We start from the raw sequence: 243,793 nt of genomic DNA, 5'->3' as shown, positions 1-243,793 counted from the left end.
ATATGATTGCAAATATTTATTTTAGCTTATTTTTGTTGATTAGCTTTTTTTTTTTTTTAAGATTTTCTTTATGTATTTGAGAGAGAGAGAGAGAGAGAGAGCATGAGAGGGGAGAAGGTCAGAGGGAGAAGCAGACTCCCCATGGAACTGGGAACCTGGCATGGGACTCAATCCGGGGACTCAAGGATCATGACCTGGGCCTAAGGCAGTGGCTTAACCAACTGAGCCACCCAGGCATGCACCTTTTCTTACTTTCTCTCTCTCTCTCTTTTCTTTCATTGAGCACATAATCTGTGATCTAATTGGCAAAAGGAAATTCAGGAAGATACACAGAGCTGATGTATGGAATGCTCTGGAATGACCCCTCTGTGATCCTGGCCTCTCATTGGACCAGAGGTGACCTCTGAGTGTGGAATTTGAGAGGATTCAAGAGTGTAATACTCCCCTACCTTTTGTTGGTCACACACACACACACCTCCCCACACCCTGTAGAAGTATGTGTGTGTGTGTGTGTGTGTGTGTGTGTGGGATGGGAGTAATCCCTGCTGGGTTGATTTCGAAAATGCAATCCCTCAGTTTTCTTTCTGGTCTTCGAGGTGGGAGGCCTCACAGATGGTCTCCTCGCTCACTCACCCTGCTCCCCAGGACAGTCACATCCTGGGCTGTGAGTAGTGGCTGGAGGTTGGGAGCTGGACCCTTGATCCAGTTGGATGAACCGGGAACGTACCTGAAACCTCAGCCCTGTCCAGCAGGAAGCACAGCACCCGACACATCACAGAAGCTGAACAAAATGTTGGGAGAAGGAAATGTCATGATCTGCATGCTCAGTTTAAACTAGTGACAGATTCAGTTTCCCTGGCCATCAAAGAAACGTCAACTAAATAGTATGATGCCATTGACCTCACTTTAGCCAAACCCTCAGTGGGCATGAGATAGTTCCATAACTTGGTTCTGAGGTGGAAGCCACCTTCTTTGGTTCCAATCGCCAAAACCTATGGCTAGGTTAGCCATTAGAGCCTCCTCTGAGGTTGTTGGAGAAAACTGGACCCCTTGGGGTCACAGATAACCTGGGGCCCCATGAGTTACACGGGACCCCCACCTCCGGTCTACCTCCTGTGAGGGTTGGGGGAGGCTCCGCTTGGCAATTACGCTTCACCGACACTCCGCGCTGTGGGTCGAGCGGGCAGGAAGGCTTCAGGAGCTCCTGGGGTGAATTTCTGCTTTGCCACTTGCCCCGTGTGACCTTGAACGAGCTAATGAAGTTTTCCACGCCTCAGCGCCCGGGTTGGTAGAGTGGCGAACACAGTCCGCACCGCGTAGCCGTGTCTGGCAAACTCCCGGAGTGGAGCCTACTGGTGGGTGTAGGTGATGTTAAATCGGGGGGGGGGGGGTGTCCCTGGGAGACCACCCTAGAGGCTGTGGCTTCCTCAGGGACCTTCTCCGCCGGGGATAACTCCAAACACATCCCGAGAAGCAGAATTTGGGCAGCCAAGATCTGGAGTCCAGGCTGGGGCGGCGGGGGGCGGCGCGTGGAGGCTTAGGAGAAACCCCCAGCCCTTAGCCCGGACCAGATTCGGGAACTGGGCTGGGCCGGGCTGGTCAGCCTCCGCGCCTTTCACCCCGCGGGCCCCGCCTTCGGTCCCGCCTTCTCCTAACCCGCGCCCCCATTGGTGGCGGCCGGCGGCGCGGCCGCTGTTATTTTTCGAATATATAAGGAGGTGGAGGTGGCAGCTGCTGCTTAGAGGCTTCCCGGACAGGCGGCCGGTCCCGGCGTCCCTCCACCCCGCCCCACCCTCCCCGCTTCCCTCTCCTCCCTCGCTCCGACCCCGTGGCTCTTCCTCCCTCCCTCCCCCACCCCGGGCCCGCTCCCCACCTCGCTCCGGCCAGCTGTGCGATGGAGCTGCCCCAACCGGAGCCCGCGCCGGACCCCGCTCTCAGTCCGGCGGGAGTGCGGGGTGGTACCGAGCGTCCCAGCCACCTCCTGGGCCTCCAGCTGGGAGCTCATGGCCTCGTGGGGTCCCCGGAGCGCGCGGCTGCTTCCTCGCCGGTCACCAGCCTGACCCAGACCATGCACAACCTCGCCGGGCTCGGCAGGTAGGACGCCCGCGCACTGCGATGCTGGGTGTGGGGTGTTGGTCCCGGGCCTCCCGTGGAACCCGGCGTGGGAGGCAAATCTGGGAAGCGGAGTGGGGAGGTGTCCTGGGTAGTGCTTACTTCAGGGACCCGGGACTACGGCGTGAGGCCAGGTCTGTGCTGCACACACTCTCGAGGTGACTTGCTGTTGGCAACACAAGACACTGGAGTTGGGACCACCGGTCCCATTCCCCCCCACTCCCCCACCCCTGCCTCCCGCGTGCCTCCACCACGCTGGCTCCCTACTGTCTGCCCTTATCACCACTATTTTGCCCCAGGCAGGGGATCCTGAGCCTGGAGTGGGAACTTGAGGGTGGCAGAGAAGGCTGATTCCCTTCTGTCCTTGCTCCTGCTCCCTCCACCCCCAGTTCTTTCCTGAGGTTAAGGGGTTAAACACTGGTCCTGCTTCCTGAGCAACCTGCAGTGTCCAGGCTGGGTTGCCCTCAGCAGCAATGGAGACCTAAGTCTTGCCCTGGCTCCAAAAAGGCTTGTGGATGGATAGGGGCCTGAGGAGTCCCCAGGAAGGCCCTCCAGGGCTACTCTGCTGCCCTGCCATCCCCAGAATGGCCCTCAACCCACCTCCTTGCTCTTGCCCTGGGCTCACCTCCCCCTGAACCCAGGAGGACCTTTCTTAATCAACAAAGAAAAGCTACTTAGTGCCTCTGCATGCAGAAAACCTGAGAAGAGGGCAGGCCCTCAGAGCCCTCCCTGGGGCAGGGGTGAGCCCTTCAGAGGTGGGTGGCTGGTGGGAACATGGATGGGCCAGCTAGCCCTTGAGCCCCACATTGACGTTTCTCCTTCCCTGGGACCCTGTTGCCTTCCCAGTGAGACTCCAAAGCATCAGGCAGGCAGCCTGCTCTCATGCCTGTCCCTGTCCCGGCGCCGGGCATCTGAATCCTCCCTGTCCTCCCAGTCCTCTGAATCTTCTGATGCAGGTGAGGCTCAGGGGTACCATGGGGCTTGCAGTGGGGGGGAGGGGTGCTGAGTCTCTCCACTTCACTGCTGATCAGACTAACATCTTCCCCACAACCTGGTGGGCCCAGGAGCCTGCACCTGCCCACCTCTGGTGGGGCTCCCCACATCCAGCCCAGACTGGCTGAGCGGGTGGTAGGGTGGGGCCCTCTTGGGGAGATGAGATCTTACCTATTTAAAACCAGGCGCCAAAGTCCCTGAACCACAGCCCCAGCTGGGAGGCATTAGGGTTGAATGTTGGTCATTTTAGAATGTTCACTTGCCTTCAGCGGTAACCTTTTCTTTTAAAAGTTACTATCTCTCTAGAACAAATTAAACCAGCTTAAGAAAAATGCTTAGCAAAGTTTTGGCTTAAAGCCTGTACAGCTGAGGGGCACCTGGGTGGCGCAGTGGGTAAAACACCTGCCTTTGGCTCAGGTCATGGTCCCAGGATCCTGGGATCAAACCCCACATCAGGCTCCCTGTTCAGCAGGGAATCTGCTTCTCTCTCTCTCAAATAAATAAATTAAATATTAAAAAATATAAAACGTATACAAGGGAGTTTCTGTAGTAAGGAGGGAGTAGAGCCCTGCCCAATTTGGGGGGCAGTGTATTAGCCCATGGTGTTCATGGGCAGGGTTTTGTTTCATTTTTTTAATGTATCAAGATCTAAACTAGAAACAGGTTTTTCCTCTCTCTGAACAGAACTGGGACATGGTGGGGGAATGTGTGCAGAGGATGTCACTACTTTCAAACCAAGGTGCTCTGTCCCTCCAGGTCTGTGTATGGATTCTCCCAGCCCCATGGACCCCAAGATGGCAGAGCGGACGTGAGTAAAGGGATCCCCACTACCAAGGAGTTGGCGCCTACCTTTGAGAATCCTAGTTTCAGCATACACCCACCAGGGAAAGTCTGGGAGAGTGGCCAGACCCCTTCAATCCACATGTGGGGGTGACCTTTTGATCTCCCAAGTCCTGAGATTCTGCTTCCTGTCTCAGAGCAGTGTCTGCTCCCACAGGAGCAGCTGAGTGTGGGCTCAGAGCCAGGTGGTGGAGATAGAGGCTTATGGGAGCACTGGATACTTCAGCCAGCCCCTGGCCTGTGGGAATACAGGTCTGGTGTATGTCCCTTTTTTCTTTTGCTTATACACATCATTTTTTTTTTTTTCTATGAAACATCACAATTTTAAAATATGGTCTAATGAATTCAAAACCTTTAATTCACTGTAGGCCAAACAGAAACAGTTGTGACAGGTTGATTCAGCCCTTGGCCATCCTATCAGCAACCTCTGGCTTCAGGGACACTTTCCTGCCAACCCCTGGACCAGGCCCTTTATGAGAGAGAGAGTGGTGAGGGAGTTGTACTCAGGATAGGTCCTTCCTCCTGGGTTGTGGGGCATGAGTAGTATCTTCTAGAGCACAGCTGTCCCTATCCAGCTGTTAGAGCCCCGGCAGGGAGAGCAGCTGCCAGGCATTAGTGGGGACAGCTGGGCATCCCCAGACTGGGCAGAGGGACTATGGCTTTGGGGTTAGGGCAGTGGCTTTCTTTCCTCCCACTGCCTTTGATCGAACTGGGCTGGGCTACAAGATTTGTTCACAAACAGGAAACAGGGAGAGAACTGGGTGGGGGTGGGGGGACTGCAGGTTGACAAGCCAGAACTGTCCCTGCTTACTCCTGCAGCGCAGGCACAGATGGGAAACCAAGCCAATAAAATTCATTATTTCTAATGCCAGGTTATCTGGGTACAACCCCGCCCCAGCCCTGGGAGTCATGCCCCTAACACTAGCCCTCAGTGGCCCTCCCCCCCGCCAACCTTTCCACCTGCTTTGACGGTTACAGTTTCTCAGAAAGAAGCGTGTGTGTGTGTGTGTGTGCGTGCGCGCGCCTCAGCTCACATAGACACACAAAAGCCCCGCATGGCAGGTGGTCTCTGGTAACATAGCTAGGGGGTGGGGCCTATCTATAGAAGCTTGTGCCCCAGCCTCAAAAGGAACATCTGTTGGAATTCTTTGCTGGCTGGCCTCTTCTAAGGCGGGAGAAGGGGGTGGGATGGAGGCTTGGTCCTAGAAAATTCCATAGGAGGGAGGAGAGGATATGACCCTGAACATTTGTCACTAGGGGGTCTGGCATAGCACACTGTGGCTGATCCGGGAGCACACTAAACCAGGCCCCTCTCCCTGGGGGAGCTGGGACAGCCCCCACACAAGGGAAGGGAAGCTCAGTCTTGCTGGCATCCAGGCCCTGGAGATACCCACATTGTCAGCCACAGTCTGTCATCATGGGACGGATGGATGACTTTCCTGGCGGCCATATGGCCCCACTGAGGTGATTTGCATACAGGTGGAAGGCCTGTGGGCAAGCTGGCAAGACCGTTGCCTTGGTAGCGCCTCAGCCACCCTGTGACCTCCCCCAGCTGTCTCTGTTGCTCCATTCTCTGGGCCCTCTTCCATTCAGGGCAGGCTTCAAAATCTCAGGCTGCTTCTCCTCTCCCCCCTCCCCAATACCTGGACCCCTGAGAGTCCCCATTCTTCCCTCTCCTTTCTACTGACCTGAGCCCTGGCCCCAGGCCTTGTGGATGGAAAGAGGGGGCTGATGCTGGGGCTGGGCTTTGGGCTGTAGGGGGAGGTGGGCTGCATGGGACTTTTCTCTCTTCTAGGTTTGAGCAGGCCATCCAGGCAGCAAGCCGGGTCATCCGAAAGTAAGTGTCCCAGACTTCCTCAAGCAGGCTCTGGAGGTCCACTACCCCAGGCTCTCCCCATGCCCTCCACTGGATGGAGTAGGCATGGGAAAGGTGCTCTCCCATTGCCTTCCCCAGGGATGTGCAGGGATCTGTGCCAGAGGGCCATCCTGCATGCTCTCCTGCACGGCCCCCTACTCTCCAGCCCTGACGTCTCCCTGTTTCTTCCTGCAGCGAGCAGTTTGCCATTCGACGTTTCCAGTCCCTGCCGGTGAGTACCCTCTGAGGTCTGACACTGGAGGCTCAGGCCCTGGCCAGGCTGGAGGAGGGGCAGGAGGGATCTGGGGTCACCTCCCAGAGGGCAGACTTGAAACCGTCTGGTGTCCCTGGTCTGGCTGTGGGAGATGGGGTTTTGGAGGTGGGGGAGTCGGAGGAGGGACAGGAGAAGGTAGGGTCAGGGCTGGTGCCAGAGGAATAGAGCCTTCAGTCCTTCCTGCCCTACCTGGCTCTCTAGGTGAGGCTTCTGGGCCACAGCCCTGTGCTGCGGAACATCACCAACTCCCAAGCACCTGGCCGCTGCAGGAAGAGTGAGGCGTGTGGCCGAGCTGCCCGAAGCTCTGAGGAGGACAAAGAGAATGTATGCTTCCAGAAGGCTGGAGTGGGAGAACGTCAGGGGAATAAGGAAGAAGGTGTGCTAGGATGGTTCTCTGGCGTTCGATGACACTCTTCCATGTTGCCCACAGGATGGATTTGTCTTCAAGATGCCATGGGAACCCCCACATCCCAGCCATGCCCATGCTTTGGCAGAGTGGGCCGACCGCAGGGAAGCCTTTGCCCAGAGACCAAACTCAGCCCCTGACCTGATGGTACACTGGGAGAAAGGAACCCTGCAGGGTGGGCTTTTATGCAGTGTGGGCACCCCTGGAGGCAGCCTGGGTGGGGAGGAGGAGGGGGACCCTGAACCCAGCGGCAGTGGGAACCTTTTCTGTGCCTCAGGTCCCACCCCTGAGCAGTCTGTGGCTGTTTCCCCCCAACACAGTGTCTCACCCCCGAGCAGAAGATGGAAGTAGAGGAGCTGAGTCCCCCTGCCCCAGGCCGATTCTCCCTGACTGCCACCGAGGGGGCCTCCGAGGAAGATGATGGATTTGTGGACCTCCTGGAGAGCGACTTAAAGGTAACCAGCCTTGCCTCACCAGGCACTTGTCCTCCCTTGTCCCGGGATCTCCCAAAAGAGGAGATCTCCCGCCAGGAGAACATGACTTCATTCTGATGTCAGAAGAGGAATGCAAGCTGATGGAGTCATGGTGCAGCCTCTGGCCTAGCAGACTCTGGCCTACCAGAGACTGGCAGGTGGCTGAAGCTGCAGGGAGGGAGGGTGCTGCAGGACAGAGGCAAGGCCGGCCCTCCCTCATGGTCACATTTCTCAGCAAGTGGGGCCCTGCAGTTTCCTGGTTCTGGGGTATTGCCCCATGTGGCTATGCTGGAGGACCTGGGGCCTAAGGGGTTGGCCTTTGCCCGTGGGTGTGACCATCCTCTTGCTGATTTGGCCTCAGGATGACAAGACAGTACCCCCAGGCATGGAGAGCCTCATTAGCGCCCCACTGGTCAAGACCTCAGAAAAGGAGGAGGAGCAGGTGGGTCTCTGAGGGGCTGCCCCAGAACTGGGAGGGCTGGTAGGGGGGAGGGGGAGGTACTCTGACCCCCGAACTGCCACCCCTGCCAGGACCTCATCATGTACAGCAAATGCCAGCGGCTCTTCCGCTCTCCATCCATGCCCTGCAGCGTGATCCGACCCATCCTCAAGAGGTTGGAGCGGCCCCACGACAGGGACCTGCCCACACAGAACAAGCGCAGGAGGAGCGTGACCCCTCCAGAGGAGCAGCAGGAGGCCGAGGAACCTGTGGGTGCCCTCCTGGGGAGGGGCTGGGCAGCTACTGTCCACCCCGCTAGCACACCTGGGCGGGGTTTGTGGCAGTGGGCAAGGTGCAGGGAGAGAGGTGGCAGCCACACAGGGATGCTGAGGAGCAGCCTGGCCCCTGACCCTGGTCACCATCTAACCCGCAGAAAGCCCGTGTCCTCCGCTCCAAGTCCTTGTGTCACGATGAGATTGAGACTATCCTGGACAGTGACCACCGGGAACTGATTGGGGATTACTCCAAGGTATGAGCAATGGGGACCCTCGGGAGGCTCGATCCCTAACTGTGTGGCCCCCTGAGCTCAGAAGCTGCTTTGGTACCTCCTCCCTCCATCCACCCCTGGTTTTGTCCAGCACAGCTTCTTCTATATTCTCACCTAGACTCCTCTCTCTGGCTGTCCTTGGTCTCCTGACTCTACTCCAGATCTGTCTGTGGTGTCCATTGTGTTTCAACCTTGGAAAACATTTCCAAACTAATATCCAGCTTGGAGCCTCCTCGGGCCTCATGCTGGGGCCTTGACAGAGTGTGAAGCAGGAGGTGGGGAGTTCATCTCTTCTGTTCCCTTCTGCATTTCCCCTTGGAAGGGATTGTTCCCTGGATGTCAGGCCCAAGAGGCGTCTCTTGGTTGCTATGGGAACCAGAGCTGAATTTGAAGGTCAAAGCAGGTGTGGCTTTCTGAGCTTGGGAAAGAAACTATCCTTTCTAGGCTTCTAGTCTTGCCAATTTCATCTTTTCTTCTTCTTCTGCTCCTTCTTCTTCCTCCTCCTCCTCTTCTTCTTCTCTCTTTCTCTCTCTCTCTCTCTCTCTCCTCCCCCTCTGCCTCTCTCAATCTCTCTCCCCTTCTCTTCAGGCTTTCCTTCTGCAGACTGTGGATGGAAAGCACCAAGATCTCAAGTACATCTCACCAGAAACGGTACGTGGGGGAAAGCCATTCTCCAGGCACATTTGGGATGGCCATTTGCCTGTTAACTTTCCTTGGGGATGGGCTGTAAGGCCAGACCGGTGGTAGGGTTGGGGTCAGCCCCCATCTGCCAGCCTGACCTGCTGGGACCCACCTCTGTGGCCCACAGATGGCAGCCTTGCTGGTGGGCAAGTTCAGCAACATCGTGGAGAGGTTTGTGATTGTGGACTGCAGGTACCCCTACGAGTACGAAGGCGGGCACATCAAGGTGAGGCGGGCTGATGGGGACAGGCCCTGAAAGTTGGGGATGGCCAAGGGTGGATGTGCCACCCAGCCCCAGGGCTGTGGCCTGACCTCCAGCTCCTCTGGCAGACTGCCGTGAACCTGCCCCTGGAACGGGATGCTGAGACCTTCCTGCTGCAGAGCCCCATCACACCCTGTAATCTGGACAAGAGGATCATCCTCATTTTCCACTGTGAATTCTCATCTGAGCGCGGTCCCCGCATGTGAGTCTGCTAGCTAGTGTTTGCTCCTGACCTTCCTGCTCAGGCTTTGGGGTGCTGGAACCATTTGCTGCCCAAGAGGCCTGAGCCCAGCCCCAGCCCCCACCTAGATCTGGGCCTCTAGTCCCCTGGCACCCCAGAGCAGACGTTCACCCTCCCTTCCTGTGCATGGCACCCTCTCCCTACCTCCTCCCCATCCTTCCCATCAGGCCTATGTCCACCCTCCATCCATTGTCACCACCCCTCCCCTCTCAAGATTTGCTTCCAAGTCTCCAGCAGTGTCCGTAATATCCAAGGGCCCTGTCCCTCAGCTATGCAGAGCCTTCCAGGGTTTGACTGATCTTTCTGCTCCCCGACTCTCGTGCTCACCAAGTCTCATGTGGACCTCCTGAAAAGATCTCTCTAATTCTGTCCACTTCTCTCTGTTATGCTTCCCCTTCTCTGTCCAGGTCCGTTATCTCTAACAAAGATTATAAACTGCCTTCTAGAAACAACTCCCTTGATTTACCTCCTTCCTTCCATCTCTCCAACCTCCTCTGGTTCCCGTAGCCAGACAATTTAAAAGCATTCTTATGGCTGACATTCCTGCACTCAAGCCTTCTGTGGCTCCCCGAGGCCCACAAAAGACTGGGTGCAAAGAACAGGTCTCCTGAGGTATATCCTGCCCTACCACCCAGCTCTGACCCGCACGCCCCTGCTGGTCGCAGGTGCCGTTTCATCAGAGAGCGCGACAGAGCTGCCAACGACTACCCCAGCCTCTACTATCCTGAGATGTATATCCTCAAGGGCGGCTATAAGGAGTTCTTCCCCCAACACCCGGTACCATGGGGCGGGGCGCGGCTGAAGCCTTCCTGGGAGGGCTGGACTGCAGGGAAGGGCTCGGTCAGCCTGTGGCCCAAGGAGAAGGGAGGTTTCCTCTAAAAGTTCCCCATCCCCCCATATTGACGGACCCTCCCATCCTGCCCTAGACCTTCTGTGAGCCCCAGGACTACCGGCCCATGAACCACGAAGCCTTCAGGGAAGAGCTGAAGACTTTCCGCCTCAAGACCCGAAGCTGGGCTGGGGAGCGGAGCCGGCGGGAGCTCTGCAGCCGCCTGCAGGATCAGTGAAGGGCTGGTGCCAGTCCTGCCTGCCTCCTTTGCCTTGCTGCCTGGGTGCCAGCCTCCCAGGGGCCTGTGGGGCTAAGGGTCTGCTCGAGGCCCCAACTGCCCTCCAGGGGAAAGACAGTGAGGGTGTCCTGTCCATCTGCACCCAGCCCCAATCCTCATGTCTTGCTGCAATCATATTCCACATCCTCACGCCGCCTCTACCCCAGCCCAGCCCCAGGAAGATCCCAGCCTGTTGACTTGGTGAAACTGGATTAAGTCCAGCTCAAAGGAAGTATTTTGTGTCCCGCAGGAACATTTTTGCTTTTTCTCCTTCCTTGTTTGAGTTAACCCTTTGTCTTTTTGTGTCCAGAAAAGCCGCCCTCTTTCCCAGGGGCTCTGTTTGTATGTGTCTAGGAGAAAGCAACACCTTGGCCCCACCCCACCCCACCCCCCCACCCCCGCCCCCGATGGGCCAAAGCAGAACCCCTCCCTGCCCCGGGGCGCTGGCACTCCTGGATGTGTCTGTCTTGATCCCTTTCTCTTCCTCTTTCCCATCCTTTCACGTGAACACCTCTAGCACAAACAGAAGCTCTTACTCTTTCCTGTTTCAGTGTTACCTGCGTGCTTGTCTCCTTCTTGGTGCCCATCTCAGGAGATGCATGGGCTGAGATCCTGGCTCCTCTCTCCACTTGGGGTTAGAGACTCCAACCATTAATTAGCCACTCGGCCCTGGTTTCTGATGCCTCAGAAAGGGATGATCTCCTTGGGGGGCCGTTGGGCAAGGGCTAAGGTCTGCAGCTCAGCCCCCACTGCTGTGAACCCCGGGGTCCGATTGGTCAGAACTTGCTGCTCTCTTGTTGTGCGTGGACAGATGGATGAATGGATGGATGGCAGATGGATGGAGAGCCACAGATGCCCAATGTCCAGCACACACAAATGGCTGAGTGGAAGCATTTCAGTGAGCGTGACCGCCTACGGCAAGAACGGATGTGTGTCAGTCTGTGTGGACAAAATCTTTACATGTTAAGCTTTGGAGTTACTCAAGACAAAATGTTGTGGAAGCGGCAAAGCCAAGGACAGAGCCACGTCTGGATTCTGAATCTCAGGACGTGTGGAGGGCTGTGTTTGAAGAAGGCCCTGTTGACTCATCTGTCCGGGCCTTGGGTCAATAAAGCACTGAGCAAGCGGAGTAACCTGCCTCGTGTCCTGTGGGCCTCTGACAAGACCATGGCGCACCCTGAGGGCAGGATAGAGTGAGGGCAGGTCAGCAGATAGGGCTCCAATTCCCATACCTTGCTCTTCACACTTCCTCCCTTTGCAGCTGTTGCATCGTCAGGAATTTTCTTCCCCCATCTTTTATTCACCCTTCGAGACTCCATTTCAAAGGTCGCCTCCTCCCAGAAGCCTTCCTTCCTGCCCCATCAGAGAAATGACTTTCTTCTCTGTACACCCAGCACCCAGCAGAGGTTCTACCAACTGGGAGATGCCAAGTTCAAGATCAAGAGAGTGGAAAAGGGCCAGTCTGGGAGAACCAGTCCCAGGTCCAAACCTGGGATCTCGGGAAATTCCCTCAGAATACCCCTGCAGGCGACCTCTTCCCCTAGATGTGAGTCTGTGATTGTAGGACCTCCTTTGAACAAGTAAGGTAATGGCCTGATACAGAGTACATACAACATGTCAGGCACCATTACCACTTTGTCGAAGTTCATCTACCTTCTGAACTAGGTGGTGCCAATGATTGTTGGCTTCATTTTGCAGATGGGAAAATGGAGGCGATTTCCTACCAGAGCAACAAGAGACTCTAGATTCCTAGGCTGAGTCTAAATGATGCTTGCCCTGTCTCCAGCTTTTCTCCCAAGATTCTTATGCCCAAAGGTTGGGGCTTACCCCCCAACACTCCTCCCACAAGGGCACAATGGCTGGGGAGGGGGTGTTGGGGTGTGGCTTTGATGGTCTGGGGATACTGGGCCTTTGCTTAGGAAGAGAGGGGCTTTGAGAGCTCCAGAAGCCCTCTCCATTGAGCAGGCAGCTGATACCAAGGATAACATTTATTTGGGTGAGGGGACTTGCCCCAGAAAAGGAAAAGTAGCTGTGTAGACCCCCAAGGAACAGTGAGAAACAGGGAGGGAGAGAGCTCTGGGCACTGTTCCACTGAGATCTGCCAGCTCCACTCTGCTTAGGTGGTCTCGAGAAGCTCCATTCCATCCTTCCTGATTATACAAAGGAGGAAGGCTGCTGGATGCCCAGAGAGGGCATACGCTTGCCCCCAAGTCACACAGCAGATACAAGCAGAGCAGGCATTTCAGCTGCCTAGGATTCTTCCACTCTTCACCTCCTGCCACCGTCCCAGCCAAGGGGGTGGGGTCAGGCTGCCTGACTTCTGCCCTGGGTGTCAAATTTCCACTCCGTGGGTTAGGAGCAGGCCACGTGGGGAGGAGGGAGCAATGGGTGCTGAGAGTTTAACAAGGCCCAGGCTGTGTGCCAGGTGCTGACATCTGAGGCTACATCTGTCCCACTATCCGAAGCACAGCTGTGGTCACAAGACCTTTAGACTGTTCTAGACACTTGCATATTGTTTCTTAAGCTTACAAGGTTGGTATATAGCTCATTTTGCAGAAGAGGAGGAAGAGGCAGGGAGAGGGCCTTGGTTAACCAGGAAACAAAACTTTCCCCAGAGAAGGTCCTGGTGCTGGCCTATACCCCGTGGGGAGTAGGCTTGAGCCTGGGGAAGGGGGTTCCAGAGGTTTGCCCCTCCAGCTCAGGCCAGGACCCCATCTACCTGGGAAGTTCAGGGGATGGGGTAGAGATGTTCCAGTTCCTCCTCTCCCCCCAGCCAGAGAAGCTGTAACTTTCTTCCTGGGTGCTCATAAAGGGGAGCAGATCTGGCAAGGAAGCTGTTTAAAAACCTGGGCTGCTGGCCAGTTTTAAAGGTTGTTTTGCTTGGGCCAGGGCGGGGCAGAAATTCCAGCCCCAGAGCAGCCGTGTGCAGCTTGCTTCTGTGAGTAAAGGGCTTTGTGGGGCCAGGCACAGGCAGGGAGCTGGCCAAGTCAGTGGGCACTGGTGGGGTCTGGGCATCATCTGAATTGCTCACTAGATCCCTTGTAATAACAATTTTAAAAAATTTTCCATTATTTTATTCTTTTTTAAAGATTGTATTTATCTGTCAGAGAGCACACATGCGCACACGCACAAGCAGGACGGGGGAGACAGGCAGAGGGAGAAGCAGACTCCCCTCTGAGCAGGGGATCCTGATGCAGGACTCAATCCCAGGACCCTGGGATTGTGACCTGAGCACCAAAGGCAGAAGCTTAACTGACTGAGCCACCCAGGCATCCCTTATGTCTGGCTTCCTCCAGCATGATTTTGAGATTCATTTATGTTTCCTTTTGCGGTGGGTGGTCTGTCCCTGTTCCTTGCTGTATAGTATTCCACCATATGGGTCTCCTCCTAAATTGAACTATTCATCCTACATTTTTTTCTTCCAGTTTTCACTTAAAAAAAAATTAAGATATCATTTACATGCAGCCCAATTCACCCATTTGAGTGTACAGTTCCGTTCTGTGAGTTCTGATAAATGCATGCCGTTGTGTACCCAGCACCACAGTCAGGATATAGAACACTTCCATTCTCCCCTTGATAGGTTATTCGGCATGATATAATCCCGAATGGATTGGAACTGGAGTGGAACTTCTGGGTTGCAGTGTATTCCTTCAGCATTAGCACTTTCCACGTGGTTGCTATACCGTTCTTCCCACCAGCAGAATCTGAGAGTTCTGTTGCTCCATTTGCTCAGCAAAATAGGTCAATTTCAATGTCTCTCTCTTAGCCGGAAAATCTGATTGTTGTATATAGCAAAGACTTCTCTGCAGTGCTGAACCCACCCACGCTGGTGTGATAGTGGCAAGGGCTCAAGCATTTTAAACCCAGCTTCTTTTCTAACTCTCCTATATGGGAATATTAGTCTTTAGTTTTTCTGCAGGTCAGATTCTTTGAAAAGTGACTCCTTGGAGTTAATTGGCTGTATGTCATTGGCTTGAGTCCATCCACAGCCTTCTAGAAAACTTGGGATTTCTAAAAAGTCCTCAACCTTGGAACTGAGCACAAAGGCACCCACTTTCCAGAGGCAAGAAAACCGTAGGTGCAGAAAGGAGGAATGTTTAGACAGGAGGTCCCGGCCTTGAGGAATCTGGAAACAATCAGGAGAGGGAAGTTGAGTAATGATGGAGAAGTTGCTGGTCTATGGCCAGGAAAGTCATGCCTTGAGAGAATGCCGCAGGATGTGGACTTGTTCACAGCCGATTGTTCAAAGAAGACAGTTGGTTATGGGACAGAAGGTAAGAAGCATTCCCACCCAACCCACACAGGAATTTGTGGGGTGCCAGGGGGTATGAGGCAAGGGCTGAGTCTGCCCCACCTTGCCCGCACCAGCAGACGCCCCTGGGAGGGAGTGGTTGCACCCGCCAGCAGCAGCCAGGCTGAGTCAGCGGCCAGGCCCCGGGCAGCGGGAGGGGAGGGAGCCTCACGTGGCTGGGCTTGAGCTGCCTCGTGGGGCCTTCTGGCTGTCAGCCCTTCAGGAAGCGTGGCTGTTTGAAAGGACGAATCACACATGGCCTCATCCTCTTGGAGCCCAGCCAAGATGGCTTCCATGGGGCCCAGGGCTCCCTGAGGGTGAGATGGAGCTCCCAGGTTTGGGTTGTACAAGGTAAGCAGGGCTGGGGTTGAGGAGGCTTATGGCCTTCTGGAGCTGGGAGCAGGGGCTGAGCCAGCCCCTAGGGGGACTATGAGGTGACAGAGGAGAAGGGGACACACCAGGGGAAGGAAGGGGGCAGGCTGAAATCTCTTGACATGCACACTTCCCTTAGCACATGTGTTCACTTCAGGAAAGTTACTTGATCTCCCATGTCTTAACTTCCACATCTAAAAAATGGGAATTGTAAAGACCCTCCTTCAAATGGTTTTGGATTGGATCAATAGAGTTAGTATATGTAAAGCACTCAGAACAGAGTCTTGTCTACAGCAAATGCCCTACAAGAGTCTGCTAGGGCTGTTATGATTTAGGGCCAGTGTGAAGATTACAAGATTACAAGATCAGACAGGTAAAAAGGAGGAGCCTGAAGACAATTAAAAGAGAGGGGTCTAGGCTGAGAGTTTCTTTCCATTCTGCACATGGGCAAAAGCAGTCAGGTTGGTGATGGGTTGCAGAAAAGCCTAGCTGTTGTGTGTAGGCTGGTAACCTACTGCACCAGTCCAGGTAGCAGTTAAGAAGCTGTGGAAGGGGATGTGGTGGAGAGAGAGGAGGAAGCCATCTGTGTGTCCAGTGGGAGGCCGCCTGCCCAGGGCAATGCCATCTCTGAGGTGATCTAGGGAGGAGCAGGGGGATGAAGGGACAAGGCTTGCCTGACTTTCGTCCCCTTGGTTCTAGGGCAACCTTATCAATTTAATCTCAGCCTGCCTGGATTCTCGAAAAGGCAGATTCCTTCTTCTTAGTTTGCTACTCTACTCTTCAAGAAACAGCTAGACTTCTTAATCAGGGAGTCGTTAAAAAAATCCACTGCCTGGGGCTGGCAGATTCCACCCAACTGCCCTCCCCACATCCAGAAGTAGGTGGCTGCTCCGCTAGTCTAGCCTGAGGACTCAAGATCATCGGTAAGGGTTTCCAGCTGTCAAAAACCAATGGGGCTGTCTCTAAGGAGTGAGCTCCCCATCCCTGGAGGTGTGTAAGTAAGACCAGGGAGTTGGTCCTGATGTCTAGGAGCAGCAGCAGAACTTCCCAAGCCAGCCTGCTCACCAGTGTTTCACGACAATGCTGTGGTTTGGGTAGGTGGGGAATGGAAACTGCTTTGCAAATTGAATCAGTTTAAGTCATTGTGCAGACATCGCAGTGGTGGGCACCAAGGGGTACTGGAAAAGGGGCACTGAGGGGTAGGCCTCGCCCTGACGTGGGGCAGACAGTAGTGGAGGGTAGGAGTCTGGGGAAGGGGCCAATGCAAAAGGCTGTAGGCATACCAGCCCCCTCACCCCAATTCAGAGGTCCACGGAGAATAGCAGGGCTGGGGAGAGGGGTGATGGGCAACTCTGCCCACAGCCAGAGGGAGGGGAGGGAAAAGATAGGAAGTGTGGTCTCCAGCCACTTCTAGACAGGTGGGCCAGGTCTTAAATCCAGCAACCTGCTTCCTTGAAGGTCCTCTAATTTTTTTGTAGTGCTTTGTCTAATTTTACTTTTCTTCCTTCTCTACCCAGTTTCTGTCTCTACCTCTCTCTCTCTTTCTCTGCCCATATCCCACAAGCCCATATCTGTACTTACTATGCCTGGCCCAGCCATGATCTGTAGGGTAACCACTATGAAGACCTCACACACACGAACATGCGACACATGCTACCTCCATCCCACTCAGGCTGTTCCATTTGGTCTTCAAGGCAGGTCTTACAACTCCAAGAAGCACTAGAAAGTTCAGCCCGTCCATCTCTCTGCTTCTGACTCTCATCAGACCAGAAGGTCCTACTTGCTTTCCAGTGATGACCCACACCTCTCTGATACCTCTTCCAATCCTGCCTCTGTATTAACAGTTGTCAACATTTATAGATTTACTGAGTGCCTACCTTAGGCCAGGCAACACCCTGACCTCTTCACATGCTGCCTCACTTAGGAATGAATTAGACTGTAAATAACATCAACCCCACACAGCTGTTTAGCAAAATCAACGTGTGTGCTCTTCCCTCAGCAGGAAGGCCCTGCAGCATCTTGGGGAACTCAGGCTCCTTCCTGCCTCGCTGTCCTCAGCTTCCAGGGTTTTGACCCAGAAGGCACAGGTTGGCTGAAGGCTGCAAAAAGTTGGCAATGGCACCTGACTCCTCTTTCCTCCTTATCAGGACACCACCCCCATCTGGGTCTTTCACAGCCCTCCACCGTAGTGGCTCAGGCAGCTTCTCACTGCTGTCTCCTTCACATACTTCACACAAGGCCAGCCAGCCCCTTGGTGGCCTGGGACTTGGAGTGGATTCACTGCCCAGAGTGGATAGAGGCTAGAATACTGTGTTCCAGATGCTAGGTGGCCCCAAGCAACCAGAGCCCTCTGCCAGCTTTCTGCTGTAATCAGCTAGCAGACATGGGTTCTGGCTAAGGGTGATAGGGTCCGGGAGCCAGGAACTGAGCCACCATGACCCCCAGCCTTGTGACTGGGTCCCCACATCATCTCTGGGTCTACCCGTCCATCTACAATTTATGGCTTGTACCTGTGGTCAAAATGCCCACACATCCTGGGCACTTCCTCTAGCTTTCCTTACTTTCCCCCACCCACGTTCTATGGCCAGAGGGGCCAGGAATACATCCCCTGCCCTTGGAGGGTCCTGACTCCAGGGTCCCTGCCTGGGCTGCCCTGCCTTTCATTTCTTCAGTCACCAAGGAGTGTGCATGGCCCTGGGGAGAATGGGTGAGTACCTTAGCCCGGGTATGCCCCCTGGGAGACGTCACCATCACAGACAGACCCTCAACAATGGGTGCAAAGGGGCAACTGAATGCTAATGGACAGTCCAGGCAAGGCGGTTGCCCCTCTTTTGGTCTGAGCACATCTGGAAGGGCAAAAGAAGGGGAAGAAAGGGCATTCCAGGCTGAGGGAACAGCCGGTGTGGAGGCTCTGAGGCATGGACCACGGGGTCTTGAGCCCTTCACATGGCCATAGTAGCTAAAAGAGTGTGTAGGTGCGTGACCCAGGCTAGGCAGTGAGGCTCAGGACAGACCTAGCAGGGCCCCAAACACCTCTGGGTAGGGCTTTTATCCCACCGTTTGTCCCTAGAGGCTGGTGGCTGACAGTGCCCCTTTCAGTGTGAAGTAAGTCTCCTTACTTTGATGACCTCCTTCAAAGATGGGTCACCCTGTTAGTGGTGGGAATATGAAGATAAACTGGTAAGCCTACTAAACCCTACGGGGGCTTCTTCACTGGGGCCCAATGAAGTGATTCACACCGCTGGTGACAGGGTGGCAGGGTGGGGACAAATTTAAATCGTTCTATTCCAAAACGAACTCTGGTCTTAACCCGCTGCGGAAATCCACAAGCCCAAACCCTCCCCCACCGACAGCGTAAACATGCATCTTTCTCCTAAAGTCACAATTTCCACGAATAAAGCCTAGGAATCTGCGTTTTAACGGGCACCCCAGTGACTCCCACGCATACTGGCCAGTACGAGAACCGGCCCCGCACCTTTATTTAGGCCCCACGAGCCTCACAAGGCTGGCAGGGACCGCAGAGGACCGACCCGCGCCAGCCCGCGACGATGTAGCCACCGGGCCTTTTCCGGAAGGTTCACGCTCCGGGACGCTGCGCCCCCTCGCGGAGGCCTGGGGCTCGGCTACTCCAGGCCTCGCAGCGCGACTCCACCAATACCCGGTCTGGAGATAACCCGTGAGGGTCCCGCTGGGAGTTCGAAGCAAGGGGTCTTTGGTCCGAGGGCGAAAGCCGTGGGGGAGCGTCCAGGTGTCAGAACACCACCCCTGCCCATTCCCGGAACAGTACACCTGACGTGGGGACCCCACCTGACTTGGGGCTCGCCCCGCCCCCCTCCCGCGCGCGTCAGCTCGTGTGCGCGCCCGCGACCGGTGTACGCAGGCGCTCAGGGGCCGCGCAGCCGCCATTGCTCTCCTGCTGCGGAGTGGAGCGGCCTCTGAGTAGAAGTCCGCGGGCAAGGAAGGAAGGGTGAGTATGAGGCCCGGAGGACAGCGGCTCCAAGGCTGAAGGGGCAGCACACTCGGTTGGGGTGCTCCTCTTAGGGCTGTTTGACAGGAGCAAGGAACTACAACTCCCGAAATGCACTGCGCCGCAGGCTTGCGCGAGACAGTGACGTGAGGGTTTGGTCGCTACCATTTCGCTGTGACTTGGAGGGACACGGTGGCGAAGACTGATGACGTGCTCTTCATGAGGCTGGGGTGGGGGTCACCGGAGGTACTCGCGGGTCAGCGGGCTGCAGTTTTCAAAGTGCCCTAAATTAGAGATCAAGATACCAGCTTCCTGTGTGCCGGCTGCCTTCCCAACCTCGGGCTGGCCTCTGAGTCAGCCAGACGCTGCTATTATTAGTAGTGCCATTATTTAGTCGACTTTATTTTTAAGTACTCCGAAACTTGTAGAAGACTTCAGGAGTTTTCTTACAAAGACTACCGTACACCTTTTGACAATAAAGTTGGCTGCCGCTACGGTGCCGTTTAACCTCTGTATTTAGTGGTACTTCAGTGTGTATTTTCTAAAAACGAGCACATTCTCCTACATCCAGAATCAGGTAACACTGATCAAGACTATTACTTAAGCTGTTTCCAGTTGTCCTAATAATGCTGTATGTTGAAACGACCCTTTTGGCTGGGGACCACACGGCCGTGGTGTGTCCAGCTGCCCTGTCTCCTTAGTTTCCTCTGGAGCAGCTCCCCAGCGTCCCTTGACTCTCATGACTTTGACACTTTTGAAGATTCCTGGCCATTTATTTTGTAGAGCCCGGTTTGGGGTTGTCTGAGATTTCTTCACCAGTTGACTCTTTGGTGGACAGAAGTGCTGCTGACCAGACGCCATTATTCAGAGGTAGGGAGTGCCTCTTGGTTGGCGGAGGAGGACCCATGACCAGTCACAGCAGCCTCCACACATGCTCCGAGACCCGTTTTGTGGTTGCCTGCGCTGCTGGGCTTTCACACTCACCAAGGTCTCTGGCTTCCCTGTAGTGTCCACCCTGGAGCCATGGTCCATGCTTTCCTCATCCACACCTTGCGGGCTCCACAGGCCCAGGACACGGGCCTTTGCCGAGTGCTCTACTCCTGCGTCTTTGGTGCTGAGAACTCACCGGATGACCCACGACCACGTGGTGCTGAGAGGGACAGGCTCCTCCGAAAGGAGCAGATTTTGGCTGTGGCCAGGTAATGCAGGCCTTCATTGAATACATGCCTGATTGTGATAGGTTTTCTGGGAGGGTACAGAGAATCAGACTAAGAAGCAGAAAGTTTGAGTACTGTTTCCAAAAGTCACCCATGGTTGTTCACAAGTATTTTATGAAAAGGAGTTAAAGAAATAATAATGCTATCATCATCATCATTACCATTATAGCTCGCCTTAATTGAGCTTGTACGTATGTGCTAAGTGTTCTGAGCATTTCATGTATATGAACTCATTAATTCTTGTAACAGTCCACTGAGATAGATATGGTTATTATCCCCACCTCTCAGGAGGCACAGGAACTTAGCCAGCCCAAGGTTATGCAGCTAGAACATGGCAGGCAGACTTTGGAACAGATTAAACATGCTTTGCAGTGCAGGACTTTTCAGAACGATTAGTGTATGTGTAGGTTTTATGAATCCCTAAGGAGGAGAGAGAATGTGGTACATAGGAATTCTTATCCCAGAGCCTCTTGAAAGCCTGGGATCCACTGAGCACATTTAGGAAACTGTTCCAGATGTGGTGGTTTTCCTTGGCCTTTCCCATCCCAGACCAAGATGGAGCCAGCAAGTGCCAGAATCCTTTGCCTTTCTGCATTCTGTGGTGGGTGGGTGGGGTGTGTGGGGAGGTTAACATTCTGGGGCAGCTCTTTGCTAGCCTTTGCTATCCCTTTTTTTCTCTGGGCTTCCACCCCCGCCTCCCGTGGCACAGAAAACCAAAGGCCTTTAAAACCAGCTTGTGCACAGCCCAAATGCAGAAGGTGATTCAGAAGGGATCAGAGTGTGATTTCTAAAGCCTAAATGTTCAAGTGAGAGGTCTTTCTTTTTTGTTTGGAGAGGGTTGCAGGGTAGGACAGGGGTAGAGAGATTGGACGGTGCAGTTGAACATGACTTCAACTTCTCATGGCTTGCTTTTTTTTAAAAGATTTTATTTATTTATTTGAGAAAGAGAACAAGCAGGAGAAGCTGCAAGCATAGGGAGAGGGAGAAACAGGCGCCCTACTGAGCAAGGAGTCTGATGTAGGACTCAATCCCAGGACCCAGGGATCATGACCTGAGCCAAAGGCAGATGCTTAACCAACTGAGCCATCCAGGCAACCCAAGTCTTGCATTTCTTTATGTTAAGGAGCCCTCTGTGAAGCTGGTGGGGGCAGGGTCTTTTTCCCCTGGTGCCCTTTCCTGGCCCAAGGGGCTGTGTTCAAAACCTGCCTTCTCTTGAACACATGGAATGAAATGGTTCAGGGCCTGGAGGCAGGAGCCTGGATTCCTGTCATGGCTCATGCTTCCTGCTCTGTGGCTCTGTGGTCTTCAGCAGGTCATTTAGTCTCTCTGGGGCTCAGTTTCTAAATCTGAGATACGGAGTTAATAGCAGTTCTCAGTTCTCAGGGTGGTGATAAGGATGACAGAAGTCAGTGACCCACCCACTCTCCGCAGGCAGGTGGACTCCATGTGCCGGCTGCAGCAGCAGGCATCTGGCCGGACCCCCATGGACCTGCAGCCTCAGTCATCAGATGAGCCAGTGCCCCTGCATGAGGCCCCCCTTGGGGCCTTCCGCCTGGCAGCAGGGGACCCTTTTCAGGAGCCTCGGACAGTGGTATGGCTGGGTGTGCTCTCATTAGGATTTGCCCTGGTGCTGGATGCCCACGAGAACCTGCTGCTGGCTGAGGGCACACTCCGGCTGCTGGCACGCCTCCTCCTCGACCACCTCCGGCTGCTGACCCCCAGCACCAACCTCCTGCTTCGGGCTGATCGCATCGAGGGCATCCTCGCCCGCTTCCTGCCCCATGGTCAACTGCTCTTTCTCAACGACCAGTTTGTCCAGGGTCTGGAGAAGGAATTCAGTGCTGCGTGGCCCCGCTGATCCCTCACTGGGATGGGACTGCCCGAGAGGGCAAGGAGGGAGGACAGGGATGGGTGGATACACAGCCAGGTGAAGCTTGGCATTGGCCTCCTTCACAGCCTGCCCCCAGCTCTGGCGTGGTACCACACACAGGATAAGTGGACAGCACACACTGTCCATAACAGTGGACAGAAGAGGGGGCTGGCCAAAGGACGGTGGGGAGGAATCCCAGAACATCCTGTGCCTGGCGTTGCCATGTAACTTATTCATACTGCTGCAGTGGGCCAGCCCTACCTGTCCTTGACCCCAGTTTCTCCCATCTCTGGCAGCCAGCCCCCCAAACAGTCCACCAGTTGCTAGTGTTAGAGCATAAAGAACAGAACTCAGTCCACTTTCTCATTCTAAACCCACAGTCAGTCATTGCAACCCAAAGGGAATCTGAGACTCCCAGGGTCGGGGAGCTGGCTGCTGCCTTTGCACCCACTTAGGCAACATTATCAGTAAGGATTTTGGGGGCACCTGGGTGGCTCAGTCATTAAGCGTCTGCCTTCAGCCCAGGTCATGATCCTGGGGTAGAGCCCCACATCCCGTTTCCTGCTCAGCAGGAAGCCTGCTCTCCCTCTCCCACTACCCCTGCTTGTGTTCCCTCTCTTGCTGTCACGCTCTGTCAAATTAATAAAATCTTTTTTAAAAAAATAAGGATTTTGTCAGTGAGCACTTGTTTGGTGTCCAGTCCCACCATAGTTCCCAAATGTGTCATTCACTTAGCAGGGGGATTCTGTAGCTCATTTTGTGCCCAGCCCTTGCCCACCAGGCAACCTTGAGATAATCATAGGTTTCCTTGTCTGTAGAGAGAGAAGGTACCATCAGGTGGGTGCAAGAGGTCTAGCCAGGATGAAGTTGTCTTTCTCATTTTGAGTTAAAAGCACTGTGTGATTTCATGCTCCCATTTCTGTAAATTTGGCTAATGCATGTTTGCTATGATGAGTACTTGCTTTCTTGTATGGCCCTGAGCTGGGTATCTGAGCCTTTGTGGTCAGAGAGGACCCCAAGAAGCATCTTGGAAGGTTTCTACCTCTTGTGACCCCACATCACCCCTGTCTCCTTATGTGCCTCCTTTGGATGGTAGCACTTGTTTTCTCACCAAAATGTGGTGGGTTAGTGTGGATCTCTGAGAAGCAGAGCCTGAGATAAGGATTAAGTACAAGTAGTTTATGTGGGAGGTGATCCCAGGAAGGACTGGAAGGGGAGGCAGCCCATACAAGTACATTATCAAGGGTGGGTAGGGCGCTTGTGCCTCTGGAGACCTGTAACACAATAGTCACTTCTGAATGACCTCACAGGAGGGGTGGGGGGCTGTGAATGTGTCTGCAATTCCTTTCAGTCAGTGGTTGTGAGTTGGTCCTAGGGCAAATTCCCTGGCTCTTTCTGTCCCCAGAAAAGGGCAGTGTGGAGCTGGGCCTGGCTGCACAATGGTCAGGCCCAAAGGGATGTGCGTGGGGCACCAAACACGTATTAAGAGTCTTTACTCAGGGGCGCCTGAGTGGCTCAGTGGTTTAAAGCCTCTGCCTTCAGCTCAAGTCATGATCCCATGGTCCTGGGCCCGAGCCCCACATGGGGCTCTCTGCTCAACAGGGAGTCTGCTTCCCCTTCTCTCTCTCTCTGCCTGCCTCTCTGCCTACTTGTGATCTCTGTCAAACAAATAAATAAAAAATCTTTAAAAAAAAAAAAAAAGAGTCTTTAATCAGCAGCTCCTAGTGGTGGTTTAAAATGATTCTGTGGGAAAGACCCCTGTTCACATCTGTTTTCATGATCTGAATGTTACCTGTGAGGTGTGACTTTCTTGCACAGGAGAAATGAGCCTCCTAGGTGGTCAGGGTTCAGGTTTTGGCCCCATCATGCTTGCCAAGTATCCGTTGCCCTTTGGCACCCAGGAAGGACCCACCCACATCTACTCTGAGGCAGCACTTATGATCGGGGTTTTGCTTTTCTGAGTCTGCCGCCAATGCCACCAGCCGTGCCATGTTTTCCACCATCACCATTGAGACCTTCTACATCATAGGGTGTCACAAATCACCCTCTGACTTTGAAGACTTAGAGAGACCTTACTCTGTGTGTGGCAAGTCATGCCTCTGGAAATGTCCCTCAGATCCCTAGTGAGACACCCCTGATCCATACAGTCCTCTCTCTAAGGCTGCCCCTTCCTTCACTCAGGTTAGTGCTCCTGGTGGAGTGCTCATGTTCTCACAAGAATAGGCCCTTCTGGGTTATGTGGGTGGTTAAGTGGGTTAAGTGGGTTAAGCCTCTGCTTCAGCTCAGGTCATGATTTTAGGGTCCTGGGATAGAGCCCTGCATCGGGCTCTCTGCTCAGCAGGGAGCCTGCTTCCCCCCACCCCTGCCTACTTGTGATCTCTCTCTGTGTCAAATAAATTAAAAAAAAAAAAAAAAAAAAAAGAACAGTCCCCTCTGGCTTTGTTTGAAGAACCCAAGCTTGACTGCTCTGAAACCTTTCTGCCTGTTTTTCTAACCAGGCTTGAGGAAGAGGGTGAGACCCTGCTCCCCTGGAAGCTGTGGGAAATTAGGGTTACGTGGGGCTGGAAGCTTTGGTTCCTGTCAGGTGTAGAAAAATGGGTGTGCAGAGAATGGCAGAGACTGAGTCCCTGCCCTGGGACCGCTGAGCTCCTGGTTTCTGTTCCAGATGCCCGGTTAGTACATGGGTTCCCTTAACCTTGTGAGCTCACCCTTTGCCATTTCCATATATTCACACTTTTGCCCCAGCAGCTCTGAGCCAGGTTTCTGCCACAACTTCTTAGGCTTACATCAGGTTTATCAAACCTGCCTAGGTGCTCTTAGGGTGTGAGGTGCCCCCAAGAGTCGAGGAGACAGTGGGCCACAGACGCCTGCAAAGCGGCATGGATTAAGCATCACTAAATTGATCCAAAGTGCTTTAAACATCCAAAGGATTTTCTCTTATGTTATCTCCTAGGTGTTTTATCATTTTTTTTGTTTTACATTTAGACAAAATGGTCTACAATCCATCTGAGTTAATTTTTGTGAGAAGTATAAGATCTGTGTCTGCACTGATTTTTTTTTTTTTTTTTTGCATGTGACGTCCAGTTATTCCGGCATCATTTGTTGAAAAGACTATGTATTTGCTCCACTGGATTGCTTTTGCTGCTTTGTCAAAGACCAGTTGACAGTATTTATGGGGCTTTATTTCTGGGCTCTCTCTTCGGTTCCATTGATCTATTTCTCTGTTCTTTCGCTTGTAACACACTGTCTTGATTACTGTAGCTTTAAGTAGTAGTCTTTTTTTTAAGATTTTGTTTATTTATTTGACAGACAGAGATCACAAAATAGGCAGAGAGGCAGGCAGAGAGAGAGAGGAGGAAGCAGGCTCCCTGCTGAGTAGAAAGTCTGATGTGGGGCTCCATCTCAGGATCCCGGGATCATGACATGAGCCAAAGGCAGAGGCTTTAACCCACTGAGCCACCCAGGCACCCCTGTAGTAGTCAGTCTTAACGGCAGGTAGTGTCAGTTCTCTAACTTTGTTCTTCTTCTTCAGTAATGAATTGGCCACCCTGGGTCTTTTGCCTCTACATATAAACTTCGGAATCCACTTGTCAGATCCACAAAATAACTTGTTGGGAATTTGACTGGGATCACATTAAATCTGTAGATCAAATGGATCAAGTTGGGAAGAACTGGCATTTTGACACTATTGGGGCTTCTGATCCGTGAATAGGGAATAATACCCTCCACTTATGCTGTTCTCCTTTGCCTTCTTCCATCAGAGTTTTGTGGTTTTCCTCATAGCGATCTTGCACCTATTTTGTTAAGTTTATACCCAAGTTTCATTTGGGGGTTGTTAATGATACCTACATAAACAGCAATATTTTTTTCATTTCAGTTCCATTTGTTCATTGTTGGTAAAGAGGAAAGTGAGCGACCTTTGAGTATTAATCCTATATCCTGCAACCTTGCTGTGGGCATTTATTCATTCCAACAGTTTTTTTTTCTTCTTCTGAATCCTTCATATTTTCCACATGGCCAGTCGTGTCATCTACGAACAGATATTATCATAAATGGCTGTTGGCTATCTTTTTTCCTCCCTAATCCTTTAAAAAGTTGTTATTGGGGGCACCTGGGTGTATTAGTTGGTTTTATTTTTCCTTCCCGGTGTAGATAGATTTATTTCCTTTTCTTGTCTTACCGAGTAAGTAACACTTCCAGTGCAGTGTTGAAAAGGAGTGGTGAGATGGGACGTCCTTTTCTTGTTCCTGATCTTAATGGGGAAGCTTCTAGTTTCTTGCCGTGGACTGTGATGTTGACTGCAGATTTTTGTAGATATTCTGTATTACGTTGAGGAAATTCCCCTTTATTCCTAACTTGCTGGGAGCTTTTATCATAAATGGCTGTTGGATTTTGTCAAATGCCTTTTCTGCATCTATTTTATGATCATATTATTTTTCTTCTTTAGTCTGTTGATGTGATGGATTACATTAAGTATCTTTCAGATGTTGAACCAGCCTTGCACACCTGGGATAATGCCACTTGGTCAGTCATGGCATGTAATTCCTTTCATACATTGTTGGATTCTATTTGCTAATATTTTGTTAAGGACTTTTATATCTATGCTCATGAGCAATATTGGTCTGTAATTTTCTTTTCCTATAATATCGTCTGGTTTCGGTATTGGGATAATGCTCTCCTCTAGAATGGGTTAGGAAGTAGTCCCTCTGCTTCTATCTTATGGAAGAGGTTTTAGAGAATTGGTATATTTTCTTTCTTAAAGGTTTGGTAGAATTACCATTGAATTCATCTGGGCCAGCCTTGATTTTTTTAAATATTTATTTTATTTTATTTTAAAGATCTTATTTCTTTAATTGAAAGAGAGAGAGAATATAAGCAGTGGGGAGGGAGGAGGAGAAGCAGACTCCCCTGATGAGCAGGGAGCCCGACTCAGATCTCCATCCCAGGACCCCAAGATCATGACCTGAGCTGAAGGCAGATGCTTAACCAACTGAGCAACCCAGGAGTCCCCTGAATTATATCTTTAATAGCTATTATATTTCATTGTTTTTGTTCCTCCAGGGATTCCAATTGAGTGCTAGTTGGCTCTTCTTTGCCTGTTATCCATGGCTATCTTTTTTCCTCCCTAATCCTTTAAAAAGTTGTTATTGGGGGCACTTGGGTGTATTAGTTGATTAAGCATCCAACTCTTTTTTTTTTTTTAAGATTTTATTTATTTATTTGACAGAGATCACAAGTAGACAGAGAGGCAGGCCGAGAGAGAGGAAGGGAAGCAGATTCCCTGCTGAGCAGAGAGCTGGATGTGGGGCTCAATCCCAGGACGCTGGGACCGTAACGTGAGCCAAAGGCAGAGGCTTTAAGCTGCTGAGCCACCCAGGCACAGTTGGATTCAACTCTTGATCTCAGCTCAGGTCTTGATCTCAGGACTGTGAGTTCAAGCCCTGCCTTGGGTTTTAGGCTGGGCCTGGAGCTTACTTAAAAAAAATTAAGAAGAAATTGTTGAAGTATAATTGAGATACAATGTTAAATTAATTTCAGGTGTATGGTAGAGTGTTTCAGCCATTCTGTACATTATGCATTGCTCCCCACAAGTGTAATCACCATCTGTCACAGTATATGTTGTTAACAATGTTATTGACTGTACTCCCCATGCTGTACTATTCATCTTCGTTGACTTAGATGTATTTTATAACTGGAAGTGCCTCTTAATTCCCTATATCTATTTCATCAATCCCTCCACCTTTTACTCCTTTTAACATGGCAGATCCCAGAAAGCATCAGAAAAGAAAAATAACTTCCTTTTTTTAAAGACTTTTGCATCTTTTTAAATTTTTTATTTATTCTTTTTTTAAGATTTTATTTATTTATTTGACAGCCAGAGATCACAAGTAGGCAGAGAGGCAGGCAGAGAGAGAGGGGGAAGCAGGCTTCCTGGTGAGCAGAGAGCCCGATGCTCGATCCCAGGACCCTGAGATCACAGCCTGAGCCGAAAGCAGAGGCTTTAACCCACTGAGCCACCCAGGCGCCCCTACTTATTATTTTTTAAAGATTATTTATTTATTTATTTATTAGAGAGAGAGAGAAAGAGACAGCGAGAGAGGGAACAGTGGGGGGAGGGAGCAGCAGGTGGGGGGAAATACAGGGGGAGCAGCGGAGGGAGAAGCAGGCTTCCAGCTGAGCCACCCAGGTGCCCCACGAAAAATGACTTCCTGAAGATGGATATCTTACTTTCCATGAGGTTGGAAGTGCAGACAGAGCCCCAGCAGGACCCACTTCAGCTTGGCAGACCATGAAGTTCATGAAGCCCACCTGTGTGACTCAGACTGCTACCTTCTGGATGGTTCCGGGTCTTCCACCCCGAGGCGTTGGTGCATCCCTAAGTGTTGCAATGGCAGTTGCGTGAGCTGTCATTCCACCTGCAGCGGGACGCTCAGCACTGTCCCCGCACATCATTTATGTATCTGAGTCTTCTCTGGTTCTTTGGTGGTGTCCACTCACTTGGGTCTCAAAACATGCAGCTCCTCTCTTTTCTCTGTGGTGCTGTGTCCTCCCAGACTCAGAATACACGTTCTTTCCCCTGATGCCACCTCGAATCAGGCATTTGGGTATAGCAAACTTTTACTAAAGTTTAGGGAGATAGAGGAGAGTTATCTTAAAGAACAAAGAGCATGGGGCCCCTGGGTTAAGCCTCTGCCTTCAGCTCAGGTCATGATCTCAGGCTCCTGCTGCATCGGGCTCTCTTCTCAGCCGGGAGTCAGCTTCCCTCCTCTCTGTCTGCCTGCCTCTCTGCCTATTTGTGCTCTCTCTCTCTCTATCAAATAAATAAGTAAATAAACTCTTAAAAAATAAACAAAAAAGAACAAAGATCAAAAAACTTAAGATTGATTGTTAGACATTCCTGTTCTCTGAATCTCTAGACCATTCCCTCTGAAGGGTCTTCTTACTCCTAGCTCCTCTTGGAGCCTCAGCGTCCCATCAACTTTCAGGCTGTTCCCTTCTTTTTTTTTTTTTTTTATTAACAATTGTTTCTCTTCTTTTTATTGTAAAATATATATAACTTAAGATTGACAGGGGCGCCTGGGTGGCTCAGTGGGTTAAGCCGCTGCCTTCGGCTCAGGTCATGATCTCAGGGTCCTGGGATCAAGCCCCACATCGGGCTCTCTGCTCAGCAGGGAGCCTGCTTCCTCCTCTCTCTCTGCCTGCCTCTCTGCCTACTTGTGATCTCTGTCTGTCAAATAAATAAATAAAATCTTAAAAAAAAAAAAAAGATTGACAATTTTAACCATTTTTAAGCATACAATTTAGTGGCATTACATGTGGTCACAGCGTTGTATGTTTCCAGCATGTTTTCATCATGGGAAGCAGAAACTGTGCGTCCATTTAGTACCTCCCCGTGTTGCTTCTGTGCTGTGCTCAGCAGTCTTGTTTCATTTGTGTTCATTCCCCCTGTCCCATTCATGCTGAGCAGCGTAGGGCCTCATCCCCTACCCAGCTTGGCTCCAGCCCTGCCTGCTGGTGACCTACCTGTGCCCACCTGAAAAAGAAAAAGAAAAAGACTGTTCTGAGTCTCCATCGGCAGCAACTGAAAGCACATTTTCAGTTCTGCTTTGAATTCACAAACTCTTACAGGACATGATTGAATTCTCAAGCAAGAATCCCTTCCCCACTAATGTTTGTAGGCTGAAGGGGACCGTAGAAAGATCTGTCCTTCCAGACATGAATTATATATACCCCTTAAGAAGCAGATATAGCTATTTTTTTTAAAGATTTTATCCATTCATTTGACAGACAGAGACCACAAATAGGCAGAGACAGGCAGAGAGAGAGGAGGAAGCAGGCTCCCCACTGAGCAGAGAGCCTGATGCGGGGCTCGATCCCAGGATTCCGGGCCCATGACCTGAACAGAGGCTTTAACCCACTGAGCCACCCAGGTGCCCTGCTATTCTAACTTTTAAAAATCCGTTTTCTCCACCCTGCCATTACATATGTTTATTTGTGTGCTATTTGGTTTAATGCTTCCTTTTCCCATCAGGCTGTGACCTCCAGGAGGGTTCACATTGTGTCTCTTGTTTTCTAAAATTAAATATAGCACATGGCACATAGCAGGCACCCAAAATATATGAAACAAATGAATGGATGAATGCATGAATGAGTCGGTGGTTTATAGGAGACCGTTGGGGCCAGGGACTCTGCAACATCATCATGTAAAAACTTCTTTCTCCTGGGAAGCAGATAGAAATAACACACTGCCTCTGTTATCTCTCAAGGATGGGACGCCCAGGACCACATGTCCCTTTCCCAGATGATAAGCTGTTTGTTAGAGCAAAGGAAACAGTGGTGTAGCATTTGCAAGTTTCCTGCTACAGCCTCCCTGTTTCAGAACTTAGGCTGGCTTGCTTTCTACACTGCTGTTAAAGGGAAGGAATGATTTTTCCCTTCAGTGTTCTGAAAGAGGTTAGCATTATGATTGGGTGTTAGCATAGGCCTATGATTTCTGCCCTGGGTAAAGGTGAGTCAAAGAGTGGTAGAACTCCTCCGCTCCCTGAAATAATCGCCTGGTTTATGAAGTCTATCAGTGGGCTGAGTCATACCTATGTCCACCCCAATTATGCAGGCCATGGCAGCTTGAGGGCCCAGAAATTTTTGGCCCAGCAAGGACTCTGCCTTCAGTTGGGCATTGCTTGGGGTGCTTACTTGATCAAAAGTAAAAGGACATTGAAGCCCTTTGACAGTTGTTTGTTTCAATGAGATATTTAAGTAGCATTATGCATAAATGATAATCTGAGGCATCTCTTCGTTATATGAAAATATCCATCATTTCTTGGGGCGCCTGAGTGGCCCAGTGGGTTAAGGCCTCTGCCTTCAGCTTGGGTCATGATCCCAGAGTCCTGGAATCGAGCCCCGCATCAGGCTCTCTGCTCAGTGGGGAGCCTGCTTCCTCCTCTCTCTGTCTCTGCCTGCCTCTCTGCCTGCTTGTGATCTCTCTCTCTCTCTGTGTCAAATAGATTTTAAAAAAATCTTAAAAAAAAATATCCATCATTTCTTTTAGTGATCAAGTCTCAGATTCTGCTAATACCATTGCCACTTGTGGCCAACATTTAAAAGGGAAAACAAATTACAAAAGGCAATTTTGGAATTGGTGGATGATGGATATGTTCATTATCTTGATTGTGATGATAGTTTGGCAAGTATACATATATGTCAAATCTCATCAAATTGTATACTTTAAATATGTGTAGCAGTCAGGAGATAGAGAATCTCACCAACAGAGCCCTGGGTGCTCATGGAGAGAGAGGAAATGTTGTTTAAAAGCTCAATGACTATTTCAGTATAACTGGAATTTTGGGGTAATCCTATGTATTTTTAAATGCCTTTAAAAATACTACTCTGGCCTCCAGACTTGACCAGACAATCCAAGGAGTCATTGGCCTGAACCAGGTTAAGCATCCATGCCCTAAAGAAACAGAATAGCCCCATCCATGAGAGCCTTGTGTTCTGGCCTACAGAGGCTCTGGTACAGGTCAGTCCCCATCTGCCTGCCCCAGAAAGAAGCCAACCAGTGGATGTGCACAGAACTTCCCCAGTGCTTTTTATTGCCTCGTTCTTTTTTTAAGGTCTTTATTTATTTATTTGACAGAGACACAATGAGAGAGGGAACACAAGCAGGGGGAGCAGGAGAGGGAGAAGGGAGCCTGATGCGGGGCTCGATGCGGGGCTCGATGCGGGGCTCAATCCCAGGACCCTGGGACCATGACCTGAGCTGATGTCTAACGACTGAGCCACCCAGGCACCCCTATTTCCTCATTCTTTTTTTAAAAATTTTATTTATTTGATAGAGAGACATAGCAAGAGAGGGAACACAAGCAGGGGAAGTGGGAGAGGGAGAAGCAGGCTCCCCGCTGAGCAGGCAGCCCAATGTGGGGCTCCATCCCAGGACCCTGGGATCTTGACCTGAGCCGAAGGCAGATGCCCAACGACTGAGCCACCCAGGTGCCCCCTATTGCCTCATTCTTAATGCAAAAAAATGTTCACCAGACGTTAGGGGAAAGACTGCCAATGCAAAAAATAAACTAAGAAAACAGCAAAAAAAAAAAAATGGCTTTAGAAGAAAACCATGCAGTTGGAACAGTAGGAAAAAAAATTTTTTTAAGCTCTCTCCCTACTATTCTTAGTAATTAGATTCAGGAAGATCTAACATCCCTGAGGTTTGCCTTATGGAACAACAGAGAATAAGAATGATTTCTCAGAAAGTGAAGGTATTGCTTACATTAAACATTAATTTGAAGATCTGGAAAATGAAGGAACCCAGGAAACAGGACAAAATAAAGGAACAGAAAAGGTAAGATATAGGGAATCTTGTTGCTTGTTGAAAAGAAAGAGAGTACTTGGGATGTGCTGGCTGGTTCCAGGAGTGGGGGGTATGGTGGGTGCTGGGGACTAGATTGCCATGACTTCTCATTCCACCCTTTATTCACACCCTTGCACTGTGGCTTTACGTCACCTTCTGGAAGAGGTGGAAATCTATTTCCACTGCCCTTGAATCTGGGCCAGCCTTAGTGACTAGCTTTGGCCAGCAGAATGTGGCAGAAGTGATGTGCTATATTGGAGCCAAGGCCTGAAGAGCATTTTGAGCTCCCTCTTGGAAAGCTGCCCAGCCATCATGAAAACAAGCCTAGGTTAGCCTGCTGGAGAGTGAGAGACCACATGAGACAGAGGTGATCCATCCCAGCTGAGCCCATCATCGGCCAGTCAGTTCCCAATAGATTTGGTAACTGGCATCAGTGAGCCCAACTAAGTTGAGAACTGGCTAGCTGAGCTCAGTACCAAATCACCAACCTGCAGAATTGTGAGCTAAATAAATGGTTGCTATTTTAGTCAGTTACATTTTGGGATAGCTTTTTTACTCAGCAAAAGCCAACTGAAAAGGCCAGGCTCCCTCCCTACCTCTTTATAGGGTGCTTTCCTATATGCTGCAGAGGCTGGAAAGTGGAAAAATATACTTATCAGACTCCTTTGCAGCTAGGAATTAAGAATATACAATGAGGGGTACCTGGGTGGCTCTATCGGTTGGACTCAAGTCATGATCCCACGGGTCATGGGAACAAGTGCCTGTTGGACTCTGTGCTCAGTGGGGAATCTGCTTGGGATTCTCCCTCCTTTGCCCCTCCTCTTCCTCAAATAAAGCTCTCTCTCAAATAAATAAATCATTAAATATATATACAAATATGTAAATGTACATAAAACTATAAATACATATTCAAAATGAGGTCTGACAGGGGCACCTGGGTGGCTCAGTCATTAAGCTTCTGCCTTTGGCTCAGGTCATGATCCCCAGGTCCTGGGATTGAGCCCCGCATCGGGTTCCCTGCTTGGCTGGAAGCCTCCTTCTCCCTCTCCCACACCCCCTGCTCTTGTGTTTCCCCTCTTGCTGTTTCTGTCAAATAAATAAAATCTTTAAAAAAAAAAAATGTGGTCTGACAATTAGATGCCCCACCAGAGATTTGGGGGATGGAGCCATCTTCCTTCTACCATCTCTGTTGACGGCAAGGGCACAAATATGTGAGGATCTAGAGAAATCTCAGCAGCCAGACTTGGCATTCCTACCTTGACTGGATGTTGAGACAGAGCCCTGTGGAGCTGGGGGTGGTAGCAGCAGCCTTCTCACTTCTGACTGTGGTTATGGGGGTGTGCTCTTGAGCTCAGTTACTACCTTGGTGGCCTCCTGCTGCCTGCAGCATTCCCCCAACCCCAGCCCAATTTGGAAACGAACTAATTTTCTATATTAAATTCCTTCCTCTGGGGAAAAAAAAAAAAAAAAAAGAAACTGACCATGTTAAGTGTTGGCGAAGTAGAGGACTGAATTGAATCGCCTGAAACTATCAGTACACTGCCGGTGTAAGTGTAAAATTCCTCTTTAGGGAATAGCTTAGAAGGTTTTTGTTTTTTTTTATCTTTTTAAGTAGGCTGCATGCCCAGTGTGGCGCTTGAACTCATGACCTTGAGATTAAGAGTCACATGCTCTTCCAACTAAACTAGCCAGGTACCCCTGGAAGTTTCTATTAAAGCTAAACATAACTTGTTGTCCAGCAATTTTTAAATGAGGGCTTAGCTCCACAAAAAGATTTATACGTGCATGCCCATAGCAGCCTTATTGCTAGTAGCCCAAACCCAGAGAAGCTCAAGTATTCCATAGATGATAGAATTAATAGGGGCGCCTGGATGGTTCAGATGTTTAAGCGTCTGTCTTTGGCTCAGGTCATGATCTCAGGGTCTGAGATGGAGCCCTGCATCGGGCTCCCTGCTTCCCCCTCTCTCTCTGCCTGCCTCTGCCTACTTGTGATCTCTCTCTCTTTGTCAAATAAATAAAATCTTTAAAAAAAAGGAAAATAGAATTAATAAATAAATAGAATTAATAAATAAAATAAATTAATAAATAAATTGTGTGATAGAATACTACCCAGCAAAGGAAGAGCGAATTCCTGATAGATGCAACAACATAGACGAATGTCAAAAACATGTTGAGTAGGGGCACCTGGCTGGCTCAGTCAGTGGGGAATGCAACCCTGAGTTCGAGTATCCTGTTAGGAGTAGACATTACTTAAAAAAAATGCTGGGTGAAAGATGCCAGACACCAAAGAACATGTATTATTTGATTTTATTTATATTAAATTCAAGAACAGGCAAAAACTAAACTATGGTGTTGGAATCAGAATAATGAATTGGGGTTGAGATTGATAAAGGGGTACAAGGGAACTTTCTGAGAGGCAGAAAGAGTCTTGATTTTGATCCAGGTGCTGGCTGCACAGGTGTTTACTTCCGTGAAAATCAAGTGGCACACTTAAGATTGATACATTTCACAGAATTATGCTTCAAGAAACAATGCCCTTTTGTGCACAAAAGAACCACAGTGTTTTCTGTTTTCTGCACCGGTTCCAGATCCTAGGGGAGGGGCCTTAGGACGAGAGAGAGAGCAAGAGGGGCTGAAAGCAAGGAAGGCTGCAGTAGGAAGCTGGGGCCATGGAGGAATGTGATCAGGGGAAGGTGGCTGTCCTGGGGGATGTCTGTGAACTCTGGTAGCTTGCAAGCCATATCCTGCCCACACACGCATTTGCTTGTTTTCCCACAAATTTTAGGTAAATGTCTGTTGCCAAGCAACTTACGTCAGTGGTTTTCGGGAAGAAAGTACAGGAGAGCAGTGCCTGAGTGGCAGGTGACCAGCAAACAATGTCCTGAGGCTGATGAAGAGGCCAAGTAGACTGGCCACTGGGACTGAGCCCCAGAAGAGCCATCTGCAGCAGGGACTGACCCACAAGCTGACAAGCCCTCTTCTCCTGAGACCACTGAAAGGTAAGGTGAGCTTATACCAGACCCTGTTATGTCCAGAGAGTCTAAGGGTGACTCCTGGAAGCCAGAGGACTCAGAGGCCCTGTATTGCAGGAAAGCATATCCTAGGTGAAAAGCCACTGGCGTGGGGCATCTGGGTGGCTCAGTCACTTAAGCATTGGACTCTTGATTTCTGCTCTGGTGGTGATCTCAGGGTCATGGGGTCCAGCCCCCTGTGCGCTCTGTGCTCAGTGGAGAGTCTACTTCGGATTCTTCTCCTCCTCTGCTCTTCCCTCCCCACCACCCCCCAGCCTCTCATCTCTCTCTCTCTCTGATAAATAAGTTAATCTTTATAAAAGAAAGAAAGAAAGAAAGAAAGAAAGAAAGAAAGAAAGAAAGAAAGAAAGAAAGAAAGAAAGAAAGAAAGAAAAGACAATACTGGAATATCACTGGCAGTTTCTCCTGAGTGGAAGCCTTAGGAGTGCAGATTTCCATTTTCTTCATCAAGCATTTCTAGTTTTCCCCATAGGAACTATATAAGCATAAAATTTTTCCCCAGCTTTACTGAAAATATATCAATTTTTTTGAAATGAAGTTGGCAGTGTGAAAGATAAAATAGTTTAAATAATAACAGTTTAAAAACTTATCTGAAACAAGGTTGTAAAGACGGGTTTATATTTTGTTTTTCAGTCTTAGCTCCCTGAAGGGCCTCAGACATGAGAACATTTCCCTTTTTGGGGCTGTCTGTCACTATTCTTTGGGCCTGACTCTGCTCTCCGGGGGGAAACGTGAGCTGGTGGCTGCTGAGTCAACACATCTGAGCCACGGCTCTTCTAGTAGCACCCGCTTGGGGACTTGGGCCACCTGCTTGGTTATGCTTGGTTATTATGGAGGGGGATTCCACAGGTCCTCACTGGAGGGGGTGGGGTGGGTGAAACAAGTGATGGGGATTGGGAAGAGCAGTTGTCATGATTGAGCCCTGGGTGGCATATGGAAGTGCTGAGTCACTATATTGTACACCCGAAAGTAATATTACACTGTATGTTAACTAACTGGAATTTAAATAAAAACCTCAAAAGCCCCCAAAATGCAATCTACTCATGAAATAGGGTGGAACGCAGTCCACTGTAAAAGGTACAATAATATAAATAGCAAGATAGGGATGGCTTTACATTTTATTTTACTTAAAAATTTTTCATTTTGAAATAATTTCAGACTTACAAAACAGTTGCAAAAATAATAAAATGTTTACATCTTACATAACCACAGCACAATGATAAACATCAGAAAATTAGCACAGATGGAGTATTATTAACTAATCCAAAGTCTTACTAAGTGTTCCACATTTGTCCCACCAATGTCCTTTTTTCTCTTTCAGGGTCCAATTCAGGATCTCCCACTGCTTTTGGTTGTTCTATCTCTTTATTCTTGTTTAATCAGGAACAGTTCCTCAGTCTTTCCTTGACATTGTTGGAGAGTTATTCTGTAGGTCAGTGCTGTCCGGTATACCTTTTTTTAAAAACTCTCTGGTAGAATGTTCTGCAATGACAGAAACACACAATATCTTTGCTGTGTACTGTGGCAGCCATTAGCCATATAACAATAGCATTTAGAATGTGGCTCATGGGGCTGAGTAACTGAGTTTTACATCAATACCTTAATTTGTGGGAAATGGCTATGGTGCAAAGTGGCTACTGTATGGAACGTGACACTTCTTGAATGGCCCACATTTGGGTTTTTTGACATTTCCCCATGATTGTTTTCAGATTATGAGTTTTGGCAAGAATAGCATAGATGAGATGATATACCCTCCTTAGGATCCCAGGCAAAGGTGGCAGGAGACCATGTAGGCCAGGATTTTCATTGTGGTAACATACACATAACATAAAATTGACCATTCTAACCATTGTGGGGTGTGTAGTTCCCTGGCATTAAGAACATTCATTGTTGTGCAGCCTTTACCACCTTCCATTGCCAGAACTTTCTTATCTTTCCCAACTGAACCTCTCTACCCATTTCCTCAAAAATTTAAAAATAGAATTATCAAAAGATCTGGCAAGTCTCCTTCTGGAGGCATACCCACAGAAACGAAAGCGGGGACTTCAACAGATATTTGTACCTCCACGTTCACAGCAGCATTATTCACAACTGGCCAAAGGTAGAAGCAGTGGACAAATGGACAAAATGTGGTCTCTCCATAAAATGGAATCTTATTCAGCCTTCAAAAGGAAGGAAATTCTAACACATACTATAACAGGGATGCACTTTGAAGACACTATGCTACATGAAATAAGCCAGTAACGAAATGACAAATATTGTATCATTCCATTTACATAAGCTCTCTAGAACAGTCAAACTCCTAGAGACATAAAGTAGCATAGGAGCTTCTAGGAGCCGGGGAGCAATGGAGAGGGGAGACTTAGTGTTTAATGGGTAGAGAGGTTCAGTTGGAGAAGATGAAAAATTCTGGAAATGGAATTTTTGTGATGTGATGGCTGCACAGCAGTGTGAATATTGCCAGAGAACTGTACACTTACCAGTGGTTAGAATATGTTAAATTTTATGTTCTGTATATGTTACACCACAATAAACAGCCATCCTGTCCCATAGCAGCTGTGCCATTTCACATTCGTACCAGTAATGTACAAGGGTTCCAGTTTCTCCATATCCTTGCCAACACTTGTTATTTTCTTGTTTGTTGGTTTTATAGTAGCCATTCTAAAGGTTTGTATCTGCTATAGACCAAATGTTTATGTCCCCCTCCCATTTATATTTTAAAATCCATTCCCCAATGTGATGGTATTTGGAGGTGGTATCTTCGGGAGGTGATTTGGGTCACAAGTGTGGAGCACTTATGGATCACACTTGATCTTAGCCAAAAGGCCGAGAAGCGATGAGCACTTATGGATCAAATTAGTGCTCTTTTATTTTTTTATTTTTAAAAGATTTTATTTATTTATTTATTTGACAGACAGAGATCACAAGTAGGCAGAGATGCAGGCAGAGAGCGCGGGGGATGCAGGCTCCTTGCTGAGCAGAGAGCTGGATGCAGGGCTCGATCCCAGAACCCTGGGATCATGACCTGAGGGGAAGGCAGAGGCTTTAACCCACTGAGCCACCCAAGTGCTCCAAATTAGTGCTCTTTTAAAGAGACCCAGAGGGGCACCTGGGTGGCTCAGTGGGTTAAAGCCTCTGCTTTTGGCTCAGGTCATGATCCCAGGGTCCTGGGATCGAGCCCCACATTGGGCTCTCTGCTCAGCAGGGAGCCTGCTTCTTCCTCTCTCTCTGTCTGCCTCTCTGCCTACTTGTGATCTCTGTCTGTCAAATAAATAAATAAATCTTTAAAAAAAAAATAAAGAGACCCAGAGATCTCCCTTGCTTACATGATGGAAGCATCACGTAAGGACAGCAAGAAGACTATGTTTCTGAAGTAGCAAGTGAGTGTCTATGAGACACCAAATCTACTGGCACCTTGATCTTGGACTTCCCAGCCTCCAGAATTAGAAATAAGTGTTTGTTGTCTGGGCCTCCCAGACAGCAGCCCAAATGGGCTAAGATAGTATCTCATTGTGTTTTTGAGAAAGGTGTGTTTTTTTGTTTGTTTGTTTGTTTTTTTCCTAATATAAAGGTAGAGACAGGGGTGAAAACTGCATTTGGAAGCCAGTCGTCACACTCCCATATTCTTTTTTTTTTTAATTATTTTTTTTTATTTGACACAGGGAGAGAGAGATCACAAGTAGGCAGAGAGGCAGACAGAGAGAGGGGGGAAGTAGTCTCCCCGCTGAGCAGAGAGCCCGATGCAGGGCTCGATCTCAGGATCCTGACATCACGACCCGAGCCAAAGGCAGAGGCTTTAACTCACTGAGCCACCCAGGTGCCCCTCCCGTGTTCTTCCTGCAAGAATTAGATATGAGGTCATGGATTGGAGTAGGTAGCAGGCAAGATGAATTCTCGAACCAATTGACATTCACCCTGTCTTGGCTAAATAAGACATACTGGCTTTATTACAGTTAGTTGAGTTCAGGTGTGATAATAACATTTTGTAAATGCTGAATGTTGTGAAATATCCACAGGGTTACTAATAAATAAAATCTCATCTAAAAAGTGTTCAGGCATTTTCCTGTGACTTAGTTTGGGAGCACTGACTTTTAAGATAGGTGTGTACTCAGGCATTTGTATGTGATCTCTGCCAAAGCACCTCCCACTTCCCTACCCTCCCCACCCCTCCCCCAGCCCCAGAGGAGAGAGAGAACCTCAAGCCAGCTCCCCACTGAGTGTGGAGCCAGGGGTAGGACTTGATCTTCCTACCTGGGATCATGACCTGAGTCAAAGGCAGACACTTAACTGACTGAACCACTCAGGTGCCCAGTCTTTCACTTTTAAGTTGCAGTATAAAGTATAACAATCTTGACTGTAGAGCTGATGCATTTTTACATATGTACAAGCCCATATATCCACCACTCACATCAAGATATAGAATATTTCTGGGACACCAGGGTGGCTGGGTGGTTCAGTCGGCTAATCGCCTGCCTTCAGCTCAGGTCATGATCCCAGGGTTCTAGGATCAAGCCCCACGTCAGGCTCCCTGCTCAGCAAGAAGTCTGCTTCTCCCCCTGTCCCTCCCCCTGGTCATGCACATGCTCTCTCTCTCAAATAAATGAAAAAAAAATCTTTAAAACAATGACAGAGAACATTTCTATTCCCTGCAAAATTTCCCTTGTACCCACCCAGAAGTAACCAGTGAATAATTTCTATTTATGTAGATGAGTTTTGCCCATTTTCGAACCTTGCCTTAGCTCGCCACTGAAGGAACAAACAGGATGTATTTTTTGTGCTTTACTTGGTTAACTGTGGTTCCCATTTATCCTGGTGACAGTCATCCATGTTATGTGTAGTGATCGATTGTCTTTTTCACTGCTGTATACTATTCCATAATGTGAGCGCACCACTGTTGGTCTCTTCATTCTCCTGCTGAGGGAAACTTTGGGTTGTTTCCAGAGTTTGGCTATTGCGAACAAAGCCACTATGAACACTAGGTATCCTGTACATTTTTAGTTGGACACACAGCTAAGAGAGTGGTGGCTAGGTGATAGACTTGGCATGTTTAAGTTTAGTAAGAACTGCCATTTTCTGAATCTTTTAATATCTCTTAAAACCGGGAAAAATAAACCTCAACCTGGTTATTGTGAGAGTATTTAGTGGATTCTAGGGTATAAGACTTTAAGCCTGTACCTGGAACACAGTGGTGGCTTAGTAATTGCTGGCTTCTGCCCCAAGCAGAGGAAGGGCCAGGCAGTTGGCACTGTGGGGAAGTACCTGCCTCAGACCCTTGCGCAGAGAAGCTTCCCACGCAGCACTAAAGACCCACACCCAGCAGGCGGGGCAAGTCAATCGCGGCGCCCCTGCCCAGCTCTTACCTACCCAGCTTCCTCCCACCGCGATCCTGCTTCCCCAGGAGTCGCCCTGTGAACTTCGCGTATCACCCTGTATTTATTGAGCACTAACTACGTGCCAGGTCCTAGGTGCCCAGGTACAAATGACATAAAGACCCTCCCCCTTCAAATTACTTGGCGGGAGGAGTGATTGCTTAGCGTAGGGAGCACGGTGACCCAGCCGACCACTGACTCCGAGGTCGGCCGTCCACTTGGATTCTGGATTTCCCCTGGACGTTGCTCGAGACAAACAAGGAAAGAAAATAATCTGATCCTCTACGCCCCAGCAGGGACCTAGGTCGGTCCGGGAGCGCGGTCTGGCGTGTCCAGGTCCCGGAGCCAAGGCCAAGCGCCCCCCGCCCACTGCCCTCTGGCTCTGGTGGGCCGAGAAGCCCCGCCCCCGCCGTCTGGCCAATGGCCGCGCGGTCCCGCCCCTCCCTGCCGCGCCCCTTCCCTGCTAGGGAGGGTTCCGGAGTGTCCGCGGAGGTCGGCGGGTCGCGGAGTCGTGGCTACCCGAGGTAAGTTAGCCTTCCTGGCCCCTCTGTCCCGTCGGCTCAGGGCTCGCGGATCCCGTTCGGGGAGGTGGCCAGCGGCGTCAAGAGCCGAGTGGGACTCGGAGTCCGCCCGGGCGCTCGGGGGTCAGGGACGCCACTGGGTGCGTGGGGCTGGGGAAGAGCCCACGAGCAGTTCGCCGCAGCGAGGACTCCACGAGCCTCAGCCAGCCCCGGGGGTGGCGCGGGGCGTCTGCCCGGACTGGAGGGGAAGTTGGGCGGGAAGAAGGCAGGCGCCGGTTGCGGAGCTCCTGCAGCCTCCACGCAGGCCGAGGGTGACTCCGGGGCGAGGCCTGGCCCGGGCGCGCCAACCTCCCGGAGCCGGGGCCGCGCCTACAAGTCTGGGGCCGCCGTCCTCCCCGGAGCCATGACAGTTCTCGGGGGTGACAGCTGCTCAGAACAGCCTCCCTCCCTCAGCGAGCCTGGTCCCGGTCCCATCCAGCAATCAGAGCCCAGTCGGTGAGGCCTCGCCCCTCTCGGCCGGTTGTTATTTCTTTCCTGGACGCTCTCAGAGCCTCCGGGGCGTTCAGGGAGACAGCTCTCCTCGCAGCGTCGGTCTGCCCTTCTCTGAGACCGGAAGGAGATGCTGGGAAAACAAAAACAAAAACAAAAACAAAAAAATCGACGTTCTCGTGCGCATGCTGTGGAGTCGCAAAAACTTTTGGAAGTACAGTCAACAGCCTGAGAACCGTGACTGCTATAGAGGGAATGCACTCGGGCTTGTCTGAACGATTTACAGTTCTTTAAAGAGAAGGGACTAAATGTTTCAGCCTCAGGGGCACACCCTCCCACAACTCCCCTCACACAAGCCGTGCCCTCGGTCCCTCTGCGGCTGTGAGTCTCACTTGCTGCAGCAGGGCCTATATTCTGCAAGGTGTTATGGTGAGCTGCAAAGAGGCAGCAGGTCCTGGGTTCAAATCCTGACAGGGCCACTGGTCTGCTTGTGCAACCTGGCATCATTTCTCCTCTCCTAAATGAAAGAAACTTAGGATGGGCCCGCCTATAGTGGAACGGTGAATAAATGTGAACAAATATGGGCTTCCTTTCTTTTTGGTTGGAGCACGTTATACTTCATACTCCCCACCCCACCCCCTTTTTAAAAGGTTTTATTTATTTGTCAGAGGGAGAGAGCAGGGGGAGCGGCAGGCAGAGGGAGAACTGGCCAAGCAAGGAGCCTGATTCCAGACTCGATCCCAGGACCCTGGGATCATGACCTGAGTTGAAGGGAGATGCTTCACCAACTGAGCCACCCAGGAGTCCCCATACTTCCCAAACTCTTATGCCTAAGGGCTGAGGCTCAGATGCAGAAGAATGTATTACTTGACTCTCTCCTGGTACCTCTCTGGATGCCATGGAAGAGAAGGAGAAAGGATCATTTGGCCACCTTAGAGTTGTTCTTTGCTCACCTCCTGAAGGCTCAGAGGAGCCCCCCCCCCCAAATCGCCTTGATCCTCTTGACCTCTGTCATTAACACATTAACCAGCAGGAATGTCGCCCCTGGTGGCTAACAAAGCAAGGCATGTAACATGAGGCTATGAGGCCTAGAGTCTGCCCATGCCAGGCACCTATGTGTTTGCTCCAGCCTGACCCTCTGTCTTCTGACCCCTTCCTTCCTACAAAACCTACTTGGACATGTTCCAGCATCTTAAGCTTCACTTGTTCAAAATGGAGCTTTGGAGACCTCTCTGTACCACAGCTTCTCCACCAGATTCCCTAGCCTGCCTGAATGGCACCCTCCATCCACCAACACCTGAGCATCCTTGATTCTTCTCTCTTCCTCACTTCCCACATCCGCAGCACACCAGGAACCCAAGCACCTCTCACCACCTCCCAGGGCAGCATTCTCGCCATCCCCATCCTGTGGCCCCTTCCTTTAGCCTCCTGATTTATCTCCCTGCTTCCATCCTGGTCCCTCCACAGTCCAGGTTTTCACAACTACCAGGGAGGTCTTTAACAAAAGTTAAGTCCTCTCCCTTCCCTGCTCAGAACCCCCTGATGGCCTCCCATCTCACTCCAAACCCCCCCCCCCAAAGTAACCCCCAAAGTCCTTTCCTGCAACACCCCACATGAACCACCTCTCCTAACCTCCTTGATCTTGATCTCTGCCCCTCCCCCTAGCTTTCTAAACCTGGACCTCTCAGACCCGTTTTCTGTTCTTCAAACATGCCAAGCTCATTTACGCCTTAGGACTTCTAATTTGCTGTGCCGCCCTCCAACCCCCACCCCCAGAGCTGATCTTGTTACAGCCCAGAAGGCCTCAGCTCAAATGTCAGGGATTCAGAAAGACTTCCCTGACCACCTCCATCCATGCAACATACCTTTCTCCAGGGGTTCTGTCTCATTACCCTGCTTTATTTTCCATGATTAATGTCTGGAATTCTTATTTATGTATATGTTTACTCATTTGTTATCTGTCCCACCCCAATAGAATATAAATTGGATGATGGCAGAGATCTTGTCCCTTTTATTCCCTGCAGCTCTCCCTGAGGGGGGAGGCAGGTAAGAAACTCACAGACAACCCCATCTATAATTGCAAATTGTGGTAAGTGCTACCTAAGCAACTAGTAGCAATTGCTAGTAATTGAGGCACTTCTAAATGTGAACCTTATGTGGTTGAACTATTGTGTTGTCAAAACAAGCTCTCTAAGCCATTTTAGGGGTGAAGAGAAACCTGCAAAGGACTGGTAATTTGCCCCAGATCACACAGTGAGTGGAACCAGCCTCCTACCCTAAGAACATGTATGCAACAAGCCTTAATGGTGGGCTTGCAGTCATGTTCTAGAAAGAACCTGATCCTGGAGGCTGAAGACTTCTGTTTTTTGCTCTTCCACTAACTAGCAAGCCCCTTAATTTCTTGGTACTTTGTTTTCTTCACATTTAAAGTAGGATGATCTTATTATTTTGGGATTTTCTTTTTTTTTTTTTTCCTGGTACACACCAGGGAAGCAGCACTTCTTGGTGGAGCCCACTTGCTGTCAGCAGCTAGGGGCACAAACAGACCTTGGAACAATGGCAGGGAGCCAGAGCCCTCCCCAACACTGACCAGCCTGCAGGGAAGAAATGGGGCCTAGAGCTGGATCTGATTTCTTTTGGTCATCAATTCATTTTTAAAAAATATATTTTTTTAAAGATTTTATTTATTTATCAGAGAGAGAGAGGGGGAGAGAGCAAGCACAGGCAGACAGAATGGCAGGCAGAGGCAGAGAGAGAAGCAGGCTCCCTGCCGAGCAAGGAGCCCGATGTGGGACTCGATCCCAGGACGCTGGAATCATGACCTGAGCCGAAGGCAGCTGCTTAACCAACTGAGCCACCCAGGCGTCCCTAAAAAATATTTTATTTATTTATTTATTTGACAGAGATCACAAGTAGGCAGAGAGGCAGGCAGAGGTGGTGGGGGGAGGCAGGCTCCCCGCTGAGCAGAGAGCTGGATGCAGGGCTTGATCCCAGGACCCTGGGACCATGACCTGAGCTGAAAGCAGAGGCTTTGACCCACTGAGCCACCCAGGCGCCCCGGTCATCAATTCGTTTTTAAGCAAATTTCTTGAGGGCGTCTGGGACTCAGGCAGTCATAAAATTAGACGATTAAAGAAAGAAGCAAGCACTCCAGAGAATTGAGAAAGAAAGGAATCATTGCCTTTTGTCCCACCCCATTCCCAACTCTGTTACCATACGTGGTGTGCTTTCTTTTCCAGCCTTTTTACCCCCCCCCCGCCCCCATCTGTCCTTTTATGGGCCAGAACCCGCCATCACTTCAGAACCTAGACAGCGATGACGTTTGCGGAGGAAAAGACTTACGAGTATATCCGCTACCATTACAGCAGTTTTGTCGACCGCATTCATGTTCTGGAGATACTGCCTTACCTGTCCTGCCTCACCACAAGTGACCAGGTGAGCTGGGGGCATGGGATTATGACTGACTCGGTGCAGGGGCATGGGGCTCGGAGCTTTCCGCCAAAGCCAGGGCCAACTCCTTCCTTTTCCATCTGCATCCTGCTTCTTGACCTTGACGCTTCTCTAACTTGCAGAATGAAGTGTGGTTCAGGCTGGCCTTTTCCCACGTAGCTGAGCTCCCTCTTGCGTCCATACGGTGTAGTGCTAAAAAAAAAGTAGGGTGCTGGCTGCCTAAGATGTCTGGGCTTCGGTCCCCTCACGTGCTCCCCTTGAGACTTTCCTTGACGTCGTCTCTTGTCATTGTTCCTGCTCCGTGTTTACTCCATTCACCTTATCACGGGACCCTGTCCTGACAGGGAGCCCAGGGCTCAGTTTTGACAGCTCGCGGGAGCTAGGCTGCCCTAGCCTCTCAGAACTGGCTGTAGCCCCAAGTGAAGTAGGGCTGGCCGCCTCCCAGTTCTAGCTGCTCCCAGTGGCTCCGGCTCTCTGCTGCCACCACGCGGCTGTGCTGATGGTGGTGCGGGCCTGTGGCTGTTGGGATTCGGGCCCCCTCCCTTGAATTAGGGGGCATAGGGGGTGCCTCCTGACTAGTTCTGCAGGATATGTTTCCTATGGGTCTTCGTTTCTGCTCTCTGTTTGCCCGTCTGCATGTGGGAATTCAGTGCCCATAAAACCTCCTCTGCCCTGAGACTCCTTATCAGAGTCTCCCAGCATCCCAGCCTCCTGATTCTTAGCATTGGCTTCCTCTCTCTGTCCCTTTACCTCCTTTTCGTCTTCTGTTTCCTCTGTACCTTTCCTCTGCTGTTAATCCAAACCCTTTCTTTTTGCCTTCGGGGCTACCTGAGCAAACCCCAGGCTTTGGTGAAGGACTAACTAGGATCTGTCCGTAGGATCTTTGTTACCTTATTTCTGCTAAGCTTGTTTCCTCACCAGTAGAGTCGGGACAGTAGCTCTCAGCATCCTGAGCACAGGGCCTGGCACACAGTAAGAGCCTGTTTCCTGGTAACTGCCTTTAAACTTGGGCCCAAACACTGGCCTTGTCCTGGGCTCTGACCGAGTTTCAGATGGCTGCCTTGCTCTTGGGGCTACTTGGAGCCTCTCTCTGCAACTGTCCCCTCCTGAGTGGGGAAGGGGCCAGGGCCCCCTGGCTTGAGCAGGGAAGCTGGCTGTGTCTTCCAGGACCGACTGCGGGCCTCTTGCCAGCTCTCTGGGAACCAGGGCACCCTCTGGGAGCTCTTCAACAGCCTTCGGCGGCGGATCGGCTGGGTGGAGTCCCTCATCAGTGCACTAAGGGCCTGTGAGCTGGTGGATCTTGCTGACGAAGTGGCTCGCATCTACCACAGCAACCTGCCCGGTGAGCTTCCTGCTGTGGCCCTCCTTGTGGAGCCCCTGTTAGTTCCCTTGGCCTCCATTCAGCCTCTCCCCTCCCCTCTGTACTCCTGCCTCCCTCTGTCACTTTCCCTCCCATGACTCTTACGCGTTAGACAAACCTGGGTGTAGATCACAGCTTAGCTTCTTGTTAGCCATGTCCCTTCGGCCAAGTCCCTTAATTTCTCTAAACCTCAGTCTTCCCCTCTGTAAAATGGGACTCACGGCCAGACATCTACATTGTAGGACTGTGGTTGGTACCACGAGATGATGGATGTGGGACTGGACACCTCCCATGTGCTCACCAGATGGGACTTCCTCTAATTTTTGTGGCTGTGACATTTGCTTCCCTCCTCTTTCTCACTTCCTCTTGTCTCTCGTTCAGCTGACGGCCTTCTCTCCCCTCTACTCTACTCTTCCCTTCCCCCGTCACTGTCTCCTCTTTCTTCCTCATGGTTTCCTTCCTTCCTTTCCCTCATCTCTTCCTCTCCCCCTTGCTTCCCCTGGAGTCTTCTCAGTCCTCCACCCCAGCCGCAGAGTTACCCTTCCGGGCCAAGTGGCCAGAGGGGTCTGGTGAGGTCAGGTCGGAGGGGTCATAACAGGAAGAAAATTCAAGCCAGCCCTATTTATGTTTTAGACTAGAGACAACTCCTGAGACCCTGACCAGATTTACAGCCTTAGAAGAGCCTCCTGTTTGCTTTTCTTTTTTTTCTTTCCCTCCCTCCCTCTCTCTCCCTTCCATCCTTCTTTCTGAGGGGCCAGTTAAGGGGGACAACCACCAACAAAGAGGAGGAGAAAGCCACTGGGTTCCAGAATGACAGGGGAGAGAGAAGTGGTGACCGCTGACCCAGTCTGGGTTGTGGGAGGCTTGTGGAGTGCCCCCCATGGCCCCCCCAACCTCTCCCACCCTACTCCTTCTACCTCTCCTGTTTTTTGTCCTCCCTACCTTCCTCTCTCCCTCCCGCTACTGCCTCCCACTCAATGAGTCTTGTCTCTTCTAAGTACACCCTACATCAGGACAGCTTTGGGAGTTGGAGGTGGCGGCTGATAGTCATTGACCTGGGGGTCCAGGAGCATGCAGGCCTTTTCTGTCATTGGGAGCATCCATGATTCCCCCGTGACATCACTCTGTCTTTGCCTCCAGGGGTCCGGAACCGGCCTCCAGCCCCAGTGGAGCCACAGTTAGTTCCTGCTGAGGTTCCACGGTCCTCTAAACCTGCTGTGGCCCCCAGGGCCCCCCACAACGGCTACAGAGAAGAGGAGCCAAGTTTCCCCTTGCCAGTCCAGGACACCCAGCCAGCAGAGTCCCCGGAAGAGGTGTGTCCTCACAGTCTACTTTGGGCCTCCTGCTTTTGTGTTCCTATCTTTCCAGCTTCTAGAAGCTCTCTTCTCTCCCAACCACAAACCATGTCTAATCTCTGCTCGGAACCTCAGGGCTCCCTCGGTGGAGGTAGGCTCCAAACCAGCTTTCAGACTGCTAAGCTGGGCTTCACCCTGTGGTAGTGCTCAATCCTCTTACCAGCCAGCGGTGAAGCCACAGTTTTGTGGTCTTTGCAGTGGTTTGTGTGACGAGGTGAGCTATATCGAGGGACCAGGGAATGAACAGTGGAGGGGTACTGGGGAAGCAGGAGGTAATGGGGTGGTTGGAGTACTTATTGCCAGTAAAGCTGATTCAGAGCAGAAATGGCTGATTCTGTTGGGATGTCCAGGAGATGTCAGACCATGAACTTGAAGTCCAAGAAAGGGGTATGTGCAATAGTATCAGAGAGGGGAACCTTTTACAGGGCAAGGCAGATGAATAGAGACTCCCCATGGGACAGTGTGTGTTTTTGGTGAGGTAGGTTCCTGTAGACAGGGTCTGGCAATGACCAAAGCCTGGGCTAGGGGCTTCCTCAGTTTCTGTACTCCGTGCTATGGGCTGAGACCTGTAGGAGATGCCTACTCCTGGGAAAAGCAATTGCCTCATTTATATTTTCCCTCTTGCAGAGTTCAAAGAAAGTCCCACCGATGCCCCATTCTGGGGATGTCCTGAGGAGGCCCGCTGGCCCCCTGGAAACCTCCTCTGACATGGCGGCCTTCAACCCTCTGACCTTCAGTGGACATCAAGAGCAGGACACAGAACTAGGCGGTGCCCACACACCAGGTATGTGTGGAATCTGGAGTTCTGGGGCCTCTCCAACCTCCCAGTGAGGGTGAAGACTTAGAGTTGCCCCCCTTGGACAGGAGGCAAGGGGGGGAATAAAGGGAGTTTACCTTAGGGAGCAACTCAGTTCCTTAGAGGGCATATCCATATTTTCTGTGTAGCAAACTGTTCCAACATTTAGTAGCTTAAAATATAACGATTTAGCTCATGATTCTGTGGGTGAGCAATTTGGGCTGGTTCAGGGTAGTTCTTCAGGTCTCAGCTGAATTCCCTCTTGTATACACGTTGATGCCCAAACACACGTACGCTCTGCTGGGGCACCTTGGTTCTCTTCAGCTAGTCCTCGTCCTTCACCAGACAAGTCTGTTTCATGGCAGCTGAGCAGAATTCTGAGAGAGCAGGCTCCTGGGCAAAGACTCACCCTGGCAGTTTCATCCTGCCTCATTCTGTGAGCCAAAGCAGGTCATGGAGGCCAGCGCAGAGTCAAGGAGTCAGGAAATAGACTCCATCCCTGGATGAGAGGACTGACAGTCATATTGCAGAGGGTGTGGGTACAGGTAAGGGAAGAGGATTAGGGCTATTTTGGGACTCTACCAAGAGGACTGACTCTGCAGGGGTTCTCCAGGACCTGGAGGACATTGCAGAAGGCCTGGGCCACCTACTGGCAGGGGAGCCCGTGGGCACTGCCCTACCCCAAATGGGGATCTAGCTCCCAGGGAATCACTAAAACTTCTCAGTCCCCAGAGAAAGTAAGATTTTCATCAGGTAAGGGCCTGGACCCCCAAACCAGATCTCAGCGCTCCCTCTTGGGAATATAGAAGACGTCCACTCTGACCTCCCAGGCTGGCATTTCTCTAGATCATTATTTCCCAAACTGCATTCCATGGAACATTATGGCCTGCCCCGCGTTTGGTGCCCCTGGGACAGCCACAAGGCACATGAACAGTTAGAGGCTCAGAGAAGCCACTTTAGTGGCCTACACTCCTGCCACCCTAGAATTCTTCCCCCAGCACCTGTTTATACTTTGCAATGTCAGCTTGCCATAAAACACCTTTCAGGAAACGCTGATGTGGACCAGAGAGGCAAAGGGCACTTAGTTTTCAGTACCTGCACGGATACAGGTCCCACAAGATTCTCTTGTGTGTTAGATTGGAGAGGGTCAGGTGGTACATCAGAATGACTCCTGGCCTTTGTCAGCTGTAGGGCCTGGCATGTGTGTTCTCAGAGTTCCACAGGGAAAGCCTTTGTGGACTGTCACCACCTGCTTCCTCCTGCTTGTCCCAGTTTAAGCCCTCGTGTCAGGGGTGGCTTGGTCCCTGCACCCTTTGCCCCGGAGTCCATAGGTCTCCTGGGAGATTTGCGCACACTGGGGGCTCACTGGGCCTCTGGTGCCCTGTGACTGCTGGGAGCTCTTCTGCCTGGTCCAGAATTGCTCCTATGGGCGGGGAGAGGAAGGTGGCAGAGGGAGGAGCATCCAGAATTTCCCCCAAGAGAAGGAGCAGACACAGGAGGAAAGGAGGGTGTCCCAGGCAGGAGAAGAAAGAGCAGAGGATAATGAGTGATCTTTAAGCTCCTAGATGCTTTTAGGGAGAGGGACCATTTCACTCTTAGAAGACTCGGCTTTAGGTCAAGGACTAAGGATATATAGGACCAAGGACCCGGGCCTGGGCACAGTGACCAAAGGGACTGTGGAGATTCCCTGGGTAAGAAGTTGGGGGGCTTGGAGGCAGTAGGGACTTGAGCTAGGGCACAGTGGCTCTTCAGCCTTCTGATCCCAGGGTGTCTGTGATTTTAGAGTAACGGTCCTGTGATTTGTGTCTCCCCTTTTATTTTGCCCCCTGCAGGCACGGCCTCCAGCCTCCCCTCATCCCGTGGGCCTGTGTCTCCATCTGTCTCCTTCCAGCCCCTGAGCCGTTCCACCCACAGGGCGAGCCGTTTGCCTGCACCCTCCGCGTCAGCGCCATCTGCTGGCACCTCCTCCTCGTCCATGGGCTTGGGCTGTGCGGGGGGCGCTGGTGACCACCGTGAGGCCGGCGTCTGCTCCACGGGGCCTGGGGTGTCCACAAGCTCACTGACCACCAGCATTGCGTCCTCCAGGGTTCCTGCCAGCTCAGCACTTGACAGAGCAGTGCCTTCCAAGTTGCCTGCCAGCTCAAAACCCTCAGGGGCAGTAGCCACTAATGTGCTCACCAGTCTGCCACCGTCCAAACTACCCATCAACTCAGTGCGTGCTGGGACAGCAGCACCCAGAGTGCCTACAGGCTTGGTGCCCGAGCCCAGGATGTCCACAAGCATGGTGCCCAGCAAGGTGCCCGCCAGCACTGTGCCCACCATCAGGAGCCACACACCCTCAGGGGTGAGTCTTTGCGCTGTCCAGCAGTGATCCAGGCTTTTCCCTCTAGCCCTGTCCTCGGATGCTTTCCAGTCCCCAGTCCGTCTCTAGCCTGGGATATCCCAGTGCTGCTCCTCGAGGTTGTAGGGCTAGCTGAGATCTAGCATCTTCCAGACCCCACATACACCCTTTAGAGTAATAATAATCCTTCAAGCCCCTGAGTGCAGATGCCTTGGGACAGTTGGGCATGATGGCCATCCCCCTGATCATGTGCATTAGCCCATTTAGAGCTTGCAGCTACCCATGGAGCTCAGTAGTGTGTGTTGCAGACTGAACAATGAGGGGCAGCACGGGGCGGCCTGCCTGCCTCAGTGCCCTGCTCCTTACCACTGGAATATCCAGTCTGCCCCACCACGAGCCAGTCCTTACTGACTGCAGTCTCAGATGGGACTAACATGCTGGAGGTAGCCACACTGATGCAGCAGTGCCCCTCCCCCGCCCCCCTGCTTCATGGCTGGGGCAAGCCCTTGCAGCCCTGTAGCTGCTGTCTGCCTGGAGCAACCAAGTCCAGGGGACCCTTTAGGCCCATGGCAGGGCTCTGATGCTGTGGCTGCTCCATGGCCCTCCACCCAGGCAGAACATCAGAGTGGGATGGGGCCATAGCGACCAAGGGCTCCAGGAGGGTGGGGGTGAACTTACAGGCAGGCCAGTGAGTAGCAAGAGGGGTACATTGGAGGAAGTCACCACTGGTACCCCAGCCAGCAGAGCCTTGGTCCCTGAATCCCCCACTGGCCTCCCGTACCATCAGTGGGTTGAGTCTCCAAGAGGGGGCGGCTTCCTTTCTGGACTTTGGGCTGGGAATTGGAGGGTTGGAATGCTAGTTCATGGCCTGGCTAGAAATGGGGTCATGCAACTTGGCTGTCTCCCTGCCATCCCCAGTCCCTTTCAGCCGCTCCTTTCTTTCCCAGGAGACTGCAGGAGCTCCAGGGCCCACCATCTCCACCAGAGACAGCTTGCCCGAACCAAACCCCAGCTCTTCTGGCTGGGAGTCCGAGTTGGAGCTGAGCAAGCCAGGCTGTCTGGCCTCCCGGGTAGACAGTGAGCCATTCTCGGGCTGCTCTGCGGACCTGGCCCTCAGCTACAGCAAGTCGTTGGACGCGGGGCCTGACAATGCCCCAGAGGAGAACGAGTACCAGTCGGTAGATTCCATTAGGATCCAAGTGACCCAGGACCCCAGCGTTGACCTGCTGGAGGGTAATCCTGGGCCGCGTGCCACCCCGGAGCCCCTGGAGGAGGAGGATTACATCCAGGTCAGCACCTGGGCTCCGTGGCTCAGGGCAGCTGCTACTGGGGTGTTCCTGGCCTTGTTCCTGACAGTGGTCTACAGGCGGCGCCTGCTCCAGTGAAGCCTCTGGGTCCTCTGTGCTGGGAATCTGCTCCCTTTCCCAGAGGACATCCAGCCCAAGCACGGACTGTGCTGTCTTCCTGCCTTGTCCCTTTTGTGGGGCTGGTGGAGCCTGGGTCAGAGGGGAGCCAGGGGGCCTCAGGCCACATTTCTGTCCCAGCTCATGCCCTCTCCATGTGCTACAGACCTTGCCTACCCTGCAATCTGGATTATCACCTTTATTCTCTGGAGGAGGTGAGGTATGCCCATCCAGGCTGTATACCCATTTGTCTGAGTCCACAGATCAAGAAGTACCACTGGTTGGCAATGCCCCCCATCCTGCCCTTGTGCTGGGTGGCTAGCAGATGTGCAGCGGCAGTGGTGGGGCAGGGCGGACCTCCACAGGACCTTGCTCCAGACCCCAAAAGCCCAGCCATTGCTCTAGGAGCATCAGGGTGGTCCATCTCCAGGGACATGGCTGCTTGTGGTCCCTCAAGAGGTGGAGGAGGTCCAGACATTCTCCTGGACCTTGGGGAATGTAAGCTGCTGGGCTAAGGACTGCCTCTGAAGCCTTTCTCCAGCCTCCTCACCCCCATCTTCCTTTCCTTCCCTTCTGGTCTCTATGCTCTTTAGCTGGGAGGAGGGCGTATTTGGGGAGGAGAGGCCTGCCAGGCAGAGCTCAGACCAAGGTTTGGATTTCAGCTCCACCCCTTCCTGGGCTGTGTGGCCTTGGCAGATGGTCAGACTTCTCTGGTCTTGCTTCTGCACATGGGCAGTGAGTATCATGGCGCATCTCCACTGGGTTCTTCTGAGATTGAAGCACACAAGTGTTTGTCAAGTGCCTGACCCAGAGTCGGTGAACACCGACAACTCCCCCTACCTCTCCCCTGTGCCGCCTGGTAGATACGAGGGTAGCAGAGGCAGAGTGCCCAGTGAGTCAGGGTGCTGCTCTGTAGTGTAGGGTGGGCCTGTACCCCACTCTTAACTTTCACTCACTCTGTGCTCTGTCCCTCTGCGCTCTTGATTAACCTCTCTGTGCCTCTGTTTCCTCAGCTGTAAAATGGGGATGAAATACTAAAACTTCTATGTGTAAGAAAATAGATCTTCCAGTGTGGTGAGGATTAAATGATTTTATCTACACCAATCTTAGAATGGTTCCTGGCATTTATTAAGGGTTGGGTACATGCTATTATAAACATGGAGGGGCTGGAGCGCTTGGCTACAAGCTTACAAGGCAGATGCAGATCCTACAGCCTCCCCTCCCAGCCTCCGTTGTCCTGTGCACTGAGTCACTGGCGGGTGGGAAAGGAGGCACACCCACTGGGGCAGCTGTGCAGGGTGAGGGTTGGGGTGCCTCTCCGGCAGCCAGATGGATTGGCGAATATCTTCATGGGTGTTTTTTTCCAGGCAGCCATCTCTGGAACCCCAGGAGCCACTTCCATTCCTGTGCTCTGCAAGAGACAAAGGCTAGCTCCTGGGGAGGTACCCCCAAACTGTCAGCTGGTAGGTTCTCGACCCTGCTTTGGCTGCTACAGCCTTGCTTTGTAGGTGGCTTCAGTGACCTCTACCTTGAGTGACCTGTCCCTTTCCCTCTAAACTTTTCCTTAAAATTTTATTTATTTATTTGACAGAGAGAAACGGTGAGAGAGGGAACACAAGAAGCAGGGGGAGTGGGAGAGGGGGAAGGGCCCAATCCCAGGACCCTGGGATCATGACCTGGGCTGAAGGCAGACACTTACCGACCCAGGTGTCCCTAAACATCTTTTCAACCCTCACTCTGAACCCAACAGCCTGCACCCTGAAACTAGGAGAGGTCCCTACCCAAGCTGTCTGGACCACTCCTTGTCACCCTTGCTCTTAGCCAGCCCTCTGTGCTCTCCCTTCCTCTCAGATACCCGGGTCAGTAAACAGTTCATACACCAGTATAGTTTTAATGTGTGACTTTCCCAGGGTAGCTTTGGAAAAGATTATCTCAAGAAAGCAATGTATAGTCCCAAAGGATACTACTTTGCTGGTGGAATTTCAAACAGTGACCAGCCATGTGGGAGACACCTTTCGGTAAGGTACGTAGGAATCATTCAGGGACCTACGAGGCACTTTTCACCTGATGCTGCCCAGGAGCCCTAATCTGGCCTGAAACAGCAGGCCTGTTTGGGCTCTTGTCAACCAAAGGCCTCTAAAATGCCAACTTCAAGCAGGGTTGGGAATTGGCCAGAGTAATGAGGCCTGTGGCCGGGAGATGTCTTGGGATAGTTGATACAATGTTTCCGATTTCAGAAATCCTGGGTTTGGAGTATGGCTTTCAGCCGCAGGAGGGGGTGCATAGGAGGGTGATACAGATAGGTTACCCCCATCACCATGACCTGGACCATATGGAGGCCGGAACCCCAGGAAGGGAGAGAGGACGTCTGCCCCCAGTGTGAGGCCCAGCCACCTATCCTTGGAGGCTTGGGAGAACACACTTCACCTCAGGGAAAAGGCTGGGGTGGGGCCAGAGGCCCAGCGCCGTCCCAAGTCCCAGTGGGTTAGGGCGGACTCAGTCAGAGTACCCTCTTCACCTTCTCTCTCCCGCTGAAACATTTTCCTCAAAACCCAAGAGCCACCACAGCTTTTCTCCCCGTGAGAAACATGGACCTTGTTTGATGACCTACCAAAGCCAGACCAGTGCTGTGCCCTCACCCTATTTTCCTTGCTGGATACACTCAGATTTCATCTGATTTAGGGGGAATTTCTGGTAAGAGATCAAGAAGATGGCCCTTAGCCTCCTGGGCTTTGGGTTATTCACAGATTCTTTCAAGAAACATTGTTTATTATGAAAAACTTTCACATACAAAATAGAACATAAGAAAATGTATATCAGAAATAAATGTCAGAGAAAATAGAATGAGAACACGCCCCCCACCCCCAGCCCATGCCCATCATCCAGCTTCAACAATTATGGACTGATAGCCAGTCTTGTTCATTCCTGCCTGATTTCCCCATTTTATGTACTGGTTCCTTTTATTACTCAGAGACTGAGGAGTGCAGAAAACCAAGGGGCGAGGCACACTTGGCTGGGAGAATATATATATATATTTAATTTACCATCATACGCCATTTATTCCTTCCTTGTTTAAGAACAGGCAAAACTGGGGCAACTGGGTGGCTCAGTGGGTTAAGCCTCTGCTTTTGGCTCGGGTCATGGTCTCAGGGTCCTGGGATCAAGCCCCGGGTCGGGCTCTCTGTTCAGCGGGGAGCCTGCTGCCCCCTCTCTCTGCCTGCCTCTCTGCCTACTTGTGATCTCTGTCTGTCAAATAAATTAAAAAAATCTTAAAAAAAAAAAAAACAAGCAAAACTATGCTGTCAAATGAAGAAGGAGTGGAGCTATCAGCTGGGAGAATTTTTGATAAAGGCCTTCTGTTTCCTGCCGAGGCAGCATTAGGCATTCCCTTCTTAGTTGCTTGGTCTCTGTGGGGGAAATCCCATGTGAAGCAGTTCAAAGAGTGAGCAGCATTGGGTTCCCATCTTAGTGAGAGGAGACCAAAGGGGCTGCCTCCATGGACAAGGTCCTTGGAGGGGTCCTTGGAGGGGTCTGGCTACGCTCCTGTCCCAGAGAGGCGACATCTGGGTATGTCCAGTGGCAGCTTGCCATTGCATCGGGGGCCTCTGCCAGGCTCTGATAGAACCCTTCCAGGAGGCAGAAATGACCTGTCTGGGCTAGATTCAAATTTCACAGTATGTCTCTTGCTCTTTAGGAGTCTCCTAGGAATGGAGTCATTCAGGCCTTGAGGTCACTTGCTCTCTGTAAATTGGCCTCACCTTCCCCCAGGGAAAGTAGTGTTTGGCATTCCTGATCTAATCTGTGCTAGAAGTGACTAGTCTTCATGGATGAGAATCCCATGTTTCCCCTCTGCTCACCTTTCTGTTTTCTTCCCTGTAGCCTAGGGCCATGAGGCTTACACTTGGTATCGGGCACAGTCCCCCAGCATTCCGCACTCCCGCAGTAGCTGGTGACAATGATAGTAATACCCAGGGCTGCTGCTTTCCCCATACCTTGCTGTGTGCCAGGCACTGGACTAAGCATTTTACACAGATCAACTTGCTCAGTCCTCAGCCCTAGGCAAGGGGCACCATTCTGACCCAATGTATATAGCTAGTCTGCAACACTGGGAGGGAGCAAGGACCAGAGGAGAACGTGCAAGGGAATGCTGTGACCCCAAACCCCAGACCTAGAAGTTTCCTACTCTTGCTCATGACCCATAGCTGTTTGCATGTCTGGAGCTGGGGACTCCATTTAAAACAAGATCTCACACCATCACGTTCCTGCCTGGTGTGCCAAGATCTGCCCCGTGTTGCGATAGTGTAATAATGTGCAATATTATAACTAATGGTCTGAAGGATGTTGTAACAATAGGACTGTCATCACTGTGTGTGCATGATTGGTGCCCAGGCTTAATGGCCTGAGGCTCTGAGAGGCAAGGCAGGGGCACAGGCTACAAGGCCCGGCCTCCAGAGGCCAGTTTGGTGTAGCAAACATCTATCTATCTATCTATCTATCTATCTATCTATCTATCTATCTATTTTATTTATTTATTTGACAGAGATCACAAGTAGGCAGAGAGGCAGGCAGAGAAAGACAGGCAGGCTGAGAGAGACGGGGAGGCAGGCTTCCCACTGAGCAGAGAGCCCCATGCGGGGCTCCATCCCAGAACCCTGGGATCATGACCTGAGCCGAAGGCAGAGGCTTTAACCCACTGAACCACCCAGGCAGCCCGCAAACATTACTTATTAAAGGATTCTCCGTGAGGCACCTGGCTGGCTCAGTCAGTGGAGTGTGCAACTCTTGATCTTGGGGTTGTGGATTTGAGCCCCATGTCAGGTGTAGAGATTACTTAAAAATTAAAAACATTAAGGATTCTCCAGTGCTGGATCTAAGGCCTAAAAGGAGTAAGACCCCTGCTTACCCTCCAGTGATTGAGAATGGCTCGCAAAGTGAGTTGCAATTAGGCTTTCATATCATACTTTCATGTCCTTATACAATGATTTGCACCTACTGTGCACAGAGTATTGGGAAAGGCATCAGAGACAGAATGAGAAAGCAAAGACCTCACTCTGTGGGCCCTCTTCCACTACCCATTGTTTCCAATACAATAGTGAGTTGTCTAAAGGAGTGCTCCTGAAGCAAGCTGGTGGTAGGGAGGAGGCACAAGTGTTGTTTCCATCAGTTATGTACTACTAATAATTACTGTAACCAAATCCAGGGAAACAGTAATACTTAGAGCCTATAGGGAATCAGAGGAATGCGAAGTGTAAATTTACAAAGACACCCAAGCAGAAAGGCTACAATCAAAGGGTCTGGCAAGATCACATGTCACTGAAAACAGAGCAGTTGAAACTTTCAGATGCTGGGTGGGGGAATAGAAGTTGATAAAACGTTTGCAACCTGGCAGTAGCCTACTGAAATTGACCATGGATGTAGCAATTCCATGCCTGGGTATGAACAGCACAGCAAGGAGAGCTTCTGTATACCAAGGGATGTGTGCAAGAATGTTCCTTCCTTCCTTCCTTCCTTCCTTCCTTCCTTCCTTCCTTCCTTCCTTCCTTCCTTCCTTCGTTTCTCTTTCCCTTTCTTCCTTTCCTCCTCCTCCTCCTCCTCTTCTTCTTCTTCCTCCTCCTCCTCCTCCTCTTGTTCTTCCTCCTCCTCTTGTTCTTCCTCCTCCTCCTCTTCTTCTTCTTTGTCTTCCTCTTCTTCTTTTTCTTTTTCTTCTTCTTCTTCTTCTTAGTACAAGAATGTTTCTAACTGTGATGTTTATAATAGCCCCAAACTAGAATCAGCCCAAAGGGCTCTCCAGGCTAGAATGGATATAGGAGCTGTGGTAACATCACAAAATAGAATACTGGGATATAGCAATGAGTACGAATGAAGACCTTGCTCTACACAATATGGGTAGATCTCACAGACCTGGTGTTGAGCAAGAGAAGTCAGTACACACACAAGAAGTCCTCACTGTGGGATTCTATTCCCATAAAACGTACAGAAATAAGCAAAAATGATCCATGGCATTGACGGTCAGGCTGGTTACCTTTGGGAGGGATAGAGGCAGGAAGGGACATTCTGGACGGTGGCTCTACTTCCTGATTTGGAGGAGATAGAGTATGATGTTCTGTGTCCAGACTCCTGCTGCAGATACAGAAGTACACCAAGATCACCTAAATGAGAACAAACAGAGGCTCTTCCTTCAGAGCTTGCAGAAGAGTCAGCTACTATCATCACTTGGATTTGGCAGGAAGGGACTCAAAGGCAGGGAGGGGAAAGTGTCACAGTGGGAAAGAAAGGGAAGCTCCAGGTATGTTATGATTGGAGATGGTTTACCTGGGAGGGACGCTGGAGGCTGGCTAGCTAGAGGGGGCACCTCTGTGGTTGGTTGGGGAATTTGGTTTCTCTGGTTGGTCCTGAGTTGGTAGAGATAAGGTATGGTGGGGACTGGGAAGAAGTTGCCAGACACTGAGTCCTAGTTGTACTGGGCCCACCGCTGCAGTTCTGGGGTGTATTAGCATGTGCACATGTGCATACACACAGTGATGATAGTCCTATTCTTAAAACACCCCTGAGACCACTAGTTATAATATTCGGCATTATTACAGTATCGCAACATGGGGCAGATCTTGGCACACCGGGAGGAACGTGTTGGTGTGAAGTCTCATTTTAAATGGGGTTAAATTGTGGTTTGGCTTTCCAGGCTGGTTACTGCAGAGATTTGGGGTCAGAGTTCTAGTGTCATACCTGGTCTGGCCCATGTCCGTTTTTATATTCAGTCTCTCAGGGGGAAAAGTATGGGCACTGAGGGGAGCCTCCCCTGCTGGAATGGGAGGTGGGTTGTCACATACATATTTCCTCCAGCCCCCTCTCCCTCCCCATGGCCTGGGGGCCTGCCTGTGAGGGTGAGACCCCCTGCTCCAAGTCTTTGCTGAGCTATCACACCCACCAAGTGTCTTTTTCCTTTAGGCCTGGCGTAAAGCCCAGCTGCGATTGGAAGGCTTCTTTGGTCAGACCTCTCTCATTTATTAGGCTTTCTAAGTTCCCATGGCTTGCCTCAAACCCTGCAGGGTAAATTCTCATCGCCTTGCCTGTATTTTAAAAGCCTATACTGAGTATCTTTTCTTCTACATATTCAATACTGTTTCCATAAAAAAACAACAAAAACAGCATCCAAAGTACCCGCCCCCACCAAATACAACTTTTTATTTGAAGTAACACATACATACTGGAAAGCGTACTGAGAAAGGAATTAAGGAATCTGTGGCAAGAAGGGTGGAGGCGGGCAGAGAGAGCAGGGGGTGGGGGGAAGGTGAAGAAGGGGAGGAAGCCCTGGGTTCTAATTCTGGGTCCACAGCCAACTCATGGCATCCCTATCCTCCTGGACCCACAAACAGTGGGTGATGTCAAATCCTTGCTCCTCAAATCCTTCTTCTCCAAGGCTCAGTCCCATCAGCCCTTGAGTGTCCTTGGCTCGGTTGGCTGCATAGACTTCCTTCCCCTCCTGTTTTCTCTCCCCCCGTCCCCAGGTGCTGTTCCACACCATCTGAATCACTGATTTCCTAGCAATCAGACTCTCTCTTCTATTTAATCAATTCACTTGTATTTAACATCAGAAGAAAGCAAAAATCCTTTCATTATCGCATGCAGCTGGAAATCGGCTTCTTGCAGGAGGCCTGTCCAAAGGAATGGGGAAAAAGAGAAACTGGTAATTGTTGAAAGAATGACTTCTTTGCCTACTCGCTGTCACGACATCCTTAGAATTGTGGGTCCACACTACTCATGTGTAGTCGTGCTACTATTATTACTTCTAGAACTTACAATCCTTGGACATTTCCTTCATTCAGCTTGCTGTTATGAAGGTCTACGATGACCAGATGTCAGCTTGTAGTGAGGCTACTGCAGTACAGAGCTTTCAATCCGGGTGGCTCGATCAGGACCTTCCCCCTTTTCCCCACTGCCTTCACTGTCAGGAGTTTTCTGTTCTCAGGGTGTGGGGCGGCCTGCTACCTTCTGGACTTGGCTCAGTAGACTCCTTCCCACCCAGTCCAGCAGCAGCCAATCTCCCCCTTTGAATATTCACCTTCTTTATAATCTAGTCTCTTTGTTTATTTATTTATTTATTTTGAAAGATTTTATTTATTTATTTGACAGAGAGAGATCACAAGTAGGCAGAGAGGCAGGCAGAGAGAGAGAGAGGAGGAAGCAGGCTCCTCACTGAGCAGAGAGCCTGATGCGGGACTCGATCCCAGGACCCTGAGATCATCATGACCTGAGCCGAAGGCAGAGGCTTAATTAACCCACTGAGCCACCCAGGCGCCCCAGTCTCTTTATTTATTTTTTATTTAAAAGTTTTTTTGTTTGTTTAAGTAATCTCTGTACCTCACATGGGGCCCAAACTCATGAGACTGGGATGAAGAGTTGCACGCTTTTCCGACTGAGCCAGGCACAGGTGCCCTTAATCTAGTCTCTTTAAAATTTAAAAAAATATATATTTATTTGACAGAGAGATAGCAAGAGAGAGAAAGAGAGCAAGCGCACAAGCAGAGGGAGCTGCAGGCAGAGGGAAAGGGAGAAGCAGGCCCCCCGCTAAGCAAGGAGCCCGATGCAGGGCTCCATCCCAGGATGCTGGGATCATGACCCGACCTGAAGGCAGATGTCCAACCGACTGAGCCACCCAGGTGTCCCCAAAACATCTTTTAATTACACAGGGAATACATGAAAATGTGCTTACTACAAAAAATCAAAACCCCAAACCAAGCAGTTTTTAGGATGGAGATTCTCAAACTTCAGTGTAGATACCACTCCCTTGGGGATCTTGTGAAAGGCCGCTGCTGGCACATGCAGTCACTACGTTTCTGAAGAGACTTTTTTCCTTCCAAGATTTTAGTTAAATTCAAGTTAGTTAACATACAGTGTAGTATTCGTTTCAGGAGTAGAATTTAATGATTCTATATTACCCAGTGCTCGACACAACAAGTGTGCTCCTTGATTCCCATCACCCAGTCACCCTATCCCTGGACCTACCTAACCTCCAGCCACCCTGTTTGTTTTCTATAGTTAAGAGTCTCTAGGGCGCCTGGTGGCTCAGTGGGTTAAAGCCTCTGCCTTCAGCTCAGGTCATGATCCCAGGGCCCTGGGATGGAGCCCCGCATCTGGCTCTCTGCTCAGCAGGGAGCCTGCTTCCTCCTCTCTCTGCTTGCCTCTCTGTTGACTTGTGCTCTCTGTCTGTCAAATAAATTAAAAAAAAAAAAAAGTCTCTTATGGTCTGTCTCCCTCTCTGTTTTTATCTTATTTTGTTTTTCCTTCCCTTCCCCTGTGTTCACGTGGTTTGTTTCTTAAACTCCACATAGGAGTGAAATCATACGGTATTTTTCTTTCTCTGGCTTAGTTTGCTTAGCATAATACCATCCATGTTGTTGCAAATGGCAAGATTTCATTCTTTTTGATGGGTGAGTAATATTCTATCACTTCTTTATCCATTCATCAGGCAATGGACATTGGAGCTCTTTCCATAATTTGGCTATTGTTGATAGTGCTGCCATAAACACTGGCCGGTGTGTGCCCCTTTGAAACTGTGTTTTTGTATCCTTTGGATAAATACCTAGTAGTGCAATTGCTGGGTTGTAAGGCAGTTCTATTTTTAAAATATATTTTATTTATGGGGCGCCTGGGTGGCTTAGTTGCTAAGCATCTGCCTTTGGCTCAGGTTAGGATCCCAGAGTCCTGGGATCAAGCCCCATGTTGGGCTCCCTGCTCCTCGGACAGCCTGCTTCTTCCTCTCCCACTCCCCCTGCTTATGTTCCTTCTCTTGCTGTCTGTCAAATAAATAAAATCTTTAAAATATATGTATGTGTGTGTATATGTGTATATATATATACATACACACACATATGTATACATATATAATTTATATATAAAATATATAATTTATGCATATATATATAATTTATTTATTCAGAGCACCAGTGAAGTGGAAAGGGGGAGAAGGAGAGGGAGAATCTCCAGCTGACTCTGAGCTGAAGGTGAAGCCTGACATGGGGCTTGATCTTATGACGCTGAGATCATGACCTGAGCTGAAATCAAGAGTTGGATGCTTAACTGACTGAGCCACCTAGATGCTCCTGTAGTTTTAATAATTTGAAAATTACTTTTATTTTTATTTTATTAAAAGATTTTATTTATTTATTTGACAGACAGAGATCACAAGTAGGCAGAGAGGCAGGCAGAGAGAGAGGAAGGGAAGCAGGCTTCCTGCCTAGCAGAGAGCTCGATTCAGGCCTCCATCCCAGGACCCTGGGATCATGACCTGAGCTGAAGGCAGAGGCTTTAACCCACTGAGCCACCCAGCCACCCCGAAAATTGCTTTCCATACTAGAATGCAAATGCCCTGAGGTGTTTAACATTTTGAGGAACCTCCTTACTGTTCTCCAGAGTGGTTGCACAGTTTGCATTCCCACCAAGAGTATAAGAGTGTTCTCCTTTCTCAGCATCCTTGCCAACATCTGTTGTTTCCTGAGTCATTGACTTTAGCTATTCTAATAGGTGTGAAGTGGTATCTCACTGTGGTTTTGATTTGTATTTCTCTGATGCCAAGTGATGTGAAGCATCATTCATGTGTTTGTTGGCCATTTGTATGTCTTCTTTGGGTAAGTGTTCATGTCTCCTGCCCATTTCTTAACTGGATTATTTATTTTTGGGGTGTTGAGTTTGATAAGTTTTTTTTTTATAGATTTTGGATACTAGCCCTTTCTCCAATATGTCATTTGCAAATATATTCTCCCATTTTGTAGGTTACCTTTTAGTTTTGTTGATTGTTTCCTCAGCTATGCAGAAGCTTTTTATCTTGGTGAAGTCCCAACAGTTCATTTTTCCTTTTGTTTCCCTTGCCTCCAGAGATGTGCCTATTAAGAAGTGCTATGGCTGAGGTCAAAGGGGTTGCTGCCTGTTTTCTTCTCTAGAATTTTGGTGGTTTCTTGTCTCACATTCTGGTCTTTCATCTAAGGAGACTTTTTTGAGTTAAAAACAAAGAACAGTAGTTGAAAATGTCCTTCACTCTCCTGTAAGTTTGAGAGACATCATTCTTTGCCTTTGCCTATGTACTGTGCCATTTGATAATCCTAAATTAATCCCATCTGTGGCTTGGGAGTGAGGACTCTCTGTTTATAGCAGTGGGGTGCAGGGTCTCCTAGCCTCTAGACTCTTCTATAGCTCCTCATAGTACCCCACAAAGTATTGTTACTAGGTCTTTGTTGAATTGAATTTAGTTCATACAGCGATCCAAATGATTTGGTCCTTGTTTCAGTTGATTGAGGACCCTCGACTTCTGAGTTTTTCTCCACCATGTGCAGGATGACCCACCCAAATCACTGATGAAATGGAGAACAGGGCAAATCCAGAGCCAGAGCCCCACACAGTGCCACTGAAGACCATTGGCCAACCAGCCTCATCAGTTGACCTCACCATTACTCAATCAGTATTCTACGCTCCCTATCGTCATCTACTAGTTAAGAGTATATATAACACCGGGCACCTGAGTGGCTCAGTTGCTTGAGCATCCAACTCTTGATTTCAGCTCAGGTCGTGATCTCAGGGCTGTGAGATCAAGCTCCAAGTCAGGCTCTCTGCTTGTCCCTCCCCTTCTGCTCTTCCCCCCATGCTCTCTTTCTCTCTCTCCAAGATAAAGAAATAAATTCTTTTAATAAAAGAGTACATATAACAATTCTAGTGGAGGTGTATCTGCTAATGAATGCTGCAAAAGAGAAAACAGGCCAATACTTAATAGCGTAAAACAACACATTTAGTATCTCATGGTTTCTGTGGGTTAGGATTTCAGGTGCAGGCTCACTGGGTCCTTTGGCTCAGGGTCTCTAATGTGTTGGCTGGGGCTGCAGCCATCTCAGGGCTCAACCTGGAGAGGAGGATTCACCTCCAAACTACTCTTTTTTTTTTTTTTTTTTTTTAGATTTTATTTATTTATTTGACAGAGGGAGAGATCACAAGTAGGCAGAGATGCAGGCAGAGAGAGAGAGAGAAGCAGGCTCCCCGCTGAGCAGAGAGCCCGATGCAGGGCTCGATCCCAGGACCCTGAGACCATGACCTGAGCCAAAGGCAGAGGCCCAACCCATTGAGCCACACAGGCGCCCCTCCAAACTACTCTTGTGGTTGTTTCAGGGTACAGTTCCTTCAGTTCCTTTCTGAATTGTTGCTCTGAGAGCTTCACTTCCTGTTGGCTGTTGGCTGTTGGCCAGAGGCCGCCTGCCCTCCATTCCTTGCTGCATGAGCTTCTCCGTAAAGCAGCTCCCAACATAATATCTTGCTTCATTAGAACAAGCAGGAGAAAAGAGCTAGAGAGAGAGCACAACAGAAGTCATAGTCTTTCTTAAATTAACCTTAGAAGTGATATCTCATCACTTTTGTAAATTGCACTCACAGGGCAATTTACCAGGACATGGGGACCATTGGGAGTACCACTGTAGAAGTTTTCTGCTATAGAAAGGGAAGTTGACTCAGACCTGCAACAGGACATATATATGAATTCTTTGACCCAGCAATCCCATTTCTAGTAATCTAAGCCCAAAATACACTGGCGAAAATAAACAAAGATATATGTACAAGGCTAATCATTATGGCACACTTTGTAAGTAGCAAAAGACTCAAGGGACACCAGGGTGGCTCAGTTGGTTAAGCATCTGCCTTTGATTCAGGTCATGATCTCAGGGTCATAAGATCGAGCCCCGCATCGGGGCTCCCTGCTCATCAGGGAGCCTGCTTTTCCCTCTCCCCGCTGCCCCTGCTTATGTTCTCCCTCCCTGTCTCTCTCTCTCTAATAAATAAATAAAATCTTTTAAAAGAAGGAAGAGATGGAAAATGTATAATCTTTTATTTAAGAAAAAAAGCTTTTAGTTAAGAGTTGAGTCTTGGTATCCCATGTGACTCTACTGGGAGAGGACTTTAGAAACCTGGGCCTGGTTTCATCTGGACTTTGCCTCACATAGCTTTCCCTTTGCAGATATTGGTTTGCATCCTTTCCCTGTAACAAATCTTAGCCACGAGTACTACTAAAACCAAAAGAATTTGGACTGGAACCTCTTGTCTGTTTTCATGAAAGGGTAAACCAGAGCCTGATCGCAAAAATGGTCACCTATAAAGAAAGGGCAGGAACAGAAAGGAGGGTTCAAGGACAGAAGCTAGACTTTTCTGGATGTACCTTCTTTTGTAGATTTGACTTTGGAACCATGTTACTGTTTTACATAATTATATAACAAAGTTAAATTTAAGATTTTTTTATTTTGGGGAGGCTGGCTGGCTCAGTTGGAAGAGCATGTGACTCTTGGTCTTGGGGTTGTGAGTTTGAGCCCCATGATGGATGGAAAGATTACTTAAATAAAACTTAAAAAAGAAAAAGATGTTTTGTAGCCCTAAAAAATGGGGCAAAAAGAACTCAATTGTGTATTGAATTGATGCCTGAATCACACAGAGAGGAATTATTTCAACTTTAAAGCACAACAGTTTGATTTTTCATCTGTAGTGCAATATATCCTTAAGACAAAAAAAACTGCAAGGAAATGTTAAACAGTTTTTAGTAACCATCTTGTTGGTGATAATATTGGTATTTTTATTCTGAAACTATTATCTCTAATGATAAAGCAAATAAGTAGTGAATGTTGTTAAGAACATATATATATTTTTCTCTTTATAAAAGTAGGTTTTCTATCTATATGCTAAAATGGCCTAGAAATTGAACAACCCAGTAGCAATGTGCACTCCTGGTGTCCAAATTGTGACCTCTAAACATCATTTCCTACTGATAGGAACAATTACTCCTTGGAGAAATGTCTGATTCAAGATCTGGCAGGAGATTTCTAGAGTTGAGGCTGGAACCTCTCATCATATCAGAGAACAAGAAAGCTGTGTAAGACTATCAGAGTCACCTTTAAATGATTATGGAGTCAATCTGAAGGGCTTCCATTGACCAAATGTGGCGCCAATTTGAACATCAAAAAGAAGAGTGATTCCAATGGATTGAAATTCACCAAATATGTTTTAAAATGCATGAGTTCATAATAACACTAAAAAGAAAGTCATTCATTTATTTTTATTTTTTTATTTTTTAAAGATTTTATTTATTTGACAGAGAGCGATCACAAGTAGGCAGAGAGGCAGGCAGAGAGAGAGGAGGAAGCAGGCTCCCTGCCAAGCAGAGAGCCGGATGTGAGGCTTGATCCCAAGACTTCTGGGATCATGACCTGAGCAGAAGGCAGAGGCTTAACCCACTGAGCTACCCAGGCGCCCCAAGAAAGTCATTCAATATCTGGTTATCTGATGACAAGAAAGTCATCAGATAACCATTATCTGGTTATCTGGTGACAAGAAAGTCATGTATTCTTAGTCACCTCAAGAAGACACTAGAGGGGCGCCTGGGTGGCTCAGTGGGTTAAGCCGCTGCCTTTGGCTCAGGTCATGATCTCGGGGTCCTGGGATTGAGTCCCACATCGGGCTCTCTGCTCAGCAGGGAGCCTGCTTCCTCCTCTCTCTCTCTCTCTGCCTGCCTCTCTGCCTACTTGTGATCTCTCTCTGTCAAATAAATAAATAAATAAAATCTTTAAAAAAAAAAAAAGAAAAAAATGGGGTTCCTGGCTGGCTCAGTAGAGCATGCAACTCTTGATCTTCCTTTTTTAAAAAGACTCATTTATTTATTTGAGAGAGAGAGCAGGAGCAGAGGGAAAGGGAGAGAGAGAATCTCAAGCAGGCTCCAGACCTAACTGGAGACTGACTCGGAGTTTTGATCTTACTATCCCGAGATCATAATCTGAGCCAAAAACCAAAAACTGGGTGCTCAACTGACTGAATCACCCAGGCACCCCATGCTACTCTTGATCTTGAGGTTGTGGTTTCGAGCCCCACATTGGGTATAGAGATTACTTAGAGGTAAAAAAAAAAAAAAAAAAAAAGAATCAGGGGCACCTGGATGGCACAGTTGGTTGAAAGTCTGACTCAGTTTCAGCTTGGTCATGGTCTCGGGGTCATGGGATTGAGTCCTGAACTGGGCTCTATACTCAGTGCGGAGTCTGCTTGGGACTCTCTCTGCCTCTTCCTCTGCGCCCCTTCCCCCATATGCAGGCTCTCTCTCTCAAGTGAATAAATAAATCTTTAAAAGAAATCAGTCTTGCCTTTTCTATAGAAGTTATACTTCAGGATACCAAAGAGCTGATGGATAAAGGTTCTTTATAAAAGAATTCCAATTAATTAAGTGCAGAAGAGATAAAAGAATTAGACTATCACAATTTTGCACCCCCTAATAAAATAATGGCTATATCACCATTAGGCAATGTCACCAAAAGTTGCTGAATCCAGTAGGTAAAAAGCTGATGGAGAACTTTATAATGGATGGACCAATCTGATGTTACCTGAACCAAATGACCAATCTTAACATCTCAAAAAGAGGTAATAATGCAAGTATGTAGTGAATGTTATGAACTAGGATTTTCCTGTTCTGATGAGACAAATAAGAAATAAATAGCACCACCAATGATGAATTGTTTTAAATAAAGCAAACCTGAATCTAATCAAGACTTTAAATTATGGGGTGCCTGGGTGGCTTAGTGGGTTGGGCCTCTGCCTTCAGCTGGGGTCATGGTCTTGGGGTCCTAGGATCGAGCCCTGCATCAGTCTTTCTGCTCCGCGGGGCGCCTTCTTCCTCCTCTCTCTCTCTGCCTGCCTCTCGGCCTACTTGTGATTGCTCTCTGTCAAATAAATAAATAAAACATTAGAAAAAAACCACAAAAGACTTTAAATTACAAGGATGCAGTCATCAAAATCAGAAATGTGGAAATTCTTCGGGGCAAACAATCTGGTTTCTTCAATAAATAAATTGCAAGGAAAATAAATGGAGGGAAACAGGTTAAAAAAGATTTAAGAGACAAAGCAATGAAAAGCATTATGTTGACTTTGGAAAATGAATTTGACACAATTATAAAAGATTGACAATCAGGGAAAGTTAAATAATGTGGGGTTCATGATACTTGAAGGTTTTTTTTTTTTTTTAAGATTTTATTTATTTTTTTGAGAGAGAGGGAGCATGGGGAGAGGGGAGCAGAGGAAAAGGGAGAGAGAGAATCTTAAGCATCCTATCTTAAGAATCTAAGATTAAGCATGGGGCCCAAACTCATGACCCTAAGAACAAGACCTGAGCTGAGATCAAGAGTCAGACACTTAACCGGCTGAGCCACCCCACCAGAAATGATTCTAGATGTTCTACATATATTATTTAACTTTTCCCCAAGGCCCATTACATTTATCTTTCCATTAACATTGACAATATATATTTATTTTTTCAGTTAAAATACCTTGGGAAGCAGTCTATAATATCTAAAAGTATTACAAATTCCTTTTGATGGCTGCATAGTGTTCCATTGTGGCCCAGTCATTTTTTATTCAACTGAGGTTTAGCTAGGTTAAGCAGCTTGCTGAAAATCACTCAGCTGGCGCTGGTAGGATTAGGACTAAGGTCTGGCTGACTCCAAAGCATGTATTCTAATTTAGTGTTTCCCAGACTTTAATACATATATGAATCCCCTGAGGCTTTTGCTGAAATTGCAGATAAGGTGGGTCTGGGGTGAGTCCTGAGATCCTTACAAACTACTCATCATGCAAAAGCAAGGGAAGCCTAGAAAACTTGGTCTGAGCATGGACTGCACACTGGGATCACCTGGGAAGCATTAAAAACTTAGTAAAAATATATATTGGTGTTCTCTTTCAGTGAATTAGGCCAGAGACAGGGATTATTTAAGGAAAGGACAATAAATTCTGCAATAGTCTCCATCTTCCAAAATAAGGTAGACAGTTTTCTCTTGTGCATTTGTCTCTTCAGCTGCCTGAAACATGAGGATCCTTGAGAAATGGGCTTGCCCTTATGGTAGGAAAGTTATTGTTCAAAATATTGGATCATGGGAGAAGATGGGCTTGGTTTCCATCATTACTGTTTTAAGACTCTGGTTGCAAGTAAGAGAAAACAATATAAGCTAAATTAAGAAAAAAAAGGGGTGACGGAGTCATAAGAAATATTTAAAAACATTTTAATGTTACAGGAAGGGACCCAAAGACAGGAAAGTAATCAGCCCAGGAAAGGATGGAAGTTGGCAAGACTGGGAGAACTGGCAAAGCACTCTTGTTTTTCTGGTTTGCTCTGTGCATCTGTTCATTCTTGGGTCTCTCTGCAAATCAGCTTTCTCTGTTCCTTTGCGTGCATGGAGGACGTGAAATCACACTTTGAGAACTGAGTCCCTGTTCCAAGGTGTTGGGTTATGGATGCAAACATGGCTATTGGAGCCTAATCTACAGGTAGGTAGGGGGATTTCTGGGTGAAGAGGGAATGGTTGTGAGGTGGCAGGTATGAAACATTGTCTACTGCAAAGATGTTAGGATTTTAAAGAATCCTGAAGTTGTTATTGCCACTGTAATGATTTATTAACACATTGTGTGTGTGTGTGTGTGTGTGTGTGTGTATCTGTGTATTACACTGTGAAAGGCGCTGTGGGGGATATGAAGGTGCAAGCTTTTATTCTAATAGCTCTCAAAGTCTAGTTGGAGATTATAAAACATGTATATCAAGAATGTTAACACAAGGAAGTATGTGATACATGTCATTAAGAGTGACGTATTTTATTTTATTTTATATTTAAAGATTTTATTTATTTATTTTACAGAGAGAGATCACAAGTAGGCAGAGAGGCAGGCAGAGAGAGAGAGAGGAGGAAGCAGGCTCCCTGCTGAGCAGAGAGCCCGATGCGGGACTCGATCCCAGGACCCTGAGATCATGACCTGAGCCGAAGGCAGCGGCCTAACCCACTGAGCCACCCAGGCGCCCCAAGAGTGACGTATTTTAAAAGATTAGAAGGTTCATAGCTAAGTGTGGTAATCTGTGAGGACTTTAAGGAGGAGGTATCTTTTGGGATAAACTATGGAAATTGGGTTGAATTTTGATTAAGCAGAAATGGGGTGGGAGGAATTTCATATAGAGCTGAAGGATGAAGTTTACAGCTGGGTAAGAGTCAAGTCTGTCTGGAGAGCTGGGAGATTCCTTTTGCTAGAACATACTACGCAAGTGTATGGGAAGTAATGACGAAAAGTGGAAAGATGCTAAATGTGGGACTCCTTGTATATTAAGTGTTTTTTAAAATTTTATTTATTTGACAGAGAGAGATCACAAGTAGGCAGAGAGGGAAGGCAGAGAGAGAGGGGTGGGGAAGCAGGCTCCCCGCTGAGCAGAGAGCCCGATGTGGGCTCTCCCAGAACCCTGGGATCAAGACCTGAGAACCCTGGGATCAAGACCTGAGCCGAAGGCAGAGGCTTTAACCCCCTGAGCCACCCAGTCACCCCTATAGTAAGTGTTTTGAATTTAGTTCTGTAGGTGAAACCTTTTTCTTTTTTCTTTCTTTCTTTTCTTTCTTTCTTTCTAGTGACCTGAGATCAACTCCTGACTGAGATCAAGAGTCAGAAGCTAAACCTAACTAGCCACCCAGGTGCCCTTCATCAAGACCTTTTAGAGGGGAGATTATACCAGCACCTGGGAGCATGGGCCTGGAAAGTAAACCAGAAGCAGAACAAGTATTTAGGAGGCAACCAAAATAAAGTGCTCCCACAGGGCTCTTTTTGTCTAATTTGATAGCTACTAGACACTTGTGGCTATTGATAATTTTTTAAAAGTTTATTTATTTATTTTAATAATCTCTATACCTAATTTGAAGCTCAAACTCAAAACCCAGAGAGCAAGAGTTTCGGGCTTTTCAGACTGCGCCAGCCAGGCACCCCACTGATCACTTCTAATGTGACTAGTGCCGTATGCTGAAATAATAATGTTTTGGAAATATTGGGTTAAATATGCTAACAAAATAATTTCACCCATTTCTTTTTACTTTTAAAGATGTGGCTACTAGAAAATTTAAATTACCCATGTGATTTGTATGTATTTCTGGTGAATAGTGCTGGACTCAAGAAAAGGGCACATGAGAGTGAAGAATCATGTTGCCCAGAGGAACAGAAATGGCAGTGCCATTAAGAGAACTGAGGAAAGGGAAGCTGTTGAAGAGGAAAGAGGACAAACTTGTTTTCAGAAAGCAGATGCTTTTACAAAGGTAAGTTTCCCCTTATCTGCAAGGGATATGTTCCAAGATCCCCAGTAGGTGCCTGCAACCACAGAGTACCAAACCTTATATATACCTGTTTTTCCTGTTAAAACACAACTGTGATAAAATTTAATTTATAATTTAGGCACAGTAAGAGATTAACTACAGTAATCACAAGAAGGAACAAGTATAATAGTCTATTGTAATAAGAGTTTTATCAATGTTATCTCTTATTGGACTGTATCCATCCTTCTTCTTGTAATGATATGAGACAATAAAATACCAATGTGATGAGACGAAGTGAGGGCAACGATGTAGGTGTTGTTATGTAGCCACTGGCTACTGGTGACCTTCTGACAGTATTTCAGAAGAAGGATCATCTACTTCAAGACTGGCTGACCACAGGTAAATGAAGCCTGGGAAAGCGAAGCTTCAGATGGCGGGGGGTGGGAGAGAAGGAGGTCTACTGCAGGTTTATTTGGGGATGAAGATAATCTTAGCCATCAAGCTGGATCACCTGGGTAGCTCAGTTGGTTAAGCGGTCGACATTTGATTTAGGCTCAGATCATGATCTCAGGGTCATGAGATGGAGTCCTGTGTAGGGCTCTGTGCTGGGCATAGAACCTGTTTAAGATTCTCCTTCCCTCTTCCTCTCCCCCTTTCAAAAATAAATAAATAGGCCATTAAGCTTTCAAAATGGAAAGAACTAGATCTTCATTGCTTTTACTATAACAGAGATGTGAGTGATTTTTATATCCAGAGATGAATTTCCCAAAGTGTGTCCAAGGAAGAGATTCTGTGAAAAAAGGATTCCATGGACAATTACATTTGGAAAATACATAGCTGAGTCTCCTCTTGGAGATATGCACATGCATATATAATGTCTAGGGACTTAGTAACTTCCTGTCTATTCTATCCTATCTTGTCCTTTGAAAGAGATAATAGGCAAGGTTCCCCCCAAGTCTCCACACCATTATATTCTGGAAAAAAAGACCATGTACTTGAAAGGGGACTGATTCCATGGTTTTCATTTCCCTGGCACCAATACAGTGAAAGGAGAAAGAAGTTGGTCTATAAAAGTCTGTGGCTTGACACTCTTGTGATACTTTCAATTTTTTATTCCCCAGTGATGCTCTATTTTAGCTGCAAGAAAACTCAATAGAAACTCAGGGAGGGTGTTTCCCCGGGCTGTTAGATAGTAGTAAGAGACGAGGAAGTGAATCTTCTATCATCTGGGGGCCAGAGGGCAGACTGTGGGCCCTAACGTGGCCTCCAATGACTCTCTCCTTCCTGGTATTCACATTCTTGGGTAATATCAACCCAGTCTGAATTAGTCTCATCTGTGTAATAATAGGATATTGGATACTGCAATAGGATATTGCAGCCATGATGGGTGTAGGACTTTCCAGGCTCGATCTTAAAGGATATTGTAATTTCTGCATGTTTTCCCTCGAATCACTAGCTTCGGGAGAAGCCAGCTGTCATGTTGGGAGGACACTCAAGCAACCCTATGAAGAGGCCCACCCATGTTGTGGGAGCTGAGGTTTCCTGCCAAAAGCTAGTACCAGCTTGCCAGTCATGTGAATAAGCCATCTTGGAAGTGGATCCTTCAGACCATATGCCCTCAAATGACTGCAACTTTATGAAAGAGCCAGAACCATCCAGCTAAATCACGCCCAAATTCTTGACCCACAGACACTGAGATAATAAATATTTATTACTCAGCCACTAAGTTTTGGGGTTATTTCTGACCTAGCAAAAGGCAACTAATATGGTAGATGTCTATTCTGTGTGATGTTTTGTCACGGAAATGGCTCTAGATTTGCAAATTATTACTTTAGAATTTGGTTAGTTCCTATAAAACATTATGCTTACCATGACCTCTGGTGTATATACCAGAACATAGCCACCTCCAGCCCTGAGGTGTGTATTCCAGAAAACTTGTCTTCTCTGGTGTGTATACCAGAAAACTGGTTTCTCCCCAGGGTAAATTATTGAGAGAAGTGATTAAAAAAAAATTGATACTCTCCCTTTAAACTCTTATAATACCCAGAGAGAAAGAAAATCTCTTAATCGCTCCTTTTATTTGACGTTTTGGAAAAAAAGAAAAAACCTTGATCCACGAAAAATCTTCAATTTCTTTTCTTTTCCTTAAAATACATGTTTTATTTAAGTAAAACACACATACAGAAAAGTGCACGAAACACGTGAACATCTTAAAGACACATTGCAAAGTGAACACACCCATGTAGCCACCACCCAGACCAGAGAAACTGAACACTCCCTGTCCTACAGACATCTATCTGTTGCCCTGTCATCATGACTCTCTTCCCCTTCCCCCCACAAAACCCCATCATCCTGATTTCTAATCATTTATTAATATTGAACTTCATATAAATCATACAGTATGTATTCTTTCATGTCTGTTTTATTTTGCTCAGTGTATTTGTATTTTTCATTTAGGATTATAAACATCTTGCCTAATTGCCATTCATCCGTTATTTTTATAAACTTTAGAGATAGCCACAAACTGTAAGTTCATACTACAGAGTGAGGACACATATATTTATTTAGATATAAATATCTAAATATAGATATATAAATATTTATATATTTATTTAGAGGACAAAAACCCTTCTAAGAATTTATTGGAATTTTACTGAATCTGTACCTTGTGGTTACTGTAAGGCAGAGAGTAGCTGAACTTCTCAGGAATCCAGGCTCTGTCATTTTTTAAGCTGTGTGTCTCCAGTTAAGTTGCCTCATCATCCCAGTGTCGCTTAGAGGATTAAATGACATGTAAAGGCACTCTCTACACTGTAAAAAACAAACAAACAAAAAACAAACTACACAGGTATTTCAGGTGTTGTTTTGCTACTGGGGTTTATCTTGGGAGTCTTGGATGATGATGATGATGATTTCTGATTCTTCAGGATGACCTATCAGAACTCACAGCCTAGGATGAACGCTCCCTCGGGTCAAGGAGGACCACATTGGTGAGGGGTAGAAAGAAAGATGGGCCACACTGGGTGCTGAGATTTAGTATATGTGCTGCCGAAGCGAGCACTGGGTGCTGAGATTTAGAAGACTAGCTACAGGTGTTCTTGGTTCTTGTAGGATTCATCTGGGGTGGCTTCTTGCAGGAGTTGCAATTTCCAGAGTTTGGATATAGGATTTCCAGAGTTATTCCTGCAGTGAGGGGAAGCTAGTTTGGAATAAGCGGTTAATTTTCTTCAACGAGCAAAAAAGCTCATCTTTCTTTTCAGCCGGCTACTAGCAGTCATTACGGGAAAGGTGAAGAAAATGAGGGCTATCACCCAAGGGACATTACAGTGTCCTGAGGGAGGCACTTAACCAATAAGTGGCAAGCAAGAAAAACACAGTCTCGCTAAACTTGATGGAGTGAGGGAGTACCCTGAGGATACAGAACAAGGCAGCATCATCTCAGGCTGGGGTAACCTTGGGAGAAGGGTTGGTTGGTAGGGCCTTTGGTTGCAGTAAGTGGTATCTCAGGCTGGAGGTGACTATGTTCCCGCCTCCACCCCCGAAAAGGGAAGAGGATGATTAACGCGCGCGCACGCGCACGCACACACCCCTACCAGGCTTCAAAGCAGCCACCAAATCCTTCTATGTCCCTCCAGTGCGCGGCACAGAAAAGAAGTCCAGACTGTCCTTCAAAACGCCAACCCTACTCCCCGGCTCCCACACCCCCTCCTTCAGCACAGGCGGGTGGCGAAGGGTTTATAACCCACCTCTTTCTCCAGTTGCCATGGAGACCAGCCCCAGTCCTTTCATTCCTTCTGGTACCGGGAACATTTCTCCAACGCAGACAGAATGGAGGGGGCTTCGCCCAAACACGCCCGTGGCTGTGCTGGGAGAGAGAGTGGTGGTAAAAAACATAGCGCGGAGGAGCTGGCGGCCTCGAGGGCAGCGGCGGAACCAGGCCGAGGGACAAAGGCTAAGGTCAGCCGCGGTCCAAGTCCTTCTCTTTGCCAAAGTCTGGCGGCCAGACGCTGGGGGGCCCACTGTTGGGCTGGAGGAGGGTGCGGGCCGGGAGAGACCGGACGCAGCAGCGGGGCGGGACGCTGGGGCTGGGGAACGGACCCGTCCACCTGTGCGGGCGGGTGCGCTGGACCCTCCACCCACACGTCCATTGGGCGGTGCCGCCATCACTCTCGCCTCAGCAACACCGCCTTCCCCGCGGCCCAGCCCGGGTCCCCTCCCCCGCCACTCTCCGCCCCGCCCCGCCCCGTCCTGGGAGCCTTTCATTGGGCGGAGGCACTGTCGATCCTCCTTGAGTGAGGGAGACGATTGGACGCGAGGCCTTCGGGACGCCTCCAGCCTATTTGGATTGGTTTGCTGCGCGCTGGCGCAACGGAAGAGGCGGCCGGCGGAGGGTGCGCTTCTGCTTGGGTTGGACTGCCGCGGAGGAGGCGACCAGGGACCCGGCGCTGGGGGGCTGGCTCGGGCGGCAGCGGTGGCTGCTGCGGATGGGAGCGGGCGGGCTCGGCGTGCCCATGGAACGCCACGGCAGAGCGGCCGACACCTCCGCCTCTTCGGCAGGGGAGCCGGCGCCCGAAGGGCCTGATGGGCGGCGGCGGGAGCTGCTGCGGCGCCGGGCAAGCAGCGCCTCGGAGCCCCCAGTCGGGGCCTCGGCTTCGGCGGAGGGCGTCAGACGAAGCCGGCCCGGCTCCTACAGCGGCGCCCCCTCGGTCTCCCGCCAGCGCGTCGAAAGCCTTAGGAAGAAGCGGCAGCGTAAGTGCCGGGCGGGTCGTCCTCGCGGCTCGCCCTGCCCCCTTCCGGCCCGGCCGCCGTTTTTCCCGCGCGCTCGCGCGGGGACAGTGCCCTCGCACGGTGGTCCCAGGTTGGTGCATGGGCTGGCAGCCGACTGGAGGCCTCGGGTCCAAGCTCTGACGATCGGGGTTCGGCCCCCGCCCAACCCTCTCGCGCAGTGGACCGCGCTTCCCGGTTGGGGGATTGGAGGGTCTTTACCCAGGACCCTTTCTCCCTTATTTTAGCTCCTTGGGTATTTCTTTGCCCGCAAGTCACGTGATTTTATCTTCAAGAAGGCTTCTTTTGACTCTCTTCCACCGCCGCCCCTCCCCCTAAATCCTCTGAATCGCCAGTGTCTGCCTGTCCTGGGTTTCCAGAGAGCTGTCCAAGACGTCAGATCTCTTTAATCTGAAGATTTCGGGCTTCCTGGGAAATGGTTAACGGGCCCTTGAGTTGCTGCAGGCCTAAAATTGGATTCCGTGCTCCGTGCACTTAAGCTTTGGCTGCTTTTCTTCCCGTGAGAATTCGGGTCATCTCTCACCCAGATATCTCTTCTGTTTTCTTTGCATCTGTTTGCTGATACGATTCAGGACTAGCATTCTGGGCATGAAGGCTTTTTCTTTTGAGGGAATCTCGCCTTGGCAGTTGCATATGCTTTTTCCGGGGAATCGGTTTCTCCATTTTATTATCAGGCTGCTTTTTCTGCGTGATAACCTAGTACAGATCCCCCCTCCCCCTCTTTTTTTTTTTTTTTTTTTAAGATTTTATTTATTTATTTTACAGAGAGAGAGATCACAAGTAGGCAGAGAGGCAGGCAGAGAGAGAAGGGGAAGCAGGCTCCCTGCTGAGCAGAGAGTCCGATGCGGGACTTGATCCCAAGACCCTGAGATCATGACCTGAGCTGAAGGCAGCGGCTTAACCCACTGAGCCACCCAGGCGCCCCCTCTCTTTTTTTTTTTTTTTAACAGGTCTTCAGTTCAGGTCCTCTGGCAGCCATTGCTACTGTTGAAAGTATCCACTGTCTTAATACTCTGATAAGAGCTTTATCATATAGTAACACTTTACATGTGGTTAGATTCCCCGCCCCGCGCTAAATTTTCTCTTTCAGTCGGCTTGTTTTAAGATTATTTATTTATTTATTTGAAGAGGGGGCACAAGTAGGCAGAGTGGCAGGCAGAGGAAGAGGGAGAAGCAGGCTCCCCACTGAGCGGGGAGTCTGATGCGGGACTTGATCCCAGGACTCCTGGGATCATGAGCCGAAGGCAGTCACTTAACCAACTGAGCCACCCAGGCGCCCCAGTCAGCTTTGTAAATGCATATTATGAGAGTGAGGGAAAGTGGCAGGGTGAGTTTGAGGTCTTTACTGGATGCCTTAGTCCACCTGGTTTGCTTTACCTTTATCTTCTGTGATTTGGATGATTAAATATTAAATGTAGCCCTCTTTTGCTGTGAAAAGTTTGGGAGTCTCAGTTATTTTGTCGTTTTCTATCTTCTTGAAAGAAATTTGAAAACAGCTTAACTGCTCTCAACCTATACCATTTCTAGAGCCAGTTACTTGGTTTGTATCTTATTTGAGAAGCATCTGATTTTTAAGCATTGCACAATGTTAGGTCCTTACTGGTTTCCTACTACATCGTTACAGATGGATGTAAATTCCAGGGATTCAGCAAATAAGAATTCCAGCCATGGAGCCAACCGTTTTTAGACCATTGGCCATAAGGATCTAAATAATAAGTATTGTATTTTGGGTGTTTGCAAGGGTCAGGCACTCTTAAAATTTTTAGGCATTCTTCCGAAAGCTTTAATAACTTCTTAGTACTCCTAACTGAGGTAGGTGGTAGTATTCCATTTTACAGATGAGAAAACTGGGGCACATTAGCCTTGTGTAAAATGGCTTGTGAGTGGTGGAATATAAGTGTAGATTGAGGAAGTCCAGCTTCATACATCCTCTTAACCAACTATGCTTTATTGAATTGTTTATTTTCAGTTAGCTGTTTTCTTCATTGTTGCATTATATCCATCTTTTGTGTTCGAGGCTTACTTGAGGTGAATATTTCTAGGTCCTGTGGACGTACTTCCAAATATTGAGTATAGAAATGACCTTGGGAGTTCAATGCAGATTCCTGGGGTCCATCTCTATTTGTTTGAATCAGAATCTGGAGAGGGTTCTAAGAAGTTGCATTTTAAAACTCATATCATTTAGGTACAGGTGTCTAAGAGACAGCTCTGGAAAACTCTGGTTTAAACTGTCTTGGGTGTTAGGGGTGGCATGTAAGGTGGTTTTGAGATGTCTTTTAAGGAACTAAGACCATTATTCGTGTTGTAGGGCTTACTTTTTTATTTTTATGTTTGGTGCTTGTCATGGTCTGCTTTACTGCTTTCTCTGATAAATCTTGAAAAGCCATCTCAGGTAGTGAGAACTGCCAAAGAAATAAACAAGGTATTGTTCTTTCTTCCATTTATTTTTTCTTTTATTATCCAGTGGTGCTCCAGGTTCAATGGAGAGAGAGCCTGTTGATTGCTGAACCCTTCAAGAATGGCTTTAACTTTGAGAGAATTCAGTGAAGACTAAATCTCTGTATTTATCTTTGGGGAAGTTGGCTATAGGTTAGTGCCACCTTTCTTTTACGGTTAGCCCGCCTCCTTCTGATGTCCTTATACTACTTGACTAAAGGAGACTAGTCATCATTTGAAACAAGGAGGAGCTGCTCAGTTTATTTTAGGAATTCTTGTGGTCCTGATTATAATCTTGTTCTGCTACACATGTTTCCTAGAGCAGTGTGATTCTCAAACCTGTTCTCATCCCAGACTTACATAGACATTAGGGATAAGGCTAGGCATGTCTGTGTTTAAGAAGTTCTTCAGGGACGCCTGGGTGGCTCAGTTGGTTAAGCAGCTGCCTTCGGCTCAGGTCATGATCCCAGTGTCCTGGGATCGAGTCCCACATCGGGCTCCTTGCTCCACGGGGAGTCTGCTTCTCCCTCTGACTCTGCCTTCCACTCTGTCTGCCTGTGCTCGCTCTCACTCTCCCTCTGAAAAATAAATAAATAAAATCTTTAAAAAAAAAAAAAAGAAGTTCTTCAGAAGTTTTATTATTATTTTTTTATTATTATTTTTTAAAGATTTTATTTATTTATTTGATAGACAGAGATCACAAGTAGGCAGAGAGGCAGGCAGAGAGAGAGAGAGAGGAGGAAGCAGGCTCCCTGCTGAGCAGAGAGTCCGATGTGGGCCTGGATCCCAGGACCCTGGGATCATGTCCTGAGCCGAAGGCAGAGGCTTAACCTACTGAGCCACCCAGGCGCCCTCTTCAGAAGTTTTAGATTAGATGGTGTATGTCTCATAGGACTAAGAAATACCAAGTAAAGATTGATCTAAAATGATGGAAATAAAGATGCTAATGATGGTTATGTACTGCTTACTTGTGTTAGGCCTTGTGCCAGATATTTTATAAACATAACATTTAAGTCTCCCAAACTATCCTGTGTAGTAGGTTTTTTTTTTAATCCTTAGTTTCCAGATGAGGAAGCAATGTCAGTGAAATTTGTCCTTTGTCCAAGGGTGAATAGTGAGTTAATAACAGAGCTGTCTTTTTTTTTTTTAAGACTATTTATTTATTTGACAGAGAGATCACAAGTAGGCAGAGAGGCAGACAGAGAAAGAGGGGGAAGTAGGCTTCTCGCTGAGCAGAGAGCCCAATGCAGGGCTCGATCCCAGGAACGTGAGACCATGACCTGATCCGAAGGCAGAGGCTTAACCCACTGAGCCACCCAGGTACCCCAACAGAGCTGTCTTTTGATTCTAGATGTCTGACTTTAGACCTAATGTTCTTGACTTTCCCCATTTTTGAGTGAGGGAAGTTATGTGCAGTGTAACCTAGAGCAGTGGTTCTCACATGGAATCACTCAGAAGCTTAAAAAAAACAAACCCCTTCAGGTCTGCAAACGGGTCTAAGAAATGCTTATGTTTAATTTTAAAAATTTCATTAAGGCTCGGTTAAATTCAGCAAAATGTCCAATTTGACAAATGTATACAGGCATGTAACAAGAGAACATGCATTTCAATCAAGAGTCCCGGATGTACAGCAGATGTGTAGGAGGTGTGGGAGGTTGGGATGACAGTATCCCATGGGTGGGGAGACAAGCTGGATCTTTGAATGTGACTCTCAAGCATGGTGTAGTATGCCAGTGAAGTCTTGGGACATGCTGCTTCTGGATTCATACCATTCATGGAGTATCTATCCTTAACCACCATTGATCTGAAAAATAAAGCTTTTGTTTATAGTTTGACAATACTAGCCTGGCAAGTGGATTGCTTTTCCTCGGCTTTTTGGGAGCATCGGCTATTGGCAGGATGGAATTGGTGCTGGGGCCCTGGGAGATTGTCCCTTATTCAGTGTTTCATCTTTGGGGAGTTAGGGAAGGCTGCATGTTAGGAGCTCAGGAAAAAAGATTTCTATTTTCTTGTAGCCTACTTTTGAGAGAATGGGAGAGGATGCTTTTTAACCTCTTTATCAACTTTAAATCTAAATGAAATCAAAGTAAGCCCTTCATTTTGGATGTATAACATGTGCAGCATTAAGCAGGACCTAAAAATAGTCCAATTATGTAGCTGTGTAAAATGGTACAGTATGTTTTTTTAGGGGCTATATGTGTGAATCATGCATTTAGGTAATATGATTGTTCATTGTTGGCATCCCCACCCTCTTTTTATCTAGGGGTACCCTAGGTAAGAAGTGATGTATGCTTTAAAATATTTTTTTGCTTAAACACATATTAAAAGGAGAGAGAATGAATACAATAGATTTGTAGGCTGTTAGAGAGGGCCTTATTAGGCAGAAAAGAATAGTTATTTGAATGGTCATTTAAAAGACCAGTGATGTTTTTTTGGGCTTACATTTATAACCTAGGGAGCATTTTTCAGGTTCATGTTGTTGAGGTATCTTTAACTTCAGGCACCGTTCTTTCTCAGTTTATTGTGTTGTTCCTCACTTTATGTCAGCAAGACTGACTAGCTTGTGAAAACCCCTTTTCTAAATAATGTCTTAAAGTTTGCTTTCTGAAAGTGGGAGCCATCTTTAGTTTTTAGTAGTTTGCTAGGTTTCATGTGTTTATATTTCCTGAACATAGAGATTATTCTTGAGTCTGCTGGTTTGAAAATCTGTAATATTTTTTAAGAATTAGGGAAGGTGGCCTAATTTAACTTAGTCTCCAAGTTAAAACTATTTTAAATAAGAATAATTATTATTGGGGCACCTGGGTGGCTCAGTGGGTTAAGCTGCTGCCTTTGGCTCAGGTCATGATCCCAGGGTCCTGGGATCGAGACCCACATCGGGCTCTCTGCTCAGCAGGGAGCCTGCTTCTTCCTCTCTCTTTCAGCCTGCCTCTCTGCCTACTTGTGATCTCTGTCTGTCAAATAAATAAATAAAATCTTAAAAAAAAAAGAATAATTATTATTAAAGTATGTCTTTTAAGGTGAGGCCAAGGATTGCTACCTAGACCAGCCTAGAGGTTTGGGTTTGCAATTCTTAACTAGATGTGGTCTGGTAAAGATGTCATTCATAATGGTGGAAATTGAGCACACTTCTATAAACCGTTTATTTCCTATTGGAAAGCATTTCAGTTGTTGAAACTCATTATGACACAGACATGGTGCTGCAGATGGTTTTACATAAACAACCTGGAGGGAGCGCTTAAATTCTTTCTGGAAGCTTGTCCTAAGGCAAGTGTGAATTGTCTAGACTGAGTACCTTGAGGCCTTTAATATCAAGAAATAGGCTAAGGGTTGCAAACCCACTAAAATATCTGTGAAAATTAATGGAATGACTCATGAATTAGAAGTGATAAATAGGTGTTCTGTTGGTGAGATACAAAGACTGATGGTATAGCAAAAGTTCATTTTTCCGTGACTTTTCCCAGCAGAAGCACAGTGTTCTGAACAAGGATTGGAAAGCTTATTCCAGTTTTCATTTTATTAGGGCATCTGGGGCAGTCTTGCAGTCAGTGATAGGAATCTAAACCCCTTTGGACAGGGTGAATTCTGTGGCCCGACACAGTTCTCTCAGCCATTATCTTTTTTTTTTAGTATATGTGCTGCCGAAGCGAGCACTCTCAGCCATTATCAAAGAGCATGTGTCTAATGAACCTCCCATGCTTCTCAGTGTTTCTGTGTTCTTGGATATGTAAATGGTTCAATGAGTACACAGAAAAATCCTGAAGCCATTAGAGGTTATAATAAACATATGAACTGAGCTTTGCTTAAGATTCCTTATTTTTCTTTATATATTGTTGATCTTCCTGATTTTTTTTTTTTTTTAATTCATGTGAGACAGCTTGAGCAGGGGAGAGAGGGAGAGGGAGAAGCAGACTCCCTGCTGAGCAGGGAGCCCTGATGCAGGGCTGGATCCCAGGACCTGGAGATCATGAGTAGAGCCGAAGGCAGGCGTCCAACCATGTGAGCCACCTAGGTGCCTCCTTCCTGATTATTTAAAATATTATTTTTATTAAACTGCTTTTTAACTTTATTTTCATGTTAACTCAAGAATATGTGTTCTTTGCTCTTAGGTTTGTATAGATACTTGTGGAAAGAGGCTTGTTGAAGGTTTTAGGAAGTCTGGATTTGAGTCCCACCTCTGCCTTTTCTTGACTGGACCTTGGGCCCTTTTGCACTTCTGTTTTCTTCTTGTTGTTTTGGTTTTTTGAGGGGGTGGGTGAGGAGGGGCAGAGGGAGAGAGAGAATCTTTTTTCTTTTTTTTAAGATTTTATTTATTTGACAGAGAGAGAGCTCACAAGTATGCAGAGAGGCAGGTGGAGGTGGGGGAAGAGGTGGGGGAAGCAAGCCCCCCGCTGAGCAGAGAGGCCGATGCGGGACTCAATCCCGGGACCCCGAGACCATGACCTGAGCGGAAGGTAGCGGCTTAACCCACTGAGCCACCCAGGCACCCTAAGAGAGAGAATCTTAAGCAGGTTCCACACCCTGTGCAGAGCTGGACATGGGACTCACTCCCAGCACCCCAAAATCATGGCCTGAACCAAATCAAGAGTTGGTCACCTAACTGATTGAGCCACCCAGGCACCCCTACACTTCTCTTTATCTGTGAAGTGGGATGATTATAGTATTTGCCTTATATGGTTGTTGCAAGCATTAAATAAGCTTATACAGTCAAGTCCTTGGCTGTTAACAATTGATCATTTAAAATATAATAGCCATATATTAATGCTTTGGTTTTTTAATCTAAGGAAATGGGAGTAAAGCTTAATTTAAGGGCTAATCTTCCATAGGTCTTAGATGTCCACACCTTCGGATTCCAATATTGTTGATGTGATACGTTTGTTGATGGCGTGCTGTGTCTCTGCTAAGTGCGATGGTGGTGGTGATGGTTAAAGGAATGGTGCTGCAGATAGGAAAACAGGAATCAAATCTCCTCGCTTCCATCATATCCAGTGCTGTTGTGTGCTTGGGCGAAGAAACTTTTCCTCTAGATGCCAGGGACAGACTTTGCATGACTTGTGCCAGGTTGGTTTAGGCCTGTCACTGGCAGTGGAATTTTTGGAGGTGTAAAAAAAGTTCAGGACTATCCCTGGGACTGAGGTGGAATGGCTGCTGGGGAGTCAACTACAGTGTTCTCTTTAGAACTGCACTGACATGGTTAGATTAACTTGGGGAGAATTGACATTTTAGTAATACTCAATATTTTCTTCTGGAACAGAATAATCCTCTTTCACTGCTATGATTTTCAGTATACTATTTTAATAGTGATAGTACATATTTAGTATTATGATTTATTTCTAAATATTATATGTGACATTTTCCATGTCATTTTCTTGTTGGGTTTTTCTTACATAGGAACAGCTATTGGTATTTATGTTTTTTTAATCCATGTACTTAAAATTTTTTTATTCTTTTATTTTAATTGAGTCTTTTAATTTTTATTTCTTTGGAATATATTGAGGTAATTTCTAATGTGAAAACCATCTTTTGCGTTACTGAGAAGAATCTTTGTTGACCATTGTGTATTACTCTTAGTGCATAAGTGGATTCTGTTTAATAATTTAATGCATTTTATTGTGAGATACTTCTTTCTATTTTTGAAATGAGGTTAGAATAACTTGGGAATCTTTTTAGATTTTTTTCTGTACTCTAGAAGCTCTTAGAGGTTTGGCTGGAAACTATTAGGGACTCATACTTTCTTGCTCTTGTTTGGGTGGTAGATCTTTGATACCCTTTTAAAATTTTCCAGTACTTTTGATTTGTGATTTTGATCTTATTTTGAGCCACTTTTTGTATTCCATTTTTATTGCTAATTTTCTGTTTAGTGTACTTTTTAAAACATTTTTTTATTTGAGAGAGAGGGAAAACACAAAAGGGGGGAAGGGGCAGGGAGAGAGGGAGCTGAGCAGGGAGCCTGATGTGAGGCTTGGTCCCAGACCCTGAGATCATGACCTGAACTGAAGGCAGACGCTTAACCAACTGATTCACTCAGGTGCCCCTGTTTAGTGTACATTTCAAACATTAAAATTGTATATTGTCCATTTGTACAAAATAGTATGCTTACACAGTCTCTGGTTATATACTTAAAGATTTGAGAGAAAGTAGGCTGGAGTGAGTGCTATGAGTGGGGAACTTGACGGGGGCAGAGACAGAGGGAGAGGAGGAGAGACAGGGAGAGAAGTGGACTCACCACTGTGTGCAGAGCCCAACAGGGGGCTCAGTTTCATGACCCTGAAATCATGACCTGAGCTGAAATCAAGAGTTGGTCTCTTAACTCTGAGCCACCCAGGTACCCCATGACTATATACTTTTTCCTTTACCTTTCTCCTTCCTTCCTTCCTTCCTAGGAAAAGTTGCATCTAGATATACCTAACAGAAATTTGTTTGTTTTAATGACTTTTCCAAAGCTTGATTTTCATTCATCAGCTCTCCTGTGGCTTTGCTCTTGATGATGTTTTTCTCATTTCATTTACATCTTGCTTTCATTTTTAATAATGTCCTTCTGCTTTGGGTGCTTGGTTGGTGTAGTCGGTTGAGTGCCCGACTCTTGGTTTCAGCTTGTATCCTGATCTCAGGGTCATGAGATTGAGCCCTGTGTTGGGCTCTGTGTTCAGCATGGAGTCTGCTTGAGAGTCTCTCTCCCTCTCCCTTTTCCCACTCATGCGTGAACTTGTTCTCTTTCACTGTCCTAAATAAGTGAATAAATCTTTAAAAAAAATAATTCCCTTCTGCTTATTTTGGGTCTGTTTTATTCTTTATCTAACATTTCATTGTATGTGACATTGGCTTTTATTCAGGTTTCTTCTTTTTTTAATCCATTTGATAAACATTTAAACCTAGAAATTTCCCTTTGGATGCCACCTTGGGTATATCCTATTGATTTTGATACATACTGTTCTTATTGTCATTTGTTTAAAAGTTTGTTTTGATTTCCTCTTTAATTTCAGAGTTAAAAGAAGTTAAAAGAATTTCAGAGTTAAAAGAAATCTCTCCCAGGCGGAGAGATTTAATTTTATGTTTGTCGGATTAATTTATAATGTTGAAGTATTGTGGAAAGCAAATGTTCTTTGGAATTTGAGGTCCTTTAAGTTTGTGCCTTTAGTTTTTTGTATGGTTTATGGGTGTTTGAAAAGAAAATATATATATTTTTTGATACAGAGTTATTTATGTTTCATAGATCCACCTTATTAGTTTGATAGTCAGATCCTCTATACCTTTATTTTGTGTGTGTGTGTGTGTACAAATTTCTGTGTCATTCTCAAGTTATAGTGTAGATTTATCAATTTCTTCTTGTTAGTGTTTTTGATGCATTTGTTAGGGCCCTGTCAATTCTGCTTCTTTTATGTACATGATATAATTTCATTTTGTTCTCTTTTAATGCTTTTTGTTTGCTTGATTTCTTTTTAGTGTGCATGTATTATATTTACTTTCTGTTAACATTTGCTTAATACAGCAGAGTAGCATTGTTCAGGCATCATTTTGGTTATCCACATTGAAGTATATAAATGTTAGAAGTCAGTTTAATAAATGGTGCCAGTGATTCTACCCAACAAATTGGTCAGTGAATATATAATTTCAAGTGAGTATAGGATGGGAGTGGTGAATCCTGTTTCCTTGGTAGATTGCTGTTTGGAGGGGCACATCTCATGTGAGCGTTAAATGCAGTGCTGGTCTTGAAACATAAGGTTTGACTTGAACTATACCATGGTTCCTAAATGTAATTCACCTGGTATATCAGTCTCCAGTGAGGTGCTTAATATTTTGATATGAACACTTTTGTTTTTAAAAGTTTTTATTTATCTATTTGACAGAGGGAGAGAGCGCGAGAGAGCAAACACAAGCGAGGGAGTGGGAGAGGGAGAAGCAGGCTTCCCACAAAGCAGGAAGCCTGAGGTGTGGCTTGATTCCAGGATATCAGGATCTGAGCTGAAGGCACATGCCTAACGACTGAGCCAGCCAGGTACCCTGATATGAGCACTTTTGATTGAATGCTCTTTTTCATCTTAAAGCACAATGGACTCTGTTGTGGGTGTTTTGCCATTTATTTACCTTCAGTCTACTTGTCATCTTTTTTTTTTTTAAACTTTAATAGAAATTTGATTAGTTTTTTTTTTTTTACCATAATTACAAACTATGCCTGATGTCTTTTAGAGTTTAAATGAGAGAATATTTCTAATACATGAGTCCCATTTGGTTAATAAATAGTATAAAATATTAACAAATTAAAAAAATTGTATTATTTTTGTAAATTAACATATAATGTATTATTTGTTTCAGGGTTACACGTCTGTGATTCATCAGTCTTACATAATTCACAGCACTCACCATAGCACATACCCTCCCCAGTTCCATAACCCAGCCACCCCAGCCCTCCCACACCACCAGCAACCCTCAGTTTGTTTCCTGAAATTAAGGGTCTCTTAGGTTTGTCTCCCTCCTCATCCCATCTTTTGTCATTTTATCCCTCCCTACCTGCCATGACCCTCCGGCCCTGCCTCTCAAGTTCCTCATATCAGAGAGATCGTATGATTATTGGCTTTCTTTTAGTGACTTATTTTGCTTAGCATATTACCCTCTAGTTCCATCCATGTTGCAAATGGCAAGATTTTTTTTTTTTAATGGCTGCATAGTATTCTAGTGTGTGTGTGTGTGTGTGTGTATAAAACATCTTTATCCATTCATCTGCTCATGGACATATAGGTTCTTTTTATAATTTGGCTATTGTATTGGTTTTTTCTATAGTTTGGCTATTGTGGAGATTGGTGCTATAAACATTTGGGTCCACATGCCCCTTTGGATCACTATGTTTGTATCTTTAGGGTAAATACCCAGTAGTATGATTGCTGGGTTGTAGGGTAGCTCTATTTTGAACTTCTGGAGGAAGCTCCGTACTGTTTTTCAGAGTGGCTACGCCAGCTTGCATTACCATCAACAGTGTAGGAGGGTTTGCCTTTCTCTGCATCCTCACCAACATCTGTCATTTCCTGCCTTGTTGATATCAGCCATTCAGACTGGTGTGAGGTTGTACCTCACTGTGGATTTGATTTGTATTTCTCTGATGGTGAGTGATGTTGAGCACTTTTTCATGTGTTTGTTGGCCATCTGGATATCTTCTTTGCAGAAATGTCTGTTCATGGCTTCTGCCCATTTCTTGATTGGATTATTTGTTCTTTGGGTGTTGAGTTTGATAAGTTCTTTATAGATTTTGGATACTAACCCTTCATCTGATATGTCATTTGCAGTTATTTTTTCCTATTATGTCAGTTGTCTTTTGGTTTTGTTGACTGTTTCTTTTGCTGGGCAAAAGCTTTTGATCTTGATGAAGTTCATTGATGAATAGTTCATTTTTGCCCTTGCTTCCCTTGCCTTTGGCGATGTTTCTAGGAAGAAGTTGCTGCAGCTGAGGTCGAGGAGGTCGCTGCCTGTGTTCTTCTCAAGGATTTTGATGGATTCTTGTTTCACACTGAGGTTGTTCATCCATTTGGAGTCCATTTTTGTGTGTGGTGTAAGGAAATGGTCCAGTTTCATTCTTCTGCATGTGGCTGTCCAATTTTCCCAACATCATTTGTTGAAGAGACTTTTTTCCCTTGGGCATTCTTTCCTGCTTATTTGAAGATTAGTTGACCGTAGAGTTGAGGGTCCATATTTGGGCTCTCTGTTCTGTTCCATTGATCTATGTGTCTGTTTTTGTGCTAGTACCATACTGTCTTGATGATGACAGCATTGTAATAGAGCTTGAAGTCTGAAATTGTGATGCCACCAACTTTGGCTTTCTTTTTTTTTCCTCTGGCTTTTCGAGGTCTTTTCTGGTTTCATATAATTTTTAGGATTATTTGTTCCATTTCTTTTATTTTGATAGGGATTGCATTAAATGTGTAGATTTATAAAGGTAGCATAGACATTTTCATAGTATTTTTTTTTTTTTTACAAGATTTTATTTATTTGACACAGAGAGAGATCACAAGTAGGCAGAGAGGCAAGCGGTGGGGGAAGCAGGCTCCCTGCTGAACAGAGAGCTCGATGTAGAGATCGATCCCAGGACCCTGAGACTATGACCTGACCTGAAGTCAGAGGCTTAACCCACTGAGCCACCCGGGAGCCCCACATTTTCATAATATTTGTTCTTCCAATCCATGAGCATGGAATGTTTTCCCATTTCTTTGTGTCTTCCCCAGTTTCTTTCATGAGTGCTTTATAGTGCTTTGTCTGTTTGGGTTAGGTTTATTCCTAGGTATTCCTAGGTTTTGGGTGCATTTGTAAATGGGATCAACTCCTTAATTTCTCTTTCTTCTGTCTTGCTGTTGGTGTATAGAAATGCAACTAATTTCTGTACATTGATTTTATATCCAGACACTTTACTGAATTCCTGTATGAGGTCTAGCAGTTTTGGAATGGAATCTTTTTGGGTTTTCCACATAAAGTACCGTATCATCTTTGGAGTGAGAGTTTGACTTATTCTGTGCTGATTCAGATGCCTTTTATTTCTTTTTGTTGTCTTAATGCTGAGGCTAGTACTGTGTTGAATAGTAGTGGTGATAGTGGACAGCCCTCCCATGTTGCTGACCTTAGGGGAAAGCGCTCAGTCTTCCCCATTGAGAATGCTATTCGCTGTGGGTTTTTCATAGATGGCTTTGATGATATTGAGGTATGGACCCTGTATCCCTACACTGTGAAGAGTTTTGGTTAAGAAAGGAAGCTGTACTTTGTCAAATGCTTTTTCAGCATCTATTGAGAGTATCATTTGGTTCTTGTTCTTTCTTTTATTAATGTATTGTATCACATTGATTGATCTGTGGATGTTGAACCAGCCTTGCAGCCCACTTGGTCGTAGTGAATAACCCTTTTAATGTACTGTTGGATCCTACTGACTAGTATTTTGGTGAGAATTTCTGCATCCATGGTCATCAAGGATATTGGTCTGTAATTCTCCTTTTTGACAAGGGTCTTTGTCTGGTTGTGGTATCAAGGTAATGCTGGCCTCATGAAAGGAGTTTGGAAGTTTTCCTTCCACTTCTACTTTTTGGAATAGTTTCAGGAGAATAGGTATTAATTCTTCCTTAAATGTTTGGTAGAATTTCCCTGGGAAACCATCTGGCCCTGGGCTCTTGTTTATTGGGAGATTTTTGATGACTACTTCAATCTCCTTACTGGTTATGGGTCAGTTGAGGTTTTCTGTTTCTTTCTGGTTCATTATGGTAGTTTATATGTCTCCAGGAATGCATCTATTTCTTCCAGATTGTCAAATTTGCTGGCGTATAGTTGCTCATAATATGTTCTTATAATTGTTCTTTGTATTTCTTTGGTGTTGGTTGTGATTTCTCCTCTTTCATTCATGATTTTATTAATTTGGGTCTTTTTTCTTTTTTATAAGTCTGGCCAGGTGAGTTTTACTAGTTCTTTCAAAAACCAGCTCCTATTTTCATTGATTTGTTCTGCTGTTCTTTGGTTTCTATTTCATTGATTTCTACTCTGGTCTCTATTTAGTATTTCTCTTCTGTTGGGTTTAGGCTTTCTTTGCTATTCTTTCTCCAGCTCCTTTAGGTGTAGGAGTAGGTTGTGTACTTGAGACCTTTCTTGTTTTTTGAGAAAGGCTTGTATTGCTGTATACCTTCCTCTCAGGACCACCTTTACTGTATCCCAAAGATTTTTTCATTCTTTAGTAGGATGCTCTTTAGCCTCCATGTATTTGAGTTCTTTCCAACTTTCCTCTTGTGGCTCAGTTCTAGTTTCAAAGCATTGTGGTCTGAAAATATGCAGGGAATGATCCCAGTCTTTTGGTACTGATTGAAACCTGATTTGAGACCCTGGGTGTGATCTGTTCTGGAGAATGTTTCATGTGCACTAGAGAAGAATGTATATTCTGTTGCTTTAGGATGGAGTGTTCTAAATATATCTGTTATGTCCATCTAGTCCAGTGTGTCATTTAAAGCCTTTATTTCCTTGTTGATCTTTTGCTTAGATGATCTGTGCATTTCAGTGAGGGGGTTGTTAAAGTCCCCTACTGTAACTGTATTATTTTTGATGTGTTTATTTGATTTTGTTACTAATTGGTTTATATAATTGACTGCTCCCATGATAGGGGCATAGATATTTAAAATTGCTAGATCTTCTTGTTGGACAGACCCTCTGAGTATGATATAGTGTCCTTCTTTATCTCTTATTATAGTCTTTGGCTTAAAATCTAATTTATCTGATAGAAGGATTGCTACCCAAGCTTTCTTTTCTTTTCTTTCTTTTTTTAAAAAATTTTATTTATTCGACAGAGACACAACGAGAGAGGGAACACAAGCAGAGGGGGTAAGAGAGGGAGAAGCAGGCTTCCCGCCAAGCAGGGAGCTCGATGCAGGATCGGATCCCAGGAGTCTGGGATCATGGCCTGAGCCAAACTTTCTTTTGATGTCCATTAGCATGGTAAATTGTTTTCCACCCCCTCACTTTAAATCTGGAGGTGTCTTTGGGTGTAAAATGAATTTATTGCAGACATCATATTGATGGGTCTGTTTTTTTATTCATTCTGATAACCTGTGTCTATTGATTGGGATATTTAGCCCATTTACATTCAGTGTAACTATTGAAAGATATGAATTTAGTGCCATTGTATTGATTATTACTGTATATTGTCTCTGTTCCTTTCTGGTCTGTTACTTTTAGACACTGTCTTTGTTTAGAGGACCCTTTTCAAAATTTCCTGTTGACTGGTTTGGTGTTTGCAAATTCTCTTAGTTTTTGTTTGTTCTGGAAGCTTTTTATCTCTCCTATTTTCAGTGACAGCCTAGCTGGATATGTATTCTTGGCTGCATATTTTTCTTGCTTAGTGCTCTGAATATATCATGCCAGCCCTTTCTGGCCCGAGAGGTCTCTGTGGATAGGTCTGCTGCCAATCTAATATTTCTGCCATTGTATTTTACAAACCTCTTGTCCCAAGCTGCTTTTAGGATTTTCTCTTTGTCACTGAGACTTGTAAGTTCTACTATTAGATGATGGGGTGTGCACCTATTTTTATTAATTTTGAGGGGGGATTCCCTACACCTCCTGGATTTTGATGCTTGTTCCTTCACCAAATTAGGGAAATTCTCTGCTGTAATTTGCTCCAATATAAAGTGTATACTTTGGTGTTTATATCTATATCTATATCTATATATCTATCTATGCAAATTACAGCAGAGAATTTTCCTAATTCTCTTCTTCTGGGATCCCAACTTATATTGTCTTGTCTTTTTTTTTTTTTTTTAATATTTTATTTATTTATTTGACAGATAGAGATTATAAGTAGGCAGAGAGGCAGGCAGAGAGAGAGGAGGAAGCAGGCTTCCCCGCTGAGCAGAGAGCCCGATGTGGGGCTCGATCCCAGGACCCTGGGATCATGACCTGAGCCGAAGGCAGCGGCTTAACCCACTGAGCCACCCAGGCGCCCCTATTGTCTTGTCTTATGGTATCATTTATCTCTCAAATTCTCCCCTCGTGGTCCAGTAGTTGTTTGTCTTTCTTTTTCTCAACTTCTTTATTTTACATCATTTGGTCTTCTATATCACTGATTCTCTCTTCTGCCTCATTTATCCTAGCAGTAAGAACCTCCATTTTTGATTGCACCTCCTTCATAGCTTTTTTGATTTCAACTTTTTTGGATTTTATTTCTTTTATTTCTCCAGAAAGAGGTTCTATGGTATCTTCCATGCTTTTTTTGAACCCAGATAACACCTTGAGAATCGTCATTCTGAACTGTAGTTCTAACATATTACCGATGTCATATTGATTAGGTCCCTAGACATCGGTACTCTCTCTTCTTCTTTTTTTGTGGTGAATTTTTCTGCCTTTTCATTTTATCCAGAGAAGAATAGATGCATGAGAGAACAAAATACTAAAAGGGTAGCAATGACCCCTGAAAGATATTCACTAGCCAAATCAGAAGAGACCTGAAACTGGGGGGAGAAGAAAGGAGGAAAAAAGGGGGGAAAAATACACACACACACACACACACACACACACACACACACGACTGATGAATAGAACAGAGCCACACACTTGATTTGGGGTGTATTTTGGTCTGTTAGAAGAAACTACCTCCCAAAATTTTAAACAAAGAAAAATATATACATGTATATATACATATATATATGTATGTATGTATATGTATACACACACACACGAAAAAGGGTAAACATGATGGGATGGAATATGACTGTAAAGATGAAAATTTTTTCTATACACACACATATATATGTATACACACACACACGAAAAAGGGTAAACATGATGGGATGGAATATGATTGTAAAGATGAAAATTTTTTAAAAATTCTAAAAAAGAAATTGATAAGAAGTTGGTTGAAAAAGGAAGGCAAAAAAAGGGAAAAGTATGTGATCAGGTTGGAGACTACAACAAAGCCATGTGCTAGATTTAGGGTATGTTTTGATCTATTAGAAGAATCTGCATCCCAAAATTTTAAAGAAAAAACCTGTATGTATACAAAAAATAAGGTTGAATACAATGAAGGGATAGAATATGACTATAAAAATGAAAATGAAAATAGATTTTTAAAAATATTTATTTATTCATTTATTTGTAATTAATTTATTTGACAGACAAAGGTCACAAGTAGGCGGGGGGGGGGGGAGCAGGCCTCCCGCCAAGCAGAGAGCCCAATTTGGGGCTTGATCCCAGGACCCTGGGATCATGACCCGAGCAAAGGCAGATGCTCACTGAGCATCTTTAACTCACTGAGCCACCGAAGTGCCCCTGAAAAAAGATTTTTTAAAAAAGATTTTATTTATTTGACAGAGACAGCAAGAGAGGGAACACAAGTTAGAGGGAGTGGGAGAGGGAGAAGCAGGCTCCCCACTAAGCATGGAGCCTGATGTGGGGCTAAATCCCAGGACCCTGGGATCATGACCTGAGCTGGAGGCAAATGCTTAATGACTAAGCCACCCAGGTGCCCCTGAAAAAAGATTTTTAAGAAGGTACCAATGAGATAAAATAGTTTAAAAAGAAAGGAAAATTTTAAAAAGTAGAATAAGAAAAAAGTAAAGTTTATAAAATTTAACTTTGAAGGACTAAAGAATCATGGGGAAAAAGTCATGAATCCTGTGTGTTGCTTTCCCCTAGCTCTGGAGTTCTGCAGTTCTCATTGATAAATGAACTTGGTCTTCGCTGGATGTCATTGCTAATCTTCTGGGGGAGGGGGTCTGTTGCACTGATTCTGAGATGTCTTTGCCTGAGGTGGAATTGCACCGCCCCTGCCAGGGGCCGGACTAAGCAATCTGCTCCGGTTCACTCTCTGGAGCTTTTGTTCCCTAAATGCTTTCCGTAGAGCTCTGGAGGCCGGGAATGAAGATGGCTGCCTCCCAATCTCCCACCAGGAGGAGCCAAGAGCTCAGGGCCCCACTCCTCAGTGTGCCCTCAGAGAAAAGTGGTCAGTCCCTCCCATCTCTCTGGTCTCTGGTTGCACTCCGAGCTCACCCAGCCTGTGACCAAGCATCTCTGTCTCTGGTGCACAGCCCCGTTTGGAGTCTCCAAACCCAGCATATTCCTGCACTGCGCTCCCGCGCCGCTCCTCCCGGAGGAGGAAGGAGGGAGTCTCTCTGGATCTGCCACCTGTGGGGTCCCTGCTCGAAGAGCAGTGGCCCAACTGTTCCTTGGATCATGGTTTAAGGTAACTTGGAGCTGAGAGCCCCCCTCCTTGGCTCCAGCTCTGTAGTCGGCTTCCCGGCTCCAATACCTAGGAGCTCTACCACACTCAGGCACCCCGGGTCTTTCTGTGACCCCACGGATCCTGAGACCACAGTTTCCTGTGAGGGCTTCACCCCCTGCTTAGCTTCTGGAGTGATGTCCCTCAGTGGAGCAGACTTCTAAAAGTTCCGATTTTGTTCTCTGCTGTTCTGCTGCTTGCTGGGAGCCGGCCCGTCTCCCCCATGTCTGTGTTCCTGAATGTCTCCTCAGATTCACTTCTGCACTGGTTCTGCCTTCCAAAAGTGGTCACTTTTCTGTTCATAGATTTGCTGCTCTTCTCTTCGATCTTCTGCTGAGTTTGTAGGTATTCAGAATGGTTTCTTAACTATCCAGCTGAACTCATGGGACCTGATGATAGGTCTCCTACTCCTCTGCCAACTTGCTCCTCCCCCCAGTCTACTTGTTATCTTAAGTATATCTTTTTATATAAGCATATAATCACATTTCCTCTTTAGTCTACAAGGAAAATTTGACTGATTTGTGATTACTGATACTTTTATGTTAATTTTTTTAAAGATTTTATTTATTTATTTGAGAGAGAAAAAGAGCATGGGGGTACAGCAGAGGGAGAAGGAGACTCCCTGCTGAGCTGGGATCCTGATGCTGAGCTGGGAGCTGGAGGTGGGGCTTGATCCCAGGGCCCACAGATCATGACATGAGCTGAAGGCAGACACTTAACTGACTGAGCCAGTTGGGCACCCCCATTCCTATTTTTTTATTTTGTGCTTGCCATATTTTTTCTTTGTTTTTGAAATGATTTTTTTCCATAGTTTGAAGGTTATATGTTCGTTGTGTTTTTTTTTTTGTTGTGTTTTGTTTTTGTTTTTCCTTCTGGAGTTAGTTGTAAATTTTGATGGGTTTAAACCATCACTTCATTCTTCTTATTTAGAATTAATCAGGACATGTATGGTCTCTCCCGCATCAAGACAGAACTGCAGTTTGCTTCACTTCCCTTTCCATTCTCTTCCCTCTTCAACTTCCTGTGTTGAAATCATGTATTTTAACTCCAGATTGCTGATTTTTTTAAAGTCAGATGTATTGCTGCTTCCTTTGCTTATCATTTCTTAAAGCTCATACCTTCTTGGATGCTTTTTAAATTATATTGGAATGCATTTACTAATTATTTCAGAGAAGGTTTTTAAGTAGTAAACATTGAGTTCTTTCATGTGTGAACATTTGTTTTCATTCTTTCTTGAAAGCTGATTTGGCTGGATATGTTTCAAAATCATTTTCCTTATGACTTTGAAGCCAGTGATTCCATTGTCTTTTAGCATCTATGTTGCTGATGAAAAATTTAATTCCACATTTATGTGATTTATGTATCTTTGTAGGAATTCAGTTTTTTCCCTTTGGAAATTTTTTAAAATTAATATATGATGTATTATTTGCCCCAGGTGCACAGGTCTGTGAATCATCAGGCTTACACAATTCACAGCACTCACCATAACTTCCCCAATGTCCGTAACCCAGCCACCCTAACCCCCCTCACCCCCCAAGCAACCCTCAGTTTGTTTTGCAAGATTAAGAGTCTTTTATGGCTTGTCTCCCTCCTGATCCCATCTTGTTTCATTTTTTCCTTCCCAACTCTCCAAATCCCCCACTTTGCCTCTCAACTTCCTCATATTGGAGATCGTATGGAAATTTGTTTTTTAGTGTTCAGTTAGCCAGCATATATATAGTCCATCATTAGTTTTTGATGATAGTGTTCAGCGATTCATTAGTTGTATATAACATCCAGTGCCCATCACCACACATGCCCTCCTTAATACCCATCACTGGTTACCCTCCCCCACCCTCCCCCCACTTTCTGTAACCCTCAGTTTGGTTCAAGCATCCAGAGTCTCTCATGGTTTGTCTCCCTCTCTGATTTCATCCCATTCAGTTTTCCCTCCCTTACCCTGTGGTCTTCTTGTGCTATTCCTTGTGTTTCACATATGGGTAAAACCATCTGATAATTGTCTTTCTCTGCTTGACTTATTTCACTTAGCCTAATCCCTTCCAGTTCCAACCATGTCGATGCAGTCTTTAGAAGTTTTTAGATTTCTTGACATTTACTTAAAAAAAATGTTTTTTTAAAAGGATTTATTGAATTTTTTTTGAGAGAGCAAGAGAATAAGCTGGGGAGGGGTGGAGGGAGAGGGACAGGTAGACTCCCTGTTGAGTGGGGACCCCGACATGGGGCTTAATTCCGGATACCCGAGATCATGATCTGAGCTGAAGGCAACCATTTAGCCAACTCTGCCACCCAGGCGCCTTGGATTTCTTGAAATTTCAATAGCATATGTCCAAGCCTGTCCTTCCTCCAGTACTTGGTTCCACTTAACACTTAGTGAACCTGATGATTTATGTCTTTCCTCCCCTTCCTCCTCCAGGAAATTTCTGGGACTCAGAGAAGGTAAATATTGGACTTCCTAGTTCTATATATATATTTACCTTTCTTTCATACTTGACAGGCATTTTGAGAGAATTTCTTACTTTTCTTTTCCATTGTTTTTTTCTGTGCCCATTTTGCTGTTAAATATATTGGTTGAGCTTTATTTTGGAAATAGATTCGTTCCTTTTTTTGTTCTATAAAACTCTTTGTTGAGGTGTAATCTACACACAAGCAACTATACCCATTTAAAGTGTACACTTCCGGGACGCCTGGGTGGCTCAGTTGGTTAAGCAGCTGTCTCCGGCTCAGGTCATGATCCCGGCGTCCTGGGATCGAGTCCCACATCGGACTCCTTGCTTAGCAGGGAGCCTGCTTCTCCCTCTGCCTCTGCCAGCCATTCTGTCTGCCTGTGCTTGTGCTCCCCCCCCAATAAATAAATAAAATCTTAAAAAAAAAAAAAAAAGTGTACACTTCCATGCATTTTGACAGATACATACACCCATGAAGCTTTCTCCTCATCTCCAGCAATCAAGATTTGGGTTACTACAGAAAGTTTCCTCCTTCCCCTGTATAGTTCTTCCTTCCCCTCCTCTCCCAGCCTACAATATATATACTTTCTATCAGATGCAGAGATGATTGCTTTGCATCTCTCAGGGTTTCATAGAAATGGAATCATATAGTATGTAGCCTGTTGTATGAGGCTTTTACTCGGCCTGTTTTTGAGATTCATCTTTTTTGGATTTAGAAGCTTCACACCCTCCCCCCCCAACCCCAGCGACTAGGAAATTAACATTGATACAGTTCACAGACTTAGATTTCACCAGTTTTACATAAACTCTTTTGCATATGCATATTTAGTTCTGTATAATTCTGTCACATATACATTCTTGCAGTCAAAACCACAGGTGGCAAATCATTTCTTAATTTCTGATTTTTCCTTGTGGTAGCTTATTCATTTTTCTTTCTTTTTCTTTTTCTTTTTTTTTTTTTTTTTTAAAGATCTTATTTATTTATTTGCCAGAAAGAGAGATAGTGAGCTCAGGCAGGCCAAGTGGCAGCAGAGGCAGAGGGAAAAGCAGGCTCCCTGCCGAGCAAGGAGCCCAATATAGGACTCGATCCCAGGACACTGGGATCACCACCCGCGCTGAAGGCAGCTGTGCAACTGACTGAGCCACCCAGGTGTCCCGCTTATTCATTTTTCATGGATGAGATCTCATTTTACCTCTGAGGATATTTATGATTATTTTTAAGTCTCTTGTTTGTTCCTACAACTCTTTCCTCAGATGTTTCTCATTTTTGTGGTGTAGATTTCCCTTTTGGTGATTCTAATTTGTAAAATGGGCATCTCTGTTTTGAGGATTGTTGTTCTGTCAGTGGATGTAGTGTCTCTTTGCCAGACTCTCAGGATGGACTGTAGGGATATGTGGCCAGGTGTGGGAGCTCCTCATTTCTTTTGAGTGATAGTGGCTACTTGGGTGCCATCCTGAGTCTTTGGGTTAAATGCCTGTGTTTAGTGAAGACTTTGCCTCTGGTGGGGGCGGCCAGGGAGGGTGGAGGTGAGGAAATGGTTAGTCTGTCCAGTTGCACCAGATGACCCCACCAGATCACCCTTGATCCCCAGAGCCTGCTCCTGTTTCCCCAGGCAGCTAGCCCTCTGTACAGCTTATGGAGCACCCCCGTGCTCCCCCAGTGTTCATAGCTACTCCCAGTTTTTACAGCATTCTTGTTTTGAGGGTTCTGAACAGTTACTGTCTCTGTCAACCTGGTTCTGTTGATAGTATCATTTTTTGTTTCCCAGAACTATTTTGGAAAATCATATATGCGTATACCTCTATCTTTAGTAATTTCTATGATCTAAGCTGGGAGGGCAAGGCATGCATGTCTGTGCAGTCCATCTTCATCTGATCTCCCAAAGCCATTTTTTGGGAAGGATTTGTGTGGGAACAGATATAACTCTGAAATGCCTATTCCATTAAAGTCCTTTGAAGCCTTTTATTTTGGGGTGCCTTGGTGGCTCAGTCATTAAGCGTCTGCCTTCTGCTCAGGTCACGATCCCGGGATCCTGGAATTGAGCCCTGGATTGGGCTCCCTGCTCAGTGGGAAGTCTGCTTCTCTCTCTTCCACTCCCCTTGCTTATGTTCCCTCTCTCCCTGCCTCTCTTTCTGCCAAATAAATAAATAAAATCTTAAAAAAAATTAAACCTTTTATTTTTACATCAGGTTTTGAGGGACAAATTGACCACTGAAGGTTACATGTTACATGGGTTGGGAATTTCCTCCACCCCTAGTTTGCATAGTAAACTGGAGCTCTGAAAAAAGTTTCAGCATTTTTCCTTCTTTTTAAAAAAAATATTTAATTAATTAATTTCTTAATTTATGTATTTATCTTTAAAGATTTTATTTATTTGGGGGGCGCCTGGGTGTCTCAGTTGGTTAAACGGCTGCCTTCGAATCAAATCATGATCCCAGGGTCCTGAGATCGAACCCCATGTTGGGCTCCCTGCTCGGTGGAGAGTCTGGTTCTCCCTCTTCTTCTGTCTGCAGCTCTGCCTACTTGTGCTCTCTTTCTGTCAAATAGATAAGTAAAATCTTAAAGCAAAGATTTTATTTACTGGAGAGAGCAGGAGAGAGCGCATGCTCGGAGGGGAAGGGCGGAGGAAGTGGGAGAAGCAGATTCCCTGCTGACAGGGATCCATTCCAGGAATCTGGGCTCAGGAACTGAGCTGAAAGCAGACACTTAACTGTGTGAGCCCCCAGGCATCCCTCAGCGTTTCATTTCCTTTGTTTCTTTTTCTTTTTCTTTTTTTTTTTTTTAAAAGGTTTTATTTATTTGACAGAGAGAGCGCGGGCGCAGAGGGAGAGAGAGAAAAGTAGGCTACCCGTTGAGCAGAGAGCCCGATGCGGGACTTGATCCCAGGACTCTGAGATGACCTGAGCCAAAGGCAGATGCTTAACCAACTGAGCCACCCAGGCACCCCTCAGCATTTTTTTATTTAAGCAAAGGGGAAGGATATAGATTTTCATTCTCAATCTTTTTTCTTTTTCTACCCCCCCGCCCCCCCGAGTTGAGGGTCATGGGTAGTCACTTTGATGTTTTTTAATATTTCAAAGTGTAGTTTGGGCTTCCTCTATAAGAGGGTTGGGTTGGGTTGGACCACTGTTCTGATTTTTTATTCTTTCTTTAAGATTTCCAAATCAGATTCCTACCCCCCCCCAACCCCTTTTTGTATTTATAGTCCTTGGAAACCTCAAGGTATGAATAAGTTGCTAATCTAGTACATATATGTTTAGTTTTCAAGAAAAAATTTGTTCTGACTTTTTTTTTTCCTTCTCCCTTTAGTTTTTCCATGGTTTGGCTTGGATATTGGTGGAACCTTGGTCAAGCTGGTTTATTTTGAACCCAAAGACATCACTGCTGAAGAAGAAGAGGAAGAGGTGGAAAGTCTTAAAAGCATTCGGAAGTACCTGACCTCCAACGTGGCATATGGGTCCACAGGTATTCGGGACGTGCACCTGGAGCTGAAGGACCTGACTCTGTGTGGACGCAAGGGCAATCTGCACTTCATACGCTTTCCCACTCACGACATGCCTGCTTTCATTCAGATGGGCAGAGATAAAAACTTCTCGAGTCTCCACACTGTCTTTTGTGCCACTGGAGGTGGAGCATACAAATTTGAGAAGGATTTTCTCACAGTATGTATTTTTTTTGGCTTATATACAATTTATGGTAATCTGATTTTTTAAAAAAAGACTTATTTAGCTGAGAGAGAGAGAGCAAATGGGTGTGTGAGTGTGTGCAGAGGAGGGGCAGAGGGAGAGGGAGAGAGAATCTTTAGGCAGACTCCCTGCTGAGCACAAAGCCTGACATAGGGCTGGATCCCACGACCCATGACCCATGACCCATGAGATCATGACCCAATCAGGAACCAAGAGTCGGGCGCTCAACCAGCTGAGCCACCCAGGTGCGCTGGTAATCTGATTGTTAAAAGTAATACCAATAGCAAGTGGTGGAATCATTTCTGATAGAACTTGAATTTTCTTGAGTTCGATTAAGATTAGATAGATGTAAATGAGTGGTAGTCAGGAGTTAGCTGTCTAGAGATTGTTGTAGCGTTTACATTTTGCCCAGTTCAGATAAGTTGATAGATAAGGATCAACCACCTAAAGCATGGCATTTTGTTGTTCTTGTAGTGTTGCAGAAATAGCAAAGCTGTGATAAGCAGACTGAAGAACTACCTCTGAGGAACATGTTAAATTAAATCTTGAGCAGTGAGGAGCGTCTGGCTGGCTCAGTTGGAATAACATGCACCTCTTGAACTTGGGGTTATGAGTTTGAGCCCCATGTTGGATGTAGAGATTACTGTTAAAAAAAAAAAAAACCTCGGGGCGCTTGGGTGGCTCAGTGGGTTAAAGCCTCTGCCTTTGGCTCAGGTCATGATCCCAGGATCCTGGGATCGAGCCCTGCATTGGGCTCTCTGCTCAGCGGAGCCTGCTTCTTCCTCTCTCTCTGCCTACTTGTGATCTCTCTCTGTGTCAAATAAATAAATAAAAAATTAAAAAAACAAACCAAAAAAACCCCTCTTGAACAATGAGATTGAAAAATAATTTTGGGGAGGGCGCCTGGGTGGCTCAGTGGGTTAAGCCGCTGCCTTCGGCTCAGGTCATGATCTCAGGGTCCTGGGATCGAGTCCCGCATCGGGCTCTCTGCTCAGCAGGGAGCCTGCTTCCCTCTCTCTCTCTCTGCCTGCCTCTCCATCTACTTGTGATTTCTCTCTGTCAAATAAATAAATAAAATCTTTGAAAAAAAAAAAGGGAAAAAAAATAATAATTTTGGGGAAAAAAATAATAATTTTGGGGAGCTTGGCTGGCTCAGTAGAACATGTGACTCTTGGTTTCAGAGTTGTGAATTCAAGCCCCATGTTGGGCATGGAGCTTACTTTAAAAACAATAAACTAGGGTACCTGGGTGGCTCAGTTGGCTAAGCTTCTGCTTTTGGCTGAGGTCATGATCCTGGGGTTTTGGGAGCGAGCCCTGGGAGTTGGCCTCCCTGCTCAGCAGGGTCTGCTTCTCCTTCTCTCTACCCCCTGCTCGTGTTCTTTCTCTCGCTGTCTCTCTCAAATAAAAATACATAAGTTAATAAATCTTTTAAAAAAATAATAAATTAAGAAAAATAATTTTTAAAAATGTTGTTTCATTTCTTCAAATGTCGTTTCAAGTGTTGTCTCCCGTCTCATCTACCACATAATTTCTCCTGTCCGCTCAGTTGTTTCCTGGCAGGCTTACTATTTATAAACAACAAGAACTCTGGTCCCAAGCAGCGGTCTCAGGGGTAGTTGGAAATGGTTAGCAGTGGAGCCTCCTCTCCCCAAATGCCTTCTGATGCGTATTGTGCTGTGCTCTTGTTGCAGGAGTCTGAATCATGTGTGACACTGCGGGAGCGCCAGTGGGTACCTGCTTTTGTTTCTTTTTAGTGAACACTGCAAAGTCTTGGGGCTGGGTCCTTTGAGGTGGATGTGGGGGTGGGTTAGGAGGGAGAGAGGACAAGTGAGTTGGCCGAGACCTGGACCTTCCGGGTGCAGTATAGATTGAAAATATCTTCAGTGACCATGTTTTTAATGCCACTAATGAGAATGTTATTTTAGAGAACTGCTTTTTCCTTTGTCATTCTACCTCTTTTTTCTACACGTGTCATTGTTTGGTTTGTGATCTTATTCTCTTTTGTTGTCTTCTGTCTCCTGACTTTAATCATAATATAGAATTGGCATGATTTTTTTTTTTTTAACAAGTTTCTATATTCTTTGCTTGAATTTCTTTTGGTTGTTGGTTTTCAGTGGTTTGTCTTCCACCCGTGAGTAAAGGGGAAGTGTAGCTGGAGGAGAGACGGTCCCCTCCTTTGCGGAAGCTTCATAGTGGACTCTGGATCATTGATAGGTAACGGAGAAAATCTTTTTCTGGGACCCTGTAGAGATGCCCTTTGGAATATATTTGAAAATCATTCAGGTTGCTACCAGAGGTACAACATTGTGTGGTAATTTAAGGGGAGGGTGCAGAGTGGATTTTGGACCTCAGGAATTGGTTCTTAGGCTGTTGGGGTTTCTCATCTCTGCACCAGTGCTGTCCTTGAAAACTAGGAAAATGGAATGGCCGCCAAATGCTGTTTGTTATGCATTAGGGGTGACTAGTATTTAATAAGCCACAGTGAAATATTTTTTAAAATACTGAGTTTACCGTGGTGCCTTTTAAATTTTTTTCTTTTTTTTTTTTTTTAAGATTTTTACAAGCAGGGGGAGAGGGAGAAGCAGGCTTCCTGCTGAGCAGGGAACCTGATGAGGGGCTCAGTTCCAGAATCTCAGGACCTGAGCCAAAGGCAGATGCTTAATAACAGAGCCACCCAGGCGCCCCTACCCTGTTGCCATTTTAATGCAAATTTTTTTTAAAAGTGCAGATTTCAGGGGCACATACTGGGTTTGCTTGTTGGTGCAGTGCCCACATTCTGTATCCCTGGCATTAGTGAGGTTAGCTGTGCATTGAGTCCTTTTTCATTTAGAGGTGGAGATTTGCTAGGAGCTAGCAGGACACTGCAGGGTGACAGGAGTTAGAGGAAGGAGGAGGAAGAAATTCTAGGACGAAAAAGACCAGCTGATTGGGCCAGTGGAAAGTGATGAAAGTGATGGAAAGTTCAAAGTGGAAATGCTGGCACTTGAGATCACGTGTCAGGAAATCGGTTTTGAATTCATGACAGCCAGGGAGGGCACAAGCAGGTCTACAGTAGGGACGGTGATGCATCCTCCAGGAGCTTGCGTCTGGTCTGAGGAGGAATTGCAGATCCTGCTTAGGGATGGTTTTCAGTGGTTTACCCGGGTCACGGGTACCAGATAGGTGTTTTAATTAAAGATTAATATGAAGGTACCTATTAACTTCCCTCTCTGTGGCGGATCTGAATAAGTCGAGGGTAAATGTAATCAAGTGAGAGTAGAATAAAGGGGGAGAACTTGGGGGCTAGACCTAGTTCTAAGTAGAAATCAGTGCTTTCAGCAAGTGGAGGCCATTTTCCCTTTGCGCATATACGGAGTCTCCGTGCCTATAAACGTTCCTAAACGTTCACATGGGTTAGTAGTCCAGGGAGTGAAGTGGGGTTTCTGCCATCTTTCCAGAGTTACCGCTGTCAGAAGTTGATGTATCTTCTTAATTATCTGGGCATGACTATGTATGACACATACGTGTGCATATAAACTTGGTGTTAGTAACAGGCAGATAGGGTCTTTATGAAATGTTACTCCAGTTGCTTTTTTGACTGACAACATACCCTGGAGTTCTTCCCACTTCAGTTCTTAATTGACTAAAGATCCCCTTCACTCTCCATTGCTGTACAGTGCTCCCTAATATGAATAACAATCAGTCATTTATTTAAATGGAATGAAGTTGATAACACTGTTGTAAATTTTGATACTGTTAAAATTTTCCCATCTTCCAGGGGTTGTAATCGGTTTAGGTAGTGAAAAATCTCACCTTCTACTTCAACATTTTTCTGCCTCTGGCGTCAGTTTATTAATAATAAAGTGTGGCCTGCTTTGGTATTGCTCCAGTCTTGAAGATGGTCTTTCAGAAGAGAGACATGAGAGTCCTTGTGTCTCCTGCCATGTGTCACCAGGTGTTTGAGTCACTTGAATTTCTTGGAGTCAGCTTTCTGCTTGGGCTGTGATCTGACCTGTGCTCCTGACTCCTGGTCCCTGTGCTTGGGTCTCAGCATAAGTCTCCACCAAGAAGGCTGTTTGTAGAGGGTGTGGGAGTGGGTCTGTCTTGTTGGGTCTGTCCCGGTGTGTGCTGTCCCCAGGTCTGTTCTGTGAATTATGCATAAATAATCCACATCTGTGAGCACTTCTGTGCTTTGTGTAATGGAGAGGGGTGCCTTATTAAGTGGAGTTGTACTTGCTTGTCTGAATACATTTTTATTTCATTACAGATAGGTGACCTTCAGCTTTGCAAACTTGATGAACTAGATTGCTTAGTAAAAGGAATTTTATACATTGACTCAGTTGGATTCAATGGACGGTCACAGTGCTATTACTTTGAAAACCCCGCCGATGCTGAAAAATGTCAGAAGTTACCATTTGATTTGAAAAATCCATACCCTCTGCTTCTGGTGAACATTGGCTCTGGGGTTAGCATTTTAGCAGTATATTCCAAAGATAATTACAAGCGGGTCACGGGTACCAGGTAGGTCTTTTATATAAAGGTTATTGTTTTTGATATCGTAATGGGTTAAAAGTGAGTTTTCAGGTATTGTGTATAAGTATACTTTTAAGGATCTGTTTAAATTATGTGGAAAACATTTTTTTTCCTGGGATTAGGCCAACAGATAGTTTTTCTATGAAAATTCTGGTATCGTGACCTACTTTTCTTTAATCTGTACTGCTCAGGATTTCATTATCAGAGTTCTGTAAAATATCTTATTGTCAGACTCATTGAGCCCATAGTCCTTGCCCTCAGCTAGTGTATGGTGTGCGTATACCATAAGTTACCAAAGCTGAGCATCTGTAAGGAGAAGGCAAGGCAAGATCCCAGCTTTGAAACCAGCCTAGATTTTTTTTTTTTTTTAAGATTTTAATTATTTACTTGAGGGAGGAAGAACAAGTGATGGGGAGAGCCTGAGGGAGAGAGAGAAGCAGAGTGTCAGCTGAGCAGGGAGCCCAGTGTGGGGCTCAGTCTCAGGACCCAGAGGTCATGACCTGAGCTGAAGGCAGATGCTTCACCCACTGAGCCCCCCAGGCTCTCCTGGCCTCGATTTTATACATACAGGCGTATGTGTGCACACTTACCCAGCCACGGGATGGTCTGAGATCTAGAAAGGTGAGGTACTGACGGGGGGAGAGGGCAGGCTGAACAGGGAGGAGAGGTGGCAGGCAGGAATGAGTATGTTGGTGGTTTAAGGATTAGGGATGACTTGAAGTAGAACAAGGAGCTGGGGATTGGGATAGACAGTTTAACAGGTGTGAATTTTAAAAAGTAATTTTGGGGGAGAAACACATTAATGGGAGAGTTCTTTTCCGGGTGAGGGTGCTGATAAGCCACGGCGACTCGGGGTTTAGAGAGACAAAGGAAGGCCGCGTGGCCCAGGTGTGGCGGGCGGATCTGCCCACAGACTCCTCACACAGCAGATGCTAGGACTGCACTGGGGACAGGGCTGGGCCAGGAGCCCTGTGTTTGCCATTTCGCTTGTTGGCGCACGTGAATATGTGTCATGGTATATATCAGGCACCTTGTTTTCTGTCTTCCCACAGACTTGCCTGCCAGAGGCATCAGCGTGACTGGGTTGGCACAAGAGTGGGTTGATGTATGAATGTGGTTTTGGGTTCATAAATATTACCTTCTTGTTCTTATTTTTAAAATGTTGTAATACTGTGTTGTTTGTTTTTAATCAGTCTTGGAGGAGGAACTTTTTTTGGTCTCTGCTGTCTTCTTACTGGCTGTACCACTTTTGAAGAAGCTCTTGAAATGGCATCTCGTGGAGATAGCACCAAAGTGGATAAACTAGTTCGAGACATTTATGGAGGGGACTATGAGAGGTTTGGACTGCCGGGCTGGGCTGTGGCATCAAGGTAAGGGTGTGTGTGTGTTCTAAGAAAGACAGGAATAAGATAATATTGGGTGTGTCTTTTTCCTTTTAAACAGCTTTTATTGAGCTATAATGTATATACTATAAAGCCACCTGTTTAAAGTATAAAATGTAGTGGTTTTCAGTATGTTTACTAAACTGTGGAGTCATTACCATAATCTACTTTCAGTCCATTTTCACTATCCCAGAAAGAAACCTTCTGTCCATTAGCTGTCACTTCTCATTTCCCCACCTCAGTCCTTGGTAAATGCTAATATACTTTCTATTTATAGATTTGCCTATTCTGGACACTTCATATAAATGGTGTCCTGGAATATGAGATTTTGGTGATTGCCTTCCTTCCACTTAGCATGTTTTCAAGGTTCAGCTATGTGGTCGCATGAAACAGTACTTTGAATCTCCAGGTGAATTTTAGAATCACCTTGTCAGTGGTTGCAAAAAAAGGCAGGTGGGATTTCGATAGGGATTGTGTTGAATTTGTAGCTCACTTTGGGGAATATTGGTATCTTAACATTATCAAGTCTTCTAAGATGTAATGTTCTTCCATTTATTTAGAGTTTTGTTTTTCTTTTACCGATGTTTTGTGGTAGTGGTTTTCAGTATAGAGTGTTATACTTTCTTTTGTTAAATATATTTCCAAGTATTTTAATCTCTTTGATGCTATTATAAAGGGAATTGTTTTTGTTTTTTTTTTTTTTTTAGTTTTGAGATTTTACTCATTTGAGAAAGAGCACGCATAGGGTCGGGGCAGAGGAAGAGGGAGAAAGCAGACACTCTGCGGAGCAGGGAGCCTGCTGTCGGGCTGATAACAGGACCCTGGATCGGGACCTGAGCCATCCCTGAGCCGAAGGCAGACTGAGCCATCCAGGCACCCCAGGAATTGTTTTTTAAATTTCATTTCCATATTGTTTAGATAAAGAGTTGTTTTCTGTGTATTGGGACAGGTGATCTCTTAAAAAAAGATTTTATTTATTTATTTACTTAACAGAGAGATCACAAGTAGGCAGAGAGGGAGGGGGGAAGCATGCTCCCTGCTGAGCAGAGAGCCCGATGCAGGGTTCGATCTCAGGATCCTAGAATCCTGACCTGAGCCAAAGGCAGAGGCTTAACCCACTGAGCCGTCCATGTGCCCCTCAGGACACATGATTTTTAGTCATAGAGAAAGGATCACACATAGACATGCTTGCAGCGTAATTTCGGGGACTTTGTAAATGCTGTTGATGTCACATTCTGAGTTTGCGGCATTTGCTCATTGTTAGTCACTTCCGTTTTTGATCGGGTTTGTTTTCTGCTAGCCGTTATTAATGTAGCAGTTCTGCTGCTTAGGTACTTTGAAGTACTTCATGTTCTAGGGGAATCTGAAACGCTTAAGGAGTTTACTCTGGGACTCCACTGTCTGTGCTTTTGCTTTGCTCTGACGAAGCCGTTTCCCAGACAGAATGTGACCATTCAGCTGAGTGGAATGGCTGTGCTGTTGGGAATGGATTGCTAGTAGAGGTGTCTTTCTGGAACTGTCCCTGGCTGCAGAAGGAGCCACCGGTGGCTTACGGTGGATCTGAGGAGATCGTAACTGGACGTGCGAAGACCTATCATCAAAGCTCGGTTTTAGCAGAAGCTGCAGGGAGAGGCATTTTCTTATTCGGAATGCTTGAGAGCTGTCTTCTGAGTTGTGTTTCTCTTTGAACAGATGCTCTGTTATTTCGTAATAGAAAATTTGAAGATTAAAACAATGTAGCTTCTTAAAGTCACATTTATCTTAAATGTTATTCTAAGTTCTGTTGGGCCAGTTGCCTTTGGTTCAGCTGCTGGGTGTTCTTCTCCCCCTTCACAGCTTTGGAAACATGATGAGCAAGGAGAAGCGAGAGGCAGTCAGTAAAGAGGACCTCGCCAGAGCGACGTTGATCACCATCACCAACAACATTGGCTCAATAGCAAGAATGTGTGCCCTTAATGAAGTAAGGGGACGTGGATTTCTTTAGGTGCTCTGAGCAAAATACGGAACGTGCTAAGGGGCCTCAGCTGTGTACAATGTCTGTCTTGTCCAGATGGTGCCTCAGTGTAGTCGTACGGGGTGGAGTTGTTTATTGGGGAAGTTAAAGCTCTTCACATGTAGACTCCTCTTCACTGATGGGTTTTTTACTCAGTGAAGATGAGTATTGGCACTGTCGAGAAGTAAAAGTTTATCTTTTGGGGAGAGGGTAGGAAGGCAGGCAGGACTCCGGTAATGGGGACTGTGGGTGGTGGTGATGGATTGCCAGCCGGCTGGAGGTCCTGTGCTCCCTGTGGAGCCCTGCGGTCCCCGGGAAGGCCTCTGGAGGAAGCTGCTGGAGCCAGAGAAGATGGGGTGGCCCCGGAGTGCCCGCCCTCCCTGCCGCCCCCGCCGAGCTGTCTTTGTGCTTTCAGCTTCTTTACAGTGCTGCCTTGTAGCATTCAGGTCAAGCAGCATTGTACAGGGCTATGAAAGAACTGAGAACGGCCTTCCCTGGGGGGCCCAGAGGGCGCAGCTCTACCGCGTGTCCCCACTTACACAGTTTGGTTTACAGTTAGTCTGTGAAAGAGATGATGGAGGCATGTGGCTTAAAAAGGAGACTTTGAAAGGTACAAAAAGACTGTCTCATTTTTAATTAAAAAGATACTGTATCAGCATCAAGTAATTAAAAACATTCTTCGTTTGAATATGTTAAAGTTACTGTTTCCTTTATTGCATGTTCCTTTTCCTGTACTTAGGTGTTTTAAGATCTGTTGGTGTGGGTGTACATACCATGTTACATTTTTTACTTAAGTACTCATAATTTCCCCGCTGTGTATTTGATTTGGTTTTGCATCATCAATCATGTGGAGCTGGGCATCTGGTTGCTTGCCCTGTTGGCTCCACAGGAATGCATTTTTAAGTGCGAAGCTTTTCACTGGTTGCATTTTATTCTGATCAGGGCCTTACTCTGGAGTGAGGTTTCTCTAAAGATATGACCCTGCTCAGGAGTTTTGGTAGATCTTGCCAGGGTGCTTTTCACAAAGGCTTATGAATTCAGGTGTCTTTAGCACTGAATGAGTGCGTCAATGCTACCCTAACTAGGCTGATGGTTGGGAGTGGGATTTCAGTTCTGCTAACTTTTAATGGGTTTAAAATGCTCCTTTCTTCGACTACTGGTGGGGTTGAATTTTTTCCCATTATATTTCTTGTATAATTTGCTTATTTGTGTCACTTTCCTTCTTTGGGGTCTTAATTTTTTTTACTTTTCTGTTTAAAACTTTAATAGCAGTTATTGTCTGTCATATTTAATACAAATGGTTTTTCAAATTTGTTTTCTCTTGTGACATTTTCTGGCATGGTTTGAAGCAGGTCGGTCCAGAGTTTGGCTGGGTTCAAATTTAAGTAGCCTTGGACCAACTGGATTAAATGTAAATACTTTTTTATTTTTTGCTCAGCAGTCAAGTTGCTGCTAAAAACCATGTACATGGTGCTCTGTTTGGGGTAGCTTTTACGAGAGAACAGAAGTTAAGATGAAAACTAATTGCCTTTTTTTGATGTGCTCAGAACATTAACCAGGTGGTATTTGTTGGAAATTTCTTGAGAATTAATACGATCGCCATGCGACTTTTGGCATATGCTTTGGATTATTGGTCCAAGGGGCAGTTGAAAGCACTTTTTTCGGAACACGAGGTAAGCCGACTTCTTTCTTGCGATAATGTTACAGACATAAAGGCATGCAATCCCTACCGCATTGGAACGAAGTAAACGTTGAAATGGACTTCAGTTATTTTTTTGTGAAAGTATGATACAGGGTTTAACTTTGTAATATTCAAGAGCTGTTTCTTACCTGATTTACTGCAAGGGAAGTTTTTGGTTAATTGTGAGCTTCAGCAACTTTTAAGAAATCTTGAACACCTCTATTTTTGAGGTTCTGTTCTTTTCTGAACCATCCTTTATATTTCTCCCATTACACTTATTTTGTAAATGTACTTACTCTGGGTTCTGCTTTTTTCATTTTGATGTCCGTTTTTATGTATTGATACAGTTCATGTGCCACTTATTTAAGATGTATGTTCTAAAAACAAACGAAAGTCTATTCCAAGATTAGAACCACACCGTTATGGAACTTAACACCGACACAAGCTAGAAATGACAAAATGGAAGAGAATCCTTGAATTGCTCCACCTGATATCCTCTATGGGAAAGTGCCTTACTATTTTTCCAGCTTGGGGAAAACAGAACCGTAGCTGTGGAGGGGACCTCTCTTCTGTCCCCTTGGTTGTGGGGTAGTTGAACAGTTTCCAGTGTTGTTGGATTTTAAAGTGTTATCAGGAACATTTTTCAGAATTGTTAGTGCCTGTTTAACAGTATTTACAGGAATTGACAGAGTAAGATTTGAACTGCTACAGAGGTGGCTTTTTTCCTTAAATTTGCTTTTTTTTCCTTTTGAAGTGGCTTAAGTTCATAGTTAAAATTCCAAGTGTACAAGTTCCCCTTTTCAGAAAGTTTAGTCATCAAATATTTTAACTTTATTAAAAAGTTTTTTACTGAATAAATCTGATGTGTAAGACCGTGTACTTCTTTTTTTTTTTTTTAAAGATTTTATTTATTTATTTGACAGAGAGAAATCACAAGTAGATGGAGAGGCAGGCAGAGAGAGAGAGAGAGAGAGAGGGAAGCAGGCTCCCAGCTGAGCAGAGAGCCCGATGCGGGACTCGATCCCAGGACCCTGAGATCATGACCCGAGCCAAAGGCAGCGGCTTAACCTACTGAGCCACCCAGGTGCCCCAAGACCGTGTACTTCTGAGGCAGCAGCATGTTCCTCTGATAGGGCTGTGCTCAGCAGGCACCACCGGTCCCACAGCCCAGGGTGAGCCGAGCGCCTTACTCCCCAGCGTGGGAGCTGGGCTGGGCTTGCCGTCTCTCCAGTGTCTATGCTGCTCATTTTAATTTGTACCCTGAATGCTTTTTTTACTTTTGATGTTATTAATAAATTGGTACCAAATTATTATTTTTTTATTGAAGAGACTTTTCTGCTAGATTTTTTTTTTTAAGATTTTATTTATTTATTTGACAGAGAGCAAGAGAGCACAGCAGGCAGAGCAGCAGAGGAAGAGGGACAAGCATCCTCCCCACTGAGCAGGGAGTCTAATGCGGGACTTGATCCCAGGACCCTGGGATCATGATCTGAGCTGAAGGCAGTTGCTTTAACCAACTGAGCCACCCAGGCACCCCTATCATTAAGTTTTTTTGTTTTTTTAAAGATTTTATTTATTTATCTGACAGAGGTCACAAGTAGGCAGAGAGGCAGGCAGAGAGAGAGGGAGAAGCAGGCTCCCCACTGAGCAGAGAGCCCTATGTGGGGCTTGATCCCAGGACCCCGAGAACATGACCCGAACCAAAGGCAGAGGCTTAACCCACTGAGCCACCCAGGTGCCCCTCATTACGTTTTTTATACCTTTTATATGTATCTTCCTTTTTGTGATCTTTGACCTGTTTCATTTCGCTTTATGTTAGAATAAAAAGAAACCCTCTTTCTTGTCAACATCGTAGTATAATTTTCCTCCTGCTCCATTTCACCCTCTTGAAAACCTTTGCCCAAGTGGAACGTGGGGATTCTTAGGTTAGTCTTCACCCCAGGACAGCTAGGCTTAAAGCACTTCTGTGTAGGGTCTTGGTTGGACGTCTTGCCGTGTCCTTCCCACGGCGCCTGGGCCTCTGCCTCGAGCACCCACTGCTGTGCCCCTGGAACCTGGCTGCCCACGGCTGCTCACGGCTTGAAATCTTCTCCCGTCCTCACTCCGCAGTCAAACTCCTGTGAAAGCTGTGTGTGGCTCCGGTCAGCCTCTCTGTCCGCCATATGTCCCATTCTCATTACAGTGTCTGGTAGCTCGTGTCAGCGGATGCCTTCTACTTGGTGGGAGGTTCTGGGTCTTCAGGGGAGCTCATTCCAATGGTTCACTTCGTCTCCTCTTTTGCTGTTCCGAATGCCACGGAGAGCAAAGTGTACCGCCAGGTCTCACAGGGAGCGCCCAGGGGTCCGTCCTCTGGCAGTGGTGGGGTCCCTCAGTGACCCCTCCTCCTCTGCAGCGGGGCGGCCCCCGCCGATACTGGCGACCTCGCAGCGTACACATCGTGCGGCTGCCTGTGCTCAAGGCTAGGAAACAGTGAGAGGAGAGGCTGCAGCTCCTCTCGAGTGAGGCGACTTCTCTTGGAATAGTTTTCCCTGGGAACCACACTGGACTTTTGTGACTTATGATAGAGACTCTTAGCACATTCTTTTTAGTCCAGGGGTGGGTCTTTCAGGATCTTCTCACTGTCCTTTTTTGGTCATTTCTCTCTGAAAGTGCTTGACTGGTTATCCTTTGGCGACCTTGATGGACTCTAGACCGCTGGAGGACTGCCCTCTGCTGATCGCTGCTGGCGTGCTCTTTCTTCCCGAGTGGGTTTTGTCTCATTTTCTGTTACATTCAATCCTTTATTCTTTTCTTTCTGTTTTTGGGCTTTAATGTCTTGGTTCTTGGTTGTATTTGACTTTGACTACTTCTGGAGGTGGTCTGGCATTGTCCTTCCGCTGCTGCTTGTCTTTCCCATGCCTCTGCCCTCCCTGTGGGCTCTTCTGTTCTCCAGACGGCGCTTTTCCATCTGCGCCCCTCTCTCCACGTGGCAGTAGCGCACTCTTGTCTATTCCTCTGCCCACTGTCTTGTTCAGGATCCAGACATCCAGTTGCTTCCTGGGTGTGGCTGCTTGGCTGCCGGGGGCACGTCAGCCTCAGCTTTGCACAGGCCACATGGAAGCCCTTTGTTGCTTGCCACCTCTCTTGCTCCTGTGTCCCTGTTCTCAGGAGTGCTATCACCAGATGCAAGCAAGGATTCCCAAGGGAAAGACCTGCTGCCCTCATCCCCTTCTTCAGGCAGGTCTTGAATCCATCCCACACTTTTCTCATTCTCCCTTCTATCCCCAGCCCAGTTAGGCCCTCACCCTCTGTGACCACCCCCACCCAGCCCTTCCTGCTCCACTGCACTTCGTGTCCCATCTTCCCTTCATTCCTTAGTTGTTTGGAGAGGCTCTGGGCCTCTGCTGCTTCTCCCATCCTTCTGCAGGAGGCAGCCCCGCTATGGGCTCTTACAGAGGGCCCTGGGCAGCCATGGGCCCCAAGCTCCTGCTGCCTTCACCTCCCATAGTGACCTGTGGGGCGGTCTTGGACATCCAACCCTCCTCCCCAGCCTGGGATCTCTTCAGAGCTTCTCTGCACCCAGGCTGGCCTTGGGCTCAGCAAAATGGGTGCTCAAGGAATGGGTGTCAGGAATAAAGGGCACTGTTGGCTTTAATACTAGTGATCATGTTTATGGTGATTTAAATAAGTTTGAGGAAAATTGCTCTCATTTTTGGTGTACTTTTTTTTTTTTTTTTCAGGGTTATTTTGGAGCCGTTGGAGCACTTCTTGAGCTGTTGAAGATCCCCTGATCATTACCTGGGGAGGGGTTCCTGGAACATTCCACAATGGGATCTGTGAACTTTTGTTTTTTAAGAGACTTACTCAATTTTATGATTGTGTACTACCCGAATCAAAGCAAGAAAGGACAAATGTATTTTTCTAAGTCATCAAGATAAATCCTTAAAAATCCAGTCTAAACTAGTAACCAGTAAGGAAAGATAAATACATAAAAATGTGGACCATGTCCATGGCAGTGAGGGTCTGCTGTGTTGAAGTTGCTCTTCAGTATAGCTTTGTTACACCTGCCATGTATTTTTGAAATTCAGTGTCACTGGAGCCACTTCAGGGGAGAGCTGTTCGGTGTTCAGCTGTGATTTTGTGTCTTGTTGCACTTTCTAGATGTAAGGCAGGCACTGTATGTTGTAATCTAATCACAGTGTTGTCAGTATGGCCTCGGAGATCATCATCTGTGCATTAACTCTGGTGTGCATCTAGCTTTTTGTGTGAACATAATTTCAACATGTTTTATTTCAAGGATCTGCAAATTTGATTGGGCAGAGTAATTCTGTATTTGTAACTCTGGCTGGCAATTAAGCAATTTCTGGAAGGGCAGTTAAGGTTACTCTACACTGCAAATCCTGGGAAGGTCTGTTTGGAAAGATGGGGCTTAGTCTACCCTGGGCAGAATTTCCTGGGGGGCAGGGGTGGGTGGGAGATAATTTTGTTTGAAGCGAGTTAAGCTAGTAGGAAAAACACCACCACCCGGAAGACTAAAAACCAGACAAAGTGGGCCTCTCGAATTGACATCTTTTCAGGGAATCGGGAGAATCTGGTGGTTTCGGACTGTAGAAAGTGAGGAATTGAAGTCCATTGATTAGCTCATAGGAAGCAGGGTGTGGTACTTCCGCCTTCCTCTCCCCCTCGGGGTCTTTACCTGCCAGAAATTGCCAGGCAGGCTGGCTGGTGGGACTGTATGAGGGCTGCACGTTCAGGCTTAAAAGGTAGCGTGATTAGAGTGAGGTTTTAAGATGGAGTCTTGGTAGATTGACTTAAGAACGTTTTCTTTCTGCTGTGCAGAATCATTTAAAAAATGCTTCCCTTTGGAGATGGAGTAACATTTTATTCTGTGTATTTTTGTGCCTGCTTCATCGCTGTTGATAGCAATGAAGAGTCTGTGTAAATCAGCTTTCGAACCAGAAGGAAACCCCAGGGCTCTGCAGCCTTCCTGGCACCTGGGCAGGAGGCACCTGGAGGGAAGGGTCCATGGGTTGCCAAGGGAGGGCTGGATCCCTTGGCACCTCTCATGTTGGCCGCATGAGGGCAGCAGAGGCACGTGCCTGCCAAGGGCAGCTGCCTGCGGAGCCCAGCGGCCATTTCCCAGGGGACGCCCCTTCATGCAGTTGGGCACCTGTGGGTTGTAAGTGCTGCCAGCCTGGTGGGCTGGAGGGATGCTCGTGACCCTTGGGTGGCAATCATCTTCTCCGCTTTTGCTGCCCCTCATGTGGGGGCCTCAGCCCAGGCCACCTCTAATCTTCCTTAGGCCTAAGACACGGGCTTGATGACCCCACATTCCCCACGGCCTCCAGAGACAGTGTCATTACCCGTTTGCTGATACACAGTCATGCTTCTGGAGCCCCATGTGCCCCAGGCCCTCTTCATTTGCTTCCCTCCAGAGATGGTAGTGGAGGGAAGGAGGGAGCCTGCTTCCCACAGAGACTCTGGCCCCTGTGCTGGGGGTGCCCTGCTTTCCCCCTACGTGTACTGTGCTCACGAGGCTGTGACCAGTGCTTTACGTGGCTGGCCTCTTCGCAGCCTTTGTGAACCCTGCAGCTGAGCAGGAACAAACCTGCCTGAGGTCCCAGGCTCGAGCTGGCAGAGCCTCCTCTTCTGCGGAGTGCTGACCTTGTGCTTCCGTGGACCCGCACTTCCCTGCTCTTGAGAAGCTGTCTCCGTGACTTCCCTGTGCTTTGTGCTCAGCCCACGCTGTCACTAGCTGGGAGGGTGCCAGATCCGTCACCAGTGAGTGGTTTCTAAGTCTGATGGACGTTTCAGGTCCACATCTTCAGTTCTAACACAGCAGGCCCCTCTGGCTTTTCCTTCGGCCTCCCAGGCCACGGCTGCCTGTGTCAGCTGCTGCTCCTTATAGGCCACAGGTGCAGGTCCGGACCTCCCTCAGCAGTCCGCAGCCATGGACGCTGATCTCTAAGGTGGCGGCCCCTCCTAGCCCTTGCCTCTGACCTGTAGCCCCAAGGCAGTGACCGCCTTCCCCTCTCACCACTGGGTGTTCCTAAGGCCATTGCTGTACATTCTCTTCCCTGAGCCTGATCCCAGTTTACTGCCACTTCACTACCTCTGGCTTGCGAGATTAACGTAAATCAGCTCCCATCTCCAGGTACCACTGCATTCTGTCAGCAGTGTCCCTCCCAGTCTGCCCATCATGAGGTAGCCTGAGGGTCCCCACACCCCCTGCAACTAGAGACCGTGTGGGGGGGCACAGGCAGGGGTTGCCTAAACCAAGATTGGAGGTGAAGGCTCACAGGGCTGAGTGCTGGGATGCGGTGACTGGCAAGGGGGGAGGGAGTCTCTGTGAGGGTACCCAGGCTTCTTGGGGAGGCTTGGTTTTGGACTGTGATTTTGATACCAAAAAGGCAGCTGGATATTTTAATTGGAGATTTCAGACCTGAGAATGATATGTATCTAGGTGGGAATTTAGTGACTATGAAGGTAGAATGAGAATAGCAATTACAAGATGGGCAGAGAAGGAAAAGGCTGCGAAGAAAGTGGTTCAGTAAGGCGGTGGTGGGGCCGGCTGCCCAGGCCGCTGGGGAAGAGGAGCTCTCTAGGCACCTGTATTCAGGGGAGGTTTAAGAAGTGGTCCAGATTTGTGGCAAGCTCATGGATGGCCTTTTTCCCCAAGCTGTGGGGCCAAAGCTGACCTTCAGGGGTCCTAGTAGGGGCGGTGAGGAGAAATGGCAGTTGCCACAGGGTGACTTTGGACCAGGAGAGGTTTTTTTCTTCTAACAGAATAGTTGGTATTTCCAAGCCTGTGATGTAGCTAGAGAGGTGGGTGTGGGCTAGTTCCACCACCTCAACCCCCCTGAGTACTGTTATCTGCATTGGTGAGACCACTGGTATGTCCAGCCGCATCTGCAGTACCAAGGCCAGGGAGGCAGGTGGGGCCCTGGCCTCTTTCTCCCTCACTGTGACCTGGTGCTCCAGTCTTTACCCTTGACCCTAACCCCTGGCCCTGTACCCAGGAGGTATGGGGTGCAGGCTGAAAGCTCGCCTTGATCACAGTCCATGTTGCTGGTGACCAGCTCTTTTTGACCAGAGCCACTGACCTTGACTTTCCAACTCCTGCTACACGGGCTGAAGTGGGGTATAGGTGACCTCAGGTCCCTCTGAGTTACAGGGTACAAATGCAACACAAAGTATTTTCAAAACACGTTTTTTATTTACATTTGTTTTAAGTCAATTACATGCAAGTTTTGTTTTTAAAACAGGAGTAATTAGCCAAAAATGCATTAAAATTTTAAAATAGCACTTAAATATACAAAAATATAGCTTACAAAAAACTGCGAATGTTTAAAAATATTCTGCTGCAGAATTCTTAGTGTACAAATACGTCTATGAAACCTGAGAATCAGCATTTCATAAACTTTTTTTTTTTTTTTTTTTTTTTTTTGAGGGAGTTATACAAGATCTAGTGAATAAAATCCAGTGGGCTAAAGAAACTACAGGACCTAAACTATTCCCTTTGTGGCAATGGCATCAAGAAATGCAGAGACAACAGTATCAGGAGCACTCTCGGAAGACCAGGCCCTCGCCAGGAGGGACTTCTCTAATCCTGGCCCCACCTGCTCTCTCTAGCAGGGCCTGTGAGGGAAGGGGCATATGGAAGGATAGTGTGCACCTGGCCCTAGACTTAGGACCACCAGGCTGGTACTGGCACAGGGAGCAGAGAGGAGCTTCCTCAAACTACAGACAGGTTCCTTGGCTGGTGGGGACCACATTCGAGGTTCATGTCCCTGAAGCAGTGTGGGTGTTCTCCCTGACCCCAGAGCCACAGGAGTGAGCTCTGGGTTGGTAAGCCAAGGGTGCGATGCTTGGTCTAAAAAGTGGAATGAAACTCTTTGCATCTTACAACAAGTTGGGCTCTGAAGGTGAACAAACTGAATAAGCCCCGTTTTTCTCCTGCTATTCTCAAATGGAAGCACATTCCATGGCACGTGGGATCTTTTGTTCATCTTATCTATGAAAGAACCATTTCCGGTTTTCAGCTGCAGATTTTACCAGAACTTAGACATTGCGAATTGAGACATGTTCATCTCTTTTACTTAAAATTCATAATAGCTTGTGCGGAAGACATTCTAGCCAGGACGAGATACTCACTAACAGGTGGCATTTCACATACAGTTCCTTTCAAGTTTCAGTTAGGGGCCCAAGTTGCACTTTTAATCCAAGGGAAGGCAGGATGCCAGGGAGGTTGGTGAGGACCAAAAGGCAGGAGTCCATGTCCCTCCCTGCAGAGCTGCCTGGAAGCAGCAGCTCTATCTTCTACAGGGGCAAAGATGGACTTAAGACACTTTTTTTTCTTTAAAGGAAAAGATGACTGATGGAGTAATTTCTATTGTTGAATGGAGAAAATTCTGTGGGAAGCATTTTCTTTTTAATGTGTGTATAAAGGTTGGGGTGGGAAAGGGAGCAGAGCACATGACCTTCAATATGGACCCTGAATGGTGTGTATCTATGGTTAATTTGGAGGAGACTGCCCACCTACCTGCTTAGCAGCATCTGAGACCTCCCACCCACCCACCCAAAAAAAGGAAGGCTGCCGGAGGCTTTAGTTGCTGCTGCTTCTCACATCCCCTGCCTCAAAAACACAGGAGCTCATCTAAGAAATCATGGCTGTTGTAGCCGGATATCACCCCATCAGATAGGGTTTGGTGGGGGTGGGGACAGCTTGTCCAGGCCCTGCAAAGACTGCTGGACCAGGACCAGAGATCTGCACTGCTGCTGTCAGCAAGAGAGTGGAACCTGCTTTTGAGTGTCCCATCACAGACCAGGAAGACAGTCTAGAAACTGGTTGTGCTCATGTACTATCTGAGCATGTTTGGTAAGGGCCATGGAGGGATTGCTGTTTCTGCTTTGTATGGAAAACAAGAATTCCAGTATGCTGCAATCAATAAAAAATGCCTTATTCAAAAAGGAATGTGATTGCGAAGACATCCCCCAATTATGGGCTCACCTTTTACAGATACTCTGCCTTCTGGGTGGCTCTTCCCCCATGAATAGGAATGCTCCTTGGATATACTTGTCTGGTATCACATAAGTTAGAAAAAAAAAAAAAAAGAAAAATTATATATACACACACAAGCACTCGTGTATACATACACGTGTGTATTTACCTGTATATGCATAAATCGTCACTTGAAGGATCTACATGGAACAAACTAAAAGGGGGAGTTCAAGGGGTGTTAAAGTTGGGCTTGTCAGGTCAGGGATGCAAGGAAGACTTTATGATTTGTGAACTATGTGAAGGGATTACCTACTCAAAAACTTAAGGAATAGCACTTAGGGAGCACTATGGGCAAAGTTACATGGAGGTGACTAGGGAAGATCTGTCCCTCAGGAGGCTCCTGCTGAGGTTTTATTGCTACCTGAACTACAGAAGAGCCTTGCGTGGCATGCATTATGATGTCCCCTACTCAGAAGCTTCCACAACCCCAGCCCAACTTCCCACCAGGCTTTGGACGTGGCTGGTCCACACAAGAACCAGCAAAGACATTACTACAATTCTTAGGTGATGAATAAGGAAACCAGCTTTGAGAGGCTAACTTGCATAAAGACGCTTGGCTGGTGAATGGCCAGGGAGGATTTCAAGTCACTGCGCACTTTTTCTGTCCAGAGCTCTAGGGATGCCTCCCTGTGTTCATTTTGTAATTCTCAGCCTTTCAGAAAATTACTATAGTTGTTCAGAATAGCTTAGCAGAGTAGGAGCAGGCCATGGAGGTGACAGGCTTTGAAGTGGGTCTGTGGAAAAGGGCAAATCATTCCCCTGATGGGCCCAAGAGACTTGGCATTGGAGGAAAGGTTCTTCATTTGTCAAGACATGTCAAGAACTAGCTATCTGGCAATGATGGGATGTTCCCTGTACTCCTCACCCCAAACTTCCCATGGGCTGTCTACTCCCATCTGGCCATTTCTGTCTTGTCCTGTTCCCTGCCTGGGTGGGTGCAGACTACAAGTACCTTACCTGCTAGGGACAGGCCCAACCAAACACACTGTGGCAAATAAAAGCGGCTGAGGACAGTATCTTAACACCTACTCATTCAGGAATCAAGTCAGGCTGGTTTTGTTCCGTTTCTAAAGCCAGCTAAATTCAACTATACCCCTAGCAATAAGTAGAGAATGATGCAGTCACCCATGGAGTTCAGTTAGGGCTGAGTTACGTTCTTTAAACCCACAACATACAAGTAACATCCGATCTTGGAGCTGCTTAAGACTCATTAAGAGAAAGTAAAAAAACTACCATGTCACCAGCCAGTGGCCCAAGAGCAGACAGACCAAAGGCCCCATGTGTCTAGAGATTAACAAAAGGCCACCATCAACTCACCAACAAGACAGATGTGGCAAGGCTGGCCTCTAAGGTATAAGCTTGTGCCAAGAATATTAGGGGATCCTTAACTTGTTAGTGTCCAAATGGACATTACCACAGAAGGCTGTATTTTAATCAGAATTAAAGATAGATGTAAAAGTGAAGTGCTGGCCACTGGCAGTTACAGCAGTGCAGCAGAGAGTCCTGGAGGACCCAGATGGGAGCAAGTGCATTCAGGTTGTGTTGCTAACAGTTGCAGGAACTACTGTGTGTGGCGCTGGCCATATGCTGCAGGGAGACGAAGAAGCCAAGAAAGGAGATGACCACGAGCAGCGCGCCACGTCCAGCCCCACCCTGGGGGAAGAGCTGCATTTACAAAGCGCTCCGCATTCATGGGTGTTGAGGTCACGCGGGTGGTACCTCATGGGGGTTTGTGCCCAGCGGAGAGTGCACAGTGTTCCTGAACTTTCCTCCACCGGCCGGAACTCCGCACCATGTCAACTTGCGTTTCCTGTGGTAACAGGAAATGAACTCATCTACTTCCCTACACATATAGGGGCTTTGGGGCGGTCTCCTTACACTGAAGAAAAAGGCTCCAACTGATGGGTTATAATCATGGTGAAGCTGTGAGCGGAGATCATTTGCAGTTTAGAACACAAGAATTCCTCCTTTGAGGAGAAAAATTCTTTCCTGTTCTAACCCCATTAATGACAAGGTGAGATTCATCCCAAGGCCATTCCATGGGAAATGGTGGGTGTTGGCCACTAATGAGGCTAGTCCAGAAGCAGGCTTATTTCTGAAATGGTCACTGGAAACCTTGCACTGTAAACTGGGTGCTTTGCAGCATGCAGCTCCATTATGCTATGGAAACAACGCAGAAGCGATGGAAGTAGGAACACATGAAAAGTTCTTTTCAAGGACGCCCAACAGGCTAAGGCTTTCATATAAAAAGATCCCACACTTCCTTGCTCCGTTTAACCAGCAGCCAGTTGGCGTGCCATGAATAGGTCACACGGAGCAAAGAGCCAATTCTGACCAACTGGATTTGTAATTTTCCAAGCTGGATTCTGCCCAGAACTTTCCTAGGCTAGTGGGAATTTTCCTCCTCCTCTGGCCCCAGCCACCTGAGCCAAGGACAGGTTCCCTCTTCCATTCTAAGACCGCAGAGAAAAAATCCCTAGAGACCTTTTTTCCAGAAAAAAATCCATAGAGACCTGCCACGAATAGAGTAGCAAAGCTTCCTCCATCCACTCTCTATACTATGCAGACCACATTTCCAATGAGAAACTGTCCTCCTCACACCTGTGGGATGGAGCAAAGCTGTTGACAAGGAGTCTACCCCATGACAGAAGGACGTAGAAAGAAGAAAAGAACTTTCTATCTGACCCAAAGCCATTTCAGATAGCTGATTTGTACAGTATTCATAAATCTGAACAGATGGGGAATCATTTCTAGAAAAGTTGGACAGAAAGGGCTAAAGAGCAGCATGCATTTCTCTCCTGTAAAGACACTTTCAGTTACTTATCGCAAGTCTGAATAGTGAGGCACACACCAGCAGGGGAACAGTGTCCCGTAGGCGCTTCCTGACACTATTTACAATTTCAAGTGGATCCCCAGCTTCGGAATTACATAAGGATCTTATTTGGGATGCTTCAAATTGTTAAAACACCAATGACCGGCATTTTCTCAAGTAGAAACGGTATCTAGAAAGAAGAGAACAGAGGGAAGGAGAGGGGAGAGGCAAGGGGGTCAGCATCCTCATCACAGCAGGGCTGGGACAACCGGCCATTCTCAGGAGGGAGCTCCCCTTAGGAGCCGTCTGAGGGGCTCACAGCAGCTCTTTACCAAGGCAGTGGGCTGAGACTAGCAGCTGTGCTGGAGCCACACTGTGCCTGTGGTGGTGTGGGCAGCACCCTGAGGCCCTCTGGGTCACACAGGGATGGCATTGGCTTAGAGGTCCACACCCAGCTGGGGCTCCTGATGGGCACCTTGGCCAGGCCTCACTGGAGAGTCGGGGAAATAAGAGGAAATGGCTTCTGACCAGGCCTTTTCAAGCGCATCTAATGTTTCCAGATGGTTTGATAAGCAAGTGTCGTGAACTTGAGGGAGAAGGGGGTGGTGAGGAGCACTGCTGCTCTGTGATAACCAAAGCCCTTGGGTTCCAAGATGACCTTATCAAAGGAACATAATGTGAAAAGCCTTGTTGGCACTGCCTCACCAATCACTGGCAACCAGTCGTGCTTCAGCTGAGGTAACCGCTGGTTTTACTTGGCTCAGGGGCTGCTGGGAGGGTCTGCTGCTGCAAAGGCATGCACGGTCTGCATAGCTCATCTGTCCACAGGGTAGGGGGCGGGGGTGGCTTTAAAGACCTGCCCTCAGTTCCCTTCTCTAACAGTTCTGTTTATCTTCCCTTCTGCTTGATAAAGATTCACCTTGACATGGAGATAAGTATCTGGGAGACAGAGTAATGGCGTCAGCAAGAGACCCTCATGACATTTCTTGAAAATAACTGGAGGGCTCATCCTTCATCCACTCCTCTTCTCTTGGCATGGGGTAGTGTCAGCGTGCTTTGGTTGTCACAAGACCCAGAAGTCTGGGTTTCCAGCTTAGCTGGCCCGAGTTCTTCACGAGGCAAAGGAAGTGGTAGCTGGTGCCCCAGGTAGAGCAGCCAACACAGAGACCACCTGTGTTCCTCCTGGCTCCACATGGACGTTGGATCCCGCAGCAGTTTGATCCTTGGGGGAGCTATACAATGTTCTCTGCCCCGGGCAGGGGCCCCTGTGGGGGTCCACGGTCCTGCTTACTGTGCAGCTGGGCCAGCTGCAGAACTGGCATATTGCACAGTGGACACACCTTCCGAACCTCCAGCCACTTAATAAGGCACCTGCAAGGTGAGACAACACAGGAGGGTGAGGTCAGTCCCATGCTTGTGGTGCCTCCTGCCCACCTCCATCATGGGTTGAACACCTCTGTCCCTTATAGCCAGGGGTCGGTGTGAACACTCGGGTCCCAAATAGGTCCACCAGCAGGCACACCAGAGCCTCTAGTTTTCCAAAAGGTGATACTAAGAAACCACAGCATGCTATATTCTCAAATTATCCCGACTTGTTAATGAAGTACACTGAAGATGGTGGTAGGAAGTAGGAGAAATAAAAGTTTTTAATAGAAATAACAAAATTGTCAGAGAAGGGGGAATATTAATGTCTTCATGGGAGATGGCCTCCTCTACCATTTACATTCATACTTTATTATTTTTATTTAAAATAACCATGGTTTTGATTAAAGTAAGTTTTTAAGACTAGAAGTTCTCTTGGAAAGTTCCAGTTAAGTAGCTGCTTATAGCCCTGGTTCTAAGGAGGTGGCTTATCTGGCTCTCTGCTTAAAGTCCTGCCTGGTAGTCATGTTCCATCACCATAATCTCTCCTAATGTCACGTGTACACACACACACACACACACTCACTCTGTTGGGTACATTCTGCTTTCTGCATTGCAGACCAGTCATAAAGCTGTCAAGCTTGTCTGGCACTGTCCCAAGCCCACAACTTGCTCAATACACCTCAAACACAGGTCTCTTTAAGTAATTCTACACCAATACTCACTTTCTGTGGAAGGCATGCTTACATGGACAAATGCCCAACTCATCTCGAGGCTTGAAGTCTTCTAGACACACTGCACAGAGCTGAAAGACAAATTCACAGGTGAGGCAACATGTCTGCTAAGTACACTCGCAGCCCCGAAGTAAAGTACAGACCCCTGGGGCCAGCCATTTGAAGGGGCTTACAAGGTCCCATGACTCCTTAAGTGAAATAAACAGGCTGGAATGCGCCAGGTCTTCTGAAGAAGAGTCTTCTGCTTTTCCTGTCACCTGTCTTCAAGATAGAGGGCAGACAGGAAGACACAGCAAAGGCAGCTTCCTTTACTTCAGTGCACTGGCAGAGTCTCACTTAGGTTTATTCTTAGTAGACAGACTGAATATAATACCATTTTCCTGTGGTGGATGAGGGGCTGACTCCCAGGGAATGCCTGCTCAGCAGCACAGCCCCTAAGGGGGACGGCTCATGCCCTGGGGGGTCTCCTTTTGTTTTTCATAATGTAGAAATTACAAACCATGGCACAGCCTGCGATAACATGCTTTTTATAGTTCCTGGGGCCCTTCACTTTGGCACAGTTCTATCAGTGTCTTATAGAGAGTTATTCAAGAGTCACTAAAGTTAAACTTATGAAAATATACAGATGGAGCTGTAGAGAGGATCATCCTCTGACAGGTGGCCAGGCTCTACTGCATGGAAAAAGACCACCTCCTTCACAGCCAGATGCTGGGTTCTAACCACTACTACTTGGGCACATTCTAGCACCCAGGGACATCAAGTATCATTGTATATACCCACTTTACAGATGAGAAAACAGGCTCAGAGTAACCACCTTGTTGAGTAACGATGCCTGGCTGGGGATCCAGGTCCACTGCACAGATGTCTTGCTGTACTACTTGTCTCCTGCCCAAAGGTTGAACTCCTTCCTGCTTCCTTCCCTGTCCACCTCCAGGGATCCCGGTTCAACCACCACTATTTCTTGTCCATCCCATCGACATGACCCCCTGTTGCCTGTATCTTCATTCACCTGTAATATGTAACCCAGTCTTCTTAAGTTATGTGGCAGGACACATGGCTCTTCGTGCCCTGTGGTCAGTGCTCTTAATGTTGGTTTCCAACACCCTTCTTTGGGGGAGCTCTCGGGGGGCGGGGTTGTGTACACAGCAGATAGGATCTTCACAAGAGGAGGAGGAAAATGAATAACTGTCTTAGGTTCAGCATTACTGTGAAGATAGCATGGGAGAAGCCAGGACAGTTAGCCTTGGCTCAAACACCCACTAGATGTGGGACCTCAGCCATCATGATGCCTCTCAAGCTCTGTTTCTTCATCTGTAAACTGGGGACACTACTTGCCCCACTGTCATCAGTTCAGACAATGGGCAGGGCTGAGGAGGAAGTAAGGCAGGCAGTCTATCAATACTAGTGGTTTTTATTTACATTTAAATTTCATTTACATTTTATTTTCATTTAAATTTCATGACGGGTGCACTTCTGGAGGAAGGCTGAGAATAAGCTATGAGGAAAAGTGAGAAACTAGCACTTCCAGCCCTTGGGGCCATCTTTTTGGGCTTTAGCTTCCCATCTGTAAAGGGGGATGATGTTCCCACCTCACAGACTATATGAACAGGCCCTTCTGACTTTAAACACAAAGCTTCCCTCCCAGCACAGGAGGTAAAGAGGGTTAGGACTACTGGCTCTGCTTCTGGAGATTCAATGCTGATCCTAACAAAGGGCAAGAAGTTGGTAAGCCACTCATTTTAATTTGCTTATTTTTCTAGGATCCAAGATTAGATTTGTAGCATTTTCAAAACAGAGTTATGACTAATGATTATAATGTGCTATTATATTTTTAAACAAATTCTGAAACCATAGTCACCCAGAAAAAAATAAAGATAAATTCTGACGTGTTAAGTGCCATAGGTGACTAGAAGCCAAGGGTAGTCACAAAGAGAAAAGCCTCAGATCTGACTTCTCAAAAGTTCCATGAAGTGCCAAACTAATTTTATAACTTTACAGATCATATTTTGCAAATCAGCTTTACTTCCCAGTATTTCAACAAGATTGCTTCTCCAGTGTAACTTCCCAAACCTTTTTAAAAATGGAGATGTAATTCACATTAATATTCACCACTTTAAAGTATACAATTCAACAGTTTTTAATATATTCACAGAATTGTGCAACCATCATCACTACCCAATTCCAGGACATTTCATTCCCTGCCCCCAAAGCACACACCCATAAGCAGTCGCTCCCTTATTCCCCCTTCTTCCCAGTCCCTGGCAACCACTAATCAGCTTTCTGTCTGGATGGATTGGTCTATTCTGGTCATTTCCAGAATGAAATGGAATCATGAAATGGTATCTTACAATATGTGGTATTTTTTGTCTGCCTTCTTTTACTTAGCACAATGCCTTCAAAGTTCATCCACGTTTATTCATTTTTATGGCTAAATAGTATTATGGATATACCATATTTGTTTACCCATTCATATGTTGACAGCAGCTTGGATTATTTCTACCTTTTGGTTATTGAGAATAATGTTGCTCTGAACAAATAACTGAAGGACGCCTCGGTGGCCAGGTCTGTCAAGTGTTTGCCTTTAGCTCAGATCATGATCCCAGCGCCCTGGGATGGAGTCTCACATTGGGCTCCCTCCTATGGGGAGTCTGTTTCTCCCTCTGCCTGCTGCTCCTTCTGCTTGTGCTTGCGGACACACACACACTCTCTCTGACAAAAAAATAAATTTTTAAAAAAGGGGGTGCCTGGGTGGCTCAGTGGGTTAAACCTCTGCCTTCAGCTCAGGTCATGATCTCAGAGTCCTGGGATCGAGCCCCGCACTGCGCTCTCTGCTCAATGGGGAGCCTGCTTCCCGCTCTCTATCTGCCCGCCTTTCTGCCTACTTGTGATCTCTCTCTCTCTCTCTCTTAAATAAATAAATAAAAATCTCTTAAAAACAAAATCTTAAAAAAACCCCACAACAACAACAAACCAGACAAGTAATTGAGTTTTTAAAATTTTTTATTTTTAAAGATTTTATTTATTTATTTTTTTGTCAGAGAGAGAGAGAGAGAACACAAGTAGGCAGAGTGGCAGGCAGAGGCAGAGAGAGAAGCAGGCTCCCTGCAAATCGAGGAGCCTGATGTAGGACTGGATCCCAGGACCTTGGGATCATGACCTAAACTGAAGGCAGCTGCTTAACCAACTGGGCCACCCAGGTGTTCCGTAATTGTCTTTTCAATTCTCTGGGTATTTATCTAGGAGTAATTGTTATGGTAACTCTAACTTTTTTTTTTTTTAAAGATTTTATTTATTTGAGAGAGAGGGATAGCAAAAGAGCATGAACAGGGTAGAGAGGGAGAAGCAGGCTCCCTACTCAACAGGGAGCCTGACATGGGGCTCAATCCCAGGACCCTGGGATCACTACCAAAGCTGAAGGCAGTTGCTTAACCAACTGAACCACCCAGGCGTCCCTGTATTTAACTTTCTGAGAAATTACTAAACTGTTTTCCAGAGTGGCTACATAATTTCATATTCCCACCAGCTGTGTATGAAGGGTCCAATTTCTCCTTATCATCAGGTTATTATTATTGTCTTTTTGATTATAGCTATCCTAGGTGGTATGAAGTGGTATCTCACTGTGGTTTTGATGTGCATTTTTTGACTAATGATTTTGTGCTTATTGGTCTGTTACATATCTTCTTTGGAGAAATGTCTTTGCCCCATTTTTTTTAGTAGCGTTATTTTTCTTTTTATTATTAACATGTACAATTTATTTACAAATTTTCTAGATAAAAATCTCTTATCAGATAGCCAACTGATTTTGACAAAGAAGCAAAAACATTTCAATGACAGGACAACTTTTTCAACAAATGGTACTGGAGTAATTGGACATGCATAGGCATCAAAAGCATTATATCAGGGCGCCTGGGTGGCTCAGTGGTTAAGCCGCTGCCTTCGGCTCAGGTCATGATCTCAGGGTCCTGGGATCGAGTCCCGCATCGGGCTCTCTGCTCAGCAGGGAGCCTGCTTCCCTCTCTCTCTCTCTCTGCCTGCCTCTCTGTCTACTGTGATCTCTCTCTGTCAAATAAATAAATAAAATCTTAAAAAAAAAAAAAAAGCATTATATCATCCCTAAAGCATAAACAACCAAAGGAAAAAAAATCAATAAACTGGACTTCATCAAACTAAAAAGATTCTGTTCTGCAGAAGACTTGCTAGGATGAAAGGACTGATATAAAATATTTACAGTTTTTTTTTTTATTTTGTAGGCTTTTTATTATTGAGTTATAACAGCTTTTTATATATTGTGGATACTAGACTCTTAACAGATATAAGATCTGCAAATCTTTTCTCCCTGTGGGTTGTCTTTTTACTTTCTTGATAATGTTATTTGAAGTACGAGGGTTTTTAAATTTTGATGAAGTTCAATTTATGTTTTTTTTTCCCCCTTTGGTTGCTTGTGCTTTAGGTGTCATATTTAAGAAACTATTTGGGTTATTGAACCCAAAGTCACAAAATGTGATTCTATGCTTATTTCTAAGAGTTTTATAATTTCAGTTGTTACATTTAGGTCTTTGGTCCCTTTTTTAGATAATTTTTGTATATGGTGTGAAGCAGGTTTCCAACTTCATTCTTTTGCATATAATTTGGTCATCTAGTTATCACAGCACTATTTATTGAATCAACTATTCTTTTCCTATTGGATTGCCTTGGCACACTTATTGAAAATCAATTGACAGGGGCACCTGGGTGGTTCAGTGGGTTAAAGCCCCTGCCTTCAGCTCAGGTCATGATCCCAGGGTCCTGGGATCGAGCCCGGAATTGGGCTCTCTGCTCAGCAGGCAGTCTGCTTCTCCCCACCCCCCTGCCTCCTTGTGATCTCTGTTAAAAAAAAAAAAAAAAAAATCAATTGACCATAAATGTGTAAGTTTGTTTTTGAACTCTCAATTCTGTTCTGTTGATCTGCATGTTTTTCCAACTGCTAGTATCACACTGTCTTAAATATTGAAGCTTTAAGTTCCAAAATTGGGAGGTGTGAATCCTCCAACTCTGTTCTTTTTCAAGATTGTTTTTTGGATATTCTAGGTTCCTTGCATTTCCACATGAATTTTCAAGTCTGCTTGTCAATTTCTTCCCGCCCCCCAAAAAAGACAGCTATGATTTTGATAGGGATAGTGTTGATTCTGTAAATATTATGGGGAATATTGCCATCCTATCAATAGTAGGTCTTCAAAACCATGAACACAGTAGGTCTTTCCACTTACATAGATTTTCCTTAATATCCTTCAAGGATTTTTTTTTTTTTTTGAGGATTTCATTTATTTATTTGTCAGAGAGAGAGATAGAGCATGCACACACGTGCGCAAGCAGGAGGAGCAGCGGGCAGAGGGAGAAGCAGGCTTCCTGCTGTCTAAGAAGCCTGATGTGGGACTCTGTCCCAGGACTCTGAGATCATGACCCAAGCCGAAGGCAGACATTTAGCTGACTGAGCCACCCAGGCGTCCCAGATATCCTTCAAGGATATTTTGTAGTTTTTAGTGTAGAAGTCTGAGCTTCTTTATTAAATTTATTCCCAGTTACTTTAATCTTTTTGATGCTGTTATAAATGGAATAGTTTTCTTAATTTCACTTTTGAATTATTCATTGCCAATGCATAGAAATACAGCTGGTTTTTGTATATTGATCTTGTATCCTGGACATCTGTTGAACTCATTTATTAGCACTCATGATTTTTGGTGGATTCTTTAGAATTTTCAGTTTTTATAAATCCATGTCATCTGCAAATACAGTTTTACTTCTTCCTTTCTAATCTGGATACCTTTTATTACTTTTTCTTGCCTAACTGCTCTGGCTAGACCCTGCAGTACAATATTGAATAAAAGTGGTAAGAGCAGGCATCCTTGTCTTATTCTGACCTTAGGGGAAAAGCGGTCAGCCTTTCACCATTAGGATGTTAGCTCTGTGTTTTTCATAGATGTCCTTTATCAAGTTGAGGAAGTTCCCTTCTATTCCTAGTTTGTTGAGTGTTTTTATCATGAAAGAATGTTAAATTTTATCAAATGCTTTTTCTGCATCTATTGAAGTGATCATGTGGGGTTTTCCCTCCCTTTATCTGTTCATATTGACTGATTTTCCTTTGTCGAACCAACCTTGTATTCCTGGGATAAATTCCACTTGGTTACAATGCATAATCCTTTTTATATGCTGGTAGATTTGGTTTGCTAGTATTTTGTTGAGGATTTTTTCACCTCATATACATATGGGATATTGGTTTGGAGTTCTTTTTTTTTGTGATGCCTTCGTCTGGTCTTGACATTAGGACCTGACAGAATGAGAGAGGAAAGGTTCCTTATCACTTTTCATTTTCTGAAGTCAAAGAATGCATCCTATGATAATCTCAGCCCTGCCAGAAGCTGGGGAATAGAGAGTCATGTGGGGAAGACAATGTCACACCCAAAAAATTATACAGCTCAGGTGATTCAGCCAAAATGGTTTTCTTTTAAATATATTCTATGGTGGGCACTCATTATCATTATACATTCCTTGAATGGTTATGAGGATATCACATCTTCTGCAAAGGTAGCATTTCTAGTTCAGAAGTATCATTTAAAGTTGGAATCTTTGAAAGCTATAAAAGAACCTAAAGATGGTTGTGCTATTCAGGAAAGATCCAACTTTCCTGTTCCAAACTGAAATATAGTAGGCAGTCCCTTCCATGGCCCTCATTTGTTCACGTCCTTGGTCCATTACTATACATGCCTCATTGACTTATGACCTTCTCTCCCATAGGATCACTGTTCCTTGGTCAAACTGGTGGACTATATTCTACCCACTCAATCTTTAGGGTCCTGTATCCTGTCAGTTCCTTAGACATGCTTTCAACTTTTGTAGGTTTTTTTTTCTGTTTTTACAATCCAAACAAACTTGGGACAAACCTCAATTGGGCTCCAAAGATTTGTATACTAATTTAAAAGCAAAGTTTGTACACTAATTTAAAAGTGATTTATAAGAAGACTTATCAGTAGTTTCAATCTCCTCTTACATAACAAAAGGATGTGACAAAATCTGCACTGCCAGAGCCACTTCCTCACTGGAGCAGAGGGAAGGGGATGAACCCATGGGGAGGGAGGAGAAGAAGGAAAAGATGTTCTTTCTATAGGGGGCAACTCCAATCGGTCCAACCTTTTTGTAGTCTCTTCTTGTGGAAAGCAGGGCAGAGCAGAGCCACAGCATGTCTGTTATACCACTCTTCACCCACTCCCTACCTGACTTGGGAAAACTGACCTAAAGATAGCTCTTCCTAGTCCTTGTGCAGCTAGGATCCCAGCTGCTGCTGAAATGCAGAGGGGAACAGGGTCTCCTACCCTTCTGTAGATACAGGAAATATGTGATGGAACAGGGGATGGACTAATTCAAATCCGGAAGCTACATGGATGGCTCTACCACTGTACTGTGGATGTGAACTCAGGGTTCTACAAGGCTATGTGTATTCTGGTTCATACGGCCACAACAGGTGGAGGAGGCCGCCTCTGATTTGGTGGCAGGACAGAAAAAGTACAATGCAGAAACAAAATCTGGATGATGGCTGAAAATTTACCAACCTTGGTGAAAGACAAACCTACACATTTATGAAAGCTGACTAAACCCCAAACAGGATAAATCCAAAGAAATCCATGCTCACATATATCATAATTAATTGCTGAAAACTAGACAAAGAAAAAAATCTTGAAAGCAGCTGGAGAAAAAGGACATATTACTGATAGAGGATTAAGGATTTGAATAACTATGAATTTCTCACTGGAAATCATGAAGGCCAGAAGGAAGCGGCACATTTTAAAAGTGCTGAAAGATGGTGCCTGGCTGGCTCAGTTAAGCGCCTGCCTATGGCTCAGCTCATGATCCTGGGGTCCTGGGATCAAGCCCTGCACTGCACTCCCTGATCAGTGGGGAGTCTGCTTCCCCCTCTCTCTCCACTCCCTGCTTGTGCTGTCTTGTTCTCCAATGAGTAAATAAAATCTTAAAAAAAAAAAAAAAGTGCTGAAAGAAAATACGTGTCAACCCAGAGTTCTATACCAAATAAAAATATCCTTTAGGAATGAAGGTGAAATACAGACATTCTCAGATGAAGGCCAACTAGTAGAATTCACAGCCAGCAGATCTGCTCTAAAAGAAATGCTAAAGGAAGATCATCAGATAGAAGGAAAATGGAATTAAGAAGGAAACTGGAATATTAGGAATGAAGAACAACAGAAATAATAAATATTTATCACTATTCTTCCTCTCCTGAATTCTTTAAAATACATTTGACAGTTTTAAGTAAAAAAATACAACACTGTCTGATGGGATTTTCAATGCATATAGATGTAATATGATAGCTATTGCATAAAGGGAAAAAGATAAAGGGATCTATATGATGGAAGGTTTCTACATTCCAACTGAAGTGCTAAAACGTTGATTCTAATTATTTATTTTATACTCCACTAAAATATTAAGTCAAAATCATAATAGATACTAAAAATGGATTACTACGGGTGTCTGGGTCACTCAGTTGGTTAAGCAATTGCCTTTGGCTCAGGTCGTGGTTCTGTGGTCCTGGGACTGAGCCCTGCATTGGGCTTCCTACTTGGTGAGGAGACTGCTTCTCTCTCTCCCTTTGCCCCTACCCCTGCTCATGCTCTCTCTTGTGCTCTCTTGAATGAATAAATGAAAAAAATGTTTAAAAAAAGAAAAGTGAATTACTAAAATGGACTGCTAAAAATGTTCAATACCCCTAAGAAGGCAGGAATAAGGAAAAGGAATGACAGAGAGAAAAGCAGAAGACAAAGAATACAATATTAGACCTAATTCTAAACATCAATAATTGCCTCTCATGTAAATGGTCTAAACATACCAATTAAAACAAAGATTGGCAGAGTGGGTTAAAGAAAAAAAAAGAAAAAAAGACCATAACCCAAACTTATGCTATCTATAAGAAAACTCACTTCAAATATAATTATATAGGTAGACTGAAAATAAAAAGATGGAAAAAGACATGCTATGCAAACAATCAAAAGAAAGCTAGAGGTGCTACATATTTTTTTTAAAAAAAGGAGTTAATTCTTTTTATTTATTTGAGAGAGAGAGAGAGAAAGAGCGAGCTCGTGAGCACAAATGGGGGAGAGGATCTTCAAGCAGACTCCCCACTGAGTGCGGAGCCTGATGCAGGGCTTGATCTCACCACCCATAAGATCATGACCTGAGCTAAAACTAAGAGTTGGATACTTAACTGACTGAGCTGCCCAGACACCCCAGCTAGAGGTGCTAAATTAATACTAGGCATAGATTTCAAAGCAAAGAAAACTACCAGAGATGAAGAGGGTATTATAATTTCAATATAAGTATCAATTCACCAAGAAGACACAATCCTAAAAATCCTAAATGTGTATTCGGCTAACAACAGAGCCTTATATAAATAAATAAATAGGTAGAAAGACATAATATGTTTATAGATTAGAAGACTCATGGTAAAGATGCCAATTTTCCCCCAGTTTATAGACTTAATACAGTACTAATCAAAAATCCCAGCAGGATTTCTTCTTTTTTGTAGATAAAGACTAGCTGATGCCTCAATTTATGTGGAAGAGTGAGGAATTAGACTAGCAAAACAGTTTTGGAAAAGAATAAAGTTGGAGGATCATACTGCCTGATTTTAAGATTTATCAAGCTATAGTAAAGGTACATTAAAACTGTGGTGTTGGAGAAGGGATGAGTGTATAAATCAAAGGAACAGAATGGAGAATCCAGAAATAGTCACAAAATATGACCATTTGATTTTTGACAAAGGAAATTTAATGGAGAAAGCTACCACTCACCAAACTAGAGCTGGGGACACTGTGGTGAACAAATCAAAGACGAAGTGCAAACAGGGGCAGATCATAAACTAATGCCAAGCCTCTCATCAGGCTTCTCTTGAAGAACCCCAGATCTAGCAACAACTAGCCTTTATTTCCACATGGCAACAATCAGCTAGAGCTGAGTGCTGGCAACTCCTTTAACAGGACTTACATGTCCCAGTGTGTCACATCACCCTTCTGTTTTTGATACCAAGACTTTATTAGATGCCATATATTAACCCACTTGCATGACAGTTTGTGTATATCTGTGTCTCTATGAAAAGATGGAGAAATAAACAAAAATAGGAAAGACTATGGGTACTGAGAGGACATTTTCTTCACAGAAGGACAATATATTCTCGTGTTTTGATTATGTACATGTATCTCCTTAGCTTCAGTTAGTGTAAGTGTTGTTTGACTCCTATACTGGTAGGAAAAATTAAGCAAAAATGATATAGTCATAGCTATAGAGCCAACTGTCTAAGAAGCTGGGGTGGTGGTGGTACCTGGGCATCCCAGTCTACAAGGTCCCAGGAAGTCTCCCTTAGGGGAGCAAAAGCCAAGGAGAAGCTGTCTGTGCTACACCAGTACCTCCAAGAACTTCTCAGCATATATTCCAGATAACACACAGCACCTACTGCATACTTCAGTGTGACTTTCTCATTTATAGTCCCCTCTAGCAGACTGTTAACTGCTTAAGAGCAGAAATTAGTATTTTATGTTTATTTGCATTTCTCTAGTTTAGTACAGCATTGACATGTTTTATGTATCCAGTAACTCTAAAATTATTATTATTTCAGAGAGGGAGAGAAGAGGGAGAGAGAGAATCCCAAAGATGCTCCACACCCAATGCAGAGCCTGACTTGGGGCTCGATTGCACAACCCTAATACCATGCATGACCTGAGCCAAAACTAAGAGCTGGACACCTAACCAACTGAGCCACCCAGGTGCCCCAACTCTAAAATTATTTAAAAAGTAACATATTAACCTATTTTCCTTCCTTAAGAACTATTACATATAAAACTAACATCTTTTTTGACCAACTTCCCCTAATCTTTTTTCTCTTCTCTTCCTCCGTGTAACTATGTGTCATCCTCAAATCCAATAAAACACCTTGTAGTATGCATATATATCCATGAACAATATGGTATTTAGTTCAGTTTATATGTCAAATAAACATTTATATCACTTTGTGACTTGCTTTGTTTTGGATCCCACTAGAGATCTGTCCCAGTTGACACATTTACGGGTAGAGTTCAGTCCTTAATTTTGCCTCCTTTATAGTACCCTAATTGTACTCTAACAGGTTTCCTTTCTTCCCTCCCTCTCTTTTGGATAATCTTCCAGTATATCATGTTTTACTTACTTACTCACCACTGACGGACATTTAGCTTGTCTTTGATATTTCACTATTGTAATTATTCACTAGTAACAGTATCCATATTGAAATTCCACATGCTAACACAGGACCAACTCTTACCACTGTATAATTAGGATACAGGAATGCACACATACACAACACAAAAGTCTGACAAAATAGTTTCATCACCAAGAAATGTAACTCGAAAGGACCAAATGAATTGCAAAAAATGCCTGATTGCTTCTAGAAACAAGCTGTAGAGCAAGGTTAGGTTATCCTAGCTACCAGTTTCAACACACAGCACCCTCTGCATACTTCTCCCTAAATAATGGGGAGAAGGGATGAGTAGCTGGTCAGTCTTGGAGAAACTGGAATGGGTGGGTGCAAATGGGATACTAATTCCAATGCATAGTGATGCGATGCAATGTCCTCATTCAAGATAAAGACTCATTCTAATCTAGTGGGTCACACCAATGAGGAAGATTTCTGCTCCTGAGGAACCTGGTTGTTTAATACTGGTAAAATGTGTCAGAATATAACCTTTACATTTATGGTCCTCAAAGAGACCTCAAATAGAAAAGAGATCATCTTCTATTCATGTTAATTCTGGAAAATTTAAAAATCAAACAGTAAAAATAAATAAATAATTAAATAAACAAATTAATTAATTAAAAAATCAAACAGTAATTGATGCTTTGGGTTTAATCCAAGGTTTGGTCTAAAATGCTGTAATACAGCAACTCTTTGAAAAAAAAATATGCAAAAAGAGCAAAGGAGCAGAAGACATTTGCAAAGTGTTTGACAATAATATAAATCATTCTTTTTTTTTTTTTCCAGAGATCTTATTTACTTATTTGATAAAGGGAGAGAGCGCACAAGAAGGGGGAGTAGTAGGCAGAGGGAGAGGGAGAAGCAGGCTTGATCTCAGGACCCTGAGATCATGACCTGAGCCAAAGGCAGACACTTAACTGACTGAGCCACCCAGGCACCCCTAAATCATTATTTTATTATTATTCAAATAATTTTCAAATCAACTCTCTTTGAAGAAACTAGTAATGAAGTTGTCCTACAATTAGATTACATAAGACAGATATAATGCTCAGCTTTCCAAGTCCTTGTTTTACAAACCAATTCAAAAACTTGGAAAGGGGCGCCTGGGTGGCTCAGTGGGTTAAGCCGCTGCCTTCGGCTCAGGTCATGATCTCAGGGTCCTGGGATCGAGTCCCGCATCGGGCTCTGTGCTCAGCAGGGAGCCTGCTTCCTCCTCTCTCTCTCTCTGTCTGCCTCTATGACTACTTGTGATCTCTCTCTGTCAAATAAATAAATAAAATCTTTGAAAGAAAAAACAAAAAACAAAAAACAAAAACTTGGAAAGGAAGGAAGAGAAAAGGGCCCTAAAATTAAAAATTCTGAAATACTGTAGTCAGAGATGACCTAAGGAGTAAAATGAAAAAGAATTATTATAGGCGATGTGCCTGAAGGTTTACAGCAGGATACACACACACTTTTGTATTCACATTACAAAGCGTGGTAGCATAATGAACACCTGGGAACCAACCATGCAGCTACATCACTAGATAATCCCAAGGAATCATATCTCCCCTTACATTCTTCTCTATTGTATCCTCTTGCCTCACCTCCCCAAACTCCCACCCCCATGAAGTAATCACTGCCTCTTTTGTGCTGTTTATTTGAAGGGATTACTAGGAACATTTTCAAGAATGAAATTAGTGCAAATTCATCTTGAGTAGAAAAACTAATTTATACCTACCTCCTCATATCAGGGATAGCACAGAGCATTCCTACTACTATGAAATCTTATGACACCACCATCTCTATTAAAAATCTTCTCACAATTAATTAATCTTCTCTCTTAAAGTCATCTCATAATTGATTTTTATGTGACCTCACCCTCAAATATTCTATTAAGCAGATCAAGATAAGCTTAACTTTTGTTAACTTCTGAAAATAAAGATGGTTAAGCATACCACAGCATATTATTTCTATTAGATAACAGCTTGAGAAAAGATTAAAATACTTATAGGCAACTTACCTCATGTAAATTCAGTTCTTTTACTTTCTCTTTTAATATAACCTGTAAGATAAGAAAATATGTTATGCCCATTTAAATCTATAATTTAAAAAATTTCTCATTTTACTCAAACATATTTTTCTTTTGTATATGTAGCTCATTTCTCCTTCTGTACAATATTGGCGAAAACCTCTTTTACTGAGACAGAACATTTTAGCCATAATTTTTTTAGCAAAAAAAAATTTTTTTAACAGAATTCTTAGGTGGTTTATCTATTATAATCAAAACGTTACAGTGAACCCTCATGTTAATACAAGGCTGCTGTAGGAAGCCTGTTGACAGTTGTCAGTGACTTCATGTGGTGGTGGTAGAGTGACAGTATCAAACAGGCCATTTGCTTTCCTCAAACAGGTGCTAGAACCACCATCACTCCAGCCTGCTCCCAGAAGAAAAAGATGACTTTCTAAGCAGAGGCAGGAAACAAATTCTGATACATCCCTGTCTTAGTCCATTCAGGCTGTTAGCAAAATTTTTAACTTGAGCAGCAATGCAATGTTCTCCTGAAAAGCAATTTTAAAACCCCGAGTATAGATTAAATTTCAGGAAAAGACATAAATACATGCTCATCTGGACCAAGTGCTAACTTAGGAGGAAAATAAATGGAGTTGACTCTCGTGATTCACTAAAACACAGTATTAACTGATGGAACTGATTATTATTTTATAAAAGATTAAAAAATCCAATCAAGCTTAATTTCCAAGTTTTGCTTACTTTTATACATCATTATCCTCAGAAAATTTTAGCTCGGCCCAAAGTCATGTAAATGAACTTAAAATTCACCCAGGTGCTATCCCTAACCTGATTTTATGGTGACTGGATAACAGTTTTAAAAAAATGACAAGTGGCAAGAGGGCAGTAGATCACTATTTAAAAAGAAAGTTTCCAGGGGTTCCTGACTGGTTGTTGGTAGAGCATGTGACTCTTGATCTTGGGGTTGTGAATTCAAGCCCCACATTGGGTGTAGTGACTTCTAAAAAAAATAATATCCTTAAAAAATAAAAAAATAAAATAGAAAATTTTGGAGAATAAACAGATTATTAGGATTATATGCTATCTTAAAGTGAAAAAATAGGCAAGTGAAATTTGGGGGAAAATCTCCCAGTTTTGAGTATCTTACATTCTTGAACCAAAAATCGTTTTCAGGGAAAATCACATTTTCAGAAATCACAACCTAAAGCTACCATCAGCTATGTGGGGATATACTAAATTTCTAATTCAGTATATTTTAGAGACCACTTTACTGTCTCTCCTGTTACTCTATTAATTCTATCAGTCAATTTTACTTGTTAAATGACCATTAAGGCCAATTTTACTTTCTAATTAGCTTACATACAAATATCCTATAGGTTGTCAAATTTATGATAATACTGAAAAAATTTTATAATAATATTGAGACAAAAGGATTCATTAATTTAGAAAAGTAGAACATTCAACTCTGAATCTCACATGAGACCTATGCAGAGGAGCACTGGGTTACCTATGAACATCAGTGTGGACATTCTAGGGAACTCGACAAGGAGCTCATATTTTCTAGAGTCATAAACAAAAGATGGACAAAGAGATACATAATCCTAAAATGGTGACATGGTCCTGCAGCATCAGTGTTAGCAAGGTTAAAGGCCCAAGCAAACTAAAGCTTACCCTACCACTCCACAAAAACAAACAAAAAACAAAACAAAACAAAAGTATCCTAAAACCAGAAAGCAAAAAAAACTAAGGACAATAAAAATAATTTCACACTTTGGACCAAAACAAAATTAAGGAGCACTTAGGCCTACTGTTTGGTGTCAATGGTAGAATATTAATAGATGACACATAGAAGAAAAAACAAATTTTACTTGGCCATCAAGAAAAGCTAAGTTTATTCCCTCAAAGAACAAATCAATAAAGGAATGAAAGTACAAAGGGTAGGGATTAACAGCAGTGACCCAAGTATTTAGACTTCTGGTTGTGTGACATGAGAAGGAGGAGATGAGATCACTATAATGCAACTGTTCACCTCTGAGGAACGGATACGTCTGCTAATGGAAGAGGTAAAAAATTCATTTAATGGAATCTCTTAACTCCACTAGATTAACAGTGACTTCAAGGATTATAAACCACAGCATTTCCCTTTAGCAGTGTTGGCTAAAGTTCCCGTTATATTATTGTATTATCTGAACTTCAAATAATCTGAAAGAAATTACTTAAAGTGAAGTTGATCTATTTTTGTACTGCAGTCTGGAAGTGAAATGCTAAAATGAACAAAAGTAAATCCAGTCCCAGCTAAACTAGGAGTGGAAACTGAAATTCTTATTTTTTGGTACCAAAAAAAAAAAAAAAAAAAAAAAATCAAGGCCAATCTGAAGTAAATTTCTTACCTGTTTGTAGGCATAAAATTCTTTGTGTGCTTGATGTCTTAGCCTAAAAGACAGAAATGAGCAATGCGATGGTAAGGTTTTTAATAGAACAATTTGATAAAGATCTTAAACAGATTTTTGATATTAATTCAAATAATTTATGGTTTAAAATCCCAAATCTTTGTCCTGAAAAACACGCAAATGTCATATCTGTTACCATGTTATGAGAAAGTAGCCAAAGAACCATAAAATGTTGTTATCCAAATGTTAAATTCAAGTGAAATCTCATTAAAACACATCTTAGCACAATATACACTTTAATGAAGAAGGCTCAATTTTACTTATATTGGATAACAGTCCACTTGTTCTAATAATATTTATTGTATCACTTCTTCTTTGCCGATTTGGATGCCTTTAATTTCTTTTTGTTGTCTGATTGCTAAGGCTGGGACTTCTAGTACTATGTTGAATAGCAGTGGTGATAATGGACATCCCTGCCATGTTCCTGACTTTAGTGGAAAAGCTCTGTTTTTCTCCATTAAGAATATTCGCGGTGGGTATTTCATAGATGACTTTGATGATATTGAGATATGTACCCTCTATCCCTACACTGAGAAGAGTTTTGATCAGGAATGGATGCTGTACTTTGTCAAATGCTTTTTCAGCATCTATTGAGAGTATCATATGGTTCTTATTCTTTCTTTTATTACTGTTTTGTGTCACATTGATTGATTTGTGAATGTTGAACCAACCTTGCAGCCCTGGAATTAATACCACTTGGTCGTAGTGAATAATACTTTTAATGTACTGTTGGATCCTATTAGCTAGTATTTTGGTGAGAATTTTTGCATCTGTGTTCAAACAAGGATATTAGTCTGTAATTCTATTTTTTTGATGGGATATTTGTCTGGTTTTGGGATCAAGGTAATGCTGGCTTCATAAAATGAGTTTGGAAGTTTTCCTTCCATTTCTGTTTTTGGGAACAGTTTCAGGAGAACAGGAATTAATTCTTCTTTAAATGTTTAATAGAATTCCCCTGGGAAGCCGTCTGGCCCTGGGCTCTTGTTTGTTTGGAGATTTTTGATGACTGCTTCAATTTCCTTACTGGTTATAGGTCTGTTCAGGTTTTCTATTTTTTCCTGGTTCAGTTGTGGTAGTTTATATGTCTCTAGGAATGCATCAATTTCTTCCAGATTGTCAAATTTGCTGGTGTACAGTTGCTCATAATATGTTCTTATAATTGTATTTCTTTGGTGTTGGTTGTGATCTCTCCTCTTTCATTCATGGGTCCTTTCTCTTTTCTTTTTGGTAAGTCTGGCCAGGGGTTTATCAATCTCGTTAATTCTTTCAAAGAACCAGCTCCTAGTTTTGTTGATTTGTTCTATTGGCTTTTTGGTTTCTATTTCATTGATTTCTGCTCTAATCTTTATGATTTCTCTTCTCCTGCTGGGTTTAGGCTTTCTTCGTTGTTCTTTCTCCAGCTCCTTTAGGTGTGAGGTTAGGTTGTATACTTGAGACCTTTCTTGTTTCTTGGGAAAGGCTTGTATCTCAGGGCTGCCTTTGCTGTGTCCCACAGATTTTGAACCATTGTGTTTTCATTATCATTTGCTTCCATTATTTTTTTCAATTCTTCTTTAATTTCCTGGTTGACCCATTCATTCTTTAGAAGGATGTTCTTTAGTCTCCATGCATTTGGGTTCTTTCCAAATTTCCTCTTGTGATTGAGTTCTAGCTTCAGAGCATTGTGGTCTGAAAATATGCAGGGAATGACCCAATCTTTTGATACTGGTTGAGACCTGATTTATGACCCAGGATCTATTCTGGAGAATGTTCCATGTGGACTAGAGAAGAATGTGTATTCTGTTGCTTTGGGATGGGATGTTCTAATTATATCTGTGATGTCCATTTGGTCCAGTGTGTAATGTAAGGCCTTTATTTTCTTGTTGATCTTTTGCTTGGATGATCTGTCCATTTCAGTGAGGGGAGTGTTAAAGCCCGCTACTATTATTGTATTATTGTCGATGTGTTTCTTTGATTTTGTTATTAATTGGTTTATATAGTTGGATGCTCCCACTTTAGGGGCATAGATACTTAAAATTGTTAGATCTTCTTGTTGGAAAGACCCTTTGAGTATGATATAGTGTCCTTCCTCATCTCTTATTATAGTCTTTGGCTTAAAATCTAATTGATCTGATATAAGGATTGCCACCCCAGCTTTCTTTTGATGTCCGTTAGCATGATAAATTGTTTTCCATCCCCTCATGTTAAATCTGGAGGTCTAGACCTCTTTGGGTCTAAAATGAGTTTCCTGTAGACAGCATATTGACGGTTTTTTTTTTTTTTAAATCCATTCTGATACCCAGTGACTTTTGATTGGGGCATTTAGCCCATTTACATTCAGGGTAACTATTGAGAGATATGAATTTAGTGCCATTGTATTGCCTGTAAGGTGACTATTACTGTATATTGTCTCTGTTGCTTTCTGGTCTACTACTTTTAGGCTCTCTCTTTGCTTAGAGGAACCCTTTCAATATTTCCTGTAGAGCTGGTTTGGTGTTTACAAATTCTTTTAGTTTTTGTTTGTCCTAGAAGCTTTTTACCTGTCCTTCTATTTTCAATGGTAGCCTAGCTGGATATAGTATTCTTGGCTGCATGTTTTTCCTCATTTAGTGCTCTGAATATATCATGCTAGTTCTTTCTGGCATGTCAGGTCTCTGTGGATAAGTCTGCTGCCAATCTAATATTTTTAGCATTGTATATTACAGACTTCTTGTCCTGAGCTGCTTTCAGCATTTTCTCTTTGTCACTAAGACTTATAAATTTTACTATTAGATGACGGGGTGTGGACCTATTCTTACTGATTTTGAGGGGGGTTTTCTGTGCCTCCTGGATTTTGATGCTTGTTCCCTTTGCCATATTAGGGAAATTCTCTACAATAATTCTTTCTAATAGACCTTCTGCTCCCCTCTTTCTTCTTCTGGAATCCCAATTATTCTAATGTTGTTTCGTCTTATGGTATCACTTATCTCTCGAATTCTCCCCTCGTGGTCCAGTAGTTATTTGTCTCTCTTTTGCTCAGCTTCTTATTCTCTGTCATTTGGTCTTCTACATCACTAATTCTCTCTTCTGCCTCATTTATCCTAGCAGTAAGAGCCTCCATTTTTTATTGTACCTCATTAACAGATTTTTCTTATTTCAACTTGGTTAGATTTTAGTTCTTTTATTTCTCCAGACAGCATTTCTCTAATCTCTTCCATGCCTTTTTCGAGCCCAGCTAGCACCTTGAGAATAGTCATTCTGAATTCTAGATCTGACATATTACCAAAGTCCATTTTGATTAGGTCCCTAGCCTTCAGTATTGCCTCTTGTTCTTTTTTTTTGTGGTGAGTTTTTCCCGCTTTGTCATTTTATCCAGATAAAAATATATGAAGGAGAGAATAAAATACTAAAAGGGTGGCAAAGACCCCAGAAAAATGTGCTTTAATCAAATCAGAAGAGTCCCCAAATAATGGGGGGAAGAAAGGGGGCAAAAAGAAGTTCAGAAAAAAAATGTTAAAAAAATCTATAAAAAAGAAAATATATATTTAGACTGGTGAATAGAACAGAGTCACCCACTTAATTTTGGGAATATTTTGGTCTCCTAGAAGAAACTACATCCCAAAATTTTAAGAATGAAAAACATATATATATATATACACACACACACACACACACATATATGTATATATGTGTGTATATTATATATATATATATATAATATACACACACATACATACACAACATAAGGGTAAACATGATGAAGGGATGAAATATGACTATAAAGATGAAAAATAAAAAAAAACTTTTTTCTAAAAAAGGAGTTGGTAAGTTGGTTAGGAGAATAAAGAAAAAGAAAGTGGAGAGAATTTGCTCAGGCTGGAGACTAAACAAAGCCCTGTGCTAGATTTAGGGTATATTTTGATCTATTAGGAGAAGCTGTATATCAAACTTTTTTAGAAGAAAAAACCCTATGTGTATACAAAAAATAAAGTTAGATACAATGAAGGATAAAATATGACAATAATAATGAAGGTTCAAAAAGATTTTTTTTTTTTTAATGAAAGGTATCATTAAGATAAACTAATTAAAAAACATTAAGAGAGGGGTGCCTGGGTGGCTCAGTTGTCGGGTGTCTGCCTTCAGCTCGGGACATGGTCCCAGGGTTCTGGGATTGAGCCCTGCATTGGGCTCCCTGCTCAGCAGGAGGCCTGCTTCTCCCTCTCCCACTCCCCCCTGCTTGTAGTTCCTCTCTCACTGTCTCTTTCTCTCTCTGTGTCAAATAAATAAATAAAATCTTAAAAAAAATTAAGAGAGGAAAGAGCAAAAGTTAAAAAAATTTTAGCATAAGAAAAAAAAATAAAAAAAAACTTAATTAACTTTGCAAGACTAAAGAATCATGGGGAAAAAGCAATGAATTCCATGCTTTGCTTTCTCCTCCTCTGGAATTCCACTGTTCTCCTTAGTAAGCGAACTTGGTCTTGGCTGGATTTCTTGCTGATCTTCTGGGGGAGAGTCTTGTTGTAGTAATTCTCAAGTGTTTTTGCCCGAGGCAGAATTGCACAGCCCTTACCAGGGCCCGGGCTAAGTAATCCGCTTGGGTTCACTTTCAGGAGCTTGTTTTCCCTGAACGCCTTCCATAGAGTTCTAGAGGTCAGGAATAAAATGGTAGTTTCCTAATCTCAGGCTCGGAGGAGCTGAGAGCTAGGGGCCCCACTCCTCAGTGTGCCCTTGGAGAAAAGTGATCACGCCCGTCTCCCTGGCCTCTGGCTGTGCTCCGATCTCACCCAGCCTGTGACCAAGTGTCTCTGTCTTTGGCACACAGCCCTGCCTGGAGTCTCCAAACCCAGCAGATCCCTGCACTCCTCCAGGGGGTCTCCCTGGATCTTATGGGGTGCCTGCTCAAAGAGCAGTGGCCTAACTGTGCCACGGATCACAGCTTAAGGTAACCCCTAGTTGAGAGCTCACTCCTCAACTCCGTCTCTGTAGCTGGCTTCCCAGCTCTAATACTTGTGAACTCTGTGACACTCAGACACCCCCAATCCTTCTGTGACCCCGCGGGACCTGAGACCATGCTGTCCCCACGTGGGCTTCACCCTGGCTTAGCCTCTGGAGCAATGTCCCTCAGTAGAGCAGACTTTTAAAAGTTCTGATTTTGTGCTCCGTTGCTCCGCCACTTGCTGGGAGCCTGCCCCTCCCCCTGCAGTCTATCTTCCCATTGCTTTGGAGTCACTTCTCCGCAGGTCCTACCTTTCAGAAAGTGGGTGATTTTCTGTTTTCTAGAATTGCTGCTCTTCTCTTCGATCTCCTGTTGGATTTGTATGTGTTCGGAATGGTTTGATAAACTATCTAGTTGATCTCCTGCTACCTGATGTCATCTCAGCCTGCTACTCCTCTGCTATCTTGACTCCTCCCCATCCCAATCCCATCTTGTTTCATTTTTTCCTTCCCTATCCCCCAAAGTTCCCACATTGCCTCTCAAATTCCTCATATCAGGGAGATCATATGATAATTGTCTTTCTCTGACTGACTTATTTCGCTCAGCATAATAGTTCCATCCATGTTGTTGCAAATGGCAAGATTTCATTTCTTTTGATGGCTGCATAGTATTCCATTGTATAGATATACCACATCTTCTTTATCCATTCATCTGTTGATGGACATCTAGGTTCTTTCCATAGTTTGGCTGTTGTGGACATTGCTGCGATAAACATTCGGGTGCACGTGCCCCTTTGGAGCACTACATTTGTATCTTTATGGTAAATACCCAGTAGTGCAATTGCTGGGTCATAGGGTAGTTCTATTTTCAACTTTCTGAGGAACCTCCAAGCTGTTTTCCAGAGTGGCTGCACCAGCTTGCATTCCCCACCACTGCTGATGAATACTGAGGTTACTTCCAGTTTGGGGCTATTGTAAATAAAGCTACTACATAAATTCTACATCTCTTAGTGGACATATAGACTCAATTCTGTTAAGTATACACTGAGGAGTAGATCTGCTAGTCAAAATGCTTGTACCAATTGCTATTCCTAGATATAATGCACTAGAGCGCTTGCTCTTTCACATCTTTGCCACTACTTAGTAGGATCAGTTAAAAAAATTTTAGCCAATCTGGTAGGTATTCAGTGGTATCTCATTTCAGCTTTAATTTGCATTTCCCAATTGATGTTCAGAACCTTTTATAAAAAGCTTATTGTTAAGCTTATTGGATAACTTCCTTTATAAAATGCCTGTTTGAGTCTTTAAAAAACGAGCTACCTTTTCCTTATTGATTTGTAGGAGTTATTTATATATTTCAGATGCAAGTCCTCTTTTGGTCTACGTACTGCAATTATCTCCTACTCTATGGCCTGTGTTTTCATTCTTTTGATGGTATCTTTCGATGAACAGAAGGTTTTAATTTAAGTCCAAGTATAAACTCGTCCCAATAATGTCAGTCCTTTTTGCATCCAGATAAAGAATCCTTGCCTACCCCCAGATCAGGAAGATATTCTCTTGTGTGTATGTGCAAACAATTTGTTATTTTACCTGTCACATTTAGGTATCCATCCAAAATTACTTATGATCCATCTGAAATTAGTCTTTATATATGATGTGATGTAGGGGTCAAGATTCTTTTTATCCACATGCAGATTTTCAGTTGATTCATTTGATTCATTCATATACATATTTTTAAAAGATTTTATTTATTTATTTGACAGAGAGAGATCACAAGTAGGCAGAGAGGCAGGCAGAGAGAAAGGGAAGCAGGCTCCTTGCTGAGCAGAGAGCCTGATGCGGGACTCGATCCCAGGACCCTGAGATCATGACCTGAGCCGAAGGCAGCGGCTTAACCCACTGAGTCACCCAGGCACCCGATTCATTCATATATTGATTCATTTATTTATTATATGTGGGGTTATTATTTAAAAGACCCTATTTTTCCTACTGCATAGCAGTGGCATATCTGTCGTAAGTCAGATCCAGTATGTAGGTCTGTTTCTAGAGTTCTATCTATTCCATTAGTCTGTTTGCCTATTCCTGCATACTGGGTTGAAAGTGTCAAAAATTCATGTCTGCTAGAACCTCAGAACACAATTCTATTTGCAAATAGAGTCTCTGTCGATTATTTAGTTAAAATGAGGCCACATTAAATCCAATATGACTGGTGTAGAAGAAGAGGAGAGGACATACAGAGACACAGGTAAGAAGGCCAGGTAAAGAGAGAAACAGACTGAAATCAGGCAGGTACAAGCCAAAGAACATCAGAGATTTCTGGTAACTACCAGAAACTAGGTAAGAGGCCAGGAAGGATTCTCCCCTAGAGCCTTCAGAGGGAGCATGGACCTGATGACATCTTGATTTCAAACTTCTAACCTCCAGAACTGTGAGACTAGAGTTCTGTTATTTTTAAGCCACTTGGGTTTGTGGTACATTGTTATAGCAGTCCTGGGAAATGATGCACCTAGTGTCATTACATTAGTTTTTGTTTTGTTTTGTTTTTGAAGATTTTATTTGTCAGAGGGAGCGAGCACAGGAGGGGGAGTGGCAGGCAGAGAGGGAGAAGCAGACTCCTCGCTGAGAAAGAAGCTGGACGTGTGACTCAATCCCAGGACTCTGGGATCACCACATGAGCCAAAGGCAGACATGTTGTCACTGAGCCACCCAGGTATCCCCACATTAGCTTTTTTTGTTCCTTTTAGCTTCTATTCTGAAATAATTTCGGACTTATAGAAAAGCTTCAAAAAATAGAGTTCACATAGACTTTCCTCCCAGATTTTCCAATGTTCACAACTTACACAATCATTGTACAATAATCAAAACTAGGAAATTAACACTGATATTACTATTATTTTATTACTATTATATTATTTATTACTTATTTATTATTACTATAATATTATCATAAAATTAAACCGTTTCAATTTCAAACTTTTTTTAAAAAAGATTTTATTTATTTATTTGACAGACGGAGATCACAAGTAGGCAGAGAAGCAGGCAGAGAGAGAGAGAGGAGGAAGCAGGCTCACTGCTGAGCAGAGAGCCCGATGTGGGGCTAGATCCCAGGACCCTGGGATCATGACCTGAGCCGAAGGCAGAGGCTTTAACCCACTGAGCCACCCAGGCGCCCCGTTTTTCAAACTTTTTTTTTCATTAACCTCCTTTTCCTGTTCTTTTATCCAATCTAAGATCCTACCTTGCATCTATTTAGGTCTCCTTAGTCTCCTCCAATCCCTGAAAATTCTTTAGTTTTCCCTTGACTTGCAAGCTTTTGACACATTAGCCATGATCATTTAGTTATGGCAGTGTCTACTGGGTCTCTCCACTGTAAAAGTTACTATTTCCCTTGGGGAACCTGGGTGGCTCAGTGGGTTAAGCCTCTGCTTTTGGCTCAGGTCATGATCTCAGGGTCCTAGGATCAAGCCCCACATCCAGGCTCTCTGCTCAGCAGGGAGACTGCTTCCTGCCACTCCCCCCCAACCCCGCCCCGGCCCCCGCCCCCGCTGCCACTTCTCTGCCTACTTGTGATCTCTGTCAAATAAATAAATAAAATCTTAAAAAGAAAAAAGTTACTATTTCCCTCTTTGTGACTGATCAATCAATATCTTGCAGGAGAGATGTTGAAACTATGCAAATACCCTATTTTTTCCCCTCAAACTTTTGCCCACTGATTTTAGCACCCATCTTGCAACAGTTACTGTAGTGGCTGCATGGTGATAGTTTTATAGTTTTCTAATTCCTAGTATATTAACTGGAATTCTTCTGTATGGAAGAGATGTCCCATCTTCCTTATTTATTTATATCTGTAGTAACTTGTGGATATTTGTTTTAGTCTATGGGTTATAATTCAGTAAGATCATTATTTATTTTGTTGCTCAAACTGATTTGGGTTTGGCCTTTAGGAGCTCCACCAGGCTGACTCGTGTCCTTTCAGCTTGCCCTTACCCTTTTCCATGCATGTCCTTGCTTACTTGTACGAAAAGGTGTTCCAAACTCATCTTGTATTTCCCATGCCCCAGTTGTAGAAGTGGTTAACACTTCTTCGAAAGAGTCTTGGTTCCTTTTATTGAAGAATAGTATTTAGAAACCAAATTCTGAGTGCTAGATGAATAGCACTTTGTTTTAAATACTGGGGCTTTGAAACAAGTTTCGAGTCTGATAGTGTTAAGTCCTCAAGCTCTGCTTTTGACTACTGTCTTGGCTATTCTTGATCCTCTGCACTTCCATATAAATTTTATGAGGTAGTCAGTTTCCCAAAAAATCTGCTGGGATTTTAACTGAGGTTGTACATAGAATTTATAGATCAACTGTGGGAATAACTGACATCTTGCAAGTCTAAGTTTCCTAACTATGAACACAATATATTCCTCTGTTTGTTACATCTTCTTTCTTTTTACACGTTTCTAGGTAGGGCACTTGTAATTTTCTATATTTTTGATTATAACATTCTAGTACTTGTGAAGTGGATCTCATAGTGGTTTTAATTTTCACTTCCTTTATGATCAATGATCATAAAGGTGAGATCCAGATGTTCTATTTGAACATCTTTTCATGTATTTCTTGGCCATTCATATATCCTTTTTGGGAAAATGGCTATTTATTTAAGTCTTTTGTCTATTTTAAAATTCAGTTGTCTTTTAGAAATTTTAAAAAATATACTCTGGTTATTAAATCCTTATCAGATATATGAATTGGAGGGATGCCTGGGTGGCTTAGTTGGTTAAGTGTCTGCCTTCAGCTCAAGTCATGATCCTGGGGTCCTGCATCAGGATCCCTGCTCAGTGGGATGCCTGCTTCTCCCTTTCCTGCTCTCCCTGTTTGTGATCTCTGTCAAATAAATAAATAAAATCTTAAAAAAATGATATATGAACGGGAAATATTTCTCTTCCATTCTGTAGATTATCTTTTTACCTTTTTTTTTTTTTTAAAAATAAAAGATTTATTTATTAGAGAGAGAGAGAGAATATATGCAAGTGAGGGCAAAGGGAGAAGAGAATCTCCAGCAGACTCCATGCACAGAGTCTGAAATGGGGCTCAATCTCATGACCCCGAGATCATGACCTGAGCTGAAATTAAGTCAGACGCTTAACTGACTGAACCACACAGGCTCCTCCTTTATTTTTACTTTCTTGATAATGTTCTCTGATGCACAAATGTTTTTAATATTTGTGAGTCTTATCTATTCTTTCTTTTGTTGCTTGTGCTTTTGATGTCAAATCTAAGAAATCATTTCCTTTTCAACACTGTTTTGGCTATTCAGGGCCCCCTGCATTTCCAGATCAGCTGAGGGTCAGTTTTTCCATATAAAAGGCTACTGGAATTTTGTTAGGGAGTGCAATGAATGTGTAGGTTGCTTTGAGAAGTACTGCCAACTTAATAATATTAAGTCTTCTAATCCATAAACATACAGAATGCCTTTCCATTTATTTAAGTCTTCTTTAATTTCTTTCAGCAGTTTCTGTAGTTTTCAATGTACAAGTCTTCTACCTCCTTGGTTAATTTTATTCCTAGGAAGTTTATTCTTTTGGATGCTATTGTAAATGGATTGTTTATTTTCTTTTCAGATCATTCCTTGCTGATGTATAGAAACACAACCAATTTTTGTGTATTGATTTTGTACCCTGAAACTTTGCTTAATATGTTAGGTCTTGAGTTGTGTGTGTGTGTGTGTGTGTGTGTGTGTATTCTGTGGGATTGCCAATACTATACAGAATCATGTCATCTGCAATAAGATAGTTTTGCTTCTTTCCAATTGGATGCCTTCTATTTCCCTTTCTTGCTTAACTACTCTGGCCAGAACTGCTAATATAATGCTAAACAGCCTTGGTGAAAACAGGTACCTTTGTTTTGTTCCTGATTTTAGGGGGAAAGCTTTCAGTTTTTCACCACTGCGTGTGATGTTAATTGTGGGTTTTCTTAAATGCCATTTCTTGTGTCAGTTTTGATGCACTACATTTTTTTCTAGGAAAATATCCAATTCAACTAAAATTTCAAATTTATTGGCATAAAGTTGTTCATAATATACATTTTGATCTTATAATATTTGTAGGATTTATAGTACTGTCCTCTTTTTCAATTTTTTAAAAAAGATTTTATTTTTAAGTAATCTCTACACTCAATAAGGGGACTGAACTAAGTACTCTGAGATCCAGAGTCACACGCTCTACTGACTGAGCTAGCCAGGGGCCCCACATTTCTGATATTAGTAATTTATGTTTTTTCTCCTCTTTTTCCTGATCAATTCTTTCTGGAGATTCATTAATTTTGTTAATCTTTCCAAAGAATCAGCTTTTGGCTTCAGTGATTTTATTATACATTTGTTTTCTATTTCATTGATTTCGGTGCCTGGGTTTTTAATTTTCTTCTTCTACTTTCTTTTGGATTTAATTGGCTTTTTTTTTTTTTTAGGCTCTATTAAAGGAAAACATATAACTGGTTTTCGGCCTGTCTGTAAAATATATTTTTAAAACTATAAATTTCTCTTTCTTAGGTCTAATTTATTACTCACATAGTTCAAATCATCTATATCCTTACTGCTTCTTTTTGTCTGCTTGTTTTACAAGAAAAGTGTTCAGTACATTTTCATGTAAAGAATAAAATGAATTCCATTAGAGTTCATTAAAATGAGGCTAGATCTGCATATTTGTTTGACTCTTTTAGTTGGATCTACATATTTTTCCAAAGCATCATTATATCCAACCACAGCATAAACCAATTTGTGCTCACCTTTTTCTTTAATCCATGCTTCATAATTCATCGCTTCTAGGAACTCCTCCTTAAATTAACTTCACCTTTCTGATCATTCCTTTACTCTAAGTTCCATTAATTACCTAATATTTTACATTAAACTGTTTTATTTTCCATTTGCTACACATTTAACAGTTACCTTTTTGCTATTCCTTCCAGGAAACATACTAGTAATATAGATTGTGACTTACTTGGTGAAGAGAGGTGAGAATGGGGAATAATACTTTTATTTCCTTTTTCTTATATAGTTTGTTATCCACTATTTAAAAGAAAAGCAAAATAGGTACTGTCTTCATTAAAAAATTCCAGGTTCAAATGCAAATCTGTCTTTTAAGAGTGATTATGAAATTCTAAAATTGTTATTTTGAAATGAAGCCTAATAAACACAACTGATTATTGTTTAAGGTTAAGAGCACATGTTCTGGGGTCAGATACAAATGGGTTTGAGTCTCAGCTCTAACCAATTTTTATCTGTGTGACTGTAAGATAATTATTTAACTTCTGTAAAATAAAGATAATAAAATTACCTAGTTCAACTGCAGTGCACAGCACAGGGGCTGAAAGACAGTAAGTGCTGAATAAATACTGATTCCTAAAGAAGTATCTAAGAGGGTGTGATTAACAATGCTGAATAGTAGGGCACCTGGGTGATTCAGTTGGTTAAGCAACTGCCTTTGGCCCAAGTCATGATCCTGGAGTCCCAGGATAGAGCCCCGTATCAGGCTCCCAGCTCTACCGGGAGTCTGCTTCTCCCTCTGACCTTTTCCTCTTTCATGCTCTCTCTCACTGTTTCTCTCTCAAATAAATCAATAAAATCTTAAAAAAAAAAAAAAAGGCTGCATAGTGCTGGAGAAAATTATAAAACTGTATAGCTGATGGCCACAATAAATCTGTGGTCTCCATTCTCAGTTTAGACTCTCCACTTGTTTTCTAATTCTACCTATTCATTCTCAGTATGCTAAGCTTCCATACAGTGGTAATACAAATTCTTGCCACTCTCTTCAAGCTTTATCCTACCATTCCCTTCCACATCATTTTCAACTACTTTAAAGTGAAAGAAAGAGATTATCAGATATGAAAGCTCTCTGGTTTCACATACTTACAAGTCCCGGACTAAACATGGCTTGACTTTGTGCTTTTCAACTTTAAGATGGTGCTAAAGTCCTACAAGAGAGTATCTTGTATCTTGTAAAGTCCTACAAGAGAGTATCAGACAGCATATTGCTAGCCTGGAAAAAGATCAAAATCCAAAGTAAGGTTTGGATTTTGATCTTTTTCCAGGCTAGCAATATGCTGTCTGATACTCTTTTGTGATGCTGGGCAATGGTAGTAGCTGCAGCTCCCAAGTCAGCCACACAATCATGAGGGTAAACAAGCTGTACACTTACAACGATTCTGTACCAATACAACCCTTTCAGTTTTTCCCTTTCAGTACAGTAGTCAATAAATTACACTAGATATTCAATACTTTGTTATAAAATAGGCTTTGTGTTAGATGATTTTGCCTAACTGTAATCTAACCTAAGTGTTTTGAGCCCATAAAGGTAGGCTAGGCTAAGCTATGATGTGCAGCAGGTTAGGTGTATTAAATGCATTTCTGACTTAAGATATTCTCAATTTACCATGGGTTTGTTGAGACAAAATCCCATTACAAGTTGAGGAAGCTCTATACATGTGTATCATTTTCCACAGTTACTTTCATCTCTGTCTTAAGAAGGATCTCCTGCTTAGAACAAATGCCACTTGAACTTTTATGTGAGTCTCTTCTTACCTCCATGGTTCCTTCTTTCTTAAAAATCCTCCACATCTAGCTCATTCTCCTTAATATTATATTATATATATATATTTACAAATATGCTCAAATCTCTTAAACAAACACCAAAATAGTCCCTTGATTCTACAGCAAACCACACCCCTCCCCCATCCCACCCCAACCTAATGTTTTCTCAGCCAAGATTCTTCAGAGAGGAGGTCATATTTCTTGTATCCATTTTCACCTGCTGGTTAGGCTTTGCCCAATTACAGCTCACCTTTCATCACCCCTGTATCCACGCTACTAAAACTTTCCTAACTAAAATTATAGATGCAAACCTAATTATCAAATGTAATGAGAACGTTTCAGTTCTTCTTTTACTGGACATCCACGAAAGCAGCTGACACAACTGACTCAATCCATGGAAACCCTACTTATGGGGTACTGGTCTCATGAGTTTCTGCCTATCTTCTGCTATCCCCTCCAAGTGTCTTCTATGGGCTCCTCTTAAATATCAAAATTTTCCTAGGATTTGGTCCTGTACCTATTTTATTTCACTATACACATTCTCTCTAGGGGACACTCCTGGCCTTAGCCTCTACCTATTATTACATGACCTCCTATTTTAAGACCAGACCTATATATATAAGCTTTAGACCTATATATCCAATTGTGTACTAAACAGTTTGACTATTACACTGGAAACACAGTCCTCCCATGTCTAAAACGGAATCTATTATACTTCCACCCCAAACTTGCCTATCCATTTTCTGTCTTTAGACTGCTATCTACCTGGCTGCCAACCAGAAGTCCAGGAAAAATTCTGAGCTGCCCATCATTAATGTCTGGTCACCAAATTCTGTTCATTTTCTCCTGACAAATATTACTTACAACCATCCATAACAACCTCTCTGGCTCTACTATCATTATCATTGCTAGCAAGGTAAGATGTCCTCTTTTTGTGTTCCAGTAGTGATCTATTCATTATCTTGGCTCAATACCTTATAATTTCTATTAGATAACTCACAATCTCCCCTGTAATTTCAGTTTTTGACTTTATCAAAATTATATATGCCCAAGTTTCAAAGTCATATATAGTTCTACAAGGTTAGTAATAAAAAAAATCAGCCCTCTGCCCTCTCCCTTTTAGCTTACTATTTTGATGTTTCTTTCCATGTCTTTAAATACCTTCCTTATGTTGCTGCTTCTTGATTTTTTACTTTTATGCATATCTAATGACTTCCTACTAGGGGCACCATTCTTTCATTTACCCAACAAACATTTATTAAATGCCAGTATTTTGCCAGGCACTGCTATGAGTGTTTGGGATACAGTAAGCAAAACAAATATCTATCTGGGCAGAGATAAATAACAGAGTATTATATTATAACAGAATATTATATTATTCATTATAAAGCAGTATCATTGCTAGCAAAGTAAGATGTCCTCTTTTTGCGTTCCAGTAGTGATCTATTCCTAACGCTATCATGGGCAGAATATTCTATACTACAGTACTGTATAAGACTGTGATTGTACTCTTATGTTCCTCCTAAGGTTCTGATGAGTCTGGTGTGACTAGAGGGATCTCTCTGCGTGAGAACAGAAGAGCCTCCTGGAAAGGTTTTAGAGACCTTAAGTTATGTTCAAAAATGGGCTTGGATCATTTTAAAAGAGCCGAATCCATGAATTTCCAGATTAACTGCAAGACTTGTTAAATCCAAATTTAACATACGAAAGGTTAAAAGTAACAAACTGGGATCATCAGGAAAAGGTCCTTAGATCATGATTTAATTTCCAAAATGGTACCACTGACTTGGAAATGAAATTTAGAAATGTTTAAACTTGACTGGCTTCTTTGATTAGACAAGGTAATTTTATTTTAGTGTCGCAGATCCCCACTTGCTTTGTTAGCTGAGTAATAAGCATACAGAAAGGATAAAAAGAAGTGTAATAATAATGTAAAAACAACGCTATCATTTTTTCCCTTTCTCTTTACCTATTTGCCTGGTTATTAGAAGGAATACAATGAGGTATGGGGCGCCTGGGTGGCTCATTGGATTAAAGCCTCTGCCTTTGGCTCAGGTCATGATCTCAGGGTCCCGGGATTGAGCCCCGCATCCGGCTCTCTGCTCAGCGGGGCGCCTTCTTTCCACTTCCTCTCTGCCTGCCTCTCTGCCTACTTGTGATCTCTGTCTGTCAAATAAATAAAATCTTAAAAAAAAAAAAAAAAGGAATACAATGAGGTAAAATGGTGTTTCACGACTGATTTCTCAAAAGATTTACACAGAATTACAATTGGTATATTAGTGTTTTTCTTAAAACAGGAAGGTTAAAGGCTTAATTAATTCTTTGACATAGTAATAAAAATTATACTATGAGCTTGTTTACAATACTTTAGAATATTTTATATATATAAAACCCCTTCTTTAATAAGCCTTTAAAGATATTTTGTTATGTTTTATTATTTTTATCTTCTTTTAAAATATAATTTGGTTTCAAATATTAAGTTAACAAATTTCTTAGTTAAAAACCACTATCTGTAGGGGAATTACCAAAAAATTTAGTAGGTCTGAGAAAAGGAACAACAACAAAAAATCAGCAGTCTTCTGCCATCTTCCCCAGAGATAATTATTTTAAAGTTACAAAGACCTATTTTTGCTATGGGTAATTCCTTAATTAAAAAAAATAAGCTGAATATTTATATAAAATTTATCAAACTATTATTATTTTTAAAGATTTTATTTATTTGAGAGAGAGCGAGAGAGTGTACATGAGAGCATATGAATGGGATGAGGGGCAGAGGGAGAAGCAGACTCCCGATGAGCAGGGAGCCTGATGTGGGACTTGATCCCACTACCCTGGGATCATGACCTGAGTGGAAGGCAGATGCCTAAGGGACTGAGCCACTCAGGGGCCCCTATCAAACTATTATTAAAGAAATGTTAGAAAGAAGGCATTTATGGAAATAGATTTTTTAAAAACTCTTTTCCTAATGCTATAATTACATGAGCTAAAGTGTTCATTACTCTGATAAAGACCTAAAAATCATAACTAACCAGCATATCTATGAGATAAGAGGTGACTATATTTTGTGAGAGCTTCAAAAAAGATTCACTTTTTATGAAGAATATAAATTCACTTGTCAGAATACTGGAAACACACACTAAAAGTGTTTGAATTTTACCATCAGTGAGTGACCACTGGTGGAAACAATTAATTATTGCTGAAAGATATCTGTTGATGGTATTTACCTTGACCATAATCACATATTATGCAAATACTAAAAATTGTTAGAAGTATAGTTGTTTAGTAAAACCCAGTTTTTCTACTCTTTCTTATAACACTCTTTGAACAATATAGTTTACGAATTTTTGTAGTCTGAGTTTTGGCTTTGAAAATTAGATCCTATCTAAAAACTTATAAGAAGAAGATACTTCATTAAATAATTATAAGTAAGTGAACTGTGAATCTTTACTGGCCAAATCCATTACTCCTTTTCAAGTGAGGTGTCACTTATCTATATATGTGCTGTAGAGCTTGTGGAGTATTTAGTGGCTTTTTTTTTAAAGTTTTTATTTATTTGTGAGAAAGAGGGAGAGGCATGAGCAGTAGGGGGAGGGGCAGGAGAGGGAGAGGTAGACTCCCTGCTGAGCAGGGAGCCCAACGCAGGACCCATGGGATCCCAGGACCCTGGGATCATGACCCAAATCAAAGGCAGACCCAACCAACTGAGACACCCAGGTGCCCTGAATATTTAGTGTTTTATGTAGATAATCAATCACCTGAACACCTGACCAAAGGAGCTTGAAATCTTAAGAGATCATAAGAACCTGTTTAAAGGCTCAGATCTTGTCTTGGACAATGTTTTCTGATCCCTAATAACTTTAGCTGACAATGATGTAATACCCTTCTTGAAAAAATATCCTGAAATCTGTGAATGTAGATTAAATCTTGGGAACAGAAAATGACTAAGTGTACCTAGACCAGGTACTAATACGTTAGAAAAATAAATGACAATTTTCTTCTCTAGAATAAAACATTTCATCAGCAGGAAGGATTGAAGACTTTATAAAGGTGTTTACTGATAAGTAACTAACATGCAGAAGGTTAAAATATTAAGCAACCTTAATTTTAGAAACTTTGCTAATTATTGGGGTGCTTGGCTGGCTCAGTTAGAGGAGTGTGCAGCTCTTGATCTTGGGTTTGTGAGTTTGAGCCCCACACTGGGTGTAGAGATTGCTTAAATAAGCAAACTTAAAAAAAAAAGGAAGAAAATTTGCTCATTATCACACTTACATAATTTTTTAACATAAGGGCAAAGAACTGATTTACAATTGATTGTTTAACATAGTCTGAAGTAACAAAGAATGAAAATTGATTACCTAATCAAGTAGCAACAGAAGAGTAAACTGAGGATGAAGACAAATATAGCAGTGCCAAAAACCACAATATATATGTTGAGAGGCAGATTCTGGAATCCAATATTAGGCATCCTGAAGTTGTAATGTGGGAAATCCGAGCTCATGGATGAACTGTAGGGGTAGAAAAGAATGGAAAAAAATTAGGGTATAAGACTAAGAATCAAGATAGCATTATCTTTGTATGTATACAAGGCAATGATATTAAGACTTGACACCATCTGAAACAAATATGATAGTTAATATTCTTGCCATTCATCTAATTTTCATGCCAAAAATATTTTCTGAGTACTTATTATGTACCTGGCACTATTCTATAAGCTTGAGATCCTACCTAAAAAACTTTTACAGGTTATATTCATTCATTAAAAGGTATTTTCGGGAAATTGGAAGGGGAGGTGAACCATGAGAGACTATGGACTCTGAAAAACAATCTGAGGATTTTGAAGGGGTGGGGGGTGGGAGTTTGGGGTACTAGGTGGTGGGTATTATAAAGGGCACGAATTGCATGGAGCACTGGGTGGGGTGAAAAATAATGAATACTGTTATGCTGAAAATAAAAAATAAATTTAAAAAAAAAAAAAAAAAAAAAAGGTATTTTCACTGGGACACCTGAGTGGTTCAGTCCGTTAAGTGTTTGCCTTTGGCTCTGGTCATGGGATTGAGTCTGGCACTGCTGAGCAAGGAGCCTGCTTCTACCTCTGCCTGCCACTCCCCCTTCTTGTGCTCTCTGACAAATAAATAAACAACTTCTCAAAAAAAAAAAAAAAAAGTATTTTGCTGAAGTAATGCCAGGAATTAATAAACATATGAACAAGTTCAAGTTCAAACTGCTCAGGCTCTCAGCTCAGCTGGAAGTCTGCTTCTCCATCTTACTCTTCCTCTGTGCTCTCTCTCAAATAAATAAATAAAATCTTAAAAAAAAATAGCAGCATTAATAATAGTAAAATATTGGAAATAACAAATCTCATAATGAGGCAGTGATTAAATATGTTTAATCATGTTACAGTATTATGAGGTCATGAAAATCTGTTTTAGTAAATTTTAATGTCAAGGGCAATATAAAGATATATGGGAGAGGAGCCCAGGTGGCTCAATGGGTTAAATGCCTGGCTTTTGATTGTGGCTCAGGTTGTAATACCAGTGTCATGGGATTGAGCCCTGTATTGGGCTCTACGGGGGCGGGGGGATGATGAGGGGGGAATCTGCTGGAGATTCTCTCCCCCACCCCGCCCTGCTCACATATGCACTCTCTCCCAAATAAATCTTAAAAAAAAAAAAAAAAGATTTATTTATTAATTTGTCAGAGAGAGAGAGAGAGAGAACAAGCAGGGGGAAGCAGGCTCCCTGCTGAGCAAGGAGCCTGATGTGGGACTTGATCCCAGGGTCCTGGGATCATGACCTGAGCTAAACGCAGATGCTTAACCAACTGAGCCACCCAGGTATCCCTAAATAAACACATATTTTTCTTTTAAGATTTTATTTATTTATTTATTTATTTGACAGACAGATCACAAGTAGGCAGAGAGGCAGGGAAGCAGGCTCCCTGCTGAGCAGAGAGCCCAACTCAGGACTCGATCCCAGGACCCTGGGATCATGACCTGAGCTAAAGGCAGAGGCTTTAACCCACTGAGCCAACAGGTGCCCCAAATAAACACAGCTTGAAAAAAAAATACATGGGAAAAATTTAAGCAGGTTATAGATTATATATAAAATATCCCAATTCACCTCTGCCTTCGGCTCAGGTCATGATCTCAGGGTCCTAGGATCGAGCCCCACATCCGTGGTCTCTGCCGCAAGGAGCCTGCTTCCCCACCCTCTCTCTGCCTGCCTCTCTGCCTACTTGTAATCTGTCAAATAAATAAATAAAATAAACAAAACAAAACAAAAATCCCAATTTTGGAAAAGGTTGAAAGAAATGTGTACATACTGGTGTATATGTGTGTATAGCAGAAAAAAGCCTGAGAGCCAACATGTCAACATGTTAACAGTGGCTTATGGTTTACTAGTCATTTTGATTTTCTTCTTTTTTTAACTTCCTTTATTAGGTTAGGCCCTGTTCTAAGCATTTTACTGGCTTTATTTTATCTTCACATAATACCTCTATAGATATATACCTACAGATAGGTAGTATCTCCCATTTTATAGATAAGGACACCAAAGCTTAGAGAGTTTTGATCACATAGTCATGAGTGACCAAGTATGTATGGCAGCCAAGCCTTCTCCAACTCCAAAGCCAGTGAACCCATAGCCTATATGCTCTATGGTCTTTCTCTTGTATTGATTTTATAATCAGAAAACAGCAAATATTGTCCACACATTTAAAAAGGGGCTATTTCTGTCAATTTGGTAATACTTAATGGATCACCACACAGTTCAAATTCCATGAGTGGAGGCTGACCTCTCCATTGGATGATGAGTTTTAGTGATAAAGTGGCTCATCACACCTTTTCACTAGAACTTTTCTCCTCATTGTGATTCATTACAAAAGAAAGAGCAACTGCCAGGCCTGATTATCAAGATTACGTACTGATAACTGAATTATAACAGTGACTACTGCCAAAATCGAAACAAAACAAAGATCTACCAAACACTGCTATCTTTTATATAATGTAAATTTAAAAAGTGTTTACAGATTTTTTATGTCTTTTTTGGTTCCTAGAAGAATATACTTATAGATACTACTGAGATACTAACTGGCTATATGCGATATCTAATGAGTTATTACTTTAAAAAAATTTATTTTGAGAGAGTGCATATGCACACAGGCGTGGGGAGGGGCAGAAGGAGAGGGAGCAGACTCCCCACTGAGCATGGAGCTCAAGGCAAGGCTTGGTCCCATGACCCTGAGACCATGACCTGAGCTGAAGTCAAGAGTCGGCACTCAACCCACTAAGCCACCCAGGTGCCCCACAACTTATTACTTTTATTTATTACTTACTAATTTCCAGCTTCTAATAACTTATACCAGGAAGTCAACAGCTGCAAAGGACAACTTCATCCCAAGGAAACTCTTCTCTGAGAACGTCCATGCAAAAATAATGGGTAATATTTAATTTTGAACTTTTAGCAATTTTTTGCAAGTTGCTTTTTTACTCAGATACATAATTTTCCTTTTCCTACACTCAGATCATCTTGGAAGGGAAGGAAAGAGTTAAGGAGTATTTTATTGAATATATCTAGCACATAAATTAGAGTGTTGTAAGAAAATTATAGCTGCACTAAACTTAACTCTTAATTTCCACATCATTGAGAGGCCTCACTTGATGACCCTTGTTATAGTCAAGACTTGGATGGCAGTCCTTCAGTCCCTTAGAAATATCCCTCACCAGACAAACAAGGCTTGGTAAAAGAACTCTCATCTTAGGAAACAAGAGATTAAACACCCATGCTGGAAGGTTTAATAGAGAGGAAACAGGGAAACAGAAAGTGTGTATTGTAGAAAAAGGAACAGGTTTGCAGTCAGCAACTCTGGATGTTGTTCCCAGGATATTACTAACTAGATATCAGTATTAGGTCCATCTATATCTTCATTTTCTCATCTTTCAAGTGGAAAAATGCCTATTCTATCAACTTCAAGGGATTCCTGGAAGGATAAAATAAGACCACAGATACTGAAGTATCTGAAAGAGTTAGTACAAAATACTAAGGTTTTAGTGCATTTGTGTGTGTGAGAGCACATTTTGGCAGGGATAACAAGGAGGGGTGACTTTAAGTAAAAGAACATAAGGGGCACGTGGGTGCTCAGTGGGTTAAGCCTCTGCCTTTGGCTCAGATCATGATCTCAGGGTCCTGGGATCGAGCCTCGCATCGGGCTCTCTGCTCAGTGGGGAGCCTGCCTCCCCCTCTCTCTCCCTGCCTCTCTGCCTACTTGTGATCTCTGTCAAATAAATAAATAAAATCTTAAAAATCTCTGGGAAGGATTTCACCAAACCAAGAGCTCCTTTCTCAGGGAGCTCCTCTGCACATGCTGCCAAGCTTTGTGTCAAGTGGCCTGCCGGCCTGGTCCCCAGAGGCAGGAACTGGAAACTTACTCTGGCTAAAGGCAGCCATCAATATAGGCCAGCAGGGAGTGTGTCAATGGTGTGAGAATGTTGCTCTGCAGGAGTCCTTGCACTGGGTGGCATCACCAACAAACCTGAGGAATTCTGAACAGGTACATAGACATGTAGAGTATGAAAGGTAGCACTGTCATTAGAAGAGGGAACAGATGTCTATCTCAGTGTTCCTGAGACCTGGCTGCTGAGATTTGTCTAAGTTTTCCATTCTTAGCAGCGCCTTACAACCTATTACCAGAGGGGTGGGGTTGGTAGAGGATAGCTGATGCAGAATACATTTTAGGAATTTTCTCCCATTCTTTTGATAATTTAATTGCTTAGCTACAATTGAAATTTTGGCCCAATAGTCTAAATAGATGGTGTCTTGTTTCAAGATGTTAATCCTAGTCTAGTGACACTTCAGTTTTATAGTATTTTCATCATAATATCTTTTCAGCATGAGCGTTAATCTTTTACAATAAGGTCATTTTTTAAAAAAGAGAAACACATCTGAGTCTGGGTGACTCAGTTGGTGAAGCAGCGGACTCTTGATTTTGGCTCAGGTCATGATCTTAGGGTTGGGGAGATCAAGTCCCATATAAGGCTCTGCAAGCAGCAGGGAGTCTGCTTAAGATTCTCTCCCTCTCCCCCTGCCCCTCTGCCTCACCTGTGTGCTCTCTAAAATAAATGAATAAATCTTTAAAAAAAATCCACTATTATCATCCTAGTAATAAGCATACTTTGTTAGGTATTACAAATGTAAAAATTATTTAGGAGCTGCTCCTTGTGGGAGTGACGAGAAGAAACAGAACTGCTGGATCTTGGCATTTCTGATTTCATTTGCATAAAAGCCTTTCCCTCCTTATGAAATTCATTGCTCCTGATATCTCTAGTCTCAGTCTCAATTTCAAATCATCTAATCAGGTTATTTAAAAAGAGAAAAGAGGGGCACCTGGGTGGCTCATTTGGTTAAGCATTGGCCTCTGGCTCAGGTCATGACCCCAGGGTCCTGGGATTGAACCCTGCATTGGGTTTCCTTTTCAGCAGGGAGCCTGCTTCTCCCTGTCCTGCTCCCCCTACCAGTGCATGTACTCCCTCTCTGTCGAACAAATAAAATCTTTTTTAAAAAATTCAAAATTAAAAAAGAAAAGAAGGGGTGCCTGGGTGGCTCTGTGCTTAAGCCTCTGCCTTCGGCTCAGGTCATGATCCCAGGGTCCTGGGATCGAGCCCCACATCCCACTCTTTGCTCAGCAGGGAGCCTGCTTCCTCCTCCCTCTCTCTCTCTGCCTAACTCTCTGCCTACTTGTGATCTTGGTCTGTCAAATAAATAAAAAAATTAAAAAAAGAAAAGAAAGAGGCGGGAAGATCTGAGTATTTTATACGCAGTGGGATTTCTCACCAATATACAAAAGGGACAGAGTACAAGATTTGGCTGCATAGATGACCTGAACTTAACACAATGCACCACACAGCCAGGTTATAACAACAGTGTTTCTTCAAGTGTGTTTGGTAGCCACATTCTTCCCAGGCCAGTTCCTGTTCCCTAGATAATACCACATCACCTTCCCAGAAGTTAGTATTCTATTTTTGCTTTAAAAATGCTCAGAAAAAATGGGATGGTGGTTCCTCATGAAGTTAAAAATAGAGCTACCCTATGACCCAGCAATTGTACTACTAAGTATTTACCTCAAAGATTCTGAAGGAGCACCAGTACCCCAATGTTCATAGCAGAAATGTCCACAATAGCCAAACTGTGGAAAGAGCTGAGATGTCCATCAGCAGATGAATGGATAAAGAAGATATGGTGTATACATATATACAATGGAATATAACTCAGCCATCAGAAAGGATGAATACTTACCATCTACATCAATGTGGATAGAACTGGAGGGTATTTTGCTGAGCAAAGTAAGCCAATCAGAGAAAGACAACTATCATATGGTTTCACTCATGTGTTACATGAGAGACACCACAGAGGATCATAGGGGAAGGGAGGGAAACTGAATGGGAAGTTTCAGAGAGGGAAAAGAACCACAAGACACTCTTAACTATAGGAAACAAACTAGGGTTATTGGAGGGGAGGTAGGTAGGGGGATGGGGTTATTGGGTTATTGGCATTAAGGAGGGCATGTGCTGTGATGAGCATTGGGTATTATATGCAACTGATGAATTACTGAACACTACATATGAAACTAATGATGTACTATATGTAGGCTAATTGAATTTAAATTTTAAAAAATGCTCAGAAAAAGAGACACCAATAATTTGACTGCTGTATTTTACAATTTATGGTTCACAAACCATTAAAAAAACCTCCACAAACTTTTTTGTCTTATAGCACAGAAGTCCAAGAAAAACTTAAAAATTATTTTAGACTTTTAAAATCTTTTTTTTAATGAGACATAATTCACTTTAAAAAATGCACCCATATTGTGTGTACAGGTCAAAGAGTTTGGACAAATGAATATACCCATGTTACCACAACCCTAATCAAGACACAGAACATTTCCATTTACCCAGAAAGTTCCCTTGTACTCTTGTGCAGTTAACCACCACTCCCAACTACCGATCTGATTGCTATCATTACAGATTAATTTTCCTTATTCTAGAATTTCATAGTTAAATGGAATCACACAGTATGTACTCCTTTATATTCAGCTTCTAGTCACTCAGTAGGTCCTTGAAAGACTCTTTTTTTTTAAAAAAAAGATTTATTTTGGAGAGAATGAGCACAAGTTGGAGAAGGGGAAAAGGAAGTGAGAGAAGCTTGAACAGACTCCATGTCGAGCGTGGAGCCTGACATGGGGCCTAACCTCACAACCCTGGGATCACGACTTGAGCTGAAACCAAGAGTCAGATGCTCAACAGACTGAGCTACCCAAGTGCCCCTGAAAGACTAGTAACAAACAGTTACAAAAAATACTTCACATTATATTCCTAGTTTGCTCTACTTATATTATCTACAATTATAGTCTCTTTTTAAAAAAATTTTTTAAAGATTTTATTTATTTATTTGACAGACAGAGATCACAGGTAGGCAGAGAGAGAGAGGAAGGGAAGCAGGCATCCCGCTGAGCAGAGAGCCTAATGCAGGTCTCGATCCCAGGACCCCGGGATCATGACCCTAGGCGAAGGCAGAGGCTTTAATCAACTGAGCCACCCAGGCGCCCCATACAATTATAGTGTCTTAAAGCTGAACTTTGTCTTTGAATATATCAATTTTATGATTAACTCCTTGATATTTCTTTCTATACAGAACTCCTGGTTATCCCTTTAAGTTGTAATTGATTTCATGGAAGAAATTTTTATCACATCCTTTATACAGGTGTTCCTTTCCATTTTTTAAGTCTTCAGTGGAGCACATTCCTTCCACCTATTATTTTTTAAGTCTTCAGCAGAAGAAACATAAAATGTGATCCATTTATCATGTTTTGTCCTAATCAAATTCTATGAGAAAATAAGAACTCTGAGGTGCTCAGGAATGAAACAGTGAAGCCCCTTTTATGGTGAGGCATCTGCTGATACGGGAAAGTCTCCAGGGGCTAGGAGAAAAGAAGTCCTACTCAGAATCCAGCCCAGGTGGACTCCTTCTTTAAGCCAGGAGGGAATACAAAGGAAGTGGACATGAGTAGAATTCTTTATTTCACCGCTGTTGTTCTTTGATTATTTTCACCTTTTATTTCCATAGAACCATTAAAAAAAAACCACCTTTGCATCTATAGACCTATACATCTGTTGGTGGGAAAGAGTACGACTAATGAACACATAACATGATCAACACCTGGGACTGCTTAAACAGAATTTTTTTTTCATTTATTTTGCTGTTTTATTTCATTCCCTATTTAAAAAGTATATTTTCTTCTCAAATACATTCTGAGAATTCTCATCAACTCATTCTCTGTTTTTGTATCTTTGGAATTTTTGATCTTTTGAGTATAATTTCCTCTTTATTTGAACTTTATGCTTTACTTTGTTAATGCTTGGTACAGTTTCTCTGGAGTACTCTTTGGATCTCTAAATTCATGACTTCTGTTCTTGATACATTACCTTTGTGATGCTGCTTGCATATGTTTCCAGCCAGTATACTACCATTTCCTTTTTCATTGTAATCCTCTATTATCTTTTAAATTGATCTATTTACTCCAGGATGGAGAAGCCCACATAGCAAGCAAGAGGCCTGACCAGGCAAGCTTCATCTCCTTCCCCAGTTAGTAGCATTTACTAGTAGAGGTTGTTGGTCACATTATGTCAAACACACCAAAGGGAGGTGTTAAGGTGATGGAGTTACAATAGGGTGACCATGAGCTTGCCTGGTCACTCAAACATAGGTGGATCAAAATCAAATCATTTTGAACAACTAGGAAATCAATCTGAGGATTAAGAAAACAATCTGCACAATTGGAGAGAGAGAGTATGGCAGATGTGAGATTCAGAGCTGTGAACTGGGGGACTGAAAAGCTGCAGTGCCATGAAATGGAGGGAGTCCTTTTTGCAGAGAAAAGTCAGGGAAAAAGAGAGAGCAGGAAAGAGAGAAACGCATAGGGTTCGTACAATACACTGTGATGAGGGGATCCCTTGGGTCATACTGGGAGAGATTACTCCCCTTCTTCGAGTACATTTGGAAGAGGGTATTTGCCTCTCCAAGGACAAAAGGACTGCTGGGACCCACTGAGTGACTGTTCAACAGCATAAAACAGGCGGAGGCAGAGGGCAGACAACCTGCTTGCAGTTTTTCCTCTGTGTGTCACAACAGACTCCAGCCACCAAGTGCAGCCTTGCGAGTGCTTTTCTGGGACACAACAGTGCCTGGTACACAGCAAAGCCCTCCTGGGGGGGGGGGTAGATGGAATCCATGCTTTGCTGGGCCCTTTAAGATTTGGAGGTTTTCTTTTTTCTTCTTTCGTTCTTCCTTCCTTTCTTTTCTTTCCTTCCCTCCTTTCCTTTCCTTCTTTTCCTTCCTTCCTCCTCCTTCCCTTTCTTGTCTTTTCTTCTTCCTCCTCTTCCTCTTTTTCATCTTCCTCTTCTTCTTTTTAATGTAGCCTGCAGCCCAAGGTGGGGCTTGAACTCATGACCCCGAAATCAAGATCTGAACCAAGATTAAGAGTCAGACACTTAAATGACTGAGCCACCCAGGTGCTCCAGATTTGGAGTTTTGAATCCCAGACACTGGCCAGAGATAAAACAGAACTGTGGTGCTGGGTAGGCCGGTGGCCAGATACAAAGAGGAAGGGCAGGGATCTGACAAAAGCCTGGGACACAGGAGAGGAGACTGTTTGCTTTTCTGTGAGGGCCTCCTGAATAGTGGGGAGTGGGAATTCCCCTTCACTCTCTGGGAGGAGAGGGAAGGGGTGATGATGTCATCTTCCACCACTCCCCACAGCCCAGCACAGTTAGACTTTAGAGAGAAACAGAGCCTCCAGTGGAGGCTGGAGTTGCTTACAGCAAACTCTGCTCCCTACAGCCCACAGGGGCATCTTTATAAGGACGGGTCTGATTGTGAGCCAGCACAGAGGACCTCTCCCTCAGAAACAACACACGCCCCTTGCATGTAGCAGTTCTACCCATCATAGAGTGCTCAAAAGCATCAGCCTCAGTTCTGGTGGAAATAGAACCAAGCCTTTTAAATTTTTTAAAATATTTTTACTTTGGGTTCCCCCCCACCCCTTCTTTTTCTTTGGCATCAGTCTTATAGGGTTTTTGTTCATTTGTTGGATTATTTCCTTTTTTTGGATCAGGCTTTTTTTTTTTTTTCTTCTTCTTCTTTTCTTTTTTCCTTCTTTATTATTCTTTGGAATCAAGCTTATACTTTATTGTTTGTTTGCTGTTTTGCTCCTTTTCCTATGCTTGGATTAGGGCTTTTTTCCTTTTTCAGGCTTATATTAATAAACAAATCAAAGTACATCTAGTTAAAGGTCCAAATACACCTACCCCACCACCCTGCCCCCAGCAAGCAAGGAGACTGCTGAAATAAAAGACCTAAAAAGTATTCAGGGCAAAATGAAAAATGCTATAACTGAGATGCAAAACCGACTGAATGTAATCACAACAAGGATGAAAGAAGGAGAGGACTGAATAGGTGATATAGAAGATAAAATTATATAGAAAATAACGAAGCTGAAAAGAGAAAAAGAAAATTATGAGATCACAAATGTAGACTCTGTGAACTCAGCAATTCTGCAAAGCATAATAATACCTGTATTACAGGAGTCCCAAAAAAGAGAGCAGGAAAGGGGGCAGGTTTATTTGAACAAATATTAGCTGAGAACCTCCCTAATCTAGGGAAGGACACAGGCATTCAAGTCCAAGAGGCACAGAGAACTCTTGAAATCAACAAAAACAGGTCAACTCCAAGACATATCATAGTGAAACTTGCAAAATACAAAGTTAAAGAGAATTCTGATAGCAGCTAGAGACAAATATCCTTAACCTACAAGGGTAGACACATAAGGTTGGCAGCAGACATGTCCACAGAAACTTGACAGGACAGAAAGGGGTGACATGATATATTCAATGTGCTAAATGCTAAATGGGAAAAATATGCAGTCAAGAATACTTTATTTGGCAAGGCTGTCATTCAGAATAGGAGGAGAGATAAAGAGTTTCCAGGACAAGCAAAAACTAAAGGAGTTTGTCACCACTAAACCAGTCCTGCAAGAAGTATTAATGGGGAAATCTTTGGGGGAAAAAAGACCAAAAGCAACAAAGACTACAAAGGAACAGAGAACATCACCAGAAACACCAACTTTACAGGTAACACTATGGCCCTAAAATCTTATCTTTCAATTATCGCTCTGCATGTAAATGGAGTCAGTGCTCCAGTCAAAAGACACAGTGTAACAGAATGGAAAAGAACACAAGACCCATCAATATGCTGCTCACAAGGGACTCATTTTAGACCCAAAGACATCTGCACATTGGAAGTGAGGGGGTGGAGAACCATCTATCATGCTAATGAATGACAAAAGAAAGCCAGAATACCATACTTATATATCAGGCAAACTAGACTGTAAAACAGTAACTATAACAAAAAATGAAGAAGGGTACTATAATCAAGGGGTCTATCCAACAAGAAAATCTAACAATTATATATATTTAGCTGCTCCCATATTGGGGGCATAAATATTTATATCAATTAAAAACAAACATAAACTCATTGATAATAATACAGTAATAGTAGGGGTCTTTTAACATTCCACTTACAGCAATGGACAGATCATCTAAGCAGAAAATCACTAAGAAATAATGGCTTTGAATGACACACTAGATCAGATAGATTTAACAGATATATTCAGAACATTTCATCCTAAAGCAGCAGAATGCACAGTCTCTTTGAGTGAACATGGAACATTCTCCAGAACAGATCACATACTGGGTCATAAATCAGCCTGCAACAAGAACAGAAAGATTGAGAATATACCAAGCATATTTTCAGACCACAACACTAATGAAACTTGAAGTCATCCACAAGAAAAAATTTAGAAAGACCATAAACACAAAGAGGTTAAAGAACATCCTACTAAAGAATGAATGGGTTAACCAGGAATTAAAGAAAAAATAAAAAAATAAATGGAAGCAAATGAAAATGAAGACACGACAGTTCAAGATCTTTGGGATGCAGAAGAGGCAATTATAAGAGTAAAAGATACCAATACAGGCCTTCATCATGAAGCAAGAAAATTCTCAAATACACAACGTAACCTTACATGGACTGGAGCTAGGTAAGGAACAGCAAATAAAGCCTACAGCCAGCAGAAGAAGGGAAATAATAGAGATTAGAGCAGAAATAAACAACATAGGAACAAACAAACAAAAAAAGCCAGTAGAACAGATCAGTGATACTAGGAGCTGGCTCTCTGAAAGAATTAATAAAACTGATAACCCCCCAGCCAGACTTACAGAAAAAAAAAGGTCCCAAGTAAATAAAATCATGAATGAAAGAGGAGAGATCACAACCAACACCACAGAAATACAAATAATCATAACAATATTTTTTTTCTTTTTTATAATTTTTTTTTAAGATTTTTTATTTTTATTTATTTGAGAGAGAGACAGTGAGAGAGAGCATGAGCGAGGAGAAGGTCAGAGAGAGAAGCAGACTCCCCGTGGAGCTGGGAGCCCGATGTGGGACTCGATCCCGGGACTCCAGGATCATGACCTGAGCCGAAGGCAGTCATCCAACCAACTGAGCCACCCAGGTGTCCCAATAATCATAACAATATTATTAGCAATTATATGCCAACAAATTGGGCAATCTGGATGAAATGGAGAAATTCCTAGAAACATACAAACTACCGAAACTGAAACAGAAAGAAACAGAAAATTTGAACAGACGTAATCAGCAAAGAAATTGAGTCAGTAATCAAAAATCTCCCAAGTAACAAAAGTCCAGGGTCTGGTGGTTTTCCAGGAGAATTCTACCAGCTATTTAATGAAGAGTTAATACCTATCCTTCTCAAATTGTCCCAAAAAAATAGAAAGGGAAGGAAAAGTTCCATACTCATTCTATGAGGCCAGCATTACCTTGATTCCAAAACCAGACAAAGACCCTACCAAAAAGGAGATTTATAGGCCAATATTCTGAGGAACATGGATGCAAAAATTCTCAACAAGATTCTAGCAAATCAAATCCAACAATACATTAAAAGAATTATTCATTATGATCCAATGGGATTTAACACTGGGCTGCAGAGCTGGTTCAATAGTCCCAAATCAATCAATGTGATATACAACATTAATAAAAGAAAGGATAAGAACCATATGATTGTCTCAATAGATGCAGAAAAAGCATTTGACAAATACAGCACCCATGTGTGATAAAAACCCTCAAGAAAGGAGGGATAGATGGAACATAGTTTAACATCTTAAAGGCCATATGTGAAAGACCCACAGCTCATACTATCCTCAATTGGGAAAAACTGAGAGCTTTTCTCTATGCTCAGGAACAAGACAAGGATGTCCACTCTCACCATTATTACTTAACACAGTACCAAAAGTCTTAGCCTTAGCAATCAGACAACAAAAAGAAAGAAAAAGCATCCAAATTGGCAAGGAAGAAGTTAAACTTTCACTATTTTAGACAACATGATACTCTACGTAGAAAACCCAAAAGGGGTGCCTGGGTGTCTCATTTGGTTAAGCATCTGCCTTTGGCTCAGGTCATGATCCCAGAGTCCTGGAATTGAGTCCCTTGTTGGGTTCCTTGCTCAGCGGGGAGTCTGCCTCTCCCTTTCTATCTGCCTCTTCCTCTCCATCTGCCTTTCCCCCAGCTCATACTCTCTCTCTCTCAAATAAATAAAACCAGAAAGGAAGAAAGAAAGAAAGCCAGCCAGAAAGATTCCACCAAAAATTTGCTAGAACTAATTCATGAATTCAGCAAAGGCACAGGATATAAAATCAACATACAGACATCTGTTGCATTTCTTACACCAATCATGAAGTAGCAAAAAAGAAATCAAGGAATTAACCACATTTACAATTGCACCAAAAACCATAAGATACCTAGGAATAAACCCAGTCAAAGTGATAAAAGATCTGTACTCTGAAAACTATAGAACATTTATGAAAGAAATGAAAGAGGACAAAAAGAAATGGAAAAACATGCCATGCTCATAGATTGGAAGAACAAATATTAAAATGTCTATACTACCCAAAGCAATCTAGACATTCAATGCAATCCCTATCAAAATACCACCAGCAATGTGCTCGCTTCGGCAGCACATATACTAAAATACCACCAGCATTTTTCACAGAGCTAGAACAAACAATCCTAAAATTTGTATGGAACCATAAAAGACTGAATAGCCAAGGCAATCCTGAAAAAGAAAATCAAAGAGGGAGGCATCATGACTCCTGATTTCAAGCTGATTACAAAGCTGTACTCATCAAAATGGTTTGGTTCTAGCACAAAAACTGACACATAGATCAATGGAACAGAACAGAGAACCCAGAAATGGACCCAGAATTATATGGTCAACTAATCTTTGACAAAGCAGAAAAAAATGACGGAAAAAAGTCTCTTCAACAAATGGTGTTGGGAAAACTGGACAGTGACATGCAGAAGAATGAAACTGGACCACTTTCTTACACTAGACACAAAAATAAATTCAAAATGGATTTTGAATGTAATACAGGAAACCATCAAAATCCTAGAGAAGAAAACAGGAAGCAACCTCCTTGACCTTGGCCCCAGCAACTTCCTACTAGACACATCTCCCAAGGCAAGGGAAATGAAAGCAAACCTAAACTATTGGGACTTCATCAAGATAAGCTTCTGCATAGTGAAGGAAACAATCAATAGAACTAAAGGCAGGCTACAGAATGGCAGAAGAGATTTGTAAATAACATATCTGATAAAGGATTGGTATTCAAAACCTGTAAAGAACTCATCAAACTCAACACCCAAGACACAAATAATCCAGTTAAGAAATGGGCAGAAAACATGACTAGACAATTCTCTTTTTTTTTTTTTTTTGGATAGACACTTTTCCAGAGAAGACATTCAGATGGCTAACGGACACATGAAAAGATGCTGAACACCACTCACCATCAGGGAAATACAAATCAAAACCATGATGAGATACCACCTCACACCTGTCAGAACAGCTAAAATAAACAACATAGGAAACAACAGATATTGGCAAGGATGCAGAGAAAGGGGAGCCCTCTTGCACTGTTAGTGGGAAGGCAACTACTGGGGCAGCCACTCTGGAAAACCGTATGGAGCTTCCTCAGAAAGTTAAAAATAGAACTATCCTATGACCTAGCAATTGCACTACAAGGCATTTATCCAAAGGATACAAAAATACAGATTGAAGGAGTAGATGCACCCCAATGTTTACAACAGAATTATCAACAATAACCAGATTAGAGCCCAGATGTCCATCGACTGATGAATGGATAAAGAAGGGTGGTATACATACAAAGTGGAATATTACTTGGAAATCAGAAAGAATGAAATCTTGTCATTTGCAATGATGTGAATGGAACTGAGTGTATTATACTAAGTGAAATAAGTCAGAGAAAGACAAATACATGATTTCACTCATATGTGGAATTTAAGAAACAAAACAGATGGGCATGAGGAAGGGAAGGAAACAAGATTAAAAAGAGGGAGGCTTTAAAAAAATTTTATTTATTTATATCAAAGAAAGGGGGCAGCAAGAGGTAGAGGGAGAGGGAAAGAGAGACTCTTTAGTAAACTCCCCACCCAGCATGGAGCCTGACATGGGGCTCAATCCCATGACCTGAAACCATGACCTGAGATCAAGAGTCGGATTCTCAACAAGCTGAACCACCCAGGCACCCCAGGAGACTCAAATACAGAGAACAGACTGAGGGTTGCTAGAGGGGAGGTTGGTGGGGGATGGACTAAATGCATTATGGGCATTAAGGAGGATACTCGCTGGGGTGAGCACTGGGTGCTATGAGTATGTGATGAATCACTAAATTCTTCTGAAACCAATACTACACTATATGTTGACTAACTGGAATTAAAAAAAAAAAAAGACCAACCCACCAAACTCTAGCCTAATTCAACAAAGAACTGAGTGCCAGGTCTGTGGTAAAGAAAGGAGGTAAGAAAAACGTGTTCAAAGATCTGACATGACAATGTCGTTCACTTCAGAATTCCGCCTAAGTTTGGAATTTTCCCAGAAAACAAGAGAAAATTATTTTCTTCCATTTCCATTTCTATCTTCTGCATGGCCCTTTACAAAAGTCTAGCTATGGAGGGTGCCTGGGTGGTTTAGTGGGTTAAAGCCTCTGCCTTGGGCTTGGGTCGTGATCCCAGGGTCCTGGGATTGGAACTCGCAACGGGCTCTCTGCTCGGCAGGGAGCCTGCTTCCTCCTCTGTCTCTCTGCTTGCCTCTCTGCCTACTTGTGATCTCTGTCAAATAAACAAATGGAGTCTTTAAAAAAAAAAAATCTAGCTATGGAATAAGAAGCAGGCTCTTGGGCCTGCTTTTTATTAGGTCCAGGAACTTAACTAACATTTTAAATAGTGAGGGATACATTTTGGGCTTCCAAAAGCAAACTTGGGAAACATAGTTGGAACTGGGGCACATTAACAAATTTGGGGACTTTCTAACGTCCAACTTGTTTCAAAAAGTTACCCTTAATTAGCTCTATTAAAAAGGAAGACAAAATGATTTATCAAATTAAAGCCTTTATTACCAAAGGTTGTAATTAAACAGTTAGCCATGATTTTATTATTGTTTTTCATCACAACTATACTGGAAACTCCCAGATACCAGAATCTGGTGTTTTGATCATTTTGGTATCCCTAGCATCTAGGATGTGCCTGGGATATATTTATTATATAAAGGATTAAATAATGGTATAAATAAATAACAATAATGATATATGTACGTGTTCAAATGAAAACTCTTGAAAACACATTTCAATGTCTTTCATATTGTACCAAATGCCATTTCAGCATGCGAGAAGCCTTCTTGCAATAATCTAAAAGTTTCAATTTTCAAAATACTCAGTTCCCAATCTTTTTCTCCTTATTAGCTTTGAGATAAAATTTATGTACTATACAATTTAAATGCACCTGATTTTAAGTTTACAATAATTTTTAGTAAACAGAGTTGTTCAATGAACACGATAACCTGATTTCAGATTATTTTTATCATCCCCAAAGAAAATGTACCCATTAGCTGTCATTCCCTTTTCCCACCCCGAGGGAACTACTAATATACTGTCTCTAAACATTTCCCTTTTCTGAATATTTTATGTCCGTATAATCATATGATTTGTGCTGGCTTCTTTTATTAATGTCTTCCAGGTATAGCGTATATTAGTACTTTGTTCCTGATTTTTACTGACAAATAGCAGGCACCTGGCTAGCTCAGTCGTAGAGCATGAGACTCTTAGTGTTTCATTTTAAGGATAAACTACATTTTCTTTATTCTCTTACCAGTTGATGGACATTTGGAATGTTTCTACTTTCTAGCTATTATGAATAATGCCGTTATGGACATCATTGTGAAAATTTTGTGTGGACATGTTTTCACTTCTCTTGGGTATATTCCTGGGGTGGAATGTTGGGTAATATGATAGCTTTATGTTTAATCTTTGAAGGAATTGCCAGGCTATACAATCCTAGTAGTAATGTATGAGGGTTCAAATTTCTTCACATCCTCTCCAAACTTATCTTTGTGCTTTTAGCCATCCTAGGGGATGTGAAGTGGTATCTCTATTATGTTAATTGTTTTCTGATGTTGAGTTAACCTTGCATTTCTGGTGTAAATCTCAGTCACAATCATCCTAATGGTTTTAATTTGCATTTCCTTAATGATTAGTGATGCTGAGCATCTTTTCATGTGCATTTGGCCACTGTATATCATCTTTTATGAACTACCTATTTAAATCCTCTGCCCAATTTTATACTGTTTTTATTATTATTCAGTTGTATGAGTTTTTTATATATTTGGATACAAATGCTTTATCAGATACATGGCCTGTCAAACTTGTCTCCAAGTTATGGGCCTGTCTTTTCCCTTAAATGGTGTCTTCTGAAGCATAAACGGTTTTAATTTTGATGTTTATTTTATCAATTTTGACTTTTATTGCTTACACTTCTGGTGTTTTATCTAAGAAATCTTTGCTTGACTCAGGGTCATAAAGATTTACCTCTACGTTTTCTTTTACAAATATATAGTTCTAGCTATATAATCTTTTAGCTCTATGATCTATTTTGAATTCATTTTATATATGGCGCAAGGCAAAGGTCTAAATTAATCATTTTACATGTCCTAGTTGGATATCTAATTGTCCTAGCACTATTTGTTGAAAAGACAACCCTTGTCCCATTGAATTGCCTTGGGACCTTAATAGAAAATCAGTTGACCATAAGTATAAGGATTTACTTCTGGACTCTGAATTATTTCATTGATCTGTATGTCTACCTTTATTCCAGTATCATTACACAGTCTTGATTGATGTAAGTTTTAGAATCAAAAAGTGAAGTCCTGGGGCGCCTGGGTGGCTCAGTGGGTTAAAGCCTATGCCTTCGGCTCAGGCCCTGATCCCAGGGTCCTGGGATCGAGCCCCGCATCGGGCTCTCTGCTCCGCGGGGAGCCTGCTTCCTCCTCTGCCTGCCTCTCTGCTTACTTGTGATTTCTCTCTGTCAAATAAATAAATAAAATCTTTAAAAAAAAAAAAAAGTGAAGTCCTCCAACTTTGTTCTTTTTCTTTTTTTTTTTTTTAATTAAAGATTTTTTTTATTTAACAGAGAGAGATAAAGAGAGCCTAGTAGGGGGAGCAGCAGGCAGACGGAGGGGAAGAAGCACGCTCCCCACTGAGCAGGGAGCTCAGCGTGGGGATGGATCGCAGGACCCTGGGATCATGATCTGTGCTGAAGGAAGATGCTTAACTGACTGAGCCACCCAGGCACCTCTGACTTTGTTCTTTTTCAATATTGTTTTGACTATTTGATTCTCTGTTATTTCAAATTTACAATCAGCTTGTGGATTTCTGCAAAAAAGCCAGCTGGGATTTTGAAGGAGATTGCTGTAAATTTATAAATTTGGAAAGAATTGCCATGATGATAATGTCCTCAAATACATGAAGATGGGAATTTCTCTCCATTTATTTAGATTGTCTTTGATTTTTTTAAGCCTTATTTTGTGGTTTTCAGTGTACAAATCTTGCACTCCTTTTGTTAAATTTACTCCCAAGTAATTTATTCTTTTTAATGCCATTGTGATTGGAATTTTTAAATTTGTTGCAGATTGTCCAATCTTTATATATAGAAATATACTAATTTTCTGTATAATGATCTTATATCCTGTGACCTTACTGATCTCACTTTTTAGGGTTCCCCTCACTTTGAGATTCCTTAGTATTCCCTATATCTAGCATCACTTTGTCTGTGAATAAAAGCAGCTTTACATCTTTTTTCTAATCTGACTATATTTCATTTTTTTTTCCTGACTGAATGGACTAGAATCTCCAGTACAATGTTGAAAAGTAGTAGTGAATGCAGATATCCTTTCCTTGTTTCCAGTCTTAGAGGAAAAAAAACATTTAGTCTTTCACAATTATGATGTAGCTACAGGAGTTTACGTACAATTTTTCTGTGTAGTTTCTGCTATTCCTAATTTGTTGAGAGTATTTAATCATAACAGTCTATTATGTTAATTGTTTTCTGATGTTGAGTTAACCTTGCATTTCTGGTGTAAATCTCAGTCACAATCATTATTATATATTGCTGGAATAAGTTTGGTAATATTTTGTGGAGGATTTTTACAGCTATAGTCATAAAAGATACTGGTTTGTGTTTTCTTTTCTTGTGATGTTTTGTTTGGCTTTGGTATTAGGCTAATACCCAGGATACCAGGGTATTATCATTAGAAAACATATTGGTCTCATAGAATGAGTTGTGAAGTGACCCTCTTTCTCTGTTTTCTGAAAGAATTTGTGAAAAATTGGCATTATTCCTTCTTTAAATGTTTAGTAAAATTCAGTAAGGCCATATGGCCTTTGTGGGAAGGCTTGGTAACTTTTTCAATTTGTTTACCTGTAACAGGCCTATTCAGGATTTTTTTCTTGAGTCAGTTCAGTAATCTGGGTCTTTCTAAGAATATGTCCATTTCATCTACATTTAAAAATTTATTGACATAAAGTTGCTCATAGTATCCCTTTATAATTCTTTTAATTTTTGTAAGATTGGTATTGTGTGTCCTCTTTTATTCTGGATTTTAAAATTGTATCTTTCTTTTTATTAGATCAGTCAAGTAGCAAATGATTATTACAAAAGTGATTCCTTTGAATATAACTTTCAAAATTTTAGTTTGTCACAACTTAAGAATACATACTGTGCATATGCTTAAGCATTTTTGAGGTGAAATTTACCAAACATAAAATTAACCATTTTAAAGTGAGTAATTCCATTGGTATTTAGTGCCTTCACAATGGTGTGCAACTATCACCTCTATCTAAGTCTAAAACACTTCATCATTCTAAATTTAAAGACACCCTGTATCTATGAAACATTCCTTACACATCCTAGCCCTAGCAGCTACCAAATTATTTTTTTCCTTCTATGGATTACCTGTTCTGGATATTTCATATACATAGATTCACATGATATATTACTTTTATAATGTATCTGATTTCTTTCTCAGCCTGCTTTTTTTTTTTTTAAAGATTTTATTTATTTATTTGTCAGAGAGAGAGCGAGCGAGAGCGAGTACAGGCAGACAAAGTAGAAGGCAGAGTCAGAGGGAGAAGCAGGCTCCCTGCGGAGCAGGTAGCCCGATGCGGGACTCGATCCCAGGACGCTGGGATCATGACCTGAGCCGAAGGCAGCTGCTTAACCAACTGAGCCACCCAGGCGTCCCTCAGCCTGCTTTTGAGGTTTTATCCATGTTGTAGCATGTATCAGTACTTCATTTCTTTTTATGGTTAAATAATATTCCACTGTACGTATATATCACATTTTTTATTTTCTGCAATTTTTGTTTATAAAGTGGTATTTCACTGAGGTTTTGATTTGCATGTCCCTAATGACTAATGATGTTGAATGTCATTTTGTGTGGTTATTTCATTTATCTATCTTCTTTAGAGAATGTCTAAGTCCCTTGCCCATTTTTTAAACGGGGCTATCTTTCTTTGCTAAGTTTTAAGAGTTCTTTCTGATTTCTAGATACTAAACCCTCATTAGACACATGATTTACAATTATTTTCTCCCACTGTGTAGTTTCCTTTTACTTTCTTGATAATGTCCTTCAAAGTACAAAAAAAAAAATTAAATTTTGATGAAGTCAAATTTATCTTGTAAGCTTTTTTTTTTTTTTTTTTGTGGTTCATGCTTTTGGTGTCATACCTTGGAATCTATTGCTAAATCCAAGGTCATGTAGATTTACCTCTATGTTTCCTTCTAAGATTTTCTAGTTTCAGTTCTTAATTTTAGGTCATTGGCCCATTTTGAGTTAATTTTTTGTGTAAGATATGTGAAAGGGGTCTAACTTTATTCTTTTGCATGTGAATACCCAGTTGTCCTAGCATCACTTGTAAGACTATTATTTACTTATTGAATGATCTTCACACTCTTGTCAAAAACTAATTGGCCATAGATGCTTGGGGTTATTTGTGGACTCTCAAATTTATTCCAATGGTCTGTGCCAATACCACATTGTTTTGATTACTATAGCTTTGTAGTAAGTTTTGAACTGTGTAGGTTTGAAGTGTAGGTCTTCCAACTCTGTTCTTTTTCAAAACGGTTTTGGCTTTTTGGGGCCCTTTATAATTCCACAAGAATTTGAGGACTGGTTTTTCCATTTCTGCAAAAAATAAATTGAAATTTTGATAGAGATTACACTGACTCTATAGATTACTTTGGGTAATCCCCCATTATTTTGGTTTGTGCTAATTCTCAGGTGGACTTGCCCTTTTGGAGACACACCTATTGGGTACGGGGTGGGGGTGGGGCTTGGTGTAAGTGGTTGGTCTCTACTTGGTGCTGCTGTTTAGCTCAGTGAGGTTAGTCCTTGCTGATGGATGGGTTCAGGCTGCAAAATGGTGTTGTCACCCCTCTCTCTCATTCCAGAGCTGAGAGTTTCTGCCTGCCACTCTTGAGGAAGCCTTCAAAGAAGAGCAAACAATCACCCTTCTTGTGTCCCCAGTTTCTGTCAGATCCTTGCCTTCAACCTATGTTGTAGTGGTCTGCCTGCCAGGTGGCACTGTGCTTCTGTGTTTTATCTCAGGTGTGCAGCTAGGTTTCACAATTTCAAAATTTGAGGGACTCCTGTAGATGTGGACGCTGATCTTCTGGAGGAGGGTCTTGCTGTTTGTTTGTTGGTTTTTGTTTTTTGTTTTTTTTGCCATTTGCTGGCCAGTCCTGGTAAAGCACCCGCACACCAGGTGCATTGGTTTGGGGTTTATGGAAAAGCAGAGCTAAAAAGCCAGCACCCAGGATTACTGCCCTCAGCCAGCCACCTGCTCGTATGCCTGGGAACAGTGCAGCACATTGGCACCACTCCTTCTTGCAACCCATGGGATCTTCTGTCCATGCTGTCCAGTCCCGCATCTCCACCCTCCTTCCCCAGTGGAGCACCTTAAATTTAACCCAGACATGACCCCGGTGGTGGTGGACTTCTAAAACTTCAGATTTTGTACTCCACTGCTTCTAATACCTTGCAGTAGTCTCCATAAGCAGGGCTCCTCCCCTCCACAGCACCTGCAATTCTTATCTCCCCCAAATCAACTCTCTGCAGCTCCTACCTTCCATGATTTACTTTTGTAGACTTGCAGATTTGTTCTCTCACTCCCTTTTTTGAATTTTATTTTATTTTTTAAGATTTTATTTATTTATTTGACAGACAGAGATCACAAGTAGGCAGAGAGGGAGGCAGAGATAGAGAAGGGAGGAAGCAGGCTCCCTGCTGAACAGAGAGCCTGATGTGGGGCTCGATCCCAGAACCCTGGGATCATGACCTGAGCTGAAGGCAGAGGCTTTAACCCACTGAGCCACCCAGGCACCCCCTTTTTTTGAATTTTAAAACATTTTCCCCTAATTGCTCTTTTATTGACATGATTATAGAGTCATAGGCAGTTTAAGAAATAATAGATCCTTTGTATATTTTACCAAGTTTCCCACAGTGCTAACATTTCACCATATAAAATCACAACCATATTGGGGTACCTGAGTGGCTGAGTTGGTTAAGTGTCTGCCTTTGGCTCAGGTCACGATCTCAGGGTCCTGGGATCAAGTCTCATGTTGAGCTCCCTGCTTATCAGGCAGTATGCTTTTCTCTCTCCCCCTACCCACCTATGCTCCTTGCTCACACTCCCTTTCAAGTAAGTAAATTAAATCTTATAAATATAACTAATATATAGTTGTGATTTTTTTAACTATAAATCACAAACAGGGGAGGGATACTGATATAATCAATCCTATTCAAATTTCCCCAGTTTTCCTTACGCTTGTTTCTGTATGCATGCAGGTATGTGTATTTACCACCACAGAGAAGATACTGAACAGTTCCAACACCAGAAGGATCCTTTTATGACAACCTACTCTTGCCCTTCACTTTTAGTACCTAACCCCTGGCGATGGCCAATATGTTCTCCATGTCTAAAATGTTGTCATTTAAAAAATGATACATAAATGGAATCAAAGTATGGAACTTTTTGCGGTTTTTTGCACTCAGCATAAATCCCTGGAGATTCATCCAGGTTGCTTCATGTATTAGTAGTTTGTTCCTTTTTACTCAATGGTTATGTATGTACCACAGTTTAACCATTCATCTGCTGAAGGACATCAGGGTTGTTTCCAATTTGGGCCACTACCAAAAAAAGCTGCTATGAACATATGGGTACAACACACTTAGAGACCTAGAGGTCTCTAGGGTTATATTTTAAAAAATATAGTAAGTTGATTGAAAACGGAAATACAACACATCAACATTTGTGGGACACAGGTAAAGCAATACCTAGAGGGAAATTCATAGCACTAAAAATGCACACATTAGAAAAGGAGGATCTCAAGTCAATAATCAAAGCTCCACATCGAGACTTTAGAAAATGAGCAAAATAAACCCAAGTTAAGTGGAAAAGAGGAAATAATAATGATCAGAAATCAATGAAATGAAAAATAGGAAAATGATAGAGAAAACAAATGGGGGGAGGGAAGCTAAGCTTGTTCTTTTTAAATTGACAAAGCTGGGGGCACCTGGGTGGCTCAGTTGGTTAGATGACTGCCTTCAGCTCAGGACATGATCCAGGACTGAGTCCTATACTGGGCTCCCTGCACAGCAGGGGGGTCTACTTCTTCCTCTGACCCTCCCCCCTCATACTCTCCCTCTCTCATATAAATAAATAAAATCTTAAAGAAAATAAATCAAATTGACAAAGCCGTAGCAAAAATAATTAGAAAAAAAGAGATGACACAAATTATCAATATCAAAAATTAAACAGGAGCTATCACTACAGATCCTGCAGCCATCAAAAGGATTAGGGCATACACATGCAAATTTAAAAACCTAGACGAAAAAGACCAATTCCTCAAAAAACACAAACTAATATAAAATAATTTGAACAGTTTTGTAACTATGAAAGAAATCAAATGTGTCATTTAAAAATATACAAAAAAGAAAGCTCTAGGCCCATATGATTTTACCAGAGGATTCTACCAAATTTTTAAAGAATAATTAACACCAATTATTGACAATCTCGTGCAGAAAGTAGGAGGAAACACTCTCAAATTCAATTTTTAAAGCCAGTATTACTCTGGATGCCAAAGCAGATAAGGATAGTGTCTCATGAATATAAAACAAAACTTCTCAACAAAATTTTGCAAGTAGAATTCAGCAATATAAAAAAAGAATTTTACACTAGAATTAAGTGGAGGTTATTCTATGGATAAAGCTGGCTTTATATATATGTTTTAAAAATTTTACTTATTTATTTGAGAGAAAGAGAGCAAGATAGAGCACAAGCAAGGGAAGCTGCAGAAGGAGATGGAGAAGCAGTCTCCTCACTGGGCAGGGGGCCTGACACAGGCTTGATTCTAGGACCCTAGGATCACAACCTGAGTTGAAGGCAGACACTTAACTGACTGAGCCACCCAGGTGTCCCAGTTGCCTTAATATATTTTTTTTAAAGTCAAAGTAAGCACCATATTAAATGGTGACTCTATTAAATAGCAAAAGAATTAAAAAAATCACACGACCATAGTAATTGATGCAAAAGAAAGCATTTGACAAAATTCAACATCCACTCAATATAATAACTACCAGAGATAAAGGAACAGAAGTGAACTTCCTCAACTTGATAAAAGCATCTAAAAAAGAAAACAAAAATCAAACAATACAACAAATAAGTTTGTTAAAATGTAGTAAACCACGAATGGGATGTATGACATTCATGATTAGGAGGGAGGAAAATGAAGCAAAGAAAGCTGGATTACTTTAATAAAATCTAAAACAAACAAAAAGGGGAGGGGATAGTCATAAGAAAGCAAATGAAAGAAATTAAAATAAAATGATAGGAATAAGATCTAAGGTTAATTATGAGGATAATAAATGGTCTAAATTCCCTTATTAAAAGACTCTAAGGCTACATAAATGCAATCATCAGCTATATGCTGTTTAAAAGAAAACATTTATAGCAATACTAAGAATTTTCTAAATGACAGTAAGAAAATGAGTACAAATATTGTGGGTAAATACTGTAGTGCCAATTTCTTTTTTTTTTTTTTTTAAAGATTTTTATTTATTTATTTGAAAGACGGAGATTACAAGTAGGCAGAGAGTCAGGCAGAGAGAGAGAGAGAGGGAAGCAGGCTTCCTGCGGAGCAGGGAGCCCGATGCGGGGCTCGATCCCAGGACCCTGAGATCATGACCCGAGCCAAAGGCAGCAGCCCAAACCACTGAGCCACCCAGGCGCCCCATGTAGTGCCAATTTCAAACAAGTAGAAATGAAGACAGAAAAAGGTTACATGGAATAGTGATGTTATATAGTAATTAAAAAATTAGAGGTATATATAACCAAATAAGATATAAAAGACATGGGGCACCGGGTGGCTCATCTGGTTGAGTGTCCAACTATTGGTTCTGGGTCAGGTTATGATCTCATGGGTGGTGAGATCAAGCCCTGAGTTGGGCTCTGCCCTCAGCAGGGAGTCTCCTTGAAGAGTCTTCTCTCCCTCTGTTCCTCCCCACACGTGTGCACTCTCTCTCTCTCAAATTAGTAAATAAGTAAATCTTAAAAAAAAAAAAAAAAAAAAAAACAGACACAAACCTTTACTTAACATAGCATCAAAATACAGAAGCAAAGGTTATTAGAAGCACACCAAGGATTTAGTTAAAAACACGAGGGCCTAAAAAGACAGAATATAAACAATACCATTAACAAATAATAAATAGACATTTAGAACTTTCTCTTACAGAGAAAACACATTCTTCTCAAATACTCCAGAACACCTATGTTTAGATAGGTGATTGTTTATCATGCCATAAGGAACATTTAAAAGGATAGAAAGAGACCACATACTGTGCTCACAGTGCAATAAAATTAACTCAACAAAAGAAAACTAACTACTTGGAAATTCAAAAAATAATATTTGAAATGACTTGGGTCCAAGACGTAATCAAAACAAGTTACAGACCATTTAGAAATTAATCACACAGAGGAAAAAGCCTTTGTACTAAGAGAAAAATTAATAATCTTCAATCTTGTATTATCAATCAAAAAATAAGAATTTACTTTAGAAGCTAAAAAAGAACAAATCAAAATAAACCAGATGAAGGAATAATAAAGGTCAAACAAAAATAGATGAATTAAAACAAAAAATTCATAGGGGAATTGAAATCAACCAACTAACCAATAAAATATTAAGAATGTGAAAGAGATAAAAACTACTGATATGCTGACATTTAAAAAAAATCCACAAGAGAATTCATTTAAACCTAGATTAAATGTACCATTTTATAGGGATATAAATAACCAAAACTGGTTCAAGAAGAAATCCTGAAAATATAGAACTCTGTCTTCACAAAAGAGGCCTGGGCTAAGATAAGAATGGAGAGGGAACTCCACCTAAACTTGTATAGATAATTCCTCTGCTAGATAAACTGATTTAGAGAGACAGAGAGAGAGAAAAAGATAGAGAGCATCCCAACTCATTTAAAGAGGTAAGCATAATTATGAAGCCAAAACCAAAACTATACAGTGGAGTTCACAAACTTGAGGCTTATATGACGAATCTGGCCTTGTGAATATGGTTTGTTTGGCCTATACAAAGTTTTAAAAATTAAGATAACAGTTTATTTACTTATTTATTAAAATATTTTATTTATTTATTTCAGAGACAGAGTTAACCAACAGTGAGAAAGAGCACAAGCAGAGTGAGGGACAAGCGGACTCTTCCCTGATCAGGGAGCCCGTTGTGCCTGATGTAGAACTCAATCTCAGGACCCCAGAATCATGACCAGAGCTGATGCATAACGGACTCAATGGACTGAGCCACCCAGGCACTCTAAGATAACAGTTTAAATTTGGGAGATTTAATATATAATTTGCAGCCTAGCTTTATATGGAAAAAGATCAGAAGACCTGATGATTCTGGGCTTCATCTTGTATGGCACCAACTACTCAGTGTCCTTGGGATGTCCAAGCTATCATGTTGTTGTACAAGTGGGATGAGAGGAGAAGACAGTCTTACATACTAGGGTGAATGCATCCTTGGGCCTAGGTCAGTATGCTCTCATTTTTTTTTTAAAAGGTTTTATTTATTTATTTGACAGACAGAGATCACAAGTAGGCAGAGAGGCAGGCAGAGAGAGAGAGAGAGAGGATTCGGAAGCAGGCTCCCCACTGAGCAGAGAGCCTGATGTGGGGCTCGATCTCAGGACTCTGAGATCATGACCCGAGCTGAAGGCAGAGGCTTTAACCCACTGAGCCACCCATGCGCCCCAGTATGCTCTCATTTGTCACAATTTCCACCACACCCTCCCACTCCCTAACTCTGAAACAAATGTCAGTAGTCACTTACTGTACTTATCCTGTTATTCTTCCTAAAGAAGATAAACATTTCTACCTCTATCAAAAAAAATAAAATAAAAGAAATCAAGGGTTATACGATTTTGTGTTTTCTACACAAGTGTACTTGAATGATTCAATTTTCTTTATGGCCCTGTTGCAAGTCTGTGCCCCTCCCTTATGGTTTCTATCTTTGATTTCCCCATGTCAGATTAGACATTCTCACCTATATTCTTTATAATACCTACGTGGTTCTGCAACTTAATTTTAAATGTTTATTCCATCTTGAAACTATTACATGGGGAAAAAAACCCTAAAATTGATTTTCCCAATGGTTAGTCATTTGTTCCAATGGCATTTATAAAGTTCTTTCTCCTTGGTCTTAAAATTCTTTCTCACAAAGTCACTTTTTACATTATGTCTGAATCTGTTCCTGTATTTTGTAGTCCCTTCCCTTTTTTCTGTCTGTGATGATGGCCTGCATCAGCTCTCCATGTTTTGTTTGGTTTTTTAAGATTTTATTTATTTATCTGACAGACATAGATCACAAGCAGGCAGAGAGGCAGGCAGTGAGAGAGACGGGGAAGCAGAGCAGAGAACCTGATGTGGGGCTTGATCCCAGGACCCTGAGATCATGACCTGAGCCGAAGGCAGAGGCTTAATCCAGTGAACCACCCAGGCGCCCGCCCCTCAGTGTTATGTTTTATAGCTTTAGAATACCAACAATTCATACATGAACACCAATAATTCATTCATACATTATAGCTTTAGAATACCAACAATTCATATAATATTTCCATTATTACTCTTTTTTAGTATTTTCAAGGCTATTTTTTTATGACATTTTTTTTCAGATAAGCAGTCTAATTGCTGGGAGACGAACCATAAGTGACTCTTAACTATACAAAACAAAATGAGGGTTGCTGGAGGGAAGGAAGATGGGTAGGGGAATGATGTAACTGGGTGATGGGCATTAAGGAGGGCAAGTCAGCACTTTGCAGTACTGATTATATGCAATCACAGTTGCATATAATACAACTGATGAATCATTAAATTCATATGCTGTATGTTTATTAAATTGAATTTAAATAAATAAAAATATATCCTGTTAGGAAGTGGACTGAAATTATATTTATAGCTCATTTTAGTGATCTTTTTATTTATTCTAGTTTTATTTTATGCCTCTCAGTAGATTTGTATAGCTTTATTCATATAAGCTTTATACTTTCCTTTAGTTTATTCCCAGATATTATATGTATTTTTGCTATCATTATGAATGGGATCTTTTCTTCCATTATATTTTCTAAACTAGTTATTCCTGGCAGAGAGAAAAGCTACTGCTTTTTGTATATTTATTTTAGAGCCTAACATGGAAACATTTTTTAGGGTAGGTATGACTAACTGCCTGCATAAAAATAAATCTTAATGAAGCACTCACAGCTCTGAGCAGTGAGCACTCCAAGAACAACTAGTTGCAAAATATACACTAAAGCAAATGAACACAGTGACTTTCAAATGGGCTTTTTGCTCATATATCACCTAAAATAATTGTAATGGAGGGGGGAGATGAACCATGAGAGACTATGGACTCTGAAAAACAACCTGAGGGTTTTGAAGGGACGGGGGGGGGTGAGAGGTTGGGGGAGCCAGGTGGTGGGTATTATGGAGGGCACGCATTGCATGGAGCACTGGGTATGGTGCAAAAACAATGAATTCTGTTATGCTGAAAAGAAATTAAAAAAAAAAAAAGAAAGAAAAAGAAATAGTATCACCAAATATAACTTTGTTTTGGACTAGCTGATCTCTAGCTCATCTTCTTCTTCTTCTTCTTTTCTTTTTTTCCCCTGCGTTCTCTGTGGGCATTACCGCTCATTTATTATTATTATTATTATTATTATTTTTCAATTTATTTATTTTCAGAAAAACAGTATTCATTATTTTTTCACTGCACCCAGTGCTCCATGCAATCCGTGCCCTCTATAATACCCACCACCTGGTACCACAACCTCCCACACCCCCGCCACTTCAAACCCCTCAGATTGTTTTTCAGAGTCCATAGTCTCATGATTCACCTCCCCTTCCAATTTACCCCAACTCCCTTCTCCTAACACCCCTTGTCCTCCATGATATTTGTTATGCTCCACAAATAAGTGAAACCATATAATTGACTCTCTCTGCTTGACTTATTTCACTCAGCATAATCTCTTCCAGTCCCATCCATGTTTCTACAGAAGTTGGGTATTCATCCTTTCTGATGGAGGCATAATACTCCATAGTGTATATGGACCACATCTTCCTTATTCATTCGTCCGTTGAACGGCATCTTGGTTCTTTCCATAGTTTGGCGACCGTGGCCATTGCTGCTATAAACATTGGGGTACAGATGGCCCTTCTTTTCACGACATCTGTATCTTTGGGGTAAATACCCAGGATTGCAATTGCAGGGTCATAGGGAAGTTCTATTTTTAATTTCTTGAGGAATCTCCACACTGTTCTCCAAAGAGGCTGCACCAACTTGCATTCCCACTAACAGTGTAAGAGGGTTCCCCTTTCTCCACATCCTCTCCAACACATGTTGTTTCCTGTCTTGCTAATTTTGGCCATTCTAACTGGTGTAAGGTGATATCTCAATGTGGTTTTAATTTGAATCTCCCTGAGGGCTAATGATGATAAACATTTTTTCATGTGTCCGATATCTAGCTCATCTTCTTGATAACAAAATAGCAAACTCACAAGTTGGCTCTCAAAACCCTGCCCAAATGGAACAGTGCCTAGTCTGTGTTTTAGAAGATGCAGTATTTTGTTTTCTAACATAACCAAAGATGGTCTCAGGAACGGATTATAAATACAAGAAAACCAAGATACATCCCTGTCTTATTTAGCTAGAGGATAGGAAACAACAGCAGAAGAGATCATTCTCTCAGACCTGTGACTGAATTCAGTTGATGAGCCACACTGTGGCTTTACTAGGCTAGCCAAGGACCTGGCCCTACTCCAATAACCTGAGCCTGAGAAAATTAGATAGCAGGTTCTACATCTTTATTAATAGTCAGGGGCAGATGTGGAAACTCTGCAGCTCAATCCATAGCTCTAACATGTCAGAGGCCAACAAAACCACAACACATTCATTACGAGATGGATTTGGTGTATTTCACTACTAAAGAATATAGGAATTTGCTTGAATATGCCTATCTTTGGAAGGAGGTCTAAGAAGTTGATAATATGAGCTGTTTTTGGGGAGGGGATGAGGAATCTAAGGAAGCCAGTCTTTTCTTTACATATAGAAACCTTCTGCATCTTTTGAATTTAAAGTAAAAAAATCAGTGATGTATTTGACCAATATCTACCTATCTCTATAGATAAAAGCTGGTAAAGCCAATGGTATTAAAGGATTTAAAGGGAGAAAGTGTCAGTAGAAGTCCATCTCCATGGAAGCATGGATTATATGTATACAATTAAAAGCATACATTTCTTGCCATATTCAGAGCTTATCAGTGAATGTCCAACATTTAGGTCTCCCAGAAAGCATCCCTATATCAGGGAAGAATACCTCAAGTTTAGCAGAAAAACACTTCTTAAAACCACTTACACTCTTCTCTTCTAAATCTATTCTAATTCACCGAAGTTATACAGTGGTTTTACTTCTGTTTTCTCCTGTGACTTACTTAAAGGAAAGAGTACAAAAATTTTACTCAGGCCTAACATTCAAGTTCACCTGAAAATTATATTTCTCATGATAAATCTGTAAATCGGCAGTCTGCACTTTGGTCAGCAAGATTTTCCTAGGCTCTGGTTATCCCCGAGTATAGGTAAGGTTGCATTTCCACATGTACAGAGGCCCAGATCCCAGAATGCAGAACCTCATGTGGAGATCCTGCACTGACATGCTTTGTGCCAAGTACCTAAGCTGCCACTCCTGGATGGTACCACCATCTCACGTCCTTCAAAGTGCTCTAGTCTCCACCACTTTTAGAAGTTTCCTCTGCATTCCCAGTCTTTTATAATATTTTCTGGTACTTGGTTATTGGAGAGTCTAAGATATCATGGCTCAAAACCCCTTTATCTTTAAAGGGCAGACAACTAAGCAAGATAATTGGTTGGTATCCTATACATATTTTTCGAAATGCATATTGTGTTATTTGAGTTACAAAGTCCAAGGTCATTCTCAACTTTTATTCTCCAGAGGACAGTTCTTTCCAGTGTTAAAAAACTGGTAAGTAGGTATGTGAGTATACTGTCTGTAAGTGTCAAATCTGGAAAATAAGTACACATCGAACTCTCAATCTGTAGACAAAGATCTTATTTTCTATACAGTAACTTCAATTTTTCCTTTACTGCAGTTTCTTCCTATTTGCAATACTCTCCATCTTCTGCCATTATTTAGAGGAGAGTCGCAGGAGCAAAAAACTAGATATACAGGATTTATTGTAACCTATTTGTCTATTTCAACTGTATTTTAATCTGGATCTTTACATTTAGCCTCAATTTTATTGACTACTCCACTATTATGATGACATTTTCCCCTCAAGGGATGTAAACTGTTTCATACTTTTATCACTGTGCTTCCAGGTAGGTTTTTATTTCTTACTAGTTCTTCTTAATAGTCTTTATCCTTTTCAGCCCTATTATTGACAATTCCATTCCTTCTGCATTTTAGTGTTGTTGTTGTTGTTGTTTTCATTTTTCTATTACCATTGTTTCCTCTGGGTTTGTACATACTTTTTTTTTGTTGTTGGTATTGCCCAAGTTGGTTTTTTTGTTGTTTGTTTTGCTTTTTAAGATTTTATTCATTTATTTGACAGAGAGAGAGACAGCTAGAGGGGGAACACAAGCAGGGGACGCAGAAAGGGAGAAGCAGGCTTCCTACTGAGCATGAAGCCTGATATGGGGTTCAATTCCAGGACCCCAGAATCATGACCTGAGCCAAAGGCAGATACTTAATGACTGAGCCACCCAGGTACCCTGGTATTGCCCAAGTTCTAAAATCAAGGCTGTGGTGCTATCTTTGTCTACCACAGCTCAACTCTGTTTTCTAAACACTTTATATTTCAGATGTTTGTTTTATGGGTGGGTCTCTTTTTACTCTGCCATATTCCCTGTACTTTATTCTGCATCAGCTCTATGAAGACTTTTCCCTCCATTTTTGTGTAATGATAAAGTCTCTATTTTCAGTTTAAATCATTCCATCAGATTATTTATTTATTATTTTTTATCTTTTTAAAAATTTCATTTATTTATTTGACAGAAGGAGATCACAAGTAGGCAGAGAGGCAGGTAGAGAGAGAGGAGGAAGCAGGATCCCTGCTGAGCAGACAGCCCGATGCGGGGCTCGATCCCAGGATCCTGGGATCGTGACCTGAACCGAAGGCAGAGGCTTTAACCCACTGAGCCACCCAGGCGCCCCTCCATCAGATTTTTAAAAAATGGCTTTTATTTATTTGAGAGAGAGTGCATGTGTGTGCAAGTGGAGGCAAGGGCAGAGGGAGAGGGAAAAGCAGACTCCCCATTGAGTAGGGAGCCCACCACTGGGCTCAATTCCAGGACTCCAAGATCATGAACTGAGCCAAAGGCAGGCACTTAACCAACTGAGCCATCCAGGCACACCATTCCATCAGATTTTTATGAGACTTCATTTGATGATGGTGAGGTATTCAAATTTGATCTCTTGTATTCCTCTCTGACCTCTATCCTGAGCACAACCATACATGCATTATAATTTCACAAAAAATCTGCTTATCAGCACCTAATAGCCACTTCTATTTAATTCACAGTCTTGTGATTAACTAAGAATGGAACTCTTAAGAGGATGAACTGTGGGACGCCTGGGTGGCTCAGTTGGTTAGGCAGCTGCCTTCGGCTCAGGTCATGATCCCGGCGTCCTGGGATCGAGTCCCATATCGGGCTCCTTGCTCCGCAGGGAGCCTGCTTCTCCATCTGACTCTGCCTTCCACTCTGTCTGCCTGTGCTCGCTCTCGCTCACTCTCTCTGACAAATAAATAAAATCTTAAAAAAAAAAAAAAAAAAAAAAGAGGATGAACTGTTAGAAAAAGAGCAGAGTAATTCAGGGTCTCTTTTGGTTCCGTACAAATTTTAGGATCGTTTGTACTTAGGAATGTTGAAAAACAAAACAGGGGGCATCACATTGCCTGATTTCAAGATTTACTACAAAGCAGTGATCACCAAGACAGCATGGCAGTGGCACAAAAACAGAAACATAAACCAGTGGAACAGAGCAGAGAGCCCAGATATGGACCCTTAACTCTATGGGCAAATAATCTTCAACAATGCCAAAAAAATATACAGTGAAAAAAAGACAGTCTCTTCTATAAATGGTGCTGGGAAAATTGGACATTGACATTGGCCACAGCAACTTCTTTCAAGATATGTCTCCAAAGGCAAAGGAAACAAAAGTGAAAATGAACTTTTGGGACTTCATCAAGATCAAAAGCTTCTGCACAGCAAAAGAAACAATCAACAAAACAAAGAGGCAACCCATGGAATGGAAGAAGATATTCGCAAATGACACTACAAAGGGCTGATATCCAAGATCTATAAAGAACTCCTTAAACTCAACACACACAAAACAGATAATCATGTCAAAAAATGGGCAGAAGACATGAACAGACAATTCTCCAAAGAAGACATACAAATGGCTAACAGAGGGACGCCTGGGTGGCTCAGTTGTTAAGCATCTGCCTTCAGCTCAGGTCATGATCCCAGGGTCCTAGGATTGAGCCCCACATCGGGTTCCTTGCTCAGCAGGAAGTCTGCTTCTCCCTCTCCCACTCCCACTCCCCCTGCCTGTGTTCCCTTCTCTCGCTGTCTCTCTCTGTCAAATGAATAAATAAAATCTTAAAAAAAAAAAAAAAAGGCTAACAGACACATAAAAAATGTTTATCATCACTAGCCATCAGGGAAATTCAAATTAAAACCACATTGAGATACCACCTCACACCAGTTAGAATGGCCAAAATTAATAAGACAGTAAACAACATGTGTTGGAGAGGATGTGGAGAAAGGGGAACCCTCTTACTCTGTTGGTGGGAATGCAAGTTGGTGCAGCCACTTTGGAAAACAGTGTGGAGATAACCTTAAGTAATTAAAAACAGACCTATCCTATGACCCTGCAATTGCACTGCAAAAGGGCCCTCTGTACCCCAATGTTCATAGCAGCAATGGCCACAGTCACCAAACTGTGGAAAGAACCAACATGCCCTTTAATGCACGAATGGAGAAAGAAGATATGGTCCATATATACAATGGAGTATTATGCCTCCATGAGAACAAAGATGAATACCCAACTTTTGTATTAACATGGACGGGACTGGAAGAGATTATGCTGAGTGAAATAAGTCAAGCAGAGAGAGTCAATTATTATATGATTTCACTTACTTGTGGAGTATAAGGAATAACACGGAAGACACTGGGAGATGGAGAGAAGTGAGCTGGGGGAAAATGGAGGGGGAGACAAACCACAAGAGACTGTGGACTCAGAAACAGATTGAGGGTTCTGGAGGGGAGTAAGGTAGAGGGGTGGGTGAGCCTGGTGGTGAGTATTATAGAGGGCACGTATTGCATGGAGCACTGGGTGTGGTGCATAAACAATGAATTCTGGAACACTGAAAAGAAATGAAATAAAAAAGAAAAAGAGCAAAGTAATGCTGAGATAGGAGTATGAAATGAGAAACAAGTTGTAAGGAAGGAAAATATTCTCAGGTTGAACTTCATGTCCTAATTACAAAGGCAGTGAAAAGAAATAAGATGCAATGAGAAGTTCTCATTCTCAAAATAAAACAAGCCCTAGGTGTAATACAATACCTGCTTACTTTTAGAAATAAGCAGATTTTTTTTCTTCCCCAAGAAAACAACATGTTTTTTTCTCACAACAAAAGAATTGAAAATGCAATAGGAGAGCGATGCCTATGTCACTCAAAACCACACTCTAAGTACCTGGGGATGTTTAATTTTCAACATCTCTCAGGTATGATGAAAGGGCTAGTGAGCTTCTTTCTTTATAGAGTCAGATCTTACTCTACATTAATGGCTCATCACCTCCAGGACTGTACAGGTGGGCATTAAAGACACCTGCAGAGCACAAAACAAATACAATTCTTAAAAATCTGGCAAGTGCTTCCAGTTTCTAGAGTAAATATGTTACTGTTGGGGTATTTGTAATGGTAATCTACTTATTACTACAGTATTACTACTGTATTACTAGAGTTAATACAAAGATGGATCTTGAAAAGAAAAATCTTCCATATGAATTTCTTTGAAAAAATTTTTGATTTTGTAATGGATATGTTATTTCAGAAATGGTTATATCTTTTCTACTCCTTCAAGAAAACCAGCCTAATTATAAAGAAGGAATTAAAATGATTATTTGCAGGTGATAGTAAGATAAAAAGAATACTAAGAAATATACATAATCTATATTAAGAAAATATAGAAGGTACAAATAACTGAAAATATATATCTGCTTCTTGGTTGTGGAAACTCAATACAATGAAGATGTCAATTTTCTTTAAATCTATAAATTTAATGCAGACAAAAAATATTGACAGAATTTAGCTTTTTCAGGAGGGCAAAAGGTGGTTAGAGAAGCTAATTGTAGTTTAATACACAAAATGAAAATGAGAGAACAGCCAGACATATTCTAAAAAGGAAAAACTTGTCTTTCTATTACATAAAGTGATAGATTAACAGAACAGAATAGAGATATGGTAGTTAATCAAAGCTGCTGTTTGCCAAATATCTTCAGTTTTCCATCTTCTGGGCACATGTATGACTGTATTGATGGTGTAAGACTCTCCAGGGCTCTCTTTCCTTCACCCAGGACAACTAGCAATGTTCAAGATGACAGCAACCCTGTTAGCCTAAGGTTTTGAATGAAAGTCATCGCACAGAGCCTCCACAATCCTTGATGGCCATGTACCAAAAGGAAAATTTCTTGTTATAAGCCTCTAAGATTTTGAGGTTGTTTGTTACTATGGTATAATCTAGCCCAACCTAGTAGATACAAGAAAGCTGAAGAGCAGTCCAAATTTATATAGGAATCTAATATATTATAAAGTTGATATTACCTAGTAGCTGATATTACCCATTAGCAAGAACTTTCACACATTAGTGAAACTATCAATTACTGAAAATGTCAGCCTCCATGAAAATGACTTAGCAAAATTATACAAGGATTTACCCATTGATCCAATAATTCTACATCTAGTAATTTAACTTTATTTTTTTATAAATATTTTATTTATTTGAGAGAGAAACAGCAAGAGCACATACGCCCACACACACAAGCTGGGAAGGGGCAAAGGGAGAAGGACAAGCAATCTCTCCACTTAGTGAGGAGCCCAACACAGGGGTCCATCCCAGGGCTCCAAGATCATGACCTGAGCTGAAGTCAGACACTTAATGACTGAGCCACCCAGGCACCCTAGTAATTTAACTTTCAAATGTGCTTACATGTACTCAAAAACACAGATGGATCATGGGCGAGAATTCAAGAGATTAAGTGACACCATAAAGTGAAACAATATTAGAATAATTGGGATCCCAGAAGAAGAAAGAGAGAGAAGGACAGAAGGTATATTGGAGCAAATTATAGCAGAGAACTCTAATCGGGAAAGGAAGCAGGCATCAAAGTCCAGAAGGCACAGGGAACACCCCTCAAAATCAACAGAATTAGGACAACACCACAAAATACAATTGTGAAACTTGCAAATCTCAGAGACAAAGAAAAAATCCTAAAAGTAGCTTAGGAGAAGAGGTCCATAACCTACAAGAGTAGAAGCATTAGACTGGCAGGCCTATCCATAGACCTGGCAGGCCAGAAAGGACTAGCATGATATAGTCAATGTGCTAAATGGGAAAAATATGCAGCCAAGAATACTTTATCCAGCAAGGCTGTCATTCAAAATAGGAGTGATAAAAAGCTTCCAGGACAAACAGAAACTAAAAGAATTTATCATCACCAAACCAGCCCTACAAGAAATATTAAAAGGGATCCTTTAAGCAAAGAGAGTCCAAAAGTAACATAGACCAGAAAAGAACAGAGACAATATACAGAAACAGTGACTTTACAGGTAATACACTAAATTCATATCTTTCAAAAGTTACCCCACATGTAAGTGGGCTAAATGCCCTGATCAAAAGACACAGGGTATAAAATTGGATAAAAAAGCAAGACCCAATGACATGCTGTCTGCAAGAGACTCATTTTAGACCTAAAGACACTTCCAGATTTAAAGCGAGGGGATGGAAAACCATTTATCATGCTAATGGACATCAAAACAAAGTTGGGACATCAAAACAAAATAAAGACAAATTAGATTTTTACCAAGACTGTCATAAGAGATGAAGAAGGACACTCTACCATAATTAGAGCATCTATTCAACAAGAAGATCTAACAATTGTAAATATTCATGCCCTTAACATGGGAGCAGCCAATTATATAAGCCAATTAATAACAAAATTAAAGAAACACATTGATAATAGTACAATAATACGAGGGGACTTTAACGCCCAGTCACTGCAATGGACAGATCATCTAAGCAGAAGATCAACAAGGAAACAAGGGCTTTGAATGACACACCAGACCAGCTGGACTTCATAGATATATTCAGAACATTCCCTCCTAAAGCAACAGAATACACATTTTTCTCAAGTGCACATGGAACTTTCTCCAGAATAGATCATACACTGGATCACAAATCAGGTCTCAACTGATATCAAAAGACTGAGATCTTTCTCTGCATATTTTTGGACCACAATGCTTTGAAACTGGAACTCAATCACATGAGTAAAGAACTCAAATACATGGAGGCTAAAGAGCATCCTACTAAAGAATGAAATTAAAGAATTTTAAAAAATTCATGGAAACAAACGAAAATGAAAACACAATTGTTCAAAACCTTTGGGATGCAGCAAAGGTGGTCCTAAGAGGGAAATATAAAGCAATAGTACCCCTTCTCAAGTAACAAGAAAGGTCTCAAATATACAACCTAATCTTACACCTAAAGGAGCTGGAGAAAGAACAGCAAATAAAGCCTACACCCAGCAAAAGAGAAATACTAAAAATTATAGCAGAAATCAATGAAATAGAAACCAAAAGAACACTAAAACAGATCAATGAAACTAGAGCTGATTCTTCAAAAGAATTAATAGGATTGATAAATCCCTGGCCCAACTTATCAAAAAGAGAAAATGAACCAAATAAAAAAGTCATGAATGAAAGAGGAGAGATCATGACCAACACTGAAGAAATACAACGAACTGTAAGAACATATTAGGAACAACTATATATCAGCAAATTAGGCAATCTAGAATAAATTGATGCATTCCTAGAGATGTATACACTAGCAAAACTGAACCAGGAAAAAAGAGAAAACCTGAACAGACCGATAGGTGAGGAAATTGAAGCAATAATCAAAAATCTCCCAACAAACAAGAACACAAGGCTGGATGGCTTCCCAGGGAAATCATACCAAACATTTATGGAAAATTAATACCTATTCTTCTGAAGCTGTTTCAAAAGACAGAAATGGCAGGAAAACTTCCAAACTCTATGAGGCCAGCATTACCTTGATCCTAAAAATCAAGCAAAGGCCCCACCAAAACAGAGAATTATAGGCCAATATCCCTGATGAACATGGATGCAAAAATCTCACCAAAATACTGGCCAATAGGATCCAACAGTACATTAAAAGGATTATTCACCATGACCAAGTAGGATTTATTCCTGGGCTGCAAGGGTGGTTCAACATCTGCAAATCAATGTGATACACTACATAAATAAAAGAAAAAACAAGAACCATATGATTGTCTCCACAGATACAGAAAAAGCATTTGACAAAGTACAACATTCTTTCTTGATTAAAACCCTTCACAGTATAGGGATAAAGGGAATATACCTTAATATAATGAAGGCCATATAAGAAAAGCCCACAGTGAATATCACTCTCAATGGGGAAAAATTGAAAGTATTTCCCCTAAGGTCAGGAACACTGCAGGAATGTCCACTATCACCACTGCTGTTGAACATAGTACCAGAAGTTCCAGACTCAGCAATCAGACAACAAAAAGAAATAAAAGGCATCCGAATTGGCAAAGAAGTCGAACTCTCACTCTCTGCAAATAACATGATACTCTATATGGAAAACAGAAAGGACTCCACCCCAAAATTGCTAGAACTCACACAGGAATTCAGCAAAGTGGGGGGATATAAAAATCAATGTACAGAAATCAGCTGCATAAGAGATTCTTTTTTTTTTTTTTTAAAGATTTTATTTATTTATTTGACAGAGAGAGATCACAAGTAGATGGAGAGGCAGGCAGAGAGAGAGAGAGAGAGAGAGGGAAGCAGGCTCCCCGCCGAGCAGAGAGCCCGACGCGGGACTCGATCCCAGGACCCCGGGATCATGACCTGAGCCGAAGGCAGCGGCTTAACCCACTGAGCCACCCAGGCGCCCTGCCTAAGAGATTCTTAATCATAGGAAACAAACTGAGGATTTCTGGAGGGGAGGGAATTGGGGAATGGGGTAACCGGGTGATAGACACTAAGGAGGGCACACAATTTAATATGCACTAAGTATTATGTAAGACTAATGAATCACTGACCTTTACCTCTGAAACCAATAATACATTATATGTTAATTGAATTAAATTAAGAAAATTTAAAAATAGGGGTGCCTGGGTAGCTCAGTGGGTTAAGCCTCTGCCTTCAACTCAGGTCATGATCTCAGTGTCCTGGGAACGAGACCCGCATTGGGCTCTCTGCTCAGCAGGGAGCCTGCTTCCCCCTACCCCCTCTGCTTGCCTCTCTGCCCACTTGTGATCTCTGTCAAATAAATAAATAAAATATTTTTTTAAAAAAAGAGAGGGATGTTAATGAAAAAAAAATGTTTGAAAAATGGGGCGCCTGGGTGGCTCAGTGGGTTGGGGCCTCTGCCTTCGGCTCGGGTCGTGGTCTCAGGGTCCTGGGGTCAAGCCCCGCATCGTGCTCTCTGCTCAGTGGGGATCCTGCTTCCCCATCTTTCTCTGCCTGCCTCTCTGCCTACTTGCTTTCTCTGTCAAAATAAATAAAATCTTTAAAAAAGAGAGAGAGAAAAAAGAAAATTTAAAAAATTAAAAAATTAAGTTGTCATTATTCACAGGCAATGTTATTGTGTTTGTAGAAAATCTAAAAGATTCTATAAAAACCTATTAAAACCAATAATGGAATTTAAAAAATTTATCTTCGGCAAAGCAGGAAAGAATATCCAATGGGGAAAAGTCTCTTCAACAAATGGTGTTGGGAAAACTGGACAGCAACATGTAGAAAAATAAAACTGGACCAATTTCTTATACCATGCACAAAAATCAAATTAAAATGGATTAAAGACCTAAATGTGAGACCGGAAACTGTAAAAACCCTAGAAGTGAACACAGTAACTTCTTTGATATCAGCCATAGCAACTTTTTTCTAGATATGTCTCCTGAGGCAAGGAAAACAAAAGCAAAAGTAAACTACTGGGACTACATCAAAATAAAAAGCTTCTGCACAGTGAAGGAAACAATCAACAAAACTAAAAGGCAACCAATAGAATGGGAGAAGGTATTGGCAAATGACATATCCAATAAAGGGTTAGTGTCCAAAATATATAAAGAACTTATAAAACTTAACACTCAAAAAACAAATAACCCAATTAAAAAATGGGCAGAAGACACAAACAGATATGTCTCTAAAGAAGACATACAGATGGCCAACATGAAAAGATGCTCACCATCACTTATCGTTAGGTAAATGCAATTCGAAACTACAATGAGATATACCTCACACCTGTCAGAATGGCTAACAGCAAGAACACAGGAAACAAAAGGTGTTGGGTAGGATGTGGAGAAAAAGGAGCCCTATAGCACTGCTGATGGGAATGCAAGCAGGGGCAGCCACTCTGGAAAGCCATTTGGAGATTCCTCAAGAAGTTAAAAATAGAACTACCCTACAAACCAGCAATCACACTACTTGATATTCACCCAAAGAATATAAAAACACTAATTCAAAGGGAGACATACACCCCTATGTTTATTGCAGCATTATTTACAATTGCCAAAATATGGAAGCAGCCCAAGTGTCCAATGACTGATGAATGGATAAAGATGTATAAATATATAATGGAATATTAGTCATAAAAAGAATGAAATCTTGCCATTTACAACATGTATGGAGCTAAGAATAATGCTAAGCAAAAAAATCAGTCAGAGAAAAACAAATACCATATGATTTCATTCATATGTGGAATTAAAGAAACAAAAGAACAAAGGGGGGAAAAGAGACAAACCAAGAAACAGACTCTGAACTATAGAGAACAAGCTGATGACTACCAGAGGGGAGGTGGGTGGGGGCATGGGTGAAATAAATGATGGGGATTAAAGAGTGTACTTATCATGATAAGCAGCAGGTGATAAAAAAAAATTAAAATGTTGTAGATTATGGTGATCTGTCACAATTTCATGATAATATTACTAAGTAAACAAAATAAAAACAAGGTACAAAATATGTATGTGGTACATTACCATAAATGTAAAAATATTAAGAAAGAAGCTAGCTTTGTATATGCCAAACATGTCTCTGGAAGGATATTCCTTAAAAAAACAAAAACAACAACAAAATGGTACCAATGACTGTCTCTGACAGGGCTGGAAGAAGACTGACTTTTCATTGAGTACTTGTTTAAAATACCTTTTGTATTTTACAGTATGTGCACATACTACTTATTAAAGAGAACAGAAATTTAATTGCAAATGGATAGAAAAAGTTCCTTGTGCTGTGTGTAAAGATTTGTTTTACTTATGATCTTATGAGATTGTTTTATCAGTAAATAGGATGTGGATACCATGAGACACAGACACATATACACAAATATATATTAAGGAAGTCTCCATCTATTCCTAATAAACTACTTCTTATTGAATTGGAAAATACATTCCTTGAGAATTATACTATTTCATTTTACCTACTCGGTAACAATTAATCTTTTTAATATTCCTCTTATTCAAAGGTAAGCACTTGAGGACTACTGATGAGCAGCTCTGACTTCACTAGAAGAACTTGTATTTGTTTAATCTTTAGATTGGGATCTTTTGAAAAAGAATCTGATTGATCTTTGTGAGGCTGCTTTAGTGAAGCAGCTAAATCAGCTGACAAACACAATTAACATATGATTGAAGCCACACAGCCCCCCTTCCCAGGCAAGGAATCAGAGCATATAATCCATCTGAAATACGGACTTTGAATCTACTTTACATCCCTCAAATGTAAAATTTTTAAAAAATAAAATTTCACCACAGACAGTTGGCAGCACTACTATAATATTTTGACTGAGCTCCTCCCCGCCCCCCAATTTGTTATAGAATAACTTTTGGAAACAAACTGCACAAACTACACCATAATAAGTCCCATATAATTGGTAGGGTCTTGAAAACAGCTCCAATGATTCCACTGATGGCTTTCACTTTAAATTTCAGGAAAGCAAATTTAGACTTTTTGTATCCGAAATTCTCTTCTTAGTGTTATGACTTCTAAAGTAAAAGGGCTAGACATTGGCTTAAATAAGTAAAAATAATGTGCATGTTAAAATCTCTATGTTGAAAAAAAAAAAAAAAAAATATATATATATATATATATATATATAACATTTTGCTTACTGCTTTGTGTTTCCTGATCATACTGATTCAGGTTCAAACTGATTGTTAATGTTAAAAGATTCAAAATACTGTAAGCAGAATTATAAATATATCACCTATGGATTTTGATTGTACTCAGTGCTGCAATATAATTAATCCAGGAAAAAATCACCTTGATTTCACCTTGCTGAAACGGAATAATCTTTTTTCTTCAAATAATCCTTTAGAATACAAACCAAAATGAACATTTTTTATGGTGTTTTAGAGTTTATGACTAGCATTCACATATATAAATTTCATTTAATACTTAAAATAACTGTGGGGTGGGTATCATACTCTGTATTCAGATGATGGAACTGAGAAAGGTCCAGTTAGCTGCCCAACTGAAACCAATGAGTGGTAGAAGAGGGGCTGAAACCCATATCTGAATCCAAATCTTTTACTCTTCCCATGAGATCATGCTTTCTTCCATGATCTCATGCGAAGAAATCCAACTGTTACTCTCTGAATGGATACACAAATGAAATGATTTCTATGACTAGTTCCTGTGGACTGTAAGCATGCTGATAGATCCTTGGTTGTTGTCCCTGCCTTAGAGAGAGACTCAAAAAAGGTGAACACCATAATACCAAACAATTTGGAATTATTAAATATATTTAAACTTCTAATTTTGAAACTATTTTAGATTTACAGAAAAGTTGCACAAGTTACCATAAACCCTTCACTTAGCTTCCCCTAATATTAAAATCTTACACAACCATGTTGTATAAGGACAGGAAATCAACACTGGTAGAATACTATTAACTAAAGTGCAGACTTCATTCAAATTTCACTAGTTTTTCTACTGATGTTCTTTTTCTTTTCCAGGATCTAATCCAAGATCCCATTTAGTTATGTCTCTTTAGTCTTCTCCCATTTACTTACGTCTCTTTAGTCTTCTTCAATCTGTGACAAAGAACTGTGTCTTTTAAGTTAAAATTAAAGTTTATTTTATTCCGAAAGTGTCATGGCATTTCTGGAAACAGCACTGAATACTGAAAACCTGTTTTGGGACTTGCTGGGTGTATGCAATAGCCAAGAAAACATCCTGAAATAAAGAGCCAGAGTGGCTCTAAAGACAGAAAAAGAGCCATTCCTTAAATAAAGGAGAATGTTGGCTGTGACAATATGAAGAAATCAGTTGTATTTAAGACATGCCCACAGAAAACATATCAACAATCAGTTATAACTCCCTGGAAAAACACAGAGTACCAGACAGAAATCAAAACAACTCTGTTCAATGGAGCAGTCACGAAAGATAAATTTGTTTTTAAATTAAAGGACTTGAGTTTGTTCAGTCTATAGGTAACTTAATAATTACATTCAAATATACAACAGATTATTAAAAGGCACTACATTGGGGCACCTGGGTGGCTCAGTGGGTTAAGCCTCTGCGTTCGGCTCAGGTCATGATCTCGGGGTTCTGGGATGGAGCCCTGCATTGGGTTCTCTGCTCAGTGGGGAGCCTGCTTCCCCACCTACTTGTGATCTCTTTCTCTGTGCCAAATAAATAAATAAAATCTTAAAAAAAAAAAAAAAAAGAAGGCACTACATTTCCCTTACATATGGACCCCCTTTTGTAAATTGTAGCCTAAAAGTAACTGAGGTGTGGGTGACTCTAATTCAAACCCTGAACCACAAGAAAAGTGCACAGTCTCAAGACCCTATCCAAGTTACTTTGGGAGAAATGGCAAGAAGGTCCTCTATAAACCTTTATAGGTTACCTCATATTCTTGAAAAGTTCTGGGTTGAGCACATTAATTCCAGAACTTTATTGGTGAATTTTCAATTACCAGAAAAGGTAATGGTTTTTCAGAATTCTTAAATGAGCTAAGAATCCCTGAAGAAGAAAGATGATGAGGCATAAACTGTATGTATTAAAACATAAACAAGGAAGATAAATAAGCCACAAGTTACTTCTAGAGTGGTAAAACAAGAACCAGCTAACAAATGAAAAAGATTCTAGTGATTGAAGATTCTGCTATTGTACAGCCTTAAAAATGAGAGAAAACAATATATCTGTGGTTTAGAAATTCATCAGCCAGGAAATGAGGGTAAATCAGAGGGCTCCACCACAATACGTGAGCTCTTTGGAAGATGCCACAGCAGAAGCATTAAGTGCAGACTCAATCTTAGCTGCTCCCTTCACTAGGCCTTCAGGCAAGTCTCAATTTCCTCATGTGGTAAGTTACATCCATTTCTGGAGGATGTATCTGTATACAGCAAGTGTTCATCAACATTATCAAGGTCTTTTCTGGTTCTTTGCTGCGAGGTTAGCATTGAGTTGGTGTCTGAATTTTCTTGAGTCAGGGATAATTTGAACCTAGGCCACATTTTCCTGGGCCACTCTGTTCTAATCCAAATCTTCGAGCCTGGGCCATGAGTGAACTGCATTCTGAAGTGACTTGGGAGTAGAAAATTCTGGGAAACAGGAATTAGTTTAGCTACACTTCTTCAACAATAGTTTCTAGATGGCTAATCTGTATAAATCAAAAGCCTATCGGTTTTTAGGTCTTGATTTTGTAGGAGAATTCTATAGCCCTAAAACAGCATCTAAGATACTCTCCACTAACTTAGCAAACCTCAAATAGTTATGAAACCAGCAAAGTATTCAGGCTGCTTGGTACTCTGACACTAGTGACACTAGTGATAATTACCTTAAGTTTCTCAATATTATGCATGGCCTCAAAGTCTCTTTGTCTACTGGGATCACTTTGTTCTTTTAAGAAAGATATGGGGAGACTTCACCCTTAAGATGATTTCAGGCAGACGATGGAACAGCTGAGATAATGGCACAGATGAAACATGTTATTTCAGTATTCCGGGGGTGAGTGTGTTTCTGCTGATTTTTTTTTTTTTTTTAAATTCTGAAAAGGTCACAATCATTCCAGAACAGTGAATAATTCTCTCTAAACGGGTTTTTAAGAGTCAAGACTTACAATATCATTAGCCCTGGAAGCTCTTTTCTATATAAAAATACTTTTTTTTTTTAAGATTTTATTTATTTATTTGACAGAGAGAGATCACAAGTAGGCAGAGAGGCAGGCAGAGAGAGAGGAGGAAGCAGGCTCCCTGCTGAGCAGAGAGCCCGATGTGGGACTCGATCCCAGAACCCTGAGATCATGACCTGAGCCGAAGGCAGCAGCTTAACCCACTAAGCCACCCAGGCGCCCCTATAAAAATACTTTTTAAGACCACTACTAATCTTCATCATGTGAAACACTATTATTTTGATTTTGTAGATGGATATAGTAAAGGCTATTTACAAGTGTGTAATTTTTTCCTCCTTCAAGATCAGGAGTAAGAGATGGGTGACTAAGGTCAGATGAAACATTACAGGGCATATGTTCCCAGTAAAGTCACTGTACATATTAGGGTTGGGTCTATTCTATGTTTGATCAGTTTTCTTGGAGGCCCCTGGGCTCAGGGGGAAAAATTCTACTAACTAAACCCACAAGAGGCTAGCTCATTAATCATAAGATCAACTCATGAATTCAAACCAGGAAATGTATAACAATTCTCTCTTGGAAGATCCTGTGCACTAACCCAATTACAGAAAAGAAAATCACATATTCTTGAGATGTTCCCATTACGTTCTCAGCTCTTCACCTGTAAAAAGACATTTCCATTTTGAGAACCACCATCATCTAGAGAAATATAAAATGCTCCTTCTCTGGTGGAAAAGATACAATGACAAAAGCTCTTTAGTTTTCCCTTTTGTTTATCATTAAACAGATTGTAGTAGATTCCCCACCTCTTAATATCTTTTCTCCCTTTCTTCCACTGTAGGTAGAATTTTTATTGGGGTACATGGCTGTATTTCCCAACCTTTCTTGCAGCTAAACATGGCCACATATCTCATGGATTCATGTGGAAATATCTGGAAATTATGCTTAACAGGAAACAGAGGGTACATTCTACTTTCTGCTTCATCCCTTTCTCCATCCTGTTTCTTATAATATGGATGCCACCATCTTGTTCAATAAGAATACAGTTTATAACCAAGAGGGATTGTAGAGTGCCAAGAAAGAAAAAAGGACAATTGGTAAGAGATCCCCAATGCCATGAAGTTCCATACCAGACTTTTGCCAACTTGGACACGAGGGAGAAATAAAATTTAATGTTGTTTTAAGCCAGCTGTTATTTTGGGTTTTCTGCAACTCTTAGCTGAATCCATTTATCTAATATATAGGCGTCCTAGATAAGTATTAGTTTAAATTATTTTGTATTAACAGACCATTTGGAAAAACAGACCATGGCTTCTAATTCTACTACAGAAAAATATGATTTTTGCTAAGATGTATCATTAGCCTTCTGTCATGACAACACATTAGATAACTAATTAGAACACAAGAAATCTGACATTATAATGCTAACTTCCTTCATGTAATGTAGTAAGTAGTCTAGGACCATCAACAATATATTTACCAATTACCTTCACAGAACCACAGAGTTAAAGACCATCAGCATTAATTATCATAGTTCAATTGCTCCACACTTTCTATAGAGGAAGAACCTGAGACACAGAGAAATTGGTTTTTTTAAAGTCAAAAGGCTGTCCATCCCCCTCCCCTTTTGTAGCTTTTTAAACTACATCCACAAACTTGGGGGGGTGGAATATGCTCTGAAATTTTTATTTCTGTGCATCCTGTTTCCAACATTTATACAATATATATAATCATTGGCTATCCCCAAATAAAATATAAGCTTTAGCTCATCAACTTCACATAAAAATTCAAAATGCAGTATATAACCACAAATATTAGCATGTAACATGTAGCAGGTAACCACAGATTATATCATAATATTTGAGTTATGCAGAATATTCAGCAGGAAAATTAGTTACAAAAGGAAATAACAAATAAAAAGGATAGTAACAGTTCTAGTTACATTAGTCCCACAGAGTTACATCTTATTATCCATACTGAGTGAGGGACCAATAATTATGACACTACCCATATATACAAATGGAGCTAAAAAAAAAATGCTGAGACATGAATCTTTTCCACATTCAATGTTAAAATGCCATTCTTTGGTTTGCAGCTACAGTAACTATTTACAGGGCTTTTCTCATCATTTGTGTACTTAAAAAAAAAATCATTTCATCTCTTCTTCCCACAGGATAGGTCAATGTGCCTCTAGGAAACTTAATATCGCTTTATGTTATAAAAGAGAACACAGACCTTGAAAATGTCATGCCAGGTAAAATGAACCCAATCACAAAGGACCACATATTGTCTGATTCTTTTTACATGAAAGCCCAGAATAGGCCAATCTAGAGAGACAGAAAGAGTAGATTAGTGATTGGTTAGGGTGGAGAATGGGGGCAGGAGACAGTGGCGGGATTGAGGAGTAATGGCTAGGATCCAGGGTTTCTTTTTGGGATAATGAAAATACTCTAAAAATGATTGTGGTAATGGATGCCTAACTCTGAATATACTCAAAGCCACTGCATTACACTCTTTCAATATATGGGGTACAAATGATGTCTCAAAAGAAGCTATTTAAATAAAGGAGGGGCGGAAAGAGGACTTTAGACAACCAACAGAAATGACGTACCCAGAATCTCCTAAAAAGCTAAGAAAGTATGTAGGGCAGTTAAATAACATTTTTTTTTTATATCATCCAATCACCACTGGAGTGGAACCTCTAACCAGCCACAGCCCAGCAGCAGGCTAAAATGCAGCATTACCTGGTTCCATCCATATGAAAACGAGAGAACTGAGATATAGCAAAGACTGTTCTTGTGTTCATTCTTTCCATGTCCCGTTCCTTGCCTAACAACAATAATTATTAGGAGAGAACTTTATTAAAGAAGACAGACTTATATTCTCAATATCTCTGAAGTAACTCAATTATAAATTCAATAACTCTGAAGAATTTCAGGGCTAAGAGAGGTACAATTCACCAAAGCTACACAGTTAACAAATAGCAGGGCCAGAACTTAAATACCACATGCCTTTTTTACCTTTATGAGAACAAACTTCTAAGTATGCAAAAAATACATGCTTAGGTTTTTAAGAGTTGGAAAGTTAGTCTGAATAAAAACTAAATGCAGGTTCCACTGATTTCACTGCACTTGTGGTTAGTTATCTTAACTAACTGAAATTCCTTATGAGGAGGCAGTTTTCATTTGCTTTATGGGAACTTTTCAGTCAGATCATATTAAAAATCTGAAAAAGAATATTAGAATTACAACCTCAGATCTAATAAATTCAGAACTATACCTTAACTTCACTAACTATACTGGAATTATTCAACAAGAGCTTCTCTTACCACAAGATGTAAGATTTCTATAAATTCAGACTGAACAATATTTGGTACTTTAAAGATACTCAATAAGCATTTATTGATCTGAATAAAGGTAAGATGGTAAATCCAAGCAGCATGCTGGATGAAATAATTGAAATAGTCTTAAAAAGACAAAAGCCACCTTTGTGTCTAGCAGAGGATAGAAAGGAGAATGTGTAAGTTTTGTGGCCTCCAAAGAACATAGTTTTAACCCCACTAATCCCAGTGGTCCACCACTTTCCAGCCCACGTAGCACTTAATAAACAAGGGAACAGGACAAAGGATGCATGGTTGGGTCCAGGCCCTAAGGCTTCTGGTTGCATTAAATGAGGGTGAGGAGGCAACTGTTGAAACATAATTTCCTAGAGGGCTCTTTAAAAAAAAAAAAAAAAACTATCTTCATCCAAACAGTAAAATCAGCTGTACTACAGAGCAAGTGCAATGACTTAGAGAGAGTAGTTATTCCACAGGCATCTGTTCTACAGGTAGGAAAATGTAATGGGTTTTTCTTGTTTTTGTTTTTTGGGTTTTTTGGTGCTGAAACCTGGGGAAAATGTAATTTCAGTACTAAAACAATTTAAAAAACCTGATGAGGAGTAAATTAGCTTTGATGCTTAGCTCAACTGACTAAAAATAAGTATACTGATCTTATCTATGGTCTTTTGAGGTATCCTTTTGTAATAGCATTTTTTATCTTTCAGAAAAAACCCACAGTATTATTACTTAAAAATAAACAGCATAATCATAGCAGAGTTTGCCTAGGAGAAATCATACTACCACATACTTTTAATGGCCTTCTCAAATAACCTTAGAGGCTCTCTAGAGATGGTCACTGAGCTAAGAACACCAGACTATTCATTTTTTTAAAAAGATTTTATTTATTTGAGAGAGACCGAGATTGCATGAATGTGGGGGCGGGGGAGAGGGCAGAGGAAGAGGGAGAAGCAGATTCCCCACTGACCCTGGAACCCAAGGCAGGGCTCCACGTGGGGCTCAACGTTGGGCTGGATCCCAGGATCCTAAGATCATTACCTGAGCCAAAGTTAGATGCTTAACTGACTGAGCCACCCAGGCATCTCTTTAATTTTTATTTGATATCAAGGTTACTTTCCCCACAACAAACAAATTCAGAAGCTGAATAAAAACCGTTTGGCTTAAGGAAAAATAGAGCAGAACAAATAAGTAAGGCTCTTTTCAGCATGACTTTATTCAGTAGTTTTGCTGCTTCTTACATGAAGACATGAAGTTAAACAAGAGGTTATTCTGAGAAACGGTGATCAAATGACTCCTGTAAAGCACAATTTAAATAAAAAGAAAGCTATTCAATGAAGAATTCTCCCTGTCTCTAAAGCTACTTATGCATTAATTCTATAATATACAACTTTGATTTCTTTAGTCTATATCCAATTTCATGAAAACACTGACAATATTTTAGGGACACATACACAAAATGCTCAGCCTAAGAATGTATGATCTGACATTCAGAGGCTGGGCCAAATAGACTCTGGAAATCCCCTGATTTTTTAATCCTAATCTAACACTCTTTCCACTGCTTAAGTCTAGTCTATAACAGGCTTCCACATATACACCTTTAACTTTCAGAGCAACTAGAGTCCACATTCTCAATTGGTAAGAGTACTTATTCACATTTTGCTATAGTACTTAGAATTTCATTGTAAATTCATTAAAACAGAAAATAAATGCAATTCTTTTTATTCTGATTCAAACTCATTATCTTTTATCATGAAAACGATATTATAAAAGTACCTGACAGTCTTTCATACAAAGCATATATCAGGGTAACCCCAAATAACCCTGCTTGATGAGGTAGTCTTCTTTACAGAATTCCTGTTAATAAATGTGGAAGAGATAAAAGAATAAGAAAATCACCATTCAACCACAATGGATGAAATCTCTAATACTGACATGACCATCAGTGGGGTCTTGCATTGTAGCATTACTACAAGTGGTGTTGCCAGATACAGCAGGCCTCTGGATGTGATGTAATATTAGTGATCTCCTAAACATTCTTGTCAAAACACTGAGGTCTGATTTTAGTCAAGCCTCTAGAGGTCACTTCCATTTGTAGAAAATACAGGGAATAGACCAACAAATTGACACCATGATAAAACAAATTCCAAATGTGAGAAATTCCATAGGACAAATGATCCAGTTCCTACAACTAGTCCATGATACACCAAAAAAGGTAGGGAGAGAGGGTGGGAATAGGAACATCACTAGATCAAATTAGACATGAGAGACAAAATAATCAAATATGGTTCAGGGACTTTGAATCCTGATGTGAACAAGACATCGCTAAAAAAGGTATTCTTGAGACAATCAGGCAAACGTGAACTGGGTCCATCTATTAGATGACACCAGGAGTAAATGTTAATTTTATGTGAAAAAGGCATTTTGGTTCTATAATAAAAACATCTTTACTTTTTTTTAGAGATGCATTTAGAAATATGTCAGGATACATATACTGAAATGCTGGAGATTTGCTTAATACTTCAGCAAATGAAAGTGAAAGAAAAAAGGATAAATGAAACAGATGTGGCAAAACCTTGGTAACAGTTGAACATCTGAGTGATGGGCATATGGAAGTATGTTGTACTATTTGTCTACTTCTGAGTGTATTTACAATTTGTATAATAAAAAAAAGAAAGAAAGAAAGAAAAAGAAGAACCTCATTAGCAGAGAAGCCCGAACAACAGTACAGGTAAACCTATTAAGTAATACTAATCTCAGAGAGAAAATAAATGGATTAATAAAAACAAAAATCAATGGCAGTTGATTGATTATTTAGAAATTGAGTTATACGGTAAAGCACTGATTTTCTCCTTATATAATATGGTCAGTGCTATACACTGAATGTTTGTATCTCCTAACCCCTAATTCATATATTGAAATCTCATCCCCAGTGTGATGGTATCTGGAGATGATTACCTTATGAGGATGAAGCCCTCATGAATGGAATTAGTGCCATTACAAAAGAAGCCCAGATAGCTCCCTAGACCTTATCCACCACTTGATGCCACAGCAAAAAGACAATGAAAAAGTACAATTTATGCATGAGGAAGTGTATTCTTACTAGACACTGAATCTGCTGGTGCCTTGATGTTGAATTTCCAGTATTCAAGACTGTGAGAAATTTCTGTTGTTTCTAAGACATTCAGGCTAGGGTATTTTGTTATAGCAAACTGAATGGACAAAGATATTCAAACAGCTATGTAATATACTGTTTTATTCCTGAAATAGATTATTCCACAGAAAACCCACAGCAGAGAACAAGCAGTTTCACAGAATACATTAAAAACAAAACAAAACCAAAAAAACCCTTAAGAACGCAGCTGTCGGTTTCCTCTCCTCAGAACTGTGTCATGCTTTTATATAATTCTGGAATTCTAAATGGTAGAGAATTGAAATACAGACAACAGAAGTCACAGCTGCATTTTGAACTGAATATTATGAATTTTTCTTTTTGTGTAATCATTTGATCACTTTCCTAAGAACCCTGGACCTAGTTTACATCCCTCCTGACCCAGTATTTTAACTTTTAGTATACAACATTCATAAGGTATTCCACATAAGAGTGCTGACTAAAGCTCTTTGGAACTCCATTTTCTTATCTTCCAAGTCGTTCAAAGTAAACCAAATGGAAAATCAATAATCTTCCAGAAACATCTTCAAAGCATAAAACATTTCATTTCTAACAGAGCAGAGGTTCTTAACCTCTTTTTAGAGTTATGAATCCCTCTGAAAATCTTTTTATAGAAAGAAAAATGTAGATTTTTTTCAAAGGTTTTATCATAGCTCAGAAGGCCCCTGTTAGAAACCTTTGTAATACAGTGTTCTCATGGATAAGCAACTCTTAACAAAGTACAAATTCATCAACTCAATACTAACTGCCTCCCATAATTTAGCTCAGACTTTTCAACCCTGTTGGCCACTATTTCTCTAAGCACCACACTTTACTCAAATGTATTAGTTATGGTTCCCTGAATATGACTCGCTATCTTTGTTCTGAGTATTTCCACTATCTGCACATTCCAGGCTATCCCAACCAACCATCTATCTGTTCTTCATGATCTGTCATAAGCAATACAACCCCCATGAAATCTTCTTTGATTCCCTAAACTTTCCTCTGAATTTGTCTTCTATCCTATACTTCCAATACCTTTCCCCATTTTTTAAAAAAGATTTTATTTATTTCACAGAGAGAGATCACAAGTAGGCAGAGAGGCAGGCAGAGAGGGAGATGCAGGCTCCCTGCCGACCAGAGAGCCCAATGTGGGGCTCGATGCCAGGACCCTGAGATCATGACCTGAGCCGAAGGCAGACGTTTAACCGACTGAGCCATCCAGGCGCCCACCTTTCCCCATTTTGTATCATGGTCTACACCAAATGCTTCTCTAATCTGGTATTCTGCATGATATTAACAGTGGAAATTTAAAGTATTACCAAAGAAGTTCTTACTCCCTGTAATGGGCTGAATGGTGGCCCCCCAAAAGATATGTCCACATTTTTACCTGAGGAACCTGTGTATATGATATTTGGAAAAAGGGTCTTTGCAGATGTAATCAAGAATCTGGAGATGGGATCATTTTGATTTTCCAGGTGGACCCAAACTCTAATGATAGTGTCTTTAAGAGAGAAAGAAGAGAAGGCCATATGAAAACAGAAACAGAGATTAGAATTATGTAACCAAATCAAAGAATGTGTGGAACCACCAAAAGCTGGAAGAAGCAAGGAAACATTGTCTCCTAGAGTCTTTGGAGAGGATGCAGCAGCTTTGCTGACACTTTGATTTCAGACTACTGGCTTCCAGAATTGTGAGGATAAATTTCTGTTGTAGCCATAAATTTTGTTGTAATTTGTTATGACAACACTAGGAAACTATAGAGACCCTCCTAGTTATTTTTACTTACTTCATTTTTTTGTTTATTGCAGTTCTGCAATGGTTAATTATTTCAAGAGCAGAAGAGATTAAAAAGATGTAGAGGCTCCCCAAATCCCTCCTTATTCTCCTGCTATTTTCTGCAACAGTCTCTGAATATCCTTTATCAATAGTCTTCTGAAAGTGCCAGTACAGGATAGCATTTGAATAGGAAAGAGTTATATTCCTGTGAAAGCTGATATCACCAACTGTAACGTGGTGAGGTGGAGGATGAAAGCCTGGGTTTTAAATCTGGCTCCTGACTTTGTAAACTGGAACAGGTTACTTCTTTGACCTTTTATCATCCATAAACAATTATTTGAGGGTTGCTGTAAGAAGTAAATAAGCAATGCACATAAAACTACTGTCATAAAAGGTCGTTAGTAAAGGTCAGCTAACATGAATGATGATTTTCCAGGTATAATATTGTCCCTGGCTTTTGATATGCTGTTCTATGATTTAAAAAAACCATTCTCACTCCCACAAAAATTCATTCTGGCCTGTTTTCAGGAAAAATAAGTTTAAGTAAAAACTTTAAGTATAGCCAACCCTGAGATTTCTAGCATATTTCTGAAGAAGCTTTGCAATTTCTTTCGCAATAAAGGAAAAAAATGAAAGCCCACACCTTTGATTTCCCTTCCCACCCATTTCCTATAAACTACATTAGCTCATACTTTGATGTTTCACTGTCTGCCAAACTTTTTCTTTCAGTTCAAGATGAGGAGCCTATTTGGATAGAACACCTAGGTTCTATCTGAAGTTTATATGACTGAGTATAATTTTTCATGCCCAGAGTTGGGAGAGAACAATAAAGAGATACAAGAAGATCATAATTTTTTTATTTATCTAGATGAACCTAACAAACATAGATAATACAGCACCTTTCAATCTCTAAACTCAAAAAAAATTTTTTGAAGGCAACTAAAACATACTGACAGACTGTGGCAAAATTATTTTTAGAATTCTTAAATAAGCACTGTCATCAAATGAATTGAATGTTTACACTTGTAGTGCCATATCTGCACTTCTTTCCTTCTCAGTTAAATTATTCTGACATTAAGTTTGCCTTAAATCTGATATGAACACTAGCTTAGTTGGGAAAACATAAACAACAAACAAAATGAGACACAGATTTAAGGCAACATACATAATTAAACTTCCATAGAAGTCTATGATTTATACAGAAGCAAGCTTTATGACAAGATGAAAATTTACTAACTTCAATGTCCAAAACATTAGAAGATGACAATGAAAAGAACAGGCAAATCTCACTTTAAGAAAAGTCAACAAAAAAAGGAACTTGATAAGCAGGTAAACTGGAAATTATTTACAATATAAAAACATTCACTACAGTTACTTTGAGAGTAAGCACTCTAGTATACCTAGCAGCACTGAATGCATAAAAATTCAAGTTGCATTTCACTTTTTCAGAGCAAATTTACAACTTAAGGTGAGGTCACCTGTAATGGTATCTAAAAAGTGACTTTCTTTCCTTGCCACTCAGGCTTGCTCCAACTCTCTGGAGTACCATGGAGGCACAGAGCAACTCTCTGGTGTCAGACTGTTCTCAGGGCAGATGGAGAGCCCAGGCTGGTTTTCCCAGGAATGGCCAACCCAAAGTAAAACCACTGGCCAGCTATTCCTGGGCCAGCTGGCATGGAACAACGTCGTCTGGTTCCTACCTCCAAAGCAGAGGAAACTCAGCCAGCTGGCTTTCGATGGGCTGCACTAGTTGGAGTGCTCACAATTCCTTTCAAACCATCTGGCATTCTTTTTGAACCCTCATTTTACCCAGCACTACACTCTAATGTCTGAAATGCTCAGATAATTGGAGGGATCCCCACTGCCTACCTAGATAAGAAAAGAAAAAGGCAGAATAACTGTTAAGTCAATTACTTCAAGAAATAATTTCTAAAGTTAAAAGTTGCTCTCAATTTTAGTTTGTATATTATCTATCTTAAAATCTAAACTATTCCCATGATTATTAAGCAAACTTCCAAAATAAACATCAGGCCAAATAAGAAGGAAACGGGCTACACAGACAATTTAACACATAGAAAAGTTGTAGGGCTTGTTGAACATGACCCTCACTACTCTGAACTTCTACAGAGCCTGTCTGTATCCTTCATGTGGCCCTAAAAGTAGACTTTTTATTGCTACATATACTTATTTTCCCAGACAACTAGTAAGTGAAAACAGCAGTGTCTTCCAGCTGCTTTTTTTCCCTTATAGCTAATTAAAAAAAAAAAAAAAATCTGTTAGTGATAATATTGGGTGTTTTAAAGGTTCCATTTCTAGAAATAAGTAAACTTAATCTGGAGTAACATGAAGAAAGGACCTCTCCTCCAAGGCAAGCCAAATAAAGAACAGGACTTGGCTTGACATAAAAATATTTTATTAAGTGTCAAAAGGACTTATCAAGTGACCAAATTATTGGGAAGTGCTATAGAGTGTTCATCTGTCAGAACTCTGGGTAACTCGGTTAAGCGTTGGACTCTTGATTCTGGCTCAGGTCATCTCAGGGTTGTGAGATAGAGCCCTGCCTTGGGCATGGAGGATGCTTGGGATTCTCTTACTTCCTCTCCCTCTGCCTCCCCCCTTTCCCTCTCTTAAAAAAAGGAGGGGGGAGCTCATCTGGCCATTGTAGATCATTTTACTAATCTATCACTAATCTATTATGAATATGGGAATAGAAAGACAAGCAATTAAAACAATAAAACAAAAACAACAACAACTGAGTTGCTTTTATAGCCAGTAAACCTTATGACATAGAAATACTCTGAGCAAAAATATTAGATCAAATATTAGAAAATGGAGAAGGCTATACAAATAATAACTGTAATTATAGTTTTCATTGTGTCTACCCCCATACCAAGTACTGACTTTAGCATTTTACGTATTATTTTATATACACAACAAACATATGAGGTGGGTACTATTATTTCCATCTTGCAGATGGAGAAACAGAGTCATCAGGAAACCTGTCCAATGTCACATGGCTAAACTGCAAGAGCTGGAATTCAACTCCAAGTTGTCTTACTCCAAGAATCTGGGTGCACAACTGCCAGCATTAAGTTATACTTATAAAAGAAGGAAATGTAGGAAAAAATTCAATCATTAATACAGTCTTTGTAATTTTTTCAACACTAAGTACAGCAAAGGTGGTAATTAAGGGCACCTGGTTGGCTCAGTCAGTTAAATGTCCACCTCTTGATTCTGGCTCAAGTCATGAGTTCAGGGTCCTAGGATTAAGCACCTCAGGTTCCATGCTCAGCAGGGAGTCAGCCTGATATTCTTTCCCACTGCCCCTCCCCCATTCATGCTTGCTCATGTTCTCTCTCTAAAATAAAGAAATCTTTTTTAAAAAGTGGTAATTCAAAGAAAATTAACAAACACTGATTTTCTTATCAGAAATTTTTAAAAAGAGCTAAATTAAAAAAAAATCAGTTAACAACAGAATTTCAGAGTGATACATTTTAAAGGCAGTAGGAAGGAAATGTATAGTTCCTTTTTTTTTAAGATTTTATTTATTTAACACAGAGAGAAAGATCACAAGTAGGCAGAGAGGCAGGGAGAGAACAAGGGGAAAGCAGGCACCCCGCTGAGCAGAGAGCCTGATGTGGGGCTCAATCCCAAGACCCTGAGATGATGACCTGAGCCGAAGACAGAGGCTTAATACACTGTGCCACACAGGTGCCCCTATATTTCTCTTTTGAAACATTTAACTATGAAGGTAAATGAAAAGGATGGATGGGAGGTCGGGGGAAGTTTTTTTTTACTTTTTTTAAAGATTATTTAATTTTTTTTTTTGGCAGAGAGAAGGGGGAAGGGAGCAGGCTCCCCGCGGGGCAGAGAGCCCGATGCAGGGCTTGATCCTAGGACCCTGAGACTATGACCTGAGCAGATGACAGAGGCTTAAACCACTGAGCCACTCAGGCACTCCCAGGAGGAAGTTGTTTTTAATTTTGTTATAATTTTAAAATTATTTTTAAAGATGGGCAACATCAGAGCACATGGATAGTGCTTGGAGACTTGGTGATGATGTCAATGAGTCATAAATTCAGGAGTAAGTCCTTGATTAGGTATGAGGGGGAATATAGAAGGGAGGGAAGCTGGCTTCTCATAGGAGGAGAACATAAAACATGGGCCCTAAGGAAGGTGGATTTCTAGATTTGGTGAGTGGAAGTTGAGTGGTATCTCTCTAACTTCTAAACCTCAACGAAATATGAAGCCTACTTACTTATCTGAATGGGGAAGGGTGGGCTGCTCATGAGTTTAAAGAGTGGAAAGAAATTATTAAGTAGTTATAGGCAAAAATATTAGGAGTCTGATTGCTTTCCTGGGCAGTGCTGAGAGTCCACTTCAGATTTCTGGTCATGAATCTGAAGTCCTCTAATAGTCAACCACTTATGTGCTCTCACGGAAAAACCAGATGAGAGATAAAACAGCTATAAATAGAAAAAAAAAAAAATCCTGGCTAAAAAATTAAAAAAAAAAATGTATCGAAGAGCATATATATCCATGCCACAGTCACTAATGATGTTCAATTAAGCTGTGGTCTACACAGTTCCATTTGTCTCCACCTCACAACAGAAATTCTTGTAAATAATGTATTTGCCATATTTAGTCATGACATATTTAATCATGAAGCCTAAAGATTATTTCTATTTGGTCATGAATGTTTCTGCTACTTCCTAAGGGAGATTTTTTAAATGAACCTGATATTCTTCTTGTACATCTGAGGTGACTGCATTTCATTGCTTAAAGAAACTTTCTATGTAGTAACTAAGATCCTAAAACAGAAGATCCTAAAATCTTCCAGAATGGGAGAAAAATAAGAATAGGGATTAGACTTGGATTGGACTTCTTAACAGCAACACCAGAAGCTAATGGAACAATGACTTCAAAAGAGGGACACTAATTTTCAGTCTAGAATTCAATATTCAGCTAAACTACTATTCAAGTGAGGGTTAAATGAAGACATTTCCAGATATGCAACTTATGAATTCAGGAAGAATTTCAGTTTGTATGTTCCTTTTCTCTGGAAGGTACAACAGAATAAGGAAGCCATAGGATTCAGGAAATAAAGAATCCAACACAGGAGGAAAGCAAAAAGAATTCCCAAGATGATGACAAAGGGAAGTCCTGGATGACAGATATGAAAAATAAATGAAACATATTACCTGAAAATATTGAAAGATTATCAGTTCTGTCAGAATTTGAGGATGAGTCAGTGACAGAGAAAACAAATCAAGTGAAAAACAAGAGAGAAAATTATTTAATTTAGAGAAACAAAAGTACAATATAGAAAATGTAATACTAGTACACTACATGGCTCATCTGTGAATAACAGGTACACAATTATAGTCATATAAATACTGAGTACTGACTTTACTGGGAACTGTAGTTATGAAGGACAACCAAGTCCTCAACTTCCAAAATAGAAGTCCACAGATGATGTCCAAAGATGGAAAATCAATAAATAAGTTTAAACATCAAGAACGAAGTAAATATAAAGGAAAATACTAGAAGGAACTGTTGAGAGTTGAAAGCAGTTCAACATTCTAAAACTGCTGATTTTTCACTACTCCCCAATCTAAAAAATGGCAATTTCATATAAGTTAATATATTATAACTTTACTCTATTACTGACTTCATTTTATTTTTAAAAAGACTTTATTTATTTTTGCATGCATGCACACTGACAGAGCGAGCAAGCCAGCACAAGCAGGGGAGAGGAGCAGTGGGAGAGCAGAGACACCCCGCTGAGCAGGGACCTCAATAAGGGACTCGACTTCCAAAGCCCTGGGATCATGACCTGGGCCAAAGGCAGATGCTCAACCGACTGAGTCACCCAGGTGCCCTATTAATTGATTTTAGAATAAGCTGTTATTTGAACAGAAAACCATTATTGATAGAAAACGCTCCAAGGAAAAAGAGCTCTACTTTTTGTTATCAGATATTGTTGGGGGAATAAAATATTGCAGTTTGGGGTAACAAAGAGTTACCATACATGCTATCACCATCACTGACGTAACAGTATTAGTTAGTATTGCTAATATAAAGAATATATTTACTACTAAAACAGCACTTAGCATAATTTAATCCATTTTCATGATAGAGAAATTACTTCAGATTTTTTCTTCAAACGTCATACTACAGAAATGCTGAAGTATGGGTTGGTGAAGAATTTTATTAACAGAATGCTGAATAAAAAGGTCAGGATGTTTTTAAGTTCCTTTCTTGATACAAAAAATAGTTAAGTCACTCTTGCAAAATGAAGTTCCACAATACTGTGGTACTATGCAAGCCTGTTTCAGTGATAATTCCGGTTATACTACTCTGTTTATCTAAGACTTCCCCTTATGGTTTAAGGGAATTCCCCCCCCCCCAAAAAAAAAATCTCACGCAGGCAGTTATAAATTATTGGGGTTGCTTCAGTATTACACACACACACACTAGTTTATGAAGCCCTTGTTTTTAAGTTAACTTATTTTGAGTTAAGTTCACTGACATTAAAATTTTATTTAAATTCTTCATCATAAAACCAAAAGTTCTCCAAATTGAAAAACCAACCTTTACTAATTTTAACTTCTACAAAAGAAGAATTTGACCATGCTAACATAAGTAAAGACTTTTACCAAGAATAATACATTCCTATCCAACCAATGGCAAATTTCCCCTTCAAATTAAGAGCAAATGTTTTTAATAGCGGGAATATTCATAAACAGATGCTGTGGAAGACTGCTTAGTTTGGATTTCATTTTGCACTAAAAACTACCAGGCATTAAAATACACATGATTAAAGAATAATCTTAGGGCACCTGGGTGGCTCAGTGTTTAAGCCGCTGCCTTCGGCTCAGGTCATGATCTCAGGGTCCTGGGATCGAGTCCCGCATCGGGCTCTCTGCTCAGCAGGGAGCCTGCTTCCTCCTCTCTTTCTCTCTCTCTGCCTGCCTCTCTGCCTACTTGTGATCTCGCTCTGTCAAATAAATAAATAAAATCTTAAAAAAAAAAAAAAAGAATAATCTTAAAGAGAATCTTAAAACTTAACCAATTCAATTATTCAGATCACCCAATAAGATCCTCTTAATTTTTTTTATCACCACTATTTCAACCAAAAGATCATAATAAAAATCCATTTTGGGGGCACCTGGGTGGCTCAGTTAGTTAAGCAACTGCCTTCAGCTCAGGGCATGATCCCGGAGCCGCGGGATAGAGTCCCACATCCAGCTCCCAGCTCCAAGGGGTGTCTGCTTCTTCCCCGACCTTCTTCCCTCCCATGCTCTCTCTCAAATAAATAAATAAGATCTTAAAAAAAAATTCTATTTTGGAAATGTGTTTCTTACATACAAGTTTAGCTAATTTCCTATCACTCTGCAAAATTATAAGGGTAAAAAAGAAACTGAAAATGCAACCAACAATATTTTAAAACTTACAAAATCTGGTATAAAAAGAAAAAGGTCCAAATGAAAGACCAAAGAATAACTGGTACTACTACAAATGCCTCCTTTTAATGGTCTGCATCAACTGTAACTCTTCGTAACTTTACCAAAACAAAGTACCAAAACAAAGTCAGGCAATCCAACCCATGGAACCAAAGTCTGTGGGAACCTGCAGAACTTCCTTCTCTCTCTGGGGATGAGGACAAGGATAAAAGGTGTTCTGTTTTCCAGTAGTCCTGTAAGAGGAGCCATTGAGCTGGGCCACACAACCAGACAACAGAGCACAGGAAAATTCAGATCAAAGCAAGGACGCATGCCAGGGTAATATGCAATAAAATCCTTTGCCAAAGCACTCAAAAGAAAAAAGCAAGGAGGAGAGAACCTGCTGGACCACCTTCTTAACACAGGGAGACAGGGAGAAACAAAATCTGCTTCTACTGAGGAGCTGAGAAGACAGTGTCCTGGATATATTGGAGTATTTCTGTAGATATGTATATGAGTAAATAAGATTACCAATGAACTAAACCCAGAAGGCAGTGTCCTATATGTTCTGGAGTATGTATATGTACGTATGTATTTATGTATGTATATATATATCCATTACCTAAACCCAAAAAGCAAAGTGTTCCAGGTATACAGATATATGAGAATATTATTTTTCAACGAATATTGTAAAAACATTTTCAATGAACAAAACGCACTGGTTTTACAGTAAGAAACATACAATATTGTTTGAAAGAATACCAGAGACAGAATTGCCTGAAGGTCTGATGAAGTAATAATCTCTTTTTCTTCATACCCTTTTTAATCTCTGATTCTCATTTCGTAGGGGACACCCATTTCGTAGGGGACACCGAGGACGGGGAGACACACACACACACGCACACACACACTCAGGCACACACAAAATTTTGTCTCGGGAAACAAAGAAGGGTCCTTAATTCTCCGGCCTGTGGAAGCACACCCGCCCCCCACCCAAAGATAAGGGCCACCACCTGACTTTAATTAATGAGTACGCTGAGGCGATTGGTCTCACCCCAGCCCATAGTCATGCCCACAGTGACAAACGGGCACGAGACAAACGCCACAAAGAAAGGGGAGGGGCAGGTGGGGACCAGGAAAACACCGCCACGCCGCGCCCCCCAAGGCGCGTTCCCATCGCCAGCGCGGAGGCAGCGGTCCTCGCCATCCTCGTCCTCGCCCCCGCGCTCATCCAAGCCGCCTCCCCAGCCCGGGGACCTACGGCCCGGCACCGGCTAGCGGGGCGTGCGGGGCGCCACGAACCTTCCCTCTCTGACCTCCCGGTGACAGCCTCGCGCCGCCCTTTGTGCGGGACTCAGCCTCCGGCCCCGGTGCCCCCCCCCCCCCGGCCTGCCCCGCGTCCCTCCCGGCCTGGGCCGCTGTCCCACCTCTCTCCGTCCCCGCCGAAACGCCCGGGAGTGTGAATAGGGGAGGCTGGCGCGGGCCCGCGGTCTCTTCAGCATCCCAAGCCCGGAGCCGCCAGGTCCCATAAACCCCAGCCCCGGGGCGACGGCCCCCAGCCTCCGGCGACCTGCCCTCGGTCCCTCACTTACTCGGGCGCGCCGGCTGCGGCGGCGGGTGTGTGGGACCGTCAGCGCCGGGAGGCAGGAGGAAGGCTGAGGGCGGCGAGCGTCTGTCCGGACCCAGCGCGGCTGAGGTGGCGACGGCCAACTGCGAGCGGGGGCCCCCGACAAGGGGCGGGCCCGGCGGGGGAGGGGCGGTCGCCGCGCCTCTCATTCATGCAGCGGGGGCGGGGTGAGGGACCCGGATGCCCGGGCAGCTCCCGCCCACCTCGCTGAGGGCGCCTTGGCTTCAGAGTCTGCAGTGCGCAGGCGCGGGACTTGGTGCGCTGGCCCCGTTCCGCCCTGCCCCCTGGGGTGGTGGTACAATTACACGGGCTGCTGCAGCGGGTAGACCAATTCCCTCATCTGTTTAGTATTTTTGCATGTTCTGTAAACATTTTTTTAGGTGAAAGCTTGGGACACTACCTCTTTCCTAGCACCCAGCCTCCCAATCTCGGAGGGCACAGGAATGCCCATTAGTTTGATGGGAAGACAGTACGCATAGCCCCTTTCCTCCATTTGTCTCTCCAGCAGGTCCTCTCCACTGAATGCTGGGACCAGAGTGGTAGATGAGACCTAGAATCGGCCGAGGTAGTGGAGAAGCATGTGCAGGAAAGAGTGCATTACATTGTTTATTTGCATTGACCTGGTCCCCTCAGTCCCTACATGTCTTTGCACAGAGTAGGCAAGAAATTGATCATGGTTTTGAAGAAGGCCCAGACCTTTCTGTAAAATCAAGGCTTAGGGTGTGGTAGCTCCAAGGATCTATGGAGGCCTCTCTTCTTTGGTAGGCAGTGTATTCTTTGGAGACACCCTCCTGTTCTTAGCCCTTTGGCTCTGCCACTCCTGGGCCACAGAAATCTTTGGGGATGCTGGGAGCCTGCAGGAGGCCTCACAGCCTTCCCCTCTAAGGTCCCTTGGCTGAGTGTGTGAATACAGCTCAGTCCCCAGGTTCCCTTCTGAGGTTCTCCTTCCTTTTCCTATCTTCCAGGCTTCCCTCACATAAACCACAAGCAACTCAGTGGTTTAACTTTAGGAAGCAAAAGTCATCATGGAAAGTGCCTATAGACAAATGCTTTCTGCTTTGCAAAAAATAAGCTTCCAAGGGAAGAGGAAGGAAAGGCAAAAACATCATTGAACATCTCAAGAAGTCACCTAGTAGTTCTAGTCCCTCACCGTAAGAGATGGTTGGAAGCATGTGCTCTATAGAGTGTGACAAAAGGATGGGGGAGACCCATTCTTCCTCTAATGCTGCCTATCAACACCTACCCCCTTGCCCTTCAGGCCAAGAGCCTCAGGGGACCTTTTCTTCTCTCACTGCTAGCTCTCAATGGGAGTTGTTACCAGAAGGACCTTCCCAACTCTGATTTGCTGGTACCTAGGACTCCTCTCTCCTGGCCTGTTGATTCCCATGTGAATAGATTCTCAGGATATGCAGATTTGCCTAGGTCATAGTCTTTTTCTAACTTGGCCCACTTGACCCTTTTTTTTCCAGTCATTTCCAGCATAGCACCACAATGTTTCACCCTCAGTGCCTATGTTCTTGTTGTTCCCTTTACTAGGAAAGCAAAACCTATCTAGAAACACTCAAGAGTCTCCGTTTTATGAAGCTGTCCTATCTTTCCCCACCTTGTTGACAGACTTTCTTTTGGAATCCTCCTGGGTCCTGTACCCAAGTCCCTCTCAGCTCCAGATGTACTTAGGATTCATATCCATTTGCTAATATTTTCCTGCATTACCAGAATGTGAGCCCTTCAACAATGGGAGCAATGTCTCCTCAAGACCTAGCAGGTGATTGGAAAAATGATTAGGAAGCAATGGTTGATGGGAGAGGTGATATTCCCTGGTGGGCGAGGGAGGTTCCACAGGGGTGAGAAAAGCTGAACTCCTCTTTCTCCTCCCTTCTTGTGGCTTCCTTTACCCTCTGTGTGTTAGGAAGCCTGTTTTATTTGTTTGTTTAAAAAGCTTGGCTAGAAATTCTCTAGTCCAAGCTGGTTGTAGAGTAGAGGGTATAGTGGCTTTAGTTTCCATGTCCTTTGTCCTTGTGAAACTCAGGAGAGAGAGAGTAGTAGACTATTCCTTGTTCTTCTTGGTAGAGAAGTCAGATTTTTTGGTCTCCTGGTATCTCCAGCTGGATTTCATAAGCAGATCCACAATCCTATCTTTCTAGTGATACAGAAGGTTCTACTTCCCTCTCACTGTACCCAACTGCTCCCACTTAGGCAAAATACATGTGGGGGTAGAATGTGGATGTATTCAGAGAGATCTAGGCAGCTTAGGTGAGTACCCCAAACAGCAGGCATCCAGGGCTTGAAGTAGTGGCTTTCTTTCTTTCTTTCTAATTTTATATATTTATTTGAGAGGGAGAGAGAGCATGAGAGGGGAGAGGTCAGAGGGAGAAGCAGACCCCTGCTAAGCAGGGAGATCAATGCCAGACTCGATCCTGGAACTCCAGGATCATGACCTGAGCTGAATGCATTTGCTCAACCAATGGAGCCACCCAGGTGCCCCAAGTAGTGGCTTTCTCAGCTAATATGGGCTCTTGTTGCTTGTGATGGAGGAGTGGGAAAAGCTTCACTGCTTAAGTCTTCAGAGGATATCCCTCTTTCCATTTCCTCTCCCCTTAGCCCTCTCTATCCTCTTCCTACATTATACTTCTTTTAAAGCATTTTCCTCACTCCAACCCATTACTCAGAAAACCATCCTTACCTCCATGTTCAGAAGTCTTTCAAGACTTTTCTACCTTCTGGAAAATAAATGACATGTAATTTTATTTTATTTTTTTTTTCTTTTTAAAGATTTTTTATTTATTTGTTTGACAGACAGAGATCACAAGCAGGCAGAGAGGCAGGCAGAGAGAGAGGAGGAGGCAGGCTCCCCACAAGCAGGGAGCCCGATGCGGGGCTCGATCCCAGGACCCTGGGATCATGACCTGAGCTGAAGGCAGAGGCTTTAACCCCCTGAGCCACCCAGACGCCCCGACATGTAATTTTAAATCAAATGTTAGTGACCAACTAACAGCAACTTTCTGGATGGTAATTGTAGTGGGAGCAAGGGTTGCTTTTTGTCATCTTAGGTCTGGTGTTCAATACAAGTTGATTGAATGACTGTGTGAACAAATAAAGGCAAAATCAGTGTTTCAAAGAGAAGCTAGAACTCAAAGGTTGTCCTTGGCCAAACCCCTCTGTCCATCCTCTCCTCCTAGTGAGAACTATCCATCTGTTAAGTGGTGGTCTTTATCCCAGAAAAAAATCCTCATATTGGCTAATGATTTGGCTGCTTGGTTATCTAGATCTCTGGATGACCCTTTCAAGTGTTGACCAGTCAGTGCTTTGATTCTTTGGACTGGTCAGCAGAGGAGTCTCACCATTTCTGTGAGAGCCAGAGGTGTGTTCCTGTGTTCCCTGAACTCCTTCATTTGATAATCCTAATCTCCTGCTGGGCCTCCTCCTACAAGAAGTGTCCTGATAGCACACGTGGACCTCTAGATAGGGTGTGACCCTGCTCAAAGAGGCCTCAATGGCTCCTTGATGCAGGATGTGTGTACACAACTATGAAACAGTGCAAGTGTGGGAGGAAGTGTAGGCTTCTATGTGCATGGTAGCTTTGGGCAAGACTGTGTCCACCCTCAGAAACAGAAGTCAGGGATTCTGTCCTCAGCCACCAACAATCCACACTGCCTTTCTGGTATCCACAAGCCAAATGACCCAAACAGAACTCAGAGCCCCGAAAATATAAATGTGCTCAGGATCCCATGTGAGAATTAGCTGAGACCAGCTGCAGATGGAGGAGGGGGCACAATTTCTGAGGGGTGGTACAGCCCACTCAGACAATTGCAGTGGAGTATACCTGTCTTCATGTGGATTCTCCCAGAAAGTTCAAGACAAGGGCTGGAATGCAGGTACTTTACTTAGTAGGTAATCGCAGGACACAGGAGTGAAGAAATGGAAAAACAAGATAGAGGAGAGAGAAAAGCCAATACAAAGGTGTGTTGAGCCAGTTACTGCCAAGGGAAACTCAGAGAAACCTGGTGGAAGAGTCTCAACACTGAGGCTGCGGCATTTACCTACTGACTTCCATCTCCCTGTTGCTTCTAGATGACCCTCAGAACACTTACAAGTTATGGCTGTGCAGCAAGGCAAGCTACAGCTAGCTCAGCTCTTCCTCCCTCTACCACTGCTGCAACTATTAGAAGCATCCCTCCCCCAACACACACACACAATTCCTGCCCCTGTTGAGTTCTTTCACCCAATTATGTCACTACCTTTTCTTTCTGTTCTTAAGTCTAAGCTTGTAAGAGGAAGTGAAGTGGTTTCTTTGCTCACAAACCATTCTAAGAAAAAGGAAGTATAGTGGCTCTTCCCCCATTTGAACCTATCCAATCTCCCCTAATAGCTCTCCACCATCATCACCTCATCTCAAAGCAAGACACAGAAAAGAGATAGAGAGAGAGCAAGAAAGCAAACAAGCTCTCTGAAATGACTTCTGGCACCACAGAGTCACAGAACCAGAGCTAGAAGGAATGAGCTCTCTCAGAAAGATGAGCCTCCATGCTGAGAGGGAAGTATATAGCCATATAAGCCTTTCTCAAGAAACAAGAAAGGTCTCAAGTACACAACCTAACCCTACACCTAAAGGAGCTGGAGAAAGAACAACGAAGAAAGCCTAAACCCAGCAGGAGAAGAGAAATCATAAAGATCAGAGCAGAAATCAATAAAATAGAAACCAAAAGAACAGTTGAACAAATCAACGAAACTAGGAGCTGGTTCTTTGAAAGAACTAATAAGATTGATAAACCCTGGCCAGACCTATCAAAAAGAAAAGAGAAAGGACCCAAATTAATAAAATCATGAATGAAAGAGGAGAGATCACAACCAACACCAAAGAAATACAAACAACTATAAGAACATATTATGAGCAACTATACGCCAGCAAATTTGACAATCTGGAAGAAATGGATGCATTCCGAGAGACATATAAACTACCTGGTTTGTGTACCAGGAAGAAACAGAAAACCTGAACAGACCCATAACCAGTAAGGAGATTGAAGCAGTCATCAAAAATCTCCCAACAAGAGCCCAGGGCCAGACAGCTTCCCAGGGGAATTCCACCAAACATTTAAAGAAGAATTAATTAACCTATTCTGAAACTGTTCCCAAAAATAGAAATGGAAGGAAAACTTCCAAACTTCTTTTATGAGGCCAGCATTACCTTGATCCTAAAACCAGACAAAGACCCCATCAAAAAGGAGAATTACAGATCAATATCCTTGTTTGAACACATATGCAAAAATTCTCACCAAAATACTAGCCAATAGGACTCAACAGTACATTAAAAGGATTATTCATTACACCAAGTGGGATTTATTCCTGGGCTGCAAGGTTGGTTCAACACCTTCAAATTAATCAGTGATACAATACATAAATAAAAGAAAGAACAAAAACCATATACTCTCAATAGATGCTGAAAAAGCATTAGACAAAGTACAGCATCCTTTCTTGATTAAAATTCTTTAAAGTGTAGGGATAGTGGGTACATACCTCAATATCAACAAAGCCATCTATGAAAAACCTACAGTGAATATAATTCTCAATGGGGAAAAACTGAGAGCTTTTCCCCTAAGGTCAGGAACATGGCAGGGCTGTCCACTATCACCACTGCTATTCAACATAGTACTAGAAGTCCTAGCTCCAGTAATCAGACAACAGAAAGAAATAAAAGGCATCTGATTAGCAAGAAGTCAAACTCTCATTCTTTGCAGATGATATACTTTATGTGGAAAATGCAAAAGATTCCACTCCAAAACTGCTAGAACTCATACAGGAATTCAGTAAAGTGTCGGGATATAAAATCAATGCACAGAAATCAGTTGCATTTCTATACACCAACAACAAGACAGAAGAAAGAGAAATTAAGGAGTCAATCCCATTTACAAATGCATCCAAAACCATGAGATACCTAGGAACAAACCAGACCAAAGAGGCAAAGAATCTGTACTCAGAAAACTATAAAATATTCATGAAAGAAACTGAGGAAGTCACAAAGAAACTTCCCATGCTCATGGATTGGAAGAACAAATATTGTGAAAATGTCTATCCTGCCTAAAGCAATCTACACATTTAAGGCAATCCCTATCAAAATACCATCAATTTTTTTCAAAGAACTGGAACAAATAATCCTAAAATTTACATGGAAACAGAAAAGACCCCGAATTAAAAAAAAAAAATCTAAAGTTGGTGGCATCACAATTCCAGACTTCAAGCTCTATTACAAAGCTGTGGTCACGAAGACAGTATGGTACTGGCACAAAAACAGACACATAGATCAATGGAACAAAATAGAGAGCCCAGAAATAGACCCTCAACTCTTTGGTCAATTAATCTTCAACAAAGCAGGAAAGAATGTCCAATGGAAATAAGACAGTCTCTTCAACAAATGGTATTGGGAAAATTGGACAGCCACATGCAGAAGAATGAAATTGGACCATTTCCTTATACCACACACAAAAATAGACTCCAAATGGATGAAAGACCTCACTGTGAGACAGGACTCCATCAAAATCCTTGAGGAAAATACAGGCAGCAACCTCTTTGACCTCAGCCACAGCAACTTCTTCCTAGAAACATCACCAAAGACAAGGGAAGCAAGGGCAAAAATGAGCTATTGGGGCTTCATCATGATCAAAAGCTTTTGAACAGCAATGGAAACAGTCAACAAAACCAAAAGACAACTGACAGAATGGAAGAAGATATTCACAAATGACATATCAGATAAAGGGCTAGTATCTATAAAATCTATAAAGAACTTATCAAACTCAACATCCAAAGAACAAATAATCCAATCAAGAAATGGGCAGAAGACATGAACAGACATTTCTGCAAAGAAGACATTCAGATGGCCAATGGACACATGAAAAAGTGCTCCACATCACTCAGCAACAGGGAACTCCAAATCAAAACCACAGTGAGACACCACCTCATATCAGTCAGATGGCTAAAATTAACAACTCAGGAAATGACAGATGTTGGCAAGGATGTGGAGAAAGGAGAACTCTCCTACACTGTTAGTGGGTATGCAAGCTAGTGCAGCCACTCTGGAAAACAGCATGGAGGTTCCTCAAAAAGTTGAAAATAGAGCTACCTTATGACCCAGCAATTGCACTACTGCGTATTTACCCGAAAGATACAAATGTAATGATCCAAAGGTGCATGTGTACCCAAATGTTTATAGCAGCAATGTCCACAATAGCCAAACTATGAAAAGAACCTAGGTGTCCATCAACAGACGAATGGATAAAGAAGATGTGATACACACACACACACACACACACACACACACACACTGGAATACTATGCAGCCATCAAAGAAAATGAAATCTTGCCATTTGCAATGATGTGGATGGCGCTAGAGGATATTATGCTGAGCAAAATAAGTCAATCAGAGAAAGACAATTATCATATGATCTCCCTAATATGAGGAATTTGAGAGGCAGGGTGGGGGATTTGGAGGGTAGGGAAGGAAAAAATGAAACAAGATGGGATCAGGAGGGAGACAAAACATAAGAGACTCAATCTCACAAAACAAACTGAGGGTTGCTGGGGGTTGGGGGGTGGGGAGAAAGTGGTTGGGTTATGGACATTGGGGAAGGTATGTGAAATACTGAGCGCTGTGAAGTGTGTAAGCCTGATGATTCACAGAACTGTACTCCTGGGGCAAATAATACATTATATGTTAATAAAAATAATTAATTAAAAAAAAAAGAAAAATGAGCCTCAGTATCTTTTGATTCTTCTACTATTTTGACACCTCCTCTAAATAGGTATCTCTGATTTATCTTGGCTTGCCACACTTCTCACCCACATGATCCTAATTGGGACTCAGTCCTTCATGCCCTCTGAAGACTCTGAGGCAGGCAAAGACTGTGACTGGGGGAAGAATCTTGAACCTCTGTAGTGGGGCGTGTCCTCCACCATGACACACAACTTCCATCACAGGCCTCTGGCTCACCTACTAAAGCTCTCACTCGCCTGTCATCCGAAGGAGTGCACCAGGAAGGCAATGCTGGGAGGTAATATGTTTCTAATACCACCAGAGTCTTCTACGCTCCTCCCCCGCTCTCCTCCCTCCACTCCCCCCCACCCCCGCCCCAGGTTAAAATGGTGAAATGAACCCACACATCTACTTTTGCTCCTTCCTGAAAACTGCTAAGACATTCTAAGGGATTGTTTTTTAATTTTTTTTTAAGATTTTATTTATTTATTTGACAGAGAGAGATCACAAGTAGGCAGAGAGGCAGGCAGAGAGAGACAGGAGGAAGCAGGCTCCCTGCTGAGCAGAAAGCCTGATGCGGGACTCGATCCCAGGACCCTGAGATCATGACCTGAGCCGAAGGTAGTGGCTTAACCCACTGAACTACCCAGGTGCCCTAAAAGGATTGTTTTTTTAAAAAGAAACAAACTCCCAAGGACAGAGAGAATAGAAAGGGAGACAATGGCAAAAATAATTTTGTAAGCTGGAAAAAAGATGGATGAATACTGATTGACTTAGCAGACTCAAGAAAGCGAAAACCCAGGTAAAGCTAAGAACAGCCCTCTTTTATTGGCAAAATCCTAAAATCAAAACAAAACAAAAACTCCAACAAACAAACAAAAAAGGAATCGGCAGTCCTAGCTCGACTCTGGAACTGAGCAAGCCACAATCAGGAGAACCAGAAGCAGTTAAAGTCTCCCTTCTATCACCCTCCATGCTGCAGAGCCCCATCTCCAGACAGGCATATGGCTGGAGAGGTAGCTTCTAGAAGGGGGTAAAACAGAAGGTGTCTCAATTGGGTGCACCAGGGATGGCTGTGAACAAAGGTTTCATGTGAAGAACAGGGGCATTAAGTGGATATTTACTCATTGCACATAGATCCTCAGCTCTCTTTTCTGCTTCTTTACCAGATCCCTGAGAGCCACACTCCACCCCTCCTCTCTGGAATTCTGACCAGCCCCAAAGGAAAGAACTAAAGATACTGACATTATAATTTCCAATAAATGAGAGCCCTTGTCTTCCTACTGTGAATCTCTGAGTTGACAGGTCTGACTCCCACATTTTCAATTAGCTTTTCAGGCCAGAGCAGACAACCAAAGATCATGTCTTCGGTTCCCTAAAAGTAAATGCTTTTAGGTGCACATGATTTATTGAGGGTAGGCTCTCAGGAGAAGCCTTCCCCACACCTCTCTCACCTCCCCCAAGAAGCAGCTGGGGGAAGAGCTGGGCAAGGGTGTGGTCTTGGCTGGAGTCTAGCCTCAGTCTGATCCCCCAGGGAGTCCTGGAGTGTGAATTACACCACAGGATTGATTTCACCTGGAAGTAAGCGGGCTGTTTTATGCCCACACATTAATCAGTCATTGATTGTGGGCTGCCAGAGAGGAGGCTGTACTCTCCCAGGCAAGGCAGCTCTTGACTGTGGTCAATTCTCTAGAGAAAGGGGTAGCTCTGATCCATTAATAACCAGCACCCACATCAGCTGGGGTATGGGTAGGACACCAATAACATCTGCTACAGGTTACCAGATAGCTGAGGAAAACTGCTATCGGCAAGAGAAGGAAGAAGTAATAACAAAAACAAATAAAGCAAACTAATAACCAAAATAAACATTTAGAAAAGCCACTTGGAAGAACCCAGGACTTACTCTGAAGAATAAGAGATGATATTGCTCCCATGAAACAAGAATAAGATTTTTTTTTTATTTTTCAAAAGATTGTATTTATTTATGTATGACAGAGAGAGATAATAAGAAAATGAACACAAGCACAAGGGAGCTGGAGAGGGAGAAGCAGTCTCCCCGATATAGGGCTTGATCCCAAGACTGGGATCATGACCTGAGTCGAAGGCAGAGGCTTAACCACTGAGCCACCCAGGGTCCCTAAGATGTTATTTTAGAAGGCAGGAAACAAAAATAAGCTTTTAAAACAAACAAACGAACATGATAGGAGAAATGAAAAACTCAGTATTTCCCAGAAATAGACCCAAAAGACAAAACAATGAAAAATAGGAAAGAAAAGAGGAATACAGGAGGAATAGCCCAGAAGGTTTAACATCTGAATAACAGTCATTACAGAAAGAGAGGGGAGGAAATCATTAATGAGGTAATTCAAGAAGAATTTCCCAAACTGAAAAAACAAATTTCCAGGTTGAAAGGGCCCGTCATATGCCTAGATCAATGGGTAAAAGTGGTCCAACAAGTACACATACTTGTGAGATTTCAGAAACCTGGGGACAAAGAAGATTCCACACGCTTGAATAAGAGAAAAAAGTCATATACCAACCAAATCTCAAGAATCAGAATAGTTTCAGACTTCCTTTGCTGGAACTGTTCCAGAAACACTGAAAGGTAGAATACTAGGGTAATATCCTTATAATTCTAAAGGAAGTTTGTTTCCAATCTAGAATTCTATACCCAGCCAACCTATTAATCAAGAACTAAGTAGAATAGAGACTTTCAGATGTGTACAATCTTATGCATCCTTTACTTGGAAGTAACTGAAGGATGTTCTCTACCAAAATGAGGGAGTAAACCAAACAGAATGACACAGAATACAGAAAGAAGGAGATCTAACACAATGTGGGGTATGGGAATTCCTGTGAGGCTGATATAGTGTGAACCTAGAAAGATTAGAGCCGAGAGACTCAAGACACAAATATGTAAAGGATTGTTATGAGCAGGATGACCACTGACATTGTACCATTTCATAACCAGTTTTTCTTTCTTTTTTTTTTTTTTTTTCATAACCAGTTTTTCTTCAAGATACAGATGTCTGAGGTAAATTGGCTAGATGACAGAGACCCCACTTATTGTTGGAAAGAGCTCTCAGTAATACTCTTGAGACTTGGTATTCAGTCCTGGCTTTGTTTTGAGATAGCTGTGCTGAGAAAGTCTCTTTCCTTTCCTAGACTTCTAAATCATCCTCTGTTCAATGTCAAGAATGGGCATGTATCTTGAATAGACAAGAAGTCCATGTGTCTTTAAGGCTCTCTCTGCCTCTGTGAAATTCATTCTTCATGACACACAATTCTATGAGTTTTGAAAAATGCATAGTTATGTAACCACCTCCGCAGTCATCACCTAAAAAAAATGCTCTCATGCTACTCCTTTGTAGTCAACCCCTCTCTCCTCCCCTCAACTCTTGGAAACCACCAATCTGTTCTCCATCCTTACGTTTCCTATAATATATACATGGAATCATACAATAAAAAGCATTTTGAATCGGGCTTCTTTCATCCAACACAATGCATTTTGTTTGACACCCTAGCCAGCAATTACCACTAATCTTGTTTTCAGTTCTCCCTCAAAGCAGATTCTGAGGCATGAATTCAAATGCAAGTAGTTGATGTGGGAGGTGATCTCAGGAAGTGCTAGTTAAGGGAATGAAGAAGTGAGATAGGGAAGGGAAGGAAGCCAATAGAAGGTATCTTCTTTTTCAAGTAGGATATCACTGTGGGTACAAGGCTCCACCCTCTGGGGACTCTGGGATCCACTGCAGAACCCCCACCTCAGAGCAGTCCAGCCTAATAGGTGAAGAAGCTGGGATATTTATCCACCAACTTCCTGTTCCTCATTGATTGAGGGCTGCAAGCACTTCTGGCTTTCCTGGTATGTGGACCAAACATGTTTCTGCCACCAAGGGGAAGAAAAAGCCCTCGGGTAGAAAGTTACAGGTGTTCACAGTAAGCAGCTTTTGGTGTGCAGTGGTGAGTGCCAAGAGAGACGTGTGAGGCCTTGACAGCATCAACTACACCCTGCCCCTCCAAGTGAGAGGATGAAATCCTCATATACCACCAAACAGCTGCAGAGAAGAACCTTGAAGGCATCTGTGGTTAGGGCCTGAGAAGAAAGCCAGTACAATGAACCCGGGGTCCCACTGGAAGAATTCTAAGGATGGGGACTTTTCACCTTGAGAATAGGAGGGGACCTCTGAGAGATAAGACTGCCTTACCTGAGGACTGATGGGGACCACCCCAAAACAAGTCTATGTCCCCACCACTGAATCACACCCTTGCACCTTCCACCCTCCTCCGTGAGAATCAACCCCCTGATGTGAACAGTAGAGCTTTTTCTCTACACAGTTGGTAAAACAAGCTTGTGTTACTTGCTTAGAACCCTCAGCTCTCTTAGCAAATTATTGGTTTAGTAGATGTGCCTCTCAGCAGAAAAATGTTGGTGTGCAAGAAATACCTTTCAATTTTCACAACCTAAACTGAACTCAGTTTCTTTCTTTCTTCCTTTTTTAAAAGATTTTTATTTATTTGTCAGAGAGAGAGAGAGAGACAGTACAAGCAGGGGGAGCAGCAGGTAGAGGGAGAAGCAGTCTCCCCACTGAGCAAGGAGCATGATGCGGGATTCAGGCCCAGGACGCTGAGATCATGACCTGAGCCAAAGGCAGATGCTTCATTAACTGAGCCACCCAGCCATCCCCTGAACTCCTTTTTTATTGTGAGCTTCCTTCTGTGTTGTGTCACCTTAATCTCAGTCAGTTGTTGCCTGTTTCCGGGAGGCTCTCAGAAATCCAAAGCACTGGCAGGTGGCATCTGGTCTGTGTTATCGTCCACATCAGCATCACACGAGATGCCCTCTTTTGATGTTGTCTTTGGTGGTCAGTTCACCTAAGTCCTTGCTGGCCCCACCCCCATCGTTTCCTCCTTGATTCCTTGGAGGCCTGCTGTCTCTCAGCCAATTCCTGTGCCTTTCTTGATTCATGGGGTATTCTAAAGTTCTGAGAGGGGCCAAGGGAACTTGGTGGGTTATTCAGGACTCTTTGGATTCTCTGGGTTATTCACAGATGTACACAACTCATTCTGTTATTTCTACACTTTCCTGACTCTCGGGAGTCCTGACTGTATGTAATGTAACACATTCACACAGTCATTTCTTTGGGAAAGTCTTATGGCTGCCCTGAGCTCTACCCAGGGTTCTCTCTGCACTTGGGTTTTCCAAACCGATATGGGTTTCATTGAGGAAAAAAAGGCGAGATGTAGAGCTTCCTTTTTTAGGTATCTACTATCTCTTTAGCACCCAGTTTGGGGATTTATTCTAATGGAGATGTGGATATGTAATTTCTTTCAAATCAAATGCATTTTCTCAAACATGTTATACAATTTGCATATACATTCCTCTAGGTTTCTAGTAGGATACCTTTTAAATTAACTTTAAATTAACTAATTGTAGATCCACATGAAATTGTGATTAATAACACAGAAAGATCCTTGCACCCCTCATTCAGTTTCCTCCAGTGGTAACATCTTGTATACCTGTAGCACAAGAGCAGAGCTTGGAAATTGACATTGACACAATATACCAATCTTACTCTGTTTTCTCCAGTTCTACAGACAGGAATATGTATGTATTTCATTTTATGAAATTTATCACAAATGTAGATTCATGTAATTATCACCACAGTTAAGATACAGAACAGTTTAACCACCACAAGGATCCCTTGTGCTGCTGCCCTTTTTAAATCATAGCCATATTCTTGCCACTGAACTCCACCCCATGCTGTCCCTAAATCCTAACAACTACTAATAATTATCCATCTATATAATTTTGTTTTCTCAAGAATGTTATATAAATGACATTATACAGCATGTAGCCTTTGGGGATTTTTATTTTTATTTATTTATTTGACAACAGAGATCACAAGTAGGCAGAGAGGCAGGCAGAGAAAGAAGGGGAGCAGGCTCCCCGCTGAGCAGAAAGCCTGATGCGGGGTTCAATCTCGGGACCCTGGGATCATGACTTGAGCCGAAGGCAGAGGCTTTAACCCACTGAGCCACCCAGGCGCCCCATTGGGGATTGGTCTTATTTACACATCATAATTCCCTGGAGATTATCCAAATTGTTGTGTGTATCAGTAGCTCATTCCTTTTTATTGTTGAGCAGTATTCTACAGTTTCTTTAACCATTCCCTCATTGAAAGATATCTCGATTGTTTCTAATTTGGACTATTACGAACAGTCAAGACAATACAATAGTGATGAACATTCATGTACAGGCTTTTGTATGAACATAACTTCTCTGGGATAAATGCCCAGGAGTGCCATTGCTGAGTCATATGGAACTGTGTGTTTAATTTTGTAAGAAACTACCACATTGTTTTCTGGAGTGGCTGTACCCTTTGATATTCCCACCAGCACTGTATAAGTGATCCAAATTCTCTGCATTCTCACCAGCATTTTGTGTGTCACGGCCTTTTAATCTAGCCATTCTGATAGATGTGTAGTGATATCTCATTGTGGCTAATGAGATTTTTGAACTTTTTTTCCCCCTCCATTTCCCCAGTGGCTAATGATATTGAACACATTTCCCTGGTGGCTAATGATGTTGAATATATATATTTTTTTCATGTGCTTATTAACCATCTGTAGAACTTCTTGGTAAAATGTTTGGTTAATCTTTTGCTCATTTTCTAACTGGATTGTTTGTGCAGTTTTGTTTGGTTTTGCTTTTTTACTGTTGACTTTTCAGAGTTCTTTACATATTCTAGGTACTAGTCTTTCGCTGGATATGTGATTTTAAAATATTTTCTCCCGGTCTGTGGCTTTTATTTTCATCCCCTTAAAGGTCCTTCACAGAGCCAAAATTTTTAATTCTGATGAAACCCAATTTACCAAGTATTCCTTTCATGGATTTTGCTTTCCATGTCAAATTATGAACTCTTTAAAAATTTTTTTAAAAAATGATTTTATTTACTTATTTGAGAGAAAGAGCACATGAGCAGGGGTGGGGCAGAGGTAGAAGCAGATTCCCTGCAGAGCAAGGAGCCTGATGCAGGACTGGATTCTAGGATGCTGGGATCATGATCTGAGCTGAAAGCAGATGCTTAACCAACTGAGCCACCCAGGTGCCCCAGGTTGTGAACTCTTTACCTGGCCTTAGATTGTAAAGATTCTCTCCTAAGATTTTCCCAAAATTTTACATTTTACCTTTAAGTCTATGATTCATTTTGAATTAATTTTTGTTTAAGGTGTGATGTTTACGTTGAAGTGTTTTTGTTACTGTTGTTATTGCTTGCTTTTGGATGTTGAATTGTTTTAGCACCACTTCTTGAAAGGCTATCCTTCCTCTGTTGAATTGTTTTTGTACCTTTGTAAAAAATCAGTTGGGCGTATTTGTGTGGATCTATTTCTGGTTTTGTATTCTGTTCCTTTGATCTATATATCTATCCCTCTCCCAGTACTACAAAGTTTTGATTACTGTAGCTATATAATAACTCTCTAATTTGGGTAGACTGATTCCTCTTTATTTTTCTTCTTTTCTGTACTTGTTTTATCTATTCTATTGCCTATCCCTTTCCATATACATTTTATTTTTGCTTAAGTTCGCTGAGATATAATTGACATATAACACTGTTATATGTAAGTTTAAGGTGTAAAAATAGTGATTTTATATATGTATACAGTGCAAAATGATTACTTCAGGAAGATTAGTTAACACATCCATAGCCTCACATAGTTGTAATACTTTTTAAAAAAGATTTTATTTATTTACTTGAGAGAGAGAGAGAGAGAGAGAGAGAGAGTATGAGAGGGGGGAGGGTCAGAGGGAGAAGCAGACTCCCCTCCAAGCAGGGAGCCTGATTTGGGACTCGATCCTGAGAGTCCGGGATCATGACCTGAGCTGAAGGCAATTGCTTAGCCAACTGAGCCACCCAGCCTCCCAGTTATAATACTTTTTGTAAAGATTTTTAAAATTTATTTTAGAGTGAAAGAGAGTGCTTGCAGGGGCAGGGGTGGAGGAGGGGAGAGAGAGGGAGAGAGAATCTTGGGCAGAATCCGTGCTGATCTCAAGCATGACGCGCGCGCGCGCGGGGGGGTGGGGGGCGCCTGCGTGGCTCAGTGGGTTAAAGCCTCTGCCTTCAGCTCAGGTCATGATCCCAGGGTCCTGGGATCGAGCTCCGCATGGGGCTCTCTGCTCAGTGGGGAGCCTGCTTCCTCCTCTCTCTCTACCTGCCTCTCTGCCTGCTTGTGATCTCTGTCTGTCAAGTTAAAAAATATATATATCAAGCATGACGTGGGGCTCAATCTTAGAACACTGAGATCATGACCTGAGTAGAAATCTTGGGAGCTTAACTGACTGAGCCATCCAGGTGCTCCTATAATATTTTGTATGCTTGGTGAGAACTTTTAAAGTCCACTGTCTTAGAAGCTTCTAAGTATATAATAGAGTATTGTTAACTATAGTCACCATACTATATATTATGTCCCCAGAACTTAGTCATCTCGTAACTCTCATTTTCTATTCCTTCTCCTCCTTGCCCTCTCCTTCTTTTTCTTTTTCCAGTTTTTGTCTGGTTTGGGTATCAGAATAACACTGGCCTCATAAAAGTTGGAAAATGTTCCCATGTCTGTTTTCTGGAAGAGATTGTATAAATTGGTATTAATTCTTCTTTAAATGTTAGAATTCCCATATGGACCAGGAGATTTCTTTTGCAGGAGTTTTTAGATTATGGATTCAATTTATCTAATGGTTATAGGATTACTCTGATTATCTACTTCATCTTGGTTGAAATTTGGTAGTTAGGTAGGTTGAAATTGGTCTATTTCTTTTTTTTAATAATATTTTAAAAAAATACTTTTATTTATTTGACAAAGATCACAAGTAGGCAGAGAGGCAGGAAGAGAGAGAGGAAGGGAAGCAGGCTCCCTGCTGAGCAGACAGCCCAATGCAGGGCTCGATCCCAGGACCCTGGGGTCACAACCTGAGAGGAAGGGAAGCAGGCTCCCTGCTGAGCAGACAGCCCAATGCAGGGCTCGATCCCAGGACCCTGGGGTCACAACCTGAGTTGAAGGCAGAAGCTTTAACCCACTGAGCCACCCAGGCGCCCCTGGTCTATTTCTTTTAAATTGTTGAATTCATGAACATAAATCTTTTACTAGCATTCCCCTCATTATCCTCTTAATGGATTCAAGAATGAAGTGATATCCTGGTTTGCTCCTGATATTGGTTATATTTATCTTCTCTCTTTTTATCTTCATCAGTTTTACTTAAAGTTTTTAAACTTTATTAAAATTTTCAAAGAACTAGCTTTCTAAAGTAATTCTCTCTATTGTTTTCTTCTTTTCAGTTTCATTGATTTTAGCTGTTTATTATTTTATTTATTCAGCCTGGTTTGGGTTTATTCTTCTGTCCTCTTTTCCAATTTTTCCAAGTAGGAGCTTTGATTATTGATTTAAAGCTTCTTCTCTTTTTTAATATAAGACTTTAGTGCTTTAAATGTCCCATTTAGCACTGCTTTAGTTGGATCCCACAAATTTTGATACTTTGTGTTTTCATTTTAATTTAGTTCCACTTTTAAAACAATGTCCCTTGAGACATTTTTGACCCATAGATTATTTAGATGAGGGTTTATCTTCTAAAGTTTGGAGCTTTTCATGTTGTCATTCCATTATTGACTTTTTTTTTTTCACTTTGATCACATTATGGTCAGAGATCCTACTTTGTACGTATGTTTTCAATTATTTTAAATTAGTTGAGGTTTGTTTTATGGTCCCGGATATGGTTTATCTTGGTGAATATCATATGAATCCTTGAAAAGAACATGTGTTCTGTTATCCCTGGATTCCTAAGATGCCAGCAATATCCTGCTACCTGGTAGTGTTGAGTTTTTCTCTATCTTTAGTGATTTCCTAACAGTTTTACCACTTGCTGAGAATGGGGTTAAAGTCTCCACTTGGCATTGTAGACTTGTCTATTTCTTCCTACAACACTACTAGTTTCTGCATCATATATTTTGAAGGTCTTTATAGCGTGTACACATTTAGGATCCTTGTGCTTTCCTAGTGGATGAATCTTTTTATTTTTATGTCACGTTGCTTTTTGTGTCTAGCAGGAAAAAGTATAATCCCTATTTACAGATGAGGAAACTAAGGTGCAGAAGAATTTAAAACTAAGTCTAAAAATGCAGGAGATCAAAAATCTCCACAAGGAAAACCCTACAGTAAGAACAGTTTCAGGCAAGTTCCATTGATGGTTGCAAAATTTAGTAGGTGAAAATTTGATAGGTAACAAAATCTTGAAGTATCTCCTCAGCTTACCTATTAATTATAAAGGGAAAATACTGGAGTGCAGAAACCCTGCAGACACCTGTATAACCAAGGGATCAAGGTCAAGATTACTAGTAATAGCCATATTGACATTACATAACCTTGACATGATGAACTAGGAAGGACACAGTATTGCTTCTTGCCTCAATCTAATCGTGACAAACCCAAAGGGAAAGACAGTCTACAGAATCCCACAGAGGTGCCTGGATTAGAAACCGGAGCTCCTACTCTTTCCACTTTAGTCAAGAAAGATGTGGAAGCCAAGGATATGGGGGTGCCTCCTTTCTGAGGGAGGCTGTCCTGCTGGCTGGATGGTTGCCTACCTCACTGCTTGGGACTCAGTAGCTTAGTGTGTTCTGTGGCTAAAATCCACATTTCTCTGCTGGAGCACTTTCTTCAAAGCATGAAAGTGGTTCCGTGCGTGTCATCCAGAGATTAAAATACTCCCCCATCACTCCTGTTTAGCCTTCCACCAGCAACTGATGGGAGCATGTGCATAAGCACTCCAGCTCCCTTTCCCATCTGGAGCTTGTGGGGAGGTAACCCTGGGGCGTGTTTTCCATTGGCTTCCAGAATTCCTCCATGGCATTGAACTCTAGTTGTTTGTACTGGCAATTTAGTGATAAGGTACCTTTACTGGATGCCTCCACCCCCCCACCCCCACCCCCACCATCCCGTCTCACTTCCCCACTCTGCTACAAATGTTTCTTAGCATCACCTCTCAAACTACTTGCATCCAGTTCCTTGTCTGAGAGTTGGCTTCTGGAGGAACCTAAATGAAGGCATCTGCTGATGGGTGCCATTATCTTAGTCACATACAGATTGCAGCCAGCAAAGGCATCATGCAGGGGCAGCACCTAACAAAGCTACTGTGAACAGCTACTCAGGCAGTGCAGGATACAACTACCTAGAGCTTTACAAATTGGTGCCTGTATTAGTTTCCTACTGCTGTGTAACAAAGTATCTTAAAATGACACACATTTGTTATCTTGTAGTACAGGAGGTCAGAAGTCCAAAATAGGTTTCACTGCACTCCAATCAAGATTTGGGCAGCTCTGTGTTCGCTGTGGAGATTCTGTCTAGGAACATATCTGTTTCCTTGCCTTTTTCAACTTCTTGAGGCTTCCTGCTTTCCTTGACTGTGCCCCCCCCTCCTCCATTTTCAAAGTCAGCAGTGTAATAGCTTAAAGTTTCTCTTTCTTTCCTCTGTTTTTTTCTTTTCTAAAGATTATTTATTTTGAGAGAGAGCTCATGGGAGTAGAGAGGGAGAGGGAGGGAGAGAATCTCAAGCAGACTGTGCTGAGCGTGGAGCCCAATGTGGGGCTAGATTTCATGACCCTGAGATCACAACCTGAGCCGAAACCAAGAGTCTGACCCTCAGCTGATGGAGCCACCCAAGTGCCCCTCTTTCTTTTCTTTCTTTTTTTTCTCTTTTTCTATCATCACATCTCTGACTCGCCTGTCTCCCTCTTTCCTTTATAAGGACCCTTGTGATTACATTGGACCAACCTGGGTAATCCAGAATAATCTCCCCATCTACCCAGGATAATCTCTCCATCTTCAAGATCCTTTATTTAATCACCACAAAGACCCTTATGCCATAGATGGTAACACATTCACAGGTTCTGAGGAGTAGGACAGAAACATCTTGGAGGGCCATTATTCTGCCCACCACAGTGCCCATGATCAAGGGTCTAGATTAAAGGGACTGAGCTGGCAATACCTCCCCAGAGGAAGTCAGCACTGTAAGGGAGGGGAAGGTGGAAAAAGAGGCTCTTACATAAAATGGAGACAGAAAAGAAGACATTTCAATGGCTTTATATACAGTATATATTTTGCACACACACGCATATGCACATGTGATTATGGGGAGGAGGGAGCTGGAGGAAGCAGAATGAACATAACAATGACAGGAGCCTGCTAGGAGCAGGAGGAACAGTAAGGATGAGACAGGCAGGGTGGATCTACTGAGGAAGTGGTCCTGTCTTAGGTGGGGCAGCAGACAGACTGAGGAGGGTGGAGCCCATGGACTTTACAGAGAGAAGTTTTCAAGGCTGCCAAGAATGCGCACATGAGTGAAAACAGAGGAAGGGAGTGTGGTCTGGAGTGCCAGGCTGAGTGGAGGGTGGGCAGAACCTTGTCACTGCAAAGAGGGAGGAGGCTGGGCTCTGGGACCAGAGAGGGGAAAAAGAAAGAGAAACCAGTTTTGTTATGGGAAATAGGACTGTGGTTTCATATTTGGAAGTGCCTGTGTGTGATGAGTTTAAGTATAGAATTTAGTGACCGGTTGGGGAAGAATGATAAATTTGCAACTTTTATAAAGCATTTTGTCCCCTATTAAAAGTCCTTTGTGCATGTCGAATGAGATTCATCTGTGAATTCATGTAATAAACACTGACCGGCTGCCAGGCCCCCTGCAATGGGGATACAGTGAGCAAATGAGGTGAGTGAGTGAGAGGGTCAGGAAATCAGGGTGAAAGAAAGAGAAAGACAGGGGTATGGAGGAGGGAATGGGAGTGGGTGACAGAGACCAAATAGGGGATGAGGTGTAGTTTCTAGGATCCTTGTCACCTGTGGAGGGAAGCTTGTCCAGCTTCTACCCTCCATCCCTCCTCATGTGGGAAGCAGCTTTGAGGAAGCAGCTTTCTTCTTCCTTGGAGACTTTCCCTTTTTTCTTCCTCCTCTCTCTGCGCCTTTCTTTGTCTAGAGCTTAGGAGGGACAGTGACCGTGGCTTCCTTCTCTTGCTTCCATTTTTAATTCCTACTCTTTGGACTCAATTCAAAAAACAAAGATGAATAGAGACTTACTCTGGGCCTGGAATATACAAGATGGGAGACTCCCATGGCCAAGGGCAATGCTCCAGCAAGGAGGCATCTGGGAGCCATTAGCAGCAACATGCACAGCAGCTGGGCCAGAGGTGTACCAGCCAGCAAAGGGGATCTGTGTGAGGCACCAACAGCATCCACAAACATGAGGGTGTGGAGTAACAGATGGTCTCACACCCTGCTCAAGGGAGTGCAAATTGCTATAGGACTTTGGAGAGCCATTTGGTAACGTAGAGTAGGAGACTCATGTGTCCTATGACCCAGCAATTCCACTCTCAGCAACATACCTGAAAGAAATGTTTGCATATGTAGGAGAAAATGAATACAAGAATGTTTGTTGCTGCATAGTCTGAAATAGCAAAAATTGGAAATAAATAAAATGTTCATCTCCTATGAAATTGGATACATTCACACAATGGAATGAAGCAGGTGAAATGAACAAGAGTTACAAGTATCATCAGTGAAAGAAGCACACTGCCTAACAATTTGCATAATGTCACAATTTATAGTTTAAAAGCATGCAAATATTTGTGTGTGTGTGTGTGTGTGTGTGTGTGTGTGTGTGTGTGATGTAAATGTGCTCAGGAATCCTAATACTCAATGTGAGAGTCAGAATAGAGTAACAGGACTTGCAGCCTGATTGCTTGGGTTTGCGTTCCAGTTCTATCTCTTACTAGTTCTGTAACTTGGAAAGCTTAATTAACCTCTCCAGGCTTTACTTTCCTTATATGTAAGATGGGAAATGATGATTGTGTTAGTCCACGGTTGCTGCACTAATGCTGTGTAACAAACAACCCTGAAGTTCCGTGGCTTACAACCAGAAGCATTTGTTTTTCATTCATGTCTGTGAGTTGTCTGTGGTTCTGCTGGGCTTGGCTCCAGACTGTGGGTTGGTAAAGGTTTGTTCCACGTGTCTTTATCAGCAACTATCCAGGGTGTGTTCTTTTCACCGTAGAGGTCACAAGTGTAAGAGAGGGAAGCGGAAACACATGATGCCTTCCTAAATCTTTGGCTCAGAACAGCATGTTGCTTCCATCCCCATTTCACTGGCCAAAGCAAGTCACCAGGGTGAAATCAGTGGAGTAGAGGAAGCACACCCCACTCATAGAGAACCAGAGCAAGGACAGGGGAAGAAGTAACGACCAGCCAATAATAGCACAATAGTGCCTACCTCCTGCGGGTTATTTGGAAGGTTAAACAAGTTAATGTATGTACAGGCCTTAGGGCAGGGCCTGGCATATAGTAGGTCCTTTATTCTTATTAATCAGGAGAATGATGAACTCTGGGAGAAAAAGGGGCTTTAACTCTGTTGAATCCACACCCCACCCCCGCCAATTTTATTTTATTTTTTAAGATCATAAACTAAAGGAGAATGAGGAAAAATATTTGTTTTCAGGAGATAGCTTTTGAGCTGGGTGGGAACTGACTAGTCCCAGAGGGCAGTGTTGGTTAGGGGCAGACCTTCGCACTGATGGACATGTGACCTCTGGGGAGTGGATGGAGTTGTAGTGAGAGAAAAGGGGTGGGGGGAGGAGAGCTACCTCAGAGAGCATGGGGTCTGGACAAAAGGAGGAAGAAGAAGTGGACAGGAGACTCGGTTGTAGACTCCGAGAGGCAGAGGCTATGCGGTCTTGCTCATCTCAGTGTCCCGGCATCATGACTGGCATGTGCTATAAACACTCCCAAGGTACATAGGGAGGGAGAGGAAGAAGC

General features: G+C 43.0%; 5 protein-coding genes and 2 long non-coding RNA genes across 15 annotated transcripts; 4 read left to right on the top strand and 3 right to left on the bottom strand.

Moving 5' to 3' along the window:
* Positions 1-524: 524 nt before the first annotated feature.
* On the top strand, positions 525-11,358 carry CDC25B (cell division cycle 25B). Of its 3 annotated transcripts, none has more exons than XR_014315299.1 (17): positions 525-2,094; positions 2,959-3,068; positions 3,862-3,913; positions 5,741-5,782; positions 5,996-6,032; positions 6,276-6,398; positions 6,505-6,627; positions 6,801-6,935; positions 7,315-7,395; positions 7,485-7,661; positions 7,826-7,921; positions 8,528-8,590; positions 8,748-8,846; positions 8,951-9,084; positions 9,789-9,900; positions 10,050-10,600; positions 10,651-11,358. XR_014315299.1 is itself a non-coding variant. In XM_082744500.1 (17 exons), exons 2-17 carry the CDS (start codon positions 1,895-1,897, stop codon positions 10,188-10,190), a joined length of 1,725 nt encoding a protein of 574 aa, XP_082600626.1. In that variant the 5' UTR covers positions 525-1,355; positions 1,716-1,894; the 3' UTR covers positions 10,191-11,358. The 3 variants fall into 3 exon arrangements, 2 of the variants coding, with proteins under 2 accessions (XP_082600626.1, XP_082600625.1); XM_082744500.1 differs by having other exon boundaries at positions 525-1,355; positions 1,716-2,094; positions 10,050-11,358; XM_082744499.1 differs by having other exon boundaries at positions 10,050-11,358.
* Positions 11,359-13,286: 1,928 nt separating this feature from the next.
* Positions 13,287-18,826, bottom strand: LOC309871474. The gene is made up of 2 exons (XR_014315306.1): positions 18,695-18,826; positions 13,287-14,355 (listed from the first exon to the last, which is right to left on the bottom strand). It is a non-coding gene; the product is annotated as an uncharacterized lncRNA (long non-coding RNA).
* Positions 14,429-67,343, top strand: MAVS (mitochondrial antiviral signaling protein). 3 transcript variants are annotated; one of them, XM_082744490.1, is made up of 11 exons: positions 41,127-41,219; positions 44,945-45,140; positions 46,323-46,497; positions 47,656-47,828; positions 48,498-48,654; positions 50,499-51,010; positions 51,955-52,296; positions 53,778-53,873; positions 54,321-54,433; positions 58,524-59,452; positions 65,154-67,343. In XM_082744490.1, exons 2-10 carry the CDS (start codon positions 45,021-45,023, stop codon positions 58,561-58,563), a joined length of 1,728 nt encoding a protein of 575 aa, XP_082600616.1. In that variant the 5' UTR covers positions 41,127-41,219; positions 44,945-45,020; the 3' UTR covers positions 58,564-59,452; positions 65,154-67,343. The 3 variants fall into 3 exon arrangements, with proteins under 3 accessions (XP_082600618.1, XP_082600617.1, XP_082600616.1); XM_082744492.1 differs by lacking the exons at positions 41,127-41,219; positions 53,778-53,873; positions 54,321-54,433; positions 58,524-59,452; positions 65,154-67,343 and adding exons at positions 14,429-14,503; positions 35,080-35,293 and having other exon boundaries at positions 51,955-53,514; XM_082744491.1 differs by lacking the exons at positions 41,127-41,219; positions 53,778-53,873; positions 54,321-54,433; positions 58,524-59,452; positions 65,154-67,343 and adding exons at positions 32,124-32,285; positions 35,080-35,293 and having other exon boundaries at positions 51,955-53,514.
* On the top strand, positions 17,459-22,614 carry AP5S1 (adaptor related protein complex 5 subunit sigma 1). 4 transcript variants are annotated; one of them, XM_082744504.1, is made up of 4 exons: positions 17,459-18,859; positions 19,643-19,729; positions 19,867-20,058; positions 21,508-22,614. In XM_082744504.1, exons 3-4 carry the CDS (start codon positions 19,883-19,885, stop codon positions 21,932-21,934), a joined length of 603 nt encoding a protein of 200 aa, XP_082600630.1. In that variant the 5' UTR covers positions 17,459-18,859; positions 19,643-19,729; positions 19,867-19,882; the 3' UTR covers positions 21,935-22,614. The 4 variants fall into 4 exon arrangements, with proteins under 4 accessions (XP_082600630.1, XP_082600631.1, XP_082600633.1 ...); XM_082744506.1 differs by having other exon boundaries at positions 18,738-18,859; positions 21,512-22,608; XM_082744505.1 differs by lacking the exon at positions 19,643-19,729.
* Positions 63,790-75,794, bottom strand: LOC309871472. Of its 2 annotated transcripts, XR_014315300.1 has the most exons (3): positions 75,266-75,794; positions 74,185-74,330; positions 63,790-64,733 (listed from the first exon to the last, which is right to left on the bottom strand). It is a non-coding gene; the product is annotated as an uncharacterized lncRNA (long non-coding RNA). The 2 variants fall into 2 exon arrangements; XR_014315301.1 differs by lacking the exon at positions 63,790-64,733 and having other exon boundaries at positions 73,924-74,330.
* A 77-nt stretch (positions 75,795-75,871) lies between these two features.
* Positions 75,872-119,109, top strand: PANK2 (pantothenate kinase 2). Its single transcript, XM_082744501.1, has 7 exons — positions 75,872-76,268; positions 100,216-100,568; positions 104,839-105,092; positions 106,298-106,474; positions 108,323-108,446; positions 110,027-110,152; positions 113,880-119,109. The coding sequence occupies exons 1-7, from the start codon at positions 76,004-76,006 to the stop codon at positions 113,928-113,930; spliced, it is 1,350 nt and encodes a 449-aa protein (XP_082600627.1). The 5' UTR covers positions 75,872-76,003; the 3' UTR covers positions 113,931-119,109.
* A 2,785-nt stretch (positions 119,110-121,894) lies between these two features.
* On the bottom strand, positions 121,895-221,375 carry RNF24 (ring finger protein 24). The gene is made up of 6 exons (XM_082744510.1): positions 221,165-221,375; positions 157,653-157,802; positions 139,776-139,818; positions 137,377-137,418; positions 124,100-124,179; positions 121,895-123,383 (listed from the first exon to the last, which is right to left on the bottom strand). Exons 2-6 carry the CDS (start codon positions 157,793-157,795, stop codon positions 123,245-123,247), a joined length of 447 nt encoding a protein of 148 aa, XP_082600636.1. The 5' UTR covers positions 157,796-157,802; positions 221,165-221,375; the 3' UTR covers positions 121,895-123,244.
* Positions 221,376-243,793: the final 22,418 nt, after the last annotated feature.

Source organism: Mustela nivalis, assembly GCF_964662115.1.
Source record: "Mustela nivalis genome assembly, chromosome: 8".
In the NCBI taxonomy this organism is placed as follows: Eukaryota; Metazoa; Chordata; class Mammalia; order Carnivora; family Mustelidae; genus Mustela; species Mustela nivalis.
Note: the sequence above shows the minus strand (reverse complement) of the source record. Positions and strands in the feature narration are given on the sequence as shown.

Excerpts from the sequence above, each read along its gene's own strand:
- CDC25B (XM_082744500.1), top strand. The coding sequence starts at position 1,895 with ATGGAGCTGCCCCAACCGGAGCCCGCGCCGGACCCCGCTCTCAGTCCG. Across the intron at positions 7,662-7,825 it reads AGCAGGAGGCCGAGGAACCT|AAAGCCCGTGTCCTCCGCTC; the intron begins GTGGGTGCCCTC and ends TCTAACCCGCAG. Across the intron at positions 8,847-8,950 it reads ACGAAGGCGGGCACATCAAG|ACTGCCGTGAACCTGCCCCT; the intron begins GTGAGGCGGGCT and ends CTCCTCTGGCAG.
- AP5S1 (XM_082744505.1), top strand. The coding sequence starts at position 19,883 with ATGGTCCATGCTTTCCTCATCCACACCTTGCGGGCTCCACAGGCCCAG. Across the intron at positions 20,059-21,507 it reads CAGATTTTGGCTGTGGCCAG|GCAGGTGGACTCCATGTGCC; the intron begins GTAATGCAGGCC and ends CACTCTCCGCAG.
- MAVS (XM_082744490.1), top strand. The coding sequence starts at position 45,021 with ATGACGTTTGCGGAGGAAAAGACTTACGAGTATATCCGCTACCATTAC. Across the intron at positions 47,829-48,497 it reads CAGCAGAGTCCCCGGAAGAG|AGTTCAAAGAAAGTCCCACC; the intron begins GTGTGTCCTCAC and ends TCCCTCTTGCAG. Across the intron at positions 51,011-51,954 it reads GGAGCCACACACCCTCAGGG|GAGACTGCAGGAGCTCCAGG; the intron begins GTGAGTCTTTGC and ends TTTCTTTCCCAG.
- PANK2 (XM_082744501.1), top strand. The coding sequence starts at position 76,004 with ATGGGAGCGGGCGGGCTCGGCGTGCCCATGGAACGCCACGGCAGAGCG. Across the intron at positions 108,447-110,026 it reads GAATGTGTGCCCTTAATGAA|AACATTAACCAGGTGGTATT; the intron begins GTAAGGGGACGT and ends TGATGTGCTCAG. Across the intron at positions 110,153-113,879 it reads CACTTTTTTCGGAACACGAG|GGTTATTTTGGAGCCGTTGG; the intron begins GTAAGCCGACTT and ends TTTTTTTTTCAG.
- RNF24 (XM_082744510.1), bottom strand. The coding sequence starts at position 157,795 with ATGAGCTCGGATTTCCCACATTACAACTTCAGGATGCCTAATATTGGA. Across the intron at positions 139,819-157,652 it reads TTCTGTTGCTACTTGATTAG|GCTAAGACATCAAGCACACA; the intron begins GTAATCAATTTT and ends TCTGTCTTTTAG. Across the intron at positions 123,384-124,099 it reads AAGCATGCCTTCCACAGAAA|GTGCCTTATTAAGTGGCTGG; the intron begins GTGAGTATTGGT and ends CTCACCTTGCAG.